At 40.2% G+C, this 216,015-nt stretch overlaps 11 protein-coding genes across 16 annotated transcripts; 5 read left to right on the top strand and 6 right to left on the bottom strand.

Moving 5' to 3' along the window:
- Nucleotides 1-1,621: 1,621 nt before the first annotated feature.
- LOC120759709 (small integral membrane protein 10-like protein 2A) lies at nucleotides 1,622-9,738 on the top strand. The gene is made up of 2 exons (XM_040079250.2): nucleotides 1,622-1,829; nucleotides 3,360-9,738. The coding sequence occupies exons 1-2, from the start codon at nucleotides 1,644-1,646 to the stop codon at nucleotides 3,378-3,380; spliced, it is 207 nt and encodes a 68-aa protein (XP_039935184.1). The 5' UTR covers nucleotides 1,622-1,643; the 3' UTR covers nucleotides 3,381-9,738.
- A 14,712-nt stretch (nucleotides 9,739-24,450) lies between these two features.
- On the top strand, nucleotides 24,451-73,878 carry CYTH3 (cytohesin 3). Of its 2 annotated transcripts, XM_040078893.2 has the most exons (13): nucleotides 24,451-24,668; nucleotides 49,188-49,270; nucleotides 49,822-49,886; nucleotides 50,289-50,355; nucleotides 54,835-54,953; nucleotides 57,450-57,530; nucleotides 59,566-59,678; nucleotides 60,727-60,875; nucleotides 61,647-61,758; nucleotides 68,849-68,925; nucleotides 69,007-69,078; nucleotides 69,211-69,365; nucleotides 69,978-73,877. In XM_040078893.2, exons 1-13 carry the CDS (start codon nucleotides 24,638-24,640, stop codon nucleotides 70,048-70,050), a joined length of 1,197 nt encoding a protein of 398 aa, XP_039934827.1. In that variant the 5' UTR covers nucleotides 24,451-24,637; the 3' UTR covers nucleotides 70,051-73,877. The 2 variants fall into 2 exon arrangements, with proteins under 2 accessions (XP_039934827.1, XP_039934826.1); XM_040078892.2 differs by lacking the exon at nucleotides 24,451-24,668 and having other exon boundaries at nucleotides 49,154-49,270; nucleotides 69,978-73,878.
- A 373-nt stretch (nucleotides 73,879-74,251) lies between these two features.
- USP42 (ubiquitin specific peptidase 42) lies at nucleotides 74,252-92,707 on the bottom strand. Of its 2 annotated transcripts, none has more exons than XM_040079343.1 (17): nucleotides 92,572-92,707; nucleotides 88,798-89,035; nucleotides 87,855-88,055; nucleotides 86,688-86,798; nucleotides 86,418-86,520; nucleotides 86,184-86,251; nucleotides 85,949-86,019; nucleotides 85,343-85,425; nucleotides 83,925-84,036; nucleotides 83,395-83,535; nucleotides 83,088-83,188; nucleotides 82,511-82,649; nucleotides 81,123-81,848; nucleotides 80,669-80,754; nucleotides 78,547-80,040; nucleotides 77,777-78,063; nucleotides 74,252-75,530 (listed from the first exon to the last, which is right to left on the bottom strand). In XM_040079343.1, the coding sequence occupies exons 2-17, from the start codon at nucleotides 89,024-89,026 to the stop codon at nucleotides 75,490-75,492; spliced, it is 3,993 nt and encodes a 1,330-aa protein (XP_039935277.1). In that variant the 5' UTR covers nucleotides 89,027-89,035; nucleotides 92,572-92,707; the 3' UTR covers nucleotides 74,252-75,489. The 2 variants fall into 2 exon arrangements, with proteins under 2 accessions (XP_039935277.1, XP_039935278.1); XM_040079344.1 differs by lacking the exon at nucleotides 92,572-92,707 and adding an exon at nucleotides 91,859-91,952.
- Nucleotides 92,708-92,898: 191 nt separating this feature from the next.
- On the top strand, nucleotides 92,899-106,038 carry EIF2AK1 (eukaryotic translation initiation factor 2 alpha kinase 1). The gene is made up of 15 exons (XM_058422574.1): nucleotides 92,899-93,216; nucleotides 93,652-93,810; nucleotides 95,040-95,176; nucleotides 95,878-95,909; nucleotides 96,367-96,466; nucleotides 97,138-97,218; nucleotides 97,587-97,684; nucleotides 99,297-99,350; nucleotides 99,625-100,012; nucleotides 101,091-101,202; nucleotides 102,635-102,741; nucleotides 104,486-104,606; nucleotides 104,719-104,798; nucleotides 105,156-105,389; nucleotides 105,833-106,038. Exons 1-15 carry the CDS (start codon nucleotides 93,132-93,134, stop codon nucleotides 105,953-105,955), a joined length of 1,911 nt encoding a protein of 636 aa, XP_058278557.1. The 5' UTR covers nucleotides 92,899-93,131; the 3' UTR covers nucleotides 105,956-106,038.
- A 189-nt stretch (nucleotides 106,039-106,227) lies between these two features.
- Nucleotides 106,228-110,560, bottom strand: AIMP2 (aminoacyl tRNA synthetase complex interacting multifunctional protein 2). Its single transcript, XM_040079023.2, has 4 exons — nucleotides 110,423-110,560; nucleotides 108,619-108,825; nucleotides 107,216-107,447; nucleotides 106,228-106,749 (listed from the first exon to the last, which is right to left on the bottom strand). Exons 1-4 carry the CDS (start codon nucleotides 110,543-110,545, stop codon nucleotides 106,364-106,366), a joined length of 948 nt encoding a protein of 315 aa, XP_039934957.1. The 5' UTR covers nucleotides 110,546-110,560; the 3' UTR covers nucleotides 106,228-106,363.
- Nucleotides 110,561-110,793: 233 nt separating this feature from the next.
- On the top strand, nucleotides 110,794-121,674 carry PMS2 (PMS1 homolog 2, mismatch repair system component). Its single transcript, XM_040079504.1, has 15 exons — nucleotides 110,794-110,850; nucleotides 111,085-111,224; nucleotides 111,798-111,884; nucleotides 112,639-112,741; nucleotides 113,404-113,587; nucleotides 114,061-114,228; nucleotides 115,487-115,584; nucleotides 115,878-115,977; nucleotides 116,229-116,313; nucleotides 116,704-116,856; nucleotides 117,864-118,758; nucleotides 119,063-119,230; nucleotides 119,713-119,813; nucleotides 120,700-120,869; nucleotides 121,249-121,674. The coding sequence occupies exons 1-15, from the start codon at nucleotides 110,831-110,833 to the stop codon at nucleotides 121,390-121,392; spliced, it is 2,616 nt and encodes an 871-aa protein (XP_039935438.1). The 5' UTR covers nucleotides 110,794-110,830; the 3' UTR covers nucleotides 121,393-121,674.
- Nucleotides 121,675-122,064: 390 nt separating this feature from the next.
- On the top strand, nucleotides 122,065-136,632 carry LOC120759690 (radial spoke head 10 homolog B-like). The gene is made up of 20 exons (XM_040079207.2): nucleotides 122,065-122,145; nucleotides 123,089-123,381; nucleotides 124,122-124,197; nucleotides 124,303-124,371; nucleotides 124,578-124,751; nucleotides 125,298-125,383; nucleotides 126,003-126,123; nucleotides 126,935-127,111; nucleotides 127,785-127,920; nucleotides 128,361-128,482; nucleotides 128,940-129,129; nucleotides 129,860-129,968; nucleotides 130,053-130,132; nucleotides 130,232-130,380; nucleotides 131,179-131,286; nucleotides 132,344-132,517; nucleotides 133,732-133,783; nucleotides 134,301-134,411; nucleotides 135,479-135,674; nucleotides 136,101-136,632. The coding sequence occupies exons 2-20, from the start codon at nucleotides 123,122-123,124 to the stop codon at nucleotides 136,234-136,236; spliced, it is 2,526 nt and encodes an 841-aa protein (XP_039935141.1). The 5' UTR covers nucleotides 122,065-122,145; nucleotides 123,089-123,121; the 3' UTR covers nucleotides 136,237-136,632.
- On the bottom strand, nucleotides 136,605-147,941 carry CCZ1 (CCZ1 homolog, vacuolar protein trafficking and biogenesis associated). 2 transcript variants are annotated; one of them, XM_058422587.1, is made up of 15 exons: nucleotides 147,750-147,941; nucleotides 146,044-146,141; nucleotides 145,832-145,925; nucleotides 145,660-145,734; nucleotides 144,591-144,638; nucleotides 144,245-144,328; nucleotides 142,156-142,331; nucleotides 141,839-141,920; nucleotides 141,615-141,676; nucleotides 141,024-141,135; nucleotides 140,393-140,426; nucleotides 139,953-140,070; nucleotides 138,264-138,422; nucleotides 138,051-138,178; nucleotides 136,605-136,945 (listed from the first exon to the last, which is right to left on the bottom strand). In XM_058422587.1, the coding sequence occupies exons 1-15, from the start codon at nucleotides 147,846-147,848 to the stop codon at nucleotides 136,893-136,895; spliced, it is 1,422 nt and encodes a 473-aa protein (XP_058278570.1). In that variant the 5' UTR covers nucleotides 147,849-147,941; the 3' UTR covers nucleotides 136,605-136,892. The 2 variants fall into 2 exon arrangements, with proteins under 2 accessions (XP_058278570.1, XP_039935142.1); XM_040079208.2 differs by having other exon boundaries at nucleotides 136,605-136,948.
- A 7,242-nt stretch (nucleotides 147,942-155,183) lies between these two features.
- On the bottom strand, nucleotides 155,184-167,139 carry LOC120759685 (parvalbumin, thymic CPV3). 3 transcript variants are annotated; one of them, XM_040079202.1, is made up of 5 exons: nucleotides 167,073-167,139; nucleotides 157,955-158,022; nucleotides 157,461-157,553; nucleotides 156,924-157,033; nucleotides 155,184-155,394 (listed from the first exon to the last, which is right to left on the bottom strand). In XM_040079202.1, exons 3-5 carry the CDS (start codon nucleotides 157,547-157,549, stop codon nucleotides 155,369-155,371), a joined length of 225 nt encoding a protein of 74 aa, XP_039935136.1. In that variant the 5' UTR covers nucleotides 157,550-157,553; nucleotides 157,955-158,022; nucleotides 167,073-167,139; the 3' UTR covers nucleotides 155,184-155,368. The 3 variants fall into 3 exon arrangements, with proteins under 3 accessions (XP_039935136.1, XP_039935135.1, XP_058278574.1); XM_040079201.1 differs by having other exon boundaries at nucleotides 157,461-157,593; nucleotides 167,073-167,112; XM_058422591.1 differs by lacking the exon at nucleotides 167,073-167,139 and adding an exon at nucleotides 166,461-166,469 and having other exon boundaries at nucleotides 157,461-157,593.
- Nucleotides 167,140-170,347: 3,208 nt separating this feature from the next.
- Nucleotides 170,348-172,507, bottom strand: LOC120759689 (parvalbumin beta-like). The gene is made up of 4 exons (XM_040079206.1): nucleotides 172,447-172,507; nucleotides 171,706-171,838; nucleotides 170,865-170,974; nucleotides 170,348-170,373 (listed from the first exon to the last, which is right to left on the bottom strand). Exons 1-4 carry the CDS (start codon nucleotides 172,505-172,507, stop codon nucleotides 170,348-170,350), a joined length of 330 nt encoding a protein of 109 aa, XP_039935140.1.
- Nucleotides 172,508-178,560: 6,053 nt separating this feature from the next.
- Nucleotides 178,561-183,167, bottom strand: LOC120759647 (parvalbumin, thymic). Its single transcript, XM_040079135.2, has 5 exons — nucleotides 183,104-183,167; nucleotides 181,347-181,414; nucleotides 180,439-180,571; nucleotides 180,112-180,221; nucleotides 178,561-178,842 (listed from the first exon to the last, which is right to left on the bottom strand). The coding sequence occupies exons 2-5, from the start codon at nucleotides 181,405-181,407 to the stop codon at nucleotides 178,817-178,819; spliced, it is 330 nt and encodes a 109-aa protein (XP_039935069.1). The 5' UTR covers nucleotides 181,408-181,414; nucleotides 183,104-183,167; the 3' UTR covers nucleotides 178,561-178,816.
- Between the last annotated feature and the right edge of the window lie 32,848 nt (nucleotides 183,168-216,015).

Genomic DNA, 216,015 nt, shown 5'->3' on the forward strand with positions numbered 1-216,015 from the left:
ATTCAATTATATTATCTGCTAATTTCTTTGTTGAAAAGCTAAAAACTGTTTTATCAATCTCACTATTTAATGAAATAATTAGATAGAAATAAATACTGATGTTAACTTGTTATTGTGACCTAATTTAGTAATTATATTGCCTAGTTTAGTGTAGAAAGTGATTTACTCTTGATCAAGATTTAAACATTGATACTGTGTCACATCTGTTGCAACATGTAACATGAGCCAGAACTAATGAGACCAGCGGACATCTACTGGTAAATAAAAAGTTAATCAGGTTCCTGATTTAACCTTTGTGCAGCCTACATTATTTTCCAATTAATAATGGGAAGCTGCTAAGTGTCCTCTTCTGGAATTATTCTTTCTCTATATATCAGCTTGATTCTGTGTCAATAAAATAGTCTTTTACAAGAAGTTTAGATCAATGTATTGATTTTTCTGTTTCATTTCAGTTATTGAAAGTTAATTGAATGGAAACTGTAAAGAAAAATTCTGGGGAAAAAAATGGGGCCATGTCTAAAAATATATTGGTCAACTGTTCATCTTTTGGGACATTTTTGCCTACCTGAAAAGTGTCATGATGGTAATTTAGCTCAAAGATCTTCCTAGGAAATGTTCGCAAAATGTTTTTAAAATCTTGTGTGTAACCCAGACCTGAATAGTTTATTTTAAACTCATTGCGTAACTCAAGTATTGGCTTGAAAGGCAAAGCAAACATTTCCTTGTGACAGTAGCTGGCTCACTGAATTCATCACGTGGCTCTGTAATGAAGAAAATTACATAAAAAACGCACCCAAACCCAGAAATCATTATTGACATTTCACACCGAAAGAGTGTGGGTTTAGATGTTAGGAGAAAATTCCCCCATGTGAGGAAGGCGAGGCCCTGGCACGGGGTGCCCAGAGCAGCTGTGGCTGCCCCTGGATCCCTGCAAGTGTCCAAGGCCAGGTTGGACAGGGCTTGGAGCAAGTTGGGATAGTGGAAGGTGTCCCTGGCCGAGGCAGGGGAGTGGATCTGAATGGACTGAAAGGTCCTTCCAACCCAAACCATTGTATGATTCTATGACATCCATGGCCCGTGCAGGTGGCACTGAGCAGGCCGGAGAGCACACCTGGCTCACGCTCTCAGAAAATGGGTTGAATCACGGTAACCCAGGGGAAGTTAAAATTGGGTATCAGTAGAAGGCTCTTCCCCAAGAGGGTGGTGGGACTGGAACAGACTCCCCAGGGAAGTGGTCACAGCAGCAAACCTGACAAGAGCTCAAGAAGTGTCGTGTGTTCTCAGGCACTTAGCGGGATCCTTGGAGAGCGTGCTGTGCAGGGCTAGAAGCTGGCCTCGCTGATGCCCGTGATAACGCCGTGAGGGCTCCGTGCGCTCCCCGCACGGCACCCACACGCGCGGGCCGGGCCGAGGGCGGGGCGGCGGAGCGTGAGGGGGCGGGGCGCCGGGGCCCGTGGGACCCGACAGGCCCCGCCCGCTTTCTGCGCATGCGCAGCGAGCGGAGCCGCGCGTTGCGGCAGCCCGGCCCGGCGCACGCGCGGTGCTGACGCGCGGCCGCGCGCCCCGCCCGGCGGGCACGCGCAGCGCGGGGAGGCGGCGGCGGCGCCCGGGCGCGGCGCGGCCGCGGGAGCGGGGGCGGGTTTATGGCGGCGGCTCTGTCCGCGCTCGCTGCCAGGCTCTCCCAGTCGGCCGCGGCCAGGTCCTACGGCGTGTTCTGCAAGGGGCTCACCAGGACCCTCCTCATCTTCTTCGACCTGGCCTGGAAGCTCCGCATCAACTTCCCCTACCTCTACATCGTCGCCTCCATGATGCTCAACGTGCGGCTGCAGGTGGGCGGGGGCGGCGGGGCTGGGGCGGGCTCGCGTCCCGGAGTCACCGGCCGGGCCCGGGGGCGGTTCGCAGCCGCTCCCCCCGGTAACGGCGGAGCGCGCCCGGACCGGTGCCCGTCCCTGCGCCGGGGCGGGGGCTGTGCCCTGCCCTGTGTCACCGGGGCAGTGTCGCTTGCGTTGTGCACGGATGCAGCCCCGGAGCCTTGCCCTTGCCGATGGCCAGCTGCGAGTGCCCCCTGTGCTGCTTGCTCTGCGTGTTAGCAGCAAACGTTCCGCTTTCCTGTACCTTTTCCTGAGCCATGGCTGTCTTAAATACTGGGAATAAATTGTGAATATGTGCGCTTTGATAGCACGGTCCTGACACCTTGTAAGGAGCAAAGAAAACAATTCCCTTACATCAGTTTATTGGGGTTTTTTTTGAAATCAAGAACAGCTGCAGCACGGAAAATGCAGGCAGTTACCAATGCTATATACCAATGTTACTGCATGAAAAGGATGGTTCAGATTTAATTTGTATCTCTCCTGTTTTGAGCCCGTTTCTATAAAATGTGGAATTTTCTAACTCAGCTTTGACCTGTTGTAGGGCTGAATCAAGCCAGCTTAAACAATTTCATTGTTTTTGTGATGAAATGAAAGATTTAGTTTTAACTTAACTGGCAACAGAAGCATTCTGTGCACCGTCACTACAAACATCTGTTCTAGCCAAGGACTGGACACTTTCTCCTCGTAAACATAGCTGTAGTGAAAGTTTTGACATCTGGCCAGTGGCCAAGGATTGAAAAACAAGTCTGGTTGGAGTTTGTTACTTGCAAAAGATAATTTGAAATGGGAAGAGGTCAAAATATGTATTTTTGGGTTTGGGATTTGCCCTACAATTCTGAAGCTTGAAAATGAGCCAGATGGCCAGGAGTTGTACACGTAGCTTAGTAACCTGGCTGGCTGAAAAAGCCTGGTCTTTGCTCGTTATCGGTGTTGGTACAGAATGGCTCTCCTGGAACACCACCAGCTTGTCCTTTGTGCTACAGCTGATACCCACTAACTGTGCTGGGGCAGCCTGTCTGACCAGTTCCCTCTGGGAAGCTGTTCATGGATACATTGTTGAATTCCAGTGTTTGTGTCCGATTTCAGCTTGCACTTCTGTTTACAGGAGGATTACTTTAATACTAACATTTCATGTTAAGCCTCTAATCAGTCCCAGCCTGCGTTTCTATTGGTTGAGGGAAACGCTGCTGTTACACAGCGAATCTCTCTGGCTGCTCATTTGCTGACTCACTTTCATGCCTGTCTACAAGAGAGCTTGTAGCAGGCTAAACTGAAACCACAGAGGGCAGCTGGTATTTGGGCATACTTCCTACCCCTCTGGATGTGCTCAAGCAGCCTGTAGGGAGAATTGTGTGTTGGGACAACGGTTAATTTCTGTAGCTGGGTTATTCTTTATGTGAAAGATTTTTAATTATTTTTGGTTCAATACACTGGAAACCAGGAAACTGGGTAATCAGTGTAGTAATTTCCTGCATTCTTTCTCTTTAGGTCCATATTGAGATCCATTGACTTGTGACTTGGTGTGCTGCTTCTGCTGTATGCTGCAATTAGAGTCAGTCACATTCTTCTTCAAACCCAGCCTGTTGTGAAGCAACAAAGCTGTGCTCGTGTGCTCTAGGACTATGAAGAAAGAAGATTTTACCCAGAAACGAGTATGTGACAATGGCCCAGATCATCACAAGCCAGCAGCTCATCTGACACACATGCATTCCATGTTGGACAGTTCTCAAAATCACAGCAGCAGTTTACAAGAATTATATAACACCAGGAATTGTTCTCTCTTTAATACTATACCTCTGTCTTCTGTTGGCAAGGAAATGCCTCTGAGTTTCAGTGAATCAGCAGGGACGAACTCAAGTGCAGCTGCTCCTTGGAAGGATTCATTTCATCTGCATTTTTCTTCTGGGAAAGACAGTCTCAGTAGGGTTTCTCACTGCATTGGTGGCATTTCAGTAACAGGCTGGCTGGAAGAAGCTTGTAGCATTTCTGGAGACTTCAGCTCATGCTGCCCAGGAGACAACTTTGTATGTTTTGCACAATTCTGGCTGGGAAATTTGCAGTATAATAAAAACCTGTTGTTTCTGGAATTAGAAATGAGCAGTAGCAGTAGCAAAGAGAACGAATTGCAGTTTGTATTTTTTAAAGCATTGCAGCTGGGTGGACTTCCTGATCCCTGTTCTAATCCAGCTGCCTCTCTGAACAAATCTGCTGTGGGACTCTCAAACAACCAGAAACGACGTTTTTTTCTTTGTTGCTTAAACCTTGTATCTTCAGAGCAAACACTTGGATATGAGCAAATGCTTTTGAATATACAATATGTGACTAATAATTTTCACATCATACAGCTAGTAATCTCTGTGCTAGCTTTTGCACTAGCAGGTCTCTGGTATGCAGTAGTGAAGGTAATAAAGTACTGAGATTTTAATAACTACTATTTTTAATATTAGCAGAAAATAAGAGAGACAAGGTTACAGTTCAGGTTTTAGTGAGAATTAGCTGAAGTAAAAGCTATAGTTGCTAGTTAAACTGGCTGTCGGAAGAATAGGGACTTTTTATGTAAGGAATAGCTGCATCTGAGTGTAAAGAACTTCATAATCTTCAGACTCTGGGACTTCTGCAGGTCTGCTATTAACACTAAACTAGAACCCAATTTGATTAGCACAGATCCTTTGTTTTCTATAGAGTTTGTATTAGTGGAGTGTTCTGGCTATTACTATTTATACCCATTTCCAAGGGAACTTGTTTCTTGTAGAGTTGAATTCCTGCTCTGAATCCAACAGCAGCTGATGTATCAGACCTTAGAACATTTTGAACTGGAAAGCTGTTGGGAGGGTGGTCTTCAATACAGCATAATTCTCAGCAGTGTTCCTTTCCAAGGAAGGTACTGCCCTAATTTAACAGTATCTTGTGAGCTTTACTGTGCTACAATAGACACTGTAAACAACTTTCTAAATTTTTTTCCTTGAAAAAGTGACTGTTACAGCTGAAGTACAGTAATAACTTCTGGGCCTGTTGACTTTGGCTTTGGGACAGGCTTCTGACAACGAGGTTTGCCAAAGAACAGGGCAAGAATGCTGGAATCCATAGAGCTGCTGGTGAATAGACTCCTGTTGGCACTTCAGTGGAGGAACTCATTGTGCAGTAGGTCAAACTTTGAACTCAATGTCCAAAATTCTCAGCAGGAGCATTGCTGTAGATCAGCTTAATGTGTTCTAAGGGTTCACATAAAGAGGGAGGTATTGGTGTGTGGATTAGGATGCATTTTCAGCTTCCCCTTGACTCTGACTTAAAAGTGAGGACTTAATGTGGAGTAAAGCAATGGCAGTGATTCACACACTAGGTATCCTTTTTGCCAGCTGGTCTTGCTTCATCTTGGGAGGAGAGGAAGTGATGTTGCATTTAGTTTGAACTGAATTTACCTGGAAAGCCAGTAGAGTTTCCAGTGTGGTAGTAACCGGACTGTTAGCACACATATATAGAGAAGTCCTTGATTATGAAGATGAGATGCTGGTTATTAGTCTTAGGGAGAGAAGTGTTGAAATTTTTAAGTCTTACTTGAGTGCTGAAAATAAGATCTATTACTTTTTATGTTAAGTGATATGCTGTGTGTTCATGATCTCCATTGGCTGATGGTTTCTTTTGAATGCTAAGAGATGAAAAGCCACTTACTTTGATTTAGAAAATAACTTTTCTCTGGTGTGCATTTAAATGTTTAACTTGTGGACTTTTGACCATGCAATTACCTGTCACAAAGTGACCGAAAGCCCCAAAATAATTCTGGATTATGTATTGTAAGTCATTCCAACAGCAACAGTTCCTTCTTAATGAAGCCACTCACTCTCATTTCCACTGCTGGAATTCATCAGCCTTGTAGTGGGTGGTATTGACACAAGTTAACACGTGGTGTTGCAGGGCTATGAAATTCCTGAAGTTGTGTGGATCTGACAGCCCAGAACACCAGAAATGAAGACACTTCTCCAAATGTCTGTGGCTTGGAGTTACGGTGTTAAGCTGCTGTCTGCCTGTATCTTGACCCAAAAAAAACACTTGGCAGAGCTGAGGGCAGAGGAATGAAGGCAGGGAGGGGTTGGAGCTTGTTTAAGCTGGCTTGATTGCTAAAGACAGCGTTGTGCAACTCCATGTTAACCTCCAAGCAGCTCCATGGGTACAGCCATACCCTCCCTGTATGGTGAGCTTTACCTTAAGATGTTCATGAACACAGTCCTGCAACCAAAACTTGAGTGCTTGGGCTGTTCAAAGGATCAGTTGGCACAGCTGTACCTGCAGTTGTTACTTGAGACCTTGTTTGTGCAGCTGACTGGTTTGGCGTGGAACATTCTCTGCTGTATGTCATTTGGGAACTACATGTTTAGGGAACCATAGTCCTATACAAGAACTTGTAGGTGAGATTATCAGGTTAATAGGCAAGAGTAAAGGCATAAAAACATCAATCCAGTTTTTAATGCACCTTTTTCTCATAGTGATTTCAAAGTGGGGGGAAAAGAAAACATGAGAGACACCACCAATAAACTACAACTTAAATGTGTGTACAGCAGAGTGCCAAGGGTTTTCTCCTGATCGATGACAAGCCCCTGGAGGAGGAGATATTGGAATATTGAATTATGTTACATATCACAGTCCAGCTAATACAGTCCTGTTTTAAACAAAGTCTTGTCTGAGTGCGTGGCCTTTCATCACTTATTACAGGATCACCTTAAATACAATACAACTAAGTGAAATTATGGATGTTTGTTGTGTATTATATGTATATTGAACATAAGATACAAAGAATACTGAAGTAAGTGGATTTAATCCATTTTAAGATATATTATGTACCTTGCCTTGAATTTTACTGCTTAAAACCTAAAAGGTAATTTTAACTTGAACATTCCTTCTGAAATTCAAATAAAGCATAGTTTGGTATGTTAAAATCTCATGTAATATACTGCACTTTAAGCCTGGGGAGGCCGTGGATGGAAAGCGCTGTTCTTGCACTAATAGAACTGCCTGCCCTGACTGAGACAACGTTTGCTTTTCCTGTCTGGAGGGAGAATAGGGAACCTGAAGGATGGCATCCATCCTTTGAAACTACAGATAAATCTAACGCTATATGGTTTTGGCCACTGTTCTCTTCCTACAGATGTTTTGATATTAACTCATCTCCGAAGATGGAAGGTGTCTTGGCCAAGAACCAGTTTGTGTGGAGTTTCATGGCTTCACTATGTCCCATGTGGAAAACTTGCCTGAGTTAATGTGCTATTAGGGCTGTCTCAGATGATGATGATAGTACAGAAAACAGCATTCTTAGAAGGGGTAAGGGACCTTTATACTCAACCAGGAGTTGCCTTCATATTTCTGTATTTTTGTCTCTCATCCTTCTCTAGGAAGAGGTTATTTCTAAGCAAAATGTCAGGGTTCTACTAAACAACTTGTGCTATCTGAAATTTCATTGTTTAATGTCCAGATCCTTCCTGCACTACATAGCAAAGTTTTATTTCTGCCATTAGAAAATAAATTTTTAAAAATACTCAATATATAGAGAATTTCCTAGTAGTTACACTTGAGTGAAAATTTACTATACAGTGTACTGCTTTGAAAAGAAAATATACTTTAAAATGTGTGTGCACAGAGCTCTGCATGTAGATAAAAAGTGTTTTACCACAGTATGACGTTGGGATGCTTATGCAAATGCTTATTTACTTTCTGACATTGCAGTGCAAAATGCTGTAGAGATGGTGGTGTTACTTCTCCGTGTGGTTTTAGCCAGTGCAATCTCAGCAACCGTGTGTCTGCATCATCCTGCACAGGGGACAGTTCTAGCTGTAGACATTTTTGAGCCTTTTGCTTTTTCAGTGTTGGGTTTGGTTTTGATGTTGTTTGAGGTTTGGTGGTTTGCTGTTTGTTTGTTTCTGGTTTATTTCTCTCTTTTTTTTAAGTTATTTTTAGGACTATAAAGAGAGCACTTTCTTAAACTTTGCCAAAGTTTGCTTCCTTTCTCCTCCTCTCCTCTTCTGCCCCTTATAGGTTAACACATTTAATTTTTTGGAAGAAGCAAGCCTTCATGTACTCTCCTAATATATCATCTTATTGTCTTTTGTTTTTATGGCCTGGTCATGCATATATTTCTCTCCCTATAATTTCTCAGCATAAACATATGCTGATAGTTTGTTCCACCTCAGAAACATTGTCCTGTAATTAATTATGCATAACAAATGGACAGAAAACATGTAGAGATGTAAGAGTCCATAATCTCTCATTAGGGTGTATGACAGCTGGTATAACTGAGAGAGCAATATGAAATCAATGTGACATATTTCTGCTTTTTTTTCCTCTTCAAAACAGCTGCTTTAATTAAAATCCAATATTTAATTTGAGTATGTGATAGCTCTGACAGCTGAGAATTGCAGCTAGAATCTGAGGCTTAAAAAACCATTAAGGTTAGAACTTAATTTAACTTTTCAAAAAATTGAGTGCATTCACATGAATAACATGAATATTTTGAATTTATTTTTTTCCCCTAAGAGTACACAGAATAAAATGTGTTCTGCCACTTGTTTTTCTGATGCACAGCCAGTAACTGAGGCGGGGGGAGAACCCTTTTTAGACTGCAGAGCCTCTAATCTTCAAGGAAGAGCTGCACTTGATAGAAATTTAAAATAAGCCAAATGTTGCCTATGAGAATACTGATATTTATGATCAACTGTTAAATTACAAGGTCACAGATATCAAACTCTTGACAGCGCGAAAACAAGAGTAATAAATACAGAAGTCCTAGAATAATGCTATCCTTTACCAGACTGCACTGGTAACAGCAAATCCTATTGTACTTTGAAATTAATCCTATACTGCATCCCAAAAATCTCAATTGTCTTAGTCTTTCTGGAATTAGTGATATAACATGGTTATTTCATTGTTAATGATGAAATAAATTTAAAAGCTAGAACATTTTAGAAAATGACTAGGGGGACTTCCACAAAGAAAATCTGCTTTGAAAAGATCCATTTTATTTGTGTGATCTTTATATGGGTATAGTCTGTTTTGCAAATTCTTTCCTTCTTCATGGAAGATTGGTATAAACCTGGTAGCAAAAGTGGTCAAACCCCAAACTTGCAAAAGTATCTGCATTTAATTTTGTTTGTAGTCAATTTTAGCTATTATCAAACATAATACCGAAATGTAATTTAAGCTTTTATTCTTAAAACTAGGGAAATTGAATATTTAGTGCCTGATTCATCACTTGAAGCTGAGTGAAACCATTTCTTGAAAATGGGTTCTGCTACCTGATGGTGACTAATTTTCAATGCTGATACAATACTTCCTGTAAACTGTGATGTCATCCCTACAGAAAAAATTTAGCCTATGGCCTTTGTCTGTGGCCCTATTTTTATTCTTATTATTTTATTGCAATGTGGGAGGTGGAGGCTGGCACAAACCATTTTTTTTGTTTTGTTTCGTTCCAGAGAAATATGTTTACAACTTTGTATGTATTTTAAAAATGTATTGTGACACTTTTAACTTGGGTGAGGAGTTTCCATAATAGACCTGAAACGTGAATAGAGACTTTGGAATATCAGGAGTGCTCCCCAAGCTGCCAGAAGCTGTTGCCTGCGAAGCTGCTCACTCACACCACAGGAGGGAGTTCCACATCAGTCTTTGGAGTATTTTCAGTTACGGCATTGTTAGTACATCTTAGTACAGTGCATTTCAGTTTGCCTTGTCTTAGGGATTGTCACTGCAAATAGGTTAATGTACAGAATCAATACATAGCGGTCATGTATTGTAACTGTTTACAATTGAACTCAAGAGTACCAATGGATGGGTTTTGTCAAGCTATTTAAAAACAAATAAAATTCTTTTTTAAAAGACAGAGGTAGTTTTGGTGCTTCTCATTCCAATTTTTCACTGTATAAATTGTACAGATGTACTTGAAGAGACTGTGTTTCTGACAATGTAAAGTCAGACAGGGAGGGGCTTTTTCAGAGGTACAATTTGAGAGATGTGTTTACAGAAACCAAATAAATTTAAAACCTCTGTGAGAATAAAAGGGCTCAATGCTTATACCTGATCTTAGAAATCTGGTATTTGAACTCAAGGCTAGTTTAAAGATGTTAGCCACCAGTAGTCATTAATGGGAATTCTTTTTCCACACTTTTTTAATAGTGAGAAGCTTTAACAAGCCAGTTACTTTCAATGTAGTTCTAAGGTATTTCCTAACTAACTCGCTCCAATCTTACAGCACAGCTTCATTTTAAAGGGGAAAGCAAACCATGGTAAATACATGCAATAGCCATAGCAACTCTCTTGCATCATTCAGGATAAACATTGCTGGGTGCTTCTCTGCGCAGTTAAAATCACCATATTAACATATCCCAGAACTCTTGTTTTTGCTGTATGAAATATTCCCATTAAGGGAGTAGAATAAACATGTATCCTCTGCTAAATGTTGAACATTAAAAAACATATTAAAACAGGAGCTACTCACCCTTCAGCAATGTCTCTTCTGAAAGCTGCTATCAGGTGACCTTTTGATTCTAGATTCAAAAAACTTAGTTTTTGTTTGGTCTGGGGGTCCTTGCTGCCAGAAGTGATGGTTTTGAGGAAGAACGTTACTGTTATGGGCTGTATTCTGAAAAGAATTGGCAACCCTGGCTGATACTCTTGAGTACAAAATTAATGTGTATTTTTTTTTTCTTGACGATGAATGCTGAGATCATATTGTCCCTCAAGGCAAGCATTTAAACAGAAAAAAAAAAAAAAAGGAGAGAGGAAAAAACTGAATATAATAAATCTAATAAAGTTCCATAAAGTTTTGGCATGTGGTTAGACCTCCATGGCTAAGAAAGTGCTATCAGTGCTCCCTGCACATCACTGTAGGTTCCTCATGGCTTTTGGAATTTGTAGTGAATTGTAATCTTTGTCTGTCCAGGATGTTCCAGCCACCCATTGTGACACTGATGTGATACAGCCTTAATTACTCATATTGTCATCACTTTCAGATGGTTTATCAGTAGTTTTACATACATTTATATAATTGGGAATGATACCTGCAATGGGGAATGCTAAGGAACTCTGAATACTTTTGCAAATAAACTCAGAAATAGACATGCTACTCTGTGCATATCCAAATCCCTTCCTATTGAATATGAAATGCTTTGAAGTTGGATTTAAGTTGGGTGGCCTATGACTTTGTGGTAGTCTCTTTGTTCATCTCATACTGTAAAATTTTGTAAGAGAACTCATCTGTACAGGAGCCCAAATTCCCTCTCTGCAAATCTGAGATTGCCAGAGGAACCTCTTACCAATTTACACTCATCACAACATTTATCTTCCAGTATGTTTCTTGGCTCTTGCTTTTTCTGGCAGATACTATAGCAATTTAAAATTTTAAAAACCCAAAACCTTAAACCAAACACAACTACCAAAGATTCTGCTTAAGATATTCACATTTCTTAGATACTTTTTTAAAAGAGGATGGAGTGCTTTACCTTAAAAAAACCCCCCAGTTATTGGATGGGGTTTTTGTTAGCAAGAACTGTGGCATGTTTGTAAAGTGCACTTGTAAGTCTTGAAGGTTAGGAAGTGCTTTGTCTCTTTGTTACCCCAAGTATTTTTTAGACATATCAAAATACTCCTTTATTTATCTTTAACCTCATAGTTCAAAGGAAAGAAAAAAACCCCAAACAAACAGATTCTGGAATTCTTTCAAGTATAATGTTTTGTTAAAAGTGTCCCCATGGGCAAAGGACCAAAACCAACACAGACCCCTTGCTCATTGAACAAAAAGCCAGCAGCAATGACAAGCAGGATGTTTTTGATGCTCTTTGTTGTTTTGGTTTTTTTTTTCTGGGGCTAGTGGCTGAAGCCCTTAATCACTTTAGCTGGAAGTTATTCACAAATAACTCTTCTGAGCTCAGTAATCCTGTCTTGCTTTCTATCAAAAAACCTCTTTTCTGCAGCAGGGATTCCTAAATCACCTCTCAGATCTTAGCCTTGCATTCCAGGTACTGCGTGCTGACTGCAAGCACGTATGACTTGCTCCAGAGCTACAACAGTTACAGCATTTCCAATTTCTGCCTCCTTCAATATAAAAACATTTAAGATTAAAACAACAAAAAAATATATCATGATGTTGTATAGCACCTTCTTAAGGGTTCGCTTGTACCCCTTCAGATGTTTCTCACTTTAGGTCAGGTTTGTAGATGCTGAATCTTCTATCACACTGAAAATCAGAGACTAGCACAAAAACTTGCCAAAACAGAATGAAAATTCAAACCTTTTTTTGAAGTTGGACAGCCTTCTTTTATCTTCTGTTCCTTCTAGCTGCTTTCTGAGTGAGAACATCTGTACAGACTACAGCAGGTTTCAAGTCCTTCACTTTGATTTATGGTGTATGTTCCCAACAATCTGTTGCTTAAAATAAAAGCTGTCTGGTCTGTGTTGTCACTGTCAATCATAATTTTCAGATCTCTTCCTCACATTTTCTTTCTGCTTTATAATCATCCGTTTGCAGTTGATAGCTGTATCTTCTGCTTTCCTTCTATTTAGCTAGACTACTTACTTGCCAATGCTGGCAAGCAGAAGTCTGCAGAGCTTTTCATCACAGGATATTCTGTTACAGTCAGTTCATCGAGATTTTTTTGCTACTTGCTCAATTTACAGTTAATTCTAATATGTTTTCATTAGGTATTCATAAGGAGTTATAGGTATTCCTGAATGGATTTTGGAGCAGTTTCTCTTTCATCACATAGGAAGTGGTTTTTCTGAAGGCCCCTATTGAAACAGCACTGACCAAAGGTTGGATTCCATTTTGTATATGGCTATTGTTACTATAGCTAATATAAAAGAACGCTTTTTTAAGTGAAAATATTTCTGATCAATCTTTGTTATTCACACATACTTGTTAAATTCAGCAGGTGATCTGCCTGGGAGGGCTCTTCTGCCTCCCAGCAGATATTCCAGCCATGGTCAGATAACGTGATACACTACATGACTCCTCTCAACCTAACATACAAACCTGAGAGGCAAGGAATAAACTCATGGAGAAAAAACAAAACAGAAAGACCAACCAGTTAAAACAAAGTGTTTTGAACATATTCTTGGTTTCATTTGATAGGCTATTTTGCCATAAACATGGGATGAGACGCTATGAATTAAAACTTGAGTCAGGAAGCAACCTAGATATGACTTTCCTTTATAACAGAAACTGTCAAGTAGTTCAGATCACATAGGGAGGGTGGGGTTAACTAAGGACTGGGAATGGGTTCAGAGGAAATAAAAGAAGCACAAATATTTTACAACCTTTTTGTGGAAAAGGAAAATCACACTTTTATTATTATTCCTCCAGAGATATTTCTGTTGGCTTTCCAGCCCTACATGCACCTTACCAGAATGCCACCTGGAGAAATCAAGATTGAGGTATATTTTGTTGCTTTGCTTCCTTTTTTTTTTGCATTTCAGAAAGTGTAATCAATAAGAAAAGAAATCTGATAGTAGGATTTCTGTGTTTAAGTACCTTAGAGTGGTTTCAGTAGGACAAATCACAGCTCCAATCCTGTAATCCAATCACACAAGATCAGTACTGATGTCTCTAGCCCTGCTGACTTAATCAGAGCTCTGGAGCTGAGGATCTGCCTGTGTGAGCTGAGCTACAATGCCCAGACTTGGTGATTTATGGGAATATCATTAAATTTAGCCTGGGTTAAAAGTGCAGCCCTAAGCACAGCAGAGTCAATGTGAATCTTCCCAGCCATTCAAACTGAGACAATATCCTGTTCCTGAAGCGCCCTGAAATTCATTGCATACATACCAAATACTGTACTCTTCAAAGAACAGCCATCTTTAAGTGTGTTACCCTGAAAGAAAGAGACAGAATTTACCATCTGACAATTGTAATAACAAAATACATCATGTTTAAAGTTATAGCAAATGGATGGTCTTCTAAGAGAAATCTCCTTGGCATTCCAGTTTATAAAATGGTAACATTTGCTACTTTGTTTGAATGATGAAATTGATAACAGCGTTGAATAAGACTTTTTACAAACCTTTAAGCTCACTACTGCTTTTTAATCTTAGATATTCTCACATGACCTGCTCAAAGTAATTGTTAACATGGTTATTAAAGCTTTTTATGAAAAGGAAGTGTAACTTCTTTATTTCCTGGAGTACAAAATTCTAATTTTTTCCTTTCTCCGCTACACATTGCTTATTTGGGACATGCTGGGTCTTGTATTACTTTGCTTGATGTTGGTGCTGTAGGTAAACATAATCTTAGTATTTTTTCTACTACTATTGATCAAGAAAATATATTGGAGCATATTCCTGAAATAGTGACTGAATGAAGTCACACCAAAATTAATTAGAAAGTCCTTACAAGAAATTAGGCTGTTAGAAAAAACAGGAATATTTTCACAGCACCTTTTCTTATCACAGTTTGAATAACAATAAATTCTTTTTTCAAATTAATCTGGCAAACATTGTTATTTTATATAATTTCTTGACACTGTAAGGAAGAATGCACAGTTATTTTGCCACAGTTATTCTAAATGGTGTTATGACTGACACATTATTGGCAGAGCAGTAATAGCAGCTCCTTGCAATTTCCACTCAGAACAGAAGACAGCCCCATCAAGAGTAAATCAAATTATTCTGGGAGAATGTCAAATGACATCTCAAAAAGTTGCTGTTGTTATCATGGTAAAGAATTACTACAGAAATGTTAAACAATTGTTGATTGTTAGCAGAAGGGGAGGAGACATTGTTCTAATGAGGCAGACTCCAAACTCAAAGGTGGAGTTTGTGTCTAAACTTTTACTAAGGGGCTCTGTAAGGAAATTAAAGAGTTCCCATTATTCAAGGGACTGTTGAATGTGAGTGGACAAGCCTCTGTGCAAAACTGGACTGAAACCAAAGCAGGATGTCCAAGGAGCTTTGCAGCAGCATTCTGGGAGTCTTTTGCTCATCATGCTCCCAGCACACCTCTAATATTGTGATCTAGAGATAAAAGACCGTTTCATTCACATAAAATGCGAAACTGTAGTTTTCCTGATTGCACGTAATAACTATAAACACTTATATATAAACATAAACAGGCATTAATATCTGCTTGTTTAGATCAAGGATAAATTTCTGTGCTTTCCATAAACGATTAAAAGTGCAGTACAAAGAATGGAAACACTCCCCAAGTGTGTAGCCGTAGGTGCTGCATTAAGCATGGTAAAAGCACACCTTTCTTTGCTGTTGTGTTATTCTGGAATTAATACAGACCTTCCAAAATCCCATTGTGATAAAGATATTGCTTTACTCATTGCCGTTGCCTATGGTCAGCATTCTGGAGTAACATGTTTTATTGATTAGCAGTTTAGATTTCTAAGAATAAAGATTTATCTGCATTTATCTGTCATTACTTGCAGTTTCATAATCTAATAAAAATATTATTGTCTCATTTCTAATAGGTTCAAGGCAGCATTTCATTATTTTAGCTGAAGATTATGAAGAATTTATCTCATTTTAATTCATAACAGAATATCCCAGCTTTACTAAAAATTAAAATGACATTTATAGAAGGGAAAGCTTTGTACAAATTATGCAGGAAGTCCACACCATTTCAGGAAAAAGCAGCAGCTAGAAAAAGAACTGCCAGGCAACAGTACTTTGTAAATATGGAAATTCCATAGAAGCTATCAGGAGACTGGAGATTCAAATATAAGAAACACATAAAAATACTTCACGGAATGATTTAATGCATGGAGGAGATAACCACTCTTGTCAACAAGATGAAAAGGTTTTAACTGTGAATAAGACAATATTTAAGAACATAACTAGTACTTGGCAGTGTATTTATCTTGCAAATGTGATTAAGATGTTGAAAAAATTACCTGTTTGTTTTAATTGTAGTTATCTGCCATCTTGTTTTTCAGGTTTGGAGTCTTTCTTAACTGCTAAGCTCTGGAAAAGCCTTCCAGAGTAGAGAGCAAGGGCAAGATTTTGTTAGTCATGAGAATTTAGCTGTGCTCATTATCCATGTTCTACTGGAGGCCACTTCCAGCAGGAATACCAGAATGCAGGCCTTAGCAGGCCAGGGGGAAGAACATCCTTGCAGAAAATAATTCATTTATTCCCAGCTGGTACAATAACTGAACTAAGTATCCCAGATCCTCATGCTTTTGAAGTGTTCTCCACCAACAGCAGATTTCAAAGACTCCTATGTGAAAGTCTTTCAGGCTTAACTGTACTGTCATTCCCTAATGCTTTCAATTTTTCCACACAAACATAACAAGAAATGGAGAACAGAGTCTATTTAAAAAACTTATTCTTTATCCAGTGTGAAAACATTGAGCAGTCCACATTTACTTCAGCAGCTTTGTGCGTTAAAACTGCAGTAAAGTGAGTAACGTTTTATAAAATATTCTTTAATGGTTTCACTATTTTAAAATACAATTGTTTTCATAGTATAGCTCCATCATCATTGTTTAATTTTGGATATTTGGGAATTCCATATAACCTGCTGAATGGCACACTTGATTGATGCAGACATCTGTAAGAGGACAGCTGTGCAAGTGAGATTTCTGCTATTTGAAAATATAGCAAAACTTTAAAAGATCCACATTAAAAGGAAACAAAAAATGTTTAATTTCATTACTTTGTAAGACATTATTGTTTCTATTGTGTTTTGTACACTAAGTCGAATTTTTTTTTTATGTTTCATTCCTTGTTTAGTCCAAAGCATGGCAATCTGCCAGCCAGAGTTTTTAGTGATAAATTCTGCTATACAAAGCAAAAGTTTTTATATGTGAGGCCACTTCCTTCTGCTATTTTATCATCTTCCTGGTTTTGTCTGTTTTCAATAAATGCCTTTGTATTTTCACATCTTTTATATGCTTGTATACACAGACACTTTCCTCTGTATTAAAACTGATAGTTGCAAGTTGGTAGGGATAAAAAAGACAGACTATTGACTTAAATTTCATTGCATTAATACACTGTATGAATGCTTTAATGTTACAGTATTAAAAGATCTTAACATTGATATTAAAAGTATTTCCTGAATTTGGCAGTAGGGTGGAGAGGCAAGGATGGTGTTTCATAATAAGGTTTTAAAATGGAAATAATCTCTGGGTACAGCTACACTTTAGTACTACAGATTGGCACATGAAAGCTGGGCTCTCACAGTGAATTTGCATTATTTTAAAGCATCTCAAATTTAAACATATTGAAATTTAAAATCTAAAAAGAAATTACGGTGGAGGCCAAACATCCTCTTTTATCTGTCCCAAGGGGCTGAATATTTCTGTCTGAGGAGAAAAATCTAAAAAATCTCCTCAGTAAAGAGAAGCAACAGAGAGCCCTGCACATACAGTAGAACTTGAACTATCTTGAGGGAAAGGAGAATTTGAATTTGGTCAGAGGAGAAGCATGAGATTGGAGGCGAAAAGTTGAAGTCGCAATGCAGCAAACTGGAGAAAAGCTTCTGGAACTCACAAGAAAGCAAAACTGTCCCTGCTGTCCCTGCCCACTTTAGCAGTCTGTCCTGAATTCCTCTTTCCCACAAAAAGATGTTACCGAGGGTGTAAGCCACAAATCATTATGTACCAATATTTTCATGAAGACCTTTTTTGTTTTTCTGCAGACCTATTGTTCTTTTACAATCATATTAATAGACTAAAAATAACAAGGGCAGTTCTACCAGACTTAAATTACAATTCTGTTTCTTAAGAATTATTATTTTTTACTGCACTGATTGAGATCACAGAAATCTTTTTCTGACCACAGAGGTATAAGGTACCAAATTCATCCTTCCTGTAACTGTACTGAGGTAAATGGAGTTACATGAGGAATTAATTTGACCTGTCTCCTCCATTTCCTTGGAAAAATTCTTTGTTTTAGCTCTTGCCAAGTTTCATCTTGGACTCTCTCTTGCTTAACATCTTTTTGTACCTGGTGAGCTTTTCTTTCTTTAAGACTGTGAAGAGAAATACAGCAGGGGAAAGACAATTAAAGTGAGGGTCTGCTTTTTAAATTGAAAGTATACTTTAATTATGGTAAGAAAATGCCAAAATCTTTTCATTTGGTATAGATGTATATGAGATTATTCTTACATCTGTGAGGATATGAAAGGTATAAAACAGTACATATAACCATGAGAGGACAAGGATTTAAGTAATGTTTTTCTGCCTAAGACCCATGTGTTTATTTTAACTGCAACAGCCCCAATAAACAGGGACCTTACTGGGCTAGAGACAATAAGAATTTAAAATATTACACATCATCTTTTAATGAAGAATCATTCCCTTTCCCCTAGACTCAACAGGTATATTCAAAAATAGCCTATGACCGAAGCTGAAAGCCTAGTCTCAGCAGTATATAACTGCAATTTCATGATGCAATAAATTCAATTTTTGGATGGCAATGTGGCATGAAATTCTTTGTACAAACTCAACCCGGCAGTACAAAGTTATTTAAAACGCAAAATCCTCAAAAACAAGGACTGGTGAGTGGTTTTCCTCTCGATGGTTTTACGTTAAGAGTTGGTATAATCTGTCCTAAAAAGGACACTGCCACTAAAAAGCCAGGATAAAGCTTCGTCTAAACAATGTAACTCACAGCTCGCTAACACTGACAGAAATGCAATTACATGTTCGTATTTAATCTTGATCAATTTATTACCATTAGATGATCTAGGATTGCACAGATGAGACGTAACAAACGTGTAAGGCTGAGTATAGGCTCAGCTTGAGAAAGGCTGAGCATGAGGGATCAGAAAGTGAAATTGATGGAGAGTCTGTGGTTCAGAATAAGGTTATAATTATGCAGGGATATTGTCCCCACAGACAAACTTACAGTCCAGCAACCTCCCTTCCTTCTTTCCACACCATCTGTGTGTCGCAGTTTACCAGTGCTGCAATTGTACCAATGCAACTGTTTGTGGGTCCAGAGCATGAATTTAATCAATGGAGCAATTCTGGTTAGAAATGATTAGACAGAACTTTAAAAATCTGGATTGAGTGATTTGATTTATAGTGTGGCTTCACAAACAGCTGCACAAACAGCTCAGAGGCCACAGTAAGTCAAAATCATTAGTTGCCAGTTCCTGCTCCTGTCTGAATTTATGGTTCCATATTTATTAAACCCAGATTTGTGCAGTGCTGACTAGCCAGCAGCAAGCTCTGAGCCAGCTCATGTGGAGATACACCATTGCATTTCACTCACTGGTGAATCAACAAGAGCACCTGGTGTGACCCTTCTAACGCTGTGTGTCATGAGCGAGTGCAGCTTGTCACTTGGCTGCCACCTGTGCCAGGGGATGCCAGCCCTGGTACACTGGGACTTGGCTGAGGAGGCTTCTTCAGGCAGGGAGAAGGAACCGTGGGGGCTCCCATCCATCAGCTGCTGCCATGTGCATGCAGCCAGAGCAGGACTCATGCATGCTTTGCATCCTACAGTTCCCACTGTAGGATGAAATAGGAATTCTAAATTCCCAGGCCTTGGTGAGACCGGAGAGTGGTATGTGAGAATCCATCTAACCATGCCAAGCTGGAGCTAGCCAGCAGAGGGAAATTCAGACTGCGGCTTCTTCTCAGGGTGGGAACAGCCTGGCCGTAATCAGCACATGCTCCTTTGAGAGTTAATTTACATCAAGTTCTTTCCTGAGATAGAAAAACCCTCTCAAGCTTCATGCAAAATTCCATTCATGATCTGTTTCAGCCTATGTCCTTTGAATCCAAGCCCTCTTTTTCTGTTATTTTAGGCCCAGCTTTCATGCTAGAAAGCATCCTGCTTGTGTCTAGTACTGTGCATAATTAATACAGGTAGAACAAGTTCTAATGCAAAATGTATTTCAGATTAGAAGCATTAAAGAAATGGTGGACCTTTGCAATTTTTCATGCATTTTGTTTTCCTCACTGCGACTTTGTGTGGTTTTTTCCTCAAATGACTCACGAGTGCCCCTATCAGTGTTACACAATGGAAACAATCACTGCCTTCCAAAACCAGTAATATTTGATGCTAGGAGTAGATAAAGCTCATTTAGAAATCTTTAAAAAATCACAAACCCTTAAACGTGTCAAGAATAGGAATTTAGAAGAAGCTGCAAATAAAATTCAGGATTTCAAAGTTAATCTGAGAGAAACCCCTGCAAAATTCTTAGAAGAGAGGTACGTTTATTCTAGGGGGTTTTGACTGTTTTAATGGAACTAGCTTCCTATCCATACAAAAAAGCACGATTCATAAAAGATGTTTGACTTGCTAAGCTTTAGCTTTGATGTTCCCCAAAGCAATATCAAATATGTGCACGTAAAATTTTTTGGGCCTAAATGAAAGGTACAAGCACTTTTGAAACCTTTGAGACAACCAGCAAACAGGATTTTCTACAAAAATGGTTTTCCAGCTGAGAAAAATATGATAAGTGTGACAACATAAACATTTTAAGAAACAATACATGGCTAAAACCCATCTGCCAGGCAGAGGAAGTCAAAGAGTTTGCCTGAGGGGTTTAAGAATACCAGATTATTCAAGTACTGATAAATAAATGGAAGAAAAAAATGGGAAAAAAATAAGACATGCTGATGGACTAACAGTTTCCTGCATGGAAACTATTAAGCAATACTTCTTAAAAAATAAAAACTGATTGTCTAGATTTGAAACAAAAGTATTCTTTAATACAATGGCTGGGTATCAATGACAGTGATTCTACCAACAAGATGCTGTTTTAGGAAATGTAATGCACCATTTTTCTAAAAATGGGAGAGCATCTCTCTGAGCAAGTTGTAAAATCAGTCAATCAATTCTAGATAATAAAATACTGCACAACATCTGTATTGTTTAAGATGCATCTATATTTTTGGTATTGATCTATATTCTCTAAGAATGTATTATTAGGACTGTACAGATATCCATGTCTCTAAGATTAACTGTTCTCCTTCAGAGTAACTACCCATCTTACTAAATCTAACAGAAATCACACTAAGCCAGACTTGCAAGCTAGTGATGTCTCGTTTACACAAGAAATGGAAATACCTACATGGAGGTGACTCCTCCTTAAGTAAGATTTCCAAGAGTCTTCCTTCCAACAGTAATGGGCATTATTCCATCTCCCTGTGGCTGACACTGACATCCAGTCTGATGGCCCAACAGTTAGTTTACTTCTTTCTGCATTGAGAATATTCAGAATTTTCTTATACTTGAATACAATATTATTATCGGCGTATGAACATCCTCAGAGCTCATGCTTTTGATTAGAAGTAAAAAAACTTTATGAAATCTGTAACAGTAAAAATTTTATTTTCATTCACTGCTCTTGGAATCTGGTTCAAACTGAATCCCACAGAAATGGCTTAATATTTAATGAGCTTTATAGACCACAAAAATGTGATGTAAGGGTTTCAGTTGTCTTCACTGGCTCTCTCTATAGAGACAAATGCCTTAACAGATGTGCTCCTCAACCCTTAAAATGAAAAATGACATGATAAATTACTTCTTAGTGGAAACTGAATTAGAACAGTTACTGAACTATCCAAAGAAGGAAAAAAAAAAGGAAAAAAAAAAAAAAAAGACAAAGTATATTACCTGAAAATTCAGCAAGTAACCACATTTATCATTGAGGAATCAACCCTGCCAACAGCAGGTTTTGGAGAAAGCCCAATTTTCCACTAAAAATAATTTCAACAGACCTGCTATTAGACTATTATTTACATGAATGACAGACTACAAAGTTCTTCCAACACAGAAGGTTAGACTCGTGGATATGAAACTGGCAAAACATACTGGTGGTAAAAACAGACCTAAGACTATAGAAGACATTGCAAGAAGGAAAAAAATATCAAGCAATCCTGAGAAAACTGTTGATTGAAAGTCTCAATATGATGAAGAAAAAAATAAATTCATATGTACCTCAAAACACAAGAATGATCAAAATTCCAGAAAACAAAGGAGATGTGACAAAATAATTCACATGAGTGGGAGTTTGTCTTGGAATTTGCTGAGATTGTAACCTGTACTGCTTCTGACATCTTTGCTGGTAAGGAATTACCCTGTATTTAATGATAGCAGAGCTGTCACTGTTGAATTGCTGAAATCCAGGAGGAGTTCTGCTATGGTAGAACTGCTATAGCTACGATGTAGAACTGTGACTGTAATTCTTTACTTGATTTTACACATTTTCAAAAAATCTACTCCTGACCTAGTTAGGTTTACAGCCAGATATGAGCTTCACTTTTTACACAGGAAAATGAGGCAACAGGGTGAAAGGTTTGATCTTAAAAGTTTCTGTGACACCTCTCACCTACAGACTGAACACCTTTGTCCACTAAAACACCTTGTACACAGAATTAACAGTTTTATGCTTAGAACACTTGTAGGATCAGGCCCATGCAAAAGTAATTCTATTTATGACACACACAGCACGAATGAAAATGTTTTAAGGAATATCTGCCATCCTTTCACAGACACACGGCCTTGTAGACGACACTATAATTTCAGTACTCTTTTGTACTATGCATCATTAATAAGTCATCCAAGTAAAGCAGGACTCGAAAGAACAGATCCTTCTTGAGACGGGATTAAATGACATATATTTCAGAGTTCTAACACAGTAAGATATATATTCAGCAAAATACTGAAAATTTCCCTGTTCAAGTTAATAATGAAGGTGTAATAAAGAACATTTTCCATATCCCATGAGTTTGGAATTGGATTTCACCAAGAAGTTTCCATTAAATATTGCAACTGGTCACTTGTAACTAGGACAGACATTTCTCATATCTTCCTTGCATCACAAAATAATTTTTCTCTTTGCTATTAATTTGGAGAGTTTTAAAACCAGTATTGCTTCCATGAAGTCAACAGGAATTTTGCACTGAATGGGTGGGAGGAGGACTGTTTTCCACACTTCCCTCTCCCCTGCTATTAGAATTAGTGATTAGGCTTTTTTATTTTGGACTAGAATTTTCCTTGTAGCAAAAGTATAGGAAGGAAGGAAGGAAGGCAGGCTGACAAACAGAAACAAGAACATAAAAGCATACACTTTATATAAAGGTGCAAAACAACACAAATCAAATGAAAGCAAACAATCTGTGATTGCTTATAAAATTAGAATTTTTCTCATGTAGCAGATTCTCCACTAATGTAAATGAACAGTTTGCTCAGTGTGCAAAAATATTCAGAGCCCACTGTCAGTTCATCTGCATTAAGACTTATTTTAAACCATCCTGTAATGGCACTTTATAGACATAATTTCAGAATAAATCTCTTACCAAGGTGATGCTTCTGTTTTATGTAATTATATTCTTTTTATAACTAACGTACTAAACTTATAACAATATTTAATTTAAAATATGAAACACAAAAAGGAGTATTTTAAAGGTTTATGATTTTTAGATGAGGTAGAACACTTTATCACCAGAGTAGCTGTCAGAGCCAAACCTCAGCTCTCAGTGAAATGGGCTGTACTAACCACCTATAAGCAGCAGTGGCAAGAGGTGAGCGCTCCTGACACAGCTTCCTAGACAGCGCTCTGTCCCATGCTAGCCTACAAAAGGAAAATGAAAAACCCGGTATTTTCCTGTTGGCTGACCCTTTCCTTCCACAGCTTCCCTTCGGAATAGAATTTTGACACGAACGGTTTTTAAAAAATAGTAAGAGGTGGTACCAAGGAAGGAAGGAAGGAAGGAAGAGTGATGTATGCCAGTATACTTGTACTTACCTTTCCAGATTTCGGAGGCTGCTAATATCCGGACACTCATGATAGGTAACTCACTGAGGATCTTTACTGAAGACTAGAGACATCCCACAGATGCTCTGGCTCCTAGCGCAGTAAGGAGAGTCCTTTCCGTTATCCACACAATGCTCACCAACACAAACCCCTGCACCGCCCGTGGGGCACAGTCCCACTTCTACACCAGGCTCTCCATGGCCCCTGTGGCAACGGGAGCACGCAGCACAGAAGAACAAGGAGCAAGCAAGAATCAGCATAAAACATGCAGAAACATCAGATATCTCGGGCTCTTTTCCAGACACTTAACTCACCTCATCCCCCTCCACTACGCTGCTTCAGGCCAGTTCAGCCCTCACCTTCCAGTCTCCTCACGCTCTCCCCCGCTTCCCTTTATAACCCCCCAAGGAGTCTTTAGACCTCCACAGACGAGGCAGGGGCTCTGCAGACATTTTCTGGCTCTTGCAGACCCCAAAACACGACCCGAGCAGGCACGAGCCCAAGTGACTCGACCCACGCTCCTCTCGCTCCCGACCGCCCGAGCGACCCCCGCCAGCCCCCGGGCAAGTCGCTTTAGGGGCCTCAGCGCTGCGGGGCCGCGCCGTGCGGGACCTGCCCAGGAGGGAACACCGCAAAGGGCAGGCGGGAGGGAGAGAGGCTCCCGGGCGGGAGGGAGAGAGGCTCCCGGGCAGGAGGGCTCGGCCGGGGCGCTGAGGGGACAAGCAGAGCAGAGCGGGACGCGACCCCGCAGCGCGGGGGCGGTGGCGGAGGGGTCGGGCGGGGCCGCCTCCCCTCCGCCCCCCGCGGGTCACATGAGAGAGGCGGGCGGCTGGGCCGAGGCGGTGGTGGCTGCCGGGGCTGAGGCTGGGTTGGGCGGGGAGGGACGGGGTGGCGGAGTGCAGCAGTAGAGAGCGGCGGCGGTAGTAGCGGCGGAGAAGGACAAGGAAGAAGAAGAGAAGGAGGAGAAGGAACAGGAGTGGCCGCGAGGCGCCGAGCGAGTGCAACGAGCCCCGGGCCTCCCTGAGCCGCGGCCGCCGCGGAGCGCCCTGCCCGCGGTCCCAACATGGACGAAGAGGGTGGTGGAGGTGGCGGCGGTGAGTGCGGGGTTCGTGCGGGTGGAATGCGGCCCCTCGGCCGGCGCTGCGAGCGGCAGGACAGCAGGAGCCCCTGAGAGCTGCCGCGGCCCCTGCCGCGCTGCTGCCCCGTCCTGCCCGGCGCCCCCGGGCCGAGCCGCACCGCTGTATCGGCGCTACGGAGCAGTGCCCGGGCGGGCGGGGGCCGGGCCACAATGGGGGCTCTGTGTCCCGCGCTCGGGCAGGGGCTGGCGGGGCGCGGCGGGTCCGGGCGCTCCCGGGGGTGGCAGGGCAGGGCAGGCGGGTCCCGGCCCCGGCGCCGTGACAGCCCCGTGCTCGCTGCTGCAGCTGCTCCTCCGCTGCGAGAGGGGAAGGGGCAACGCGTAAAAAAGTACGCGTTTGGCGGTGTAAGAGCGAAGAAAAGAGTAATTAAGCCCTGCGAGGGCTCTGTTTGTGTGTGTCATCTTAATGGAGGCTCCGTGATAATCACGGGGTGGTTCAGCCAGTTTAAACAAGGTAAACTGTTTCCAAAGGCAGCGGCGTTAACCTTGCCAGATACTACTTTTAGAAAATCCGGACTCGCGTGTTTGGGGAAGCTTTTATTTGTATTTTTTATCTTTCGGAGACCGGCTTGCGCGCTGCCCCAGTTTAAGGCACTGCAGACGTGCCACACGCTTCTCTCCTTTAATTTATAATGTGTTTTGCGAGTGCGTGTGTAAAGCTGCTGCCTGAAATAACCAGTTCTTGTGTATCATCAACGATAATGGTGGCTGGGCAGGAGCTGATCCTGCCCTGAGGCAGAGGGATCGACTGCCTGGCCTGCCCTGTATTCAGTGTGTCTGTGGGCGTCTGTGCCGTGGTGGTGCAGAACGGAGCGATGAGGGTATCTCTTAAACCAAATGCTAAACAGGCGGCCTTTGAATGCATTGGCTGATCTCTAAATAGGTAAAGTGAGGGCTAAGCATTGTATGATTAATAGTTGCGCGGTACTTGCTAATTCCAAATATAATTACCCAGAACTCGGAAATCAAGAGGGTGTGGTGTTTGTTTTGACAACTTGAGAAAATAATGCTATGATGAATCAGAAAAATGATTCTTCAAGCAGTGGGTTGGAAATGTGGCCATTTCTCAGCAGGCATTTCTGCTTGTTTTGAGAGTGATAGACTTAACTCTTAAAAAAAAATCTGAAAAAGGAAAGCAAAAGACAAAGCAAGCGAGTCCTGAAAAGTTATTATTCAAAGCAGTTGAACACTGTAATTGTAAAGAGCAGAAAACTCATTTAACTCAAAATATGTTTTTTTCACAGTATTCTGGACTTGCATCTGTAGTTAAGGGAAGTGAGCATGCTTGTTACTTGCACTAACCCTGTGTAATATACTACTTAATCGCGTGCAAAATGTAAACTAGAAAGTGGACATATTGCTGAATTAATCTTTCATAAGATGTTAAGCATTTCAAAGCTGGATTTTCATGGGAGGACAAATACTCAGGACCTGGGGACAACACAGTCTGTATTTAGCTAAATGCTACTTCTATATGTGAAGCCAGATTTGTACCTATAGCGTGGAAGTGAAACTAATATCACTTTAATAAACATGTTGCTTTTTGGGGGCAAACTACAGTATAGTGTATGTTTGGCTTCATTGTAGAACAATTGCAGACAAGAGTGGAAATTTTGTTTTGCAGTTGGTGTATCTGACATTTTACTCTGACTTCTTAAAGTATTACACCTTATTCTTGAATAGAGGCCCAGTCTCGCTTTTTCTTATGGAAGCTGTCAATTTGGAACACCAGGATTACTTAGGTCATGATAGGAAATGTGTGGATTTGACAGCCTGTTTCAAAACATTTTATTGCTGTTGAGTAATGAGACTTTTGATACCTGAGCAGTGAGATTCCCTTTGGAGCCTGACCAGGGCAGGACATTGTAAATCCTCATAGAATTGCTATTATTGAGTGGGAAGCTCTTAAAGCTCAGTTTATCACTGCGCACAGGTACTTTAGGAAGTATGCAAAATTATTTAAGGGCTGCACAGAGTCACCCTAATTAGAGACTTGAACTAGATAAGCATGTAAATATCTAGGACATTAAAGTGTGATTCAGAAGGTAAGCTGCTATTCCCAGTTCAGCTCTGCCTGCTGTGCTGCTCTTCATTTTGATTTACATCCTATGCTTCAGTTCTCTTATTTGTCAAATAGGGTCAGTTGTTTTACCACCTCTGATAAAAACTGTGAATGAAAACAGAGCTGTTTAAAGTTAGAATTTATTATCTCAGAAACACTCGATGGAAAAGAAATGCTAATTAAGAGAATTGTTCTCAGTACCTCCTTTTCTTTTGTACGTGGAGCCCTTAACAGGGTCGTGCATTTATGTTACACAATCCACTTCCACACAAGCCTCCCATTGATTTCAGCAGAGGCTCTGTGCATGGATTATTGATGCGATATGATCCGAGTCAGTTGGTGTTTGGCTCAACTTTCTTTTGTGTCGTGATTAAAACATCTCTGTGGTTTGCTTAGTCCAGGAAATTTCTCCTCCTCCCTTTCCCCACTTGGTTTAAAACTACATCTTGTGTGATTTGAGTGGCTTTTCTCCCAGGCTCACAGTTCGGTGGTGGTGGTGCCAGTAGCCGGGACCCTCGCGTTCAATAGTGCTCTTGGTGTGGTCACACAGTGAGCGAGTGATCCTCTGTGAAAGGTCAGCATGTATAAACAGTCAGTGCTGCAGGCACAGGATGGGGCTCCTGTTTGTTTTCTGAATTTGACTCTAGTCATCCGGCGGCTTTTCAGTCCCCCCCAATTCAGTTCTGTGCCATTCCTCTAGAAACTGACTGCAAGATTGGGTACTTACCAGCTTCTGTGTGTTTGTTTACACTGTTGTCTACAAAGGGCTCTCAACAGCCATGCCAGAAGGTTAAAGTCCTGCTTCTACTTGACAAATAGACCAAATTATAGCGCTAATTATGGCATCGAGGTTTCCCTACTGTTCCCCAAACTCTGTGCTTTGTTTCTGAATGTTGAAGCTCTTCTGGGATAGAGCAGTTGGGTTGCCAGGCTCTGTTAGTTGCTGGCTGTGTGCCAGCGATGGTGCCAGGTAGAACGGTGGGTCTGTGACGAGGACAGAATGTAGACAGTCCTTCATTCGGAGAGACACCAAGAGACCAGATTGTGGCACAGAGGACCCAGGAGAGTGGATTTGCTGCCAAACCAGACTTAGCAGGATGACTTCTGTTCTTCTGCAGGGCAAAACAGTTACCTGCTTATAGGTAAAAACTGTTAAATGTAACAAATGACCCAGATTTTTCTTAGGAAAAAGTTTTAAAATTTATTAAAAATACATATTTGTATTTCAGATGTGAGCAGCCTCATCTCTTCTTTCCGCGTTGTAATATCTTTCGAAGGTAAACCTTAAAGATATCAGAGGCCATGAGGCCACCTCATGATTATAGACATTTGCTTTGCATTTAAGACTAATTCCACATGCTTTCTTGTTTTATGAGTTTCTTTTATTATAAACAAATGCGTTTTAGTGCAGAAGAATGTTTCACTCCCTACTCATCAAAATAGATAACTTGTACAGGTAGTTTTAAATAAAAGTTGTCCCAAAAGTCCTTCAGAGGAGGGCTTGTAGTTTTAAATAGTACATCAGGGAATTCCCACGAATATAAAAATGCACCTGAGTGCTGGACTGACCACTCAGCTTGGTTCTAGGGAGTGAAAAAGGGCAGATACAGAGATAGTTTATTTATTTATGTACTTTAGTTTTTTGTCTTCTTTTGCCAGCCAGCAGAGCTCTGCAAGTCTCTTTTTTGCTAAACAGATATTTCTTCATGCTAAACTAATCTCGTATTTCTTCGGATTACCTGTCAGCTCAATAGGATCTTAATTTTTAGCCCAAAGCCATTTAATCTGTTATCACTGCAGTAAAAATGTAATAGTAAAGTATTATCAACAATGTTGTGCATATCGGTTATTTTTGGTGGTGTCAGAAATTGTACTTGTTAATTGCAGTAACTTATTAAGTTTTTCTTAGCCTAATGTTTGATATTTTTAGCTGTGACTTGGAAGAAAACATGAAATTTTTGCTGGTAGAGTTTCCAGAGGTGGTTGGTTGCCAAGCTTGATGCATTGTTATATAATGGTATTTGGTGACAGGCTCAGCAATGGAAGCACGCCATGGATTTAGGGGAGCAGTGTGCCTGTAACAGCATCTGTCTGTACTGTTGCACATGGGAAAGAAAGCTGTAGGATTTACAGGCAGGAACAGAGTGTATTTTGCAGAACAACAGCTGGGAATCACTGTAATAGCCACATGAAAGTGGGGTTCCCGTGGGCCACTGTTACCAAATAGATATTGCAATCTTTTAATATCATGGGAGTTCCAAGAGCTTTCACAAATTGAAGGGCTGCAGAAGGTGAGACAACACTGTGATTTTCAAGATATATTCTGCAGTTCACATCAGATTTTTCAATCCCGTCATATTTGTTGCTTCCTCTTCTTTCTTTTTAGAATTTTGAATGCTTTTTCAAGGGAAAAAAAAAAAAGGCTTTCTTAATTTTCTTCCTTTTACAGGGGTGTCTGGTGATAGTACAAGGGGTAATGGCTTTAAATTGAAAGAGAGTGGATTTAGATTAGCTTGTATGTATAATGATTCTTCATTATGAGTGGGGTGAGACACTGGCACAGATTTCCTAGAGAAGCTGGGGCTGTCCCATCCCTGGCGGTGTCCGAGGCTGGATGGGGCTTGGAGCAGCCTGGGTTACTGGAAGGTGTCCCTGCCCATAGCAGGGGAAGAGAATGAAAAGAGCTTTGAGGTCCCTTTCAACCCAAACCATTCTATGATTCTGCTTGTCATCTTTTTGTCCTGTAAGTCTCTCTTTTCCTAGTCCAATGAAAGTTTGAAAAGCTTTAAAGTGTTTCACTTAAACCGTAGCTCCCTCCTATCTGCTGCAATATTTTGCCCCATTTGTTTCCCTCCCAATGCGAAGATGGTTTAGTCTGGTTCTTTATACACCTCATCTTTGACTCCAAGGTTAACATTTGAACTACCACTCATCTCTTTTCATTGTTGTAAGTCATTGAACAAGATGTTTGCAGTCGCTCTCTGAATTCAGAATACCTCCTAGAGGTTTACCCTAGGTTCTTCCACACTTGTCCTGACCCCTTGTACTCAGAACATTCTTTCCGTCCTCTTTGTACTGCCAGCTGCCTCTGCTGTTTACTATATTTTTCTTTTTGAAATCTTGACTTTTTTTTTTTTTTTTTTTTTTTTCTCTCTTTGACTGTTCTCTCCTCCTCCTCCTGTCTTGCTTTTTTTTATTTGGAAAATGATCTTTCTTCTTCCAGCTTTTTTGGTGAACATTTGCAGGATCCCGTGCTTGCTTTAACACTCTCTTCTTCTCTACATCTTGCTTCTGGATAACCAAATTTGCAAATAAGAGTGGAACTATTGTATTTAAACTGATGATTCACAGCATATACTCTGTGTGCTCTGGATCCAGTACCATCTGTCCCAGCTAAAATGTTGGCTTGTTTGACATCTTAAGATTGCGTAATTGTCATCTTAAGCTTAATGAGTCTGAACAGAGCTCTTAATGTTGTTTCCACCCACTTCCTCTCTTTGATGTCTTTGGACACATGCTGGCATCCCGAGTGGTTATTGACAAGTAAATAGTAAGATGTTGTAATTTATTGCTTCTTAAAAAATAGTCTGTGGAGAAGTTGTAATAAAAATGGCAGTGAAAGGGCAATGCAAGAGTATTGACATACTTATGAAATAAATTATGTTTTCCTATGCAATGTTAATTTTCCTGTTTGAATGCACAAATAGATTTAATTTGTTTATGGGAACATGTTTTCTGTAGACTTCTGCATGGGACCAGCCACCACACAAGTTAGCATTTTGTGATGATTGAGTATAGATGTTTTTCCTTCTCTTTAAAGTAATGTGATAGTTAATGATTTCTTCTTCACTTTCTCTCCCTGCAGTTCACAAGTACTTAAGCATTATGAAAGGATAGCACTAATTTTAGTGAGGAGCTTAGACCTAATGACCGTGTGCTTCATTCACAGAGGATAAAAATAAATTCTCAGCAGCTGGATTGTTAGGAAACCCTGTCAATGTATTGAACTGTGAGGCAGGGATCCCAGGGAAGTGGAGAACACGTGGTGTTTTACTTTGTTTTATAAAAGCAAAAGAGAAGTTGTGTGAACAGATGTGCTGTTGGCATTTCTGACTTCTTCACTGTGTGTTCTTTTAGAGCAATATGTTGTACAGGAAAGGTGTATGAATGAGGTAGTAAGAGCCTATTTATTCATGTCATTTGTATAATTTTAACATCTAGCAAATGGTTTTTAATTGCATATGACTTCCTTCTTTTAATTTCAACAATTTCATGGGAAAACTTGGTATTGCAAATTTTTTTGGACAGCAGTGTTTCCTCTTAGTGGGATAGACATACAAAATCTGCTAGAAAGCCATGTGTTTTGTGGTCCTCTGAGATTTGCCTGAAGAAGGAAATGGCTTGACCTATTTGGTTGCTATGAAGTAAAAACATTCTTGTTCTCTTTTTTTTGTGAACATCTGTGTCACATTTATTTCATTACTTTCCGAGGTTCTTTAAGCACATTATTTGCTAATATGAAGTTTTATTTAAGGAAAGTAGAGTGATACATAGCTGCTTCCACAATTTCATTGAATTTCTGATGTCTGCTTTTAAATAGGTATAAGTGGGTAGGTTTTCCAGTCAAAGTTGACATGTTGAAAGGCAAACACGACTGTTATCTAGTATTTCCTGGGGGAAAAAAAGTGTTTGACAAATTCAGTAGGATCTCATGGAGTTCGCAGGAAATGTTGCTTTCTGGAACTTCGGGAAATCTAAATCATAATTTCATCTGGGATCTGAAGGTTTTGATTTAATTTTTCAACAGCTTGGCCTTCTTAGTGTGATTTTAGTGATTACCCTCATGTTCTGGTCTTTATTATAAAAAGAAAGGTATCTTATGCCCGGTATGTGGAAGAATTCAAACTCATTCTGTTATTTAGCAGCAAAATGGAAGTCGTCCCAATAAGGGTAGATTTTATTGACTGTATTAACAGTTCTTCTGAATTCCATAAGAAAATTCTTCAACCACAGTCCATTTGTGAAAGTTAAATCTGAATTCAGATCTAGCTTTTGCTGTCATGCCTAAGGGGATGGTTGGATTTTTTAATGTAAGTTCTTAATTAAAGAGGGAGAAATCAGTGTTGATTTTTAGATGAAATACGTTGAGTATCATAACAGAACAAAAAAGTTGTGTGAAAATGACGGACTGTGGGTATGGAAGAGGCTAACATTAACTGTGGGAATTAGTTTTGGTGGCTCTTCTATCCAGCTGCTAGTTCTCACACGGCTTGTAGGAACATCATCTTCTCAGGCAAATTAGATGGAAATTGAGTGCTGTGCAAGGTGTACTTTGGCAGGAGGAGCTGATTGGTAGGAAAACAAATGTGGCCAATGTCTCCTGTGCTCGCTTCTGTTCTCACACACATGCATGTACAAAAAAAGGCTGAAGAAATTAGCATATGCAAGTAAGGCAGCTGCCTCACACTGTTTTCTCTAAGAGGAACTGTGAGATGTAATCTGTTCGTGAGTCAGCTCTAAGGTTTTTATACAACTGCCTCATTAGTGTAACTTCTAGAATGCAGATTTTAATTTTTTTTTGTTTGTTTTAATGTTTGATTAAATTGCAAAATTGATTGCAAAATACCATTGATGCTGTTTTCTTGTTGACTTCCAAGTATTCAAGAGTCTATTTGCTGTTACATTTTTGCTTTCAAGTACTGTAGATATCATGTTCCTTAATAAGGTCCTTGTTTAGCTCACAATCAGTGTTGTCTAGAGTCAAATTCTGACATAAACAGATCCCATTGCCTTACTTACGAGAGGAGGAATTCTCAAAAGGGGTATTTGTAGTTGCATTAGTTCCTATAAAATAAGGAATTATGGTTGCTTGAGGCAGTGTTTCTTATATTCAGTGGTCAGATTCCAAGTAAGTTTTTTTCTTTTTTGTCTTTCTTACTCCAGTAAGTTTGTCCCAATGAACTTCCTGCCCAGTCATTCTCTTGCACCGAGGAGGAATTTTCCCACCAGACCGTGTACTCGGAGTACAACTTTGACTGCTTGCAAATGAAATTTTTGAATTTGTAAAGCTGCTGCATGTTTTTGTTCCTCTGTTGTAGCTGCCCAGCCAGGGGATGCGGAGGAAGGTTTTTTTCCCCAGGAAGTTGAGGTTAAACCACAGTGGCCGTAAGAAGAGATGGTGGCTCTGTTAAGGGGAAACTCCATTCCCAGGGAAGAACTTTTGTAAGTTAAATATGTTCTCTGACCATGAAACCCCTCATGTGTACAGGACAGGTCCTGCACAGGAACATTCTCAGTCTTGAGAGACCAGAAGGACCTGACCCCTCTCCTGTACATGTGCAGTGCTCCTCTGGCTCTGATCCAGGCAGGAGCTGCTGTGTGCAAGCCCTGTGTGCTGATGATCCATTGTAGCAGATCTGTGAACAGATCTCTGGACTTCACTGCCTGGGGTAGGTGAATGGGCCTCTCTCTACTGCTTTGTGGTTCTCCCTTTACATTTTTTGCATTTTTGATTCAAATTTTTTAATTTTTTTTTTTTTTCCTTTTAACTGAAAGGGTTCTGCTTGGTACCCACACAAAGCAAGCGCTTAATGTTTGCCTTCAAGAGCCTTTATCAGGCTGAAATAATCCTTGCTATAGTCTTGTATTTTGTAAACCTGGTATATACTAATTGGGGAAAACTCACTTTGCATTTGGTATGTGTCACGTAACCGCATAAATGAGTTGTCCTTATTATGGAAGTATATATTCATTGACTCAAAAGTAACTGTGTTACTTTATAGACCTTTTATTTAACTTCTTCTGCTATTCAGTTTTGACCTACTGTAGCCTTTTAGTCATTACAATTATCATGTAATGTAGTAGCAGCGTTTTAAAGCAGCATCTAACATGCATCTGGGGACAGGGAGAGTATCTGTGCTTGTGTTCCCACCATCTCTTATCAGTTGTGCTGCTCTCCCTGATTTGCAGTTGGCAGGTTTTGTAAGTGGAAGTTGAAACTGCTGGTAGCCAAGGCTAGTCAAAGTTTAGGGAATTGGCTTTTGTGTCTAGGAAACGTTTGCAGTCCCAGAAAGGAGAGATTAAAAAGTTCTACGTACGTGTGAATAGTTTGTTCTTTGTGTAGATGTTGCTGATTAATTCTGTAATTTCAGAATTCTGGGAATCTCAGGCTGAGTCTTAAGCCTGTATTCTGTGTATTATGTGCGATCAACCTTTCTAGGCAGCTGACATTTCAGTTTGCCGTACATGCTTTAGCAAGGATAGATGAATGGAGCATATGGATTTGATTATTTTTTTTGGCTATAGGAAGTGGATTTTTGTGCATTAAATATAGTAACTTTCTTTTTTTAAATATGTGAGCGGAAGCCTCCCCGCTCCCAGTGATTTTTTTTTTTTTTTTTTTTAATAGGAATACATGTAACTTTCTTCACTCTCATTTTGTGCAATGTAAGCTGGAAAGACTGCAGTGTTTAGTCTTGGTCTTGTACCAATAAATGACATAGTATCACATGAATGTTTTAAAAGATTAGGTGATATTTTTTAAGAGCAAACAAAAAAAATAACAACCTGGTTTAAGTCCTTCTGCTGTGAATTCACTGAAATTCAAAGTAAAGAGACTATGCATTATGTTATTGTTCTTAGTCTGCTGAAAACTTATTTATTTTCCTTTTCTATCTTCTACCTGAGTAGTAAGCCTAGAAAAGTAACATGTGTTATGAAGGGGAAAGGTTGGGTGAAATTGGTAATCCAAATGAAGTACAAATAATACTCCCAAGTTTATAGAGCCTGTGGGTGGGTGGACTTGGCAGATCAATTCGTTGTGGTATGTTAGACTTGAAAGAGCATATGGAGATGATTATTTTCTGGCGTTTTGTAGTAAAAGTTTTTGAAGAAGGAAGTTTTAATTTTTTCTTTCTTAATATTTTTTTAGAAATAAGGTAAAAAAATAGGAAGAATAACATGTTTTGCATTGAGTAGTAAAGTAGTTTGTTGTAGTAGCATATGAAAAGAACCCAATTTATTTAGAGGTAAGCTTCTAAAAGAAATTCTCCTACTGTTTTCCTATTGGCTGTCTTGTTTTCTGAAGGCAGCCAAAGATCCTGCGCAGCTGGGACTAATACAGGATCCAGCTGTAACTTTTTTTATTGTTGTTCAGATGTCCGGTGATGGTCAGATCTAAGTTATTGTGTGGAAATTCAGTAAAGGAAAAGGGTAGGGTGGGAAAAAAGTGACTCTCCATAAAAGTATTCCAGTAAAAGCAACAGGAACTAGGAGTATCCATTTCAGAACTCTGACATAAATCCCATCCTGAAATACTTAAAACGCCTTCAGATTTTGCTGTAGACTTTAAGTCATCTAAGAGTTTTTTGGTTAATTTTTTAAACAGAAATGAAGTTAACTGGTTGGAATGGGAAGGTGCCTGTTCTTTCAAATTACTTAATGGAAGAAGATGCTATCTTTTCATTCACAGTACAACGTTTTAGTCTCTACTCTGTTTACAGTATTGGTGCAGTATGTAATGCTACCACATGGAATAGATCAACAGGTTTGGTTTTACTAATTTCACCTATACTGTGTTTTACTGCTCTTTGTTTTACAGAACCTAAGGATGTAAGAAGGGGAGAAGCCTAATACTTTTCTATAGAATTTGGTTTACCTTTGGTATATTTGGTGCTTCCAACTCTTTTAGGTATTTACTTCCTTTCCAGATCTTCATTCTGAACTTAACTTGCCGAGGGATTCCATCAAATAGCTACCTGAATTTCAGAGTTCTTTTGCTGTTATTCCAAGTCTTTTGAGTGTCATTACTCAATGAGTTTGTAGTTACTCTAGTCTAATTTAAGAAGTCTAATAACAATAGTATACAAATTATAAGTCTTGATTGACTGAAAGATACTTCAGAGAGTGTTAAGTTATATCCCTCAATACTGACAGGGACATGAATTTTAAAACATAACCTGCATTCTGCATTTCTTTCCATGTGCCTTCATTGGTTGTTGATATTAATTTTTTTTTTTTTTTTTTTTTTTTTTTTTTTTTTTTTTGAAAGAAAAAAATAAGAAAGGATGAAAAGATTTATGGTGGGTCTGTTGGCTGTGGAGTAGCCTGGCACTTTGCCCCTCAGTGCTAGAACAGAACAGCAACAACATATTTTCCTTCCTGAGCAAGTAGGAGCTGATCTCTCGCTGCAGAGTAGAAGAGAAATGTGGATGAACACTGTGCTTTGAAGACATAACACCTCTAACACAAACCAACTGCAGTGCAAAAGCATATGTGATGTCCTTCTTCTACATACAATATTTTAAATTAATACCATGTAAATAATTCGCCTTTTTTTTTTTTTTACATTTGCAGGGATTAAATACTACGTTTTATTCTTGTTTAGTGAGAATGGTAGTCAGAGTTCTTTTCTCCCAATTTTGAAAGGCTGTGATATTTATGTGAATTGTGAAGAGCCTAAAGGAATCTCTTTCACTTAATTGTTTTCTTGAAGTGCAGGTCAGCTTCCAGTGCATTTTGCAAAATTGCTTTTTGTAGACTGTTCCAGTGTCAAAGACCATTAAAATGGCTTAGAATGAGAAACTTGGCTTACAGATTTGCTTTAGGATGTTTTGGCTGTATCCACGTCACTTTATAAAGAAAATTAGGAAAATATTTGTGGATTGAGAATAAAATCTGCCAGCTAAGTTAAGAAATTCATATGATAATATCTTGCATCTTGGAGAGGGAGAGAACACTGCACTACAACTATTACTGTATTATGTTTTTCTCTGGAGCTCATATGGACTTAGGACATGGTTTTCTAATGTGATGGGAGAACATCAAAAGGTCCTTCTCACATTGGAGGCATAATAGTGCAATTCTAGTGAAGTTTTGGCTTTTCACTACCTCATTTTACATTTTGAAGAAAGGGTTTCCTGCTGAACAAACACATGTTAGTCTGATAGCATTTTCCTGTATTTGAATTGTGAACAGTCAAATGACTCAAAAAAATGTATGTTGAAGTAGATACAGGGTTTTAGCATAGAATATGTGCATACAATAAATCTATTCAACTAATCAGTCTGCTTCCTTTTGCTCCCACCCCCTTAAAGCTGGAAGTTCATCGGCTTCTGCTACTATATCTAGCTTCCTCTGGAGACTTTCTGGGGTAGAGTTAACAGTGGTGGCAGGCATTAGTGAACAATGTCGTGATTATGTTCTGTGGGTCTGTATAAGTTGTCATTTTCCATTGCTGCTATTTCTAATGGAAAATATGTCATCTGTTTAGTATGAGTGTATTATGTGTGCCGTGCAAAGTTGCATGCTCCAGGGTTTAGTGAAAGCATGTACATCATCATTAAATCAGTATAAAATATTTCTAGAATTCATTAGCGACCAATTTGGCATTTAAAATGGAAAATTTATGATAAGGTTTTCATTTTCCTAGGTTCTTATGGCTAGGATAGCACAGGATGGCTAGGCTTTCATTGTTAGTTAGCTCGTAATTAATTATGCTTTGGGGTTCTTTAGTGCATGTTAAGTCATTGCTTTGAGGCACAAAGAATGTGGAAGAATTTAAAAAAAATAAGATGCTTTCATTTGTCTTATCAGTTGTGAACTTCATGACAAAAAACTTGCGGTCAGATCTAATGGAATCTAAAAGCCTGATTAAAAACTGTTATAATTTACTTCTGTTGACCATTTTTCTTTAGAAGATCACTTGTAGTCTTTCAGAAACATTTGGAGATCCTGGTTCAACATCTGCTGAGTCAGTTGAGTGTGGTGCTTGGGTGCTCTGGTTGAACTTCAAACGCTTCAACGAAGTTTCAAGGTCCACTTTATTAAGGCATTTAAAAAAGGTAGAATAGATGCTATGAGTGAAGAGTCTTGTAGAAGTAGTTTTGGTATGATTTTCAAGTGGACTGTAGACTGCTGCCTGTGCAGATATGTCAGAATTATTGGGGACAAAAGTCTAGGCTTAATAGTGCCACTGCTTTTACTACCAACCACTTCTTTCAGTGTTCAAGAAATCGTTAAAGCAATGAAGAGTTTACCTGTGAATGGTGTTCTCCGGGTGTTTTGTACTCGCTGCTGCTCTCCATGTCTGTGATACAAAGAAGAATTTCTGAACAGCACTTGAGTTTTCCCACTGTGAGCTGTGTTGGTGGAGCTGCAGTCGCTGTTGCTACAGACTGCTTAACAGAAGTTAAAGCTTGGTATTTCTGGTTGGCCTAAGGCAAATTCAGGATAATTGCAAGTATGTTAACATGAGTCAGATTTTTTCAGTCTTAACACGAAGTTTGTCTCTGTATAATGAAAGCTTGTGCCAGGTAGAGCACTGCTCTGAAGGCACTACCTCTTTGGAGAGGTGTTTAGCAGAGGCTACAGCTGACCACAGTGTCAATGGAAATGGTATGTGCAGGTGAAAAATTGCTATAGGTTTTACTTGTTTAGGAGGTGATGTCTTATTGTTACCTTTTGTGCCATGTTGAGGGGTAGCAGAACTAAAGCATATAGTCCTACTTAATTGTTTCCTAGTCAACAAAAATGTTTCATGTTTAAGCATGACAGGATGAAGTGGAAATCTTAAAAAAATGTTTATTGATAGGAGACAGTGGGAGGTGGTGGATTTAAAAATGAGATTGAGGGTTGAATCCCCGTTAGTCCCTTACATTGTCAAGGAAACTGCTGAATCTCAGACATTTGAGAGTAATAAAACTAAATTGCTTAGATTTTTGAAGTTGTATGGATATGATTTTTTTTCCTTGTTAGGTACTTAGCTGAGAAAAATGGCTTAGTTACTTGAAAATAAAGTACAAAAGATTATGTGTTCAGATTATTTTTCACTGATCTCTGGATGGAATGCAGTGATTTTGCCAGTAAGGGGCAGAGAGAACAGCTTAGAAAGGGCAACGTAACATTTCAGCAGATTTAGTTGAAACAGTTGGGGAAAGTTTAAATAGGAAGAATGTATTTATTCAAATGAGTTTTTGATCAGAATGCGAGGAGGTCTGCCTGGAGCATGAAAAATCTTCCTTTTGTAACATATAACTTATGTCTGTACTTAGAAGAATTTCAGCAGTTGTTGAATGTGCTCAGTTTTGAAAGTACGGTGAAGCAGATTTGGTATGACTGCTGATGGTCCTTTGCCAAGCAAAGAATGAGAGACCAGGGGTTTGACCTTACGGTAAGTGGATCCATCCAACAGACTTGTTACCAGTGGGCCAGATAAAAAGCTCTTTTATACCTGAATTAGTGACCTGTCAAGCTAATTGTTTCATGGTGTGGTGGCAGCCAGCAATTCACAAAAGCTGTGTATACACTTTTCTGAGGAATTTGAAAATGCTTCACAGTCTTAAATGAAGCTTTGCTATTCCTTCACCAACAGATTTAATTAGGCACTCTCTCCCTGCCTTCTCAGGCTTCAGGCAATGTGACCAATGGGTCTGTTGATGTAGTGGTGAGAAACTAGAAATAGTAAGAGCAATTCAAGCCTAAGATAGCCAAGCAACAAAATACTGTATTAGCTGTAGTGCATGTCTCTCCAAGTACTGCAGCGCAGTGGTTTCCATAGCAGGTACCACGGTTACTTTTTTTTGAGGCGACTGCAGGAATTTCAAAGGCTTACACAACCTCAGACATCACATTGTGCACAGAGTTGTGCATCCTGAAATCTGTCTTGTTTTGGGTGAATATAAATGCTGCTCAAGCAGTTACTTGATAGATGAGCAATCCTGTGTGGCACTCCGTAGCTGCCTTTGGAGACATTCCTCAGGGAAGGAAAATTGCTTTCAAATCTGGAAGTTGCTCCACCTCCTCAGTGTGCAACCGATCTTGGAAAATGAATAAATAGAAAGCTTCTGCAATAAATACTGTTCTGAAATCTAACTCCAGAGTTGTGTCAGGCAGGGGTGGGGGAAGGGGAAAAATCAACTTTGCCTTGCTTCTTCTGAAAATTACATTGTGTGCTTTAGAAACAGCCAGCAATCCTAAGTAACAGCTAATGCTCTTCACTAATGAGTGCAGTGCTGTGAGCAGATCCCTTATTGCCAAGAGTAGATGTTACTGGAAATTTGTGACAGAAAGCCTGTCTGAGCCCCAGCTGTTTTGCTGGGAACACTGTAGGTCTGATGAGCTGTGCCTGAATATTGAGCAGGATTTGGGGGTATTGCTGGCGGCTGACCACAGGGTTTGGGCTCCAGGACCCCCCTGCAGCTGCTCAGCGACATTCCTGTCAATTTTCCGTGCTGCTACTCGAAATGGATCTGACAGGAATGTCTGCTACTACTCTGCTGTGTTTGCTTTTCACGTCTATTTTCCAAGATCTGTCCTAGGAAAAAATGTAGATACCTGCCAGCCAACCACTTCCCCTTCCCAGTAACTGGAGGTGACTGGGGAAACACAGCCCTTCTGTAAGGGTAAAGCTGAAACACATTGCTACTGTCTTACTATTTTTTCCTTCTCATACCATTTCAAAAGCTGAAGGAATCAGTGGTTTTTGCCTCTTCCTCACACAGAATGTGATGAAATGATCTCTGCTTTCAGGAAGAGTTGCCTCATCCTTGTTTTGAGTTGCTTGGATCCTCAATCTGAATGAAGTCTAGACTGGCAGGACCACATGTGTGGTTAGTCCAGTTGTTCACAGGGACTACTGGGAATCGTGTACCAGTGGCAGATGAAGTGTTCCTGCTTTCCTTTTCATCCACACATACTCCTTGGATTGGTTGAGAGAAAGAGTCCTGTCCTGACTGACAGGGAAGTTGACAGAGAAGTATTTGTTCTTCTCCTGTCAGTAGTTTAAGCTTTGCCACATGTTCTACAGAGCTGCTGGGAGTCATCCCCAACACACTGAAGTGACCACAGAACCCAGTCCTGAGCAGTGGCTGCAGTACTTCAGGCAATCCAGATTCCCAATCTGGGCTCCCACTTGTTCCACCCATTTTCCATCAGCAGTCTGAGCAGGTCACTCTCCTGTGCTGGTCATCCAAGAGTTGCTTAAAGATAAAGTGTTTTTTAATTCCTGTCAGTGTTGTTTGTATGCTTGGCTCAATCAGAAATGAGCTGTGCTGTCATAGAAATTAGTCATGGGACCACACAGTCCCTTTCCATTCAATTCTTTGTATAATTCTGTCTAGTAATATGCTGCAGTTGTATTGGGCAAAACCATAAATGCCCCAAGTTAAAAGGTACATCCTGCTACTATTGTGTGGCTTAAAAGATGTTACTTGTGGAAAGCTACTGCGTCTACACATTTTAATTTCAGAATTTTCTCTTTTTGCTGCAGGCAAGCAAAATCCACTGCTCTTTTGCTGTCCTTTCTTTGCTCTGTACTGGATGAAGGGTTTCAGCTAAAGACATGCTATCTCTAATGTGCCACAGATACGCTGTGTATAGCTGGCATGCTGATCTGTTCCTTTCACCTCCTAGACAGTGTTGAGGGGGAGCCCTGATTTCCTTCCCAGGACTCCCACTTGCAAAGTGGCTGTTGTTCTGCATTGCAAGTGGATACATAATGTGCTATCGGCTGTGGTCTCCCCACGTGTTATTGCTGCATCATTCTCTTCCTCAGGGGGTGCTAAAATTTTTGTGACCTGATTCTTGCCGTGAAAGTGTACAAAAGAAATTCATAATTTGCAGACTTCCACTTTGCAAAGACTAAATTTGTGTTAGTGCATACTGTAAGTATAATATACTCTAAGCAAAGGCTTTCAAATGCAAACACCAGAGAAAATTTGTTTGATTTCGGCTATGGCACTACATGAGTTCCCTGTTTGTTTCTCCAGTTTTGCACATACAAATGCTCTACACAGAGAAAATTCCCAGAATTATTTATCTATGAGATCCTGCCTCACAGCATACATAAGGAGGAGGGGGGAAAAAATTTTTTTTCTGTTTGACAGTATTTTGTTGGTTTGATGCAGCGTAAAGAAAAGGCTTAAGGACGCTTCCTTTTGGAAGAGTGATTTCTGTATTTATAATTGTGGTATTACTACACCAAGCTGATTCTGATCACCCTTCCTCATTATTTGCTGTGCAGAAAAGAAATCTGATGCAATCATTTTGTTAAAAAGCTGAAAGCAGAATAAGAAAAGTTTAAGGCAGTATAAATGCCCCCCTTGTCCCTAAGCCAGCAGGACAATACAGGACTGAGCATTTTTACTTACAGTGCTTGGCACTGTGCAGCATTGCGTTTGTCCCACGTTACTTTGATGTTACTGTTTTCCGTGTTGGAAGAGCACTGTGGTGTTGAGAAGTGATAGTGTGAGAGTGTGTAGCTGTAACACTGCAATCAGAATGGTGATTCAACAGAATTCCTGAATAATGGTTGGTAACTGATGGTGATGAAGGCACATGTTATGTTATTTCCTGTATCTGTGCTAATCTGTTCCTAGCCCTCTCTGAAACACACACTACTACAAGTGTGGCCAACATCTCCCTTTTTAATTTCCACATTAGCTGGCATAAAATTTTTCTGCACTTTTAAATATGCATGGATATGCATATTTTAACACTTTATATTATTAATGCAAGTATTAATGTATTTGGGTAAGAGACTTAGAATGTTAAGTTAAACTCAGCTTTCTTTTCATATTCAGTAATTTGTATTTACATATTTTAGAAAGAAAAGTTGGCCTAGAAGCATCTTCTGATCTTGAAGCAAGAGTAGAGTGACTTCAAAAGAAAAATGCTTCTGAAAGGAAATCCATGCTTATCTATTATTAATATCAGGTTGAACTACTTTTAGTATTTAGAGAATACAGCCTCTGAGGGTGGGGTTTTGGGGCTGAGATAAGCTGGTTTTAGGGCTGGCTGACCTCAAGGGGATTGCTGTCCACCGTACCTTTGTGCTGCCAGGGGTTTCTGCTGTGCCTGTTTTTTGTCTTGGGCAATTCTGTGATCCCTTGGTGAAACCATCTGTCCTGCTAAATTGGGGAAAAAAAAACAACTCAGAAAAACCAGGGTTTAGGCATCAAATGGCAAAACAGTGCAAGAATATAGAGGAGCAGGTACCAAGTCATTGCCTGTGAAATCTTCCTCAGACCTTGTCCCTGTGTGCTTTTTCTTCTTTCTCTCAAAGTGATGCTCCTTTATGTGATTGAAAGTGGTTCTTTGATTTTGTTGCTGCAAAACACTTGGTTTCCTAATGGAAATACATAAAAACGCTGAAAGAAGATACACTATGGAATTAAAGGGGGTAAGTATAATATCATCTTGACCTTCAGTACTGCCTGATAATGAAAATAAAGAGCATGGACAGTAAAAAAGGAATACTCATTAAATTAAACACACCCTCCCTTCTAATGGCCAGTATCTGTGTCAGAGGCCTAATTAGAAGCTAAAAAGCGAGGGAGGTGCCTCTCCAGTTTCTGTGGGTATATCTGTATAGGAAGTTGCTGTAGAGCACCTCTGTGTGCTTTGGTGCCGTTAAGAAGGGCAGCTCATCGCTCCCAGGCAGGATTAGCAGCTCATGCGAGGGCTCTGCGGAGCCTTTACGCTCCCTGTTCCCCTGCACAGCTGTCGGTCTGGGAAGACACATCTGCTGTTCCTGCTGACTCCTCTTCCTTTTGTACTCATACACAGGAACATTTGCAGATACCGTGGCAGGGCATGACTGTTGTGATATCTGAAATAAGGTGGTTTTTGGGAAGCAGGTAAAATTTTCCTTCCCTCCAAATCAGTGTTACCCGGAGCCTGGTTTTGCACAGTTTTGCAGTTGCCTACTTTCTGTTTGACTAGAGAGACTAACACATTAACAAATTATGTAGGGCTATTTCTGGGCGGAACAAAAGCACAATCTTGCCTTATTTGAAGCAGTTCTTATGGATTGTAAGAAATACTATTTGTATTTTTACAAGAGATGATTTCACACTTGATGGTACTGTCACCCTGCTGGACCTTTTCTAAGTAGAACAAAAATGTATTTCATATTTCCAATTTTCTCTGCTTTTGTCCATTTTAAAGAAACCTGCACAAATGTGTACCACTGATATAATAAACTTGCTTTGCAGCAGAAGTAAAAGGAAAAGAATCTCGAAGTTGTAGCAGGTCAGAAGGAAACTATTTCCTCTAAATTCCTGAAAATATATTTTTATGTGGTAATAGTATTAATATTTTTAGAGTTCCCCCCCTCCTATTATTAGAAGCACAAAATAATATCTTTACTGTAACTTTCCTCCAAAGTATGTCTTTATCCTAGAGGAAAAAAAATGTTTTCAGGAACATCTTGTAATGGTGTGATTTCCAGCAGCTAAACAATGAGAATGGTGGATGTGCGTTGGAGGTTCTCTTCTTGGTTTGGCCACTAATGTGATTTCTGGCCACAGAGCCCCTTGTGATTGAAAACTCAAAATAACTCTGCAAGCCATGGATTCTGTCCTAGATTCCTCATACCATCAACTGGTGACTTTTTTGTGTGTGAAAGGATATTGTATACAGGATTATTTCCCCTCTTAATGGAAGTGTCATTGCTCCTCTGCTGGAACATGCTCAGCAGTGACTAAATGGCAGATTCACATAGTGAGGTAGTTAAGGAAGGAGCCAAATCCAGCTGGTTTTACTGATGGAATTTAACGTAGATACAGTTTGTTTCTGCTCTGTGAACTGAATCTATTCAGAAGTATGTCCTCCTACGAAAACTTCTATGGAATTTTTAATAGCCACAAGTGGTTGGAGCATTGTTTATACACTTGGCTGAAAGCTGGAAAATGTTCCTGTAATCAAGTTTAGAAAAAAGGGAGCATGTAGGGGGAAAGGAAGAGAGGATAGCCTGAGAATATCCGTTGAGGCAAATGTTCTGAGACAATCAGATTTGTTCTCAGAGATGAATGTATATTATTTTAAAGGCCAGAAGAAACATGTCTACCCGTTTTGTGTATGGGTGAGGAAAGATTTGTTTAGTTTTAGCCTTGCACTGTGTAAATATCTTTACACTTGCAAGATGTTTCAACTACAGCAAAATTAAATTCCACTTAATTGTTCTTTCCTTGGAATGCAAATACTGAAGACCACTGATTTGGGATGGACACAGAAGAATGAAAATGTTTATCTTCATGAAACCAAGAAGTTAGCTGAGCAATGAGAGTCAGGGTGTTGTATTGCTTTATAAGTGAGGTTACAGAATTAATGTTTTGTCTGTTAGATATTGTTAGATGCTTGCTTTCTGCTGGTTGTGGGTATTTTACTGTGCCTTCTTGAGAGACTGAACTCTGAAGTCTGTTGAAGGGGTCAGGTGAGATTGCTTTAGACTTTGGCTGGTGACTGGCAATTGAAAGGCTAATGAGTGAAGTTAAATACAGGAGTTTTGCTTCTTATAATGCCATTGGAGAGCTGGAAAAGGTTTAAATTTTACTACTGAAAAAGATGAAGGTACCACGATTATGGACTTGGAAAGTACTAGATTTCTGTTTCCTATAATGGGTTTTCACTAACCTGTGGGAATTTTCTTTGCGAGCTGATCCATTGCAGTTCTTTCTCAATCTCTTTAGTTACTTACTGTGGTTTTTTGGTACTTGCTAGCTCAAAAATGCTTCATATTGAGAGTTGTGGGATAATGCTCTTCTTTAGATAACTGTACTTGGGCTGTATGTAGTGGAGAATTATTTAACCAGGCGACATCACAACTGATGGACAATACACTGATTTCTGGGATGAGATGTAGTTTGTTTTCCCTGTCACAGTTAAACAGGACTGTATTAAAAGTGTGTTCCATTAAGTGTTACATTACAGGATATTCATTTAAGTACATATAGTTCAGTTACAGGAATTGAATTCTGTAAGCCAAGTTGGAATATATTAAATATTTTTTCTATTTTTTTCTGTTGGTAGTAGGAGTAGTATTGCAACATATATGGTGTTGTGTGTTTCTTTCTATTTCACTGAGAATATAATTTGTATTTTCAACAACTGTGTTCTTCATAAATAAAATATCAGTAGTATATTGACTTTCTATTTAGTAGTACCTGAAGTTCTAGAAAAAGGAAATGCTCTCCATGTAAGCTAAAAGATTTCGCAAAAACTACTTACATTAGAACATTCTTTATTTGAAGATTAGAAGATAGCATGAAAGAATGCTGTAGCTTGTTCACTGTACTGAAATGCTTTTGTTCTTTTTTTGGTATTTAAATGTTCATGCTAACTCCTCCCATCCTGTCTACTTCGTGTTTAGATTGGTGAAAGAAAAACACCCCCCAGAAGTGACTCGGAGAGTACAGCTAGAAAATTTGTTTTACAGAACAAGTACATTAGGGGTGCTCCATGAATTGTACTGTGTGGAGAATTATGTGAACATGTGATTTGAAAAAGAAGTGTTTACTGGAGGCAAAAGGCTGGCGTGGGGTGGTCTTGCATCTCTTAGGATGTACCTGCAGTGTTTGCTTAGGACTGTAAAGATGTTTTAATCCACCATTGTGTGTTGCCCTCCTATGTTAATATTTCAAAAGCCTTCATTGAAACACAGAAATACTGTTGGCATTTGTTTTAAGACACAGAGTTGAACCAGCAGGGACAGTAGCCATAAAGTCCCATGGCCTCCTGGAGCAGACACCTTCCAGGCTGTAATGCCACACAAAGTCTCCTCTGGAACTTTTCTTTGGTGCACTGATTTTCCCACTGATACATTTTCTACAGCATAAAGAGCAGCACTGGAGAAGGGAGGCAGTGATGGACAACCAGTAGAAGGATGATAATGAGGCAAACATCTTCATGTCACACAGAGGCCAATTCATGTGACTGCAGGACAGTGCCTTTGGGAGTGATCCTGGCGAGTCAATCATCCCTCCCCTGTGCTGGTAGTGTGAGGGGAAGGAGATTACTGTCTATACCAAGAGTTTCTAGAGGTTGAGCAGCGCCGTAACTCCCACTCAGTTACATCCTGAATATTCTATTCTTGTCAAAAGATACTGAAATATTTTGGCTCTGATATTTAAATATCGTTATTTAAAGATACGTTTATGTCCGGTTTTATCTAAGTGCTCTCCAAGTGCAGAATCTGTTTTTCCAGCAGACTGCTTGTCTTGTATCTGGCAGATAAATACTTGATTTTATTTCCTAATGCAAAATGTAGTCTGACTCCATTTAGCTTTTTTTCCTTTCTGTCTAACAGCATCATTAATTATGCTGTGAGGCTTGTCTCTACTCTGGCTGTGATCAGAGGAGAGGAAGACGCAGCAGACAGTATTTGGGTGCTGTAGGAAAACACTGAGGTGTTTGATTTCTCTTTTTTTGTAGGTTGCTTGAGCATAGAAAACTGTTACAATTCATGTTGATTCCAAAAAAGCAATTTCACTTCTTTCAGATATTCTAAACCTGTCCCAAGGAGCTGAGTAGAGTAGAACCAAGCAGAGTACTCTGCATAGTAGAGTAAGAGAGAAGACACTGTAGTACAACTCACTGGTGTGCAGATTTGGGAAGGGTTTGTGGTAGTAGCTAATCCAGAGGTTTTGTAACTCAGCGTGAAGGAAAAGCAACACCATCTATGAATTCTAAATATTTATTGCTTCAAGATGATTTTCTGTTTGGGGCTTGATTAGTTGCCAGGGAAGGTGAGAGTTACCAAAATGTCTTGCTGCAGCAGAGAGTTAAAAATTTAGCATCTCTTACTAATACTCCTACTGTAAAGCTGCTGTGTAATTTCATTTACAGTACTGCAGAAATGCTTTAAGGATATCAGACTGTGCTTCCTCACTAAGAGAGTGGTTATATATGGTTTGCCTTTTTTGTAATCAACATTGGGTAACAGTATTAATTTTTTTGTCAGTGCTCAGTTAACTAGTTGGAAAATTTGTGGTGTGTTTATGTACACAGTGTGTGTATAGTCATTAATTCTCTGTGGTTTAGGATCTTGGAGTAAACATGTAAGACAAAGATGTGATGTAGGGATGTGTATTTATAAAGTTTGATGTAAAAAGAATCCTACCACTGTTTGCATGCAAGAAATTTTTAGGCGTGGGTGGCTTTCTGATGAGATGAAGAGAATAAGCAGGTAAACACACTGAAGTCTGGTATTTGTTCAACAGAAGACTGTCATTTCCTAAACTGAAAGTAATTTAATCATGTTTGTATCTGGAGCAGTTAAATGAAATCATTTGCCATAATTACTTCATGTCTAACAAGGTCTGTCGCCATTTGGATTTTGTTAGGATTCAGATCCTAAAAGGAAAGGAGCTTAACCACTGGATGTTGAAATAATCAATATATTTTGTTATTAGGATTTTAACAGAAGCTCTGTTCCAAATGTGTGTTTAAAACTCTCCTCTCAAGCTGAGCTTTTCTTTGTAGTCCTGTTGCTACAGTCTGTTGTGTGTATAGGACATAAAGCAGTGGTCCTGACCATCCTAAATTACTGCATTTGTTGTGTGTTGCTCTTGCATACCTTATTAATTATTTTTGTTGTTCCATTTTACTGGAAGGAAAAGCTGTTCTATAATTAAGGAGCTATTTCCAAGAAAGTGGGTAGTATTAGAACTGTTATTAGAGGATCATTACACAGGAGGTGAATATTTGTAGTTGGTGTCTAGTGCTGTACAAATGAGCAGAGGTAATCTCTGTCCAAAGGAGTTTCTTGCTGGGGAACTTCTGATCGTTCAAGGAAAGCAATGGTTTTATGCTGATGATTTTTGGTGTTTGCTGGTTCTCAGGCAGCGACATAGAATAAGGGTAGGATGAATGACAGACACACATTTACATCCTCAGTAGCAACTGATTTTTATCAGCAGGGTCATATATTTGATTTAGCATGGCCAAGGAGAGGCCTGAAATTGACTTAAATACTACAGTCACCTAAATGATGTTCTGCAAAGCCCATGTTTGTGTTATGTAACTGATTCTGCTGCTGTGTTTGTGTGTCCTGTGCTGGGAAGTATTTGGGGTAAGAGGTGTTTTTTGGGTTGTACTTGCCGGCATCTCTCCCTCCAAAGCAACCAAATGAAGGGGCACTCCTGGCATTAGGGGATGTCTGAAGTCAGCACCGGGATACGCATCTTGTGTGTAGCAGTGGCTATTTGGCTTTTTTCTCTGGAAGATAGTCATATCTTCTGAATCGTAATTAATTTATATGAAGAATTTTGGTGTGTTACTGAAATAATAGGATTATATCTGACTTGAATTTGACAATTAAGCTGTAGAACCAAATCTTGCCACATCATATGATAAGATTCCTTAGATTGTCTGTTTTTCTTTTGAAAGATAGATTCTGTCCATAGTCATCCATTCAATTGCCTTACTTAGGATTTTTATAAATCAGATTACAGTTATATTAGATTTAGGTTTCATTGACGTTGTTTGTTTTGATTTGTTTTGGGTTTTTTCCTGAAAATGATGTAAAAGAATTGTCCTGATGTTTCATAAACTTATTTTTTCTAATCACTTTATTAAGTTTCTGTGATGATGAGATACGTTTGCAAATGCTAAAAAATTGTACATTTTGCTCCATTCCAGTGCCTGATGACCTGTCTATGGAAGAAAGAGAAGAGCTTTTAAATATTCGTCGCAGGAAAAAAGAACTGATTGATGACATTGAGGTAATTGATTTACTGTAAAGATCCTTAGAAGACTCCTTCAATAGATTAAGTTGCAGACCTGAATATGAATTTCAGCTAATGGTTTTAAAAGTATATGAGTGACTTAAACTAAATACTTCTAATAGTGAACAGGATTTATGCATCAATATGTGTGCTTTTAAAAATATTAACTTCAGAATTTATGTAATGAAATATGTGCAGATGTCCACATTTGATTTGTGTAATCAAAAACTCATTAAACAGCAGATTTGGATCCAGGATAGGAGCGAGTGAGAAATGTGGGTAAAGAAATCTTATTAATTGATACTGGCAGCTTGGTCTTGGTGCTTTGGCATGAGCACGCACTGAGAGTGCATGTTCACGTGTTCAACAGTCATTCAGTTGTGATAAAATCGTTAAATGTCTAAGGAAGCTCTAAGGTTGTTCACTTTTCTTCAGGTAAATAATAAATATTAGAAAATAAAACCTAATTTCTCATATTATTATATGATAGATGATTTCAAAAGTTGTTCTAATGTAGGTTAATGTATTGTCCTTCCTTCTTTTGACAGAGATTAAAATTTGAAATTGCTGAGGTTATGACTGAAATTGATAATCTGACTAGTGTAGAAGAAAGGTAAGCAATACCAGCATATGGACATGATTCAGTAAGTCCTTGGAACACATCTTCCAGGAACAGCAAGTAAAAAAATACCTTTCCCATGCTAAACAAATGATGGATTACCTTTATTTAGTCTGTTATAAAGCCTGACTTCATCCCATGCAGGCATGTCATTTGTTTGGATAGACAATATGTTGTAGAGTGTAATGTTTTACTGTACAGTTGATAAGGGTATGGATCTCTGAAGGTGCAATCACTTGGAGGAGTTGAAAATAGTACCGTCATTTTCTCAGTTAAAAAAAGTGAATGTCTTCATTTTGTGACAGAAAATAAAAAGTAGCCAAAACACAAATTAGAAGATCATCTAGAAGTCTTTTTGTAAAAGAGCAACTGTTTCTTCTTTGTCTCTTTATGTAGCAAAACTTCACAAAGAAATAAGCAAATAGCCATGGGAAGGAAGAAATTCAACATGGACCCTAAGAAGGTAGATACTTTTTTGTTTGTTTTTTTTGTCAGGAATCAAGTTTCTGCTTGTAGTACAATCTATGACAAATACTTTCATGTTTTTTTTCCAAGAATTATTTCTGATTATGTAAGCTCCTAGGCCTTACTTGCATGTCCTGTAGCACACTAAGCAGAGGGTTAAACTGGAAGCAGCCATCAGGTCAGGTGCCAGTTGTGTTTCTTTCAATTAAACAAATCCTTGATAATGGAGGTTACTTATCAACAACCAAATATGCCAGGTATTGATTGATCTGGCTTGCTTTGTACCTGATGGAGGTTTTCTATGTTGATATGTCAAATACAATTAAATTTTTTTTGATATGTGGTTGTTAGTGAGACCATACTTCTTTTTCTTTAATGCTCTCCTATTTTTAATCTTTAAAAATACCTTTGCTGTATTTTTTAATTTGTTCTCATGCAGACTTTTATATTTGGATATCTAAACCTGTTTCTGAAAAAGGCATGTGTGAACATCTGTATTTTTGTATATACGTATATATATATAGATGTGTACCTAATTGTGCTTACACAGTTTCAAGAGATCTGCTCTGCATGTAGCCAAGAAGTAATACAGTTCTTTCTGGAGTGCTTCTCTGTTTCTTAAATAGTTTTTAATTTTCTGAAGAGTCTGGGGATCTGCACATTCTCTTACAGACCTCCCCTGCAATATTTAAAAGAGCTTCTTTGACATATTTAACCTTTAGCCATTGCTTTTCATGTTTCATTTTTCTTGCTTTGTTTTATCGTCTTCTAGTGTTTGCAATTGAGATTCCATTTTGAATTGGTGAAGAGTATTCTTTAAGGTTTTTTTGGAAATCATTTAGCATTTGTTTTTCTGTGTTCTTGACATGTTTTCTTTCCGATTGTATCGAATTCAGTTACATTTTTGTGGCTTTTCGGAAATGTTCCAAGTATAGTGATGGCTTCTGTTCTTCAGACTGTTTTCAGTTTGCCAGAAATTCTCAAGTACAAGAACCCTTTCTAAACTGCTGGCCATGTCTTTTATTTTTATTTTCCATTTTGGTGACTGCTTAACTTCTGTTCTGTTGAGAGCAGAATACCCCCAAATATCCTGGTAGTTTCCTGTGGTCCTCCAGCTCTTTCAAGTCCTAGAAGTTTGTGGCAAAGTCACAGGATGATGTCAGATGTTTTCATTCCAGCATTAACTATTTTTTGTTACGGTTCTTGCTGGATGAAATTACTTCTATAAATAGATGCTGTGGCCACATTGCTACCGTAACATAATTTAAATGTGGTGAACAGGCTTAGAGTAGTAATTTCTTAATAATGCCTGTGCTCTGCGGTGGCTGCAGTAGCTGTCTGCTCTAAAGCTGGGTCTTGGTGGTGTTTGCAGCTGCTGTGTTGAGTTACAGACAGCTGAAGTGTACATCCTTCTGGTGCTGGGAAGAGCTACCTGGGCTTCATTGGGAAAAGGGTTTTTTCATGCAGAAAAAGGAGGGAAGATGATCTCTGGATTTGGGAATGCCAGAGAACTCGGGTAATAGTACTTGGGTTGAGCCCACCAAGTTTCCTCCTTTAAAACCAGGTGACAGAGGTCTCATGTTTTCTTGTTAGCAAGAGCATAGTGAGGTAATTTTCCTTTATCACCTCTCTTTGAAGACCATTATGCGTTTGTGTGTGTAGAGCAATTCTTCTTGCCCCCTCTGAAAACAGATGTGTTTTATGTACTTCCACGATGTTGTACCTGGGAGTCTGGGTTTGGTGAGCTCGTGTGGGAAGGGCTGTGATGGTCAAGTTTGTAAAATCCTTCAAGAATCCCTGTGCAGATTCAAAATTGTGCTGGAAATTTGCCTTGCTGAAGTTGGTACTGCCTGTGTTGGGCCCAGGAAATGAATTCTCTGTGCAAAGGGTTTAAATAACTGCAAAATTTATAACTGAGTTACTGTAAAAGTGATGAAATTCAAAGCAGATTTCATTGCAGTGATGTAAAAAAAAAAAAAAAAAAAATCCACGCAGTATTTGTAGTGAATATTGAAACTGCCTGTAGCCATGAGTTTTGTGTGAGTAAGTTAAACTAGTACAGCTGTCATCTGTCTCCTGTCAGTCTACAAAAGAAAATTTGCATCAAGACAAAAGAGTGTAGGAAGTGATGGGGGGTTGCTTGGCCTATTTTGCCATTTATTCTAGACGCTGAAGTTGTTGTCCCAGACAAATTACTTTTCCTGTCTGTTTGACTTCTGGGTCTTTACCATTTTAGGAAAAATTAAAAAAAGAAAATCCAGGAAAAGAAAAATTAAATTGATTTTTGCAGTATGGTAAAGTGTCTACTTCTATGCAGAGAAATTTGTTTTTCATATTTCAAATCGTGTCCAATATCAGTAACTTGTACAACTTCAAAAAACACATTCAGATCAGTCTGTTTATACTAAGCATGAATGATATGAACCAAGGGAATCTACCATTTCTGGTATCAGAGGAAGGATTCTCTTTTGATTGTCAGAGATAGAGCTTTTTGTATAACTCGGGATGGGAAAAAGCACTGTGTTTTCTAGTCAAACATTGTACAAATAAGCTTTGAAGGGATCAATTTTGAGGAAAGCTCAGCAATTTCTGGTTCAAGATATAATGGATATATTCTTTGTAAAGAAATCATGTCTGTTGTGAAATGACTTTTCAATATATTAAGTTGTTGGAGTACCAGCCTGGCACTGAAAGTTTTCAGGTGACAATGAAATTGTTCTGAGACAATTGCGTTCCAGACTTTCTAAAGGAAGCTTCAAACTTTATAACATCATCCTTTACTTTCCCTGTTAAATTAGGTGAGAAAACTGACCTTTTTTTTTTGTCAAGCAGGTAACCATTTCATTATTAAAAACTTGAATTAATCATAAAGAAGGATAATAACTTTTTTGAATGTTTCTAGATGGCCATCTGTGCTATTAAAAAATGTGATTTTTTTTTTTCAATTGTAATGAAATAAATAATATTCCACTTGCAGAAATTGAAAAACTAGTATGCTTGTGTTATCGTGATACGCAAAGCAGTCACACGAGACGAGAGATTTTCGCAGGGCAGAGACTTCTCCGATCCAGCTCAAGCTGAGTCAGGGCAGACAGAGAGCCTCCTTGTTTATTTTTTACTTTTTATACATTTGTGGGTCTGGCTGGAGATTGGCTTTTGGAGTTTTCACCTCTCAAGCCAACTGGCCAGACCAGCCGTCAGTTACAATTGTTTTCAGGTTAGAAATATGCAAACAAAGGACAGAGAATGAAAAACAAAGGATTTGTTTATGTTACATCTGTGAGAAAAAGGTAGAAACTGCTCCTAATATTGTACAGTAACTAAAAGGTCTGACTCTATTTTATGAAAATTCAAAAGGCTTTAAAAAACTCAGAAAAACCAGGGTAACATGCTTGAAATTCTGAAATAGTCTAGTAGAGGATATTAGTAATAACTTATAAACTCTCTTTTGGAATATATATATTTGGAATCCAAGATATTAAGGCTACTAAAGTTTCTATTTCTAGTTTTCCCAACAGCATGTTGTTAGAGTTTGAAGAACTGAGCAGAGTAGCAGCATCTATGTTGGGGTCTGTGGGCTGTACAGAGGATGGTTCTCTCTGCATGACCTGCTCAGTGTTGGAACAACATCCCTGCCGTGCTTTCAGAATCTCTGTATAACTCTTAGTCTCCTTTCTTTGCCGCTTTCCAGAGGAGTCTCTGGGCTTCCCTAGCGTGTGCCAGTTGTAGGGCAGTAATTTATGGAGGAATAGGAGTCCTGGGGCTTGATCAAGTACCCTCTGGGGGACAGGGTAAGACTCTCCACCTGCCTTTGGTGGCAGCTGACTGAGCAGCCCTTTGTGAGTAGTGTAGCTCCAGTCCTTTGTGAATAGTTTCGTTCCAGTGCAGCCGGAATTCACTGATAATCCCAATGTCAGCAGAAACCCTTCTAAACCGGTTTCGGTATCTTCAGCTCTCACTTCTACTGCAAGTAGTGGCTTGATGTATTGGGTTGCAGTTTGTAGATTATACCAGATGCTTTATTTTGTGTCATGGTGGTAATTAAATTGTTTCTACGTACCTCTTCATTATATGATTTTGCAGATTACGGCTCTGCAGACTGATGCAATGTTGGGAACAGGCCAGCTCACACATTAGCTCCAAAGAGCAACATGCAATCATTATTCAATTAATATTTGATCTTTCAAATCAAATATTGAGGGTTGAGGGATTCAAACTGCCACCTAGTACTTCTAGCCTTAAAAACATGTTCTCATTTTCATCTTAAAACCGGTACTAAATATTGCTCATCTAACTGAAAAACATTCGTTTACCATTTTAATAAAAAGAAATAAAAATCTGTAGATAATGTAACTCTTAATGTGCTATGTATATGTCTGTGTCAGTATATTAATACCAAATGTTAAGAGTGATATTTACTTAAATGCTTGTGGAAGAAGACATAACATTCCTTTTCCTCTGGAATTGCTCTTCCTAGGGAATACAGTTTCTGATAGAAAATGACCTCCTGCATAACACTGCAGAAGACATTGCACAGTTCCTTTATAAAGGAGAAGGATTAAATAAAACGGTAATTGGAGATTACCTCGGTGAAAGGTAAAGTAAAACTATTGGAACTTTGCTCTTGAGCTTACAAAGCACTTTTAGAGGTTTTGAGTAGTTCCTTTCCCCTTCACAGGCTGCAGGACGGAACTGCTTTTGAGTACTCTGAGATCCATAAAAGCTACAGTGGGGATGTAAAACTGCTACAGTATTGTGATAAGTTTTCTTCCTGTTAGGTTGGTATTTTTAAATGGGTGCATTATGGAATGATATTTAATTAACTATAATTTAGTATTTTGAGTAAACCAGAACATTTGTCTGTAGTGCAGAATTCAATACCATGAGCTTTTGGAATATCAGAGTTGTGTTGTACCTCTCCTGGTAACTCTTAGTACCGTGTCCAGAGGAGGAGTGATTTACAGTCAGTCAATAATTAGACAGTAAAGAAATGACTTATTAAAACAGGTACTTCAGGGACCGTAGTTCCAGGCAGGTTTTGTTGTTGTCCCTTCCCTGCACACACACAGGTCCCATTGCTAAGCAGGTGTCTCCAAGGGCAGCTGCACCCTGTCCTTATCAATCCTGCTACAATAAACATGCAGCATGCATATTTATGCACGCTATTGCAAAACACAGGGTGCAAATGGCTTCCATTGCTGTGTAACCCAGGAATGGATTTTCAAAAGGCAGCTGAGCGAGGCAGCAGGGGTTGGAGTGTGTGTATGTGCGTGCTGGCACACGTTCCAGTGCCACTTTGGGAGCTCTCAAAGGTGGCTCATTTAGGATGTGCTCCTGTGGTGATGGTTGTGGCAGGTCCCTTCTGAGACACTCTTCGGTCTGGTTCCAGCAGCAACACCACGGGTTTTGCTCAGCAGTTTCCTCTTGGCTTTCATAGGCTCAGTGAAAGTTTTTGCTGTTAGGAGCATTTTGAAAATAGATCTTTGTTATGAAGTCCCTATGCAGAATATGTAGATGTGTCAACAGTTTTTATACAACAGAATTATGTCTGAGGACATTCTCTCATGCTTTGCTACCCCCTCTCGGGGGCCCATCATAAATTACTTCTGTATTCTAGCTAAATATAGCTGAAGACAAGACCAGGTTAGTCAAGAGACTGAAATATTTATATAACATTCTGCCATAAAGAGAGAGAGAGTCTGTATTACTGACTTTTATAGTCTTACAGCATTCAGCAAACTGGAAAAAGTGAATGGTGAAATGGAATAAAATATTACTTAAAAAATAGAGTAAAAATTATAATAAATAAAAGATTAATTTAATCTTAAAGAGTTATGGTTTCTCTCTGTGTGGGTAAGTATTTAAGTGGTTTCCTGTAGCATTTGTGTTACTTGTCTTGTGTCTTTGGAGGTGTCCCCAGCAGAAGCGCTGCATACCTATCAACAAATAATTTGCTTAAAGTGAAAACATACTCCTCTGGAGTGTTCTTGTTTATTACACTCTCGTGTCACTTCATTGAAAAGCAGTTGCCCAGCTGAATCGTGCCTTGCTAAATTTCAGAATTGCTTGGATTTGCTGACAGAACTGGTGTGTTTTTCTGTAAACAATGTGGGAACATGCTAATGACTGAAGACTTGGTTTTAAGATATTGACTCCTGAGTGTTGCAGGTTAGTCTGACTGTGCAGTTAGTCAGTAAAGCAGCAGATAATTCCTGCTGGGTGCACACCTCTCTGTGTTCGGGTGGAGGCTGATACGCAGCATTCTGTCTCGGTGAGGTATTTAAAGCACACCCTGAGGATTATAAATCTTTATTCTTCTGGCACAGGAACTCGGTGATGGTGTAGGCCAAGTTCTGTCCATCCACATAGTTTTGTGTTCATTAATGTTTCAATGTTAGAATTTAAACACCCTTGCACCAAACAAAGTATAATTTGGCTCATGATTTGCATACCAATATGAGAGATGGGTGAGGGGAAGCCCGTTCAAAACCTCTTCTGATTTTAGTTAACTTTGTTGTACCAATTCTTGGGACTGGAGTACAGTACATGATAAGTAGTTCTTTTCAAAAGCTGTTCTTGGATACAATCAATGGAAGCATTTTTGTTTCTTATCTTTGTACATAAATTCAGATACTGCTTTAATATTTTCTATTCTTAGAGTAGAAAGAATAGTTTGTTGTATGGCCAAAGAAATTAGTTTTACATTAACCGTTGTTTTAAGAATTCATGACAATTTCTACGGAAGTCTTTTAACTGAATAAATTTCTCAGGTATCCTCCTATGTCAAGGCAAGTACAGTAATAATAAATGTGAAGCAAAGAAGGTATAGCTATTTTTAGGTCATTTAAATAAGCAGTTCTCAGATAGGTTCAAATGTACTGGCTTTTGCTAACCTTCCAGCAAAAGTGGGGAAAGTACTAGTGTTAAATATGAAAATACCTCTCAAATAAATGTGTAGATTATTTCTGATGGCTTTATTTGATCAATATGATTGCTTATTTCCTTATTTATTTTCAGAAGCAAGTAGGGATAACTAACGAGTCATTAAAAGTCAGAATTGTAATTGTCTATTTCCATTTTTGTCTTTTGCAGAGATGAATTTAATATTAAAGTTCTTCAGGCTTTTGTTGAACTCCATGAGTTCGCTGATCTCAATCTTGTACAAGCCTTAAGGTGAGTAAATTCTCTCTGTTTTTTGACCTGAGCTTCCTCTATCAAATTGCATGTTTATATGAGTCACTGTGTTGATTTAGTCGTCAGAAAGCTGCTCTACAGCTCAGCACAACTGTACAAATTACTGTGCAAGTGAGCAGAGACAGCTCTGTGTAACCCTTCTGATGGCTGGTGCGTGTGCTGCCTTTGAGGGGGAGAACTGGTTATTTCAGACAAATGCAAACAACTAAAGCAGCTGTTACTCCTTGGTGTGCCTGCCATATGTGGACATTTGAAGACCTGTTTTCTATCTTAGCACAGAGATAGGTTAAGAAAGAAAGAAACTCTTTACTTAAGTGATGTTCTTCCTCCTTTTTTTCCACCACAACTTCTCCTTCTGGGCAGGGAGGGGGAGAATTCTACTGACTGTAGTCACTGATTATGTTCAGTCACAGAGAGGTAAACTCGGAAACAAGTGATTTCCTTCTGCTTGCCTCAGTTTCCCACTTGTCATGTGAAAGAAAGTGTGATATCTTAATTTATTTTTTTCCCTTGCTACATGAACAGTTCCCTTGATTTATCTGGGATGCTTGCATACTGTGACCTTGTGAGATCCCTTCTCATCTTGGTGAAGATCCATAACAGATTGATCAAATTAAGTTGACTTAGACAGTTCTGCCTGTTTTTTTGCTGCGAGTGACTCCCTTCTGACACCAGATAAATGGAAATGTCCGTGTGATCTTTGTTTCTGGTGCAGTGCCTTGTGATGTGGAGTCAGAACAGCTTTGCTATGGTTGAGTGATGTGGTGATGATAACTTGAGCTGCCTGAGGCTTGGGCCAAAGAAGCCTTTTCTGTGGCTGCTGAAGCTTGTCTGGGAAGCTTCGTATTCCTGTCTCTTACCCAATTTGATGTTAGGTTTGACTTTATTCTTCCTTAGCAGCTGCTACTATTAAATGTTTGTATTTTGGTAGCTTACATAATTCGTGATCTGGGTTGGAACCTTGCACGAGGTGAGTAGAAGACAGTACATAGAGCTGACAAACTAAAGATGGCCTGTGACACTTGAATATAATGTCCTAAAATGAAAACTGATGAAGACAGGAATAAATGGTTGTTCTGTTGGCATCCAAAGTACAGGGAATAGCGAGAACTTGTTTTTTGCATGGCAGAGCATGTAACTTTGCTGGTTTAGATCCTGGTTTAATTCAGATAATTCTTTTGCTACGAGATAAAAGAATAAATGATGAAATTTATTGGAACATTTTAGTGCCACAGTGTGCCAAAATAAATTTGTGAAGACTTCTGTCCTGTATGCATTCCACTGTACCTCTATGTAGAAATAATAAGTTACAAAAGTGATCTCTGTATTTCAGTTTATGCTGCTAAGCAGCAGCAAGATCTGCTGCGTATATTACAAAACTACTGAAATGATGACATGAGTTGTTCTTTTTAAGGCCTAGATCTGATCCTTGTAGGGTGAGTTTACAGTAGACGGGCATCATCTCTCTAAGCAGTGGGGTTTTCTTCTTGTTACCATATTTAAAAGGTTTTGTATGAATTTAAGTAAATACGTTAAGTCTTTCTGCATTCCTTGTTTCTCTCTCCTTATCCCAGAAATATTTTGTATGATGTGTCTTTTTACATTGTGAGTAAAGTCTAGCTGACTGTTCATTGCTTTTTGTAGCCAGGAAACCCAGGGAGGATTGAACTCATTTTTTTTTTCCCCCATAGCATTCTCATGGCAAAAATGGGATGCATACAGAAAATTGTTTACTAGTCTGGAAAAAAGAGAGAGCCTCAGAATATGAACTGCCATATTATCTTGCCTGATAGCATGCAGTGTTGCTGGCTGAGTTACTGGGCTAGCCATCTGTGCATGTTGCTTTATAATAGCTCCTGACTTGTGTGTTGAGAGATTGAGAACATATTTCTAGGACATTCTATATAGACAATGCTGATTTTTTTTTTTTTTCTTTTTGCTTCAGATTATTTGTAATAAATACTTAATATGTAAATACTGGAATGAGTCTAACAACTGTTCTTCCCTTCTGTAGGCAATTTCTGTGGAGCTTCAGACTCCCAGGAGAGGCTCAAAAAATTGACCGTATGATGGAAGCTTTTGCTTCACGCTATTGCCTTTGTAACCCAGGAGTCTTCCAGTCTACAGGTCAGTCACAGGAAACAACAGGAGTTCTTGGGTGTACTTAGATGATCCACATGCAATTTTATTTGTATGTATATACCTGTGTGTGTGTTCGTCTACATCTGATGCAAGTTGGAAGTTAGGGATAAAATAATGCATGAAATGAGAAATACCTGACAACTGAGAAATAGGTCTGTCTAATCCAGGAGGTGCAAGCTTATGGTCAGAATGCATCTTCATTTATAAACATCACAGAACTGCACAGAACGCTCTGGCATTGTTGTTCTGTCTGTTATATACACAAATAGATTGCTCTTGATCACTTAATTTAAGGAACAGATAGGATGGAAAAAGGTTGGTGTAAAGCAGGTCTGTAACAGCTACTGAAAACAAACTGCTGAAGATGCAGGCACGTTTTTTTTTTCTCTCTGTAGCAGGTTTTCATTCTGCTTTTTCTTAAAGAGAATCTTGTATTTGAATTCTGGGAGAATTTACTATAATCTTAACTGTGTCAAGAGGCACGACAGGATTTCCTTTGTTATCTTCTGATATTATCCAGTAGTGCTAGCTACCTTCTGTATGCCAAGGAATTGAGTCAATGTCATTTTCAGTCTTTTTAAATGCAGTCAAATATTATTTTGAAGAGACCATTCTTTCTCTTTGGAGAGAGCTATGGAAGTATTTTGAGTAGGAGGAGGCTGATGGACCAGGTTTATTATAGCATCCACCACTATGATTTAGGCAAAAATCTGTGCAGAGAACATTTTGCCCAACACTTCAGTGTTTCAAGTGAAATGTTAATTTAGGGTGATAGCAATGATTTCATAAGAGTTTCATTTTTGGGGGGATTCTCATACAGTTTTTCTTATACTTGTTTTTTATTTGAATTATAACATTTTTTTTCTCCTTGGGTTTACTTCAACAGCTTGAGGATTTTAGACTCTTATGTACAGTGTTCAGGATTTTTTCCCCGTTTCTTTATCAGTCAGGATGAGCTCTGTACTAATTTTACAGGTTTGTACACACAGCAAGCACATGGGAAGATAAAACCATTTTTCAAATCTGATTTCAGATACATGTTACGTGCTTTCATTTGCCATCATTATGTTGAATACCAGCCTGCACAACCACAACGTGCGAGATAAACCCACAGTGGAGAGGTTTATCTCCATGAATCGTGGAATTAACGAAGGTGGAGACCTTCCAGAGGAATTGCTAAGGGTAAGTTGGGCTGGGTAAGACAAAGCCTGGCTTTGTGGTTTTTTAATAGCAGGCTTAAAATTGTGTACAACAGTTCTCAGGCAAATTTGTCAAGGGAAGTCAAAAGAACATTTTCTAGCTTGTGTAACCATTTGAGTAGCTGAAAAAAGCGTTTTTTGTTGGTCACAGCTACTTTGAGCTAGTTCTCCCTATATCCAACCTTTTGTTGAGAACAGGCTGTTTTAGAGAAAACACCGTGTCTGTCTCTCAGTAGTTTGCTTATGGCAAAATTCTTGTGGAATTGGCTTCTTATGAAAAGAAGTAGTATTTCTATCAAAAAAATAGTAAGAATTATTTTTTTCTTTATTGCCTCTCATTTTTCCCACGTGTCTTGTGAAAAATCAGTAAAAATAACTGCTGTAAGACAGTGTTATGGGCTACACCATTTTCTGAAAACCCAGATTCATTTGGCAAAACTTGTACTAAATTAAACTGATCTTGAAACCTTTGAAATGCTAAAAGCTGCTGTTAAAATAAAATTGTCGTTGCTGGGAGGGCTTAAGAAATTTGTACTGAAGAGAGACTTGCTTGTAGATTAAGTAGTTTAAAATCAAACTTGATCAAAGTAGGAAACCGAGATTGACAGGGGGTGGTCCAGAATTTTATGGACAATATTTCCTGTGCTTTATATACTAGTAGCCTGAGAAGCAGTAAGATATCCTGGTTGCATTTTCTGTTAAGACATTTATTAATGAGGTCTTTTTCCTCTTTTTTTTTTTTTTATTCTTCTAGAATTTATATGAAAGTATTAAGAATGAGCCATTTAAAATTCCAGAGGATGATGGGAATGATCTAACGCATACATTTTTTAATCCAGATAGAGAAGGTTGGCTGCTGAAATTAGGTTAGTCACAAGGGCAGTTCTGCTGCTGTATGTTTGTTCATTGTTAGCATGTTTGCTGCTCCCTGTCTTCCTGCTTTTTTGTGAAGGTAACAGGTTTGACTTTGTATTTAAAAATGTATGAACCAAAATAAGTAGCTCCTTTACGTCCGAAGGCTGTTGCTTCTCATTTTGCATACCCAAATTAGCGATCTTGTTTCAGACTTCGGAGTTTTATTTCTGAGATCTGAGAAATAAAAACTCTGCGTCAAAAAGGAAACACCACATGGTATTTACCACATGCTGTGACTGATAAATAACAACTAAGTCTCCATAAGGTCATTTCAGAAAACTGTGTGAGATGTTTCAACACAGTTTTCTGTGTGCGAAAAAAGGATTTCTCTTCAGATTGTTATTTTTGTATGTCTTTATTTTTCCATATTATTTGTGAGTTTCTCTTGGTTTGGTTTTGGCTATGATTTTTTAATGAGTGGTTTAAATGTGCCTTCTTGTTTTCCTTATGGCCTATGACCTATCACCTTTCTGTTCTGTGACTGGCTGTCTCTGCTTATTCTGCATTAGGAGGTACGTATCTGATCGCTTTCCAGATCCCTCTTCTTCAGTTGCTCATTCTTTTATTTTCTTCCTCCTTCCTCCTGTTTTTTTTTTCTTTTTTTCGTGATTTTTTTTTTTTTTTTTTAAATCAGATTCGTTGTAGCATTTTACTTTCTCACTCAGTGTCACTAACAGTGTCATCAGTGGTGCTCTGAGGGACTGGCATGTCAGTGTCTAACTCACATGCAGGTGTGTTCTGCAAAATAAGAAAGCATTTACATGCAAAGCAGAAAAAACAGGATGACTTCACACTTTTCTCATTCATGGAAGAACATAACAAGGAAAGAATAATCTCTGCTGAGAGTAAACAACATGTCTTACTCTGTCGTGAAGTTTCAGAGTGTTTTTCTGACTTATTAATCGGTGGTAATAAATTATTGAAAGATTGATTACACTTGAATTACGTATTTGTAAATATGTTCTTTTTCCTGCTTGTTTTCCTTTCTAAATAATATTTAGCCTATTTAACAGAGTCTTAAGTGAGCTTCAAATTTAGGGTTGCAGAAACCTTAGGTAGTTCAGTCTCCTGGTGCTGCAAGATGCCTTTGTTTTTACAGACTCTTGTAACGTTGATGGGATTCACTTTTTTTGTTTGGCCTTTGGGAATTTTTTTCCTGTATAAAGGAGACTGACATTTTGTTTTAAGGGTTGTTTTCAAAACAGTAAGTTTTTTAAATTTAAGCACTAGCACACACTTCACTAGAGGCAGCTGCTGGCCACTTTGATGGGTTAAAGTGGAAGGAACTTGGCACTTGGAGAATTGTGACTGAAGTGTGGAAAGGGCTTTGTGCTGGGCTGCAAAGGGGAGATGGTGAAAGTAGAGCCTGGATAGAGCCATGGGCCCACTCTGCTGATTGCACCTGGAACCTGGTGGTCATGCTTGTGCTGGAAGGAAATGGATGTGAAAAGGAAGCATTTGGAATTTATTCACATGCACCCCAATGTCAAATTCTGACCTCTGTGCTACAGATGCTGAGGAGCTCCTTTTCTAACTACAGAGAAGCAGAGCTCTTGCTTTTTGACCTGTGTTGGCTCAGCTGGCACAATTTCAAAGATGGCTTTGCAGCTTTTCTCCCTTTGGTAGTGTGAGATGGTTGACAGAAAAGCCTTTCAAGCTGATGTAGGTGGAAGGTGCTTCTTGGAGAAGAGGTTGGATGTAAGACCATTCTGTGCCCCTTGCTGTTGCCAGTGCTCCTCATGGGCTCACACACGTAATGAGAGTGCAGGCAAGTGTGAGTGTGTGTAGAGGAGTGACAACATCTTCTGTGGAAGAAACTGCCCATAAAAGAGATCTAAGAAAAAATAGAGGAACTAAGAAATTGAGGAAGAGATGACTGAGAGTAAGTGAGAGCTGCCAGGAACTTCTGCACATTCTGTCTCTGGCTCTGATGCAAAGTCAATAAACCACAGGTCAGGACTGAAAACTCTGTCTGAGCCTTTGGTGTGTAGGATGCAGATGAGGCACAGTGCACAGAAAACCCAGTAGTAAAAGGGTGTGTGAAGCAGAAGGGTGTTACACGTAACACTCCCACAGTATTGAGGGTTATTTGAATAAAGAAATGAAACGTGTCCAGAAGCCTCCGGTGAATCAGCCTGGGAATGCCTGGAGCTGTGCTTCCATGAAAAGACTGCATTTTTTCCACAGACACAGACTGGTACAGACTAATACACTGCTAGTTTAGATGCAATGACCAGAAGTAAACCTGACAAGTCTCCCCTTTTTTTTTTTTTTTTTCCCTTTTATTTATTTCTTCTCCTTCAAGTTTTGTATTTGCTAGGAGTCTTAAACTGTATGTTAAGAGTGCTGTCTCAATCCACATAGTTTGCATTTTTACAGTCCATTTTCTTGGGAAGCACTTCTTGTGTCTTGTGAAATGCTAAGGAGACAAACTCCTGTATGAGGGTTTAACTGCTCGGTTGTCATAAAACATAAAAGTTGAAAGTTTTTCTATAAAACTATAAACACGACTAAGACTACTTGCAGACTCTGAGTACATCAAGACAGTATTTTGTATCTGGTGTTTCTCATAGTCAGCTCTTCCCATTTATTGTAGTTGTGCCCCTTTTTTAGTATTCCATCCCTCACTATATTGATTTTTCTCTGGGCAGAAGATGGATATCGTGAAACTTTCATATATTATAAAATTCATCTGTCTAGAAGACCAGTCTGGGTTTTAGAAGGCTGGGAGAGTGCAGAAGGCTTTTGGAGAGTTGCTGCTCTGAATTGTTCAGAGGTGACTGCGTTAAGTCCCAGTGCCAAACTTGGCAGCCGGACAGCAATTCTGGTTTTATCTATCTGGACTTAGCCAGTGCCTTTAAATAGACATCTTTATCTTGGTAGGCTTAAATTATCATACAGTTCTGCATCGTTTGAAGCATGGTGTAATGAAAATGAATGCAGCAAGTTAAAAACTGAAAGCTGCTGAGTGCTGGTGAGTCCTCCTTGGAGCAGCTTGGCGCATTATGAGCCCTCAGATTTTTCTCTATAATGAGTGGTGTTGACACCATGAAATTTTCTGCCATCCACTCTAAGGTATTTTGAAATTGTTCCCTGTGATCTCTTTGCTAATGCCCAAGTTAGAACTGTTTTGCCAGGAAGGTGTTTCCTTGCCTTAAAGAGCTTCTCTTGGCAAATTGCTTGGTTGGTGTAATATTTTCTTCTAGTTAAAGGGAAACTATGACATTACTCCCCCAAACTGGAGAGGAAATGATTCCAGCCAGACACATGAGTGTGTTAATTCTTTCTGCCCATCAGGCGGTTACGGAGTGCTTGGAGATGGTCCAGGAGCTTCACATCCGGGCCTGTCCCGCCAGCGGTGCTTATTCCAGCACATCTGTCCTTGGGAGGATGTTGTTTCTCTTCCCTAATCTGGGGGGAGAGAGCAGTGCTGCTTGATCAGGAAACCCGTGCCTTCCGGTACCTGCTTGGCTCCCGTGGGGACTGAGGCTCTTCCAGGCTCAGGCAATCAGTGTTGTGGTCAAGGGAAAATGCTTTTAAAAAGAAAGCCAAACTTTGATCCAACCAACTGTGGAATTGCTGAGTCTGTTCTGTCTGGTGCTATCTAAATGAACTCAGGGAAAAAAAAAAAACATTCTTGGTGTGTGCATCCCTCTCCTTCAGCTTTAAAACTTCTATATAAATGTGCTGAAGATTTCAGTAGAACTCTCTAGCTTTAGATACCTTTCTGCCTTTAGCCTTAGGGTCTTTTTTACTTTGGAGATTTATGTTTCCTAAGTCTTTGCCAGCTGTTTTTCCCTTTATTATAGATGGTTTCTCTTACCTTGTTGCCTAGTTTGTACTTTGCTCAGAGTTAAAAAAAAAAACCAACAAAAAAACCCCTATGTTGAGTTACAAAGGTGAAGAGAGTTTCTGTTCCTGTTTCTGTACACTTTGCCTTGTAGCCTTTTCTTGTCGTTTACTTACATTTCCACCTACTGTGGAAGATACAGTGCTTCTATATTTCATTATTTGAGGCATCTGTGCATTTTTGTAATCAGCTTGATCTTTCAGGAGTATGTCACTTATCTCTCCATTTCTGTAAATGTTTATGTATTCATACTTGGACTTTCTTGTGCCTCTTCTGCTAACTTAATTCCTTCCAGTCTTAATCTTTAAAAGGCTGGGAGCTGGAATAAGAGATGAAGTGTGGTACTAAACCCTCTGTTGTTGTTTTGTGAGCCTACAGCAATCTCAGGCAAGGACGAGGATGTTTTGTTATCGTGTGTTTTTACCTGTTAATCTCTTGTGCAGTTTACAGGCCACAGTGCCTTATCAGCCAGCTGCTTGGGCTGCAGCCCATTGTGAAAGGCACGTTAAACACGTGTGATGTGGTGACCCCTGCAAATGTGATTATACAGATTAGATTTTGAGCTTTATTAGCGTTTGTCTGTTGACAGACAGCAATGACAGAAACTCAGTAATGGGATGGGGAAACAGAGACCTTATAAGAGAGTAGTTCCTTACCTGCCAAAAAATCCTGCCTAACTGCTTTCTTTCTTTTTTTTCTCTTTCATTTTTTTTTTCTTTGGAAGAGTAGCTGATAATTTGGTGGGGTGGGGGCTTCAGGTCTATTTCTGTGACTCCCATGAGTGCTGTAACCCACTGAGCTGTTTTAGGGAGAAGGGAGCAGTAAGAGGGATGTTGTTGGAAATACTTAATCTTCTTTGTGGCTTTCCTGGGGCTGGGAAATGTTTCATGACAAAAGCTTCCTCAAAACTGCAGCATGATTACAAAAAGTTTCAGGTTTGAGATGTCTGGCTTTTCCAGAGAGAGCGGATGTTGTCAGGAAAACATTCAGCAAACTCAACTGCCGTTTACTTCTTGGCAATTCATATTGTTCTGGGAGTGTGTGTTGTAGGTCTGTTGTTTCTTTCTTAAATTATAAACAGATCTTCTTTTAAATATATGGTTATTACTGATTTTTTAATTGTTTTGGCATGATACCCCAGTTAATGAGAAACACCTTTGTTCACTTTAATCTGCTCAGTGATAGGAACCTTTTCCCTGTTCGATTCATTCTCTCTCCTCCTGAATTATTCTCTGCTAGAACTGGGCAAGCCGTGACCTCTGGTAGCTGATGTTACCTGTTAGACTGGAAAACATGGTGATGTTTTAGGGCCATAAAAACGTGAAGTGATGTTAATCTGCTAACCTTGGAGAGCAGAACGTGACTGAAAGCCATGGCAGTTGCTGCTGGGTTCTGTGCAAACAAGTCACGTTGTGGTGGTGGCAGGGAGTGCCCCGGCAGTCACCGTGACTCGGCGGCTGCTTTTCCATTGGTCTGGAAGTGAGTCAAGCTTGACTTCATCCTTCCAGGCCCAAATACTTCCTGATACTTGAGCCAGCTCTCGGTCAAGGTGATGGGGAGTTTTTCTAGTGACTTACGTGCCAGTTTGAACATCTCTGCAATGCTTTATTTAAGGATCTGTCACAGTGGTTGTACTAAAATGCCACCAGTTCTTCCCTCACTGTCTCCAGTTCACTCAGCCATTCATTGTGTCACGGCTTCTGCATCTTGCACTATTTTGCCTTCACTTATTTCACCACACCTGCTTGCAGATTAAATTTTTCTTAAGATACGAGTGCATCTGGTGAAAACATGAAGTTTATCGAGTATGTTGAATGTTGCAGTGTGTGTTAGCACTGGGTTATTGTGGAGGTTGTGAGACCCAGCAAAAGGAAGGTGCAATATGCAACGTATCTGGTCTGCAATGCAAATATGCAGTAGATTGGTATCAAGAAATGTCATGATATCCCTAGAATTGTTTTTTAATATAATTTGGATTTCTGTATTAAACAAAAAGCTATCTTAAGCAGAACAAAAAGATGAAAAAATTATGCTTATGTGTTAAATTTGATTATATGACTTGGATTAAACTGGGTGTCTTGTGTGTATTGATGGTGCTCTTTTATGCACAGGTGTTCAATAGTGAGATCAACTCTTTTGAAATGTTGGCTTGATGAAATTAAATCACTGCTGAATGGATGATGCACAGGTGGTGACATAATCCTGAAGTCAGATAACTATGGTGGATCTAAACCTTTAAACTAATAACATATGCATACTCTATCTACAATTGTCTTTCTTGGAAATGAGTTTTAAAATAATGTAGTGTGGGAAGCCAGGTGTGTTCTGAAGCAGCCAATGGCAGAAAAACAACTGAAAGGGCCGAAACAATACTGTTGTTTCTAAAGAGGAACTATTCCCTACAGGGTGACATCAGCAAGTGTAAGGAAGAGGAACTCTGTGGTTTCTGTTATCTAAAGTGTTAATGGAGGAAAATTGGCATTTTTGGAGCAGTAGCTATTTCTTCTGTCAAGTGTACTCCATATATTAACCCACGAAGAGAAGTTGTTTTTAAAGTACTGAAAGATGACAAATTAGTAAATATGGTATATTTTGGCATAGGATTGGCTCCTCATTGATGATACATCATATTTGTTCCATTAACGTTTATAAGCACCTTACACACTTGACGTTAAATCTGAAAATAAAGACGGTTCTTAATCACCTGTTTGCTCATGAGTGGAGTGACAGGAAGGTGATAAAATGCCCTTAATTTTATTGCTGGGACCCTTTCCTTGCCCAAGACAAGCTGCTGAGGGGGTTGCTGCTGTTGTGCAGTGCTGGTGTGAGTGGCTGTGGGTCAGAGCAGCCCCCAGGTGTCCCTCCCCCTGGCAGCACAGGCTGTGTGCAGCTCTGTGCAGAGCTGCTATTTTTGGTGCACGGATCACAGGCGAGGGCCTGGACACAGGGAGCAGGTCTGGCCACTCGCTGTTGCCCACGGCTCTCTTGGCTGATGGCACCTCCATAGTTAATGCTGCCTCAGGACAAGTTGCAGTAATGTTCTTTAACATCACTCATCTGTGCCTGATCCATTTACCATTAAGCAATTAAACCATACTTTGAAAAATAAGCAAAACATAATTCTTTCTTTGCCTGTTGCTAAAGCCGTGACAGCAGCACATGTTTAATTCTGGAATACCTTTTGTTTGTAGGGGGAAGAGTAAAAACATGGAAACGGAGATGGTTTATTCTGACTGATAACTGCCTGTATTACTTTGAATACACAACAGTAAGTGTATATCATGGTGAATTTTCTTTGTAATCAAGATTTATAAGTAGCTAATAATGTGATATTTTCCTAATTTTTTAGGACAAAGAACCTAGAGGAATTATTCCTTTAGAAAATCTTAGCATAAGAGAAGTCGAAGACCCTAGAAAACCAGTAAGACAGTTTTGTATTTATTTGTGAAATGAAGATGAATAAACCATATGAAACTTAATTGTACTGTTAAATGAATTTATTTGTCAGTTTTGTTTGTTATTTTAAATTTATTACTTAATTTCTACCCTCCAGAACTGCTTTGAGCTCTACAACCCAAGTCATAAAGGTCAAGTAATTAAAGCGTGTAAAACTGAAGCTGACGGTAGAGTGGTGGAAGGCAACCATGTAGTGTATAGAATATCTGCTCCCACCCCAGAAGAGAAGGAGGAGTGGATTAAATCTATCAAGTGAGTTTAAAGTCTTAAATGTCTTTCAGAAATGAAGTTTAAGCTCTTTTCAGAGTATGATACTATGAGAATTTGTTGCAACTTGCTTGAAGAACTCTGATGTGGCAATGTCCTGGAGGACTAACAATGAGCTTTGAGGGGTTGATGGATCAAGATACGAATCTGTTACTGTGTGGTCCTAAGGAAATACTGCTGCTAACTCAAATGAGGAGAATATGGATTTATTGTTCTATGCACATGTAAAGCCTTGTGTGAATTGTCTTTAAACCTAATTCTACTGGATTCTTACTTCATCCAATAATTAATTTTGGTGACGTGTATCTTAAGCGTGTTCATAAGCATCTTTAAACTTCCACAGCTTGACTTTATGTTGGAAGGTTTCTAAGCAGACCCATACTTAAAGAAACAAATAATATTCAAGATGTGAAGGTGTGAACTCTAAACAAATCACAGTGCAATAGCACCTTGTGCTGAAGAAGTATTTGTGGTGCTTAGAAGTCAGCCATCCATCTCGAGAGTGTGGAATCATCAAAGGAAGAGAGAACAAAAGTTCTAGTTTTCAAAACCAGCTATTTGTTAACCAAACCGATGACTCCTTTTTTTCTCTTCCAGAGCAAGTATCAGCAGGGATCCCTTTTATGATATGCTGGCAACGAGGAAAAGAAGAATTGCAAATAAGAAATAGAACATGATCAGCAACTTGTAGACCTGCATCAGCCTATAACTGAACATACTGTGGAGTGATGGAAGAAATTGGACAAACTAAATGAAGACAACTGTAAATTTTATATATATATATACACATATATATATACATTTTACTATGGCATAAAAACTTGGCAAAACTTTTCAGGGTAAATAGTTACTGGTATATAATTTGAAGTAAGCTTCAAATCCCAGAGAATGATTATATTGGAACTTAATGCAACTGAACACATGGAAGCCTTGTTTTCACTTACATTAGTGACAAGTCCAGTTTACTTGGGTTGGGAGAGAAGGAGTTCAGGGCTAACACTAAAAATGTCCTCAACCTGTTACCTGAGCACATTTCCCATAAAAGAAGGAGTGATTTTAAGACTGTGAGTTCTCACTAAAGTGCAGCACCAGCAGTGGAGCACAGCATGATCTGGCACTGCGTTTTCCTGTGAGCAGGAACCTCACAATCCCAACGTCAGTTTACAGTTTCACAGTAACAGCTGAGTGCAGCTTTCATTCAGGATTCCTCTCCTACCCTCATGGAAATAGATTTTCTTCAGAAACACAGTGACTGGCAGCTCAGTGGGTACCTCGTGGTGCCAAAGGGTTTGTCAGTGTGCACTGAAATACAGGCAGGGCCCAGCAGCAGAGGTTTGAGGCTGTGGCCATGACATGAAGTACCAGATGTGGCCTGGTGTTTGCCAGCTGGCTAAAACTCACTCCTGTCTGCTCATACACTCACAACAAACACTGAGGTTTAATGACTGGTTTAATCTGCTTTTTATATAGTAACGTCCTTCTTATGTTTGACATGTTGTAGTTTGATTAACACTAGGTTACTACAAAAGGAGAGAGTTGACAGGGCTTGTGTGATTTTAGGCCTTGCATGTGAAAACACCCCCAGATAATTTCACATGCATTCAACGTTTTTAAAGTGAAAAGCCAGGAAGGTGAACTCACTCTGTGAGGTGCAGCCCTGGAGAGTTAAGCAAGCAGGATTCATTCCTTTGCTTGGTAACAAACTTTGGACATACAGAGTTCATACATGTTCAGTATTTTTATTTAATTCCTAAAGGTGATTTTCAGATTTATTCTACAGCAGTTGGAATTGAAAACAATAGACATTTTTACTAAAAAAAATAAAGTATTGATCACCTGGTGCAGCCAGATTTCCCCACAGGCATGTGTCTGGTTTTGAAACCTGTGAAGATCTCTCTGTGGTCCTACTGCTGGGTCTCTCAGAACACATCAGCTGCTGCAGCAGATTTTACTCCAGTGCTTTTCTGTTGACAACACACATACTGCTCTTAAGGTAAAGAGCAATTCCACAATGGGGGCAAAAAGTATGAGGTTGTGACTCTACTGCTTCTGTTACTACTCAGTTTTCCCCAAACTCGAACCTGAGCTGTGCCTGCTGTGCTGGTGAATATGTTGGAGACCCAAAATGCAGCTTTGCTTGTTGGTTACAGGAGCATCTCTGGGGCTGTTGTAGGGAGATGTGCTGCACTGGCAAACCCACAGATTTACTGAGTTGATCTGTTTGAAATCTCCTTTGAACTGTAAGGGAGAGTCTGTTTCACTGTTCTGTCTTACTGATTTGCCTTGTTTTGCATGAGGTGTCAGCCTTGTGAGTGTTTTGCTTTATTGCATGTTTGCAGAAGAGGCTGAGAGGAAAAGAACAAAGTAAACTCTGCTACGTTTTCGATTTTCCCCAGGGTGTGTGGAATTGCTTGGGTGAACGTTTAAATCTTAGTGCTTCCAAAGGAGTAGGACTCAGCCAGAGGAGGTAGAATCCTTGAATAAATGTCAGTGTGGGGATATCTTTTCTTAATGGAATACATTTAAACTCTTTATAGAAATGAATTGAGTTGTGTGTCCTGTGTTTGCAAAGCAGCACAGTGATGGAGCTGCTGCCAGCACTTGTTTTGACTCTTCTGTTCTGCAGTGACATTTTGTTTTCAAGCACTGCCTACATCAGTCTTAGCTTTGGACAAGCAGATTTGTAATGCAAATAGTGACAAGCCAAATCAGTGGTACTAATGAGCATAAAGGTGAAAGGCAGCAAATACAGTACTTCTGGAGAAATGTGAGATTACAGAAGCATTAATAAGCCACGAAGCACTTTTGTATCAATTCTTACCTTCTGAAATACCACCTTTGAGGAAATTTATTTAACCAGGTGAGGATGTCTGCCTAGAAGCATGAAGGAAATGCCTTGAGAGTTCATTTGCTGTATTTAGTTTGAAGTTCTTATATCCAGCAGAAATAATTATTTAGAGTAACATGTAACTGAGGATATTATAGCAGGAAATATATTATTTCTTAGCATTGAAATGCAACATCTTAAACAGCTACTTGTGGTGCTCAGTGTATCTATTTAATTTACCAAAGCTAATGGAATAGCGTTTTTGTGTGTGTTAATATTTGATTTCAAATGTTCTTTGTAACAGTATTAACAGGGAGTAAAACTGGCCCAAAATTTCCACTGGCCACGAGGCCAGTAAAACAAAGTGGCTTGTGAAAATTTTGGCCGTATCAGGTACTATCCACGAGGGTGAAGAATAATCTCTCAACCTTTCCCTTTTTATTGGGCTTCAAGTCCAGGGGTGGCTACTGAAAGTGGCTGCTCGGTGGCCTAAAGCAGGATCTGTTACAGTTTGGCCAGGCTGAGGAAAAGTCCTCCGGGGACAACAGATTCTCCCTTCCTGTGGCACTGAAACTTGAGTAATTCTTGAGCTCTTTGCTTTTGACCCTGCCCCCTGCAACTGCAGGGACAACTGAGAGCTGCAGTGCCAGTGCAGCTGGGAGGGAGCTGTACACAAAACTTAAGCTCAGCTGGACTGACTTAAATTTTACAATATTCTGACAAAATAAGCTCTGCGTCACTTAGCATTTTGAACCATTTTAAACTGGTACAAAACTGAACCTTTATAAAGTGAGCAGCATTTATAATGCTTCATATATTAAAAAAAAAAAAAAAAACCTGCATATTTTTAAGATTTATTACATATCTATGTAGATATGCTTGCTGGAAAAGCTAGGTCTGTTGTAGACCAGATGCTACAAATTAAGACTTGTGGCTTACCAGTTTCATTTCTATATTTTCTTGGAAAATGTTTCTAGCTAGAGTTTAAATATAAAATGTAAATACTGTACAGGTATGTATTGATATGAGTATTACTTGGTGTATACAAGTGATTTGCATGACAAATATTCTGTATCAATCATTGTTATAACGGTGATGTTCTTACGTAAAGCCACTACAATATTAATGTTTTCATTTATCATTAAGACCTGTTGCTTAAATCTGTCAAATTTTCTCAAAAATAAAGTGTGAAACTGTACTGTCTCCTCATTTATGGAATACATGGGAGGCAATTGCTGACTCTTTAAGAGTCAAAGGTTTAATTTTACAGCTGCTCTTGCACGTAAAAGGCCTCTTTTCCCTACCCTTAGGCACAGTAATTTAAATTATCAGGTTTAATTTCAACTTCAGCCGCAAAATGTTTCAGTAAAGTGTGTTACCACATGAGTGTGACTCCAGTAAAAGCTGGTTTCCCTTGAGAGCCACCCTAAATTGAGCTATTTTGTCAGTTCCCTGCCAGTTTGTCAGATGTGAGGGGGGGAAGCGGATCTCTGCTCCTGGAGTAGATTAATGAGTTTCCTCAATTAGCTGTGCAGCAGCAGCACCTGTTTCTAATTGCTCTGGGGCAGTGTCACCCAGTGCCCTCCCTGCTCCAGAGCCACTGGGGGCAGCTGGTGCCTGGGGGGCTCTGAAGGGAGGCACAGCAACACCAACCCTATTAGACACGTGTCCTGGAGTTACCCACCAAAGGACAAGACACCAAACCTTGGAGCCAGAGGACAAAAGGGAAAAAAAAGCCAGATACAGGACAGGAATGTTGGTTACTTGGCCATGTTACTTTATGTAACATCACATAACTGTTGCCACAGGAACATTGTGCCAGGTACATTATGGTTTGGCTTTATGGTGTTCTCCATGTACCAAAATACTAATTTTATGTATTTAGTGAAACGTTAACCTTGCTTTTTTTTTTCTTTTTTTTGGGCACACACAACACCAAGCTCCTGCTGAGCTCCCAGCCTGGTGCCTGGCTGTGGAAGCTTTAAGTTCCAAGGAGAAGCCTTCTGCATCCTTGTCTAGGCAGCTGCAGTCCCAGGTTACTGATCTTCTCTGGCTCCCACCGACAGCATCCTCTCCCTCCAGTGAGAGGAAGATGTGACTTCTCGAGTGTCAAACACGCTCTGACAGCTGTCAGCTCCCATGACACAGTGCACGTTAAAGAACTCAAGTAAAACTCAAGTAAAAATCCATTTTAACTTTGCTGTATTTATATACTATATAAATTTTACATGCTATATCTTTACAGTGGGGCAAGTGCTTTTTATCTTTAAAAAAACAAAGATCAAACTTTAGACATCTCTGAACAACACAGCTTGTATAAACCAGACAGATTATTCAGATGAACTGTATTTAATACAGGTTCCCCACTCATCTCCTGATGCAGGACCAGTGAATAATAAGTGCATCACAGTTTGATAGCATTTAATAATAAAAATAAAAATCACAGTATGAATTTGTCTGTAACTAGACACTTTAGAGAGACAAAACAGACAACTGAGACTTAAGACAAATGACAGTATATTAAGAAAATGTAATAAAAACATATGGAACAATATACAAATAGTCTTGAGAGATACATTCAGAACTGCATATTTGTTGTTTCACGATGTCGAAAACCAGAAGATTTTCTTCAGATCTTGAATATAACTCAAATGTGAAGTAAATTAGTTTCTAGTGTCAGACCACAGAAAAAAAAAATGAAGCTCTTGCAAAACTTGTGAAGTTTTAAATAAGTCTTTAAATTAAATATACAGACTGTCAGTTGCAACTTTTATAATTCCTGGTCGCTCTTGCACCAGATGTCTTAACTTGGAGTAACATTACATGAATAACATAAAGTCAACCTGAGTCTGTAATTAAGCAGCATTTGAGATGGTCTATTCCAGGGCATTATCTCACCTCAGTGAGATATTTATGTGGTAATTTACAATGTTCAGCAGTTGTAAAAAGTTTTCACCCTTTTGGATTAGAAGTATATTTTAAAAAAGAAAGTCTCAAGTTAAAAACTAAAAAAAAGTTCTTATATGGTAAAATTCTGTACAGAAATGTTAAGCACCACTTATGACTGGATTTTGTCTTGATGGTAATTGATAATAAATTTTAAGTTTTGATGGTCACTATTGGTAATGTCAGGTTTGAAGGTAAGGTCGTTGAAGGTAAGAAGTCGTCGGTTCGGATGATGAGAAGTCATCGGTTCGGTTAAGATGAGAAGTTGTCGGTTTTGTAAGTGAATGGTTGGTGAGGTTGGTGGTCAGAAGTCTGATATTGGGGTTGGTGGTGGGTTCAGTCTGAGTATTGAAGGCTTTCATCAGTCAGCTCCACATCTGAAAGGCAAAAGGCAACAAGGTCAGTGCTGCCGTGCCACTGAACGTTAAACTGGCTCAGGGGCTTCATTTCCAAAAGGCTCAAAGCTGCCCCAGCTCCACCTGCTCCCTTGGGACAGGATCCAACTTCCTCACGCACCCAGTTCTAGGCTAAGGCTGCTGAACTGGACAGAGCCTTAGGACAGAGCCACCTGCTTTAACAGCAAGTGCTGGACCTTGGCTGAATCAAATTTAATTCAAGTTTTGCCTAGAAAGCGTCATTGTTCTAGTAACAATCTTGTGGTCAGGCTGACCGCAAAGGCGGAGCCGTCAGAAACTCGCTGGAGAGAACATGCAGGAATGCAGGAAAGAACGACTTCAAAGCTGCTCCTTCCCCCCTCGTGTACAAATATTTCTTAAACCACAGCTTGTTACTAGCTGTTTTCATCCTTGTTTATTCAAAATAACAGGAGTTGGGTGAAAAGGCACAACGTCACAGTTCCTCAGTGGTTCCTCGCCTGTCCCTGCCTTGAGCTGTTCAGTACTCTAAAAACACAGCCAAAGTGGCCTCTTTTGAAAGCAGCTTCCATCCTTCAGAGAATCTACTTGAGATTCCCATTAAAAAACATAATAATAAAAAGACTGGCCTTCCAGAAGATGGAGCTAATTAACATCCATGCACTTTGAGGAAATACTAAAATTCTCAAGCCTTAAACTGCTTTTGCCAGCCCTCGTGTTGTGAGCAGATTGTTCAGCAAGGAACAAACAGCTCCTTCTTCCCCAGCCCAGCACCCTCAGTTCGAGGAGACTGCAGAACGTTTAATTCCTCACTAAACCCGACTGCTTTGGAAAAACCCGAGTTTGCCATCTGCTGGCCAGAGAATCGGTAAGGCCAAACCACTATTGAGCACAAGCATTTTATTCTGCTTTGTTCCTGATTTGTCAGGACAGACCCTCTTAGTGCAATAAGGGGTATTTTGGATGAGTATCATAAAAGAAGTCTCCTCTTTACAACATTTGGATTTGAAAGACCTCAATTCAGTTCTTAAATTTTTCTCATTAAAGAATAATGGGTGAACAATCAGCTTTCCCTCCACTCTGTATTTTTAGAATAGAACTTTTGGTTATCTCTGTCTCAAAATACAATCAGTTTTCCACAAAGGCATTTCCCCTTTGCTTTGAGCAAACTTCAATGCACTGACTGTGGCAATTTGCCTAAGTGTGGAAACCCCATGAAAGAGATTTTAATTTTCCACAATTTCAAGATTAAACCTCTCCAGTTCTTTTGTTTTCTGTGCTATAATGACGTTTTCAACACGACTAGAAATGAACACGACTGTCACTGCCCATTAACCCAATTCTTAAACTGTGGGTAGGTATAAAATGTAGAAAATTTAACAATGAGACTTGCTTTTGGATAGCGAGCTGACTTCTTCAGGGATTACTTCACTTATCCTTGAACAAAATAGGGGATTGTTTTGGTTTTCTATTAAAATAGATGAGTAACTGGAACTGGTTTATATCAGATAATAGGCATTTAATAAGGTTTTTTATTTCTGTAATAAACACTTCTGTTCAGCAAAAATTTCATGGGAAATGTTGTCAAGTTTGATTTTAGATGTTGAATTTGTTGCAGTGTGCAATCATCTTGATTGCATAATTTTAGAGCTAATTAATCTAAACTAATTAATTTATCTACTGCGAGCCCAAGTTGAGATTATGACAAGCAACAGCTGAGAGCTCAGTGTAAATTTAGTCAGGCACACAAATTCATATTTGGGTTTTCTGAAGAAGCATCAAACCGACTTTTTCAAATATTAAAAATTGGGAAAGAGCTGTTTCCTCAGCCCATTTCTATGTATTGTTAAGTCTATACTAACAGAAGAACCCCACAGCTGAATAAAACAATAGCAGGAATTTAACACTCTCCAGCTGTTAAATTGTGAAGTCTCCTCTGGAGGTTTGACAGCTGTGCTCAGGAGAAGGCAGAGCTACACCTGGACCAACAATATTTCAGTATTATCACCAACTCCTGTTATTCTGAGTGAGCACCAGCACTGGCTCTATGCTATGAACAGCTGAATGTCGTATTTTATTCATATTATAGAATGGTTTGGGTTGGAAGGGATCTTAAAGATCATTTGCTTCCAACCCCCTGCCACAATACCATTTGGAAGCTGTGATAAAACCCAGGGATTTCATCACACGAGGATTTAAAGATTGTTTTGAACAACCAGGAGTCCTGCCACGATCCCAGGGCCCCTTACCTCTGACATACTCAGTGGATGCCATGGAGCTGTATTTCTTGCTGTCACATCCACCAGAAGGCTTCTCTTCCTTGGAGGGTTGTTTACTGCCCTGGTTTCTGTATTGCTCACATAAATGGTCATCTGGAGGACGGGATTCTTCCTTCTTCTCCCATGTTTTCTTCTGGAAGCGAGGGTCTAAATATTCCAATAAGTCTTTCCTCTCGTGCTTCTTCTTTTTCTTCTTTTTCTTATGTTTGCGATTGTCATTGTCAAAGTGGAGCACAGAGCAATCCAAATCATTAAGTCTGAAGGAAACATGCAAGTTAAAAATAGAAAAACAGATGTGGCACTTGAAGTATATATGAAATGTTAGTTATTTACCACAGGTGACGACTTGCAGAGTGCCTGCTACTTTGTGGTACTTTCTGCACATCTAACTTAATTTAGATGCAGCAACCTTAAGCCTTCAGAATGAAGGACAAGAGATCCTGGTTTGGACACAAATCGTTAACAGGCATACGGGGAATTAAAAAAAAAAAATTAAAAATAAAAATTGTAATCTAATCAAGAACGGTGTGCAGATGTTATTCTGACTACATTGTCCAGCTCTAGTGTTCTAACACAATTCAGCAACATCTTTCCTATCTTCTCTCGGCCAACCTACTGACACGATCCCGTCACATTATGACAGATAAGTTACTTAGAAACAATGAAAAAAAGGCAGACATGAGAAATACTCAGAAAATAATTAGGAAAAAATTGCTGATTATGCTGGAATCCTTGCTTACTTGTAATCCTTCTCTCGATGTTTATCTTTGGACTTCTTTTTCTTCTTGACCTTCTTATACTTTTTGATTCTTTGGTCATCTGTCTTTCGGCATTTCTTTTCTACGTCACTTCCGCTTTCTTCTTGGTGGGAGTATTTTCTTTTGCCATTTCTTAGTTGTTCCTTCTCGTTTTCCCGGGAAAAGTCCTCAAAATTTGAGTGAGCTGACACTGGTGGAAGAGCGTGCCTTTCACGAGAGTATTTTTCCGAGTGCTGCTGAGGTACTGAACAATGGTGGAAGTTTGCTCTGTGGCTGCTGAAGTGATGCACATCCTCCTCTCGGGAGAGTGTGCTGTGAGCCCATCTGCTTTTGCAATGATAATCCTTGTGTGACCTGCTGTAAGCTTGGCTCAATTTGTCATAGTCTTTATCACAATGAGAGGACTTCCTCTCCCTACCATCCCTTGTTCCATAGGAGGAATAATAATCATTGTAGTATCTGCATTTTTCCCATCTCCGTGGTTCATCTTGATAGTATCTTTCTCTAATCCAAGGTCTGTCTCCTTTGGAATAATAATACCTATTCCTGTCTGGATCTGTCCTTTCTCTGCTTCGGGATCTGTAACGAGAATATTTTCCTGAGCTCCTGCCATTACTGGGACTGTTCCTTTCGTTGTGGGAGGATCTGTACTTGCTCTCACTGCAATACTCCTGCTTATGACGGCTTTGCCTGTTTGTTTCCATGCTGTGAGAGCTCCTCCTCCTGTGGGAATGATCATCTGGTTTGTTTCTGCTTTGCTTCTCCTTCTCCTCCGTGTCCGAGTTTTCTCTCTTCCTCCGGTAGTGCTCTTTGTCAGTTCTTTTGGAGTCATGGATTTTTTTCTTATTTTTTTTCATATGTTTGTCATCGTCTTCACTTGTTTTATTACTCAGTCCCTCATCTGCTCTAGAAAATTGACTTTCCAATACTTTATCCAGCTTTGTGATAGAAGAGTCATTAACGGGTGGGACTTCTACATAGTTATTAGAAATGTCCTTTGTATCTTGGCATTTATCTGTAATATCTAGAGATGCAAGTTTTTTAGAACTACATTCAGTGTCAGGCTTTATAGAGGAAGTTTGCCCTAATTTCTCGTTGCTCTCAGGAGACCCTTTGATGTACAAAGGATTTTCTTTTGAAATGAGTTCAGGTTCTTTTGATCTTCTTAGTTTGTCTTTATCTCTGTCTTCAGACTCACACTGCCCAAGGAATTCACCTTCAGTATCCAAAGATTTTTTCCTAACCTTGTGCTGACCGTTGATATTGAGATGTGCATTATCAGCTTTTGTTAAAATACTTTCAGCAACTTCTTCTTTGGTAAAAACGGTTTCAGAATCCGATTGAGTAAAAAGTTTCTCAACCTCACAGCTAAAGTTGGAAGGAACCTTCCTGGATTCTTCATAGGCAAACAGTGCTTCCATCACTACAGTTTCCATAACTCCATCATTGTCAGAAGATTTCTGAGGTCCAGAGACACTGCACAAAAATAAAAACATATTTTTAACTTGAAAAAGTCCATCTAAAAGATGTTAGGAGTAAAATCTCCAAAAGTAAAAAGGTGGCATATGCAAAACTCTGAAAGACACTGTCTTTAGAAAACCATTCTTACACCTCCCCCAGCTCCCATGGAAAATTTTTCTTCTCTGAGTTCTGCAGGTCTTGCCTTAAAAAACCCATCCCCAACACCTCCAACTCCTTCCACTTGGAGCTGTGAATTTCATCAATAGCCAGAACAACTATATTTGCTCTTCCCCCAATTAGAAAAAAGGTAAAGACACAGATTTCCCACTCTCCCAAGTGGGAGAGCAGATGGTGGGAATTTACATTCACTCATCTTAGGGTGCAAAAAAGAGAAAGAGGAATAGAAAAAGTATTCCAGACAATGGAAGAAAAATGTAAAAACATCCTGTGAAAGTTTTACAGGCGGCATCTGCCTGTATTTAGTATCAGAATAATGTGTGCCTAGTGCTGATGTTTGCAACACCAGATGTACAGCGTGGAATTCTCTGTACTGATGTAGATCTCTAAGGTGGTATTAGTAGCTGGGTAAAATGGTAATAATCTTGTATGAAATCTTGTTTTAATCAGAGTGTAGTCACTTTACCTTTTTTCCTCTGACAAGCTGTTCAACTGGCTGTACGTAAGAGATTCTAAGATACCTTGAGGATCTGGCGACAAAGCTTTAGGCATCTACAATTAAAACACAGAAGTTAACAAACAGAAAGAAAAAGCTATTTTTAGTAGAAAACTTTACTGCTGACAAACTTCCAACATTAGATGTTAAACAAGATCACACTGAGTTACCTGCACTATTCCCATTTTATACATCATGCCCCTCCTCTCAAAAATGTATTTTATGAAACTTGTATTATCTCCCTGCACTTCTCTCACATTGACATATGTCATTTGTCAGCTCAACTCTGCAAATTCAGTGGGATAATAGCACAAAGGGTTAGAATGAAATCTGTGCTGTGTTTTCTTGGTATTCCACACTGCAGTGCTCATGAACACTGAATATATCCTAGGTGACAAAGTCCAGATGAACAAATGGAACTCACCGTTTCAAGCACTCCATTTGCTTTAGAGAAGAAAATCTCAGAAGGTTTAACGGGTTGGACTTGGCAAGTGGAATCATCAAGTTTCAGTCCATTTTCTTTATATTCATTATCTAAACTAATAGCACCATTTAGGGAATCAATTTTTGGCAGCTCATGCTGGGATCTTTCTTCAGCATTCTGACAGGACGGGTGGGAATTATGCAACGTACGGACCACCTTCCCAATCAGAATTCCATTGGAAGAGACGACGTTGCAATTCCTTTTGAACAAGCCCTTTGACTCCTCGGGTCTTCCAGAAGGTTCTGCACCGTAAGGGACCACGTTATCAGAGCAGAGCTTAGGGTTTCCATTCACTGCTGGCTCAACAAAGATTTCATCAGGAACCTCCTGCTTGGAGGCGTTAGTAGCGACTGACACTGCGGAGAGGTTTGAGGTAGGCTCTGCTGCGGAAGAGTTTGTGACTGTGGCTGAAGGAGCCTGCAGCTCCTCCTCCTGCGCAGCGCCGCTCGGACACTCGGCCTGCGGCGCCGCCGGCCGCGCGGGCAGCTTGTTGTGAATACTGATCGTGATCTTCTGCGCTTTGGAAGGGTCTGTCATCGAAGGCCTGGAAATTGCCCAGTTTTGAACGCAAGCTGTTGGTGGAGCTGAAGATGGCCTCTTTACAGCAACACCAACGGTACTGGGATCCTCTTTTAAGGGTCCATTTCCATTTAAACGGCTTGAACTCTGGATTTGAAGAGATTGGAAGATGGGTACGTTCAAACACACAGCATTGGAAGCTTTACAACATTAAATTCTCATAGTTCTACAGATTGCCTCAACATCTAAGAAGAAACCTCACCTCCCTTCCAATATAAAGCCACATCCAACAGGTGTGTGTAAATCCTGCCTTTGGTATCAAATCAGCATCAGTTTGACACCCACCCAAACAACTTAAGATTGACTAAAGCTATTCAAAGAAGTCTTTACTTTCCTTTTTGAACACTTCCCTACAACACTGGAATAATTCTGGCTAGTACTCAGGAAAAAAACCATTTGTATTCTATCTCAACTGCCTCAACTAAAGTGAGACTGATAGGGACGGGCCAGATACTTCTTAAATTTAAATTACTTAGGCATTAATAGACTACTTTTTAAATTTAAATTATTTAGACATTAATAGACTACTTAAATTGTCTCGAGAACACAGCTCTTAGGCGTTAGAAAGCTGAGCTGGAAGGACAAAGTAACGAAGTGACATGGCTGCACAATTAAGGATTAGCAACTCTTTGAATAACTCTGGCTGTAGCACGAGGGCGGTGAAGAAACCTGCAGCGTGCAAAGGAAAATAAAACTCCAAAAACCCCACCCCACATCCAAACCCACTATAATTCGGTGCTGTTCATTACCTTCATCATGTGAGGAGGAAGCCGTGGTCCCATGAAGGCAGCCTGCTTGCTGCTGGCGGCGCGCTGGCCCAGGAAGGAGCGCGGGTAGGAGGGCGCGGGCAGGTAAAACGCTCGCTCCCCCAGCGTCAGGTCGTAGCGCCTGGGAGAGAAGGGACACCTTAGCTCACAGTTCTTCTGTCAGCATATTCCTGCATCAAACCCCATCCCATAATCTCAGAGCAACAGCGTGTATGACACGAAAGACGCATCTGGAAGATTTCGGCAAGCCTACGAGCTGACGATGAAATAATTGGTCTTCCTACAATGTCCTTTCCAGAGCCTCACACCATCTATGGCCATGATTTCTCCTCTTTTCTAAACTGGCCAGCTACAGAGGGCAGATCGAAAGCAGCGTACCCAAGTGCAGAAGTTTAAGGTCAAGCAATGAAAGGTAATAAATGACATGGGAAATTTCCATTTAGACAGAAATATACACATAGCAATATTTTCCTAGGGTGAAAAGAAAAACACTTGAAAACAAGGAAAGTATCAGCAACTTGATAGTAAAAAATGTCCTGAGCACATCTGGTGTTATTACCTGATATAAAAAAGTACATAAGCTTGCTGATTGAGAACTGTTTTGATATCGGAAAGCTCTACTGAGGCATCGTTCATTCGGTACCAAAGTCCATTACCAGCCTGCAAACAAAGACAGAATATCTTCAGATGAACTGCACGTGTTCCAAAGGACATCACAGATAGAGCACTGCAGAACAAAGCATACCAAAACAAAGCAAACAGAGCACATGATGCAATGTTTCCCCTAAAACCAGGGGTTACCAGTAACATTTTAATTTCTTTGCCAGCACAGATTTTATCCTGTTAGAAGGTGAGCTGATCTCTACCTTTATGAAGCAGAGATAGTGTCCAGCATTACAGTTGAAGCCACTATGTACAAGAACTGCATATAAAGCATAGATGAGGGGTTCTCCAATAGACTGGGACATATATGCTCGAAGATCCAAATATTCAGGGTATTTTACATCCTAAACAAAGATAAAGAAGATTCAAAAGTTATCCTCAAACACTTCATGGATACTTTCCTCAAACACTTTCATATGTCTGAAAAAGACACAGACTAGGACTATATAAATATATTTTTCAATTCATTTGAAAATGCCTATTTTCAGAAACATTTAATAACTGAAGCTGCAGGGAGCCATTTTCTAGAGAATTAGCTCTTTAAGGATAAGGTTATGTTCTTATGGTCACACAGGAACTCTTTAATATTAAAAAAGAAAGTAACAGCCACAGCTGGTAAGTTGTTATATCAACTTCTGTAGTTACTGCTTGAAATGTGAACATAAAATGAGTATTCGTCTTTGGGAAATGTCCATTCCAAGGAGATAAAGCAGCATTCCTGCTGCAAACGTACCTTGTTGATCTTTCCACCTGTAAAATTTGCAAATCTTTTCAGCGATATGGTGAGAACATTAGAAGAGCGATGTATCGTGTATCTCTTTGATGCTGGAACCATCTTTTTACACCTTAAAAACAAGCACAGGCATATTTTTATTCTTTTCTCACCCAGAAGTCAAACAAGTTTTCATCTCTCATACATGCTTATGCTATTTGAATGATATTTTGCTTGTGTAATATGTTAGATCTTTTCTTAAGTCCATGAACTGCATTTCAGCTTTGGTAGTAGAGAGAATATAGCAGGATATTAGAGACAGCTCTACAGAACAAAGAATAAAGGATTTAGGACATTATCTCTTGATAGCCAAATAAATGCCTGGATATGTATCTTTCTTATGTCAAAAAGGTAAAATGTAAAAAAAAAAATCACTGGAAGGAAACAGCCATTCTGCAAGAGGCAGACATTGGACAATACTGAGTTTTCTTGTACGGAGGTTGCCTGGAAAGACTGAAACCTTCTGCAGTCTTTCAAAACAAAACTGTTAATTTTGTTTGTTTCACTGCACACTCAAAGGAAGTACAGACTAAGTCCCGAAATGCAACCAGCAACACAAAGACTGAAACATGTCACTTTACATTGTCAAGAAAAATACTGCTGAGAGCTAACAAACAGAAAGAATTCAATAGCCTCTTTTCAAACTGATGTCAAAATACAAGGCACAGAATTCCAAACCAATGGAGAAAGCCAATGAACAAAATAAAAGAGCCACTCAGAATAAGGAAAAAAAAAAAAAAAAAAGAAAAAAAAAAGAAGTGTTTTTTTAAATTCTGAAACTTGTATTTAGAGAGGAAGGTTTCAGGCAGTAGTAATCCCTATTAGAAAAAATAATGGTAGAAAACAAAAAAGGAAACTGAAAAGCAATATAATAGTTTGCCAGCAATGGAAATTACACTGTACATACACCAAACCTTTCTTTTCAAACTCACAAAAAGACTAAACTTCTGGGTTTGTGTGTGACTAAGCTGGTGTTGCCTCCCACCCCAAATCCTTGTCCATATCCCTGTGCTCCAGCTGACCACTTCTCACCAGACATGCCTTTGAACTTCTGGCCGTGAGTATTTCAGTGTGCAACTTCACACCCAGGGAGGCTGACACCCCAGCACAGACAGTATTAAGAACAGAAATCTACTGTGAGCAATACAGTTCTTATAATGTATTTCCAAATATCCAACAGAAATGTAAAAATTACTCATTTAGAACAAGTGCATTATTTCCCAAGCTTTGAATGATTTCAGTGTATTAGTTATGTAAATAAAAACAGCAAGCCATGTCTGTCTTATTGCTAAACAAGGTCAAGAGATAAATTATTCTCCAAGTTATGCGCTGCATTGAGTGTGTATCTTGTATTAAGGTGCAATTAACAATAATCTTACTTGCTACACTTGTAGCTATTTTCACCGTCCAGCTGTTCTGGTTTCACAAATTGTTCTAGAGCTCTGGTGACGGATGTAACTGCCTGGATGAGTAAGAAAGTAGAACAAGAAGTCACAAGAAATGCAAAAATTTGAAGCACTTAAAAGCACTTTACAAGAGAACATTGCTAGTTTATACTTAAGCGGCCTACTGTGAACCAGCAAACACTGTGAAAGAGACAGAAACAGAGTTCATTGAGTCTTCACCTCATTTCAAAATGATCCGACTTCAAAATAAATAAATTTTGCAGTGCCAGACAGTATCTGTGGTATGCCTTGGCATCAATAATGAGAACAATCAAACCCACCAATCTAACAATAGATGTATATTGAAGTAGAATAATTGAGAAGTATGATTATATCACTGTTTGTGTAGCCATAATTATTTTTCCAGCCTAAATCCAATCCAAACATGGAGAACATTTCCATGGCTTCCACAGAACAACAAAGTCCAATCCACCACCATCCACCACCAAGCTGTTTTGTTTCACCAAGATAAGTTTCTAAGCAAAATGACTTTATTTTACGAAGCTCTACAAGCCTTCCCACATCTGACAAACATCTTACCTTTATATCCAAAGTAACATCGAGAAAAGGCTCGTACGTATCCGACACGGCTTTGCAGTTCAAGCACTTTACTGGAATCAAAATACAAATGCTTAACGTCATGGGAATGAGACTAACTGCATGAATTTAAATTATTAATGCACATTACTTTAGTCAAACTACAAACTCCTTTGTTACAGACAGACAAAAAGACACAGATCAGTTTGAAAGACAGTAAATTTTTTTAAAAAAGTACCTCGAGATCTTAGATATCCTCCAAATATTTGATAAATAAGTGTGGTGGCTTGAGAAGATCTGTCTAATCTGGAAATAAATTAGAGTCAGGCTTCAGAAGACTGAAAGCACAGAGTTAATTCCTCAAACAATTTTTGGTTTTATGAAAACCAAGGATATAGATTTTAATTCACGGTAGTAAATAAAGTCGTAAGAGGGACTAGGAAGAATTTAAATTTAATTATTTTATGCTTACTTGGTGCTTCCATTCAAGCAAGCTTTCTGCAAAGCATCAACAGTGAAGCATAAGAATTCATGTGCGTCCTCTTGACTGCCAAAATGGAAATGTTTTCCTATTCCTAATAAATAAGAAGGTTATCATATATTTATTTCTTATAGAATGAAATAAAAGGCACATTTCTAAAACACCTCTTCTTTAAAGTACCAAAATTATTTATATAATTAAATCAAATAACTCACTGTAAAATTAAAAAAATTAAAAATAAACCTATATCAAACGACTTACTTTTAAGGCCATTGATAACAGACGTAGGTTTGATGGCATTATTAGAGCAACACAGGACCTGGTTGATGTGACTTTCCATAGTGCACATCATACAGAATCCTTCTACGTGACCTAGTGAAACAAGAAAACATCCCATTCTAGTCAAATACACATTGCCAAAAAAAGCCCCACCCCAAAAAAATAATAATCTAAGTTGTGAGTGCAATGTCCACTCTCTGTGGTACATTCTCTTCTGAGGTGTCAATATCCCAACAGTTTTGTGGCATTTTATTAAGCACAACTGTACAGAATAAAACTTGTTAAATCACACGCCAGGCTGCTCAAAGCCCCATCCAACCTGGTGTGGAACACTCCCACTGGAAACTGTCCCTGCCCATGGCAGAGGATTGGAACTACATCATCTTGAAGGTTCCTTCCAATGATTCCACGATTCTTAACGGAAATAATTTTTATACATGGGAATAAAACACAATCAAACTTCTAGGAATACATATTAAGATACCAGACTAGAAAGCATACAGGTGCCCTAGGAAAAAAAACCCACATTTACGGATATAAAAAGAAGCTCCCCCTAGGCTTAAATAAAGCCAAGTATAAAAACAAAATTCAAAGAACACAAATTCCAGGGTTTAACAAATACAAACTTCATTATTTAGAATAAAATCAGCCTAAATTTTATTACAGCCTCCCCCCCCAGTTTCTATTTGAGTTCATCAGAAATTAGTTTGTAATGCTTTCTAGAATGTTTGGATTTTTAATGGGTCAACATTGAACATATAATTTATCACAGCACTGCAGTATCTCGGCTGTGAAGACTAAGAATCGTCAATGCCAATATCCTAAATTTTATCACCTTTCTACCAGCAGGAAACCCAAATGCCAAACGTTCATCAAATGCCTCACTTTACAATGTACTTTATTATTCACATGAAGCAAGAAACGATCTTTTCTTTAAGTTTTACCGTGGCACATTAAATTAACAAATTCACTTTACGCCTCTCCCATAATCCTGAGCCTCCCGTTAGCAGAATCACAGAACCATTTAGGCTGGAAAAGACCTTTAGGATCTCGTCCAAAACCTGCTTCTACAGGCAAAACGCGACAACTAAGAATTTTCTTCTACCTTCGGAGCTGTCCAACAGATTTCCAGCGTTAGAAAATACTCACATGACTTGGTGTGCTCGAGTGAAAGCATGTAATTGGCAAGAGGAGGCGTGTAGGTCAAACATTGGAGAGTAGAATTAAGGAAACATGTGTTGCCGAGGTTTTGCAGCCCAACGCCAACACTTTGCGTTTGTTGCCAGTCCATACAGATTTTCTCAGGTGGAAAAAGAATTCTTTGTGGCGGAGCAATCCCGTCATTAACAACTGCAAGAAATTTGTGTTTTAAAAAGGGTTGTACTGGTTTTGTTTTAAAGAGGGGTGTTTAAAAAGTAGGATGCTGCGGGAGCAGCCTGAAGAAACACAGCAACACATGATGCACAGCTTTAACACTGCCATGCGGATTTGCTGGCCAGCATTCTCTTTTGGACAATAGTTTATTCATCTATTTTAATTATTCTAATAAAAGACACACACTACCACTCTGATTTTAGTATCCAATTTCTTTATCTCTATATCCTTTAATCTCTTAATTAAATTATTTCCTTACTGTAACTTAAACCACAAACTTACACTTGTGGTTATGCAGAAAGAAGGACTCAGACAAACAAGTAAGCAGCACAGAAAGTAACCCCACAGATATCAGATCTCTTCCTGGGCAGTGTTATTATTCAAAGACTTGTGAATAATGGAAGCCATGAATAGACACGGTAAAATGTACTTTTCTCTCCAGAACAGAAGAGGCCTAGGTACATCTGAGCATTATGAAAAGCTCCCCTTATTTGATTTTACATAAATAAAAAATACTTTAGAAATCAACTGGAGATAGATAAACCCAAGTTCTGCAACCCCTATCCCTGCAGCTGCCTTAGGGGATGCACAAAATTGAAGTCTGTGGCTGAACTCTTGATTTGCTGCAATCCCATTTATTAGCAATGCAACAACTAAAATCTGCTTCTGCTTTGGTTTTGTTTTTAACAAAAAAGGAGGGAGGACAGAAGACACTTACCTAGATCTCTTTGGGCAAACGGCTTTGATTTTTGAGACGATCTGCAATAAATATGCCCCCCAGGACCTTTGTCCACAGAGACTTTGTTTGGATCTTCTGTAGGAGGTACTCGGCCCAAACTTGCAGTGCGTGACGTCATTTTTTTAGTACGGGGTTTCATAGATTTGTCAGACCGTCTCGAGGAAGATTTTTTAGACTTTGAAGATTTTGGCTTGTTAACTATGGTCATTGTTCATATCTGTAACAAGGCAAAAATTCTGTTTGGCATAAGAACGTCCCAAGTATTCCAGAAAGCAAAGACTAAGAGAAATCCTGTCACTTAGCCTCAAAAAACTTGAAGAACTGAACAGCTAAGAATGATTACAAACAAGGGAACAAACCCCCAAAACTCAAAAAATTCCACCCAACACACAACTAAATACACAAAGTAGATTTTTTCCATCAAAACTGTATCAATACTGTTTTTAATTTCTGCTCACATAATGACTGATAGTATTTCTTACACTTTCATGGGATTTAAAACCAACTTTAGTTACCAAGATCTTTTGCTTAAAAGGAGCTGTGAGCAGTGGCACAATCAAGTGCTGGCCTGTTGAGATCCAGGAGGAATTGTCTGGCCAACATCTTCCTGCTCCTGGGAATCACACACCCCTGATGACACAGAGGATGGGATACAGCTCTGAGAAATCTTGGGAAAGAGCAAGAAGACACTTGCAAATTTATTTCCACCTGGGTTCCTTGTGCCTTTCCAAGAAGTATTTATTTGGATATGATTTTGGCAGCATTACTTGCGGTTATTTTGCACCCATCATTCACGATGCTTACTTATAAACCAAGAAGTTGAATTAAAAAGCATCTTTTTCAGCTCTGCTTATATAAAGTTGTTTTGCCAGGGAAAAACAAAAGAGGAATGTAAGCTATAAAAAGAAAACTATGACCGCAAAGGAAAGCAAAACAAATCCTCAGCCCTCAAGAATAAAAGAAATAACTGATACTAAGTCCTTTATAAAATGCTGATTATGTTTCAAGATGGTACCTCTCTAAATATGTGTAATTTTGTGTGCATAGTAAGTTGCTGAATAATTACATGATCAATTATCAACTCCTATCTGTAAATTTTTACTACTATCGCTCTATATCATGTAGGGCCTTTTTAAGTTTAGGGAAACTATAAACTTAACTGAGGGTTTAAAGTATAACCTGCTTTGTAATACTAAAATAACTGAGAGAACAAAGCATGAAGCAGTTTCAGATTCATGGCACAACTTGATTGCTAATGATAAAACTTCAGGTAGATTAAACAAAGCACGGTAAATCGCAGAACTTCCAGTCCCACAAAAGACAAATTATGTGTGGAACATTTGATTAGATTTCTTTCCCCGCTAAATTTTCAATTTAAAATCTACTCTGTACACACTTTCCATTTTAGAGATCGTAATACACAAAAAATGGCAAATTCACTCATTTTACTGGAAAATGAGGACATCCATGTCTATTTCAAAGACCAAGATGACAGTGATTTTCAAGTAAGATCCAGACTGCAACTTGCAAATACTGGTAACATCTCCTTTTCCTGATGGAAAGGGAAGGCGTTTCAACAACATACTTGGAACTTATTTACAGGACAAAAGCCAGAATCAAGACTGCAGCGAAAAGCAAACACAATAATACTATCACAAAAAAGCTTTGGCCTTATGCTGACCGATGAGAGAAGGCCCACATATTTTTACATTTTTGACAACTGAGTAGCACTGATTAGTGCTGCTAATTTCGTTTTCACAACTGATTACCAGATATCAAACACTAAACATCTGCAAATATCACCGGATATCAAGAATAACTCAGATCCACCACTTTTTCAAAATCTATCAATATCATTAATTTGGATAGAACATTTCCTTGATGAAGCAGCACAAACATTACACAGATATTTTTGCTCTCCCACTGTTCACTGCAAATAGAGGTTCTGCTCCTGTAGCACAGCCGAACGTAAATTCACATTGCCATGTGTTCTGAGCGCTTTTCCCCTCTGCGATTCCCATAACAGACTTCTCCCAGTACGATACTGGCGGGCAAAACAGAACAAACAGTCGCTTCCCTTCCATTTCGAACGTCGCATCAACGTTGTTTAGATTCTTTTTTTTTCCCAGTCTCATCACAACCCGCATCAGTTAATACTCGGATCTAAATATTTATGTTTGGTCTCCGCTTTGCATACAATAAATCACAGCTCAGGAGGGTTTTATACAAGATCCCGTTCACAGAACCGCGTTCAGCCAGGGAGTATGCGCCTTTATCTCAGTACAAACCAAACACTTCCAGCAGCGAGTGTAAAAAAAACAAGAGCAGCACACGAGCCAGAAACAAGAAACAGGAGGAAACTACTCCAGGAGAAGCCCAGGCAGAGTCACCTCGCTACATCACCGACCGCACCGCACACGCCGCCGGGAGCAAACACAACCCGGGGCAGCGGGAACACAAACACACACCCCGCGCTGGTTTTACTTTCATTACAAAATGAAAGGCAGCAGAGGGGAAAGTAATTGAAAGAGTTTACCCTTGCTGAGCAGGCGGCGGAGAGCGCTCGGCGCGGGGCAGCTCCCAGCTCCGTGTCCCGGGGCCGTTGGCTGTGGCGGGATCGAACCCAGCGCCGCGAGCGCCCGCGAGCGCCTCGTTCCGGGCGGCCCCGAGCCGCGGACCCCGCTCACAACCGAACCGCCCGCCCCGGTACCGCCAAGCCCGCACCGCCGACCCGGCTCCCCTCGCTCTGCCTTTTCTGAGGGGTCCCGCTTCCCGAAAACGTTCTGACACCGGCAGTGAAAGGCCGCTGGCAGGGGAAGGGACGGGCACCGCACGCAACATGTCCGCGCTCAGCGCGGCAAGAGCCCGAACGCACACAAAACAAAACCCACCCCGACACGCTGGCGAGGGGCGCCGGGAACCGGCCCCGAAGGAGCTCCCGCCTCGCCCTTCTTCCTCTAGCCCGCATACCGCCCGGCCCCCCAGCCCCGCGGCTCCCCGCCCGTGCCATGCCGCCTCCGCCGCCCGGCCCCGTGCTGACCTGTCCGGGCCCGCGTCCCGTCTGAGCCCCGGGGCAGGACCGCGGCGGCGGCGCCCAACGGCGGCTCCGTGCCCATGGCAACGCCGGGGGGGCGGGCAGCGAAGCGAACGCGGAGCCCCCCCGGGCACGGGGCGGAGGGGCCGCGGGAGCCGCCGCCGCCGCGCCGAGCGGGAACAACGCGGGGCCAGGCGGGGCACGGCGCCGCTCCCGCCGCGGGACCGGGGCGTCCCGGCCGCCCTCCCGCCTGCGCCGGGACGCGGGGGTACCGCGCCGAGTCCCCCACGCCGACAGCAGCAGGAGTAGGAGGAAGGAGACGCGGGCGCTGGCGGGACCCCGGCGCGTAGCGGAGAGGGCGGGCGCGGAGGCACCGCCGCGCCGGGAGGGGGCCGGTCCCGCCGGCCCAGGGGGTGGCGGCGGCGCCGGGGCTGGGTCCCTCCGCCGCGTGCTGGGGACGGCGCCCCGCCCCGCCCGGGGGTCCCACCCCCTCCGGCTGCCCGCCAGCCAGGAGGGCAGCGGCCGAGCGCCCGGCCCGCGCCCCGGCGCGGTGGGCTGGGCTGGGCTGAGCCGGCTGCTCCCGCCGGTCGCTTTCCCTTCCCTTTCCCGGGCCGGCCCCTCCCCCCGGCCCATTGATTTCCAGGCGGGAGGCGCACGCGGCGCCGCCGGGCTGTGCCGGGGCCGCCGCCGGGCCCGGCGCTGCCCCCCAGCCCCATTACCTGGCTCGGCCCCGCTTGACTCGGCGCTGCCGGGTCCCCCTCGCCGCAGCCCCCGCCTCAGCCCGGCCCGCTCCGCCTACTGTTACAGTCCGTCGGGGAACAATGACGTCCCTCCGCCGGCCTCTTGCATCCGGGGCCCGGCGCCGGCCGGGCAGGCGGGCGGGCGGGGGGAGGAGAGGAGGCGGCGGCGGCGGCGGGGGGAACAGCGAGCGCCTCCGGGTCACACGGGGACCGGCACCGCCCCTGTGCCGCGGCCGGGAGCCGCTAGAGGGGGCTCGGCGACCCCCGGTCCGGGCGCGGGCTCACGCGGGCTGCGGGCGGCGCCGGTCCCCGTGCAGAGGGACCGCCCTCCCCGCTGCAGACCTTCGGTACGAGCTCCTGCCCGCCCGTCCCCGCCTCCCGGACCGAAGGTTTTCCTCTCGGCTTTATCCCTCTAGTTCATGTTTTATTGCTCCGCGCCCAAAGAACGGCCATAAACGCTGGCCAGGTCCCCGGAGCCGCCCACGGCGGGCTGGGCGGGCCCCGCCGGCCGCAGCGGAGGCGACCCCGGCGCCCGGCCTATGAGGGGCGGGAGGGCTGCGGCCCTGCGGGCGCCGGTGCCCGCCATCGAGTTCCCTGAGGAGAGCCCGGAGCCGCGCTTTGACGGTAAGCGGGGCCGGGGGAAGCCCTGTGGACGAGCGGGGAAATGGCCCCTTCCCCCCGGCTGGCTGGGAGGGAAGCAGGGTAGAACCGCCGCCTTCCTCTTCCCGTCCTTCCCCACCGCTCTGAGGCAGCGGGGGTGATGCAAGAGCGGGCAGGCCCTCAGCAGCGCCCTGCCCTGAGGCCGCCGTGCGAGCTCCCCCTGCCTCGGGCACGGGGCGCCTCGGCCTCCCCGGGTAGCTGCTTTCCGTGTACACTTAAAAAAAATTAATTAGGTTCCTAATTAGCTTCTTAAGCTACTCGCTCAGCGGCAACTCGGTTGCCGCCTCTGTGAGCCGGGGTGGTGTTGGAGCTGTGTGGCTGGCTGTACGTTGTTTTGATGTTTAGGTAAATGGGTGTGTACTGAAACCTCAGTTCATTCGCCTGACTGTTCTCTTCCAGAATCGGATGTGCCGGCGGAGCTGCGAGTTGCAAACGGGTCGCAAAGATTTGTGAAGTTCACTTCGACCATCCAGAACCAGCTGCTGCTTGTGTCATTGCTGGAGCACCTCTGCCACATGTACACGCACAACCCCGTTCACTCCAGGGGTTTGTTCCGAAGTTAGTAAGAGGAGTTCATTCCTGTCTCTCAAACTGCCTCACTGCAATATGTACCAGACCCTTCTGTGCAGAGTTGCAGTGTAATATCAACACAAAGCTCTAGGTTTCATCCCGCTGGGACAAGAATGAATCTGTGAAGAGGATGAATACCTTGAAGCAACTAAATTGGCAATGACAGCTTGTCTTATTTTTGAAGACAGTAACAGAATATTGCTGTAGATGTAAGGATCAGACAGCTCTGTTCCAGCTAGATTATGTGAGTTGCATCATGAGAAGGGCAGCAGGGTAAATTATATTACTGTTGAATGTGATCTAAAAATGCTGGTAGAAGAGGAATTTAATAAAACATTTATCAATAAATAGTTGCAGGAGAGTCTTCACTAAATTTTTCAAAATTATCTTGTGTGAAAATCTGAGTAAAAACTTTTACAAGTTCTTTATTTTGCCATAAAGTCCCTTGATGTCATTCAGAGTATTTGCAGTTTTAAGTGTGAAGTGTTACTTTTAAGATAACTGGTTGGTATATGACTTACCAAGGGTATTTTGTTCATTTAGGCATATACTTAGTGCCTTTAAGAAAGCATATCCATGGGTTTTGTCCTTACTTTACATGACTGTAGACAATAAAATCTAACGTGTTTTTCATTGCTAAAATTTGTGCTATTTATAACATCACAGTTGCACCCATCTCCAGCATTTATGACTTTTTGTTTGCCACAGTTGTTTTACTCCAAATGAGACAGATGAGGTGGTGGAAGGGAGCGACTTCGTTCTCTGTTATGAGTGTGTGCGCAAGTGTGTGGGTTTGGATGGGAATTAAAATCTCGACACTACCGCTTTTGATTATAAATCCATCCTCATAATTGTGAACCTGCTTTGAATTTTTCTTTTCACTGATCAAAATTAGTCCAAAAGTCAAACGTAAGTGAATGGGTGGATGCTTGTATAACTCATCTGCTGAGGTGAGGAAGAAGAGGAGATGCAGTTGTGACCATGGAAAGGATGGCAGATAATTGTATTATGTGAAGGGATTCCCACAGAGCAGCTCTAGTTTGGATTGAATTAGTTTTAATTGCCAGGAGTACAGGAACAGCATTAGAGTAGGAGGGATTGTCAGTTTTTCAGACACGCTATCTTTCAAATAAGATTTTGTGTTGAAAAACTTTATGTGGTCTTATTGGCTGGCTTTATTCAATGTTCTTCTGGCCTTTCTTTGTTCCTTTGTGCAGTTCTTCGTCAGACTTTCACAAGAACAGGGTTACTCTCCCCTTTTGTCTTTTGTGATGAATTCAGTACTGTAAGACTGCAGCACAACAGAGCCATTACTGAACTGATGAAAGCAGCTAATCAACAAATACTTAACGGGGTAAGCTTTGTTACATGTCTGGCAACCTCTGCAGTAAGGAGCTTTTGTTCAGGGGTTATTTTAATATTGGATTGGTCTTTTTAATAATTATACAGAATAACTCCTTTAGCTGTTTGGGACGGCATGCTCTGGTTCTATAGGTGCAAGCCAGTTTTTTGAAGCCATCAATATTTTGTACCTTATTAAATAGTAATAATAAAACAAGTTAAATGTTAATAAACAAAGGCAAGGTGTTTATTGCAAGGTGTAAGTATTGCTACAGCTTTTTTTGACAGACATCCGTTTTCAGCTTTAAACTGTTGGTATGCTAACACTCATATTTATATTAGTGGAAGGTGTAGTTTGTGTACCTGTACTTCAGGCTGAATCAGACCTGTTTGCTTATCTTGCTGCTTGAACTAAGCTAATTAGTTTTGTTTTAAACACATTTTAGAGCCCTCATTTTATCCCGTTTGTCAACAGAACTCTAAAAGGGCAGTAATCTCTCCAGCAGAGAGATGTTAACAGATTACCAGTGGGATAATAATACTTTAATTTGCTGAAGCTCTCTGCAGCATGCAAATGGCTCTCAGTAACCTCATTTTCTTCCAAGAAGGAGGTTGCAGTTTCTGTTCTGATTAAGCTGTCTGTGCCACTGGCATAGCAGACAGGTTTTTCTTTTTATATGTCACGTTTTTATGTTGGATTTTGTTGTTTCATAGGAACTTGATAATGGAGACGCTCTTGCAATTGGGTATGTATTCAAAGCATGTAGAAATATTAAATTAATTCCTTTCCTAAAGTTCTGTGCTCCACTCTGAATTTAATTAATATTGCATTTCATATTTTGGCTCTGAAACATAGAAAAAAAGGTTTCTCCAAATTCTCAAAATGACATGATAATTTGTTCTTCAGTACAACTCTCTCAGTCAGTGCCACTGTTCAAGAAAACAAGATTTATCAGGCATCAATGTAAAAGAAATAATCTGAACACCTCTGTTAAAACAGAGTGTGGATTTGAAGCACATGTGCATGCTCTTGCAGTCTGCTGGTTTTCAGTACTCACTGCACCTCAGGCTGGTACAATATGGTGATGTCAAAGTACTTTCTGTTTCTTTTCATAACACGAATGATATTTTTAGGATGTGTACAGCTGTATCTTACTTGCAAGTTGTAATTTAGTTTAATGCAGCCTAACGTTTCTCGATTAGAGAAAAAGAAGTTCTCTTCGAAGCACAGACTTCACGATACTTGAATGAATTTGAAGAGGTTGCAAGGCTAGGAAGAGGAGGATATGGCAAAGTATACAAGGTATTCTTTACCTCTCATATAAAATGACTCTGTTTATATCTAGTTTTTCATTGGAATTTGGAGCTACTGTTTCAGTTGTACTGCCAAATGTTTTTTAAATAGAAGAGGTGTAAATATGTACCTTAGAAGAAAGTTGGTGTTTCATTTCAAAAGCTGCTCAGTTGTAATAAGTTTTGTTTCTCAGAAGCAGGATATATCAGATGTTTTAATTTGTGTATTTTGACCCATTTAAAAGTAGATGAAAACTCCTTGTTTGACATGTGAAGTGTTATGATATATTGACTCTAAACAGCATTGGCACTGATTGGTCTGTACACCCCAATGCTTTAGTTGTGGCTGCTTTTAAAAAATGAGTTTCAGTGTGAACAGAAACTGTCCAAGCCAATGTTGAGTTGTGTTAAGTACTTGTAGCGCATGGCCAGCCCAAGGTTCCCATGAGGTGAATGCCATGTGGAAATGAGAAATGTGGCCTCACATATTTATCAGTTATCAGGACCTATTCTATCCCTGTATGACAGCAGGGGCCTAATCCCAGTTTCATTCCCTGATACAGGTGATACTCCATAGGAATGGGGTGCAGAAATAAAATTTTAGAGAATAATGAGTTTAAAAGGATTTAATTAATCCAAGCACATTAACATCTAATTTTCTCCTACTGCAATTGTTTTCAGGTCAGAAACAAGTTAGATGGTCAGTTCTATGCTATTAAAAAAATTAAAATTAAGAAGGCTACAAGAAGAGATTGCATGAAGGTATTCTTCCTGTATTTTTGTCCCTGTTTTAACTCCTCTGTAGCTTATTCTGTTCTAATTTATCCATGTTGCTAATATAATTTTTTATGCATTCTGAATTTCTAAAAGTTTGAGCCTATCAATACCTAGTAGAAAAAAGTAAATGAGATGCATTAAAATCCATTAAAAGAACTACATTAATTACTTGAATTTGATCATCTCTGCAATGATGAAAATCAATTTGTTTTAAAGCTTTCAATTTTTTTTCTGTTACTGTAACAATAACATCTGTCCTTTCTCTCTAAGAAACTTACTTATTGTTACCTTTTGTGTTTACTAAGCACTCAGAATAAAGGATTGTCACACCGAGGGTGTTTTGGTCTTTTTAGGTGCTCCGAGAAGTCAAAGTGCTGGCTGGGCTGCAGCATCCCAGTATCGTAGGGTATCACACTGCTTGGATGGAACACGTTCAAACAGTGCATCCAAAAGGAAAGTACAGCTCATTGTTTAATTCTTGCTTGCATCTTACACCTCTGTACTGTTATTTTCAGGAGACTATTACTTCTCTGGTAAAATTACTATTTTTGCCCCTCCTTTAAAGAACTAAAAGAAAAGGAAATTACAGGTGATCACCAGGTCCTTGTGTGCACTCAATCCCTCCTTACCAAATAATTTATCTGTTACTTAATGATTAATTTGGAACTGTGGCAATATTAGCTTTACTTGTGGTAAGACATGAGGAGGATTTTAAAGTTGTCATGGTCAGTGAAATGAAGTGAAAACCTTTTAATGCAAGAAGTAGTGAGTTGATGAGGAGAAGAATGAATGCTGAGGAATGAGCCACCTCAGATATTGGGGGGAAGTGATGAATAGGACAATAACCCCACAAATTTGCAATGATGTTTTGAAGTCTCAGAGATGTAGCAACACTATAATAAGCATCCCAGTATGCTTCTCTTTGGATCTGGACAAAATCTAAGAAAAACTGAAAGAACCTGGAAATATATACTCTTAATGACGAACCCCCTCCACCAAAAACTCTTTATTTTGCTATCCAAGTTAGACTCTTTAAATTTGATTGCGTTTCATAGTCCTGCATTGACAGAGCAATTGGATTTTTTGTGTATCACCTACTGTGTGTAACTCTTGAGAATTTATCTACTTTTGTGTTCATTTTGCACCTTCTCTGTTTTTCTCTTCAGGTTCTTTGTTCTCAGTTCTTTGCACGCTCTGTCCTTTGGTCCCTTTGTAACCCTAATCCACTGGTCCCTTTCTAGTCCTTTCCTGGAATGCCTTTAGCAGTTAAATCTTTTGATCCTCTCTTAGTGGGAGGTTTGGTTATGCTCTGTATAACTTTATTGCTTTCCAAGTCACTGACTTGATGCCCATCCAGCCATAAGCACAAAAGAAAATGCATAAATGCATAGGAAGTTGACAGTAGAGTAAAACAGGCAAAACTTTTTAACCAATGATCCAGAGAATCTCGAGGGAAGCAGTTGTTTAATGCTGGGGGTCCTTCATAAGTATTCAGTGGTGGTAATGAAAGTGCATACTGAAATCTATAGATAGCTTCTGTGGTACTTAATGGTTTCCCTTGTCTTACAGGATTGATGTTTTATATTTGCTTCTGCGTGCTGAAACAGCTTTTTCGTATAAAAATGCAATTTTAATGACAGTTGTTTCTAAGATATGAAGTGTCTTCAAAGCAGCTGCAGTGTGATGTAAAGGGTGATGCCTTATGGAGCTGCTCCTTTAACTGTGTGTTACTCTATACATTGTAAACCCTTACTTTGAATAGGCTAACTTCTGAAAGATGAAGTCTAAGTAAATACCTAAGAATGCCCGGTACAACCCTTTAAGTGACTTGGTACAACATATATTTTCTTTTCATTTAAAGATAAATGAAATACATACTAGGGTATCTTCTTAGTAGACTGAACAAACCCCTTTTACAGCAGCAGAAATGCAGATAATCTAGAGCTATCCACAGGTAACAAAGTTAAATTCAGTGAGATGCTCTAGCTTAAATGGTAATTTTTAGTAAATACATGGATACATTCTTTGTTTTATGAAAAACCATATTTATCTTTGCATCCAACAGGTAAAGCAATAATGGAGTTGCAACCATTATTTTTGGAGCAAGAGAGTAGCAAGTGAGTATTACTAATTTCAGTAGTAACATATATATTAAACTTTAACTTCAGCTGTCTGGACAGCTGTACGAAATCCCTGCTGGTAGAAAGTATTAAATCAGCTGGAGCCTGCACTGACAGTTATGTAATCCTGGAGTTTTATGTGGAGAAGCAGCTGAACTCTTCCTTGGGAGTGCTGTTTGTAAATGGGGAAAAAAATTCAGTATGGTGCATCACAAATAGATGGTATGAAACCGTGTACTTATTTGGATTTCTCTCCCTTTGTTATTTTCAGTGATCACTGTCACATCCAGACTGTGGAAAGCGGTAGTTCAATTATCTTTGCTGACCTTACCTCACAAGAAAAGAAGTCCTGTGACAGTACCAGTCTTAAAAATGGGCATAGAGAATCAGTGCAGGATATGGATGTAAGGAACGACTTCTCAAACAGCGATAGCAAAGAGTGTGTGAAACCAAATAAACTTGAATTATCCACAGAATTACAAGAAGGCTTTGTAAATAATGTTTACAATTTATCAACTGATGTGGACAATCATTCAACACGGGGACCTCATTCCAGTCTGAATCCAGATGCTAGCACTGAAAGTGAGTCCTGCTCTGAAAGCAAGGCCTGCTCTCAAGGATGCTCCAAAAATGAGGTAGCACTCTGTGGAGAGTTTGAGGTAAACACTTAATCTGCTCTGTAATTTTGTGATGTTTTTAAAGTAGTTCAGTAGATGGTGGGAATGAATGATTTATAACAATAAAATTAAAAGAATGGAATGACTGCAAGTAGAGCCAAAAGTTCAGACAATTTTTACTTAAGTGGGTAACTTCATTACAAGGAAGCTGATCAGAGGAGCTGGCAAAGCTCAGCATCTATGAGCAACTTTCCATGTCTTAGGCGTCTTCAATCCTTTCAAAGTACTGCATGAATAAAAAGTGTTACTGCTGCATTAAATGGCCCCATCAAAACTGAAAATCTGGTTTTCACTAATGAAAGCTAAAGCAGCTGTTAATTATGAAACTATCTTGGTATGTCTTGTGGTGCCCATGTAGTGTAGGAGTACATGGGAAAGAGATAAAAACAGTTTCGAGCAGGGAAGCATTTGTGCTTCTAAAACCTTGTTGTCATTTATACCATACCACTGATCTGTTTTGTGGAACACAGCCACCTCTGGAATACTTCAAGCTTTTCCTTTTACTTAGAGTTCCCTCTTGCAAGAAACCCAGTTTTAAACGTGTCTGCCTGAGTTGTCAGGTTATCAGATGAGCTGGTCCATTACTAGAAACTGATCTACATATTCATGGTAATAAATCAAATGGTTGGACTCAAAGGTCTAAGGTTCCAACCTAGACAATTCTGTGATTCCATAGAATTCCATATCAAGAAGTTGATTTTTTTCTGCTATTTTATATTGATTAAGGTGGAATAAACCTCTCTTTAGTATTTCTAGAAGGTTTCAAACTCTAATTTGAATATTAAAGACACATCTGGCAGTTTTGTTAAACATTTGCTAACAAAACAATTGTTAAAATTTGAGAAACAAGCAAAAAACTCCCCAAAACTAGGTAGCATTTTTGCATCTGTTTCTTGAGTGCAATAGATTACTAATACTATACTTGATATCCTTTTGGAACCTGTTTTTGGAGGGGCTTCTTGTTTAATAAATTTTGGGGTTATTTGCTTTAAAGAAAATAACTGAGGAAATACTGTTCATGTTACAGTGGCAAAATTATGGACCATTATTTTTCTGTTAGGTGGAGTATCATTTGATGCTTCATATACAAATGCAGTTGTGTGAAATATCCTTGTGGGACTGGATTGCTGACCGTAATAAAAGATGCAACAAGAGATCAGAGGACACTTCTAGTAAGATTCATCACTGTCTTATTCATTGTAAAGCAAATATTTTTTTTTTAAATAATTTGTAATGCAGTTATCTAATTTTATTTTACCTCAGCAGCTTATAATATAGATCTTCATTAAATTCCTTATTCACTTAATCAAATAGCAGCTTGTATTGAATTTTTGCATGATAGATGTTGGTTAAAGAATTGAAATACCTGAGTTTTAGACAGCTCCTCAAAAAAGAATGACTGAATGCCTGAGGCGTAGTTGTTACCAGGGGAGATCAGTGTCTGGGCAGTATTGCTTATTTGAAACAGAGTTTTTTATTGACAGGAACTGCTGCTTCTCAGAAAGCTGGTTAAAGGCTAATTTATCTGCTGAGGCAAATACAATTATATCATTTGATCCAGCCAAGTTAATTTGTAATAGGTTAAAGAATGTAACATTCTGAGTGACCAGGGGGTTCTCATGGCCTCCTACCAAGCAGTCATCAGTAACTGTTGATATTTGGAAGAGCAAATCCAATGCTCTTAAAGCATATTCCATTCTCTGGGGTGGGTGTATAAAAGCAGCATATGTACTTCAGGGTTGTAAAACAAAATGTGTTTTACATTAATGGCTTATCTTGGTTTTAATCACTATTGAGGTAAATCTGTTCTTTTCATTCACAGAGATAGGTTTACCAGCAAACTGCCAGCTGAGTTCCACTAATCTCTCCTGTAATCATAATCTTTTAGCTTTCATGAGCTAAAAGATGATGTTCCTGGTCAGGAAATGATAGAATTATGATGGCATTTGAGCTTGCAAAATGCTACTTTCACACATTTTCATGGAAAAGGTGAATGTTATCATACATTAGACATGAAGAAATAGAAATCCAAATGTGAGTAAATGGTGATATGGGTCATAAGAGCACAGAGACAATGTAGTTTAATAAAACAGTAATGTGGAAAATGGTCAAAACAAGGAGATGCTAAGTTTATTTAGGATAGCTACAGCCAGAGGAGATTGAGGAATTTAAGATGGTAGCAGAGCAGCAGAAGGATTAGGAACAAAACAAGAGTGCAAAGCAATACAGACAGCATGTCACTATATAAATTAATATGCTTTTATCTGGAACTGTGTTTTTCATGCTAGGTTAAGACTTACATGAAAGTAAAGAGTTTGTTAAACTCATAATCAAATAGCTATCTGATGGGGTTTGGAAGAATCTTTTTAGGACGACATATATTCGTGTTCCCCAAACTTTCCTTTTTGGAATTTTCACGTTAGTGACTTTTTGCTGATTCAGAAATACTATCTTGAGAGAAGCATGGCAAAATCCATATTAAAATTTTTAACAGATTAAGCATATTTTATTCCACAGCATAAATAAACAGAATTCAACAATACATACCACTGTAATCTTACATAACTCAGTGAAACTAGCTGAAATAATTGAAATTGTTTTAAGGTCCATACCATCTCGTGGATGTTCGCTGGACAATGAAGATTTTCCAGGAGGTAGTAGAAGGAGTTTGCTATATCCACAGCATGGGAGTGATGCATAGAGACATTAAAGTAAGTTCATCAAATTAATACTTGAGGTTGCAGAAAACAAAGACAATTGACATTATGGGAGAATGAAAAGAGAGAATAGTTGCTGTCACAGAGATGACCCGGGCTCTTAAGAATTCAGTTGTTACATATGAAAAAATACATGATCTCCTCTTTAGCAGTGCCATACTTTCTTTACTATCAGCCATGGTATCTTTACTATCAGCATACTACTCAGTTACACTGACTTACAAGCGGATTTTAAGCTCTGGAGGTGCTTTCTCCTTTGAAGCCATTTTCCTGTCAGATGCAGGCATGGTCAGATTGGTTTTCTGTTGTCTCAGTCTTTCCTTAACCAGGGTAGGAACTTAATTACCTAAAAAAAATATTTTAGGTAGTCACAAAAATAAGCAAAACCCCTTGACTACACCTCAGTTTGCTAACTGCATACAGTTAGATTTTGAAAACATATTCTAGTTGCTTGCTTAATGGCAGACCTGAATAGCAAGGAAGTGAATGTGTGTTTTCCTGCTTTGCTTCCTACTCAGGTTTTCTGCATCTGATACAGCAGCTGCATGAGAAAATCATGATTATTAAAACTTCACATGTGGAAGCTTGGACCTACTTGATATCACACAATCTTCACTCTGGATTAATTTTCATTTTTCTGTCAAATGTTTCAGGGTGAACAGTTTTTCAGTTTGCCTTCCCATTTAGCATCACCATGGCCTTATTGTCCAAAGTCTGGTAGCTATATAAAGAATTCCAGAATTCCATTCAGTTATTGCAAACCTGGTTTTGAGCCAGTTCTCATGGTTTTCACCATATATTCTTCTAATGGTGATTTTGCAGATACCTAGCAGAGACTAATTTCTGGGATAATATTCTAAGGAAGTCTTTCAGTGTGTGAATTTCTGAGAACAGAAGCCCAGTGGGTGGGTCTCCTGGATATGTTTTTACTTCAGTGGATATGAGAAACCTAGCAACTTGTTCAACAGTGCTGCATCTTTTAAATTTGATCTGCATTGAATAAAGGAAAATAATGGAGATTGCTCATCTCTTGTTAAACTATTCACATCTCCTTTATACACTAATAAAAGACCAACTATTTCCTTTGTGCCACCTGAGCAAGTGGGGGATTTTTCTAGATACGTAATGCTTGCATTTCTCCTCTGTAGTGGTCCTAAAACCAAAATACGTGGATAAAAATTATTTCAGTTTTCTGAATCAGGCCTCTAAAGTCTGTCACAATGTGGGTTTTTTGTTTTGTTTTGGTTTGGTTTTTTTTTTTTTTTTTTTCATAGCAGCTTTCCAGAACCAAGTAGCATATTGCAGCTGCTTATCATACAGAAAAATGTATTTTGGTTTATATTATGTCTAACCCAATGATATTAAGTCATCCTTCCTGCTACATCAGTTGGTCAAATTTACTGTCCACTCTTGCCTGTTCCTGTTTACTGTTCTGCAAATTTCCCAGTTTCTGTTGAGGAAAAAAAATACTTCATCTTTTCACTAAATCTAAATTTTCTGCTTTGCTTTTCTTCCTTTTCTTTTAGATCCTTATAGGTGTGTGGTCTTTTGGCCCAAATGGTGTTGCTAACATGATTTGGCATCAGCAATTACTATTTTTTCTCTGCCTCTACTAAAAAATGTTAAATAATCATCTTATACCTGCGAAACACTGGATTTTATAGACTTTGAAACAGCTGAAATTCCATAATTCTTTATATGGACATATTTTTAAATTGTATTCTGTCTTAATTTGCAGCCTAGAAATATCTTTCTACATGGATCAGATCATCAGGTAAAAATAGGTGACTTTGGATTAGCCTGCAAAGACCTTCTTTGGGATGATGCAGACCAGTGGGCTCAGACAGAAAGGATAAATGGTAAGAGAAAGTGTAATGGCTTTCAGTGTCTTAACTTTCTGTGGTATTTAAATCATTAAACTGTTACTTGCAAGGGTAACAACAGTTACTAAGTCTCAATTGCCCTTCAAAGGACTGACACATACTTCTGGAGTGGGGACCTGCCTCTATGCCTCACCAGAGCAACTGCAGGGATCTCACTATGATTTCAAGGTAGAGAACTTTGTTTCTTCTTTTCTCTATTAACACATAAAAGAAATAAATCAAGCCTTTCAATAAGCAAATACATATTTGATAAATACATAAATATTACTATGGTGACTCCTTGTGTTTTTGTTGAAACATGGATTTCAACTTTGCTTTCTCATTTGCTACTAAAGCAAAACTTTTTAAATATGTTGAGAATGTATATAGATTTGAATTTGTGTTCAGTAGTGGCATGATGCTCTTCATGTCATCATGAAACTTCATTGTTATGAAACTTTTTCATATAATGATTTTATAAGAAAAAGCAGCTCACTAAATTAAAATAGCAGTTACCCCAGAACTTTCTCTTCACCCCATTAACAGTCAGACATGTACAGCATGGGTGTTATCCTGCTAGAACTCTTCCAACCATTTGGAACAGAAATGGAAAGAACAGAAGTTCTTACACATTTAAGGACTGGCCAAATTCCTCACGCTTTCTACAAGAAATGGCCAACTCAGGCCAAGTATGTGAAACTCCTCACCAGCCCGAGAGCTGCAGAACGCCCAACAGCTGCTCAGCTTCGGGACAGTGAACTCTTCCACACCACAGACCAGGTAACTTGTGCCAGTAACCCCAACCCTTACAGCCTAAAGGAACACAGAAAATGCCCTTTGTATCCCTGTCTGCGTTACATTTGTTTGGCTTTGAACTTAATCACAGGTTCCTCTTAAGACTCTTTTTCTTACTACAGTATTTAGGCCACTGTATTATTTCTGGTGTCTTTGCAATGAGATAGCTGGTCGTTAACTTAAGGCAACTTTCTGAAGACTGTACAGGTGAGAGGTATTTTCAGAGATTTTCACCACATCTGCAGATTCTTCTAATTTTTCCTTTCGGTGCCCCACTGCTTTATGGATTAAGTTGTAGGATCAAGAATGTAGAATAGCTGAGTGCTGCTGCATTGCGTCTGTAGTGGATTGCAAACACAATTTGAATAAGTCAGTGAGGCTTTAACCTTGCTTAGCTATAAATGAAGTAAACCAACTCTTATTTTCAGGTTATTTCTAATCTCCAAGAGAAGGTGAGACAGCAAGAAGAAGAAATAGAGAAGCTGAGGGAGACAATAAGACTGCTTTCTGAAGAGCAAGATGAACAAACACGACTAGGTTCTCCTGTTTAAGTACAGGAAGAACTAATCTCGATTGTGTCTTAAGTTATATAAAAGGTTTCTTTTTTTACATAAAATATTTCAATGCATTTTCATTTGGCTGTCTGTTCTTAAAAGGTATTTATCCTTTTGCCTTCACCAAAGGCTACTGAGAAAGGAATCATGTTGCAGTGGAAAAAAATTAAGAGCACAGCTTATATTTACACAGGATTAATTTACACAGCTTAGCCATTGAACAAACATGGTACGTAAGAGTTACAAAAAAGGAAGGTCACACCCAAAAGGCAGCTGTAATGCTTTTATTATTTTAGGATTCTGTCCAACTGTAATACCTAAAATACATCTCAGAAAGGACTCAAACATTACAGCAGGCATGAGGTGGAGTAAGATTAAAACAACATCATGATGAAGGGTACAGGCTCACTTGAGCAGCTTCATCACCGAGCTGAAAGGTGCCAGATTCTCACAGGACTTCATCCACTTCTGCACGTTGGCCGGGGCGGTGTTGGCGGTGCCCGTCTGCTGCAGCGCGCACCACGCCACCACATCGGCCACCGTCAGTTCACTGCCCACCAGCCACGAGCTCTTGCCCAGGGCAGCGTTCATGGAGCGCAGCACTGCTCCTCTCTCCTTGCTGCTGCCTTCTTTCAGCTGGAAGAGGGCTGTGTCCACCCAGCTGTCGATCAGAGTTGAGGTAACTGCATTGTACTTCTGCCCAAACAGGGAAAAGAGAAATCGAGCGATGTTCCCCTCTCCTTCTATCGGACACATGGTTTGAATGCTAAACTTCATCTGGGGTTTGGGAACTGAAATTAACAGAAGGGGAAAAAAAAGTGAATACAACATAGTAAAGAAATTAACTAGAACGGTAATTCCACGATGTACGTTTGTAAGGCCAGCACCACAGTTTTCAGTCTTGTGGGATAAAGAAATCGCTTTTTGAAAAACTGAGCCAAATCTCCTCCACAATTTCTCTTCTAGCTACCTTATTTGTAGAAACTGAAAAATGTTTTTATTAAAAAAATCCTGAGGGTACAAACAACCCTGTCAATGCCATGTATATTTTAACAGTAGTAACTGTAAACAAGAATCTTTCTCTTCTGGCCCAGCATGGTTCACAGCTATGAAAAGAGAACAAAAATATTTCCCGCTTCTTCATCTCCATATGTCAGCACAGGGACACCGAGGCATCTGTGTGCAAGGGTTTATAATAAGCACAAGTTTCATTTTCTCACCTATTGTAAAATACTGATCTACAAGTTTCATTCTTACCATCCTTCCAAATCAGAGTAAAGCCCAACTGGTACTCATGACGTGGTTTCTTCTTAGTCTGCTCTCCAAAGCATTTCAAGAGGTTTTCTGGCACACTTTTCACCGATGAATGTGTGTGAACAGCTGATAATATTTTGTACCGTTCACAAAGCAGACTGTGTATCACTAACAGTGACAGTGGAGGTAGAGAAGGATTTGCATTGATGACAACATCTTTCAGGGCACCATAATCCTGAATGGAAAGTAAAACATTCAGCAGGTAAGACATGTTCCAGATCATAACAATTGCTTTCATCTGACACCGAAATGTACAGTCATGTATGCGTATATCTGAAATTCTAACGATATTCAAGCCTGGACATTTAAAACTTGTGTAGACCTTTAAACATCTTCCTTCCTTGGCATGTGTCCTGGTTTGGGACAAATTTGGGAGAAAACCCCTGTATAGGATCCCTCTAAGGAAGCAAACCCACGTGGCTCCTCTCTCCAACCGGTCCGGAAAAAAACCAAAACCCTCTTTGGAGAAAAGTGGAAAAAACTATTTTACTAAACAAATGAAGTGCATACAAGTATAAAGAATGAATAGTATGAAACAATAAAACCTCTACTTCTGAAGTGAGATGGCAAACTGAGAAAGTCCTTGCCGTGGGTGTAGCTCGGCTCTCTCTCAGCGTCTCCAGTCCCAGTCCCTCCGGCGCTGCTGGAAAATGCCGAGGTCCAGGCCCCGGTGGGCCGCAGGTGCAGCCCCCAGTGCTCCCTGGGTTTTCAGTCCAGAGCAGGTTTAAACAGTTCCAAGAAAAAGGAAAAAAAACAGTCCAGGGAAATTCTCTGCCCTAGCTAGCTGAAACTAACTAAAAGCAAAGGAAAAAAAAATCTCTGTCCTGCAGTCTCTCCAAGCCTCCGCCAGACACGCCGTCCGCAGAAGAATGTGGAGGAGTCAGGTAGTTTTCTCAAAACAAACTCCGCGCTTCTCCTTGCTCTTAGAACCAGTCTTAAAGGCACAGGACTCAATATACAGCACAAACAGAACAGACGATTGGGGATACAGGCATCATAAAGTTACCCTAGGACAGGCATGTAATTCAAGGACGTGACTGAGGTAAATTCTACTCCAAGATGAAGCCAATGTTAAAGTTTCCAGTTTGGTAACAAACAAGAAACCAACTGTTAAAATTTCAAAATTAACTATTCTTGCTTGAAATTGTATCCGAATGAGCATATATAGAACTAGTATTTATAAATGTTTGTATCTATAATCTGGGTGGCCAAAATGAAATGGTAATTGTAGGTTGTATATTGAGTTCTGAGTGTCCCAGGTTTTAATGTCCCCCCGCTCCCCTTCCAACCCTGAAAACTGAATGTAAAGAAAGTACCTACCAATGTAACTGCTCAACTAAACTCACCTTTCCAAGCATCAGATCTAAATCTGCTCCATTTGTTGTCAAAGGAGAAAATTCATCAGTTTGAATGACATTTGTTACATCAAAGTCAGCATCTGGGGTCTGTATCATCTTGGAGAGCCCATCCACAGCACTCTTCAGTTCATACAAGCGCTTCAGAATCTCTTCCTGGCGGGATTCAAGTGCTTGAAGTGATGGGTCAACCTCTTCCTACAGGAGAGGAAAAAACAAAGCCATGTAAATGTTCACTCAGCTCAGTGTCAAAATAGTCCACAGCTCACTTAACATTAAGTTTTGAAAGACTAAACCCCTTCAGATAGCCAGAGCATTGTGAATATCATGGGCTCATGTCTCTGTTATCCCTGGTCTGTTCCCAGTGTGTTGAGATGGCATATTTAACCAATTCCTGAAATCCCCCTGCTTAATAGTTTTTTTTAAACCATTAGTTATAGCAAACTCTGTAACAGTCAAAGTCAGACAGAGTTGGCAGTGAAGTGCTGAACAATGACTGAAAAATCAAAGACAGATTGTCAGGTTCTTTTCTAAGCCCAGAATGGCAGATTGGTAAATTTGTGGTACAGTGGCCAAACAAGGAAACTTTTTGACCAATCAGGCAGTTAGTAAAAGTAAAAAGCCCTGCAGGTTTAGATGGATGGTATAGTGGATTCAGTCTTTGTTTCAGAGAATAAATCATAGTGGGGGAAAAAAAGCTATGGGCTTTGTTACATGTTAATACTAATGCAGCTTTTTATCTCAATTACCTCACAAGTGTCACATTTTACAATCCCTTTTAAAAGATGAAAAATATATTCCTGTGCCAGGTTTTAAGTCTAAAAGCTTAAAATAAGTTAAACCTTCAAACAGCCTGTTTCTAAGCATCCAGAATACAGATGCTTATTCTCAAATAGCCTATTTCTAAGCATCCAGAATAAGGATGCTTACCCAAACTAACATGGATGAAGAGATAAACAAAGTAAGTAAAATCTTTGTATTCAATTAAAATAATATCCTCAAAGACAAGGCAATGGAAGACCTCTGAAGTGACCCTTAGTTAGTTAGTACACAATTCCATACTTTGCAATGGGAAAGCGTTTCGTTAGCATTCCTCTTAAGTTCTGCCCCAAAGTTACTCCATCAACCTGAGTGAGGGCACAGCAAATCCGTGATGGCATCAAGCTAAAATTGGCCACAAGCGGCCTGTGAGAATGCCAGGCATTCCTGGCACAGGAGAGACGCTGCTCAACTAGACCTATGTAACACAGTATTTGGCATTTTTGTCTTATTTAAGGCAAAAGAAACTGAGAGTAGAAATAGAGGGTGTGTAGGTGGCTATAACCCGAGCTGAGCCAGCAGAGCGATGATGCAGCAGGACACAACGAGGCCTGCTGGGCACTCTCACGGGGCTGGCCAGGGAGCTCGGCAAGGCCATTCAAACATGAAAACCGCGACAGAGACACATGCGAGAGCCCAGAAAAGTCAGAATTGGAACTACTGAAAGTTTTAAAAACATTACAGAGAAATTTCTGAAAACGTTGATTTTATTTAACCCCCGGACGCGCCGCGTACGGCGAGGCGGAGCCAGCGCCCCTCCTGCTGGCTGAGGCGGTGCCAGCGCCCCTCCTGCGGGCTGAGGCGGTGGGACTCGGCCCCGGGAGCTCTCCGGCAACGGAGGCTCCTCCCGGTCCCTACCAGGGGCCGGCGCTCTCACCGGAGGGAATACCGGCCCAGCGCCGCATGCCTGACCTCGCCATGGCGAGCACCGCGGGCCGCAGCCTGAGCAGTCCTTCGGCCCGCCCCTCGCTCCTACCTGCGGCGGCGCGGCGGCGCCGGGGGCGCGGTGCAGGTTGGGCAGGGGGTACATGCAGGTGGGCAGGTGCTCCGCCAGCACCCCCGCGCCGTGCAGCGGCCGCACCTTGTACATCGCGGGCATGGCGGCTCCCGCCCCGCCCCGCCGCGCTGCCGCTCCGCCGCCGCCGGCCCGCCCCCTCCCCGTCCATTGGCTGAACGGCGCGTTACTGACACGCGCGATACCCAATGGAATACCGGTTCTCCCCCCCGCCCTCCTGCCATTGGCCAGCGTTGAGTCGCTGAGCGCGTCCCCACAGGTCGGTGGGCGGGGGGTGCGGGGCGGGCGCGTTCCGCCGCTCCCGGCGCTGAGCGAGCGGGGCGGGAGCCTGAGGGAGAGCGCGGCGCGTCCCGCCCCACCGGGGCCCCGATGGAGGCGGCTGCGCCCTGGTGAGTGTGTGCACCGACCCGGCACCGGCCCTGGTCCTCGCCTTCGCAGCTTCCGTCCAGGCCGCTTTGCTCCCCTCACGGGAGTAGCTCTCCTCGTACGCGCCGTACCCCGGCCGCCAGCGCGGTTCCGGCTTCCCCTCGGTTCCCGCCTCCCCTCCCGGCTCGCCTGGGGAAGCCTGAGTGGGGTTTGCTGCCCGCTCTCACCGCCGTGCTTTGCTGTCCGTCTCTCCCCAGCGCGCAGCCCGCCGGGGCCATCCGGCCCATCGACCGCGGCTCTGTCCATCGCATCTGCTCGGGGCAGGTTGTGCTGAACCTCGGCACTGCCGTGAAAGAGCTCGTGGAAAACAGCCTGGATGCCGGAGCTACCAACATCGGTAACTCTTCCTGGAATTTCATAACTTTTCATAGGCTTCTAAAGCACGTCTTTTTCCTCAAAACTGAGTGCATGTTAGCAAATCTGGGCAAACGCTTTCTGTTTGGGCCAAGCGTGTTTGCAGTGATTTTTCACCGTATATTAACATAGCATTCTGATTTCCAGGCTCCAGCTGCATTCCTAGTAGTATGTGAGATTGTGTTATTTTATTTCTAGCCCCTTTGGCCACTAAAAAAGTGTGTGGCCTGTGCAGCAGTGGTGATCAGGCTGTCCCAGCCGGTGGCCTTGGGCTAGCACAGGGTTGCTTTCCAGAGCTCCCAGGATGGTGGCTGGAATAACTGAGGAAACTTCTGTTCGGACAGAAGTTCAGTGAAGCTGAATTACCTGAAACTACAGACTGGCTTGCATTAGATTGACCTAACTTTTGACTACTATCAGGATTTTTTCTTTCTGTTATTATTCAGTTTTGACATGGGAAGCTGTTATTTGAAAATTTGACTTCAAGTGTAAAATTGGTACCAAACACCATGTGTGAACATAAAGAATTGAAATACTTTATGACTCAATTTTGTAGATATAAAACTTAAAGATCATGGGGCAGAACTGATAGAAGTTTCAGATAATGGCGGTGGAGTGGAAGAGGAAAACTTTGAAGGCTTGAGTAAGTTGAATTTTTTTCATAATTTGGATGTGGGCATTTAGTTTAATCATACTTAATGGGCACTTGGCTTTTACATAATGTGTGTGTTACCTTCAAGACTTGAGCAACACTTGACTGATCTTCTCTAGTGCTCTTGTGGTTATAGTTCTTGTCACTCAGAAATAGTCTTTGGTTTCTTTGCTTGTTTAAGTGGCACAAGCAACAGAAGTAATCACAGAGGAGAAAATCTTGTAAATGTTTACATGGATTAATTAATGTTTAATCATCGGTCGTTGCTGAAGGAGTTGAGCTGTGTGGAAGTGGCTGCTTTGGGAAAGTGAATTATAAACTTGAGTATTTGCTAAAAGGGAACTGACATTGCACTGACTGTCAAACTTCCCATTCGCTAGTTTTGAATGGCACAAAACGCCTGTCCCCTGTCCACCAGCACAGCACAGGCTGCAGCTGTTTTCTGGCAGGGCAAAATCTCTGACAGGCCCAGCAGCAGCAGGGGCAGGTCCTGTGTCCTGCTCTGCTCTTGTAATGCTGAATAAATCTGTGATGTAAGTGTGAAATAACAGGTGCATCTGGGGATTTTAAAGAGATCTTGCTCATAGGAAAAAGCAAAGGCAAGGAGTATTTTGTTTTTAATCATTACATAAAATGCAATGAATAATACAGAAGGTTTTTTGCTTCTTGACATGCATACAAAGTCTAGTTGCATAGACTAGTGTCACTCTGAAGTGAAATATGTATTTGAAATATCTTTTTCCAGCTCTGAAACATTACACATCAAAGATACAAGATTTTTCTGATCTAATACATGTTGAAACATTTGGGTTTCGAGGTGAAGCTTTGAGTTCACTGTGTGCATTAAGGTAATTAATATTATTTATTAGTAGTAGAAAGTTACTGTATACACAGAAAAACTACACCCTTTCAGTTTACCATTATTGATAAAAGGAGGCTTTGGAAAGTTCCAGTTCCTTACTGTTAGGTCAGTTTTGAGCAATAGGTTGCATGACATCCTGAGGCATTTCCAACCAAAGTTATTCTATGATTCTAAGCACCTAATTGGTCATTTTATGTGCAAAATTTAGTGTTACTTAAGTATGCAGATATTTACAGGGTGTATGTATTTGCATGAGTATTTGATCCTCTGATGTAAAGGGCTGTAATATTTAAGTGCTGGTTGTTAGGCTGTAACTCATTAAGACTGTACTTAAATTTCTTTCAGACCAAGTATACATTTTAAATCAGCTTTTGTACACAGTGCTGCTGGTTGCTATTAAAATGAAGAATGTAATATTCAGCAAAAAGAGAGGAATTAATGGGGTACAAATAAGAATGTGCAGCTAGAAAAACATTACACTACTCTGAAGAGCAGGTTCTTAGTTGTTTATGGGGAAGAGTTGCTTTAATTAAACTAACAGTATTGCTGTATTTTCTATGCTGCTTGTCATAAGGAATAGATAATATGGTGCTCAGTGAAAAATTCTGAAGTAATAATTCTCAGTGAATAATAATTTCCTCCCATTAGTGATGTTACCATTTTCACCTGTCATAAGTCAGCAAAGGTTGGGACTCGTTTGGTGTTTGATCACAATGGCAAAATTACTCAGAAGACTCCTTTCCCACGACAGCAAGGAACAACTGTCAGCATCCAGCAGTTGTTTTATACCTTACCAGTGCGGCATAAAGAGTTCCAAAGAAACATCAAAAAGGTAAGGTCAGAAATTCTCAATTCAAAGGAGTGATGTGCCCCAGAATTTATTCACTGCTGAATGAAATTCAGTTCTCTGTAGAATGCATTGATTACAGTCTGTTTCATGCCTGTCTTACATCTTAATCAAATAACAAAACTCTTCTTGTATGCTTTTCTCTTCTGCTTTGCAATATTTGGGTTTAAAGGTACATTCTCAGATTTTCAGATTTTGGAAGAATCCATGTGATGATCACTTATCTGTATTTTAAAACCAGGGACTGCTGTGTTGTGGCTAAATATCAGTCTTGTAAACATCCTGTTTATTTTTGAAGTATTATGTTTCTTTTTAAATTTAGTTTGTAAAGATTTTAAGAATAAAATTCCCCCCCGCCCCGCTCTGTTACCTGCAGATATTGAATGCTTTGTTTACACATTTGTGTTTTAAAAAGAGACATTTCATGTAAATATTGAACTTCCTTTTTCCTTTAATAGGAATATGCAAAAATGGTCCAGCTGCTACAGGCCTACTGTATTGTTTCCAAAGGAGTGCGGATTAACTGCACTAATCAAGTTGGCCAAGGGAAGAAAAGCTGTGTGATATCCACTGCTGGAGGTCCCAGTTTAAAGGAGAACATTGGAGCAGTATTTGGGCAAAAGCAGGTATTGCTTTTATTATTAAAAGGAGAGAGAATGTAGCTATGTAGAGGGATTTTTAATCTCCAGTAAGATGTGAGAGGATGGAGTGTTGGCCTGCAGCACACCCCACAGGCTGCCAGAGGAGAGACACCATGGCTTCCTCTCAAAGTCCTGGATCTGCTCAGAGATGTTTTATGGAAGAGTCATGATTTAGGAGATGGGGTTATGGCTTAATATCTCTCTGAAACCAGTTTTAAGAGCTGCTGTGCCAGAAAATGGGTTGTGTGTCACAAGAACAAGTAATTTTAAAAAATCCTTAAAATGGTGTAATGTGGCAGTCTTAACTGGAGAACAGAAAACAGGTGTTTCCACTTTTGCAAGCTCTTCCTATCAAATAAGTTTTATTCTGGATATCCCTTTAAATGGGATTGCAGTCAGCCCCTGTAGAGCTGCAGACTGTGATGCTTTCTAAGGAATAGCTATAAAAATAATTGTTATCCTCTAGATGAAAGCAGAGATGAAAAAAAAGCTCAAAAACATCCTTCCTACAACTATATTACAGTCATCAGAAGGTTTGAGTAGTTGATAGCTGCTGGGTGTTGATAAACAATTTTCCCCTCCACAGTGCTCGTACAGAGATCTCAAAGCCTGTTCATGCTGTGGCTAAAAGATGAGAGGAAAGATGTAACTTTGTCTTGCCATGTGGCACCAAGCACAGCTGAAAATTGAGTGTTATCTGAATAGAATGTTTAGCTTATAGCCTGCTTTTTAATATTGAATACTTGTTAGAAGCTGTTCTAATGGCAGAAAAATAATAGTGGCATGGGAAAATGTCTGTGGTAAACATAACTGTTCATGGGGAGCTTGTGATTCAAACCACACATTTTTTAATAGTTTTTACTGTTCCTTTCAAAAATAAACTTCTATTACTGCTTTTGCCTTTTATTTTAGCATAAAACTTGTTGAGGTCATATGTATGCCAGACTGTCAATCATTTTGTTGTTCTGCCTGTTTACATTTAATGTAAGGGTCTGTGAAATAAATAAGGCACATATTGTGATATCAAAGAATGAGAACAGGCATTTCTTAAAGGCACTTTTCTGTTTCTCAGTGAACAGTGCTATTATCTTCTAGTAGGTTTGGGTATTTTAAGTGTTTGTTTTTGGTCAGCCAAAATCCACCGTTTTCTCAAATAAATGTTAAGGCTAATAAATGACAATAAAATAGAAGGGAAAAATCTATAAAGGTTTGATGTTTCACTTCCTTCCCTTTTTTTTTTCAGTTGCAGAGCCTTATTCCTTTTGTTCAGCTTCCTCCTAGTGAAGCTGTTTGTGAAGAATATGGACTCAACCCTGCTAACGTGCCACAAAATCTTTATAGGTAATTAGGAAAGTACAAACCACTGCTGTGTCCTGTGGCACTTTGCCGTAAACCATAAAAGGAATAAAAAGGTGTGATTATGGTATTGAGAAGAGCCAAGAACAGCACAGTACATCTTGGGATGCAGTTTTGTAATAGCCTTTGTCAGACAAGGAATTGGGAGAGGAAATGTGTGTAACCATATTCACTGATGCTGTAGAATAGTGTTTCCTTAAGCCCCTTATAAAGTACTTTCCCCTTAAACATGCTTTTCTCATCCATTTTACCTTACTCTTACATTATTTATCCAACAGAATTACTGGCTTTGTTTCTCGTTGCGATCACGGGGTTGGAAGGAGCACAACAGACAGACAGTTCTTCTTTATCAACCAACGTCCCTGTGATCCAGCAAAGGTGACGGGTTTATTTTTCTGTCAGCAGCCCCACTAACTCAGTGTTCTCTGAAAACCTCAGGATCAGAAGCTCATGTGAATGTTTTTTCTTGGTAGTAGAAGTTCCTCTGTCTCAAGTTTCTGTCTTAGTTGTGTCTGAGTGAACAAGATCTCAATCATACAATATATGTTTTAGTACCTTAATTAACGTACACTGGTGCGAAGTAGAAGATATTATTTTTGAAGTTTCTTGTTTTCTCACCTTTTTTGCAGGTTGTCAAGATTGTGAATGAAGTTTATCACTTACACAATAAACACCAGTATCCATTTGTTGTCCTTAACATTGGGGTGGATTCTGGTACGTTCTGAATAATTCTTAGTAACTTCAATAAAGGCTATTACAATTTATTCTTCAATGATGTTTGTATTTAGAGAATATTGCCATTTTCATCTGTATGACTTCCTGCACTCTGGGGATTTTTTAATGCTCAGTTGGTGAGGGAGAAATAGAGTCTAGCTGTGGTTTCACTATTTTTCCTCTCCACCTTTTCTACACTCAAAAAAAAAATTTCCTAAGTGATGAGGAAGAGATCATCTTAAATACAAGAAAACTTGTATCATGTTTTTGTTTGCTGGAATGTTGAGACACTTAAATCTGATTTGCAAACAAACCAGAAGTAATTCTGTGCAATAGCATTGCATTTTATTTGTAAAGCAGTTATATTTTTCTTTTTTTTTTTTTTCCCAGAGTGTGTTGACATCAATGTAACTCCTGACAAAAGGCAAATTTTACTTCAGGAGGAAAAGTTTTTATTAGCAATTCTAAAGACTTCTCTGATGGAGATGTTTGGTAGTGATGTTAACAAACTGAATGTCAATCAGAAACTTCTGGACATTGCAGGTAGGACACAAGATTGGGAAGTTTTGAGTTTGATAAATGGCAGAGAATTAAAGAGGGAAAAACGTGTTTTTAAAAACCCAAAGAAGAAATGAAAAAAAAAAAATAGTATAAAAATAAAGAAGGAGCCTAAGTTATTAAATTATTGTTATGGAAATGACACATGCGAGCACAGCAGAATTTAGTCAACTTTGTGAGGAAAAAACTAACACAGAATTAATTGATAGTACTTGCAAAAGATTTCTTCCAAGATATGAAAAGGGATCTATGTTTTTTTTTAATTAAAAGGCCTTTGAGAAAGAATGGTTAAGGGGTCATAAATAAAATGAAAATTATGTATGAATTTACTGGATTTAAAACTTTGATTCTTTAATGTTATCTACAGAAATTCTCTTGTGACTATGTAGTCTTTCAAGATGTGTTTTGGCATTAAGATCATCTCATTCTCTTCCTTTCATTCAGTAGAGCCCCTTCTAATTTTCCTTTTTGCTGACATATAGAATCAGTTGTAGCCTGATTCTCACTGTTATTTTAAATTAACCTTTAGTAAAATCCTTGTTGGACTGGCAGTTGGTGAGGTTGAAGTTCTCTAATGACCTGCAAATCCCATATACTCTGTGCCTATTGTGCCAGCTCCTTACCACTTTGCCAATGGAATTTTATAGTGACCATTAAAGTATAAGAGCAATTCACTTTTTATTGTCACTCTGTCATTAAACTTTTTTGATAATCTAAATAAAGGTGCTGATTGGACTGATTACTGTTCCAGTTTATAAAGAGACTACAAATTTATTCTTGGTAGTGCCATTAAATGTCTTCAAGATGTAATTGTTTCTGTGTTTGATATAAATGCATTTCAGCCCCACACTCATTGTCTGAAGCTTCAGGGCTCCTTTGAGCAGTTTGCTATTTTTCCACCTCTTTTCATTCCCTTTCCTAAAGCACATAATTTAATTCATGTTTTCAGCTAACTTAGAATCTTGACATACTTTGTATTCTGATTCCATTAGGTAACTTGAAGAGAACACTTCCTGAAGAGACAGAAAAGCCTCAGGCAGAAATGCTGTCTGACTCTGAGACTGAAAATCCAAGTGGTGAAGGCAAAAGAATAATGGCTCTTGCCAGATTAAGGGAGTCGTTCTCTCTCCATCGAGCAACAGAAAGTAATTTTCAAAGCTCTAAAAAGGTAAAACAGCAGCACAGTTCCCCTAGACAAAGGTTACTCGATACCTCTGGGGGTACTGTAAAGATTCAAAAGGCTGCCTTGACTAAGGAGGCTGACAGTTGTCCTAAGTTAGGCTCAAAAGTGTCAATTCCAAGGAGACACTTGAGAAAATTAGAAGATGCTGCCGATTCTGGATTCTGTAGCATTTCTGAGTCAGATGCTGGATGTAGTACACCAGAAGCTGGGAGCTGCATCAATAGTGAAAGTGCAGTTAATTCTGAAGAAGAATTCTGGAGCACAGAAGAACAGATGCAGAGGGAATGTCTTGAAACTGCTGGGTGTAGTAAGAAGTCATTGGACTGTGATGTTCAGGTCTTGGGCACTGAACCCAAGCTAGATCAAGTGAATGACTGGACTGATCAAAACAAGTTCTCTCAGGAAGCCAAAAATTGTTCCCCAAGAGTAAAACGTCTTAAAAGCAGAAACTTTAAAAGTGAAGCAGATGATTCCAAGGCAAGTAAACATCGTGAAGTGAAGAACACTAGTGTTGATGTACTGGTGGAAGTTAAAAAGAAAATTGTGCCTCTCGAATTCTCTATGAAGGTTTTGGCAGAAAAGGTAAAAAAGCTAATGCAGCAACAACAGAAAAATACAGAAACTGAAAATTACAGAAGATTTAAAGCAAAAATTAGTCCTGGAGACAATAAAGTAGCAGAAGATGAATTAAGAAAAGAGATCAGGTATTTCTGCTTTCACTTGCTTAATATATTTTGTTCATCAGTTAATGAAATTAATCAAGCAAAAAGATAAGACCTGTATTGCCATATTGCCTGCTTCTAATTTTATTATCACAAATGGGGGAATCCTTAATGATGGATTTTGTTGTGGCAGATTTTCAGCATTTATATCCTGCTTAAATGAGTGTTGGTTTGTTTGTTTGTTTTTAGTATTGTGTTCTTCAGGGGAGAAACAGAAGGTTTTGAATTTTACATGATAACTGATAAGGGTGTAATTTTTGTAATCTCTTTATATTTTTGTATGCAGTAAAGAAATGTTTGCAAAAATGGAAATCATTGGCCAGTTCAATTTAGGGTTTATAATAGCAAAGCTGAATTCTGATCTTTTCATAATTGACCAACATGCTACTGATGAGAAATACAACTTTGAGATGTTGCAACAACACACTGTTCTCCAAGGTCAGAAGCTGATAGTGTAAGTATTTGCAGTGTTTAACAATAACATGTTTTAAGCTGAATTCAGTGTTTTAGAAGGATCTCTATGATTTATATTTATGTAGCATTTCACACATTCAGAACACTTGAGCCTAAAGTGGTTTTTATATTCAGTGTTTCAAAGAGTCAATCCTCACATAAAACATAAATTCCATGGATGCAGTTGTAGCTGTGCAGCAAGTCAGCGGTCAGATTTCCCTGTTGGATTTCGTAGCAGCTCACAGTTTGGTGGGATATTGGAGACTGTTCCTGCAACAAGAAATGCTGCCAACTGACTTCATTCTGCTGACTAACACTTGGAATTAACTGTTCAGTAGTGAGATTTTTTATTTTTTTTTTTAACAGAGTGAAAAGCTTTACTACAGAGCTCTGTATTAAGTATTTCTGGGTTGTTTCTGAAATCTGTGTTAAGTGCTCTGCACTGTGTACCTATGCAATACCATCTTTTTCTCTCTCTTTCAGGCCTCAAAATCTCGATTTAACAGCAGTAAATGAAACTGTATTGATTGAAAACTTGGAAATATTCAGAAAAAATGGCTTTGATTTTGTCATAAATGAAAATGGTGAGTTTGGACCAGAATTGCTGGAAGTAAAAAGAGTTCAAAGGTTTAATCTTATTATGCAAAAATTCCCTTGGGTGTTATCAGAAGCTTTGAAATAAGGTGCATTACTGTATATGGGATATTTTTAAGACTTGTGATTCTGTGGTCTCTGCATGAACTAACAGAACATTGTAAATTATTCATCTCACCAGCTTTTTACAGTGGTTTTTGAAGACTGTTTGGAGTCACTCTTTGGCTACATGACCGGATGTTCATTTTCTGGATGTTATATTAAAATCCCTTTGTTTTATTAGTACACATGCAGGGATAAATGCGGGCATGTGGTAAATCTAGTAATTTAAAATAAATAGATAGCATTAGTGACTGATTTTCTTTATGGCTTTAGTAATGACTTGCTTTGTTCTTTTGAGCAAATTCTGTAGCCTGTGAGCTCCTTACTGTTTCCCTTATACAGTGAGGATAATGACAGTGCAGTGTGGTACCACTCTGCTCTTTGGGAAGTCACTACACATTTTTTCCATAGTCTTCATTCCAGAATGTTCCAGGGTTTCTTCGGTCTAAATTAATAGCATATTAATTATCAATCTCTTAGCATTGTAAATGCTGAGTCATTTTGTAGTCACATAAGCTCAAGAAAGTTTCATAAACTGTTTGTTCTTTGGAATTGAAGTTTGTTAGAAAGTAGATCTTCCTGCTTTTAAGTTTGCAAACAACTTTTTGGTGGATGTTAAAAGGACATCTGCCATAGTTATGACTTTGGTTAGTTAACTACATCCATCAAAAGATGAAATTTAAACATTGGTATATACATACATCAGTTTTTCTCTCAATAAGAAGTAATTTCCTGTATTTCTCTGTTTCTTTATTATTGCTGCAAACCTTCCAGCTCCTGTAACTCAAAGAGTTAAATTGGTATCATTGCCAACAAGCAAAAACTGGACATTCGGTCCACAAGACATAGATGAGCTCATCTTCATGTTGAGTGACTGCCCTGGAGTGATGTGCAGGCCCTCCAGGGTCAGACAGATGTTTGCTTCTCGAGCTTGCAGGAAGTCTGTAAGTATTGCACATGATGTTTGTGTTCAAATAAATAATTCCACGTTTCCTGATGTAGTACAGGTGACTATATCTGTATGTGTATTGCAGGGCAAGTTTATTTACTGCTGAGTGTCAACAGCTAATACCCTTCCTTCTGTTCCTCGTGTTTTCATCTAGTGTAACTTGGGAAATATTTCTGCTAGTTTTTTATTTTGCTCCAAAGTAATGTGCTCACGAACACCATGTTAGCTGTGTTTTGTCTTCTGATTGTCTGTGTTTTTTACTTTGAATGCCTTGCACGGAATTTATTTACTATAGTAGCTGAAGTACTGCTCTGGTCTGTGTCATCTGGCAAATGGAAAAACAAAATAATTCATTTCTTTTCCTTTGCTTGCAGGTAATGATTGGAACTGCACTGAATGTGCAGGAAATGAGAAAACTGATCACCCATATGGGTGAGATTGAACATCCCTGGAACTGCCCCCATGGAAGGCCCACTATGAGACACATAGTCAGTTTAGACTTGATTTCACCAGAATAAGTCAGTGTCTGTTTATTAACATTTTAAATTTTAATTCTTGTCAATATTTTGAGCTTTTATTGTGACTCTTTTGAGTAAAAAAAAAAAATTAGGCGTTCTTCAGGTTGGAAACAAGAGCACTTGGAGTCATTCAGCAGTATTTCCTTGTTATTCCTGTCAAGTCATCAACACCAACATCCTGAATTCATGTAAATAACTTCTCTCTAATTGCTATTTACTGTGTGTTGTACTTCTTTGAGCAGCAATCAAAACTTTTATAAAATAAATATGTTTGTATATAAAGATCAGGAGTAGGTAAACCTCATTTATAGCAAATACAGTGATTCTTAAAATGAAATGGAATGCGAATTTAAGTCCCTGGCAATGTCATAAAACAAATATTAGTTTTCAATGTTTATACATCACGTATATGATTATTTTAAAGAAAATCGTTCCTTTCCAAATTCCAAACTTGTCCGTGCCCGTGTGGAGCCGCGATTCCACCGCTGCTGTGCGGGAGGGGACGGCAGCGCGGCCGGGCCCGGGCCCCGCGGCGGCGTTGTTATGGCTACGGCAGCGCCGCCGCACTGCGCCTGCGCGGGGGACGGGGGCCCGGCACCGGCCCGGTCCGACTGCCCCTCAGCCGGGGCTCTGTGAGGGTTCGGTAAAGGGCTCGGTAAGGGTTCGGTAAAGGGTTCGGCACCAGCCCGGCCCCGCCGCCCTCAGCCGGGGCTCGGTCCTGGCCCGGCCCCGCCGCCCCTCAGCCGGGGCTCGGTAAGGGTTCGGTAAAGGGCTCGGCACTGGCCCGGTCCTACTGCCTCTCAGCCGGGGCTCGGTAAGGGTTCGGTAAAGGGTTCGGCACCAGCCGCCCTCAGCCGGGGCTCGGTAAGGGTTCGGTCCTGGCCCGGTCCCGCCGCCCTCAGCCGGGGTTCGGTAAAGGGCTCGGCACTGGCCCGGTCCCGCCGCCCTCAGCCAGGGCTCGGTAAAGGCTCGGTCCTGGCCCGGTCCCGGCCCGGTCCCACCGCCCCGGCCCTGTCGTCCCCCGCTCGAGTGCCGGTGACAGTGGAGGCTTGTCCCTGCCAGCCCTCGCCGCTGCGGCACTCGAGGGTTGGGTTCTTGCACTACCAAGCGGTGAGACACGGCTGTGATAGGATTGCAGCTCTGTAGGCAGCCCTGCAACCTTCAGGTAGCTCTCAAGCGGCAAAATAACTACAAGATTTGGTGGTTTTGCTGTGCTGTGTTCAGTCTGCAACTCATAACTTGGAAAGCAAGTTAAATCAATAATAGTGCAGGTGTGACTTCCCAGAATTTGCCAAACGCATATTTTTGAGAAATAACTTTCAACTTTTCCATGTAATTAAATCTAAGAGAGAGCTAAAAATCGGGTAAAGAAGGAGTGCGTGGCAAAAGTAAGTCTACTGCCAACACTGCCTTAACATTGGAAGTGTTTTTTTCAACATGGTTTTGATGGGAGGCGTGTAGGTAATTCACAGACATTGCTCCCTGTTAACCTTGAGGCCTGCCTGCCACAAGCTGGCACCACTGGCTTGAGGAATTGCTGTTACAGAGATTACTTTAATAAATGTGTGTGTAATAATCACAGAAATACTGGGTGGTGGTGGAGTTTTTTTGGTAGTTTGTCTGTGTTTTGGGTTTTTTAACTAGTTTATAGGTTTAAAATATGTACTTAAAACAGAAATAAATTCTAATTTTTCAGAAGGGAAGTACACATTTAGACAATTCAGTAGCTATGATAAAAGGCAAGAAGAAAGATGCCAAGAAGAAAGATGCCAAGAAGGGTGGTAAGAAGGCAACTGGTGAGAAGTCAGAAGGATCTCTAGCTGCTACAGCTGAGAGTAGCTTAACAGCGCTGGCAGATTTGCAGAATGAGAGAGTGAGTGAAGAAACTCAGGCAATTCCAGAAGCACCAGAGCCAGGGAAGGAACCACCAGTCGAGCCTGTTCCCCCAATCCACGAGGAGCCTCTTCTTGCTCAAGTGATTGTAGAAAGGTACACTTGTTACAAATACAGCAGTGAAGTAAAGAACTCTCATTTTAGCATCTCTGCTGTAGCCAGTGTCATACAAACACAGATTTGACTTGCTTTGGGGCAGAGAATCAGGTTAGGTTATTCAGACCTAGTAGCAGTGGCACCTTAGGAGATGTACATGTGGAATTCTGCTGCCTTCTTGCATCCTAGAGTGCTGCTGGTGCTCTCTGCCAAAACCCTCCTTCTTTTAGCTTGTTCACCTTCACTTTTGTTAAAGTATACAGGTAACTGGTGAAGAAAACATATCACATAATCTTTAGCTGTTGCTGCCTTTTAATGCTTAAGGCTGCTCATATCTCTTCAAAATATCCTAAACTGAGGAAGCAGGTGAATGGCAATGTTAACAAAATCCTTTTGCATTTCAATGTGATGTTTATATCTAATGTTTCATATAACAGCATGCCTGACTGTAAGGTAGAAAATGCTACCAGTGTGGGTTTTTTTCTTAATTGAAGGAAATATGGGTCTGAGGCAACAGAACAATTATGTGGAATATTACAAGGAAGGTTGAAAAAACCGGAAATTTTCTTGTTCATTGTTCTACACAAGATGCATTAGTTGACCTGTGTATAGACCATGGTAAATCAAAGGTCATTTATGATTGTTTATGTGATTGTTTATGTGATTATATGGTTGTTTATGTGATTTAGATCTATTGGCAGTGACTCAAAATCTTAATCTTTATTTTGCTTTCTTTGTAGTTATGAAGGTGAACAAGTTGATGAATTCTATGAGGGCGAAGGATTTATCTGTTTTGAGGGAGGAAATACATACAAGGTGAGTGTATAAATTACAAAAAATGTAGCAGACTAAGGTGTCTCTGTAGGCTTCAGCTAGGGTAAGAATTAATCTGCAAATGATGCTATTCTCTTCATTTTGAAGGGTCTATTTTCTGGAGGGTGTATGAATGGAGAAGGAACTTACACGTGGGCTGATGGAGTAAAGTACGAGGTAAAGTACAGTTGAAGTTCTCACTGAAAACAGTTGCATCTAGTTAGATGTGCAAATTGAAGGAAAGCAGGTAAGTTGCAGTAATTGGTACAGTACAGGTGGCAACTGTGGAGCTGTGGCAGTGATTTCAATTACAGGCCTGACTTGTCCCAGAAGGTTCGGAAACAGAGAGTCTTAGATTTTAATGTAGTAATTTAATCTTTCAGGGAACATTTACTAAGAATGTGCTGATGTGTACTGGCCGTTATACCTGGAATGATGGCAGTGTTTACGAAGGATCAATCCAAGAGGGACTTAGGCACGGATATGGAATTTTCAGGAGTGGTACTCATCCAATTTCTTACGCTGGTTATTGGTGCAATGGCAAAAGACATGGAAAGGTCAGTAAGAGCTAAATGAGGGCGTGGGCTCGGGTGGTACCTGCAGGAACAGCAAGTGTTACTGTGCAAAGGTTTTGCAAAAGTATTTTGTTCTGTTGCATGGTGTTATGCTGTGTAGACCATTGTTTTTCCTAGGGAGTTTTTCTGAGGTTGTGAATACAGTTAATACTGTAGACCTACTGTTGGAAGTAAAAGTCTGAATGGGTCAGAAAACTGATCTACCTCACACTGAGTACTGTAATTAAGATGCCAAGGTTAGCTCTCTTAAAGTATTTTCAAGAGGTTTGATAAGCATGGTAGGCTTTGATGTAATGCAATAGGATTTGTCTTTTGAATACCTGGTGTTTTCTAAGGTCTTACCTAATATTAATCCAAAGAGCTTGCTTTCTTTAATTAATTGTATCCCTTTAGTTGCTTTCATTACAGTGAATCAAAGTGACCCTACGTATTAGAACATGATTACAAATGTCATATCATTTGTATGTGGTGTTTTATTCATGTAGATGAATACTTAGGTATTTAAACTGACTGTGGTCTTTGTTTCAGGGTACAATTTGTTATGATCAGGAGCAGACCTCCTGGTATTCGGGTGATTGGGTAAATAATGTCAGAGAAGGATGGGGAGTGAGACGGTAAATATGATAACTCTTGTTCTTACCCTCAACATTTTTTATTTTTGTGTATTATGCTACAGTTTCTTGTGTTGTTTAAAGTGGGTACAAATGCTATCATTCCATAGTAGTGTGTACTTTCTGCAGTGGAATGAAGAATGTACAAGCTCTTTGTGATAACAAAACAGACTTCTAGAAGTCTGGTTTTAGGTACAGTATTTCTACTGATCATTCACACAAAAGAACAGCTAGAGACAAAATCCCAAATCAGCTTTAGTAAACCACAATTCAGTACTGAAAAACAAACACACTTGATTGATCTGAGCAGATGAAGCTGCCTTATGAATAAATGACTTATCTATAGAATTATATATAAACAAATATTGTTAATAGCTATGGCAAAGACTTCTTGGGAAAAAGAGTTGGTTAATATTTTTAGTGATTTCTAAGTTAAAAATAGGAGGTAAACAATGGCTACAATAAAGCCTCTGTGTCCATGTCATAATGAGTCAATCTTCAATTTAATGCTTATATTTAGTCTTAATGAATTATTCATTTATTAGCAATGAGGTTTCACATAAACCTTTCATACGATCAGCAGAGAATTTAGTATGAATTAACTTTTATTGGTTTTTTGCAGCTACAGGTCTGGAAATACCTATAAAGGTCAGTGGAAGAAAAATCTACGACATGGATATGGACAAATGAAATGGCTGACAGATAATCAAGAGTATGTAGGACAGTGGGAGTGTGGCATGCAGGTATTGATTTCTTCCGCAGAAACCCTTCTTTAGTTCAGCATCTGTCCACTACTCTAGGAAAGCTAAATAGGGAGTTTTGTGCAGTATCAAAGGAGCTTTGTGTGATTTTTGCTAGTTGAGTTTGCCAGTTGAGATAACAGAAACATGTTCATTCTTGTAAATTGATTCTTTTGTTAGCAATATTCAAATCGTTAAAGGATTTTGATTTAGTCTTATAAAATCTAAATTTCATTCCCTAGTGGAAAATATAAACATTTTTCAATTTAAAAAAAAAAAAAAAGGAAAAGAAGTGTTTGTGACTTAGCTTGAGCTATGACTTCAGCAGTAGGTATGTGTGGCAGTTTATTTCTGTATAAACTTTACTTTTTGTATAGTACTAGACTACACTGTTCACTCTTGGAAAAGTTTTATGATGGAAGACAATTTTGTGGAATTTTCAGTTCCTTCCATTTATTATTCTGTTTCAAAAAGAAGGTGAGTTTCTTGCTCTGTCTTTTCACTCTGCTTAAAATCGTCGAAGAGTCCAGCTTGTGGACCCTCCTAGCTCTGTGGCATGGTGTTCTTCATCTGGCTGTTCAGCACTACAGGAGATGGATTCAGGGAGGAAGGGTGGGTATCTTTAGGAGTCCCATGGCAGAGCTTGCTCAAGTATGTATTGATACAGTGCATCCTCTGGGAGCTTCACCCATGCACCTTTGTAGGATGTAGCTCTGTCCCTGCTTTGAAATGCTGCAGTGATAAGCAGGGGGCTTTTATTTCAGAGAATTGCCAAAGTCTGGACCTATATTTTAAACAAACAATTTTATTTCAGCATGGTTATGGCATCCACACATGGTTTTTGGAGAGAATGGAAATGTCTCAGTATTCTCTACGGAATGAATACATGGGTGATTTTGTAAAAGGCAAGCGCCATGGACATGGGACGTTTATTTATGCTGGTGGAGAAATATACAGTGGAGGATGGGTGCATAATAAGAAGCATGGCATGGTGAGTATTGTCAAAACTACAGACAACAGCAGAGCAAACTGTTCTGCTCTGTATAGTGGATCTCTAGATTTCTGTACAGCAAACTACATTCAGTTTGCAGTGTGGAGGGTATCCCCATCCACACTGCAAAGGGCAGAGAGTCCACTGAAAGCAATAGGAATCCTTCCAAGGACACAGCCTGGCTCTGTGGTTAGATATGTTTTGGGTAGACAAAGATGTATTTCACTGTGGAGATTTTCAGTGCAATAGGTGCATCTTGAGTTTTGCAGTGGCTGGGCAGAATTTCACACTTCCACTGCGAGCTAATGGATTTCAAGCTGTCCTTGCACAGAGAAGTTCTTAAAACCTCTCATAAAACAGACTTTTGGAAAAACTCAGAGTGGAGTGCCACATATGCAACCTAAGGAGTGCAAACAAGTCTTTCTATCTGGGAGGAAAATGCTTTTCAAAATCAAACAGATATTTAGTCAGTCCTTTATCCCAACAATATACCTGTTTAATAGGTGACAAAATGCATTATAAAAGAGAGTAGGAAAAATTATTTTGTGGTATTTTACTTCATATATTGCATTTTATCCAAAATTCTGAAAAGGAAATTTGACTGAGAGAATTAGTGGGTTTGGGTGTTTTTTATCTTTGTTTTATATTTATATTATAATTAATCTGTCTGTAGGGCACAATTATCTTCAAGGACGGGCATGGTTTTCAAGGAAAGTTTGTCAATGATCATTTGGTGTGGTGTCCTGTTCGTCAAGAGACTGCTGTGAAAGCCAAAAACCTGAGGGCCACTAGCAAAAGAGAGCATTCTGGTACTAGTGAGCAGCTTAACAAAACAATTTTTACTCAGTTCACATTTTGTTTCTTTTTACTATAATATGAAACTGTTTGTACATAATCAAGGAACGTAGATAAAAATGGGAGTCATAGCTTTTGCTTCCATGCTGTGTTTCCTGTGAGTGACGCTTGGAGTGGAGTGACACATCCACACCACGACTTGTAATGGATGGAACTGTTGTCTGAAAGTCTCACAGCTTTTGTAATGTCTGCATTTCCTTTGGTTAGGGGCTGATTTGACAAAATTGCTCTTCAGTTGTCATGCTATTGGTTGTGAAATCTCTACCTCTTACTGCAAAGAATATGTTGTTTCAAGTCAGTAATATAAGAAGGAATAACACACATTTTGTTTTTCTGAGTGGTATACATTAAACTTTGTTTTAGTTTGTTCTAACTTATTTTATCGGCTTGTTAGAAAAGACCACAACCATTAATGCCTTGGGAAGGACTTCTATTCTGGGATCAGATATTGATTTGAAGGTATTTCTACTGCTTGACTTGTTGCCAAGGGAAGACAGAGAGAAAGAAGTGGAACAGGTAAGAGTCTACTGTTTGATACTTTCAGTTTTCCTCTCTATTGTGTTTCATACTATTTTATTTCTTGTTTATTTGTTTTAAAGTAACTCCATTAAAGAATTATTTGAAAATTGGAAGGCCATGAAAACAGAAAAGCAAAAAAAAATGAATAGACAATATTGCCCCTTCCCAGCTTCCACTAAAAAAGGCCAATTAAAAAAATGTTAACATATCTGAAAGGGCATTGAGCAACCAGCTTTAGCTACTCTGAGGTTTGTCCTCTGACAGAGGATGATTTATTTTTATCAGTCACCAAAACCCACGTATTAAAACTACTTTTGAGCAGTGCTTTTGTGAACACTTAGCCAGGGATATGCTTTTCTAAGTTGCAAGGTCAAATAATTATCTGCCTAATTACAGGATCAATACAAAATGCTTGCTTTGAGATGATGCTGAAAACATATCCTACTTTATTTAGGCAGAAATAGCTGTGTTGAAGCATATTTCAAAACTGAGAAAAGTCTACTACTTCTACAGTACCTTAGGCTGCAGTCCTTCTCCTGACGGCACTCACCTCATGACTAGGCTGAAGTTCTGGAGGTTTCTGAAGGACTGCGAGTTTCATCTCTCCTCCAAAACTCTCGCTGAGATGGATCGGCTCCTGAGAGGTTTGTGTCCTGAGAGGTTTGTGTGCCTGGTGAGCAGGCTCTAGAATGGAGGAATTTTAATAGCAACTGTGGAGAGTCGGAGTGGCAAGTTCTCCTGGCAGCTCAGCTCTGGGAGTTAGGTGCTCCTGAGTCAGTGCCTCTGTGCCTGTGAGTTCTCAGTGGATCCGTTTACACTTCTCTGGGTACTTCTGGTCCTTAGGTGAGATGATACAAAATTAAAATACGACAAAAAATTGCACTGATGAGCCATCTGTTCAAAAGATGTATTCACCCCTGGTCTTGCCATTGCTATTTAAGAGAGAGAGAGTTTTGTGAGAGTAGGAGAAACAAATACTAATTTTTTTTCAGTGTTCCTAACTTTGGTTTGCGTGTAGTATTTTTTTTTTTTTTTCCTTCCACAGAGCCAGTTAATCAGTCAATTCCCTTTACACATGCAGTGTCCTTAGTATGTGAAGGGTTTAACTTCAACTTTGAATTCCCTTTTATTTTTATATATGCTGAGTGGATGCATTTCTAGAAAGAGAATTGTCCAAGATCCAGCTACAGGTGGAGAGTTCTCCCTTGACCTTTGTTTGGAAGTGCTGCATTGTCTGATTTGAGTCTTCCAGAAGTGTTACGCTGTGATAGGTGCAGATGGAGAGGATAAGAAAGACTGACAAATCAATTTGCCTAGAAGATTTTAATGTACATGAGAACAGTAGAATTTTTTTTTTTTTTTTACATTTTTTAGATGATAAAGCACTTAAGAAAATACATTGTCCAGATGAGATAATTCTGTTTGGAACATTTGTATTCTACCTTCTTTGCCTGGCATTTCATATCTATCATGAAGAGTTCAAGTAAGTTTCATTTTTTAGTGAAATTTATTTCAGTGTCATCAGTTTGAATCTTCCCAGACAAGAGTATTTTTGTTTCAACTGTAGAGACAAAGTTCCTCGTCTGCAGAATTGTTTCCTAGAAATGATGGCCAGGAATGTTCTGCCCTCTGCCTGTCATGTCCAAGGTGAATAATGCTATTTCTTCTGTGTAGAATTCATCAATTAGTATCACATGCATTGCAGTTTTATTGTAACTGTTATTTTTTCCCAATTCATTTTGAAAGGTATCTTATATTCTGGTGTAGAATTCACATCTTTTGCCATGAGCTACTTTGACAAATGCTGGGAAATATATGAAGATTTTTGTAGACCAAGTCCTAGACCTCCATTTGAACCCACAGTGAAGCTGAGGCAATTCCTCTGGATGTTGGATGTAATAATTTTGTTTTGTTTTGTTTTGTTTTGTGTGATTAGATGTGCTTTCTTTGTTCAGTTGATATGAGCCTTTTAAAATAATCCCAGTGGGTTCTGCACAGTTGAAAAGGTGGGAATGAGGTTGTTTGTGCAAACTGTCCAAGGAGCAGTAAAGGAACAATTATCTACTGTTATTTATGCACTTTTTTGGGATTTCAATTCTAATTTTTTACTTTTATCAAATACTAGACAAATGTGTTTAAGGGAATATAAATATTTTTGCTGGTCCCCACTGTGTCTCCCTCTGTCTCATCTATGAAATGTTTATATGAACATATCCTATTGTTAGAACTCAAAGACTGACAGCTATTGAAATAACACTGTAAACTATTCCAATAATGTATTTACTACAAGAAGAGCATGAGATTCTTTAATGGAATTCAGTCATTAGAGGACAGATGAAGATTACTGTGAAGGTAAAGAACAATTCCCACTGATATGCCTGGGGTTTGGGTACTTCACTTTATAAATCTGAGCAATTTTTCATGAAGAAAAAATCAGATTGCAAAATTGTAATTTTTTAGTATTTTTGTTTATGAGCTTTCACCAGCTCTTTTGTAACACTGCTTTTGCAGAGTAGGGAAAGTTCCCATTGGCTTCAATAGGACTGGAATTTCACTCTGCTGTTAATTACGTATATGGAAGTATCACTTGAAACCACTAAGAAATTTTGGCAAAGGCTTGAAAGGGAGGTAGATTAGGTTTGTGGGGGGAATGCCTTCAGTGCTGTTAACATGTAACATTTATTCTTACCCAGGATTTTAAACTTCTCAGCGAAGAATTAACTGCTCCAAGAGTTTTGGGAATTTTTGTCAAAGTTGGTGCCTTTGTACCTGGCATCCATGATGTCAACTTTGAGCTGGAGGTGTGTATGGAAGAAAACTATAGTCCATTGCTACAGGAACAGTTAAAATTGCTTTTAAAAACTGCTGCAAATATTGCCCTACCTGCTGGAGCAGGAGGAAAAGGAATTAATGATTTTTTTAAAAAAAAGAGTACAAACTCGAACCTCTATTGTTGTGTTCCTTTTTTCTGCTTATATAATTTAGTTTAGCTCATGTACTTCTATGTTTTTCTTAATTACCTCAGCACTATCTCAGCATACTTGACCGTTCAGAAAGGTCCTTAGGAGTGTCATAATCCACACAGGGAAATCCCATTTCCAGTGGAGTGCTGCTAGTGATAGCTCTGTCCCTGGGGAGCTGCCTGACAGTGTGGATTGGCAGTGATCACAGAGGGGTTAATCACTGCACTTCCAGCTGCTGTGGCTGGTATGGTAGATCAGTAATTAAGATGTGAACCCACTGATCCTGAAAATCTGGTGATCTAAGAACCCTGATTAGTGCCACCTGAGGTGCTGCCACCGCAGTCAGGTCAAGTAGTGACTGCAGAAGGCTCTAGTGCTACCTGAGAACTGGCCTAGTACAGAGGATTTTCACCCCTGAAGAATTAACTCTTACTTAGCACCAGTCTCTTGTAAATGACATAACTGAATTTGTTTTAAACAGGATCTGATAAACTGAGCACACAATGGAAGTCTTTCTAAGGAATCCATTTTAAACCCACTCTTGGGGTTTCTAGCAGCGTCCCATACAATTAAAATATGATGGTTTAGGTAATAGCTGTAGTTGTGAGTTACTTGTTAGAGAAATTTTACATAGCTCCAGATACAACAAAAATCAGTGCAGTGTTTTTGTTCAGTATGACTTGTATAAAATGTACCACATCATATCCTCTCCTGAATTTTTGAGCTTTGGCTGTTTTCAGTTTTTCTTCAGAAGAAAGATGTTTGTCTAGATAAATGACGCCAGAGAGAACTTCACTACCGTTTCTGAGTTCTTTGCTTGCTCAGGTACATAGGCACATAATGAAGAGACTCTGTAAAAATGAACTAATTTACCACTGCATTTGTTTTACTCTAGATGGTTTTTCTGGAATTTTTTGAAGCTCTTCTTGAATGTGCATTGGTGTATGTAACCGAGGATATGATCCTGAAGAAAGAAGCTCAAGATAATCAGAAAAAAAGTAGCTTGGAAATCAAGGAGTTCTCCAAGGAAACCTCAGCGGTGTCTCCCACAGAACATTCTCTTTCCCAGGTAAAGCTGATGCAGACCTGTCCAGTGTTATGTGTCCACTTAGACAATGAAGTCAGGCCCTGAAAATGTTCTATTTCCTGACCATGGAAATCAATTTCCTCTTTTGCATGAACAAATATTTGATTGGGTCCTTCTGCTCTTTCTCTTTATTGGTTCCTTAAGTTGTAACATCGGCGTAGACAGTTTTAACACATTTGCACATTTTCTTAGATAACTATAAATACATACAGAGTACTTCTGAAGGAGAACTGACAGATTGGTTGGCTGGTGAAAGATATGTATCTTCTGGATTAAACAGAATGTCTAAAATTGCCCTGTAAAAATGGCATTGCAGCTGTTGCATGTAGCAAGCCTTGCTGTTTGCCGGCAGTTGAGCTGTCCTCTTTTTCTTTTTGTTAAAATTCTGAATAAGGATTTTGTAGGTTGTGAGATGTTGCCTGTGACACTGGTTCAATTTGTGTATACAGAGTAGTTGAAAATATAATTTTGAATTTTTATTCTTTGGAATTATGCACAAGATGAAAGTATTTTTATAAATTCAAAAAGTATTCACAAACATAATTTCACAGCCTCAGTGAGCCAGTATTGCCATTGTACATCACCACCTCCCATTCTCTGGCCAGTTATTCCCAGCCTATGCACCCATTCCCTTGCATCACTGCAAGCAGTGACATAGTTGCACAGCGAAGTGGTCCAGTTAAAATTGTAAAAAAAAAAAAAAAAAAAAAAATAAAAAAAATCCTAATTTAAATATAGTACCATTTTTCTTGTGTTACATTTCATTAGTGCACCTACAGCAGAAGTATAATTGGTACAGACATAAATGCTGACATTTCTGAGGCAGCTGAGCTGTGCATTCAGGAGCGGATGAACAACAGATGAACAATATGTAGAGCAACATGTAAGAACAGATGAACAGGTCAAAGAACAGGAGCTTTCATTTTCTGTAGTGCTGTCTTTCCCTAGCTCTGAAATAGGATAATCCTGCTTGTCTGGCTAGTATTGAAGATAAAGTGTTTCCTGGTAATACGTGAAAAGGTGAAACACTCCTGCAGTTTAAATGTTTTGAGATAGGCATGATTGCAGGATGCATTTGGCTGGCAGAATGCTTTGGAGATGGGAATTTGCATGACTCAAAGGGAATTGGGATTTCACTTTGTGATTTGAACATGAGCCCCAGACATTCAGTAACTGAATTTAAAACTTCTTGCCAGCCACCAAGACCTTGTGAAGACACAAAGCTTGCTCATCACTCTTCTCTACTGGGTGAGTACTGTCTAAAGTAGCTATAAAACTATAAAGTGCCTGGAGGAGGTTCACTTTTTCTGCAACTTTCAAAACAATTAAACAGGAGCTGATCATGGAAACAGGTGATGCATTGCACTTACAGAGTGCAGCTCCCTTCAGTTTGGCAATTTGACGAAGTTTATGTTTAGCTTTTCATACCTGCTGTACACAGATAGCTGGGCAAGTTGGAATCTCTGAATTTTCTGTGCTTTTTAATTAGAAGATAGCACTTTTTGTCCTTAAAAATAACTTTAAAGGCTTTTTAAACCTCAATTCTTCCTGTCTCACTCATGTGGGCATGGAAACAGGAGCTTGAACTCTATGTTGCGCCTTCACTAGAAACAAACTTTTCATCATTTCAGTGGTATTTTAACCACAGGTTTGGATTCCAGGTCAGATGACAATCTGTATTTGTTTGTGCTGAAGATCAAACTTGGAATTTCATGCACAGGATTAAAGGTTGAGTAATTTTAATTTTTTTTCTTTGCAATATCAGAAACTCTTCTCTCATTTCCTGTAACTCCTGGAGAAAGCAAAGATGATGTGTCATTGCCCACCAAGGATGTAAAAGAAGACCAAGATTTCCTTCTAGAAAAGGAACTGTCAGGTAAAACAGTCCTACTGTTTTAGGACTTAATACACACACAAGTCTCTTGTAGCTCTTGAATCGTGAAATTTTGTTTGTATAGGCAGATTTCAGCTTGTCACAAGAGGGCAGTAAATGAGCATTAAATGTGGATGAAGATTTTTTTTAAAAAACTTGAAATTTATTTTTTTAAAAGAAAATAAAATTTAATAATTAAATGAGACATTTTAGTACCAACTTACATGATTTCCCCAATTTTAAAAAGCTGTGTTTTATTTGTAGGGCATGTATAAGCTGTATTTTGTATTTACTCTATGACAAGCTCAAGCTGCAAGCCTGCCCATGGAGTATCTTGGAAAATAAAATGTATTACTGCCATACCCTCCTTCTTCTGCTTAAAATAAGAATTATTGTCAGTGGTGTGCCACCACTAGCTGGGATAGATGCCTTATGTTAGGACAGTCCAACATTCAGGCAGAAGAGATGTCAGTAACAGCACTTCGGTATGTTAAGGGTTGTAGGTTTTTGTACCATCCTCCAGCTTTAGCAGATCTCATCTGGATTGGTTCTTATGCTTGTTGAATGTTTTCTGCTGCTGCAGAACTCAAATCCAAGGACAGAGGTAGACAAAGATCTTCCTGTAGTCATCAGCTCTTTTGTTGAAATCTGATAGCTGGAAAGTTACACGTCTTAGAAGCTCTTGTTCAGTCATGTCAGTGTCCTGACATGACAAGGGACACTGGCACACAGCTCTGTCCTTTCAGGTGGTCATGGCTGTTCGTCCCTTCCCCTGGGCACAGGAGTCACAGATACTGAACTGTCATCAGGTTACTGCAGAGGACTCTCATCACTGAATTAAAGGGAAGGGTTCATTGTCTTTTTGTGCCATTCTCAGGGCCAAGTCACTGAAGCCTCCAAAAGGGCTGCCCCCTTTCAGTTCAGTGTCTCACACCTTGCATCTTCTGCACCATGCAGAAAGAAGCCAGACCTTCCCTTTGCAGACTATCAGAGCTGAAATATTGTAGCCCAAAACACACTTGAAATAGGAGTGCCCTGCTAAATAAACACGTTTAATTTACATGTTGCAGATGAGGCAAAAGAAGATAAAGACGAACAAAAGGAGCTATTTAGTTTCTGGATACGTCAGGTGGAAACTTTTTTCACAACTAAGTTCTTCCCTGCTTTTGAGCATGAAAGAGTGCTGAGGGATAAAATAAAAGAAAACAAAAAGCAGGATGCTGAATTAGCTGGGCTGAGAAAGACGCAGGCTGAGGAGCTGGAAAGGTGAGTGTTGAATCTTGTCTGGCAGTACTGTTATCCTTTATCTTCTGCTAACAAAATTACTGAAAATGAGAAGAGTGCTTAAAAAAGTAGCATAGCATCCTGTACCTGGAAAACAAACTCACATGGATTTCATTAGTAACATAGAGAACATAACTCAAGTGCTTTCTGCTGCTGGCTGGCATAACAAATACAGGCTGCTTTCAGGTTACAAACTCGTAGCTCTGGTGTTTACTGGCACTTGGGTCCTGCTCTGTGTAAAGGCAGTTAAGACATATCTGGACTGGAGGGGGTAGTTAAGAGACTTTCGGCCTCTCTAAGCTGTGGCAGTTTATACTGCTCATACTATGACTGGAGCTGGAGTTGCTTAGCCTGTGGAAATGTCTCCCTCCTCTTACAGTACCTTAAATTCAAATTTTGTTCATGCAGACTTATTGCTGAAAAAGAAGTAGAAGAGGCAAAAAGGCGAGAAGCAGCTCTGTTAGAGGAGAGAGCCAAGTCCAGAGGACAAGTCTCAAAGAAAGACATGTCTAGGAAGAGAGTCCTCCCCCGGCCAGGTCTCTAGCTGGGGAAAGAGGCACCCAAGAGAGAACCCTCACCAAAGAAAAGAGGCCCACAAGGCAGCAGAGCCTGAGGAGGAAGAGGCAGAGAAGGCAGCACCCACAGGTACCAAGGCACCTGCTGACAGAAGAAGAAAGAAATCCTCTGCTGGCAACTGCTGAAGCTTCAAGCAAGTATTCTTCAAATAAGGAAAAAAAAATAAAAACAAAGCAAAACATCCCCAGACAATCAACAATTATAGGAAGCTGTAAGAATAGTTCAACAGTATGCACAAGACTTGTGAATGCTGGTTTCAGAGGGAACAGTCTTTTACACCAGGGTTTGGGGTAAAGTAGCAGGAAGTTACATGATGCAAATGAACACAGATGCTCCTAAAGTGTAACAATTATTAGTTTTATTTTTCAGCAAAATATTCACATAACATATCAGAATGGAATGGTACAGATGATTTCAGACTGGTTTTTAATTAGTTTGCACATAAACATTTTTAAAATTTAAAAATTTTATGGTCAGTTTACAGATTTTAGTAGAAATTTTGATTCTTACAAAGCAAGTATTGCTTTACTATTGTCATTATTCCAGTCAATAATATGACTAATAAAGTCTCATGTTGAACAAGTGCCTGACATTGACATCTTCAATAAATCAGCCCTTTGCAGATCAATCCAAGAAGAAAATATTATTAAACTGTGTTGCACAAAGTTTCTTCACTTCTTCTGTTAAAAAAAAAAAATAAAGAAAGAAAGATACATCAGTATTGTATTTTACAGAAACCTCCTCAAGAAAAACCCTGGGTATTGTCATGGAGCATATAATTAAGTTCAAACTTAGAAGAAAAAGCCTCAAGAGTTTCTAATGTAGAATTACACTCAATATTACTCTGTCTTCAGTAGGAGAAAATCAAGTCTGATGTCTCCCACCATCTGAAAGGTGAGTTGTGTCTAAGTGGTTAAGTGTAAATGATGGGCCTCACATCAAACTCTGCAACAGCAGCAGCCTTGGCTTGACATGTAGTTAAGGGAAGTATATTATAACCCCTTTTTTCAGAGAAAGGAGGAATTAGGATGTACTGTTACAGTAAATCAAGTCTGCAAAACTTTTGCTTTGTGTTATTTGCCTAAGTTTATCAGGCACAGGAACACTCATTGACTGGTACTGTATGGTAGGTTTGATGCTGAAAGGCAGTTACAGACTGCCAAGTTTCACAACTCATTCCTCTTTTTAAAAGGTAGGTTGCTAGGCTTTGGTCCTGGCTAAGTATTAATTCTTCCCCATTGTGTAAGCGAGCACATTGCCTCCTGTTAAAATGGAGAGCCCTAGAATTGCTGCAAGATTCCATCAGATTTTTAGAGAAATAGCAATGCAAAAGCTTACTGCATCTTAATGTTGATCCTCACTCTTAGTAAATCATTCTCAAAACCACATGAGAAACAAGACAGCGATGGAGGAGGATCACTGACAGGCCACAATGTGTAAGTAACTAACCCTGGATCGCTGACAAATAAAATCTCAGATGTAAATATATTCATCTCTCATCTGTAATACAACTTTTAAATTACCCCTAAACTAAGCTCACAGTGCTCTTCTCTATTATTTGAAGGAGGAAGAATGACTGATTAATAATTAAGAATGCCTGCTGAACATTTATGCTATCCTTTCACAGCTGGTAATAGGCAGACTAAAACCTCAGGCAAACTCAGCTGCTCTATCAAAGATCAGTCCCACTCTAGATTTCTCATGAGATGGGTTTTGATACTTCTCTAGGGACACGCATTTTAGGAGTAACTGTATTTAAAGGTAATAAGAAACAATCCTTACCATTAACTTCAATCAGATTTACATTTTTCTGATTCAAAATAACATATAGTTCTCGCTGGTCAGACTTTTTCCCAACTACCCAGTAATCACTCATTGCCTTCACAATAATTTCCTCGTCTTCATCAACTCTGAAAGAAGTTTTTAAAATGTAAAGAAGGTAAAAAAATCTGCTTGACAGTAGGCATTACAGACCATGTAATAGTTAAGCATTACCTGGAGAAGTCACTGTTGATGTCACCAAGAATCTTCATGAGGTCAGGGTGAACAGATGCAAGTGATACACTGGGTGTTTTCCTCATGTGAATGGTACTTTTCTCTGCCAGGTTCATGTGATTGAAATATATAAACTTAAACTGAGGTTCCTTCTCAGCCCTAGGAAGATTTAAAAAGAAAAAAAAGAAAAAAAAATAAAGTGATTTGTGAATGCCAACATGCTCCATAGGCACAGGCTTCCCAGAGACTGGGTAGTGAGCTAGTGCAAAGCTAACTTAGCCTGGACTTACCTTCACTTTGAAAAGACTTGTGAGATTGAAATTCATTTTAACACACTTTAAAAAAAACAAAAGACAACCAAGCCTGCAGAATCAGCCAGTGTTTCCCCTCCTGCCACTCAGGCTGCCAGTAAACACACACAGGGGAGTCTGAAGGCCTTGTCCCACTTCCCAGTAGTAATTCATTTGCATTTTCTAATGAGCTGGTTTTTTTCTCTGGCCCCATTTTGTTCCTGCTGCTCTCCGCTACGCCAGTCCAAGCTGATTTGAATGGATCCTGGGTCTTTAATTTGAGCAATAAGTCATCTTCTATTCATGTCTTTGTTATTTGCTACAACCAAGAGGACAAACTCTTCCTTGATCCAGGCAATTAGATTTCCCTGCAATCATTTGTGTGAGACTAAGTAAGAGACTATTTTCAAACTCCTGCCTTGGCAGTCTTCCACTATTTCCTCTTTTATGAAGTTATATAAAAACCTAGAGCTGTAATTTTTTGTAGAAGTCACAAGAAATTCAGACTGACCAAAACCTGGCTGCAGCAATTGGTACTTGAGGCAATGAATTATTTACAACCAGGAGATGGTGTGATGACACCACTCCCCTTAGCAAACAACCAGATACCCCTGCTCTCTGTCACACACATGCATCAGTGTCAAGGAACTGTATCATGTTTTCAGGACACCACAGCATTAAACTTTTAAAGAGTTAAAGCTGCCAAAGCCAGTCCCAGATGACATTTAAAATCCCCAAGTTTAATGATTTAGTAGATTGGCACAATTTCAAGCACATCCTATTCTATCCTGTGCGATTTTGCTGATTTGGGATGGTACCACTTAAGTTCAGTCACACACCCATCTTTGGTTGAATTCCTTTTATGTTGCCATATGGGAATACTGTTCTGCTTCCCCAACTAATAAATCTATCAAAAACTAAATGCAATTTTATTGCAAGCCAGCTGCAGTTCTAAGTGAAGTGTATTTTCCAGAGCATTAGCATACTTTCTCTTTTGACTGTTTGTTGCCCCTCAAGTAATTGCCTTAGTCCTGCAAATTACAAAAATAAAGGACCTTTTTTTCCTCACCTACTACACATGGCAACATTTCAAGAAGCAGTAATTCTGGAAAAGTCCTCAACTGTAAACCAAATAACTTACTCACTAAAATTCCTAGTTCAGCCAGACAATAAACATTTGTTCCTAAATTAGTAACATCTATTCAGGGAGACCTAAATATGCAATAGCATCCACTTTATAAACACTTAAGATACAGAAAAGTAGACAAGCATTATTTTAAGTACATCATTAATGCTTTCAAAATTTGGGCTCATGTTACCATTATTTAAGCAGTTAATTTAACCTAACTTTTCACCAACTAATGAGGGAATGCAGCAGGAAAAGGAGCGTGGTACAAACCCTGATATTCTCTTGTTGATGTTGTATTGTTCACAGATGTCTGATGCCAAGACTGTGAGCTGAGGCCCAACAATGCTGTCCAGTTTTCTGCAAAACTCCAGCGTGGGTGGAATTGAAGCTGTGTCAGGCAGAGAAAAGGGAGAGGTGAGATTCTCTCCTCACAGCTGATGGTACAGTTTCTGTAGTGGACAAATTTCTCCCATAATTAAAACTTCAGGGGTGATTTTGAATGTGTTTAACTAAAGCAGTACGTAGTCATTTTATTGTGCAAAATGAGTTACTTGTACCACTGGAACAAAGATAAAAGACTGAAAAAAGCACTCATGGAAAACAGACTCCAAAAACAAATTAAGGTATTTTTCAAGAGTAAAACAAGCTGCTTTTCAAAGTATTTTACATATAAAAGTCTTGGTAAATAACTGATGCTAATAGGAACTTACCATCAATCATAAAGCAGACAGCTGCACTCATGGCCTGGAACAAAATAAAAGCAAAAAAACCCATTTACAATGGATTACTTTAACTAACTCAAATAGATGACAATACTTCAGTGAGGTCACATCCAGGTGAGAAGAGATCTAAATATATTTTTGAAAGGTAACACTTCAACTGGATAATCTTTTTGCAGTCCTGCACAACACAGGTAAGCTATGATTTTAAAATTCAGCCCAGTTAAAAGTTTAAGTTGTAGACGAAAGATAAAACTTGGCAAAAATGCACTTTATACAAAGATATCTGCAAGAAACTCCCATTTAATGTAAGAACAAAATATTTTTTGTTTTATTGATTAATCCCATATAAAGCCAGGCATGAAATCCCTTAAAGCAACTGAAAGCTGGTATTTTGTTTTAATAAAACAATTGCTTGTTTTGGACAGGGTACAGGAGACGGGAAAAGAGAATTCAGGCTTTGAAGCTTGTTGCTAGAAATGCCAGTTTTCTGCCTCTTTGCTTTAACCTGGCATTATTCATGCACCTTTCTATCCAATTCCTAAGTACTTCGCATCATTGTCACCTTCATTCCATAGAGATTCCTAATTCTGTGCAGTAATTGCAGAGGAAACTGTAATACCTTATAAACAATTAAGTGAAGCTCTTCATAAGTGTCATCAGTGTTAACAAATATTTTGGGGAAACGGCATTTTGTTTCTGGATCATTAAGATTTAAAGGTCCAGTAAGAAACCTAGAAAAGAATTCAACAGGTCAGATGTGATGTGATAAATTCTTGTATTTCAGTTTCTTGAATTTAACAGATGTTCTTTGAACTTGCAATTAGGAGTTCTCATGTCCAAACCCACAATTATGCAAAATAATGTTGCCTGCTTAGGTACAGAATTCCTTACTGACATGCTGAGTACAGAGGAAGAACAAATAGATAAATCCTAGATTAAATCTACACCTTTGTCTGGAGTGCTTGACTGAAAAGAAATGACTGGAACAATTCCCAAATTTGTCATACAGTGCATTAAGAACAATGGAAGGAAAAATAAATATGCAGTAATATTAATGAAGCATTTTCTCTTTTTTCCAAGGGTCGAGTTTTACATTTCACCCTCTGGAATGAACTGTGTGTAGAATATGTACTCAAAATACACACACTCCTCCCAAATGTTTTGTCCTGGGGGGAAGAAGCAGAGATGGTGACAGTAAAACAGGACCTACCTTCCATAGTGTTGGAGATTTCCTGGCATTTCAGCACGTATTGGAGAATCCCTTCCCGCTAACTGAGGTGTCATGGGGAAAAGAAACATAAAGGAAAAACTAGCTTAGAGGCAGAGAGAAGAGAGATTTCTCTTTGGTATTTTAGCCTTTAGTACCAGATAAACAGGAAGAAAAAACCAAAAACACGCAACCACCTTCCCCCTGAAAACCCCCAGCCCAACTACCTCAGGCTCCATGTGCCTTGGAAACAGAGATGTTGTGAGATATTTGTACAAAATTCTCATGTCATCTTGCTCCAGTCCACTCCTAGAACATTGTGGGGAAAAAGAAACAAATGATGTTTGTGCTGCACTTCAGATCACACATTTTCCTCTAACTAGCTCAGATCAGTGCCTTTTTTACTGAATGGCAGCCTGATTCACGTTTTTCATGTTTTCTCATTTTCATCCAACACTGTCACTAATTTAAAAGCTTCTCTTTTATGACATTTACTCATAGGATTAGAAATTGAAGACAACAAAAGAATTACTGAAGTACCTACCAGATAAGCTGGTCATTGTAGAGAAATGCAGTGTACTTGACTATGTTCAGGCTTTCTTCCATTCTATTAATAAATGACTGAATTTTCAAGTAAGTCATTTTATCCAGTGGAAAGAAGCTGATTCCACAAAACACATCCAGCAGATCACAAGACTGTAAGTGCAGTGTCTGCAAATACTGAGAAGACAACAACAGTTGGCTTTTAGAATTCAGAAAACAGCCAACACGTAGATTTAAATGACAAATTTGAGTCTAATCCCCAACAATCTGGAGTAAAAATCAAAGAAAAAATTCCTTCCAGCGCTGCTTGTCTGACACACTCCTTCATGTGGGGACAGACTGTTTACAAAGGTTCGCAGTGACAGGACAAGGGTTTCAGACTGAAGGAGGCTCAGTTTAGGTGAGATATGACAAAGGAGTTTTTTACAGTGAGGGTGCTCACACACTGGCACTGCCCCATCCCTGGAAACATTCCTGGCCAGGTTGGACAAAGCTCTGAGTAATCTGATCTAGTTGAAGATGTCTCTGTTCATAGCAGGGGGTTGGCCTAGGTGATCTTTAAGGTACCTTCTAACTCAAACCATTCTGTGATTCCATGTGTGAGTGCATGAATGTAATTCCAGGTGTCACTTTGCTTTTATTTAATCATTATGAAAACAGCTTTTAAGGAAAGTTCAAGATCTTTTGAGAGCATAAGCAAGCAAAGCCTATCTTACTGATATTTAATTTCAGATTCAGCTGTAGAAACAGGAACAGATGCTTTCAATGTGTAATGGAATAAATAATTTCCATTATTCACTTTCTTGATAGACTGTAACCCTTAGCAAGAGATGGCAAGTGGTCTGTGGAAGATGCTTTATCCAATGGCTCCCTCTACAGTCACTTCACATTACCCAATGCCCACAAGTAATACAGACCAACAGATCTCTGTCCCAGCTTGTAGGTCTCTCTGTTTTAGCACTAAAAATTTATGACTTTCTTTTTTGCAAAGGTCTGCTTTTAATTTAGTCTGGACAGTAGCACACACCAGCTCATCATGGTAATTCTTGTGCCAGTTGTGTTTATTCTGGAGTCTACCACAAGTCTTACAAAAAAACAAGCAAAACCCTCCCCAAATCCACAAGCAAAGCCTGTACTTTTGTTTACACAACATTGTGCCATTCTAAAAATCTGTTAAAAGAACAAAATTTTAAACACCATTATGCAGTGTCTACACTCCATCATTATCTGAGATCTCAATACCACAAAAGCACAAACTGCTGACAGCAGTCCTGTTTCCTTGCTTGCAAACAAGAAAAATGGGGGCAGGCAGGCAATTTTCAAGTGTGATGAAACTTTTCATGTAGGAACTCAAAATTCTGCCAGATGAGACTACTCAGTTACTTTATGTGAAAAATAGATTTTGCTTTTCATCCTTTCACTAAAACATCAGCTATGAAATGACATTCTGAAGACAATTTACAATGCATGCAATATTTCCTGAAGCCTTCTCAGGACTGGCTACTAATTCCACATGGGCAGTGGAATAGGGGGGAGAAGTTAAAAAATGCATCTATTCACTACTTCACAGTACTAGAGGACTAAGCCTGTGCATGCAGGTTGTGGAATCTCCACCCCTGGATGTTTTCAAGTCTCAACCACCCAAAGTATTGGGCAGGAGAGTTTAAATTCAGTGTTACCCTGCTTTAAGTAGGAGGCTGAACTGGATGACCTCCCCAAATTCCTTCTAACCTCAATGAACCTTCAAGTGTCGCTCAAACAGGTCTGTGCAAACTGTTATCACAGTAACCAATTCAAACATGAAAGCAGAACTTTGAAAGAAGGAACACAATTCCATTGAAAAAAGATCCAACAGTTAAGTTGTTCCATCAAGCCATAACCACACTTGTGGTTCAACTCCATTTAAAGAACTTACTCTGTCAGAAAAAGCAGGAAGTATTTGACAAAATGAGTAACCACATACTTTGTGTTGACTCTATGTCTTTTCCACTGCCTGTGTTTTATAGTCACATTGCTGCCCCTTTTTCTTCTCTTGTGTTTTATTTCCAGTGCAGAATCACACTGTATGTGCCTGAAAAGTAAGATCTTACCCGATGGAAGAATTTCTCTAGTCTCTCCTTCAGCATCTTCACACCCCCATCTTCCATGGCTTTCAGGAACGTGCCATTGAAAAGCTAACAGTTTAAAGGAAAAAAATCAATTGGGTAATTATTTACATTAATTTCTTGTAGCTTGGCTATGAATATAGATTACAACACAGCTCCTATTCCTCAATGTACTCCACATCAATCCAAATGTATCCCTTCTTTATTGAAAAAACATTTAGATTTGCAGAGTCTGGGTTTATATACTTGCAGAGGCAAGTATTTATGTGTCATTGACGTATCTCATGCTCTTGTTTTGTAAAAGGCCTTGGGCCTCCAGTGTTAACCCTACCTTGTACATGCTGTAGCACTGCTGGAGAACTGAACTATAAACCTTGTCCTGCAGGAAAGAGAGCAGCACATCAGTAGGAGCAGAGGCAGAATTACAAGTATTTTGGCTGAGCTACACATAACATGTTTTCAAAGAGGCAGCAAAGACACAAGTCGGAGAAATCAATCTCTGGAAAGTTAAATGGCATTTTCAGTCAGCATCTAGAAATGTCTCTATACTTATAAAGTATGATTTCAATAAAGGGAGTCCCTTCCCCCCTCACATTTAGTACCAAAAGCACCTTAAGAACTCGTGCCAAGGATTCCAGTTACAAACAACGCCCATCCCTGAGGCCAGTGAAAATGAACCTCTGACAGCTCTCTCTTCATCCAAATCAAAGGCTGAAGAACGTAGGACACTACAGCAGGTTTTATGGGGCTGAGACCTTAACCCAGATCAAAAAAGGGCTATTTTATCTGGCAAAATAGAGCCCCATGACTCCAATCCTTTTCTTAGGACACAGAGAGGAACAAAAGTAATGCACACTGTAATGAACAGAGGCTGGATAACCAACCAGCTTTTTAATTATTATTCCACCCTGTCAAATGCTCTTCCTGTATACAATTGAACAGACCTAACGATACTGCAGCTTGGACAAGAAATCCCATCATAGTTAAGAGTTTTTTGCTTTTCCAGATTATTAGTAAATATTACTAGCAGTCTTAAAAAAGTAGTAACATGTATACTGGCACCTAATAAAAATACATAGGTTTAAGAACTTAATTAAACAAAGTGATCCTCCTAAGAAATAATCAACTACTCCAAGCTAAAAGTCTCACAGCCGTATATTTCACCAGTGTTTATTGAATGATCTTGAACTGTTCTCTGGATAATTCTCTATCTTGTGTTCTTTCTTTAAACTTTTCTGAAAAGTACTTTGCCCTTTTTCTATTTATAGGGATAGGTATAGATATATATAAATCAATTTGACAACAGTTCAAGAAGAATTAAACTAAGATATTTCTGGAAGTACTCTTAAAAATACAACATAACCATTTAAAAAAAAAAAAAAAGGAAAGTTCATTATTACCAGCAATTCTTCTTCCTGATATTCATAGACTGGCTTTCCATCTTTGTGTTTTTCTATTATGGGATTCCGTACAACCTAGGAAGTGGAACAGGCTGGTATTAGACAATGCAGAATGCATTGAGAACGTTGCAGGATGGTGTTTTAGGAATATGCATATCACGTGCATAAGTACCATGACCATCCAGAAGTTTTCTTCAGGTTCATGGAAAAACTGTCTATTCTTCTGTGTATGTAGGGATTTTGCAGGTTTTGTTGGGCTAAATGTCCTGGAAAGAAAACATATATGTAGATATAGATATTTATACATACAACAAGAAGACATATAACTGAGATATTTAAAATACAGTGCTTGTGTCAAAACAACTACCCATGCAGACTTCCTACCTCGTGAACTGCACTATAGCTTCACATAGCCCCACATTTCTGATTTTTTCATTCTTTTCTACTTCATTTGGGTGATAGAAGAGAATCTTCTTTTCTTCCTAAAATTTGAAAACAGAATCCAAGCAAATTCATTTTAACAAAATCAACAAATATTGAGTTCATGGTTTGCTTATTTTTTAATGCCTTAATAACCTAGTCAGAAATTTATTTTGTACCAAAATGGGCTTCCGTAATAATGGATAAAAGGCATATTAAGCACACTTAAGCCGTCAGTCATCCCCATGATATGTCAAAGTATTTTGTAAATTGAAAGCTTTTGAAATCACAGTCACTTCTCAGCCTGTTCAAAGCAAGGCGAGCTTCAGACCCAGCTCAAAGCATGGCAAGCTTCTAAAGCAGCTCAGATTGCTCCAGGCCTTGTCCAGTCATGTGTTCAATACCTCCAGAGATAGGAATCCCACAACTTTCCAGCCCTGCTCTGATGTTAGATCACTTCACTGTGAAGAATTTTTTTTCCTGTCTCATCAGAATTTCTCTTCATCCATTCTTATTCTTTCACTTCAAGAACCCAACTCAATCATCCACCACCATCCTTCAGGCAGGTCAGCCTGCCTTCTGCTCCCTTTCCACATTGTCTCTCCTCCAGGCTGCACAAATGCAGTTATCAATGGCTCCTCTGATACGCCACAGATGGCATCCCTCTGACTGACTCAGGGGTTCTCCACTAGGCTATTTCAGTTTGCCCGTATTTTTCCTACTCTGCGAATCCCTGGAGGAATACAGCACCTGCCAGCAACCTCACATGTGCTGGACAGAGGGGAAGCCTTGGCTTGGCTGGACCTGCTGAGCCACCCTCCCTCCCACAGCCACAAGCGCTCGCTGCTGATTCACGTAGGACCTGTTGTTCACAGACTCCCTGGTCCTGTTTTGCAGAGCTGCTCCCAACCATTCCCCCCTGACCCGCCACGGTGAGCTGGATTATTCCACCCCACAGACGGGCCTTTGCTGAGCTCCACGAAGTTTCTGCCGGCCCAGTCCCCAGCTCGCTGAGGGTCCCTGCGAACAGCACCCACCTCATCCTCCAGGAAACAACAGCTTCCCCCGGTCTGGAGTCACCCAGAGTGCTGAGGGCACGCTCAGCCTCCTCAACCTGTCACTGCCAAGTATGTAAGTACACTGCTCTGTTCAAAAACTGTTAAAGCTGAACGTAAACCACACAGCACGCTGTTACCTAAAGCTAGTGACTAGAGCTTCTTGGCTCTCCTAAGGGACACAATGGCGAATAAACACTAGCAGTAACTTGACTGTAACCAAGTTAAACAGTAACCTTTCTACCATATTGTGTCTACGTCGAGAAAGTTATTTTTATACAAAATCAGTGCATCAGTAGAACAGTTGCTGACTGTCCAGTCCCCCATCTACAACATACGCCGTGCTGCTGACAACACCTGCGGTTACTGTTTCTTTTCGGGCTGAAGCAGTGACAGACCCCAATGGGGGCGGCAGTCGTCCCCGGCCCCGCGGGTACCCAAATGCCAGGCGGGGATGCGGCGGCCGCGGGCCGGGAAAGCCTCATCTGCGACCGCCTTTGTCCGGGGCCGCTCCGCAGGGACAGCGCCGAGCCCGCACACGCTGCGGCCCGGCCTCGGGCACGGAGGCACCGCCGCGCCTTCCCCGCATCCCCGGGCGCCACATCCCCCCGCTACCTCGCCCTCCTTGGGCCCCAGCTTGGGGTTGTAGATGAAGAAACTGAGGAGTGTCGGAGCGAGCTGCTTCTCCTGGCCGGCCGCCCCCGCCGCCGCCATCCTGAGCCTGGGGCCGGCAGCCGCCAGACACCATCGGGGATCGGCCAGAGGCCGCCGCGGCACCGGCACCGGCCCCGCCGCGCTTCCAGCGGCCCCGGCCCGGCCGCGGTTCCGCCTCCGCGCCCCGGAAGCGCAGCAGCGGCCGGGAAGCGCTCCCGGCCCGGGCGCCCCGCAGCGCCCCCAACGGCGGGCGCGGGAACGGCGGGAAGGGGAGACTGTGCCCGGCGTTCCCTCAGGCAGGGGCCGTGCCCGGCGTTCCCTCAGCCGGAGCCTGTGTCCGCCGTTCCCTCAGCCGGAGCCTGTGCCCGGCGTTCCCTCAGCCGGAGCCTGTGCCCGGCGTCCCTCAGGCAGGGGCCGTGCCCGCCGTTCCCTCAGCCGGAGCCTGTGTCCGCCGTTCCCACAGGCAGGGGCCGTGCCCGGCGTTCCCTCAGGCGGAGCCTGTGCCCGCCGTTCCCTCAGGCGGAGCCTGTGCCCGCCGTTCCCTCAGCCGGAGCCTGTGCCCGGCGTTCCCTCAGCCGGAGCCTGTGTCCGCCGTTCCCTCAGCCGGAGCCTGTGCCCGCCGTTCCCTCAGCCGGAGCCTGTGCCCGGCGTTCCCTCAGCCGGAGCCTGTGCCCGGCGTCCCTCAGGCAGGGGCCGTGCCCGCCGTTCCCTCAGCCGGAGCCTGTGTCCGCCGTTCCCACAGGCAGGGGCCGTGCCCGGCGTTCCCTCAGGCGGAGCCTGTGCCCGCCGTTCCCTCAGCCGGAGCCTGTGCCCGGCGTTCCCTCAGTCGGAGCCTGTGCCCGCCGTTCCCTCAGGCAGGGGCCGTGCCCGGCGTTCCCTCAGCCGGAGCCTGTGCCCGGCGTTCCCTCAGCCGGAGCCTGTGCCCGGCGTTCCCTCAGCCGGAGCCTGTGTCCGCCGTTCCCTCAGCCGGAGCCTGTGCCCGCCGTTCCCTCAGGCAGGGGCCGTGCCCGCCGTTCCCTCAGCCGGAGCCTGTGCCCGCCGTTCCCTCAGGCAGGGGCCGTGCCCGGCGTTCCCTCAGCCGGAGCCTGTGCCCGGCGTTCCCTCAGCCGGAGCCTGTGCCCGGCGTTCCCTCAGCCGGAGCCTGTGTCCGCCGTTCCCTCAGCCGGAGCCTGTGCCCGCCGTTCCCTCAGGCAGGGGCCGTGCCCGGTCAGGACGGCGATTCCTGCCGGGGTCCCGCACGGCCCCGCCCGGCAGGCGCTCGCAAGCGGGGAGCTCCGGCCGGTGGGCCCGGGGGTTCCGCGATGCCCCGGCCATCGCACCTCTGTTCGAAGCGCAAAACCACGAGCGGTTCACTCCCCTCTGGCTCGTTCGAAGCAGCTGCAAGGAGTAGAAACGCTTTATTTTTACAGGTAGAACCCGAGATTTGAAAGATGAAATCGAGTTTGAGTAAATTGAAGGAACTGGCATGCAGCATCACCTAGTGTAGGTAATCCTTTTGCCATAAATAGATATATTATGTCTATTCCAATTATTTTTCCGTTTTCTGTCTGGCACATTTAAGATAGTGGCATTTAACTAATGAAATAAGCTTTTCCATTACTTTTCAAATTGCCTTTACAATAAAATTCAGTGTGAGCTAAACTAGAAGTAAAAATGGCTACATGGTGAGATATATAATTTTCCTCTCCATAGGAGTGTGAGGTTTAGCAATCTGAATAAACTAAGCTTACATAATTGCTTAAATAAACAGCTGGGTAACATATAAAAGACATAATTTATTTTCTTATCCCACCAAGCCATTTAGAAGAATGTACTGGTAAACTCTCTTAAAGCTGTGCCAAATTGAATCTGAAAAAACACAGTATTTCTTGAGTTTTTCAGATTTTTTCCCTTTTGTTATCATTTCAGTTCCTATCATCACTCTTAGTTTATATTTACTTTCATCACCAGTAGCATAATTTATGTAGTCCTCCTCAGCTCAGCAGCTGGTGTATTCCTTGAGAATCCGACCCAGTGCAGTAGGAGTGCTGTGTGGAATAGAGATGCTCTAACACTGCAGCAATTTAATATTTAAAGTGTACACTCAAAAAGTGAGATGTGTAAGCCAGAGAGGAATGACCGCTTTCTCCTCCTGGGCTGCTGGACTCAGCTCCATCCCTTTCCTACTTCTTTGTGCCACGGCTGCAAATCTCACTGGGGTTGGCTCCATGCCATCCCTCCTGCCCTGTGCCATGGCTCAGCTTGGAGTTTGGATATGTGAGTTCATGTGGGTGTGTGCAGGCTCCTTTCCTTTCATGTGGATGGGTGCAGAGATCACCACCACCTCGGGTGTCACCTTTCCTGCCTGCACGGGTGGCGTTTAACCCAAGCCCCTCAGGAGTGAGCAGCTCCTCCTGTGTGGCCTGGACAGGCAGGAGTGGCACAGCAGGCTGAGCCACACCACAGACAGAGCCTTTCCACACAGTCCAGCCAGGTCTCAGACAGCTGTAGGAAATGTTTCCAAATCTGCAGAGAGAATCTGCATTATCATTTTGAGGTGTTTTCAGAGAGGTCACAGCAGAAGGTGACTCCTTCCCCTTGCCAGCAAGGTGGGTTGGGGGAAGGCCCTGCTGTGCTGAGCTCCCCAACGTTTCCCTGAGCAGGGTCTGAGGAAGGATCAGGCCAAATGTGTCAGGATGAGATATTCGCATACAGTAATTCTTGTTTCCTACCCTACAGCTCTGAGTTAAAATTCAGCAGTGTGTGCAGAACGGCCCTTTCATCGGTCTGTCTGTTTGAAGGGTGCAGCACACTTGAGACAATTTCTGGGAACATCCAGTCAGGACTGAATATATCAAACAAAAGGAGGCAAATTCCCCTTCTTGCTTGTGCTCCACTGCAGGCAGGGGTGAGGTGGTGATCAGGCCGGAGGGGAAGTTAATTAGCTTATAATACTCACTTAAAGCAAAACAAGGAAATTCTTAAAATTGATAGTATTGATAGTCAAATAATTTCTTACCAAAGAAATTAAAAACCAGCAGTGACTGTAGATTTTTGCTTGTGTTGGTTGAAATGTTTAGATGTGTGTTTGTTCAGGACCTTGCTAGATGGAGATCCTGGGCTGTGACTGGGGTGCCTGTTCCCTGCTGCAGTACAAACACTGGTGCAAGGGATTTATTGTGGAGGTACATAGAGTTCCACCCTGGGTACTCAATGTAAAGAAGGATTGCTGAGGAAGGGAATTCATGTGTGTGTAGTGATTGCTAACATATAGTTCTTCTCAGTCCAAACTTATCTGTAACTCGACGTTGCTTTTGGTGAAGTATTTGTGAGAATCTACAGTGAGCAAGTGATAACAGAGTTGATTAAATTATTACATTTCTAATGTATGCATTAACAGGGCATGAAGAAACTTCGATTGTGGTTCCAATTTCATCCCATCTTCTTAATTGTATGTGCAGTAACACCACACCTTGACATTTGCAAAGTGGCATCAGATCACCCCGAGTTTGAAATGTGATTCCCAGCCCATGATTATGTAAAATTAAACTGCTGCATAAGTACACTGGGAATTTGCAGGACAACCCCTGCATCAAGGCACAACCAACTAAAAACCTTATGAGTGCTTTCCAATTTGTCTTTTAAAATACATAGTAGTAAGAAATAGTATGGTGTAGACATATGTTCTAGTTTGTTGAGCCTCTTTTTGGATACTATTTTGAGTACTTCCATCAGCTGTGTAGTAGCAGACTTCACAAAAAGGTGTACTATAAATCACTCTGGGTGTTAGAGCTGACAGCTTTAAATAAATACAGCTGACAGCTCAAATAGCTGTTCCATTGACAGTATGCGGTCTAAATGTGTTAACAAATGCTAGACTCAGCAGTTTAGGATTAGTTTAGCAAATAAATTACAAAATAATGCTGTGATCCAGCAAAAAGCACAATGCCTGCGTATCCCTGGTCTGCACGCTTTGTTAACACTGCAACAGGCCTGTGGAGCTGTGTGGGAAAACACAACAGAGCAGCTGGAGCTGGGCTCCTGCTGAGACAGCCCTCACATCCCCCAGACTTCTTCTTAGTGTGATGTCAGGGAATGTGAGCAGCCCTGGGGGTGTCGTGGTGAGTAATGGTTTAATAATGGATGCACTTGCTTTGCAGGACCAGAGATTTTATAAGGGAATGTTGTGGTTGGGTGTGATTGAGAATACAAAGTTACTGAGTAGCAACTGAAAAACTGCTTTCATGCAGAACTTGAGATATTGAAATGTTTTTGTTTGTTTAATGTTACTAGTTGCATCTGAAGAAAAGCTGGGAAGAGAAGATGAGGAAGGGGCTAGGCAGTTAAAAGAATTTCAGCTCTGAAGATGGATTATATTGCTATGTTAATTATTTGTAGTCTGAGCACTGCAAAAAAGGAGAATTCCATTAAGAATGATGTCACAATTTGACACATTTTAGGCATGGCATTTTCTGATTAGATGTTGAATAAAGCTACTGGAGTTTTTTTATATCTTCATTTTAACTCTTCACAGACAGGGCAGACTGGCACAAGATGTTAGGGGGTACGTAATGTGAACATGGAATAGAACTCTTGAGACCTATATTTTGAGGGAACCATAAGTATACTGGTGTTTTCTAAAAATGTGTTTTTATAGTAGTTGTGTTTAGTGAATAACTGTATGCAATGTAAAACTGGCAATTCTGATAACCAGTTGCAACTTCTATTGCAATCGGTAAGCATGGATTGCCGGTGATGGCTGATTTCTGACTGCTGCCTTTCATGTCAAATTGTGGTGAATGCAGTAGATTAATTATTATTTCCATCCTATTCATTAAATATATACTTAGAGTGAGCACCCATATCCATATGTTAAATGGGAGTTAAGCATGGTCAGTATATTTAGTTTTTCCTTCCTTGTCAGTCAACAAAACCCTGCCCAGGAGCTTTCTCAATTACAGGGGCCTGCGTGGAGCAGTGGGACTTCTACATACCGTGTCTCTAGGAGCTTTACCAGTGATGTTTTATTTCAGACTAGGGAGCAGACAGGTAGCTTTGTCAATGAATAAATTCAGTTTGCGTTATCACTATCACTTTTTACAAAAGCATTCAAAAGTATGATTTACTGTTTCAAGGATCCTGCAAAGTGATAAGAAGTTTTAATTTTAAATGTTTCTTTCTACAAGTCAACAAGTTTTCCCTTACTTGAGTCTGCTGGGGTAAGTGCTATACTACTGGGACTTTTAAGGTATTTTTTTCCTGATGGAAAGCATGGAAAGATCCTTTAACTGAAATACTTTGGATGTTTGAGAGATCTCAGAATATCTTGAGTAGGGCAAGTGTATTTTTCTGTTTGGTGACCTGCTCCAATCCTGTTGCATCTCAGTGGAGAATAAAGAATATGTACTTTGCCTCTGGGTTTCTTTGTCAAAGTCTACAATGCAAAGGTGGAGACATTTAAAAGAACTAGAGTTCAGAGTGCAACAGCACCTGGAAAATTCTTTATTTTACAGGCATTTGCCTGCCTGATGTAACATGATTAGTCAAGGTCAGAACACTTAATTGTAAGTGAAATGGAGAGCAGTTTGTTTGTTACTTACATGTGAACTACTCCAAGACCCTTCTGTCATCAGACTGATTTCCTTGCCAAGAACACACTTTATTTCTTGTGACTGTCCTGTGACATCCATCTTATGTTCTGAAAATGGCCATGGGTCAGTTCCACATGAGTCAGACTCTCAGCTTGTGTAAATCTCAATAGCTCTGTTTAAGTCACCAATACTCTAGAAATTTATATTCATAGTGTTAAGAAGTAGTATCAAAATCCAGTGTTCATTTTTTATCAGTTTATATTATTTTTGTCTAATAAAAGGAAAATAGTTATGACCATATGAAATATACTGAGTCTACCAGCTTACAAGCAACTTGTATGTCAAATTATTTTGCTTGAAAACATCTTGAAATGATACAAAATTTCTGTTTTCAATTGTCAGCTGTTAAGAACTATGGATCAATATGTACATTTTTTTTTTAAATATGATGAATGTTTCTTGTCTGGCTTGCCATTGCTCGGCTCCCAAAAGAGTAGGTTACTGCAGAGAGCACAGAGGAAGAATCAGGGAGGAATCATTATGGAATTTGTTTTGGGTTAAGGTGCCTAGGCTGTCTTGAAGGATAGCACTGCATAAACTTCTTCACAATGAGTACAGGAGAATTTTAATTTATCAAACTGCTTTTGCTTTGATGATGAGGATGTTTTAATCAAGGGAAAATTTTCAAGTACTGTTTTGTTAGGTTTGTAGCACACAGGCTGGGAGAGAGCAGAGGCCCAGCTTATGGAAGCATTAACTGGATGGACTCTGTGACTCTGGTGCTCTGAAAGATACACGCTCCTTTTCACTCAGACTCATTAGTCTCTTGCTCAGGAACAGCTGGTTATCTCATAAACAGCTCCTTTCTGGCTTTGCTGTTTTTGTGCACAGTTCCCAGTATTTATAAAGACTTTTGATAAGGAAGAAATGCAGTTAATTTTGAACTCAGTCGTTTGCAGCAAAGGAAGAAATGCACTGAAACTGCAGTGACTGAAGTGTTCACTTCACTTAAAGGCTTCTGTTGTGTTGTGGTGCTTCTGTCATGTGCATCACCTGCAACTTGCTAATGGGAAAGCAAGTGAAGGTATAAATACCCCATCAGAGCATCTGAATATCTCCTTTTCTAATGAGTGAATGAATTGTTTGCTCATAAAAAGACGTTTCTTCAGCATTCCCAGAGATGGATGCGTTTGTGAGGGACATTTTTAATACATCTGTGCAGCCCACCAGGGAGAGTTGGAGCTTTCTCAACATGCATTTGTACAAATTCTTCCTCCACACTTCCAGTCCTCCCTATTGAGAAAACAAGAAAATGCCACCAAGAAGATACCTTGTTTCCCCTCTGCTTCTTAAAACCTCACAGTTATCTGAAACCTCAAGTCCTTGTAGGCTTTCCTTTGAATTCTCTCTGCAGGAAAGCATGTGGTTTTTGCTTTCCTCATCTATTAATAGGCTAATGTAAAAGAGTGGTTTAAAACTGCAACAGCCTCGTGCAGAAGCCACTTCTTAAGCAAAAATATATGACTGCTTTTCATGTGGAAGTCAGTGAGAGATTTTACCCTCACCTATCTCACAGCTGTATCTGAGTTCCTAATCTTTGATGAAGATCTGAGTGTTCTGAGAACCTAAGCTTAATCCAGAAGGGATATTGTAAACAGGACTCCAACTCATTTCAAAAGTTATTCCATATATGAAGATCTGATAAGTTCAAGATTTTGGAGGGTTTAAGAATTCTCATATTTCAATATAGGAGTCAAAAAAATGGACACAGACTACAGTATATGATTAATTTTTATTGGACATTTTTAAGGATGGTGTCTGCTAAAGTAGAGGTTAAAACATAAATAGTCCACACAATGAAAAAATCAGTAATCAGTGTTTCATTATGTTGCTAAGGCAGTGAAAAAATAACAGACACTGTCAAGATAAATAAGGGACTCCTGATTTTCAAGGCTGGGAGTGTCTTGTGCAGATTCATCCCAATTCTATTTTGTTTGGTCCTTTTGAACTCTAAGCCTGCACCATTTCCTGGAATTCTGTGAAAGATAAAACAATATTTACATGAAAAAAAAAAATAACATGAAAGGATTAGGAGTAAAGAGTTAGTGGCTTTTCAAGTGATTTAGAATAGGAATGAACAGAAAAAAGTTTTCTGATACATGACCAGAGAAGAAAGTTGTGGATGAGAGGCATCACCTAAACATCCTCTTCTAAACAACATGTGGAAAAACAGTGTGTTTTGCTGACTTACAGGGAATAATTGAATATTCAGGGTAGCTAGTTTTGGCATTCCCTCTGCATAATACTGATCTTAGGCAAAAATAATGGAATGGCTTATATGGAATTTAAGTAAGAAGTAATTAAGTGCTCAAGTAAAAAAAATGAAAAGCGAGTCATGTGTTTTATTAACTGTAATGCTTCAGACATTGAGAAGTGTTGATTTAGAGCACAGTCTAAAGCTAAAAACACTGTGCAGTTCCATGTGGTATGATCCTAGGGTATTGAGTTATGCAATGAGATACTGTTATTTTAAAGATCTTTTAAATGTTTGGCTTCCATGATTAGAGTATCTGATCAGTCCCATCCCTGAGTGCCTGTATTAATATACAGATTGCTTCATAAATCATGTGTGTTTATTCTGGCATCGTTCCTAAGGAACTGGATTTAATTCCTTCCAAAGAAAGAAACAGAAGAGTTCTGTCCTGCGAGTGCAGTGAGCTGGGGAATCTGCACGCCAGCACATTCCCTGCGTGCTATTCCCTAAGCCCCTTTCATGCTCGTCTAGGCAGCTCACTGCTCTCATGGGGTGAGTTGCCATTAGCTGCAGGCCTTTTGTGTGTGTGCTTTGTCTCCAAAACAGGGCACAGAAATATGGAATTAGGAGATCAGGAGGCTTCTGCACTGTGCAGCCATTAAATCACACCAGTGTTTCCAGGGTGAGTGCAGTATGTGCTTCCTAAAACAGCTGCTCCTTCCTATCTGGTCCTTAACCTGCCCCTGAGGATAAAGAGCAGCCATCCCTGCACAGATCCTGTTGTGGGATCTCATACTGGGGTAGTGACTCTGGATCATTCTGTTATCCTTATCATGCAAAACCAACACAGAACTACATGCTGCATATTGACAATGGTTTCAGTGCCCAGTGGAATTTCTGTGGGGCAGAAGCTGCTGTAAACAAGCTGATGTATGAGCTGTTTGTTCTGCTGTGTACAGCTGGTTCTTTTGTCCTTGATTTCACATTTGTGGATTCCAAGTGATGCCAGTGCTGCCTTACATTAGAGAAAGTGGGAGGAGAAATAAGGAGCAGCTCCTTTCAGAACAACTTGAAATATGGGAGTGAGTGGCAACAGGAAAGTTCCTTAGGGTTTTTTACTTGCTCATGCAAAAAGAGTTGCAGAGATGAACCTGTAAGATCAGGGACCATTTCCACCCTTAAACAGGTTGTTACTCGAGGGTTTCAGTAAAATCACTGGGGGTGCATTCATGTACCATCAACACAAAAGATAATCCCACATCAATACAAACATCCTGAGGTGCCTCATTCTGTACTTAAAGTAGTCAATACCTTCAGCCCCGATTTTACCATCCCCATCATGATCTGCAGCTGCCAAGAAGGTCTTGGTTTCTGAGGTGGTTAACACTCTGGCTCCATGCTCAAACCTCTGAAGGAAATACCTTGGGAGGAAACAACTTAGATTTAGATTTTCACACCATAGTATTTTTTATGGTTGTATAATCAAACAGATAACTATCTCTAAATAATGTACCACAATTGCCAAGTCCATAAAGCACTGCTTTATTTGACAAGCTAAAGCTTATTTGTAAGTATTTCTGCTTTATAAGTGCAACCGTGATTGAATTAATTCTGTCCACTATGGAAATCCAGCCCCAGGTGCTCTTTTTTTTCTGTACTGAGCATAAAAGGCAGGTATTACTAATTTGCTTTTCTCTATACATATGATCTATTTAAACATATCTTTCACAATCTGCTAAAGGTTTTATCAAAATTTAGCATAAATTGTGTTCACATTTACTGAAAGTTCTGGAATGGAAAAAGTGCTTATTTTTTTTATATCCTCCAAGTAGTTAACAAAATCCTTACTTGAGCTCATCTTCCTCAATAAAGCCACTTTGATCATTGTCGAGAATCTGGAAGATCTCCTTGAGCTGGCTGCTACTCTTTTTAGACATCCCACTGATCTGAAAGAATTTTTTGGGACTAAAGGAATCTGGAGCTGAAAATAAATTAATAGAGAAATTAACCCCAGACCACTGCATTCAGTATTCCTAAGCGGTCTGAGGATGATACTTTGTTACATTTTAATTGTTCTAAACATGATCAGTAGGTGAAGCCTGTCAAAGAATGAATGAATTTGCAATACAGCCCCATGCCCTCCTAAACATCCAACAAAATTGTGTGGGGATAAGCTCCAAATTGACAATATAAACCAGTTATGAACAAACATACTGTGACGGCTGAGTAAAGAGATTACAAAAATCTGCTTAAAGCATGCACTTGTTCAGTATTCCTCTGAGTTAGACTTGCCATGGGTTACCCAAGATAGAAGATCTTGAGAGTTTTAGTTATTTTCTCACCTTGGCAGTCCCGCAGAGCAGCAGCAATGTCAGAAGGGCTTAGAATGTCTGTAAGGCTCATTTTAAACCTGTGCAAAATAGAATATTGCAAACAGAGTTTTGAAATGCAAGTGCATCTTACAAAAAATTGGGTTTTTTCTGGGTTTTGAAGATTACTATAGGGTCAACAGAAGTAGATGAATCTCATTGATCAAAGCGACATCTCCGCTATTCCTCAACAAATTACAAGATTTAGTATATTGTTTCCTTAAAAATAGCAGTAATGCTAGTTAATGAGATAGATTGCATTAATCATATTGTGAATTGATGATCAATATTTGATCATTTACCTGCAACCTCTATAAATACAGCACATTTTTAAACTCTATGTAACTGTTAATCTAATAAATAAATCTAATAAATCTTACTGGAATTCACAGAATCTGGCAATACAAGTAACAATGCATGCAGTTGGAAGAGGAAGAGTAAGAAAGTTTACTTCTATTATCTCCCCCAACAGCTCTGAAGAATAAAAAGAAAACTGATACTTATCCATGAAAAGTCCATCCATATGTAATTCCAGCAATTAAAATAAAAAACTTAGAACAATGGTTGTTGTACTTACTACTGGTGCAGCTCTGCGCAGTAATTTTATTTAATTAATTTCAAATCAGCTGCTCACCTTTAGAGTTTTCTCAGCTAGGTAAACGAAAAATAGCTGAGGAGATACCAGGCAAAATAGTAATGTTGGCTCTGGCTTGCCACTCTGTCTTATAAAGGATTCAAAAGGTGACAATAACCACTACTTAGGTTACACTTCCATGGATCAAATGTTTGAATTGAGACCTGGCTCAAATTGCTTCCTTAACTAATTAAACTTTTCTTTCTATTTTTATCTTAAGATAATATGGACAAAAAGAACAGTTTTTTTTAAATAAATCCACTGGTGCTTAATTAAGTACAACTCTGCCATCAGAACAGCCTTTCAGCCTCCAAGTATGTTAACAGGTAACCTCTGCACCTGAAAGTCACTCTTTGGAAGATGACTCCAGCAGGCAAACCCTTGTGAAAAGAAAGGAACTTGTTTTCCCTGGGTCTGTTGATCCTTTGGAACGTATGAATGATGTTGGAGATGACAGATCAGAGGTGACAATGTGTCGTTCTGACAAAGATAGCTTGTCACTAGGCTAGAGGAAAGCATTTTCTAATTTGGATGATCATTCTGCAGTAAGCTTCATTTTGTATTTCCTGACCATTTTCTGAATTACAGAAACCAGTGTCTTCAGTGACAGAAAATTATGAGCTAGGTAAAGCTGAATAAACTGATCTTGTCATCAGTATTCCTTGGAAGATTATGTATAATCAGTTGGCCTACTTAATAATCCATTTTGAATAGTTTGAATTACATTAAATCAATAGTAGGCTTACTAGTTATAGCAGGTTCTATGGGTTATATGAATCAGACTTTGTTAGTGTGGAAATAGTTTTATATACATTTTGTGACACACTCTCACAATCTATTTCACTAATTACTAAGTTTTAATTATAGCTATAAATAAATGAGAGTTTATTATATATTTCAGGAGTATTAGGGAACAAAAAACCTTAAGAAAATTCAAAACAGCAGATGGAAGCTTTTCCTTCTCAGACAAAAATCTGTTTCCATCTTTAAGGGAGTTTATATGGGCAAAACTCTAGGATGGAGACCAATAAAACTCACATGTATTTTGGTTAGTATTTACTGTGTAGTAGTCAGTTGTGATATCTAAACTGATGTTCCCTTAATCCATGGACATTGTTTTATTTTTAAACAAATGGAAATAACATGGTATGCCAAAGAAGTAATATTTTTATAGTAGAAATGGTTACAAATTATGCTGTGGAACAGAGTAATAAATATATCTAAGCCTTGATGTAAGTTAATGGACTATAGTGGTTTTACTCCTGCTTGGTTTAATGACAGAGAGAAAAGTGTCAATCATTGAAAATGTTCCATAGCACTGTTTGAATTCGGATAGAGAAATGCAAGGTATAAGTAACAAAAAAAGCAGACATAATTTAATGATACTTTTAACTTTCTTGCTACCTATTTTGTATGTGAAGGAACATGGCATAAATCACAAATATTTAGACTTACCTTTGGTCCCAAATACCAGCTGTTCAGGAACAAACAAATGCTCCTTCTATTGCTTCCAGTAGGAAAACTGGTTATAGTGACCTGGAAGGACACTTTACCAGTAAACCTAAGAACCTGGGCTGTTGTAAATTATTATTGTGTGATTAAAGCAAATTAAACAGAGCTGATTTGTACAAGCTGAAAGTCTGATCACAGATCTTTTGGTGTCCTTTCCATTTATCTTCTTCATTCAGTGCTATATATTCATGTTGCTTTCTGCCTGAGATTTCCATAGTATTATGATCTGTCAGGCAGCAGCCGTGGGGATGAAGTTCGTTCTGTGCTTTCTCCAGAATCATCCTGAAATAACTTTCATTCTCTTAGGAACCTTTTTACACTCTGTTGTATTTTCTCCTTTATGATCATCCCAAGTTGATACGAGTTTGAACGAGATGTTTCTAGAGAAAAGGGGTTTTTATTCAGACCTCTGTGACAGTGCCACAGATGTTCCTTTATAGGAGACTTCTTTTGTTTCTGCTGGCTCCTACATGGTTCTCATGGAACTGCTCTCTTTCTTTAAGTGTTTGACTCGCCATACAACACTAATTATTGACAGCTAATGAGAACAAGGGAATTGAAATGGAGGAAAATGACAAGGTGAGCATATAACGCTCAAGTTCAAAATATGTCTGCAACTAATTTAGACATTGTATTAAAATATAAACACCAAATGTTCAAAGAATGACGTCTGGCTACCGCATACACTCTGCCATGCACAGTGTTGAGGTAGTTTTCTGTGTATTCAACAGTTGTAAAATAACCAGAATTAGCATCATATTAGAATATGATCTCAAATAAAAGTGAGATAATTGCTACGATAGCTTTTGAAGAGATCTTTTAGTGTTTGAAATTCAACGCTGACCGCAAAAGTGATGCTAATCCTGGCTGAAAGATGGTTTACAAAAGCCTAAAAGAGCTGAATTTCAGAATCAAGTTGATGTCACTGTACATTGATACAGGTGGGAATCTAGGGTTACTGGGTTTTATTTATTTATTAATGACACTTCATCTGAAGTACAGGTTTCCCTCCACTACAATTAGAATCCAATAATCAGGGGTTAGTATATTAAGGGATATATTAACAAGATAGTCTATTTTACATCTGGATTATCTGCCTGTTTTTCTTCTTTCTTAGTTATGTGTTAAATTAGGTGGTTTTAATTAATTTATGCATTTCAAAAACTGTAATCTATGGAAGTGGTTTTTTAAAAGATGCTATGCAAACAATGTAACACTATAAAGAAAATCCCTAATAACTCAACCAGAACAACATCTGCGAAGTAATGGGCAGTTAACAACAGTGCAAAATCTGACACAGAATCTTAGTATTGCACAATTTCCATTATTGTTTAGCACTCACTCCTATGAAATTCAAGAAAAAATATTAACTTTTGTTTAGTTGGTTTGGGGATTTTTTTGCTCTGTGAAAGACACCTGAAAGTTCTATTGGGTTGATCATCTGAATATTTATGTACTTGTACACCTAGTGTCGTTTTCACCTGAGCTGTCTTTATTAAATAATATTAACTTTTTTTTCAGACTTCCAGAATTAAATTTGAAGGTGTGGTTCTGAAAAACGCAGAATATTCACAGTGATAAGTTCTTGCTAGGAATCTAAGCATATGAAACAATTGTCTTCAAATAAAATGCTATTTACTTCTCTAAGTATCAGAGGAAAGTTGTGTTTTGGTAAAACATTGACAGATTATGGACTAGTCTTTTATCCTTTGTGTTCTGTTTGGCATAAAGTACAGAGTTAATTAGCAGTGGCAATCAACCAAAGCCATGACTTCAAGCAGATGCAAAAGAAACATCAGCAGTTGTCTCAGGTGAGATCAGAGGAGAGGTGTTAACCTGAGACCAACTACAACAGTGTAAAGAGATGCTGCAGCAGCTGTTCTCAAACCCACACAACTCCATCTTTCAGCCCTGGTTGTGTCAGGGCCAATTGTATCATGATCCTGGATAACAGATTCTGCCTTTGTAATGAGTTTGGAAGTAACTAAAATAGATACTCAGTAACCTCTGTGGCTGATAGCAGTGTTGATGTCTCAGTGGTGACAGCAGAGAATCGTAGTGTGTTTACAGCTATAATCATGGGAAAGGACCTTTACAATAAAATGAATTTTATCTTGCCACCTCAAGTTGTCTCTTAGGACAAATGCTTTAATCATATAGAAATAAAGATATAATTACAGGATTTAATTTGAACTGTTGCTTGGGCCATAATATTTTGCCATATTTAACATAAAAGCCTGAGCACATGCTGTAGTGTTTGACTTTTTTGCTATGATGAAGGAGGAAAGCCAGGGCCCAGTGACAAAGCTTTCTTTCCCTGCAGCAGGCAGAGGATATTACCCAGAGCACTGAGCAGACATCTGGACTAGAGAAGCCAAGATACAAGACCCACTGCAGCACTGTGGGTCTGGAGCTAAAGGAAAACAGGTACTTCTCTAATATTAGGGGAAATACCATGTGAACTTTCCTCAGTTCAAATTATGTTCTTACCATTTGTGGAAAGTAATTTGATTTCTGTTTGAAAATGACAGCAGAATAGACTAACATAGCTGAGTAATAGTGTCACTAATTCATAGAGTCTGGTCTGATAAACATATTTTTTCACTTAAAAAGCTGTCCTGGAAGATCTCTGACAGCATTTGATATGCGTTTGTCTTTAAAAGCACTTGAAAGTTCTTCTGAGACTCAGTAATGCAATTTTCTGTCTCTGACCTTAAATGTAATTGTCTAACATGTTTCTGTCTGCTGTCAGCATTATAGACAGTGTCATATGGAATGATCTTTAAAAATCTACATTGTTCAGGGTTTCTGTCTGTTTTAGGAATAACTGTGCCCTAATGTTGGAGGCTGTGAAATAATCTGGATGCTGCCTCTTGGGCTATGTAAAAGATAAGTATCACAGAATTTTTAGGTTGGAAGAGACCTTCAAGATCATCAAGTCCAACCCATCTCTAATACGTCAACTAGACCATGACACCAAGTGCCACACCCAGTCTTTTTTTAAACACTTCTAGGGTGACTCCACCACCTCCCCAGGCAAGCCATTCGAGTACTTTATCACTCTTTCAGTGAAAAACTTTTTCCTAATATCCAGCCTATATCTCCCTTGTCGCAGCTTGAGACTGTGTCCTCTTGTTCTGTCTGTTGTTGCCTGAAGAAAGAGACCAACCCCCAGCTGACTACAACCACCCTTCAGGAAGTTGTAGAGTGTGATAAGGTCACCTCTGAGTCTCCAGGCTAAACAGCCCCAGTTCCCTCAGTCATTCTTCATACGGCTTGTGCTCCAAGCCCCTCACCAGCCTCATTGCCCTCTTCTGGACACAATCAAGCATCTCAATGTCCTTCCTAAACTGAGGGGCCCAGAACTGGATACAATACTCAAGGTGTGGCCTGACCAGCACAGAGTACAGGGGAAGAATGACCTCCCTGCTCCTGCTGGCCACACCATTCCTGATACAGGCCAGGATGCCATTGGCCTCCTTGGCCACCAGGGCACACTGCTGGCTCATGTTCAGCCAGCTGTCGACCAGTACCCCCAGGTCCCTTCCCTCCTGGGCACTGTCCAGCCACGCTGTCCCCAGCCTATAATGTTGCAGGGAGTTATTGCAGCCAAAGTGCAGGACTCAGCACTTGGACTTATTAAACTTCATCTTGTTAGACTCTGCCCATCTGTCCAACTGTTCCAGATCTTTCTGCAAAGCCCTTCATCCTTCCAACAGGTCGACACACGCTCCCAGCTTAGTGTCATCTGTAAATTTACTAATGAAAGACTCCATGCCTTCATCCATGTCATCAATAAAAATATTGAACAGAACTGGCCCCAGCCAGACCCCTGAGGGACACCACTGGTGCCTGGCCGCCAGCTGGATGCAGCACCGTTCACCACCACTCTCTGGGCCTGGCCATCCAGCCAGTTCCTAACACAGCACAGAGTGCTCCTGTCCAAGCCATGAGCTGCCAGCTTATTTAGGAGTATGCTGTGGGAGACAGTGTCAGAGGCTTTGCTGAAGTCCAAATAAACAACACCCACCAGGCAGATCACCTGGTCATAAAAGGTGATCAGGTTGGTCAAACATGACCTAACCCTCCTAAACCCGTGCTGGCTGGGTCTGATACCCTGGCCATCCTGTAAGTTCTGTGTAATGGCACTTAATATAAACTGTTCCATCATTTTGCCAGGTACTGAGGTCAGGCTGACTGGTCTATAATTACCAGGATCCTCCTTTGTACCCTTTTTGTGAATGGGTGTCACATTGGCCAGCTTCCAGTTGTCTGGAACCTCACCAGTGAGACAAGACTGATGGTAGATGATGGAGAGTGGCTTAGCAAGCTCATCTGCCAGCTCTCTCATCACTCTGGGATGGTTCCCATCTGGTCCCATAGATTTATGCGTATCCAGGCATTTCAGTAGTTCTCTGACTGCCATCTCTTTGGTAATGAGGGGACCATTCTGCTCCCTGACACCATCTACCAGCCCAGGAGGGCAGTTGTCTTGAAGGCGAGTTGTCTCCTCACTAAAAACTGAGGCAAAGTAGTCATTAAGCACTTCTACCTTCTCCTCTGCAGATATTAAGTTCCCTCCCTTGTCCAGTAAAGAACAAAGGTTGGTCTTACCCTTCCTTTTAACATTAATATATTTGTAAAAACATTTCTTATTATCCTTTACAGAAGTTGCCATTCTAAGTTCAAACTGAGCCTTGGCCTCCCTAATTTTTTTCCTACATGCTTTAGCAGCTCCCTTAAATACTTCCTGAAAGACCTGACCCCCCTTCCAAAGCTGATACATCCTCTTTTTATTCCTAAGTTCCAAAACCTCCTTGCTCATGCAGGCTGGACATTTACCCCATTGACTTGCCTTTCGGCACACAGAGACAGTTTGTTCCTGTGCCCTCAAGATCTGTTTTGAGGCATGCCCAGCTTTCCTGAACTCTTTTGTTTTTAAGGGCTGCTTCTCAAGGGATGCTCTGAATAAGTCTCCTAAACAGGCCAAAGTCTGCCCTCCGGAAGTCCATTGCAAGAATTTTACTGGTGCTCCTCCTGACTTCACCAAATATTGAGAACTCTATTATTTCATGATCACTTTGCCCCAAGCGACCTCCAACCACCACATCTCCCACCAGCCCATCTCTATTCACAAACAATAGATCTAACATAGTCCCTCCCCTGGTGGGCTCACCCACCAGCTGCGACAAAAAGTTGTCCTCCATACACTCTAAAAATTTCATGGACTGCCTCTTTTCTGCTGTATTAAGTTCCCAGCAGATGTCTGGTAGGTTGAAGTCACCCACAGGAACAAGGGCTGATGATCCTGAAACATTACCTAGCTGCTTATAGAATAAGTTATCCACCTCTTCCTGGTTGGGTGGAGATAACAGACTCCCAGCAGGATGTCAGCCTTGCTGGCCTTCCCCTTAATTCTTACCCACAGGCATTCAACTCCATCTTCCTTAGTTTCAATTCCTACAGTATCAAAAGTCTGCTTAATATAAAGGGCCACCCCTCCACCTCTTCCTCCTTGCCTGTCTCTTCTGAAGAGCTTTTAGCCATTGAGTGCAGTGCTCCAGCCACGTGAGTCATTCCACCACGTTTCCGTGATGGCAACTACATCACAGCTTTGCTGTTGCACCATGGCCTCCAGCTCTTCCTGTTTGTTACCCATGCTGTGTGCATTGCTATACATGCACCTCAGCTGGGCTACTGACTTCACCCCTAACTCAGCCTTGCAACCCTTGGGCCTGCTTTCAGACAGCCCAGCTGCATCCCCTTCCCCCTTCAAACCTACTTTAAAGCCATCTAAACAAGTTCTACCAGTTCATGAGCTAAGAATCTTTTGCCCTTAACAGAGAGATTTATCCCATTTGGTTCCAGCAGAGCAGGTGCTGTAAAAATTTCTCCATGATCAAAGAATCCAAAATTTTGCCGATGACACCCACCCTTAAGCCACTTGTTGATGGTGTGAGTTCTCCTGTTTCTTTCATCATTTTCCTCTGCCACCAAAGGGACTGAGCAGAACACTACCTGTGCTCCTGCCCTATCAATTACCTGAGCCAGTGCCTTAAAGTCTCTGTTAGTTGCCTTGACACCCTCTTTTCAATCTCATCACTACCAGCCTGGAGTATCAGCAGTGGGTAATAATCAGAGGGCTGAATCAGCGCAGGAAGTCTCTCAGTGATGTTTTGTACCCAAGCCCCAGGGAGGCAGCAGACCTCCCTGTGGGATGGGTCCCCTCTGTTCCCCTCAGAAGGGAGTCACCTACTACGATTACCCTTCTTTTCTTCTTGATGTTAGAGGTGGTGATGCATCTTTCGGGTGAATCATAACTGGGGGACTCACTGGGCAGACAATTTTCTTCTAAATCATCTAGTTGGCCCTCTAGATCCAAGACCTCATATCTCTTCTGAAGTAGCACCTGGCTGAGGGAAGGGGAGAAGTTTTTGTTATTATCTCCCCGAGCGGGGACACATTTCCACTCTTCATTTATCAGGTGCCCTTCTATTGCCTGAGGGCGGGAGGCATGTAAGTCCTCAGACTCACGGTCAGAGGCCACCCTTAAAGATGGAATGGCTGAAGTCCACCAGTCTATTTCCATTTCACTTTCCCAGATACTTCTTAATCTTTCAGCTTCCTCCCTAAGCTCAGCCACCAGCGAAAGGAGATCACTCACCTGTTCACACCATAGGCAGACCTCCTCCACAGCACTCCCTGAAGCCACCAATGAGCTCAAACATTCCAGGCAGGAATGGGTCTGTACAGATGCATCCTTTTTGGAGGGCTCCACTTGGTCACATATATTTATACCAACCACAGTTTTTGACCATGTAGAAACCATTACTAGCAGACACCCCAAAAGCAACCAAGCAGCAGAAATACTTTAAACAACACAGAGGACACCTTACTTGCAATACTGCCTGCGCAAACTGCCTTGTCCCCACCCCAGCAACTCACCACGCTCCTGTTTGCCCACTCCTGTTCTCCACACTCTGGGTTGCCAGACTCCCCAGAGGCCTCTTATAATCAGCCACTCAGTATCAGCACAGGAAGTTCTACCCCTTGCTCCTCAATGACCCACAATGCAAACCACTCACCTGCTCAACGATCTTATCATCAGCCACATAGTAAAGGCACAGGAAGTTCTACCCCTTGCTCCTCAATGACCCACAATGCAAACCACTCACCTGCTCAACGATCTTATCATCAGCCACATAGTAAAGGCACAGGAAGTTCTACCCCTTGCTCCTCAATGACCCACAATGCAAGACACTCACCTGCTCAACGATCTTATCATCAGCCACACAGTAAAGGCACAGGAAGTTCTACCCCTTGCTCCTCAATGACCCACAATGCAAACCACTCACCTGCTCAACGATCTTATCATCAGCCACACAGTAAAGGCACAGGAAGTTCCACCCCTTGCTCCTCAATGACTCACAAAATACAGTCCTACTCTACCGTTACCAAAGGCTCTTTGCACATGGCTGCATTTCACTGTGCCCTGTGGTGTAAGTAACCATGGCAAAATAAACCAAATAACACTGAAGTGCAACTAATTCTGTATTCACTGCCTGTCCTCATTGATTTCAGTGGGATTTTGGCCATAAATTTCAGCACTAGGAGGATGTGTAACCTTTAGTGAGGTTTGAAGTAAAATTACTCTGTAATTAGAGTTACCTTTATCATAAATAATCATCAAAAGTTGCTTGTTTAACAGAAATGGCCTAAAGAAAGGAGATTCAGACAAACTGTTAAAACACATCACCAGGCACGTGGCAAAATTCCACTGACAAGAGGCAATCCCCTATTTAAGGTCTCAGACTTCCAAATGTCTGATTTCAGCAGAATGTTGTTCACTCTAAGGGAGCTGTATGGGAATGTATGTTTGTGATCAGGCAGTGGCATTTCCAGCTGAGGCACAATTTAAAGAGCTTTCTTAAATCACATGGTAAGTAGTTACAGAAATTTCACAGTACCTGACAACCTGTGTGAGTGAGAGACAGAGGAAAAGAAAGTGAGTGAGTTGTATCCTTGTGCAAAGAAAACAGCATTTTCTCTGATCTGCTTAGCAGTAATGCTGGAAGAAGGAAAGGTCTAAAAACCTCTCTAGTCACAAGCTCTTCTTAACTTTCTGGAGTGATCACTGAAGCTGATACCAGACTTACCTTGTCATGAATTTTTTACTGTTCTTAATGGAATGGTAATTGGTGAAATTGTCTTAGATTTGTAGGCCTAGCAGGCTAATCAGGGTGGAAGTAAGTGTGGTTAAATAAAGGAGCTGCCTGCTATCTCAGAAGTTATCTGAGCTCTCTGTGCCTTTCTCTCTTATTTAGCCATTAATGTTGGTACAATGCTTGAAAACGTCTGGGTGACCCTTATTGCATGATGAAAACATAGAACATCATATCATCTGGGAAACAAAGCATTTTCTGATAATAATGAGAGCTTTTAGCCCTGCAGTTAGGCTGCAGTCATTAATTCTGCAAAATTTCCTTTTTTAATTGCTCTCCTGAGATGACATTAAAATAATGTCTGTCAATTTGCTTGGTGGATAATTCTTTTTTCACTCTTATAGAAAATTCTACAATATTAGGACCTGACTCATTCATTAGAGTTAATGGAAATGTATTTTTGGTTAATGTATAGAACATGAACGCATTATTGGGTACTCATTAAAGTCTTGTAGTTTTCTTTAACTTGCTGTAACATGATGATTTCTCCAATATTGTTTTGATATTTCCTTCCTTCTCCATATTGTCTCATCATAAATTTGTTGTGCATCAGCACTACGACAACCTCAGCAGGCAATTTTGAAATTAAGATTTTTGTTTTGCAAATATTTAAATGTCTTCTTAAATAGTCAAAAAAAACCAACCAAACAAAAAAAAAACAGTATGAGATAGTCATACTGGCTTTTGCAAGATTATTGTCCAAGAGCAGACTTTTCCAGGGCTCCAATTTTTTTTAAAGAGTATGTAGGAGGAACTGTATTATTGGAAGTATAATGTTTGGGATGGTTAAATCCATCTAGAATTTTTGAAAGGCTGTTTGGGTGTGTGTTTATTTTGGTCACATATCCCTGATACATTGCAGTGATTTCATTAGGTACTATTAGCAAATGTAGCCTGGTTTGATTGCTACATCTATTTATACTATGACAAAATTGTGATGACATCATCAAGCTCATGCTTTTCAACCAGAACCCTAACCTAGAGCACATAATGAACTTCAATTGATATGCAACTACTCAGGATTTTGCATTCTCCCCATTCCTTATGCTGTCTTGCTATTTCAATCTGTCTGTAAAGAAAAAAAAAGAGATTAATTTCTTATAATTTTCTTTACCCTTCATTTTATACTTTCCTCACAAACACTGATGCATTTTACAACCCTGTGAGATGTGGGCATGATGTTATTCTCAGTGCTGAGGAGAAAAGCAGCAGAATGTTGACTATTTGGGAAACATTTCCCCATTTGTTCTTATGGAGCACTGGGGACTTGTTTCTTTGAAGTGCTTTTTGCAGAAGTGGCCGGTGGGACACGAGGGGTGTTCTGGAATTCATTTGAGCACACAGAGCAGTTTTAGCTTCTCAGCAGCGGAACAATAGTGCCATCGGGTGGGCATGTAGGTGAGCGATTCCTTGGGGAATTTTGAATGTATTGCTATTTCAGTAATCCAGTTCATCTCAAACTGACAACTTAATTAGTGCAAGGTCCTGCAATATTCTTCGTCTCTGAAACACAATCACTTGCATAAAGAATGACAGAAAAACATGGAATACTAAAATGCCTCTTGATTAAATACCACTGCTACCAGTTACCATAAACAGGTTTTACACCTGGACATTTTATTAATTCTGGTGGTTTCTTTGTTTTTTTTTACAACATATGCTAGCTATTTATGTAAATATTGAAAATTCAATGGCCCACAGAGATGCTTTCAATTTCTCCTCTTAATATTTATGTTTGTATCTTTAATGCCCTAAATTCAGATGTGAAGAGTGGATTCCAGTTCAGTCCCTCAGTGGAATAAACCTTCTGCTTAAAACACCTGGCAGCATGGCTTAAGTAGTGCTTGTACCACTTCAGATGTTTTCCAGCAATATGAAACCACTTCCCAACAATCGTTCATGACCTTTCAGAATACGAAGTGTGTAAATAAATGGTTGGTTTGCAATAGGAAAAATTGTTTATGGCACATATATCTTGGTCTTTATCTTGACTGCTGGTTATGACTTGACCAGTGCTTGAAATTCTGGGGAAGAAAAAAAAAAAAAAAAAAAAAATTAAGATGGGACCTCTGTTTGTAATCATACAGTCAAAAATTTCTCTCCTGATTTTTAGTTAAAATGGGAAACTAATGCTAATTCTTCTGATAATCATTCCTTCAAGGCAGCACATTGTGTATTCATAACAATAGATACTTAAGGCAAAGGAAGTGTTGCATTTAAGTGTCACAGTTATTGTATCACAGTTATTGTATCATTAGCAAAAAGCAGTGACATTATAGACTGAATTTAGGTTCCAGTCCTGAAAAAAATCTCCACAGATGAGAAAATGGACTGACCACTTTAGCCCGGGGCAGAATAGAGATGTGTTCCTATGTTAGATCCCCTCTGTAACACAGATCTGAGCACCTCAGCATCAGATCCATAACATCCAATACAGGGAGCATGGCAGCTGCCTAGGGCTGCCTTTAGGAAGTTTCAAAGGCAGGTATTATCATTTTAATAAGGGCAGTCTTACCATCCACTCCAATTTTACCATCTCCATCACTGTCCCCTGCTGCCAGGAACGCCTTGGTCTCAGCATCAGTCAAAGCTCTGGCACTGGCTGAGAAATTCTTCAGAAAAAGTCTGGTAAAGGTGAGAGAACAAATGACAAAGGAGCGAGACATAGTGCTGAAAGTGTTCAGGCTTTGGATTGGTAATACCTGCAAAATTTCAAGCATGATTTAGTTCTTGAGAACTACAACTTCCTCTAATTCATTGAGAGTGAGGGTAAGAAAGTAAGAGGATGCTGCTTCACAGCCTATGAAAATCCTTGGTGGCATCTTGGTTTAATTGGATTCAAAAGGCAAAATTAACACTGACTGTAGTGGCAGGATTCATCTTCCCTCCCTTGTTATCTTCCTTCTTTCTCCTAAGATGCAGAGTCTCAGTAGCAAGAATTTCTCTAACCTTACTTTTAACTTCAAAGTCAGATGAATGTGATCTGGAAGGTAGAATTCATGTGACAGGAAGACAGATGAGAGAAAAATGGCCCTTTGAATTCAGTCTGGTAAAAAAATCTTACAATAATAAAAAGCAGCTATAGCAGAACTGCTATTTTTATCTTCACAGCCTGTCAGCTATTCCTACATGAAATGAGTATTTCCAGTGCTGTCAGAGAGTTTCCCCATTTTGATCCAGCCTTGCCTTAGTTATTTGACTTGTAGCTCCTCCAGCACCAGCACTCACACACAGGTGCACAGACACATGATTGTCTCCTATCCAAAGGGACAGGAGGAAAGGGAATATTTCTGATCTTATCATGCATTTTTAGATGATAAACCACAACCCTGTTGGTAATTTTTAAATTTACTTACTTCAGTTCCTCTTCCTCAATAAAGCCACTCCTGTCCTGGTCTAGAATTCCAAAGACTTTGGCAACTTGGTCTTTGGACTTGGAGCTGAGACCCACTTTGACAAAAAAGGTTTTGTAATCGAATGAATCAGCAGCTGAAATAAGCAGATGGAAACAAGGAGAGATGAAGAAAAGTAGTCAAAAATCTGAAACAAAAAATTTATCTTTTTTGATAAAAAAGCAGCAAACTATTCTGCAGTACAGTGAGGGTAGTTACAAATCCCAAGTAAGTCTTTGATTTTCCTGAATTTATATCAGATGAATGGGAGTTTTCCATCGATGATGTCTCACAACTAGGATGGTAAGAAATAATGACTGTGGTCTTCAGCATGCAAGAACATACCCTTGTAAATAGATACTTCACTGAAAGACATAACTGTAGAACTTGATGATAAATATTGTACTTGTATTGAAATCAGCAGCAATTTTATTATTATTCTCTGAAAAAACAGGATTTCTGGTGCAGGATTCAGCCTTTGGATTTTTTCATCCTTAAAATTGCTGCAGTGCACAAATGATGGTGGGTACCTGTAGCTTGGTTGGCAAAGATTAAAACTTGCATCTGTTCCATTACCTTGAATTCTTTTTCTGTTTTTAGTAAGAGAGCATTTTCTATTTCCACTGGAATTGGGACTTTGGGGTAGCAAAGACAAATGAATTTGATTGATAAACTGCAAAGCCAAACTTAAAACATAAATATTACCTTGACAGCTCTGTAGACCAGCAGCAATTTCAGCTTCTGTCAGGATACTGGAAAGAGCCATGTCAAGAATACTGCAAAATGAAAATACTCGTGGGTAAAGTTGCCTCTGCTCTCGCTCTCTCAGCAGTGGAGGTGGCCCCGAGGTGAGCCCATGTCCCAGGACAGAGCAGGTGAGCTGCCCTGCGGGAGCCAACTGCTCCATCCTTTAGTTCAGATACACATGGTGCATCTGAGACACTGGTATTTCTAGTTAAGTCTTCAGATGTACAAGCTGAGGACAAAGCCAAAGGTATTTACAGAACTGCCCAGCATTTGGGCATCTTTGGTTATTTCCGCGCATTTTTTGTGTGAATTATTGTGATATCTTCTAAAGCTCCAGAGGAAGGATTGAACTCACCTGGCCACTTAGTTTTCCCCAAGCCAAGAACAGAAAATATTGTCAGGTAAAAGATCTGCAGAGTCCTCTTGACCTAATTCTTTTTCAAATGACAGAGAGAAGGACTTATATAGACTTTAGTTAAGTCCTCTTGACCTTTTACAGTAGTCCTGGAGGCACGTGATGGCTCAGATACCCCAGGGGATAAGATACTGTGGCTGACAAGACCTGCTAGCTAATCAGATTGATATTTATATATCCCAAAGGAATGTGCATGGTGTTTTAGACAATATGTGAGGTTTAGTGCCATATGAAGTAAATCCTCTCAGCTTGCACCTATTTTAGTGAAATGATTTTTTTTTTTAATATATAAATGGAAAAATACATTTTTAATTGCTTGATGATAACAAGAAATCGTAGCCTTTGACTTTTAAGGGCCCAATTCTGATATGAATTATCCATGAAACACTACTCCTGCAGTTGCCCTAGTAGTCTTCAAAACATACTAATACTGATACATTTGTAATAGATATATCTGATATACAAGTACAAGCTCAAAGACAAAACTTCTTCACCCCAAATTACTTTTAATAAGTTGTTATATAAGCTTTGGTTAGCTATGAAAGTCTAATCTTGACAGCATTTGCTCAGCAGTAATTAATTGCATGGTGCACATTTTAAAATCATCCTAGTAAATGTGTCCATTTACAGAATGAAGATTGCTCAGCAAGACACAGGAGAGTGGATCAGTTATGGCCAGGAGGGAAACAGAGCAGTGAAATCAGTGATATTTGGTTCTTCCTCGCTGTGCTGAAAAAATAAATTTCTGTAAGGTCTCAAACAGCAGCTACAATCAAACTGCAGCTTTTCTCTTACTGGATATTAATAGGAACCCCCAGTCAGTTATCTCATATAATTTATTAGATCTTAATGGACTTGACAATAGTTGAAATTGGCCAGCGGTGTAAAAAGCCATTGGGAGAACATTTCGCACTGACACATATATAAACAGGGCTGGAGTATTGCTTAGGTTTAAATAACATTTGAGTGATGAGAACATTTAAAATAAAGCCTATCCTCTAATTACTATAGCATAAAGCTGCTGTCTTTCAAAAATTATGTATATGAAACTACAGACAAAACCTCTTCTATCTCAGTTCCCCTATATTTCTTCCAGAGAAGAACTTTTAAGAGAAGCACTGACTATGTTATTCTAAACCCATGCTGCGTGGTAAATTGAAAATTGTGAAAAATAGCTTTTCTGGATGATATAATATCAAATGAACAAGTTACTTTTAAAGGCATTTTATCCCAAACAGGTGGAAATCTTAATTAAATGATGCAGGTTTTCTATTGGGAATCTAGCTGTGCCTTTGGCTTGGGTACCTAGGAAATAATCAGGAGTGTGGCCTGGTATCAGACACAAGCTGATAATTGTATGGGAATTACTGAAAATTCAATAAGTAATCCTTGTGAGGAGCCCACGCTGAAATTATAAAGCGTTTATAGCAAAGAGTTTTGGAATATTTCTGTGGCAAACCACCACTTGCCCGAAGGTGGCACCAAAGGCAGCCAAGTCCAGCCACGGCAGCTCTGCGGGACTACGGGGGAGGGAAAAGCGAGGACCAGGATGAGAACAGGATAACAGGAGGCTGTTCATCAGAGGGGGAGAGAGGAAGGAACAGGTATTTAAAAGAAAAAAAAGTCTAGCCTAGCAAATCGAGCACTTGAAAGAACAGGAATATAAACAGTAAACTTAAAAATCTGAGAAAATTCCTGAGGACTTTCCTTTCATGATTTAGAAGAACAGGTTACTTCGTCTCCCTAACAAAACCAGGGTTTACTGTGTTTATTTTTTATGTTGGCTAAATTTTCCAGTCTGTTATGGAAATAATTGCAAATATGAAGCCAATAAGTTCTGGAAGCCTGGGAGTTTAAGCAGGAAGTCAGTGTCTAGAAAATACAGCTGATCAATATGTAATTGTGATGGAACTGACGTGATACCCTTGAGTCAAGTATTTGCATATTCTACTTGGACAGAAGTTTCACTTTGAATTTAGGGTCAATAATACCTTTGTAACTGCAGGGAAAGGCATTGTCTAAGGGTACCTTCTTTTTATATTGTAACTGGAGTGGTGGTCTGTTTTTCTCTTCTGAAGCTTGATATACAAAACTGATTTTCTTGTGATTTTTTTGTTTTCATGAGTGTAGGACATGCTGACAAATGAATCAAAAGTTCTGGAGCAGCCATATATATCTCAGTTGCTGATATGCTCTATAGATCCTTGGTGCAGAAAGTGTACCAGAAAGTCCAGACCTATATAATGGTATCTGTCTGAGCTTATAATCAAAATTAAAAAGTTTTGTAAAATATGACCAGATTAGTTCATGCTCCACAGTATGCTCTTGTTAAAATGTCTTAAAATACATGAAAAATTAAGCATGAAGATGTTAGGTACGTGTCTGTTCAGGGATTTAATCAAGATGTATCTATTTCAGTAACCCATTCCAGGAAATTAATCCGGCCTTGGCCCCCTCTGCCCACACTGTTTGTGTGAAGAGCTCCAGGCGCCTCTGATGATGCTGCATCAAAGATTTTCCACATGGGCTGGCTGCTAACTCAAAGAAGAAACTGTACCAGTCTATGTGTGCAATGAATGTTCTGACATCCCCTTGCCCTTTCTGTGCTCTCTACTTGTTAGAAGATGACTGAGATTTCAAACAGTTGGAGAGCTGAAATTGAATCTCAGGTTTACAAATGGCTTTTGGATTGGGATTTCCAAAGGAATATGAAGTTAGGGGGCAGCCAGCTTCCATTAGACACCAGGAGGTTTTCTCTTAGGCATGGTTCTGCTCTTTCAGGGCAACCCAAAATTTTGGTTTAAGAGAGATGGTGAATTCAGTGGCTAGAGCACTAGGGTGGGTTTGGGATCCTGACTCTGGCCCTCTGTATCCTTTTTCTAGGAGCTCGTGTAGGATAATAGATTTCTTTGTGTTTTGTTCCTGCTTAAAGGGATCATAGTACATCTTTATTTCATAGGAAGTATAGGGAGGATTAGAAATTAAACACCTCACACAGGGTGGGGAAGGGACTGAGGTGTCTGAGAACTCACAGTCTTCGCACCTAGTGGAACTCAGATCTACCACTCACAATTTGGGTTGCTCTTTAATTGTCTTAAACAGAGGTAAAACACACAAACTGCATCTCCTTTATGCTGGGAATTATGAAGCAGTCTTATACTGAATATTATAGTAAGTAGGATGGTCTTACTCTAGATCTGAGAGCAAGTGATCAGTGTGAAAATACCAGGGGTTGTTAGAGTCTTTCTGATTTGATGTAGCATAAACAATTTCTGACAGAATTTTAGTTTTTAACTGTGTACTCAGCAGTGTTTTATTTGTTTAATTCCTTCATAACAGCTTGATGTAGAGGATTTAATCCTTATTTATCAGGTTTTCCTCTATCCTTGAAGATACTTGAACTCACCTTAGAGCAATGTGCCCTTCTGAGGGAGTGGTTGGACCAGAGATCTCCATCAGGATTTACTGTCTAGTTCTGTACCTTAATTCTAGTAACATTGTGATATCAACCACGTGTCTCTTTAGTACTTCAGTTGGCATTCACATAGACATCCTGCAATTGAAGATTTCCTCTAGCATGATGGCATTGTCAAGTTAAGAGAACACTCCATGATATTCCCTAAAAAACTGAAAGCTGCCACTGACTTAAGTTAATTAAAAAAACCTTGTCAGAAAATGTCACATTTTTTGAATTTGTTTCCTTTAGCTGAAAAGTACTCTTTTCTAGTTTGGTTAAAATGTAGATCTAAAACATAGATCTTCATGCCAACAGAAACCTTAATAGAGAGTAGGTGGTACTTTTGCTGAAGCCTATGGGCTTTTTTTAATTGGAGACTTCTTGGAGTTTTATTATAATTCTCTCAAATGAAATGGGTGAATGATTTTAATAAGATTTAAAACACATCTTCTTGCCACTGTTTAAGAAGAATGGATTTTCTTATAAGCGTAGGTGAAGTTGCAGCACACACAAGGATTTCCCGATTCTCAGGGGTGCTTCATCGTCCTATGGCAGCACAAGGCAGCGATGTGCAGTTGTTCAGCATCTCTGAAATGCAGGATGAGCCACTGTGCAGTCTTGCATTTCTTGCATTCCACATGAGACTCTCAGAGGTGCAAGGAATGCGGCGTCAGGTCTGTCACTTCTGGTACTGTATGTGCCATCTGCTTGTGAGCCACTGACAGAATAGTTTAGTGATCAGCAGTGTGAAGAGCTAATGTATATATTACATCTGGATATTGCTGCAGATTCAGGTTGCCCCAGGATTTTTTCTTCAGCAGGGGAATAATTAAGGTAAAAGCAGCCGACAGAGTCTCGTCATTATGCAAAATATTTCAGTGCTGCAATTAACAGAAGTTATAATTTAAACCCAGATTTAACATCAAAGGCAGTGGGGATAGAATTAGGATTTATATTCATTATAATTCTGCCAAGGCTTCAGTGATTCTGATTGCTAGAATTCCTCTTTTGCCTTAGCCATCTTAAACCTGTCGACCGGCTCTCTTACAAGCCTGGGAATGAGGGAGCTGTGCTTGCCTCACATAATCATCTTGCAATTCATGGAGATGCCAACACTGGATGTTACATAAAAGTTCCAGAAGGTTTTGTTTCTGCTCTTCTTCAAAAAAGTTGCCAAATCATAATTATCGTTCAGTTTCAGCAAAGAGTATTAAAATGACAGTCTGCTTGTGAGCTGGAGCCACAGCATGGGACACGGGGAAGGAAACAGCTAAATCAGGGTGGGGAAATTTCTGACATGCTCAGCCAGAGATCAGCACATCTACTCAGCCTGCTGTCATCTGCATTTAGGCATGAACATTATTTACTTTTCCCATTAATGAAAATGCTATAACCAATTCTAAATCCTGTAAGACACTTATCAAAGGGAAGACTAGTTCTTAGTTTTCAGACTGAAGAAAGCTGACAATATGATGGAACATATAGATAATTCATATAATAAATGAAAGAATTGAGTAATGGCCATTATTTAACAATGTCAGAGCTTTGGGGTAATCAAACAGCAAGACTGTCTGTAGTTTCATCTGTAGAAAGCACAGAAATTAAGAAATGTGGCAAGTATTACTGTTTTGCATGTTATGAGACAATAAGCAACAATAAGCAACAGGCTCATGGAAAAACCTCCAGGCCTGTGGCCCAGGTTGTCAGGGGACCATGACTTGTGACAGTGTCAGAGTAGGATTAGACCCTTCTCCTCTATCTCACAGCTGCCTTAGATTTCATGAAAGATAAATCTTCTTAAGGGAGAGTCACATTTTAGGCCATAAACACTTTCGATTACGCTGTAATCTACTATTTTATTTTGTAGTTACCCACAAACTTATTCTGTGCTTTGAGCTATGTGTGAACTCCTCTTAAATGTCTTAATTTTTTCTCAAATTCACCGGGTTGGGACTTCATAAGAATTATTTTTAGCTATCTTTTCAGCATTGCTCTTCCTCAAGTATCAGAGAATTAATCAGAAATATACCTCAATTAAATCAGTACAGTTAAGCCTGAGAAGATATCATATGATTTAAGATCATCAAAACTGTGTCTGGCGAGTCAGCATGCTCAAGTATGAAGATGGAGAACCTCAACAAAATTTTTTAAAGCAGCTTTTCCCCCAAGGGTCTTTTTGTTTAGTTGATTTTTTAAATTGTTTCCTCCCCTCTTCCAGACACAATTTCAACATTATCAGTGGTGGAAAATCACAAAGTGCCTTCTTTACAATGGAAATATAACAATGCCATGGGACCAAAACATTTCTCAGCAATCAGGTGTGTGAACTTCATGTGTGGGGAACTGTTAATGCCTGGAACAATACAAAAATGTACAAACACATGCTGAGTGCGAAGTGCTTGCTGGACGAGGTAATTGGCAGAGTCAGTCCAAGGTTGTCTTTGGTCTAATGCTGTTTATGCCTTCACCAGAGACTGGAATTCTGTCAAGGAAGAGGAAAGCAGGGAATAAAACTCGTTGAAAGTAGTTTTTTGACATCTTTAAAAAGATAGATAAAAATGACTAAAACTCCTAGGCGTGGAGGCCTCCCAAAGTTATTATAACACTGCACAAGCTACTGCTAAACTGAGATTCTGGAGGCGTAACAGATTTTTCACTCCTTAAAAAGAGTAAGTGCGAGGAGGAGGAGTGTGTCTGTAAATTCGTATTTGTGGGAAATCCTGACTTAAAGGTAATCTATCTTTACCCCATTACAGACTCTGATAATAGCCAAGAAGAGCCTGTAGCTCTCAGTGAGAGAAAATTTTTTGAGTTTTGTTATTCCAAATAAAAAATATCTGTAGTGAAGTAATTCCAGAGTGGGAGATTCAATGGTTAAGGGCCAAGATTTGCATAATATAATGCCCTATTTGGGGCTCATAAACAGAAGCTGCAAAGCTGCTGCTAAAGCAAATTCCTCCAACAGCATATCTCTCTCTGCTCCCAAATCTGGCTAAGATTAGCACGTGTGTCTGTTGGAGTTATTGCCACCTGTCCTAGTTCAGCTGAGACAGCCCTGTTTTCAGTGACTTCATCTCTAATACATGATGCATAATGTCCTATTTTTCTGTGCTGCAGTTTCTGAAAGAAATATCCTGGCTAGTTCACATCATCCCTGTGAGGTTTCCTTCAGGAATTTGATTGAGTTTCTCAAATGTGCACTTATCAGATAATTTTCCAGCACAAAATCCTGTGCTGCACTGCTGCAGCTGCAGCCTTGAGAAACAATACCAGTTGTATTTTACATTAGTGAATTTGGCACCCAATAATAGCGGCCAATGTTTGATAGTGGAAGATGAAGAAATAAGTTTCTTTAGGTAGAGATGTGTTTAAAAATGGAAATGTTGTATGGCCGGAAGTGCAGAATATCCACTGCTGAAATGGAAATTCAGAGGAATTCAGATGTTCTGAATGTTTTAAGAATCTGGCACATTGAGTCTATGGATGAGACACACAGCAGGATTAACCCCAAAGTTGTTGTCATTGATTGGAAGACCACACTCTACACTGGGCCTAAATATTCTGTTGCTGCAGCAGAGACCAAATGTGAATAAAGCTATGGAAATAAAGGAGGAGTATTTGCTCATATAAAAATTGTGGCAGAAAGTATCAGGCCAAAGTACTTGTGTGTATTCTTCATGCCCCAGTTTAAATGCAGCCCAAAATGTGTGCATTTTAAACCACGAACTTTATCAATTTTCCAAAGCCTTACCTTCCACTCCAATTTTGCCATCACCATCAGTGTCTCCTGCAGCCATAAAAGCCTTGGTCTCTGCCGAGGTGAGGGCTCTTGCATTTGAAGAGAAATTCTTCAGAAACAGCCTGAAATAGAACAGGGTGCTGTGCTCGAGTTTTACTCTCTGAAATGTCCCATAAGGTAATGTCTGCTCTTATTATCTGAGGGAATCCACACAGATTTAAGGGAAGACAAGGATTTGTGTTTTATTTTTAAAATAACATCAAGAGTTTCTTCAAGGACACCAAACAAGTTCAAAGGTTTTTGTTGTTTAAAGAAATAGAGCAGCGGAATAGTACTTACTGCAGCTCCTCTTCTTCAATGAAACCGCTCTTGTCCTGATCAAGGATTCCAAAAACTTTCTTTATCTGATCAGGAGTTTTGCTGGATAAACCAACCATGGAGAAGAAAGACTTGTAGTTGAAGGAATCATCAGCTGGAAGAAACAGAGGTTGTTAAATATTCTCCCTTGAAGTCGCTACTACTTCCTTGTGTATTCCTTGTGAATACGTATGTCTTTTCTTAAGCTTCAGCCTGCTTCTCTTTCTCTTTATCCCTGGTGTAGCAAAAGAGCAGATACAGCGAATAATAATTTCCCTTTTTAATCACTCTGTGCCTGTGGTCATGTTTCCTTTCAGCCAGTTTGAAGTTTTCCGCTACAATGCACATTCTGCTAAATCAGGATTTATGCAATGTGTCACATGCAATTAATAATAAATATTGAAAGGATGCTACTGTGACTTACAAACAACTCCTGTAATTCTTAATTCATTTTCATGGAGTCCTCACTTAAGTGAAGAATTTCGTACAAGAGTAAGTAATTCACAGACAAACTAGATCTTTGCGTATTTGGAAAATTGAGTTGATCTTACTGAACACTTCTTAAGAGAAGTGAGACTTATCATTGCTTCATAAATGATGCTCTTATTCTGCAAGCTGAGGCTTTTTCTGAAAATTTGAAGGACGAAGTTAAATTTAAGTCTTTAACAGGTTTAGACTGACAGCTTAGTGTTAAGCCAGCCCTAACTGAAACTGTGTCCCTTTATTTGCTGCTCACCACTTGTGAGACCTTTTGAATTTAAGGGGCTATACTGTAATGTAGCTTAGAAAGAGATCTCACAGGGAAGGAATCTAAGGGAAAATGATAGGCATGTCATCTTAAGACATAAAAATGATATGCATCTTCTGTCTGCAGAATGACCATTCCTTACCCTGGCAGCTGGAGAGAGCAGATTCAATATCTTTAGCAGAGAGGATGTCAGTGATGGCCATTGTTGAACTGTAAAATAAATTAAATGTGAGCTACTTAGTCATTAAAATGACTTCTCTCCTACTTTCATGGCTCTATTTGAAGTTGCTGCAGTGACAGTGTGTGATAGGGGCAACATTATTCATCTGATGGCAAGTGGAGCACGCTGTAACAGATGTCTGCAGCAGGTGCTTCCACTGAAAGCTGGGAATGAGGGAGGAATTCTGCTCGCGGGAGCGTGGGGCTTCAGGAGGATCTGATCCTCTGCTGCGCTGGGAGAGCAAATCCAAGGTGTCCAGCAGCACAGAACTTCATGACTTCTGTGTGGGTTTTCCTGGAGGTGGGTTATTACCCAGTAAAACCCAGAGTGTATTTACAGCACACATAAGAGATGAGGCTGGTATGTTCCCTAGAACTATATCTGGAGTAAGTGTAATTGGAATGTGAAAAATCTACTATTACTATCAATAGATGTTGTGACCTTCACAAAAAATGAAAATATTAGTGTAGAATTAGTAATAGTAATTTTTCTCATGTAAATTTGGAGTGTAAGTTCCTCCCCAGTTTAGTTGCAACAATAAGTGTGTCTTGCTGGACTACTGCATTTGAATGAAAGACTACATTTCATGAGAAGTTTGTAAAAAAGTTTTTGTCAGTATTTTCTGAGGTTATTTTCTTTTTGCATTCCATATAGGTTATCATAAACCATATTTTTGCCCAGATTTTGTCATTTCAGTAGATTGTTATCTCTAGAACAGATGTATAATGACTTAATATTCATTCTTAGTAGAGTGGAGGAGGTGTTTTCTTCTGACACAGCAGCATTTCATTTGAGAAAAATACTCTGTCCCATTCAGCCACCAACAGCTGCAATAGTTTGCCAGTGCAATGTGTATCACTTAACAAAATACCTGAATTTCTAATAGATTTTTAGTGCATTGGTGCACTTACAGTTTGGTGAACTGCACACACCAGGGCAGACAGGATACAGTTTAAAACTTGAAACATTACTCTTAACTCATGTTAGTGAAAGAAGGGGACTGAGGCTTAGAAAAGTTATTCTTGAAAGCCACAAGAGAATATATTTTCATTAATCCCTAACTGGACTTCACCAACATTTTTCTTCCTGTCTAAGCATGGACTGAGAAGGAATCAACTGGTGGTACCCATTTATAGTCTGTGCACTGTTTGAGATCTAAACACAGGTTTAAATTTCCTCTAAAATATGAAATGGCTGCCTCTGTACCTGTTGGTTTGCAGCAGAAGAAATTGTCAATCATGTTAGTTCTTTTCTGAATATCTCAGAAATGGGTAAGAAAGTGAATGCACTTGCACTAATGGCAATGGATCCTTCCTCGGCTCAGGCAGCTTTTCTTTTACTAGAAATTATTTTGTCCCAGTGGGTTCTTGTGCAAAATAATCCCCCACTCAGCATTAGGCAAGATAACTTTGAGCTCAGCCATTCACCTAATTCTCACTGCCGTCAGGATTATGAAGAGGAAGAGTTGAAGGAAAACCTGAGAATTACAGCATTTTTACAAGGGGTATCATTCCTGTCTTGTTCCATCCTGTGATCCAAATGCTGATTCTGTTCTATGTTAGCTTGTAAAGATAAAACATACTGGAAGCTGAGATAAGAATAGATATTTTAACTGCTTTCCATTTAGGGAGCATTTTGCTTTTGTGTTTCTTTGAAAGCAGAAGATTCAATAAGCTTACCTTTGTGGTCTTCTTGACTGGATAAGGAGGCAGTCAGGTTGGGAGGAAGGTACTTGCTGTGTGTCTCCAGCAGAGCTGAGCTTGCATATATATACTTTAAGTTGTATACCATATACAGATTTTAGATTTCAGCGTCACGAAGGGGGAATGGTGTCAAATGAACTTGCCTAACTAATCATCTTGCACTATTTTTATCTCAAGAGAATACATATGATATTTGCAAACGAAACAAGATAAGTGGCCAGATAGGCAAAAAGAACAGTGTCTTGTCAAATTTCCTCTGATTTAAGCAGAAAACACCAGCTTCTCCGTGTGATGTAGGGCAAGACAAAAACCCCCACTATCTGATACGCTTGATCTGAAGAGTCAGATGAAATGAAGCACAATGACTTCTGAAGAGGTGTCTTTAATAACTGTTTAAATGTGATAACTTGTTATCTTATCTGTAGATGTTCTGTGTGATAGAATTTCATCATTGGAGCACTAAACAAAAAGAAAAAAATTAAAAGCATCCTGTTCAGATATTGTTTGCATAGGAAACCAATTAGGGGAAATAACAGCCATGTTGTCTCCAGAATGTCTGATCTGTTTAGAAAAAAAAATACCACACGGTGAATTTGTTGCTATAGGAGGTAAAATAATATTATGTCAATCCATCAGAACAGTTGGTTGGGGGAGGGTATTTCATCTGCTCTGTTTCCAGAGAAAATCTTACAATTCTGCAAGATTCTGACAACCTGTTTAGTTGGGTATGTATGAAGCAAAGGGGTTGTGATCTGCCCAGCTGTCTCTGAGACAAAAGTCCCTGAGCAAAGATCTTTGCTTTCAGAATAGAGAGAGCAATTTCATTAGCAACATCATCACTGTAACAATATCTGAAGAGTGTCTTTTCAGATTTCAGCTTGTCTTCAGTCTCTTTCAGAGAAGTGATTATTTTCTAGAATTGTTTGGCCAGTGCTCCTTCCCAGTGTTCCTTTGTGCTAGTTACTTTTTTCACGGATATAATTTGATCATCTCAATTTTCTTTCACGAATGTTGTAGCCTAACTGGGTGAGGAGCCTGTCAGCTTGGATCTCACTTGTGCCTTGAGGTAGCAGAACAGTGAAAGACAAGTCATATGGATGACAGCACAAGGTATCACTATGGCCAGGATTAAGGGATGGCTAGGGATGACAGTGCAACTGGCAACACAGCTTGAGGTGGTGGCACAGTAAGAGATGACAGTGCAGAGAGTATTTTAATGTCAGAGAGAGTATCAAGGCATCCTTTTTCCGAAGCATTTCCCTCTAAGATGGAAGTCAGACCTAGCCAGTCACTGAAGCCAGCCACTAATAAATCAGGGTGCCAGACAGAAAAGTGACAAATGGAGGGTGCCTATGAGACCTTAGTGCATCCACCGCTGCCAGCAGCTGATCAAAAGGAAACAAAAGACCACTGCAAAAGATTCTCTCTGTGGAGGAGGTGCTATTTCATTTGCAACATATAAACATAAGAAAAATTATTGGTATAAGTTTTTTTCTTATTAAAAATTCTACAACTGTCTTCCATTAAACAGTTTCAGATGCAGATAATTCTTTTGCAAAGAAGAACCATTGGTTAAGAATGGCTGTGGAAGATTTCAGCTTTCCCTGTTTTCTGAATGGTTCTTGACCAGCTGACGCTGAAAAATTTCAAGAAGAATTTGATAGAGAGATATTTAATACTGGCTCTTGTTGTCACTGGTGACATCTGGTAGAAGGGGTACAAATACCACTTTCCCCCCTCAAACTCTTCTGAGAAATGACTTTTATTCTAAATGGGAAGAAATTCCTCTCCATTTTACACACACCACCCTATTCTCCCCCTCCAATTTGGAAAATTGTTCACATAGTGCCAACAACTGATGTGCAGTACGTAGGGTGTCGAACATAAAAACTGATGGCATGATATGACCTAATGAAGCTAAGTTAAGAGGAAGGCCAAATTCTGCTGAAACTCTTGGACTGCAGGAGTCTGCATGGGAATTTGGTCCCTGGTGTCTATTTCAGAGAATGCATTTGATTTTAGATGCAATGGCTTCTCATTTTGCCCAGAGCTAATTCCACATATGTTAACCCCTCGCCCCCACTCTTCCCTTTAAAAATAGCATTGATTGCTGTTATTTCCCTTAATGCCTGTGGGCTGTTGCCATTAGTTTGAACTTTATGTGAAGCACATAAAGATGCAGTCTTTAAAAGTGTGCTCTGTTTTCTAAGAGGCTTTGACAAGGTAATTCCTTTTGTGCCTTGCAATTTTAAGGGTAAAGCATGTAGTCACATGATTTATGGCTCTGGTGTGTTCAGCTGTATTCAGACTCCAGCAAATTTTGGAGTCACTTTTGCAGTAAGATTTGAGGCACTAGAGGTCCAGAACATGTGCACTGATGAAATGCATGGGGATCATGTAACTATTTACATCCAGCCTCCAACAACTATTTTCTTTTCAAGCCCTACATTAGAGATTGCATAAACATCTATCTGGTCACTTTTACTTTCTTAAATCAAATGCTATTAGGGACTTTGCAGCTGCCATCCAACTTGGCAAGGGAAGAATTGGGGAAGTATGAAAAAGTAAGGAAAACATATCCCTTTCAGCCTGTCAGGTTACCACTAAAGCCAGTTTTAAACCCCTGGGCTTGAGCACTTCTCTTTGCTCAAGGCTCTTTGCCTTCTGGAGACATGGAGTTGTTTTGTTCTTCCCATTTCTAACCTTAATTCTTTTAACATCTGAAGGTACCTCCACAGGTTTAGGTCATCATAAGTTCTGTGAGTGTTCTATAATCTATTCTTGTCACTCTTCTTTGAGTGCCAATGTGAATCATGTGCAAGAGTGTAACAAAAGTGCAGCGAAGAGTTTGTGAGTGCCTGCTTTAATTTAAATAAGTGTGATTTAGTGCCTCGTACATGCCTGAGGTAATTTTCAGATGAATGAGATGAATGCTTCTAGTAGGAGTATCCATGGTCACGAGTCGGGGAACAGGAATCACCTGACAAAATGTGTTTAACCTGTTGTTAACTGACGTGAGTAGTGAGAGTGGAATATTCATTCGACTTGGAATTTGCTTTGGGAATATATTAGATGGAAGAAATTGTATAGATGTAATTTAGTGTAGTTGTATTAATGCATCATGCTCCAGTCATTTGAGGAATGTAACTCCTGGAGAGATCTGGGAGTATTTGTGAGTGGTTTTAGGTTTATATTACTTAACCTACTATCTGTCGACACCTCATAACTACCCTCCAGTAAAATGCTGAATAAAGAAAAATGCTGGAAGGGTTGCTATGGGGGGAGGAGGATGTATGTGGAAAATGCACCAAATAACATCTGCTTTATTTTTGCAAACTTGAATGAATTACAAAATTTAACTAAATTATTTTTCACCAGCTATCATTCTAATGTCACCTGGGTTCAACCTCTGGGGTAGGTTTCCAGAGATTCTAAAGATTTACAATGCAGTTGTAAATTTTCAGTTCCTAGTGCCCTGTAAAATGTTGATGTACAAAATTTTTTTAGTCATATTTTTCTTACATGCGTAAAACATAATTTTTAAGCCAAGTAGATTGTTTACATAAATCAATTTCTGGTCCTGCATATCTGAAATGGGAATGTCAATCCTGATCCCAAAATTTGAAAGGAATATGCACCAGATATAAATTCTATTCTATGTGATTTCTGGAGCTGTAGCTCAAAATGTTTATTCCTGAATTCAATCTTTCCAGTTCACTTCCATTTATAATTCTTTCTAAAAATGTTTGTCCAGTGATGAAGAAAGAAAGAAAAAGATTTATATTTTTTTAAGAAAGAAATTATCACAGACTGATTTCTGAAATGGTAGATTCTTGGATCTGTTAAATCTGATACAATCATTCATAAACAGACGAGATACTTGAACCTCCAGATGACTCCTTCCATAGGTCTAAAATTACTTGCAGTAAGCGTCAGAAAACCTATAGAATCAATTTTCTTGCCTTAATTCTGAAGCAAAAAGCTTACTATTTTTGAAAGAGTCCGAATTAAAATGGCAATAACAAGGTATGTGTAGGATTATCATGGTTTTTGAGTAGAAAATAAAATCAGTTCTGCCAAGGCAATCTTCTTTAGCTAAGTTGGAAGCAAAGACATGCTGAAAACAGAACTTCTATTCAATATTTGATCTACTATATTCTTTTCTTGAGCTGTGTTCTTCAAATCCCATGTGGTAAAATCCCTCAAGGGGATCCTTGTTACAGGAATTGTAACTTTAGTCTGTGTGTTTACACTACATAGCCTGGTGCAGTCCTGCTCCATGACTGTGGCTTGTAAGCACTATATATACTCCTCATTTGCAGCAAGCTTTCACACAGAGATGTGTTTGAAATGAACTCAGTTGTTTTTCAGCCTGTCTGTATGTTCTTGTATAGTCCCTACCCCAGTGTGTAAACAGGGGGTTCCACTATAAACAGAAACTCTTTGGGTTATGTCATTGCAGGAGCACAAAGTAAGAACTGGCTCAGTATCTGTGCTTATGCTGATCTAGTACGGATACTGCAGAATAAAGCAGCGCCTTTCCTGGCAGAGTTGCTTTTCAAGGAGATATATATAGATATATATATACATATATATTCCAAGGACATACAGGTTTCAAAAAACCCAGATGCTGACTCTGAAAGATGTTTTGTCTGTGCACAAAGCCCAGACCCAATCTGACATACAGGTGCTCAGTGAGGTGTGATTTCATTCCATTCTCCTCCATTTGCTGAGATTGGGGAATGGTCAGGACTTGTCCCAGCTCCTTCCAGCCTGGTGTGCAGGGCTTCTTTTCTATGCAAGCTAGAGCATAATAAGGGGCTGATGTGTCTTTGGGTATTGTCCAAATGTGGAGTTCACATCCCCAGGGCACAGCACCCGGACCCAGGAACTCAGAAGCATTCCTTCGTCCCTCATTAGACGTTGCCAACAACACTGACAATAATTAGAATGAGGACTATAGAAAAGCAAGCTGAATGAATATGGAAATTGGTACTAGAGACTTAATGGCATCGGATATGAAAGCATTAAGTCTTTACAAACAAGAATCCATTGAGCATTTGAGAGCTAAGCCCGGTTTAATCAAATGGTGCATCAATGAAGTGATTCCACTGTTCAAATATTTGAAGGATCAGTGGGATGAAAAGACAGAAGCGGGCATTGTTCTTCCTATACAGTACTGCATTTGTGCTGTAGCTCCTGAGTGATATCAGTATCCAGATAGTCCAGTGATTTCAAGCTTTATTGTGTAGCATAGGACAACCCAGACAGCAAATGCAAGTTCTTAATTTCCATTTATGGACAAACCACATTAAATTCACTGTGGATTTTATGGCAAATTGCTGCAGTCAGGAATTTACTTCAAATCTGTTGTTCTGGATGAAAAATTGAATTTATTGTATTTGAGTCATAAATTCACTTAACAGTCTTTCCTTGAATTGCAATGGCTTCATCTGAGCTGAATTATACCAGACTGCACCTTGCTAAAAAGGATACCTTTAAAAAGGAATTTTACTAAACAGGAAGCTTAAGGAGAAAATGTTAGGTGATTCTCCAGGAGGCCTGTATCCCTTGAAACAGGAATTCCAGCCTGGCTGTGCCTGGTTCATGTTAGAGCAGAAAATGCCCTTGAACTGCAAAGGAATTGAACTTGTACTCCTGCTCACACAGGAGGTAAAAGGGGAGGTGCTTGATGCACTTTGGATTCTCTGAGACAACTCACAGAGTAACTTTATAATACAGATACAACAAGTAGCTAAAAAAAAAAAAACCACAACAAAAACCTTGAGGTTCTCACATCAATCTCACAAATTTTGAAGGATTTGACTTATTATTTTATTTGACTTTTGCATTTGGATATATTGTACAGCAACATCTGGATTTGAGAATCCAGATGGTGAGAGCAGAAGGTGTCTTGCTGATTCCCAAATTCTCCATATTGGCTTATCCCTTTCTAAGTAGAGGTAGATGAAAGCAGGTGATAAGGAGAATAAATGCATAAGGACTTTGCTGAATTTGAGAAGTAAGAACACTTTGCAAACATATTCTATGTCCTACACTATGCTGAGCTGCGCTGTACAAGCTGTGGTTTTGGGCAAAATTTGTCACATAGAATTTTTTCTGGAAAGTTAATTACTTCTGTGGCCAATGCAATGTTACTGAAATTTGATTATTAAATGAAACATGAAGCCTTTACTAAGAAATGCTCCAAAGCTGTTATATCAGAATACCATGGCAAGGTAATTTCAGAATACCAGATCCCAGCTACTTCCTGAAAGTTGCAGCTATATAAAACCTTACGGAACAGTGATGTTGAAAAATGCATGTTAATCAGTGCAGATCTTCCCCATCACCTAACCCTGTAATTGATGGTGCCATCAACAGCAGAGACAGTCATTTAAATTATGAATGCTTCTGGTTATGAATGATGGATTTTTTTGGCATAGGAATTAAAGAGTATGCATTATTAGAACTAGTAGGAGAATTCAAGTCATGCTTTGGAGAAAAGTACAAAGTTAGGCATGGTTTAACATTCATGAATATTAGGCTAACACAGATTTTTCTATTAAATATGTAAGGATTACAAAACAGAGAGAGAAGTATCCATTGAATAAGATTTGAAAGCTGATGCATAAGGCCACCATTCTTAAAATAAAATCTCTATGAGCAGTTATGTCAGTGCCTTTATGGATGCAAGCAACCGAAACAATCAGCCTGGTCTTTGTCAATTTGTTCCATTTTGACAGAGGCAGTCGTGGGAGGTTTCAGGGCAGTGACTGCTGGGTCTGAGGGACAGTGACTCACTACACAGTGTGACCCACTGCTCTGGAGCATTTGCTTGGACATCTCCTATAATCACCTTTTTTGGCAGAATACATTTCTATTTAGACCCCGAGTGTATGGACAGTTCAGTGTTATTAATGAAAAGAAAACATGGAAACTTATCTTCGACTGATATGGCACCAGGTCATCTTCCTGTGAAGAGGATTTCCTTTGAGTGAGTGGAATTGGATTTCACTCAGTTTTAAAACTAGAAGTATCAAAAACATGATCTGATAATCAGGCAGCGCTTACATCTTGGTGTCCTAATTCTGCCAGTTCTTTAGCAACTCTCTAGAGTTTTCCAAGGAAAACTGCATAAACAACAACAATGTCAAAAACAGCAAGGCTGCTTTTAGAGGAACAAATGCAATTATTAAAATGGAAAGTAAAGGTGCAATCTTTAGAGGTTAAAATGCTGTAACAACCTTCCCACAAAAGGAACATCCATAAACCTCCTGGAGGCTGCAGTCTGTGGGGTATCACCTATGTGGGGATATTGCCAGAGAGGTGGGATTTGAGAGTACCGGCTTGGGAATGAGGCCATGGTGCTTTGGCTCTTGTTATCTCTGGTTCTGCAGTAAGGCCAGTTGAAGCCCATGGCTCAGGAAGGTCGCAGCTGTCCCTGGGCAGTGCGCAGCCAGCTCTGCACAGCCTGCTCCACTGTGCCTCTGGGGAGGAAAACAGCCTGAAATTCAGCTTTCCTGAAAGAGCAAAACCTGCTTGGAGACACTGTCTCATGACTGGGCAGAGCTTGAGATTTTTCTGGCTTATTTAAAATGATCTGGGTAAGCCCCACTGAAATAGAGCAGCCATTTGTTCCCCTGAGGAGATCTGATGTTGTCCCAAGTGCGAGCAGTGTCTGTGGGCCAGTTCCTACAACAGATTTACAACTCTGCCATAAGCAGCAGGAGTAAGGCTGAGTATCCCAACCTGCTTGCTTGGCATGACATGGGCTTGACGTAAGAAATAAAGAATTGAGCTAATATAGTTACTAAACTGTGTGTTTGTGTCCAGGGAATGCTGAACACATGCGGAGCAGATGGAAGAGATTAAAAAACCCATAGAATTATAGATAAGAAATGTTTATAATTAAAGCAACAAACATGAGATTTCTCTGTAGTCTCCTGATTATTTTGAAGGGTGTGTCAGATGAAAAAGGCTTGACATACAAAAACTACTGTTAACTCAATTTACAATCAAATTAATTTGACTCAAATCATACCTTTCAAAACTATCTTTTTTTTCCATTCACTCCTGCCTAGCAAAGGAAAATCAATGTGTTTAACATTACCACTTAATTTAGAACATTTAAAGTTGTCTGATGAATCTGATAATTCAGCTTGTCCTCTACTGTTTCAGCTACTAAGGAAATTCCAACTAAGGAACTGCTAGATCAGATATCCTGTGTCTCAGCTGACCCAAAATCCCCATGATGGTTTTAGCACCATTCTTAAGAGAACCATGCAGACTTAGTGAATAACAGACTTGTTTACCTGAATATGGCAGAGCATTTAGTTTAAAGGATATTGGCATCAGTATTAGAAAGGATGATGTATTGAATATTCTTTATTTTTGCTGCTAGTGGTGCAATTCATTAATAACCATCCAACAGAAAACAAAAGAAGCTTAGTAGGTCCTTCTTGTTGGTGTGAAAGTCTCTCCACCAAAATCATGAAGTAAATATCTTTCTTTGACCCTTAAATGCTTTTTTTTCTAAATTCTATTTTCTAAGGTTCATGTATATTCCTCCCACTGTGCTCATAACTGAGCAAAGCTGAATAATCCTGCAGCAAGAACCTGTGCTTGTGTTGCTGCTCACAAGCCTCGTGATGTGATCTTGGTGCAAAAGCGACAGTACAAAATTGAAAAAGACCACAAATTTTACTCCAGCCCCAGGGTTTTCTAAAAGTGCAGGCTCTCAGCCTAGTTTGAGTTAAGATGGTTTTTTCAGATCCCCAACAGGGTGTAAAATTACAGACTGGTCAGTGCAGATAAAGCTGACACATATTTTCAGCACAGTGAGAGATTAGGGCTATATTTAACAAAAACACTGAGTTCTGTGTTTGGGGAATACACTCTGCCTCTGTACCCAAAAGAGTCACCAGAATCCAAATTCTCTCTAGCTTCTCCTGTTGATCACATCCCACGCACTGGTTTCAAATTTTATCAGATTGTGCCTGTTTTTGAGGTAAATACATGGAAGATAGGTTTTTTAAATGCATCCAGTTTTTAGCTCTCAAGGACTTAGTGTCTTTTCTCCATAGTGCTGCTAAAAATGCAGCCTCGGATTTCCTTTCCATGCAAGGGAAAACGTGCAGTCTTGACAAGCCTGGGAGAAGGGGCATATTTTCTGATGTTGCCTAGAGCACATCTGTGCACAGAGCAATTTCTGCCTTTATCTCACACCTGATAACATTAGACTTCTAGAGTTAGGTTATTGAAGGAGCTGCAGACCAAATGCTGAGTTTTACAAATCTGTCTGTAAATATCATAGTATAACTCCTGGCACACTGAAAAACCTGGGCAAAGTGACTCTCCTTAACACTGAAAATTAAGTTCCCTCCCCAGACAAATGTGCTGCCTGTATTTTGTCAGCTTCTAAATATTTGCAATTAATATTATAAAGTCCGTTTCTTTGAATCATATATGACAGGAATCTTTTCCTGGTGGCAATGACTATTTCTGTTCTGGGGAGCATGGAGCACTTTCCAGATCTTTCTGAGATAGTTTGTATTACCTGACATTTCTGCAGGCAACATTTTCTTAGTGGTGAATTGGATTGTAAATTCTACTGCTGTGAAATTGTAGGAAACAGGAGTCTTGGCAAATTTCTAAATAAAGCTCTGGTAAGGAGTGAGTGGGAATTTAATGAATAGAGATTGTGGAAACAATCTCTCAATGTGTTTTGATTAGGGTAAAGTGCCTATATAATAGGGTTTTTATTGCACCACTAAATATGACAACACTGAAATTTATTATGTGCTCCTATTTATATTATTTTCCTTTTCATTCTTATAAAACCTTTCAAATACAAAAGATTGTTTCTTTGTAAGTTCTTCAGCTGGGAGGATTTAAATACAAAAGAAAAGTTAACAGGCCACAATCCCAATGCTGAAAAACTCAAAGATTTTATAAGACTGAAAAGCAAAGAAAAATATTTTTTCCCTGTGCATGGAAAGACAGGCTCTGTGTGTGTGTGGTATGTCAGACTTTGCTTTATAATTTTTGTATGTATAGCTTTATAAGAAGAGAATGCTCCGAAAATTACTCTGGTGGTTTTATTCTGCATTGAGGAATCTCTCTGACCAGGAGGAGATTTTCTGGGCAAATGAATCAAGTTGAAATCTCAGCACATCTCACCCTGGGTACCCCCACAGTCTGTCTGGGCTCAGCCATGTCCCCGTGTCCTTCTCCTGACACAGCACAGTAACAGTTCCTGTGGCTGATGAGGGCTGGACACGGTTCTGCTGTCATTCCTCTGTTGTCTGGAGAACAGATTGCAGAATGAAATTAACTTTCCCTGACAGGAATTAATACAATACACAGACAACATAGTGTTCCTGGGTCCAAAAGAAAGAAATTCAATGGGTTTCTACTGGGACTGGAGTAAGACCTAGTCTTGCAAACAACACCATCATTTATAAATTATAGTGGCAATTATCTGATGATTAAAAATGCCTACCATATGAGACTTCCTGTTTCCATTGAAGTCAATGGCAAAATTCCCATTGACTTGGGTGCCAGCATGATCTGGACCACCATAAGACATGTTTCCCATTAAAATTATGTTATAATTAGCATTTGAAAATTGCTTAACAAGGTGGATCTGATAGCTACAGAAGCTGTGGGTCATTAGAATGAATTGAATCTTTTTTTGTCTGTCTACTACTTTAATTGAAAATAAAGTAGCGTCCTTGTTTTTACCCAGATCTGTACATTTTTCATCCTGTACCTCATCATGGTTAAAGCCATCTCAGTATAGTTTGTGACCATTGTCAAAACACATGGAAGTTTCTCTTAAGGTTATATGTTTATTATCAGCCATATTCTTAAATTTGCTTCCCAAAAGAGGAACATTTCAACACATGGTCAAAGAAAGATGGTAATTGTCAGTAGAAGGAGGAAACAGACACTCTTCAGGCAGCAATGGTTGCAGGATGCCCAGGAATGGCAGCAGGTATCTGGCTGAATAGTTCACATGGCTGAGTCTAGGAGTAAGGATCTACAGGACCTACCCTGGTAGGGATCAAGAGGAGGCACAGGACTGGAGCCCACTCCTGTACCTCTGTTATTCTGCCTCCAGGGAACACCTGTCTTAGCATGTAAATCGTGTATGCTTATCAGAGAGGGAAATGCAAAACCCCAGATGGACTATCTGAATTCTAATTCTGATGTTGAGCCTCCCCTCCCTGTGGCCCTGGACAGTTGATATTTATTCTGTGCTTTGTGCCAGTACCTCCCTGTGCAGTTTGCCACAGGCATTAATGTGATAGGCTTTGTCCTTAAAAAAGGGTGAAAGGAGGAGGTCAAAGCCGAAAGAGAAAATTGTTGCTATCGTCTCAGTGTATTGTTGAACAGATTCTTGTGCTACAAACAGCTTCATTGCAAGACAGATGATTCTAGGAATCAGATCCTACTCAGTGCAAATGTATCACAAAGAGTTCCTGTATAAGATGCTGTTTCCCCATAAGCAAAACTTGGCTAATCTCTTTAACGACTGAAAAGTTTGTATGAACTCCATAGTTACTATTAATAATTTCTGGAGATGAAAAATTGTACTGGAATACAGACCAGTTGGTTTTATTGTCAGGAGTTTGGTTTTGTTTAGCTTTTAGCTTTTCTGTAAGTTCTTCAATTTGGTAAAAACAGAATTTGAGTTACACTGGTCATGAGTTTTTGTTCATCCCTATATTGACAAACTTTCAGCTTTTGCCTGATTAAGGGCTGCCTTATGGTAGATTTGGTCCATGTATGAATTTTCCCAGCTATCAAGATGGTAGTTTTATTTTAAAATGAAATAGTCCCATCTGATCTGCTATGTAAGCCAATAATAAATGGCAAAGTACTCAATTCAGAAAAATAAAATTATGGGGATTTTTTCTGTCCTTCATTTTGTTCTGTGCAGCTCATCTTGGGCTGGGGAGAGAAACAAATATTGTTATGGAGAGCAAAGAAACAGTGCAAATATATTTGTGTATTTCTAATTTTGTCTTGGGTGTTGAATTGCCCTGGGTTCAGTTGCATAATGATAAGTAAAGCAACTGGACACAATCCAGTGCAAAGTGATGCATGAAACCAGCGCTTTTCCCCCCTAGTGTGTGAAAATTTGTATCAGCAAGAAACAGATAGTCTGACTTGTATGTAGCTGGAGAACTGCCTGCATTTTGATACCTACATTCTTTTAAAATGACTCATTCTTCGGTGCAGACACCAGATCCCCAGTGCTGAGGCCCAGCAGTGACATGCTGACACTGGGCTCCATTAACCCTCCATCCTCCCTCACCGTGCACTGCTGTGACCCAGCAGTGCGACCAGAGAAACTGGGCAAGGCTGGAGGGAAGGTGCCTATGGGGTGGGGCTAAAGCCCAATCTTCCACCTCACAAATCCGGGATTAGAGCCAGGGTTAGGTCTGAACTCTGCTGCCTTCTTGTCACAACCCTGCACGCCAGGGGCTCACCGCTGGCACTTCAGTGTGTGACTGCCCGGGGTGGCCTGGCTGCAAAACCCAGCGCTGGGTCAGCCAGCTTCTGTCCAGGACAGGGGACAAGGCACTGCCTTTTCAAGGAAAAGGCCAGTCATTGCTTTTCTGCTGCTAATCAAATATATTAGTTGTTACAGGCTCAACAATTATTTTTAAAAATCCCCACCTATGTTAATGATTTTGTTCTTTAAGAAAGTTTCACCAGGAAGCCTGATACCTGACTTTCGGTGAACTATGTAACAGGAAAGACTCATAAAAAAAGGCCTTTGGTGTTTAAAAGAAATTACATTTTTAAATAAATGACTTACTTTAAAACAACTCTTGAGCATCAGAGAAAGAGTAATCAAAGAATGATTTCTCGGTTATGCTTTGTTTTGGAAAAGTAAGAAATGTAAAGCTTTCTGTTTTTTACGCAGCTCCCCAAAAGCTATTTTTATATGGTATGTAATAATATTTGTGTGAAAGAAGGAGGGGGAGGTTCAATTCTAGAATGAATCTCCTATTTGGTTCTGGCTTTACTCTGTTTTTTCCAAATCCATATCCAATCTCTGGGAGGTAGATCTTGTGGTAGGATTTGAAGCAGTGCAAGAATAAGTATGAAAATAAGTCAGATTAGTGTCAGGAGTGGGGCACGTTTTAAGTAATGTTACAGACTAAACCAGTGTAAAAATGTGGGTAAAGATCACGCAGATTTGATCAGCCTGTCAGCAGCTCTGCACTTTGGTTTGTCACACTGTGACTGTTTTAAATAAGACACTAACATACAAACACATTGCAGATTTCTCTTTGGTGGGTGAAGATCTGGAGCCTAACTGTAATTAGTAGTAGCTGTTTATGGCTGGATAACAGACCTCCCAAAGCCGAACTAGCAATGGCAAAGCAAGCACAGCTTCCCCCACTGTGAGAGACAGCGCTGACCTTTGCGTGTTCAGCAGGCCTTTGTGAAACTGCTGGCATTTATTAATCACTTGGATCGTTTGGATTGACAAAGGGACAACTCAAAAGCTGGTAAGTCATCATGAGTATGGGAGTTCACCTCTGTGATCTTGGAATGGTATTTAAAGGTTCATGATTTGTTCCCAAGTGACTGAAGCAGCAGGGTGGGAACAGAGGTCTTCCCACTTTCTTTTTAGATGCACAGTGTTTCACTTTTGGATGAGGTGTAACTTAAATTGTGCTCTTGGAGCAGTCAGCTGTGGAGTATTCTGCTCTTACAATGGTCCAAGGAGCGCTGTATGTTGGAAGTCATTGATGGAGCAGTAGATGGATCAAACTGGGCAAATTGCTCTAACTAAAACCAAAGCAGAAGGATAAACACTGCCTCCTCCAACTCAGTTGAGCTATTCCATGGTGGCTGAAAGTTGTTACCAAGGCTGAAGGGCACAAAGCCATCTGAGTCTTTGTAGTGGCTTTGGTGCTGCTATGGTGGTCCTGGAGGGTGGTGCAGAGCAGTGGCAGTGGCAGATTTTATTAATCCCAAATATGCACCTTGCACTCCATGACACATTCTTGGTAAGCAAGAGTCAACAACCATGGAACTCGTCTGTGCTGTGTGCAAACTCATTGAATTCTGCACCTACTTACAGCCAGTCCTTGCAGATTAGATTATTTTTGTTGGAGCAGGCAAGATTTGCCTAAGAGGGAATGTCATAAGAATAGGATGGAAAAGAAGAGTGAATTCTGTTGCTTAAAGGCTGGTCCTGCTCGAATAGAAGGGATAATGCACTAATCAAATTTTGCCAAGGTATTAAGGAGAAAAGATGGGAAAGCATTTTTGAACTGCCTGCACTAAAGCTGGATGCCTAAAAAATAAAGCATGAAGTTCTTATGCATAAACATAATTTTAATTTAGTTGGCATTATCCAGGGATAAGTCATACATCTATAGCAGCCATAAACGTCAGTGCATGAAAGAATGGGCCTCACACATGCTGGTGATGCCAAGAAATCAGGGAGACCACCTGTTCCAAGATGAAGTACAATAAAAATAGATACAGTTACCTCATCTTGCTGAGCTGGTACCAGCACAGGTAGCACGTGTTGCGTGTGATGCATGTGGACATGATTGTGTGACTGAAACATACATGGCCTGATCTGCTTGTACAGGACAAGGAGAAGTAACAGAGGGGGTGAACATAATAAAGAACTGTTTTGGAAGAATGTTTCACTGTCATCAGTCTTCTTCAAAAAAAGGCTGGTTTACAGGGAAGGACAGGTGATCCATGAACTGTGCTCTGCAGCGGGGCTCTGCTGCAGTCATGGTGGCAGAGATGGGGAGATGAAAGTATTGGACTTTTCAGTCAAGGCTTGGTTTGTTGAGTCCTCTTGCTTTGTGCTTTCTGAGAGACAATACAGCCAAAGCAGAGAATGGAGACTGAAGAGAAATAAATAGGCAGGGAGCAGGGAATGACCAAAATACAGAAAAATAACAAGAGTGAAAAGGTGAACAAGATGTTGTTGTGTACTGCATGTCGGAGGTGATTTTGCCTTTCTCCTTTCAGCTGTTGTCTGAGCCTGGCAGGAGGAACAGGACAGGGCTGGTACCTGCAAACACTGCCTTACAAGCTCTGGCAGGATTGACATCAGTGTGCTAAGATGTCTCTTGGCTCCCCCAATTTTCTTTCTCTTACTATTGTTTCCTTAATATATTTGTTACACCTCATAAGAATTCTTAAAATCTAAAGCCTCTAGACGTGGAGGATTTCCATTGATGTAGGAAATGCTTGCTCAAGGACTAAGAGTGTGCATTCCTTGCCCAGCTTGGCTCCTGGACTCTGGCCTGTCCCCAGCCTAGTTCTGCATCCCTTTGGCAATGCCCAGCCCCATATCCTACCATTGGGAATGCACAGTTCCACATCCTGATGTTGGCAGTGCCCAGCCCCACATCGCGATGCTGGCAGTGCCCGGCCCCACATCCCGATGTTGGCAGTGCCCGGCCCCACATCCCGATGCTGGCAGTGCCCAGCCCCACATCCCGATGTTGGCCATGCCCAGCCCCACATCGCGATGCTGACAGTGCCCGGCCCCACATCGCGATGCTGACAGTGCCCGGCCCCACATCCCGATGTTGGCAATGCCCGGCCCCACATCCCATGCTGGCAGTGCCCGGCCCCACATCCCATGCTGGCAGTGCCCAGCCCCACATCCCGATGCTGGCCATGCCCGGCCCCACATCCCGATGCTGGCCATGCCCAGCCCCACATCCCATGCTGGCAGTGCCCAGCCCCACATCCCGATGCTGGCAATGCCCAGCCCCACATCCCGATGCTGGCAGTGCCCAGCCCCACATCCCGATGCTGGCCATGCCCAGCCCCACATCCCGATGCTGGCAGTGCCCAGCCCCACATTCCATGCCGGCAGTGCCCGGCCCCACATCCCATGCCGGCAGTGCCCGGCCCCACATCCCATGCCGGCAGTGCCCGGCCCCACATCCCATGCCGGCAGTGCCCGGCCCCACATCCCATGCCGGCAGTGCCCGGCCCCACATCCCATGCCGGCAGTGCCCGGCCCCACATCCCATGCCGGCAGTGCCCGGCCCCACATCCCATGCCGGCAGTGCCCGGCCCCACATCCCATGCCGGCAGTGCCCGGCCCCACATCCCGTGCCGGCAGTGCCCGGCCCCACATCCCGTGCCGGCAGTGCCCGGCCCCACATCCCGTGCCGGCAGTGCCCGGCCCCACATCCCGTGCCGGCAGTGCCCGGTCCCGCCGTTGGGAAGGCGCAGTTGCCGCTGTTGCGTTGCCCCGCTCCCTTCGCAGGAGGCTGCTGAGCGCCACCTCGTGTCTGCCGTGCTGGGGCCGCGGCCGCGGAGTTTTTGGGAAGGGAGGATGGCTGCGCCGTCCCTCGGGGCCGGGAAGCAGCGGGATCAGGCGGCCGGATCAGGTGCTGAGCTCTGCCATCCCGCAGAACGCTCGGCGGCCGCCGGGCTCTGCGTGCACAGACGAACTGAGGTCGTAAGCAGGTAAAAAACCACGAGCCTCTAAAACCATTTGTAAATCGTATTTCATGGAAAACGCTGCCCCTCTTACACTGTTGAGTTAGCCAGGAGGATGGATATGAGGATTTGTTGATAGGACACTAAATTCTGCTCTGCAGTGCAAAAATCGAGGGACAAAATATCAGCAGCAAGGTCAAGGAAACTTCCAGGGCTGCCCCTTCCAGTTGCTCTGCTGTTTTGTGTCACCTCTCTGTGACTCCTCCGGCTCCCTCAGGTGAGCGCAGAGTGCTCTGACACAACCCAGACCCCTTCCATCCTGCCCCGGGGTGTCTTGTACGTGATCCTCCCTCCCATCTTTTCTAGTGCATTTATCTGCAGTCGAGGTTCACATTTCCAGAAAGATTTTTCCCTGTAGTCTTGGTTCTCTCATCAAGCTGTGAAAAGCTCCCGTTGGCATCAGTACCTGAATCATATCACCCATGCTAAACCTTATGTAGAGGCCTTCTATTATGTAGAAAAACACTGGATCCTCAAATGAATGAAGAACCTAATTTCAAACAAAAAAGTTCTTTGGGATTTGAAATATCCTGCAGTGCCATATCCACTGGGACACAGAAGTGTCCAAGTGCACAGGCAGAGCCTATTGGAATAATGCTTATTCTAAGAGAAAAAAAACCCAAAAAAACTTATCCTGACAGGCTACAAGTTACACAGGATTTTGGGAAAAAAAATCAGAATTATTCAGACCAATTTCATGTTCAAAACTCCAGAAAAATAAAAAAATATTTCATGCAGTGGAAAATCCAAGTAGGCTGTGTGAGAGCCCCAGAGACAGATTACGGTATCATTGGGAAAGGGCTGAAAAGCAACATAGCAGAGTGAGATCAAACTGTGGCACATGTTGTAGCTGCTGTTACTGATACTGTTTCCACAAATGTCTGAGATGTTGTAGGCATTTCTCAGACATAAAAGAAATAATTACATTTGGCCAGGTAGTTCACAGTGGGATACAAGCTCTTTTTATTTTTTTTTTTTTTTTTTTCCCCCGGTTTGGTATGGAAACAAATAAAACAAACACAACATTAGCAATTATTTGGCTTCCCATTGAGAACATGTTATGTAACTACTCTGGCTTTCCTTATGACATAGGGTGGGGAAGATGATAACTGTAGAGAAAGGAATAATAGACATTCAGCCAGCCTGCAGTATTTCAGAGAATCACCCTTGGCAGGTGCAGAAAAGGTGTCCTTGAACTTCCACAGCATCACAACAGGAGTTCTTTATCACATCCCATACAGTGATAAAAGAGCAGAGTCAGTAACTCAGAGAATGGGGACTGAGCAGCGGATGCTGAATAGAAGTCTTAGGAGGTAAAGAGTATTTGAGAAGAACATAATAAGCAATCCAAGTCTCTCCAGTCACCAGTAACCCATGTCTAATTTCAGTTAGTAAGGGCCAGCCTACAGGACAGTTGCTCCAGATTTGTACCAATACAAGCAAGAATGAAAAAAACCAGGCACCTGAGAAATGAAAATTCAGCCATAAGATTGTAGAGAAGAAAATGTCATCCAGTGATTAGTTTGGGCAATGGAACAGCGTGCATTATGTTTGAAAAGGGAGAGCCACACTGCATTTTTGGGTCCTCCAGTGCTGCAGAAGGGGCCTGGAGAGGAGGAGCAGGTCCATCTACACACCTACACAAATCAGTGCACTCAGGTGCAAATCCCAGCTGCCTGGGAGGAGAAATGCATCATTTGACTATGTCTCATCCAATGTACTCTGCACTTCCCAGGCAGATTTAAATTTTTTGGAGGTGAAATTGAATAACTGGCAAAGGCCCAGTGTTTCAGAGAAATGTGAAAAAAACCTAAGAAACAAACTTGTGGAGCAATGAGGATGTGCTGGGAGGAGCCTGCTGGTCCCTTGCTGGTGGAACACTTTGGCAATCAGGAAACTCTGGGAAGCATGGGATCCACACACAAGAAATATAGAACAAGAGAGATCTAGTCTTGTTTCAAGTCTCTGTTGGTATATCCCAAACATGGATTGCCCACAGACTCATTGTCTTAGTTATGCAGCTCCTCTGTGGGAATGTCAAGTTCCACCTTAAGACTGTTTAGGTTCTTTGCCCTTGCTGCTCCCTTTGAAAGACCATGCGAGCGTGTGATCTCCTTCAATAGCTAGAAATGTTTTCTCTAGTTTTCAGTCTAAACATGCTGTTGATCAGATTATAAAAATTTTATCTCACAGTCACGTTAACCTTTAACTTAGTTCTTTTCCCACTCTATTTATCATAAGATCTATTCATAAAGGACTTGCATAGGTCTATTTATAAAGGACTTGCATATTGTTCCTCCATTGTCACACTGAAGAAGTCATGTTCTTTTTATCTCTCCCTAAGACTGCTAATTCTGTAATTGCTCTAATAGCCAGTCTGCACTGATTCCAGTTTAAACTAATCTTTTTCAACACTGTTGACAGGAACTGTATAAATATTTCACACAAAATCTTAGCAGTGCCTTGTCTAAAAGTGCCAATATTTCCTTCTCTGCTAAAAATCTCACCTAACCCGTCTGAACACTACATTATCTGTTTCCACAGCTGTGTTGTACTGGCAGGTTTGGCACACTGTCAGTCTATCAGAACACTCGGATCTTTTTCCTTCTCTGTTGCTTCCAGCTGATGAATCCCAAGAACATGACTTTGCAGTTCACGTTATTAAATTTCTATCACTGCAGGCAAGAAGGTCATCTAATTCCAGTGTGGTGATCTGGTCCTCCTCAGGATTGGCAATACCCTCCAGCTTTTTATCACATGCAGAATTTTTGAGGCTGGGCCTGATTATGTTCCTAGTTCATGGAAAAGTGGACTATACAGTATTGCTCCAAAGAGTGATCCCTGAGGAACACCACTGAGTAATTTGCTCCATTCTTGCAACTCCTTTTTTATTATAACTTGTTGCTCCTTCTTCGCATTGTTTTTAATGGATCCCTATCACCTCCACTTTCAGTAATGATTTTCTGCAGAGCACTGTATCAAATGATCTGTTTGAACTTCAATAGACTGAGTTCACTGCATTATTTCATTCCAGAGAGACAATTATCTCACTCAAGATACACCAGCTCAGTCTGACATTCTTTGCTCTGGCAAACCATGCATGTTTTTTCACATTCTGTTTGCCTCCCCACAATTAATTTGTTCTAAGACTTGGCACTATACTGAATTTTTAAAATACATTTTAGAATATGTATACTTTCTAAAAATACATTTCAGAATATAAACATTGTATTTGCTATGCTGAAGTCCTAAGCAAGCTTTCATTGGAATTCATTAAACATTGGCTGCTTTTACTTGTAAATTCATATACCAGTTATTTCAGTATGCTAGGGAGGAGATTGTATGTATTCCTCAATAGCTTTTTGCATGAGGAAATATACTCTGTTTTTCCTAAGTTTTTCCTTGTAATTTCTGTTATACTACCACTTCCTTTATATGTCATTCCCATCTCTTATTAGCCTAATGTCAAAGCAAAGGATCATTGCTTATTCTCAAGCAGTACCATCTTTGTTAGCTGATTTATTATGAAAGAAAACCAACTTATACCATCCCCGAGTCTTTGATGGAGCTGTGCTATCACTGGTGGCATTAATTTTCTGCTTTAGGTCTGGGAAGTTATAGTCTTCCTTAAACAAGGGATTGCAGTCATTACTTTACATCTTTTATAATTTATATTCAAGTTTGGATAGAGGAAGGAGGCTGTAAAAGATCCTTTAGCACTAGCCTGCTGGGGCAGTTTTTGTCATCTCTGGTCCAAGTAGTTTCCACTCAAACAGAATTTGTTTGGTCAGTGTGATCACAGATTTCTTTCCACTCAGCCATTTTCACAACATTCAGTGACACCCTCCCTCTCCTCTCTTTTCTGTCTTCCCTAACAAACTCCTTACAAACTGCATTAGTGGGAATATTCTGTTCTCAGCAGAAATGCAGAAGACTTCTCCATACTCCAGCAGAGTTGCTCATGAGCTTCTGATATCTCACCTTGCCTTTGACATTGTCATTCTGTCTGTGCAAGACAACTTTCGAGGGAGACAGGGCATTGCCCTGTGGGAGGCCCGGGGGAGGCTGTGCCCTGCCGTGCCCAGATGGGAACCAAACACTTTTCACAGTCAAAGATGACTTGAAAATTGACATTTGATAGCTTACCTGCCTGTGTGAACACCCACACTCCACAGGTCCTCAGGCCCTGACTACCCTCTCAGGATTGTTGTAGAGAAGTATTAATGTGAAGAAAGAGTACAGAAACATTGATTTTTGTGCTTATTGATTTGTTCCTCTGTGGATATCATATTTCCAGTATTTTTTCTGCATTCACAGCCAGTGGAAATAGTCAGAGCATTTCCTATGGAGAGATCTACTTGAGCTAATTTGCATATCTTACGTCTTCAGCGAAATTATTTTAGCCACATCACAAAGCTATTCACTGAGGTTATAAGTTTCAGCAGAGCCAGGGGAGAAATATACTCCTACATACCTGATCACATGAATCTACCCGAGATTTGCTTCTTGGCACTGACTGCAACATCAAACGAAAAATAAAAGACTCGTTAAGAAACAACATTACTGGAGTTCTTTTGGCCCCAGTCACTCGTGTCTGCACACACCCCGTTGCTGTGGCTGGGAGTGTCTGGAATACAGAGCTGGATGATGCAAAGCATTTTCCAAATGTTTGCACAATGAAGAATTGCCATCATAGGCTCAAGAGGAACTGTTTTCAGAAAGTAAATATTGTGCATTTCTAGATTAGATAATAGCTAAGGGCAGCACGCGTTGTGGCTGGAGCCTGAAGGCAAAGCATAGCAGCAAGTCTGAGGAGCAATTCTTGTCTCCTACATGAGGATGAGATTTAGGCTGTGCAGCTCAAAGAATGCTCTCCCTTTCACCCATTACCACTGGCTGCAATGCATCATGCTTAATTTTTCAGAGATGTGAAATTAAATTAGACAGGAAGACAGCGGCAAAAGGTTTGGTGAATTGGAGGAAGAGCGATAAGTTTGTATCTGATTCATCTTCAAACCATTCCATCAGGTGAAGAGTAGCCAGTTCTCTTCAAAGTGCCAGCAGTTCCAGGGTGTTTACAGTTTAGCAGCTCAGCTCAGAACTTCTGCATTTCTCCATGCGGCAGGAAGAGTTCTTGAACTGCAACATTATTAATTCAGATACAATAGCTCTCCTGTTATCTGGAAACATTTTCGACTATGTTTCCTTATTGCTGTTCTCATGCCTTTCCGTTATAGTGTGTTACAGAAAGGATTGGCATTTACCTGGCATATTGTATCTGCAAAATGCTTTAGTAGGTCTTAATTAGTAGTTCTCAGAGGGTAATAGGTAATTCCTCAATAGAGGGGATAGGAACAGCAATTTCAGTATTGAAATGTCCCGCTGGTATTTCTGTGGGCTGTTTGATGCTCAAATTATTTTTTAGGAGATATTGGTCAGAGGCACATCTTTAGAGGAGTTTGGGGATTGATTACTGCAAAAGGACAATATGGTTTAAAGTCATACCACCAGTGCAGTAGTTTCTAAAAAGATAAAATGATTGGCAAAGAATTTTTGGTCTACTGGTAACAAAGGGTACAGGCCTTCTTCCCACCAGCAGAATGTCAGGAAACCATCTGAAATTTCTTGTCTTGGTGAGGCACCTGCATCCCTGAGAGTTCTTTTTGCTTGCCTGTGCTGAAAGATGGCTGAGACAGGAGGTTGTTTCACCTGGGAGAAGGATAATATGTGGGAAGTGGCTGCTGAAATAAACACTTGATCTTGTGTCTACAGTTCTAGGATGAAGAATGAATAGGAGTCTTACCTAAAAGTGGTGAAACAGCCCAGCTTGTGAGATTCATAGCAGTAATTCCATGCAGTCTGTATAATGCTACTGGGGCTGGAAGCCCTATGGGGTAGATAGGATTTTGTCCATGATTTCAGCTCTTAGGCAGAGAGTCACTGCAAATAGTACCGTAATTAAACACCCATTAAGGAAATTGGGCAAACGTGAGCTCTGTTTCTGAACATCATCTTTCAGCTCCAGCTCAGGGGGAGTTTTGCACATGCAGCAGTATGTGTGACAGCTTAATAGAGATGGCAAGGATACAACAGTACTAATGATACTGTAATTAATACCAGCAGTATTTTAATAGTACCTAACTGCCAATATATGTCCCAGGTCCAGTTCAGGGTGACTGATTGATTTAGAAAAGCATCTTGTTTTGGTGCCTCTACAGTCAAAGCAATTATTATTTCAGCTTGTTGTAGTCTGCAGCATCTATCCTGCTCTTTTCAAGGCATTATATTCATGTTGGCTTTTTTGATAAAATGAACTTTGCAATGGAAACTCTCGTTCTCACTGCCAGACAGTATTACCAAATCAGGGCTGTGACCCTGTAAGATGCACATGAGTCAGCACTGGGTTGAAGTTCTGACTGCAGAATCAAAGTGCAAAGACTTACTTGGCTCGTGAGATAGAGAAGTCTTATTCAATACCTCTCATCTCATTCTGTAACCTGAATATACACAATGTGAGTTTTCCAGGGGATGATTGCTTGAGGGTTGAGCAGAAAGGAAGGCCCTAGCATCTTTGCCATTTTTTTAGTTCACCATAGATTCATTAGCATTTAGGGAAAATGCTTTAGGAGTGATCACACACTTCTTTGTTCCAAACTGTATTGTAATGTGAACTACATGTCACTGATAATACGGAATAATCTTTTCTGTTTACAGAACTAGACAGTCTAGACTTCAATTTATTTATGGTATTTATTTAAAGCTTCAGTTTTGACCTAGATCCATTTCTGAAAGCTACATAAAGTTCTGACTTGCAGCAATTTTCTTCTTAAGGCTGTTAATATATATTTATGTAAAATCAAAAATTCCGACCTCTTATTACATGAACCATGTAGTATTTTTAACAAGAGTCCATTGATTCTATGTAAAATTATGCACATGATACTGCAGGTAGGGGGAAAAACCTTGTGGTCCACACATATTTGTTCTTAACTGCTTTGACTTGACCTACCTGGTTTTATAAGCAGCAGTGTCAGGGGAATTAATTGCATCAGAGTCTGTGGAGAGGAAAAAAGTCAAGGAATAATTCCATTTGCCCCAAATTAAGTTTTAATACTGCAAAGCTGTCATTATATGTATCAAAGGCTGTTGAAAGTCATGTTGCTGGGAATAACTAGGGGGCTTGTTCATGCAGTCATGATCATCTTTCTGACAGAAGCTCACTTTCAGGAAACGTGATATGAAATTTTCCTTAGGTTCTCATCTCATTCCCAAACTGTGTTTATTTCACTCTTAGTGTGCTTCATCTTTAATTTCTCAGTTAGGAACTAATTATCTACAAAACTGTGTAATGAAAGATAAGCAAGTCTGAAAGGAATCTTAAGTGAACGCATAACATTTTCTTTTCCTAATTTTGGGAATGGGAGTTTCCTCAATTTATTTGGGTTGAGGCCCTTGCGTAAATAGGATCATATTGTGCTTCTAAACATAGCCAGAGATTCTGATTTCTGCTTCTTGTAGTTCCATTTGAAAGGCACTGTTTTCTTCTATGCTCTTTTTAAGTGGGTGTATTTCTTCCCTTCTAGTAATCTCTGCAATATCTTATCAGTCTCTCAGGGGCCGACCCTTCCCTCTGTGAATGGCCGGAACTGCTGCTGAGGTCTGTAGCATTTAAACAAAGGGCAGAGTCAATGAGGGATTCTTCTGGCAGCTTAAAGGCTTACAGAATTTGTAGCACTAGTGTAGACATTGTTTCATTGGGATTTTGTATGCATTCATACACATGTATGTCTATCATGTGCAAATCTATCTGTGCAATTCTGGTTTATCCTTCCTCAGTAATTTTTATTTCTTTCGAGGTCAGGCAGGAGCCTGAGTTCTTCTGCCAAATATAGTTCCATGAAGCAAAAAGCAAAAGTGTATCAATAATAATGCAGTAGACAGAGAACACGGGAATGACTGTTCTACTTCAAATCCATTTGACTGTGCCTCCTTTATGCTGAAATCACTGCACAAAACAATCAGTTACAGTGTAAGAGTCTCTTTCTGTAAATAAATGTGGCTATATATGATAGCTGTTCCCAGGCCAGATGATGAATTAGACTCAAAATTACATACACAAAATGCATGACCAATTGCATATTTTGATTTGTAATTATCACAAGTGCTTATGTTAATTGCTTGCTGTGCAGTAGCAATAAAATAAAACATAACTCGTTTAGTGTTTGCCATCAATCCGTTTTCAGTGTACAACAACTGATTTATTGGTCCTCTGAACCAATGAATATTCTTTCTTTATGTGAATGATCTAATACATACGTAGAAATCATTAAATTCAAGATTCCTTCATCAGCAAATTGGTTATTTTGTACATGCTCTGTTCCAACTGGTAACCTTCGTATCTATGTCTTATTTACATTTTTGCCTCTAACAGTGGGTAGAGCATTGTGTTTTCATTGTACAGCACTAAACATACTTTCATATTCTGTAACGTCATGCAGTTCTATGCAGCAGCACAAAACTCTGCTTAAGGGAAGAAAAATGCCAGAGCCATCTGGAGAGGCACTGAATTTCTCAGTAGTGGACAAAGTGTATTCCAGACAAGGACAGGAAAGTCAGAACAGAAAAGAAGCTAGAGCACATATAGGAAACAAAATCCCTTGGTGAGCTCTTTGGACATTAAACCAATCAGTGGCAGAGCTCCTGTGTGTTTCTCACTCAGAGAAACTTGCTCTGTAAGAACTGTGTGCATTAATTGAGCCACCTGCATAAGTGTCACAGCACCAGAGCATACAGAGGTGAGCCTGGGTTCAGGTTCGAACTGGCACTATTCAGATCTCTGTGGGAGTCATTGGTGATGGTGGGGCACATACAGGATCTCCTGCCTTGCACTGGTCAGTTTGATGTTCTAGAGACCTTCTTTCTTTTTGTGTTTAACCCCAGTTGGAAACTCAGCCCCACGCAGCCACTCACTCATTCCTGCCTGGTGGGATGGGGAGAGAATTGAAAGGGTAAAAATGAGAAAACTCATGAGTTGATATAAAGGCAGTTTAATGGGTAAAGAAAATCTACACACACAAGCAAAGCAAAACAAGAAATTCATTCACCACTTCCCATGGGCAGTGAGGCTCAGCCATCCCAGGAAAGCAGAGCTCCATCACCTGTAACAGTGACTCAGGAAAGCAAATGACACCACTCTGAAAGTCACCCCTTCTCTATTCTTCCTCTTGCTTTAGACATGGAGCATGAAGCCCCATGATCTGGGATATCCCTGGGGTCAGTGGGGCTCAGCTGTCCTGGCTGTGTCCCGTCCCAACTCCTTGGGCAGCCCCATCCTCCTGCCTGCTCTGTGGGGTGAGGAGCAGCCCTGCGTGAGCTCTGCTGTGCAATAACAAAAACATCTCGTGTTTCCAGCACAAATACAAAACACAGCCCCATACCAGCTACTGTGATGAAAATTAACTCTATCCCAGCCAAACCAGCACACTTCTCCACTTTCTCTCCCATTAGCACCTCATCTACGGGATAAGGCTCCTGGTCCATGAGACCAGGAATCCTCAGAGTGGGTATTTCCTCTGCAGTGGGTCTGCCCAGGCTGGGAATCTAGATCAGCATGGAGAATGTTAACAGATGGCTGCCAGGCTCGTGTTTGCCAGCTGGAGAAAAGCACAATGCAGCAGGGATGTGTGTCCAAGCCCTTTGCCAGTGGTGGGATCAGTCAGTGAGAAGGAAAGATCTTGCATCTGTCCTGATCTCCAACAACTATAAGCAAATCTTGGCAGAGGAAAAATCAGATATCACACACTGATGTTATTGCTTATACACAGAGAGCATAGCAATATTTTCTTGTATGACAGGAGTATTTAATATGTAGGAATGTAATGTGACTTGTGTTAATTTGCTTCATAAAAATAACATTTTTCTGTACCTACATTCAGAGAATAAGCATTTTGAGACATGTCTTTAAGAAAAAGAAATATTTCTAGTGGTTTGTGTGGAATGAAGATTATATTTGGGTCAAATTAAAAAGTGGTCTATACTTTGGTGGATAGTTAAACTGTAAAATTCAACCAATAAAAGGGTAAAAGTGTTAATCTTGCTTTTACCAGCTCAGCAGTAAGCAGCGCAGGTGCAAGCCATGTTTAATCCATGACCCCTGGGAAATGGTAATGTTCATTTCTGTTGTCTTCCTGTGCCAGATGCCAAGCTCTCCAAATTTCTAATTGAGAGCACTGACTAGAAAGAATGGTAAGGCACAACTGAGCACCTGGGTCGCATGAAAATGAGAAAAGCTCTTTAACTGCTGCTTATTGTAATATCCCACTGTAGGCAACACCTGTGATATGACTTTATAAATAGATAACCCGAGCTGTGCTCACACAGGGGTAATTCAGAAGTTGTCAGCTTGTTAGGCAGTTTTCCAGCAGCGTGCTGATGGCACATGCCCATAACCCAAGAGGAAATAATTCTTCATGTTTATATAGTACATCATGACATAAAGTTGTGGGGGTTTTGTTATCTTTAAAATTCCTGGTCTGCTTTGGCATTAAAGGAAGTTCCAAGCAGATGTGACATTAGCAGATGTCCTGGAGCAGGTATGACACCTGCCATGTTCTAAAAACATTTGGATGGTCGAAATTGCTTAGCCCTGATAGCACACACTGGCAGAGGAATCGAACTTTTGGCAAAGGTGCTGATACCTGTTTTCACATCTAGTTTAATCTTTTGTAATGTTTTTTCTCAGTTTGCAGTGGTAGTCACTTTACACCTTGGAGTTCACAGCACTGAAACACCACATCCCTTTTGTATTTTATACAGGTATGAAAGAGATCCTCTTGCTGAACATAGTACAGCCCATGGGTTTTGATTAGCTTTGGACCTTTAAACTGATTTTCCTTCATGTTCAAATAATTTACATTTGAAAATATGGAGAATAAATGCATTTTCAGCTACCATTGATTCCTGATTACTTGGTGTATATAGAGGTCGATTCATGAGATTCATATACAGTCAGCAAAGTGTCATCAATCCCCTTTCTACTCTTCAGAAGTAATTTAGATTCTGTATTGTGTGATATACCATAAACATCTCACTAAGGTATTTTGTTGTTCTTTATATTGCTTTGGTATCAAAACACCAGTTCCCCGTGAAGATAAATGCTTTTTTTAATCTCGACCAATTTTTCTTTTCTGGGGCTGGAGAGCAAAATTGTTACTATTGGCATTTAATGAATGAGGTTAGACCTTTTCACTTTGGTCAAGGTTTTGAAAAGCAGCAAGGAGGTGCTTTTGAAAAAGCATTTTGAAAAATGCCTTTTGTTCTCAGGTAGTTCATGTTTATATAAGGTGAGGTCATTCCCTGGATTTTCCTGAAGTTCACCAGTAAAAATATGGGATGTATTTCTCCATATCCTGGCACAGCAATGTCAATCACAAAAGGAGCTTGCTCCCTTGTAGGATATGGCCAGAGCAATATAGTGCCGAATGAAGGACATATGGACATACATTGTTCCTATAATCTTGTAACATGGGCAGGAAAAAGTATCCCACCTGGTGAGTAAGATGTTAATGTTGGGATTGGAAAACCTGTTACAGGGAGTAGGAGCCCTGTTTAAATTCTCAGTATCTTTTTATCTGTCTGTATTTTATAATACTACAAGCAAAGCAGCTTCACATGTAAGACTACAAAATGTAAATGATTTTGTAAACCTGTTTCTGTTGAATTAGCTTTATTTAAAAGATAAAGGAATTATGGAAGATAGAAGGGCTTTGATTCTTGCATGATCTTTGGACTTTCAGACTGCAAGGTTAAGGAAAATGAGCTACTTATTTCAGGTCTGATTTTGTAAGTAAGCAGTTAATAAGTAAACTTTTAAAGTGAGGTGTTGTTCTTAAGAGGGATAAGGTTTTTTTTAAAATGCATTTGATAATTGTTTTTAGTGAGTTGTTCCTTGTCTGTGGCATAGGCTTTGCTTATTTTTATTGCCTTCTCTGTTATAAATATTCACTGGAGTATTTTATACCTCTTTTTCTTCTGATTACCAAATAATACAGAAATTTATAACCAAATGTTACGTTCTGTAAATGGTCCTTGTTCTGAACGTCATCTTTTGAACCAATAATTATTAAAAATAATGAAAATATCAAAAATTTTGTTTTCCAATTTACATGTGCAGGATATATTGGTTTGTGCTCCTTCCTCAATTGCCAAGAGTCTTCCTGATCCTGCTTAAGTTGTCTTGATTCACCCAGTTCTCCGTGTAATTGTTCTTGACAAAATGTCAGTGCTCTGGAAGACAACATCCATTAATATAAGAAAAATACAAAAGAATGCATAAACTTTTCAGTACAGGGTACATCCCTTGCAGTGCTGCAATGAACTGCACCTTCCTCTAAATCTTGGATCCTTGTGCTTTTCTTCCAAGTGTGCACTTCAGCTGAAAGCATCGAGACACCAATTGTCTCTCTGTTAGCAGCTTCCTCTCTTCTTTTATCCTGTTCCGGATCTGCCCTCCAGATCCATGTTCTTCTTTTAAAAAGTCCTTTTGTCAGTATTAAAAATTATTTCCAATTTGGGATGAGCTTCCCCCCATACACAGAGGGGTCCTTAGCCTGAAGCCTTTGTTTATGCTTTCACTAAAACTAAGTGTGGAAGCCAGTGGGAGACTGGTGAAAGGGAATGAGAATGGTCTAAGATAATTTCTGGTTTCGTTTTAGAGCAGTTGCATGGGATTGGGTTATTAAGGATATTTAAAATGAAAGGTGAGTGCCTGTATATGTAAAAAATTATCCTTTGATCTTCTGTGAGTTTCAGCTTGCTCGATGTTAATGAAAACTAGTACTTGTATGAGACTTTTTCTTAATTGTTTGCTACAAAGTTAAGTATAAAGTGGTATGGAAATGGAAAGGACTACCTTAATAGACAGGTTGATCAGGAATTTCCTGTTTGGTAGGACTCCAAACAATTTTTGTCTTTCAACAGGTGACACATTCAAATGGTGACATATAACACTCATCAAAATTTAGTTTTAGAATTCCTATTTAGAGAGACATGCAAATCATATTTTACCTTGTGCTCAGAAGTTTGTCTTCCTTTATTGAAAGGATTTGTGATGAAGAGATTCCTGCTGTTCAAGAGGTCTAGAAGCAGATAATGTTTTTTTGGCATTGTGTAAGCAGAGTTTACATCAGCAATTAAGTAGTTGAACAGGGCTAATTACAGGAGCATTCTGCAGCCTGGAGACGGTTTGTTTCTCTGAGGCACTGCCTGGTTCTGTACCTGGTAGGGAGTTTTACTGAACCTTGCACTTAGGCAGAAGTGGTGCTGAACTGTTCCTTTGCAGAAGTGCTGTTGTTGTCACCTACACCTCCAGTGTAAAAACCCCCGGAGCCTCACGCGGTGACATTTGCTTTTTTGAGCGGTCTCAGGACAAGTTCTTGAGAGTTGCTGAGCGGCTTCCACAAGTCTTGCCTTAATGAAAGTACTGCATGAGGAGATGCTGAACTGCAACCTCGTTGTTTGATCTCCTGCTTCTTACTTGGTCTGTTTGGGAGAATATTCTTTCTGGTTTGCTTTTTTCCCCCTTGACACACATACGATGTATATTTAGATCAGGACTGCGTTAGACATTCGTTTGGTTACATGGTTTCTCACTCTATTCAGTCCTGCTTTGCTGCATCTGGAGCAAAATTTAATAGTCCACAGTTTAATGTTTGCTAAAAATAAATAGGAGAGGGTGGAAGGAATTTCTAATGTAGCTGAGAAAGTTTTACAACAGCAAATCATAACTTTGCATTTCCTTTTTGTGTTAATGGAAATTAACTAAATCCCCTATACCTGTGGAAGAAATAGACATATATCATTTCTCTCCTATGATTTTGGTGGAAGGTTCTATAGGAAGCTTTAAAGTAGAGATTTATCACCACAGATGTATCTTTTATTTCAGCATTCAGTAGTTGTCAGTGGCATAAAATCCAGCTTCAAAATTGACATGAATTGGCAATTTGGATGGCAACATGTGGGGAAAGAGATTTACCCACTTGTGACTATTTTTTGTGAACCAGGCTGGAATCCTGTTGAGAATAAAATTATACTGATGTTGGCACTTATACTTCTTTGAGGGAGTACTTAAGTTCTCTTTCACAAAAATGAATTCTTTTGACTAACTACATTGGTTCCATAGAATAGTTCAGTGGACTAAAGTGAAATTTATTTAATTTAATAAAATAAATAATTTTAAATTAATTGAATGAGATACATTTACAATTATACTCCATCTTCCTGTCTTAATGTTAAAACTTATTGAAAGTCTACCTGTTTGAAGCCAAAGTAAGCAGAACCTTCCCTGTCAGGCTCATCAAAATCCACTAGGTGTTCCTGAGTCAACAGAAATGAAACCTGCACTAAATTTTGCAGGATGTTAGTGGCAGATGCAGTTCCAAATATTAATTTCCCAAGAAGAATATAATTATTTAATGATTTACAAGGAATGGATGAAAGAAGAGCTGTTTGATCTCTATTTAACACATTTTAAAATTAATGCAAACTGACTTTTCTACCAGAAATTGAAAATATATAGCATCATATATTCAGAGGTTTGTTTCTCCAAGTGCAAGCTTAACCATTTGTAAGAAGAAATCAGAGAGTTCTGACCTAAACCCATTTTAGAATTACAGATAGATACTAAGAGAAAACAACTGACACAAATGAGAACATTTCTTTTACTGATTGTTTTAAATGCAGTTTTCTTCAGCCAGTTTTCCTTGAAATGTGAAATTCTGGATGCTGGACTTTGGAATGGAGAAAGAAGCCTCCAGTTATAGAAAAACACTGTTAGGTCACTGATGCCTGAAAGTGGAGGTCAAAACCAGTGATATTTAGTCTCTGTCAGGTAGAGGAGCAAATCACTTGGTTAAATACAAAAAGACAGCACTGAAAGACAGGGAAAGAAAGGTTATATTTGAAAACTTGAGATGCGATTCTTTTAGGGGGAGGGAGAGCAGAGTGTGTGTCTCAACATTCATAAATAGAGAAGCCAATCTTCGTGCTTAAAGCAGAGATCTGGAATAAAGAGCTGGGTCCTGTGGTCAGCTCGGCTACTGATGCTCGGTGATGCTGCTTTGTAATAAATGAATTGTGAATATTTTGGGTCTTTATTCACAGTTACCTTGAGGACCTTTAACACACCTCTGGCAACTTGCTCGGCCTGCTAGACAAATATTCCTTCCACACAATAATGTTATCAAAAATATTGAAGAAAGCCAACTGAAAATAAAACTATCCACATCCTTTAGCTGATCCAATTATCTGTCTCTAAAAAAAGGTTTTAACACCTCCCACGCAGAACAGCAGCTTCAGTAATTTGGCCATGATAACTGTGCATAATCAAGAAACGTGAGGCTGTGATACGTGGTAACACGTCCCATTTTGTGTATAGGAAGTGTTTGATTCAAGTAAATATATTTTCTCTTTAAGTACCTTTCGGATTACTCACTATTATGTTGCTCACCCCATTAGTCTTGTGTAGTTACCACAGATGTTTAATTGCAGAAATTTTAAATGGGTGAATCTAACATTCCTGAGATGGAGATAGGAGATGAGACTTTGCATCTTTGGGTTTTTTTTTTAATGTTCGTGGTGCATTTGAAGATAGAGATTAAACTGTGACTAATGTGTAGAACAAAGGATTGGAAGGTTTGGTTATTTAGCTTCTACCAGTGACGAATTCACAGCAAACCTTAAGTGTCCCATGATTATAGAACAGTGCTCTAACAAGTCCTTGTAATGATATGCTGCCATTATGTCCCAGATGATATTACGACATGATTTTTTATCAGAAAATTCCATCAAAGGCCCAGCATTCAGTTCTGATAGGCTGGGTTGGGAAATCAAGCAGCCTGCTGTGCTGAGATGCAATGAATTGTTTTCAGTAGTGAAATGAGAACACCACTGCTTTGTAGACCTGCTGGAAGGCTACAAAGGAAGATTTAAACTTCATGTCTGTAGCTGCTACCAATCTCAACATTTTTTCTGTGTGGAATTCACATGAGGTCAGTGACAGAGCTCAAAGTTCCTCAGACCCAAGGCGCTGCAGAGATCAGGACAGCGGATCTGCCCGTGATACACCACAGAAACACGGTGCTGTTTGAGTAACCAGCATTACAAAGCGTGGCTCTAAGCTCAGCTGTGCTCAAGGAGCCACGTTCGTGTCCGGGGGCCCCAGCTCTGCTGTCCAGGCTCATGGGAGGGAGGTGGGATAGAGTGAAGGATAAAGGACTAACCTTGATGTTTCCACTGGATATTTACAGAACATATAGGAAAAGACCCAGCTTTGTCATTACCAGCCTCAGTATTACAACAGCAAAGAGCTATTT

Source organism: Hirundo rustica, chromosome 15, assembly GCF_015227805.2.
Source record: "Hirundo rustica isolate bHirRus1 chromosome 15, bHirRus1.pri.v3, whole genome shotgun sequence".
Classification (NCBI taxonomy): domain Eukaryota; kingdom Metazoa; phylum Chordata; class Aves; order Passeriformes; family Hirundinidae; genus Hirundo; species Hirundo rustica.

Bases quoted from the DNA above. Each gene is read 5' to 3' on its own strand.
- LOC120759709 (XM_040079250.2), top strand. From the start codon at position 1,644: ATGGCGGCGGCTCTGTCCGCGCTCGCTGCCAGGCTCTCCCAGTCGGCC. The intron at 1,830-3,359 runs GTGGGCGGGGGC...CTTTCTCTTTAG, and splicing joins TGCTCAACGTGCGGCTGCAG to GTCCATATTGAGATCCATTG.
- CYTH3 (XM_040078892.2), top strand. From the start codon at position 49,154: ATGCTAAAAAATTGTACATTTTGCTCCATTCCAGTGCCTGATGACCTG. The intron at 49,271-49,821 runs GTAATTGATTTA...TTCTTTTGACAG, and splicing joins AACTGATTGATGACATTGAG to AGATTAAAATTTGAAATTGC. The intron at 57,531-59,565 runs GTGAGTAAATTC...TCCCTTCTGTAG, and splicing joins AATCTTGTACAAGCCTTAAG to GCAATTTCTGTGGAGCTTCA.
- USP42 (XM_040079343.1), bottom strand. From the start codon at position 89,026: ATGACCATAGTTAACAAGCCAAAATCTTCAAAGTCTAAAAAATCTTCC. The intron at 83,189-83,394 runs GTAGAGATCAGC...CTTTGTTTGCAG, and splicing joins ACTATCTCTGCTTCATAAAG to GCTGGTAATGGACTTTGGTA. The intron at 78,064-78,546 runs GTAAGCAAGGAT...TGTTTCCTTCAG, and splicing joins CATCGAGAGAAGGATTACAA to ACTTAATGATTTGGATTGCT.
- EIF2AK1 (XM_058422574.1), top strand. From the start codon at position 93,132: ATGAGGGGCGGGAGGGCTGCGGCCCTGCGGGCGCCGGTGCCCGCCATC. The intron at 99,351-99,624 runs GTGAGTATTACT...TGTTATTTTCAG, and splicing joins TTGGAGCAAGAGAGTAGCAA to TGATCACTGTCACATCCAGA. The intron at 102,742-104,485 runs GTAAGTTCATCA...CTTAATTTGCAG, and splicing joins TGATGCATAGAGACATTAAA to CCTAGAAATATCTTTCTACA.
- AIMP2 (XM_040079023.2), bottom strand. From the start codon at position 110,545: ATGCCCGCGATGTACAAGGTGCGGCCGCTGCACGGCGCGGGGGTGCTG. The intron at 108,826-110,422 runs GTAGGAGCGAGG...CCTCTCCTGTAG, and splicing joins GCGCCGCCGCGCCGCCGCAG to GAAGAGGTTGACCCATCACT. The intron at 107,448-108,618 runs GTGAGTTTAGTT...CTTTCCATTCAG, and splicing joins TAGATCTGATGCTTGGAAAG to GATTATGGTGCCCTGAAAGA.
- PMS2 (XM_040079504.1), top strand. From the start codon at position 110,831: ATGGAGGCGGCTGCGCCCTG. The intron at 116,314-116,703 runs GTACGTTCTGAA...TTTTTTTCCCAG, and splicing joins TAACATTGGGGTGGATTCTG to AGTGTGTTGACATCAATGTA. The intron at 119,814-120,699 runs GTGAGTTTGGAC...CAAACCTTCCAG, and splicing joins TTTTGTCATAAATGAAAATG to CTCCTGTAACTCAAAGAGTT.
- LOC120759690 (XM_040079207.2), top strand. From the start codon at position 123,122: ATGATAAAAGGCAAGAAGAAAGATGCCAAGAAGAAAGATGCCAAGAAG. The intron at 124,372-124,577 runs GTAAAGTACAGT...TTAATCTTTCAG, and splicing joins CTGATGGAGTAAAGTACGAG to GGAACATTTACTAAGAATGT. The intron at 129,130-129,859 runs GTTTGTGTCCTG...TACATTTTTTAG, and splicing joins GATGGATCGGCTCCTGAGAG to ATGATAAAGCACTTAAGAAA.
- CCZ1 (XM_040079208.2), bottom strand. From the start codon at position 147,848: ATGGCGGCGGCGGGGGCGGCCGGCCAGGAGAAGCAGCTCGCTCCGACA. The intron at 142,332-144,244 runs GTAAGATCTTAC...TTGTCTTCTCAG, and splicing joins TAGAGAAATTCTTCCATCGG to TATTTGCAGACACTGCACTT. The intron at 140,071-140,392 runs GTAAGTTCCTAT...TGCCTGACACAG, and splicing joins TGTCTGCTTTATGATTGATG to CTTCAATTCCACCCACGCTG.
- LOC120759685 (XM_040079201.1), bottom strand. From the start codon at position 158,015: ATGAGCCTTACAGACATTCTAAGCCCTTCTGACATTGCTGCTGCTCTG. The intron at 157,594-157,954 runs GTGAGAAAATAA...ATTTATTTTCAG, and splicing joins TGCTCTGCGGGACTGCCAAG to CTCCAGATTCCTTTAGTCCC. The intron at 157,034-157,460 runs GTAAGGATTTTG...TTTCCTCCCAAG, and splicing joins ATTGAGGAAGATGAGCTCAA to GTATTTCCTTCAGAGGTTTG.
- LOC120759689 (XM_040079206.1), bottom strand. From the start codon at position 172,507: ATGGCTCTTTCCAGTATCCTGACAGAAGCTGAAATTGCTGCTGGTCTA. The intron at 170,975-171,705 runs GTAAGTAAATTT...CACCTTTACCAG, and splicing joins ATTGAGGAAGAGGAACTGAA to ACTTTTTCTGAAGAATTTCT. The intron at 170,374-170,864 runs GTAAGACTGCCC...TTTCTTCCCCAG, and splicing joins TGGTAAAATTGGAGTGGATG to AATTTCAAGCACTGGTCAAG.
- LOC120759647 (XM_040079135.2), bottom strand. From the start codon at position 181,407: ATGGCCATCACTGACATCCTCTCTGCTAAAGATATTGAATCTGCTCTC. The intron at 180,572-181,346 runs GTAAGGAATGGT...TGTTTCTTCCAG, and splicing joins TGCTCTCTCCAGCTGCCAGG to CTGATGATTCCTTCAACTAC. The intron at 180,222-180,438 runs GTAAGTACTATT...GTTCTATTTCAG, and splicing joins ATTGAAGAAGAGGAGCTGCA to GCTGTTTCTGAAGAATTTCT.